Source organism: Colias eurytheme, chromosome 28 (assembly GCF_061535395.1).
Source record: "Colias eurytheme isolate Ceu_HAF_F1 chromosome 28, ilColEury1 Martin Lab GWU primary, whole genome shotgun sequence".
NCBI lineage: Eukaryota > Metazoa > Arthropoda > Insecta > Lepidoptera > Pieridae > Colias > Colias eurytheme.
In genome coordinates, this window is record NC_143007.1 from 5,517,179 (window position 1) to 5,748,180 (window position 231,002).

At 32.7% G+C, this 231,002-nt stretch overlaps 11 protein-coding genes across 19 annotated transcripts; 5 read left to right on the forward strand and 6 right to left on the reverse strand.

The window, feature by feature from the left end:
- Positions 1–1,883: 1,883 nt before the first annotated feature.
- Positions 1,884–20,774, reverse strand: Hmgcr (HMG coenzyme A reductase). Its single transcript, XM_090117509.1, has 2 exons — positions 20,548–20,774; positions 1,884–4,814 (listed from the first exon to the last, which is right to left on the reverse strand). The coding sequence occupies exon 2, from the start codon at positions 4,805–4,807 to the stop codon at positions 2,303–2,305; it is 2,505 nt and encodes an 834-aa protein (XP_089973635.1). The 5' UTR covers positions 4,808–4,814; positions 20,548–20,774; the 3' UTR covers positions 1,884–2,302.
- A 1,582-nt stretch (positions 20,775–22,356) lies between these two features.
- On the forward strand, positions 22,357–45,369 carry LOC149896664 (uncharacterized). Its single transcript, XM_090117491.1, has 19 exons — positions 22,357–22,521; positions 24,977–25,241; positions 26,411–26,580; positions 27,147–27,299; positions 28,499–28,602; positions 29,403–29,501; positions 30,034–30,135; positions 30,663–30,807; positions 30,989–31,243; positions 32,045–32,217; positions 32,635–32,838; positions 33,197–33,431; positions 34,716–34,915; positions 35,174–35,258; positions 35,744–35,939; positions 38,342–38,419; positions 39,221–39,418; positions 43,593–43,857; positions 44,184–45,369. Exons 2-19 carry the CDS (start codon positions 24,983–24,985, stop codon positions 44,623–44,625), a joined length of 3,363 nt encoding a protein of 1,120 aa, XP_089973617.1. The 5' UTR covers positions 22,357–22,521; positions 24,977–24,982; the 3' UTR covers positions 44,626–45,369.
- Positions 45,370–47,232: 1,863 nt separating this feature from the next.
- Positions 47,233–51,863, reverse strand: LOC149896665 (uncharacterized). Its single transcript, XM_090117409.1, has 5 exons — positions 51,620–51,863; positions 49,529–49,689; positions 48,617–48,698; positions 47,874–47,900; positions 47,233–47,357 (listed from the first exon to the last, which is right to left on the reverse strand). The coding sequence occupies exons 1-5, from the start codon at positions 51,861–51,863 to the stop codon at positions 47,233–47,235; spliced, it is 639 nt and encodes a 212-aa protein (XP_089973535.1).
- A 3,849-nt stretch (positions 51,864–55,712) lies between these two features.
- Positions 55,713–74,371, reverse strand: LOC149896666 (angiotensin-converting enzyme-like). The gene is made up of 15 exons (XM_090117634.1): positions 74,079–74,371; positions 70,853–70,929; positions 70,027–70,246; positions 69,070–69,427; positions 68,367–68,555; positions 66,987–67,101; positions 66,067–66,216; positions 63,336–63,460; positions 62,661–62,745; positions 61,822–61,915; positions 61,221–61,295; positions 59,844–59,918; positions 59,163–59,296; positions 58,324–58,422; positions 55,713–55,907 (listed from the first exon to the last, which is right to left on the reverse strand). The coding sequence occupies exons 1-15, from the start codon at positions 74,154–74,156 to the stop codon at positions 55,727–55,729; spliced, it is 2,055 nt and encodes a 684-aa protein (XP_089973760.1). The 5' UTR covers positions 74,157–74,371; the 3' UTR covers positions 55,713–55,726.
- A 3,246-nt stretch (positions 74,372–77,617) lies between these two features.
- Positions 77,618–79,381, reverse strand: LOC149896667 (uncharacterized). The gene has a single exon (XM_090117666.1). It carries the CDS (start codon positions 79,293–79,295, stop codon positions 77,700–77,702), a length of 1,596 nt encoding a protein of 531 aa, XP_089973792.1. The 5' UTR covers positions 79,296–79,381; the 3' UTR covers positions 77,618–77,699.
- Positions 79,382–88,136: 8,755 nt separating this feature from the next.
- LOC149896668 (uncharacterized) lies at positions 88,137–92,501 on the forward strand. Its single transcript, XM_090117689.1, has 5 exons — positions 88,137–88,211; positions 89,503–89,617; positions 90,131–90,216; positions 90,706–90,853; positions 91,965–92,501. Exons 2-5 carry the CDS (start codon positions 89,510–89,512, stop codon positions 92,433–92,435), a joined length of 813 nt encoding a protein of 270 aa, XP_089973815.1. The 5' UTR covers positions 88,137–88,211; positions 89,503–89,509; the 3' UTR covers positions 92,436–92,501.
- A 1,732-nt stretch (positions 92,502–94,233) lies between these two features.
- LOC149896669 (uncharacterized) lies at positions 94,234–97,023 on the forward strand. Its single transcript, XM_090117665.1, has 4 exons — positions 94,234–94,378; positions 94,660–95,566; positions 95,863–96,187; positions 96,733–97,023. Exons 1-4 carry the CDS (start codon positions 94,234–94,236, stop codon positions 97,021–97,023), a joined length of 1,668 nt encoding a protein of 555 aa, XP_089973791.1.
- Positions 97,024–97,784: 761 nt separating this feature from the next.
- LOC149896670 (low density lipoprotein receptor adapter protein 1) lies at positions 97,785–119,177 on the reverse strand. Its single transcript, XM_090117676.1, has 6 exons — positions 119,021–119,177; positions 113,596–113,689; positions 104,934–105,036; positions 101,107–101,344; positions 98,938–99,023; positions 97,785–98,041 (listed from the first exon to the last, which is right to left on the reverse strand). The coding sequence occupies exons 2-6, from the start codon at positions 113,647–113,649 to the stop codon at positions 97,947–97,949; spliced, it is 576 nt and encodes a 191-aa protein (XP_089973802.1). The 5' UTR covers positions 113,650–113,689; positions 119,021–119,177; the 3' UTR covers positions 97,785–97,946.
- Positions 119,178–131,147: 11,970 nt separating this feature from the next.
- On the forward strand, positions 131,148–147,624 carry LOC149896671 (U-scoloptoxin(01)-Cw1a-like). 2 transcript variants are annotated; one of them, XM_090117679.1, is made up of 6 exons: positions 131,148–131,223; positions 143,915–144,023; positions 145,491–145,613; positions 146,178–146,288; positions 146,558–146,643; positions 146,897–147,624. In XM_090117679.1, the coding sequence occupies exons 2-6, from the start codon at positions 143,937–143,939 to the stop codon at positions 146,985–146,987; spliced, it is 498 nt and encodes a 165-aa protein (XP_089973805.1). In that variant the 5' UTR covers positions 131,148–131,223; positions 143,915–143,936; the 3' UTR covers positions 146,988–147,624. The 2 variants fall into 2 exon arrangements, with proteins under 2 accessions (XP_089973805.1, XP_089973807.1); XM_090117681.1 differs by having other exon boundaries at positions 146,558–147,624.
- Positions 147,625–150,390: 2,766 nt separating this feature from the next.
- Positions 150,391–203,437, forward strand: LOC149896672 (uncharacterized). Of its 7 annotated transcripts, none has more exons than XM_090117657.1 (9): positions 150,391–150,527; positions 171,982–172,217; positions 193,554–193,607; positions 196,228–196,355; positions 198,080–198,298; positions 199,014–199,147; positions 200,002–200,190; positions 200,628–200,699; positions 200,914–203,437. In XM_090117657.1, the coding sequence occupies exons 3-9, from the start codon at positions 193,565–193,567 to the stop codon at positions 203,231–203,233; spliced, it is 3,105 nt and encodes a 1,034-aa protein (XP_089973783.1). In that variant the 5' UTR covers positions 150,391–150,527; positions 171,982–172,217; positions 193,554–193,564; the 3' UTR covers positions 203,234–203,437. The 7 variants fall into 7 exon arrangements, with proteins under 7 accessions (XP_089973783.1, XP_089973785.1, XP_089973787.1 ...); XM_090117659.1 differs by having other exon boundaries at positions 150,393–150,527; positions 172,133–172,217; XM_090117661.1 differs by having other exon boundaries at positions 150,401–150,527; positions 172,144–172,217.
- A 1,789-nt stretch (positions 203,438–205,226) lies between these two features.
- Positions 205,227–230,381, reverse strand: LOC149896673 (androgen-dependent TFPI-regulating protein-like). 2 transcript variants are annotated; one of them, XM_090117672.1, is made up of 4 exons: positions 229,978–230,381; positions 207,860–208,000; positions 206,979–207,199; positions 205,227–206,218 (listed from the first exon to the last, which is right to left on the reverse strand). In XM_090117672.1, the coding sequence occupies exons 1-4, from the start codon at positions 230,200–230,202 to the stop codon at positions 205,873–205,875; spliced, it is 933 nt and encodes a 310-aa protein (XP_089973798.1). In that variant the 5' UTR covers positions 230,203–230,381; the 3' UTR covers positions 205,227–205,872. The 2 variants fall into 2 exon arrangements, with proteins under 2 accessions (XP_089973798.1, XP_089973797.1); XM_090117671.1 differs by lacking the exon at positions 229,978–230,381 and adding an exon at positions 211,898–212,199.
- Between the last annotated feature and the right edge of the window lie 621 nt (positions 230,382–231,002).

Here is a 231,002-nt window from a genome sequence, read left to right on the forward strand (position 1 = left end):
ATCCATCTTTCAGGGTATCTTTGCCCTTTAGCCTGGCCTGCACGGTCCCCGGACATAAACCCTATTGATTTTTTTCCTTGGGGATACTACAAAGACGAGAGACTGCCACAATTTGGACGAAATAACCCGGAAATTCATAGTAGCAGAAGAAACCATTAAAAATGATAAAAGGGCATTCAGACATTTAAAAGACAACTTTTTACGGTGATGTCGCACTTGCATTGAGCAACAGCGGGGTTATTTTAAAAATTTCTGGTAATTAAACACCTATTTATTGGTTTTAATGATCATCAAGTTAATTCAATTTTTGCACTTACCACATTTAGATTTAAATTTTTCGATTGAAGCTTTCTGAATAATTAAATGAAATTTTCAGGGTAGCTATCTGATAGATAGAGCAAGTTTTTAAAAGTCAAACGGAAAACTTTTTTTATGTGATTTTATTTTTTTACGGGCCCTTGAAGTGGTGAACATACTGGGTAATTTTATATTTCTTGCCATTTAATTCTTTTTTTTATTCCATTCAAAGATCTAACGATAGTAAATGTTACCATACTGAATTGGCCTATCTTTCAGCTTAGCACACAAAAAAAATCAAGCATCTTCCGCAATCATTGACGTCAGCATGAGTGAAAATATCATCGTACTCGGCGATAGGTGAAAAATTGAAAAAAACGTCATAACTCCGAAAATACGAAAAATCGCATAACATACATGGGGGTGATTCGGATAGCCCTTTAGGTCCTCTACCTCTCAGCTTCCGTTCATCACTACTTTTTGGTACACCCTGTATAAACCAACGTGATTTGGATACTAACGAATCGAAGTATATGGCCAGGAATTCGAGATTCTTAATTAATTAGTTTTCGTAGTCGATTAGAATTATAATTCTGAATTATAATCTTATATATAAAATTCTCGTGTCACAATGTTAGTCTGCATACTCCTCCGAAACGGGTGGACCGATTCTCATGAAATTTTCTGTGCATATCGGGTAAGTCTGAGAATCGGCCAACATCTATTTTTCATATGTACCACGGGCGAAGCCGGGGCGGACCGCTAGTAATCTATGTATAATCCATTTATACATAAGAGCTTCCGACAGAGTCTCTTGGTTAATAAACGATACTTTGTAGTTAAAATTGTACACTGATTATTATAACTCTGAACTTTTAGTAACTATAAGATAATAGAAATTTTGATCGATTTATCTACAAAAGCATCCAAATCACACTGAACTTAAAAGACACTCACACAATAATTTCACACAATAATTTTCACTCCATTAGTTTAAAAAAAGGGCGACAGCATGTAATACATATCTGCCAAATTGCGCGTCTCATAGGAGGCCTGTGGTACAGCAGTGGGAACAATCATAGAGTAAATTAAGTCCGAAGCAACAATGTCTGTACTTTGGCTTTTATCAAGCTATGTATATGCGAACTACATCCCTTGATGATTACATAAATTTAGTTCCTTCGTTGTATGCCTTCAGTAGATAATTGGGTTATAAAAACTAAGGTTGATATTTAAGAATACGCTGATGCTGTTAACATGAGGTAAAGCCGGATTTAAAAAAATAATCATATGTATTCATGCATAGATAAAACAAATACCCACTTGTTCGTTCGTTTATCCTGTTAAATATTTAACGATTTGTGCGTATTTGACTGTCAGTCCTTTGTTGGTTCAATAATTATTGAATGAATTACGCAACTCTTCAACTCAACGTTTTTTTGGTACAAATTCTATTTCTAGTATTAATTAACAAGTGCGATGTAAGTGGCAGAACTTAACCTTGTTTTACAAGTTTCGCTTTGAAGCCAAACCATTGCATACTTGTTTCAATGATAGTCATACCTCTATCATCGAAACATACGATAGGAAAGTCATTAAGTTATACTTATTTATAATGTTGTAATAATCCTTAATCCCACTGTCCCTAATATAATTGGTCTGCCTTAAAACAAAGAGAAATGGAAGCACACATTTAAGTCTTATTTTAATAAATTAGAAACACTGGGATCCCACAGGGAGCTATGCTGAGTCTCTAATTATTGTTAAGCTATAACACTGCTCTTTTACAGCGTTGAATGTAAAATTTGCCTATTTTAAATTAAACTGCTAATAAAACTTAAATCGACGTAAAGAAATTCTACCTAATACTATGCCTAATAAATTTCTTCATAGCTAAACGTATTTTGAAACACTTAACAACGTAACATTTATAATTCGCGGACTACATCTAAAATTCGAGCTCCAAGGCATTCTCTACAGCTAATATCTCAAACAAGAGGTTACGTTATAATTTCGGCACTTTTAATGTCATATCGATTGCGGAGCCTGGCACGTTAATTGTGGATCTATTGTGTCGCATGTGTGATTTCACCAAATCGGAATTAACGAGTGCAGCCATGAGACTTAATTCACCCGCTAAAACAGTCGCACAGATCAAGGATGCTAGTCTAGCCGAGTTTTCTGCCGGTCTGGCACCCGCGCCTTTCACTCCGAGAATCTCTAAGCAAGCGCCTTGTCCGGTCAATACTGTTCCACCACCGACCGTACCAACTTCTAGAGAAGGCATGGTACATGTGACGTATAAATCATCTCCTTTCTCTCCGCACACTTCCATGCTTGTCGAACAATTGCTACTCGTGACGTTCTGAGCTGGATCTTGTCCTGTAGCAATGAAAATAGCAGTGACCATGTTAGCTGCATGCGCGTTATTACCACCGATGGAACCTGCCAATGCTGAACCGGAGAGATTTTTGATCTTGTTACAATATGCTAGCGTTTTTGCATCAGATTTTAAAATCGTTCTTAAGCTCTCCGCTGATAAAGTCGTTTCGCAAACAACACGCTTACCGCGACCTTTGACCCAGTTAATAGATGCAGCTTTCTTATCCGAACAGTAATTACCAGAGAGACTGATCACTTCCATATCTGGGAAGTAGTTTTTGAGGATTTTAAGCGCGTTTTCTGCGCCCTTTGATACCATGTTCATTCCCATAGCGTCACCGGTGGTTGCTCTGAATCTTAAATATAAAGTGGCTCCATCAACACCTATATGTACTTCTTGAAGACGAGCGAACCTTGAAGTCGAATCAAACGCTTCTTTGATAAGCGCATAATTATCTTTATTGCCCATCCATTGGCGGCATTCGAGCGCTCGAACGACATTTGGAAGTTTGACAGCCGGTGCTCTTGTCATACCGATATCTTCAACAACACTGGTCACTCCTCTTGTACCGATCGCTTTAGCACCTCTGTTTGTAGAAGCAACAAGCGCGCCTTCAGTCGTGGCCATGGGAATCATATACGCTTTACCATCAACAACTAAGGGACCAGCGTAACCAACTGGAATACCTACAAATCCAATAACATTTTCGCAGCACGCATTCAAAACTCTGCTGTAATCGTAGTTCAAGTATGGCAACGATTTGATTGCGGATTCAGTTTGGAATCTGGAAGAAATAATTTTTCTGCGCAGTCTCACACCGCGTATTGGATCGCATAATACAGTTTCCAGTCTATGCATCGGTATATGAGATTGTTCTACAAGCATTACGACTTCTTCGTCACTTAACGACGTACAGTGGCCTTCCGAACGGTATATTTCCAAACATTCAGCCATCGGTCGTTTCTTAGCATTCATTCTAGCAACAGATGAACTGGGCGATAGTGTGGGCCACTCGGCTTCATCATACCCAACTGTATCATCTGTCTGAATTATAGCATCAGTTTTAGTGTCTTCTCCGAGTGTAAACATGGGTTTCTCGTTATGCACTACTTCTTTTACAGTTAAATCGTTCATATCGATAACCCAATTCCTTGTTTCTTCAAAGAAAACGAACTTGATTATCAGAGCGCATAATAGCGTTGCTATCACGATATAATCGGCAGATACCGAAAACCATTTTACGTAAGAGTGTAACAGAACGTTATCTTGCGATGACGGTTTGAAATTGTGACTCAAAGATCCATCTATCATGCCACTATCTCTCGCCCAAGGCCACCGGCTCGTGAGATGAACGCACAACAGTCCAGCCGCCATAATCATCTTAACTCTTTGCACCACTGGGTTAGGTTTCAAATCAGCTTCCATAAACGGGTTGTCAGTCGAAATCTCCTTCTTGCCAGATGCAAAATCTGCCACTAGAGACAGGCAAGCAGGGTAGAACGTGACGAATACTAGATAGTCGACCATCAGGGCCAAACAGGCGAAAGTGCACATGTGTTCCAGTCTAGGCACACCAGATAAGCCACCAACACCGACCAGGAGAACCGCTAGAAGTGTATCTAACGTTGCTGTCGGTCCGAGTAGGGACAGCGCCCTGCCTACTCTCTTCCCTTGATCTTCACCCGCACTCCAACCGGCTTTAGCCATACGCGCGCCTCTAGCGACATCCGCGACCAACAAAAACAGGAACGGCGCGTCTTTGATACTTGCCAATTCCGTCCAGAACAAACTAGCCAACGCTGACGTGAAAATAAAGCTAGCGAACGTCGAAAACACGCCGGCTATTATCAACAAATACTTCGACGCGATCTTCTGCAGGTTGGAGACTTGGTAATACGCGTAGAGTAGAGCTGAACAGCGAACTATGGTCATGATGACGGCATCTGCTGCTTGGTATTCCGCTTCTAGACCGGGGCATGCTCTAGCCCAGCCGGCGCAGCGTTCAGAGCGCTGGCCGGTAGCGTGGCGCTCCACGCTCGCGGCGCACGCTAGGAGAGCTAGCGTGGCCACTATCACCTCCCATTGGTGCCTCGCGCAGAACTCCCCGTGTGCTCCCCAAACCTTCATGGTGTACCTGCAAAGATAGAAATTAAAATTAGCTTGATTATATTTCAAACGATAGATAAATAACTTATGTTTTCTTAGTATTTAACATTTTAAGAAAATAGTAACTGAAACATTTAATGGTAGGATGACTTTCCTGTTGGTTAATTTTTAAATTAAATGCAAGGAGTAATCATAATTCTTATAAAATTATAAAAACATTCATTCATTGACGCGTGAGAAATATACATCACAGATAATGAAAGAAATAAACAAGGTACTTCCGATTCCTGAAGCTGTAAACACAATAAATATCTAAAAAATAAGTACGTAATAAGTATAAAACAATTGATAGGTAATGTTTTTTTTGTAATTGTTTGCTATGCAACGTTATAATATCCACGTGTATTTCATATTTACACAATAAAAGGACATTGCATAACACAATTTTTTTTGTACAAATTAAAACCATTCTCTTTAAACGATAAACAATAATACTTACGTAAGAAAATTACACGAGTAAAAATCAATTATTATTATTAATAAAATAATAACGATAGCTCCACTTTGCAACTTTTAAAGCCAGAATTTGGATAAAGAAATAAAGAAAATTAACAGTTGTCAATTGTCATATATGTCAGATTTTAAAGTTTAAATTTATTAGGTTTTAGACAAAGCGGGCGAAGCCGCGGGTAGTAAGCTAGTAATATATAAAACAGCTACTTTGTTTTATACTATGTAGTGAAATAATAAATTGCATAAATCGCGAACTTGAAGCAAAATAAATGTAAAATTAAATTAAGGAAAATTCATCAGGAAATAGACGTTTATCAAATGCAAGGATTGAAAATTCATTGTTTCTGTTACTGTTAATTTTGATTGTTATCATTTACTAGATTTCCGCCCGCGGCTTCGCCCGCGTTTTCAAAGGAAAACCCGCATAGTGCCTGTTCCCGTGGGATTTCCGGGATAAAACCTATCCTATGTGTTAATCCAAGTAAGTATGTGTGCTAAATTTCATTGTAATCGGTTCAGTAGTTTTTACGTGAAAGAGTAACAAACATCCATACATCCATACATCCATACTTACAAACTTTCGCCTTTATAATAGTATCAAGATAACGTTTAGTAATAAAAATGTAATTTATATGCTAGATAATAATATTTCTAGAAAATAAATGTAATATGTTTGCTAATAAAGTGAAACTTCTTTATCGGGGTTGGAAAAAAATTAAATGTAACATTTTTTCGTTACGCGTGACATTTTTCCATTACGCGCCATCTTTTTCTTAACCCTATCACGCATGATTCGACGTATTTCTGTAAAGTTGAATATAGTAAATTATTTTTTGAAAAATAAGGTCTTAAAGAAGTTTCACTTCTTACGTGTGTACACTAGTACACGCACACATTTTTTTATTAATGGTGAAGCAACATTGGTAATATGTAGGTATAATATTTTATCTAGAGTATTCTTATCTTTATCTTCTTCTTCTTCTTCTTATATATAAAAATGAATCGCAAAATGTGTTGGTAAGCGCATAACTCGAGAACGGCTGAACCGATTTCGATAATTCTTTTTTTTATTATATTCCTTGAAGTACGATGGTTTTTATGTAGAGAAAACGTAAATATGTACCACGGGCGAAGCCGGGGCGGACCGCTAGTTAATAATAAGTTTATCCTGTAAATGTATTTGATGTGTGTGTAAATAAAATATAAATATTTCAGGACAATTTTCACACACGGCACGATTTGATCCTATAGGTACTATTTACTAAGCTTTCGCTTGTGTTATGGAAACCAGATGGCTGATAAACATACATATTTTATAATTTAAAAAAAAAATACTTTTATAGACAACTAGCGGTCCGCCCCGGCTTCGCCCGTGGTACATAATATTTACGTTTTCTCTACATAAGAACCATCCTCGTACTTCAAGGAATATAATAAAAAAAGAATTATCGAAATCGGTTAAGCCGTTCTCGAGTTATGCGCTTACCAACACATTTTGCGATTCATTTTTATATATAAGATTAACACCTAGACAAAACATCTATGTTCATCACACAAATATTTGCCCCGGTTGGGAATCGAACCCACGATCAGTGGCTTGAAAGGCAGGGTCACTACCAACCAAGCCAACCGTATTTGTTTGTTTTGCAATGACTCAAAAATTACAAAAATTATACTTAAAAAAATCCTTATAAAAATAGCTCAAGCTTAACAAATATACCTACACTAGAATAAATGAAAGAAAAACAAATAATATAATAATTACCTTTATCAAGTAAAAAAATAAAAAGTATGACTTTTTTGCTATAATAAATCAGACTAGAGAATATTGTAACTCGAATTACTAGAAATATGAATCCATACTAATATCACAGTATTACCATTATTTCCTACAGTAGTGCGACGAATGTACTTGTGCAGAGAAACGGAGGGGAACTGGCGGGGGTCGGGCGACGCGGGCCGCGTAAAGCAAACACGCTTAGTTTGCTTTACCTAGCGCGAAAGGATGACGCAGTCGTATTTTTTGTGTAATAATTTTATTATACATAGGTACTTACATATTCTATTATGGCGCGCACAAACTGTTCGGTTTACGGATGTAAATCTACATTGAAATCCCAGAAGGAAACAATATTTCAGTAAGATTGTATTAATTGTATCTGTTGAATTAAAATCAAAGCTATGTATATATGTTGTCCTCATTATTTTCTAATCAGATTGTACATCCCAATGCGAATGCATTACTTAGTTAAATGTTATAATATACAATTAAGAACATCCAAAAATAAAGTGTCCACGTAAATAATATTTAGCAGTGCAATATCTGTAATTATATATTTATGAACAAATAATTACATCAGATTTAATAATCGCAATTATTTTGAAATGTACATATGAATAAAGATTTCATCATAATATTAATAATCACAATTGTTTTATTTCCCATTTGTTGCAACCCTAGCGTATTTTCGTGTGGCAGCGTCATTACCTACGCTGGCGGCGGCATCGCGCGACATCAAAGGCGATTCCTTACTGTAGGAAATAATGGTAATACTGTGCTAATATTATAAATGCGAAAGTAACTCTGTCTGTCTGTCTGTTACTCAATCACGCCTTAACTACTGAACCAATTTACATGAAATTTGGTATAGAGATATTTTGATACCCGAGAAAGGACATAGGATAGGTTTTATCCCGGAAATCCTACGGGAACGGGCTTTTCTTTGAAAACGCGGGCGAAGCCGAGGGCGGAAAGCTAGTAAGTAATAAATTATATATCTAAACTAGCTTTCCGCCCGCGGCTTCGCCCGCTTTGTCTAAAACATAATAAATTATATACTAAAACCTTCCTCTTGAATCACTCTATCTATTAAAAAAACCGCATCAAAATCCGGGACATAAGGAGAGAGAAAGCGACTTTGTTTTATACTATATAGTGATATTTCTTCTTGAAATTATTTTAGAAAGAAAGAAAGAAAGAAAGAAAGTTTCTTTCTTTTCTTTCTTTCTTTCAAATTATTTTATTAAGAGCAATCTTGTATCACACCAGAATTTTCTCGTAATCTGAGATAAATTCCAATTTTGTAACAATAGATTTGTGATAAATTCCGATTATTGAGCATGACTTGCTGAATCCGAACCACTTCATCCTTTAGCCTAATCTATACTGTTTGTTACTCTTTCACGTAAAAACTACTGAACCGATTACAATGAAATTTAGCACACATATAGATTGGATTAACACATAGGATAGGTTTTATCCCGGAAATCCCACGGGAACGGGAACTATGCGGGTTTTCCTTTGAAAACGCGGGCGAAGCCGCGGGCGGAAATCTAGTACTTAATATAATAATAGTATAGACTATGTCACGGCGCATTTACATCAAACGAACATAGAGCTAGAGCTCTTGCTCTCAGCTCTATATAATGCTCTTGCATTCTTTCGTGATCTTTTAGTGTAAACGAAAGCTCGTATTCAGTGTTGTCCCGGTTGTTCACATGACAAGTCAAGCCGGGTTCGCCAACATTCGGCCGGCCATTTTAAAAAGATTTATTCTGTTTTACAAATTTATTATAAGTGTTACAGACTCTGATTCTGACACTACAGACTTAGAAGAATCGGCGTCTGACTAAATAATTAATAATTTCTTTAAAAAAAATTGTTTTCTTATTTCCATAAACAACATAATATCATCACGCTTGTATTCCATAAGGGGCAGGCAGAGGTATTATTATTACATATTATATATATTATATGGTATATTATTACACACTCACATTTCGACTATTTGTTTAAAATCCCTATGTAACAGGGGGCAACTGTGTTGCCATACACAGATTCAGAAAATTATTATTATTCGCGTTATTTAATTTACATCTACATTATACAATAATTCAAATTATGATAAAATTTATAAAAAAGACTATCCTTTTTTGTATTATTACAATTTGCCGGATATTTAATAAAAATATATTTAAATCCAACTTTAAAAAGGTTACGCACCCCTGCTATTCCGAATGACCTTGACTGTGGTTTGTTTACATTTGGTATCGCTTCTCCTTGGACGTGCTTTAGTAAGATCTATATAATAAAAAATGAATCGCCAAATGTGTCGCTACTCGAGAACGGCTTGACCAATTCGGTTCAGTATCTATATTCTATACTAATATTATAAAGCTGAAGAGTTTGTTTGTTTGAACGCGCTTATCTCAGGAACTGCTGGTCCGATTTGAAAAATTCTTTCGGTGTTAGATAGCTCATTTATCGAGGAAGGCTATAGGCTATATATCATCACGCTACGACCAACGGGAGAGGAGTCACGGGGGTGAAACCGCGCGGAGCAGCTAGTATAGTTATAAAGTACGTAATAATAAAGTTTTGATATTATTGAGGGTAGTTGCAAACAAACGAATCAATAATAAAATTAAAGTACCCTATATAAAATTAAGTTGAAATGTTTCATTCTAAGGCGTATACCGTTGTAGAACAATGTAGAATCATATAATAATCGCAGTTTATTAAAAATGCCCTAATTTTTTTCTTTTGGAACAATAAAGAACAACCAGTAAAATTAGGAAAATGACCTGAAAAGTACACATAAAGAGTTATTCTTCGACATAAAGTAACAAAAAGAGATATTTTTTAATATTTTCTGTGTGTAATTCCTAATTTTTAGCCATAAATAAAATAACAAATTTCAATAAAGTAGGTTAATGACCTCAATAGTACACATAGTACCGTTTCGTCTATGTAAATGAACAAAAAATCATAATTTCTATATTATGCTATAAAAATTAAAAACCCACATCCAAAAACAGGTTACGAACGGGCCAGGCCGTTAATTGAAAACGAAATTTATTGAGAAAAACCTATACATATATGTGTATTACATAACAAAACCTTGAAATAAGTTTCACAAAAATTTACACATACCATAGCGATGTTAACTCGACCATTTTTTATTGACATATTCATGGGATATTTGCCAATAATTGTCATCTATAATAATATATATATATGTATATAAATCTCGTGTCACAATGTTTGTCCTCAATGGACTCCTAAACCACTTAACCGATTATAATAAAATTCGCACACCATGTGCAGTTCGATCCAACTTGAGAGTTGAGAGATAGGATAGTTTAAACATGTTATACCACGGGCGAAGCCGGGGCGGACCACTAGTGATATTATAAAGCTGAAGAGTTTGTTTGTTTGAACGCGCTAATCTCGGGAACTATACTGGTTCGATTTGAAAAATTCTTTCAGATTTATATAGCCCATTAATCGAGGAAGGCTATCATCTAAGGCTATCATCACGCTAAGACCAACAGAAGCGGAGCCACGTGGGTGAAACCGCGGAGCGGAGCTAGTTACGAGTAGTTAATGCATGAAAATGAAGGTCGATTTATCCTACTAATATTATATGTAAATGCTAAAGTTTTTGAGTGTGTTTGTTACCCTTTCAAAAACTACTGCACTGTTTTCGTAAAAACTACTGCACCGAATACAATCAAATTTGGTATGTAGGTGGCTGAAGACCCAGAATAAGACGTAGACTACTTTTTATCCCTAATATCAACAGGGACGGGAATTATGCCGGATTTACTTTGAAAACGGGTGGAAATCTATTAAAGAAATGGATAAACGCCCGCGGTTTCGTCCAAAGAAATTACCATGGAAATGTTTTATCAGGGTAAATATTTTATACTAAATTTCCGCCCACGGCTTCGCCCGCGTTTGCAAAGGAAAACCCGCATAGTTCCCGTTCCCGTGGGATTTCCGGGATAAAAACTATCCTATAATATGTTAATCCAAGTTACCCTCTATATGTGTGCTAAATTTCACTGTAATCGGTTCAGTAGTTTTTACGTGAAAGAGTAACAAACATCCATACATGCATACATCCTTACAAACTTTCGCCTTTATAATATATATTAGATAGATTGAAAAAAAGAGCGTGTGTGCCAAGTACACGTGTCTGAAGTGAAACTTCTTTGACAAGATTCCAGATACCAAAATCGTTGCGTTACTCCATGAAGATTAACGCAACGATTTTGGTACCATTGGAAAGCTTTTCCTAGTAATCTAGGCTATATTTTTTTCTTTTCTAGGTCTTTCCGGGCGGAGCCGAGGCAAGCGTCTAGATGCATAATGACACTGTACATACAATCTACATGTACTTTAATTGCAATTTCTTATAGATAACTTTTTGAAGTGAAACATCTTTAGGCGCGTTGAGAGTAAAAAAAATTCAATCATGGCAATACCGTCACGTCATGGAGTAAGGCGACGATTTCAGTATCTTTGAATCTTGCCAAAGAAGTTTCACTTCTGACACGTGTAAAGTCATTCTTACGTGAAGAATTTTCACTTCTGTTTTTTTTTATATTAATAAAGTTTAATTTTGACATTTCCTGTGTGTTTTATTTTTAATCAACACTGTTTATTTCGAGCTATGAACGGTACATTGTTTTTTATTCTAACTGTATCACCTACAAAACAATAGCTGACCTACTGAACTACAAATTAAAAAAAAAAAATATATTTTTGCGAAGGTTTTTTTTCATTCATTCCTTGAATACCTTCTTAATATTATTTTAATGCATGACGTATCGTATACATGTAAATAATAAAAAAAAAATATTTAAGAAAATAATCCAGTTTCGAAACCTATCTAACATTCTGACGCTATAATCCATACTAATATTATAAATGCGAAAGTAACTCTGTCTGTCTGTCTGTTACTCAATCACGCCTAAACTACTGAACCAATTTGCATGTAATTTGGTATGGAGATATTTTGATACCCGAGATAGGACATAGGCTATCTTTTATTGCGAAATATGTACCGCGGGTGAAGCCGGGGCGGATCTCTAGTTTTATATATTATATAGGTATAATGTACGAATATAAATTAAGTAGACCAATTGTTTTGTTTATCCTTATTTAAAATTATATTTAAACCACGTCGCGCATTGTGCTCTACCAAGAATCTGTCACAATGAGGAAAATCGCTCCAAAAATATACAGCAATTTGTGCGGTACATTCACCTTTATTTGTTTTATATTTGGATCAAACAAATATAGTGATTAATACATGCAAAAGTTAATATGTATTATGTATTCAGTATGTTTATTGCTCTTGAACTACTGAAGCGATTTCGCACGCATTTTTAACAATATATGACATTGGATAACAATAATAAAAATTATTTATTTAATAAGCTACGTACCTATGCACAAAATATTCATCGTAAGTAATAATTAAAATAAGGTACTTGTCCACTATTTAAAATTTGACCTATTTGTATAACAAAAATGAATCGCCAAATGAGTTGCTAAGCGTAAAACTCGAGAACGGCCTGACCAATTCGGCTACGGATAAAACACGAAAAGTAGAAATAGTACTTTATATTTTCAATAGATTCTTTGTCACTCTCACTCATATACCTAACAGTACAGACATACACAAGTACACAAAAAAACATCACCCTCATTACCACAGTCGGATACAAGTGATAACTGCGTTAAAAACAACCGACTTCAAACTTGCACTTGCAACATTTACAAATACAGACAAAAATGCTCATAAAATAAAAACTACTGGGCCTATCCGAATAAAATTTTTATGGGACCAATTTGACACCATCCCGCATCGAACAAAAAAAGAATCACGTAAATCGGTTCAGAAACCTCGGAGTAATCGGTGTACATACATAAAAAACAAAAAAAACATACCGGCCGAATTGATAACCTCCTCCTTTTTTTGAAGTCGGTTAAAAACACAACCAAACTTCCCATTATTCATCCTTACAGGAATCATATCATGATTCAGTTGATCTTTAAGATTCCTCTCGGTTTTTCCCAGACTAGTGCGTGTTGGTATTCTGAATACATGAATATCAACTATCAAGCTTTAGATTCATAAAAGTTTTATCTATTCCTTTTTATATTTTGACTGTAAGATAAATTAAATGTAAAGTTATATCAAAATACTAGCTTACCGCCCGCGGCTTCGCCCGCTTTGTCTAAAACCTAATAAATTATATACCTACTAAAACCTTCCACTTGAATCACTCTATCTATTAAAAAAAACCGCATCAAAATCTGTTGCGTAGTTTTAAAGATAAAGGGACATAGGGACAGAGAAAGCGACTTTGTTTTATACTATGTAGTGATTTTAATCAAAATTTTAATAATTAAAATTGAAATTAAATAAAAAGAACTAAAATATCAAGTGTAAGTAACTAAGAAAATTCCTTCCTTTTTGAAATCGGTTCGGAATAATTGTTTTAATTACAATAAAATATATATAAATACTACACCACAATTCGTAATGTTTTCGTTTATTTTAAACCTTGATTCACGACAGATTTATTTACGAAGTCAATTACTCAATTACAATGCAGCCGCAAATCAATTTATGTTTGTGTAACGGTGCATTCACATCAAACGAACATAGAGCTCTCTAGCTAGAGCAAGAGCATTATTTCGTGATCTTTTAGTGCAATAGAAAACTCGTACTCAGTGTTGTTCAGTATTAGAACATTGCATAGAATTTTTTCGAACGCACTAATAACAACGAAAAAATGTTCTACGCCTGTTTACACTATTATTTTGACTTATTGGGGTTAGAATAAGCATTCGCTCGTTTGATGTAAGACAGTGCGCGCACGAGCAACTTTGTCTCCGCAACTATTTTGTCTCCGCAACTATTTTGTCTCTCCCACCTATGGGCTAGTATGAAAGTGCGCGCACGTAGCGACGCAACTCCCCATACAAATTGATGGGAGAGACAAAATAGTTGCGGAGACAAAGTTGCTCGTGCGCGCTCGCTCTAAATGCACCGTAACATATTTTTGAGTATATACTCTTCTATGCAAAAACACATATCTGTTTTTGCATGAATGAATACAGCTTATCGAATCCGTATTAAATTTGGTACGATAGATATCTATATTTAATATTATAAAGCTGAAGAGTTTGTTTGTTTGAACGATCTAATCTCAGGAACTACTGGTCCGATTTGAAAATTGTTCCGGTGTTAGATTGCCCATTTATCGAGGAAGTCTATAAGGAGCAATGCGGGTAAAACCGCAGGGCACAACTAGTAAGTAATAATACTATTATGTAGGTATGCTACTCTACCAAATCAAAATGGCTGAATAGATCTAGATGTGTTGATAATTATCTGTCTATAACCGGTATAAAGAAGAAGTAAGAAAATCGCACAATCACTGGGCAGAACGCCAGTATGTTCCTATAACAACAGTCTAAATTAGCACATAACGATTGTATCGATATTGGTAAGAATTATGCAATAACTGAAATGTATTTTCGGTAAGGTGCTAAACATTCTAACTTTAAATAATTTAAACGTTTAAGAAAAATAAATAACTAGTTCAAACCATCCTATATAAAAGGCGTTATCAAAATAGGTATCGTATAAATTCAAGAGCGAAATCTAAGAGCGAAATGATTAAAATCGGATCAATTCTTTCTATGATTAGCGCGTTCAAATATAAAGATCTTCACTTTTATATTATTAGTAGAGACTAGCTGTGCCCCGCGGTTTTACCTGAATTGCTCCTCTCCTATTGGTCTTAGCGTGATGATAAATAGCCCGTAGCCTTCCTCGATGAACGGGCTATCCAACACTGCAAGAATTTTTCAAATCGGCCCATTCCTTCCTGAGATAAGCGCGTACAAACAAACATCTCTTCAGTTGCCTATAGGATACATGGGCTATCCAACACGGAAATAATTTTTCAAATCGGACCAGTAAGTAGTTCTTGAGATACGCGCGTTCGAACAAACAAACAAACTCTTCAGCTTTATAATATTAGTATAGATACTGAACCGAATTGGTCAAGCCGTTCTCGAGTAGCGACCCATTTGGCGATTCATTTTTTATTATATAGATCTTACTAGATTTCCGCCCGCGGCTTCGCCCGCGTTTTCAAAGGAAAACCCGCATAGTTCCCGTTCCCGTGGGATTTCCGGGATAAAACCTATCCTATGTGTTAATCCAATCTATATGTTTGTTAAATTTCATTGTAATCGGTTCAGTAGTTTTTACGTGAAAGAGTAACAAACATCCATACAAACTTTCGCCTTTATAATAGTATTAAGATAGGCAGTATACTCCCGTGGAACCCCAAAAACCGACACCACAACCCATTGTCACCGGAGTTATTTATAACCAGCTAAGCGTAGATGACGCAAAACATTATTATTCGAAGCATTGACGGCGTATCAAACGATCTATATGCAACAGGAAACTGTTTTTAAAACGATTTTATATTATGGGAGGCGAAACGAAAATATTTGAGGTACTACATAACAAGATCGGTAGAAAAGAAAGATCAGTCAGGTGTAAGAAAGAAAGTCGGGTTTGTAAAACAACTTATAATTATTCAAACTTCGGTTTTGTCTCCAATCCTACTACTATTATAAAGGCGAAAGTTTGTAAGTATGGATGTATGGATGTTTGTTACTCTGTCACGTAAAAACTACTGAATGGATTTGAATGAAACTTTACCACAATATAACTTATACATCAGAATAACACAGGAAAGGTTTTATCCCGGAAATCCCACGGGAACGGGAACTATGCTGGTTTTTCTTTGAAAACGCGGGCGAAGCCGCGGGTGGAAAGCTAGTTAGTTAGTAATTTAGTCAAAAATGTAAAACTACAAAGGTACTAACCGCTACACTAGTATTTATTAAATTGGGCAATGAAATTGCGTACAATAACATCCTTCTACGAAAATATACCAGATTGATTATTTCTAAAAAAAAGTCGGTAATTGTTCTGTCTATATTATGTAAATCCGTACTAATACATATTATAAATGCGAAAGTAACTCTGTCTGTCTGTCTGTTACACAATCACGCCTAAACTACTGAAACAATTTGCATGAAATTTGGTATGGAGATATTTTGATACCCGAGAAAGGACATAGGCTACCTTTTATTGCGAAATATGTAAGTAGTTACCACGGGCGAAACCGGGGCGGACCTCTAGTATATAATAATAATCTACCCATCCTTGAAAATATTCAATGCCACCCTATCCTCCTACCTAACAATTTGAAAATGAATTTTGATTGTTCTTGTATAAGATTTAAGCCGAAAGTTCCCGAGTTAACAAACCCCAAAAAGAGTCGAATTGAATAGTTAGTGGTTACCTCTTCCTTTTTGGTAATATGAAAATGTATGAAAATGCATGAAAACTTAAAACCATATTTCTAGACTTCGTTTTGTAACCTACCAACACATTCAAAATCGATTTGAATTAATATCACATAAAATGCAGGAAGAAAATATTTACGTATTATTTTATGCGTCGTCTTCCATAATGCCAACTTGCAACGACTGAATTCTTCTGCAAACAACATTGCTAAATAATAACAATATGGATACATTCCTAAATTTGATATTCAAAAACAAATAGGAACAAAAAACGAGAACTACATTTCAATTATTTTGTGGATAATACACACACAAACACACATACACAAACACAAACGCACGTAGACAGTAGACACACACACGCGTACGCACACACACACTATCTCTCTCTCTCTCTCTCACACTCGCATGTGTATTAGTTAGTTCTTTAAAGAAACGAATCTTCAATGGCGGCACTTATCATTCCCTCTCGCTCACACACGGCCGTACAGTATGCAAAAAAAAATTGGAAAAATAAAATCACTAAAATGTATTTGATTTTCCCTATAATAGTTTTTATCATAAATTTACAATGACAATTATGCATTTGCGAAAGTAAATAATGTTATATTGGAATTTGACAAAATATGTACTTTGGGAAAAGTTGTTCAGTTTTATGGGCTTATTACAAGTATTATGGGGATTTTATTACATTCTGTATACGTAAATATGATAATTCATATAAATACACAAATACAATAACAAAAAAGTTTGTCAACAAACAATTTGAAATAATTAATAAAATAATTATCAATTTACGTTATTTTTATTTTCTTTTTTGATGATCCTACCATCTGTCAAAGTCAGCTTTGGCCGCCATTGAAGATTCGTTTCTTTATTGAACTGACTAATACATGTATTTAAATTTCCAATTTGTTTTCTTATTATAAAAAGAAAAACCTACACAATAACTATCTTTAACTATAACAGAAGTTATTGTTTAAATCTATTTAGTTATTGTTGAATTTAAAATAATTTCAATAAATAAAACATCATGCTGCCTATTGTGAAACATCGCAATAATAATAATTATAAGAATTCTATCCATAATAAACGGGTACCACCAGAAGGAAGATACCCGGTCCTTTGGAAGGCTTACGTGGGGACACAGGTCCAACACGCAGAGGCCAACAGTTCTAGAATATTCTAATAAATAACTACTACGAAATAAATCTACTGTTAAATTCTACCTACTAGTTGCCTGATCCAGATACCTAGATTCAAATTTCTTCCTTTTCCTGTCCTATATATTATAATAATCCTATATCCCAGTTTAAACATCCCCATCCAATATTTTAAACAACAATTGACCTGCTCCAAATAATTCAAGAACCAAATCCATACTAATATTATAAATGCGAAAGTAACTCTGTCTGTCTGTCTGTTACTCAATCACACCTTAACTACTGAACCAATTTGCATGAAATTTGGTATAGAGATATTTTGATACCCGAGAAAGGACATAGGATAGGTTTTATCCCGGAAATCCTACGGGAACGGGTTTTTCTTTGAAAACGCGGGCGAAGCCGCGGGCGGAAAGCTAGTTGTTTATATTATCAATCATCCAAACAAAAAGATTACCGTACTATAACAGGTCAATTGTCAGTTTGAAATGGGGTTCAGGAAGTTATTATGGAACAAGCTATAGGTATAAAGAAAGCACACACGGACGAGCACATGTGTCACAAGTGAAACTTCTTTGGCAAGATTCAGAGATCCCAAAATCGTTGCCTTACTCCATGATGTGACGGTATTGCCATGACGCGACCTTGAAATATAACTCAAAAATATTATTACCTACATAACTATAATCTATAAGGCTTAGTTTGAGTGTGCTAATCTCAGGAACGACTAGTTCAAACTGATGAATCATTTGTGTTAAATAATCCATTGCTGTCACAAATATTGGACCAAATCTTGTAAAAAACCGCAATGGCAATCTTTGGACTAGGTGTGGATCAAAATTAAATTATCCCTAACCTGTATCTGTACCCTGGCAAGGCTATTGTAAAAGCCAAAAAAAAAGTCTTTTTTATTTTATTTATTTAACTAAACCCAAATATTATTTATTCAGAAACACTTTTTAACTGTCATAATATATTATCACCGGTTTTGAAAGCAGTTTCTACAATAAGCTGGCAAGAAACGCTATAGTTCATTGTTCAAATAATGTCAATTTAAATATCCACAGACAAAACACGTTCAAACATTAATTTTTTTTTTCTACAAAAAATTTTTTATCTCTTTCATCTACATGATAATTCTCAATTCATTTTTTAAACACATAAAAGGTAAAGGTCATACGAATATTACAGTTACATTTTCCAATTATTTTCATAATTTGAATTTAATTGCATTTAACATTTACAAAGATAATTTTAATTTTCATTTATCATGCAATTGAAGGTGTAAAAAACGAATGTATTGAATTAGACTTATTAACACAAACTCAAACATTTATTTATTCAATAAGACTTCTTCTAGAAGCTCTATTGATATGACATAACATATTTTTAACATTTACCAAGCAGTATGTTTGGAGAAGAACTGGCAAGAAACTCCATGGTTGCTCAACTATAAATAATTGATTATACTAAAATTATAAAGCTGAAGTTTGTTTGTTTGGTTGTTTGAACGCGCTAATCTCAGGAACTACTGGTCCTATTTGAAAAATTATTTTGGTGTTAGATAGCCCATTCATCGAGGAGGCTATAGGCTATATATCACCACGCTAAGACTAACAGGAGCGGAGCAAAGCGGGTGAAGCCGCGGAGCGAAACTAGTCATAATTATAAGGTGGAAAGTTTTAAGAAAGCTACACCTTTACCTAGTATAAATTGTAATCACAACATAGTATAAAACAAAGTAGCTTTCTCTGTCCCTATGTCCCTATGTATGCTTAAATCTTTAAAACTACACAACGGATTTTGATGTGGTTTTTAATAGAACGAGTGATTCAAGAGGTAGGTTTTAGTATATAATTTATTTGGTTTTAGACAAAGCGGGCGAAGCCGCGGGCGGTAAGCTAGTAAATATATATTTATTGTCTAGCTTACTTTCATGGAAATAATGCTGCAATTGACACGCACAAGCTGTTGAAATTTGAAAATAATCATCATATTTAAACCAATTCTTTCTTTCTATAAATAGAATAAATATTAATAATGTATACAATCAACAACAAAAATTTGTTTTCTTAACAGCATAGTTACCATAAAAGAGTGACATTTTTTTTGTTATTACTATAAAAAATATCATACACTTAATTACTATTGAATATTGAATATATCTAAAATTAATAATGATGAAATGATAAACTATGCGATGAAACCAAAACTGTCATCTAACACCTAACAAATTTAATATTGCCTGCTGTTTTAAAACCATACATAAGCAATGAATAAAATTTTGTATGAATTTTATACTTTCTTTAACATTTTATTTTGTTTTAAACTACTTTTAAAGCATACAATTATGTCTTTGGAGTTTGGAATTATTTTCAGTTAGGAGATACAAAAACGATGCAGATTGTTTAATTTCCAATTGGAATTTGTATACATATATTTATTTTTCGCACTTTCTATAAGTAAATAGTATATTTATTTGTATATCCTACAAAAAAGTTATGAGTAAAGATATTATATCATTACGCCACGCATCTTTCGTTCAAAAATCGGTGCCAAAAAATCAAGGTCACTAAGAGAGAGTGGAATGACATAGAAAGTTTACATACGTTTGAAGGAATTTCACTTTTATAAACGGAAGAATTAAAACAATACAATTGCCATTAATCATGAAAATATAACTGATTAACACGCAACTTTATTAGATATATTGAAATTTATAATATTTTATTGGAATTGAACAAATTTATCAACGTATACATGCACTAGGTTAGATTTAGTTTATTTTCCAAATATTTCACTTTGTATTCGTGTTAGTATTGTAATTTAATTCTTATTTGAAATTTCTCCTGCGTTACGTGAAATTCTCACATAAATAGTTTACTTACCAATTGACTTTCCTGAATTATTATGTCGTAGCGAACTATATTATCAACTTGTCACAACTGTTTTAAACACCAGATTTAAATTGCGCGATTAAATCTGTTATTAAATCGTTGAATTCGTAAATTGTGAAATAAAAATTACTTTGACACACTTTCCGACATTTTTCTGACGTCCGTCGTACACAGATTATTAATATAATCTGTTTTATGAGCGACGTCTCGCTATCACGTCTAAATTCCGACTGACGCAGAATTGAAAAACGGAAAACCGTGAACCCAATGTTATACCAAGAGCTATCATCAAAATCACGTATGCGAATAAAATAGCTATAAATTAAATCATTAAAATTTTAATTTTACTATATGTAATACCAACACATTGCAATAATCACAAAGTTAAGTTTTGTAATAAACTTTTAATACTTTGTTGATAAACATTTTTACAGTAAAGTAGAAGCAAATTATTAAATATTGATATTGTTCATAAATAATTGGAATACAAAGGTAACCATCGATGTATGATGATTGAAATTCAAATTAGCTGAACTATCCATAGAGCTGTCAAATATTTCACTTTTCCTGAAGCAATATCTTCTAAATGATAACCTTGAAGTGTTTCCCACAGATGCGTCTTCATCTTCAGTGATAGCAACATAAAAAGCATGAAAATAAGGTATAATAATGCTTTTCCCGAACCAAATCCAAAGCATAATAAAAAATAGAGTGAGTAGTATAACCTGGCAGAACATGTAAAAATAATAAGGGAACATTATGGGATCTGGGGTCGTGATTCTCGTTATTTTACAAACAACCCATTGTATCATCATCCAGTATACTAGACATTGGTTGGTTCCTGAACAGAGGGCTACAAAGCAGTCCCAAAGTCTTCCACAGAGTATATATGGGAAACAGAAGACTTCCCACCAGTTATGCTGGAAAACCTCCTCAGTTGGCGCGTGGAATCTCTCCCCTTGGACCTCATCGCAACGAAATTTTGGCGGCGGTTTTCGTATTTTCTTTTTCGGCGACATTTCGATTTCTCAAGCGATTGTAATTATTTATATTAAGTACAACTTTATCATTAAAATTTACATAATTTCCTTTCTAGTGTATATTATATAAATTAAATATATGTTTGATTATTGTATAGAAAATGTTATCAAATATTATTTAGAGTGTCACTTCTGAAAAAGTCATAGCAAAGTTTATGATAACGTAGATAATAAAGTAACAATGCCAAAACAAAATAAAGAGATAAAATCTAAAAAAACTCACTCTGTTGAATAGTCAAAATCACAGTCAAAATAATAAATCAAATGCCCCTTTCTTTTTTTCTCAGAGATATTCACGGAATACTGGTATAAAAGATCAGGCGCACAAAATCGTTCTATAGTCGAAATCATATTTACACGTATATTATGTACTAAGATTTTATTACAAGACAAATTATAAGTTGATTGATATTCATTAAATATAATAATGTTTAAAGTACATATTTATAAACTGTGCGTTTATTAATTAAACGTCTCAATTCAAATAAAATATAAGTGAATTATTAATTTTAGAACGTCTGTTATTCTTTATCTTTAGTGAAATAAACTAGACTATAATTCTCAATATATTCTGATAAGTTTTGGATTTAAATTGAATGAAATACGTTTTGTTTTTAGGGGGAGGGTTTTCACGACTAAAATGACTTGTATTTGTTCGATACTTTTTTAAATAGACATGTGTCACTGTCAAATTTGACAATCATCGAATTCGTGATTGACGGTGTGCGTCAAAAAAGTTTTCTTGCAAAGTTTTAAAATTTGTCATTTGTCAGTGATCTGATAGAAGCTATGGAGAGGGGTATTTAGTTTTGTGATCTGATTATTATTAATAAAATACGAATTAATATTATGTCTGGTGATTAAGAAATAATAAAATTAGTTCAAAGATTTATAAAACCACCGAAACGTCAAAGGATTTCCACTGGTAAGTTTATTTTTACGTAAAAACCAGAAGTGAAAGTTTTTTCAAGTACATGCGAAGTTAGAAACTTGCATTATGACTTAATATTATTTATTCCTTTGTGATAGAATCTAGGAATTAACAAGCAATGCCATTAGTAAATTGCATGGATAGCGACAAATGGTATTTCAAATAATACTAGTATATAAACAGGTTTTTTAGCCTTGTAATAATAATATTTTCGATTTATACTTCCTATTCTGTGGTATAGCCTTCAACTTGTTATTTACCTGCGAGCTTTATTTATGTTACATACATAAAATATTTTTAATTTTTTAATATTATTCGTTAAAGCCCAAGGTCACTTGCACGATCTTGATAGTGGGAGAAATAGGGGTTTTCCCTATACGCAAATAATTATTTTGTAACTGCATCGTAAGGAAAGTGATATACTTAATATGTATTGGATTTTCCATTGTCAAAATAATGTGAAAGGTCATTTATCCGACTTTTGGAGATTCCTACTAGATAATGTTATTGTTTGAAATCAATTTATGAAACATAAAACCTTTTTCTTTAACTTTTACAAATATTTACGTATACAGTAAGTTTAAAAAAAAAAGCATCTTTTTAAAGAAAAAAGAAACATGATTGGTTTGTACACATCATCTGTGACATCATCATCTATAGGTGATCATGGAAGCTATTAAAATGGTGAAAGTAAATTTGAGAATGATGTAACTTAAATTAATGACTTGTTGTGTTTTGATTGCCATTTTTTTAATGGGTTTATGATTTATATTAATTAGGAAATATATTTTACTAGCTTACCGCCCGCGGCTTCGCCCGCTTTGTCCATAACTTAATAAATTATATACTAAAACCTTCCTCTTGAATGACTTGTTCTATTACAAAAAACCGCATCAAAATCCGTTGCGTAGTTTTAAAGGTTTAAGCATACATAGGGACAGAGAAAGCGACTTTGGTTTATACTTTGTAGTGATAAATAAAAGGCATAAGGCCATAGACATGGCCATAGGCATGTGGCCATATATATTTATAAATAACGTTACAAATATTATATTATGGTATGTAGTACTAGCTGTACCACGCGGTTTCGTCTGTTGGTCTTACCGTGGTGATATAATTATAGCCTATAGCTTTCCTCGATGAATCTATAGATGGGCTATCTAACACCAAAATAATTTTCAAATCGGACCAGTAGTTCCTGAGATTAGCGTGTTCAAACAAACAAACTCTTCAGCTTTATAATATTAGTATTGATACTGATTTGTTAAGGAAAAATGAATAAATACATACTCTGATCTTATGCAACTCTTTTTCTGTCACAGTTGAGTAATGCTTAAACAAATCCTTTGTTATTAATAACTTAAGCTTCACTTAACTTAAGTTACATAATGTAGTTAGTTAACAATGACACTATAATTATACTGTTTATCTCATTAAATAATAATCCTACTAATATTATAAATGCGAAAGTTTGTGAGGATGTGTTTGTTACTCTTTCACGCAAATATGTAGTGATTATTTAAACAATAAAAAGGGAACTTTTAAGTGGGTACTCTCAAAATTTAAGTACCGTAATAGTTACTGTATACAATTTATATAAAAATATTTTACTTTTGTCAAACTAAGTTAAACTAAGTAACTTTAGATTGTGACAAATCATAACATGAATCATTTATTTACAAAGTATACCTTGACCAATTTATTGCTAAAACCTGTCTCAGATGATTTTTCTTTATCTATAGTAAAACTTCATACCTTCGTCATTATCAAGGATTTATAATTATTCTAAGCATTATTCTAAGCATTATTCTAAGCATTATTAAAATCAAATTTCTTTAATTTTTATTACTTCAAAACTATAGAGGTATGTACCCTTTTACAAGTGAAATGTTATTTTTATTAGTGCTTATAAATATACAGGCATTTATGTTAAATAATCACTGGAAAAAATATTTAAATTAGTTAAAAAATGGGATGGTTACTATTTTTTTTTAATTTATCGAGTACGTAGGTAGGTGCATAATAGGATAATAACGAATTACGGGGTATATGCAATAATGTTAAATTAGTGACTGAATAAACAAATATGAATGCTTTTATTATCAAACCTGTTTATTTTCATACAATACCTTCATTATCACAATAAAACAATGCTCTGAAGTGGTATTCACAATTTTCCGAATCTTAGATACTAATATTATAAAGCTGAAAGGTATGTTTGTTTGAACGCTCAAATCTCAGGAACTACTGGTCCTATTTGAAAAATATTTCGGTGTTAGATAGCCCATTTATCGAGGAAGGGTATATATATATCATTAAGCTAAGACCAACAGGAGCGGAGCCAAGGGGGTGAAACCGCGAAGCGCAGTTACCTACATAATTAATATTATATTCCTACAGTTGCGTATTTTTCTTCGAGATTTTTTATCTTTAATTTTTTTTCTTCCAGGTCACAATGATAGTCACACTACTATTCCTGTCTTGTTTAGTTCCGATCCTAAATTCAGAATATATTCCCCCGGGACCAGCGTACACATGCCCGAAAGAGACAGAAAGTCATTTGCTGTATCCCTGCGTGTGCGAGAAAGGGACAGATGATGGATTGTTTATCAAATGTTCGAACACAGGGCTGTCAGTGATGAGCGTTGGTTTGGGGAATCTAGCTGGATTAGGGTTGCCGATCGAACGATTGTTGCTTCAGGAATGTAAAATATGTGAGTAACTATAAATATTTTATTATATGGAAAAATCATAACGTATTTTATGACATAGTTTTCTATAGAGTCAAATTTTGCTGAAGTATAGGGTAGATGGTGGAACCATTTTTATAGAATATATTGTATAAATTATAGAATATATTGTAAAAATACATAAATACATATTTAATAGAAATTACTTTATCGAATAGCACAAATATATTACTAACTAGCTTCCGCCCGCGACTCCGTCCGCGCGGAAAAATTAAGAAAAATTAAGATTTATTTTTTTCTACGTATTTTTCCGGGATAAAAAGTATCCTATTTTATGCCCAGGATAATCTTATATATAAAAATGAATCGCAAAATGTGTTGGTAAGCGCATAACTCGAGAACGGCTGAACCGATTTCGATAATTCTTTTTTTATTATATTCCTTGAAGTACGAGGATGGTTCTTATGTAGAGAAAATGTAAACATGTACCACGGGCGAAGCCGGGGCGCACCGCTAGTAAGGTATAATTATACCAAGTTTCATCGAAATCGAACCGTTAGTTTTCACGTGATGCCTTCACATACAGACAGACAGACAGACAAAAATTTTTTTAATCACATATTTGGGTTTGGTATCGATCCAGTAACACCCCCTGCTAATTATTTTTTCAATATTTTCAATGTACAGAATTGACCCTTCTACAGATTTATTATATGTATAGATTTTTGAGGAATATCAAAATTGTTTATTTTGAACAATCCCTACCTTTAGTTTTTAGATAAGTCCAAGTTCTATGTAGCAAAGAATGTGGAACATTTAAAAACATTGCTACATATAATTCGTAAACAATTGTGTAAGTAGTTTAAATACAACGATTTCACCTCTTGCTGATAATCCCTTTTACGTAAATTTTCATACATTTTCAATGCTTGGATAAAACTTATCCGTCCAATAAAGTATTACACGATTATATTAAAATGTCACGTAAACTGTCAAATACAGGCAAATAGAATACGTTTTTAAGGTAGTTTTATACATTATTCGACGAATAAGTTTTCAACAAGGATTGAAAAATTTGCCCTTATAATTGCCATTTTAACTCGCAGATAAACTTACAGAACAAATCAGGAGCCTAACCCCCTTAATATATTGATAAATCCTTAATAACTAAATAAAAAAATATAAAATTTCAGCCCATCTCTTCGGACCCCTGCTCCATAGGTCTTCTGTTAGAGTACTGCAAATAGTCGACACGCCCATAAAGTCAATAGACGAATATGCGTTCGCCGGAGTTAACAGGACGCTACAAGAATTGTATATGGTCAATACTAGGATTGACGAGTTTCCTAAAGAGGCTTTTAGGGTAAGTTTCAATGAATATTTGATTAATAAAACAAATTATATCTCTATATATAAACACTAACTGATCCGTGCAGTTTCACCCCCGTGGCTCAGCTCCTGTTGGTCGTAGTGTGATGATATATAGCCTATAGCCTTCCTCGATAAATGGGCTATTTAACACTGAAAGAATTTTTCAAATTGGACCAGTAGTTCCCGAGATTATCGCGTTCAAACAAACAAACAAACTCTTCAGATTTATAATATTAGTATAGGTAGAAAAAAAATTCGATCACGAGGCGGATTGGCGTGAAAGGATGCGGGTTCGAGTCCCACCTAGTGATCGAATTTTTTCTATCTTTATAAATTTAACTATAGGAGCAATGCGGGTGAAACCGCGCGGAACAGCTACTTCTTTGTAAATTTATGAAGCATTTCAATGCCATAAAAACCAAAAATATTAAATTCATCAGAATATCTTATTCCCTTCTCCTTTTACTTATTTTATTAAATTAATTTATTATCATCAGAATTAATCTGATTCTTCTCTTTTTACTTATTTTATTAAATTGATTTTTTTTACTGTTCCAGATTCTAGGCAACCTATCAATTCTGTCGATAGACGGACACAAAATGAAGTCTTTGAATAAAGATATATTTGCGGGTAGTTTGGCGGTTGGTAAATTGGAAAGGGTGCATTTGATAAATGGCCTCATTTCCGATATATCCCCTGATGCTTTTATGGTAAGTTAATCTATAGCAAAAATAAAATTGGGGTGTTTGTTTTTAATATTGAAATAACTGATTTTATACTTAATACACATGGATGTATAATGTATATATACTGTACCTATACCATAATTGTAATTTTTGTCTGCCTGTTTGTTCCGGATAATCTCAAGAACGGCTGGATCGATTTTGACAGGAATTTCACTGACAGGTAGCTGTTGTTATAAGGAGTAAGTAAAGGAGATATTCCCGCAGTAATATAGTATTTAAAAGCTCGTTTACGCGCGCGGGTAAAACCGCGGGGCGCAGATAGTATAATAATAAATTTTTATGAAATTATTAAATTAATAAAAAAGTATTTAAAGTTGCCATTTTCCAAGCGATTTTTTTAGGATGATGAATCACTAATAATTATTTATGTTTTATTAATTTCACGTTTTACAATTTGCACAATATAACAACAGTAATTTAAGATACTAACTTGTCATACAAAATAAGTTTCAATACTTGCTTAGCCTTGTGCTGCTTACAACCACACAATAATGTATTTAGTTACATAATAGTAAAACAATCCTACGAATATAATAAATGCTAAAGTTTGTATGTTTATTTGTTACTCATTCACGCAAATACTACTGAACCGATTACAATGAAATTAACACATAGGATAGTTTTTATCCCGAAAATCCCACGGAAACGGGAAATATGCGGGATAAAAGCTAGTAGTAAAATTTATACTTCAAATTATAAAGCTGAACAGTTTGTTTGTTTGAACGCGCTAATCTCAGGAATTACTGGTCCGATTTGAAACATTCTATCGGTGTTAGATAGTCCATTTATCAAGGAAGGCTTTAGGCTATATATCATTACGCTAAGACCAACAGCAGCAGAGCCACGCGGGTGAAACCGCGGGGAGCAGCTAGTAATATATGTCGGAGAATTTAAATAACTCTCCGTAATTAATTATAATTAGGTAGATTAAATAATATTAAATAATGACTCAGTGCGCACACCTTGCGCGGTCGATGGTAGTACCGAGACTATATCACTCAAGGAATATAAACCATAGCATGGCCCGTAACCCCATGCATTTCATATCAATTCAATATCGACATTATGTTGTACACCATAGAGTACATAACTACTCTGTTATAATTCTCTCACATAATATATATTATGCTCCGTGTATTGTATATTTTTTCTTTTTTTTGCAGAATTTGAAAAAACTACGCACATTAGATTTACATGGTAACAGACTGGTCACATTGAAAAGGAGTCAATTCAAAGGACTCAGAGAAACAGAGGTTTTAGATCTTAGGTATGTATACTTTTAGTTTTTTTGACGTGACAACGTCTTATAATTCGATAGAGCCGGCTGCACGCACGAAAAAACATGACTCATGCGGCGTTACCTCGCTCTGAGGCGTTCCATGTAAGGCTTGGAGTGCGAGCGAGAGCGCGGAACGAGCGATAAAGAAGCACAATCGGACGTTGTCACGTTCAACTATCGTCAGTAAACCGACTTTACAGACAACCAATTTTTTTTTCAATATAAAGCTAAAGAGTTTGTTTGTTTGTCTCTCTCGTATCACGTTACTAGTGTATTTGAATAATAATTTTAAATTATTAATAATTAACGTTATTAGATATATTATGTATGTACGTAATATTATGTCTAATGGTAAAATTGTATTTATTTTTTGGTGAACCCTGTGTTTGTAGTATTTGTTTCCTTTTATGTCATACTAGCTTCCGCCTACGACTTTGTACGTGCATCCCCGTTTTTCCCCGTTCCCGCAAGAATTTAGGGAAATCCTTTCTTAGCAGATGCCTACGTCCTAACATCTACCTGCATGCCAAATTTCAGCCCGATACGTCCAGTGGTTTGGGCTGTGCGTTGATAGATCACTATATCAGTCACCTTTGAGTTTTATACATATAGATTTAAAATTTAAGTAATTATGTAGTTGAATTTAATGAAAATGGCGACAATTTGAAGTAGGTAGTCTGTTGTTCCCCACTTGGACATATTTTATGAAAATAACTGCTTTTTTTTTCATTTTAAAAGATAATTTTTTTTATCAATATGTATTTTTAAGTATTTTTTATTTATTTCAGTTACAATAACCTAACAAAACTAGACGGCAGTCATATAGGAGATCTGACTAAATTAGGTTGGTGCAACGCGAGCCATAATCAATTGCCTGATATTCCTAGGTAAGTTTTTATTTAACCAACTTTGAAAAGGGTTATATTTTGAAGTGAAAACTTCTTTAGCAGCGTTGAGCACTTTTTCTGTAATGGGTATAAAATCTTAAACTCGCGTCAGGACACGTGACCTGATCGAAAAAGCGTAAGACGGATACCATTCCAAAATATCAAACATGCTCAACGTTAATAATCAAGTTTTCACTTCTGCCGGCACTCCCCCAGTGCAACCCGGCTTTTTTTTGTAATTTATGTGTGTTTACGTGAATTTTTACATATCTATACTAATATTATAAAGCTGAAGAGTTTGTTTGTTTGAACGCGCTAATCTCAGGAACTACTGGTCCGATTTGAAAAATTCTTTCGGTGTTAGATAGCCCATATATCGAGGAAGGCTATAGGCTATATATCATCACGCTAAGACCAACACGAGCGGAGCAATGCGGGTGAAACCGCGCGGAGCAGCTACTGATGAATAAATCGCGTTTAAAATCCGTTAAAAATGTGCAAGTTATTAATGCTGTAATATTTATTATTTCAGAGGTATGTTCGCAAGAAATACAGTTATTAAAGTGGTGCATTTGGACAATAATAAAATTAAGAAATTGGACACGAACAGTTTTAGAGGGATGCGGTTTTTGAGGTAAGATTTTTTTATATTTTAATAATTTAATTATGTGATATTTATATTTGAAAATATGTGTTTATTGGCAAGTTAATTTGTTGCAATAAAATAATGTATAAAATAAACTATCCTTACTTATAAAGCAAAACTGTATTTGTGTAAATTTAAAAAAAGAGTGCGTGTGTGCCGAGCACACGTGTCAGAAGTGAAACTTCTTTGGCAAGATTCAAGGATAACAAAATCGTCGCCTTACTCCATGACGTGACGGTATTACCATGATGCAACCTTGAAATTTTACTCTCAATGCGCCTAAAGAAGTTTCACTTCTTTGTGCTTTAACAAAAACATTAAAAAAATTGTCGAATTGGTCGAGCCGTTCTTGAGTCTTACGTTTAGCCTTGAAGTACGAGGATGGTTCTTATGGAGAGAAAACGTAAACATGAAGGGCGAAACCGGGGCCGACAGCTAGTTTAAAATATAAATAAATAGTGAAATATTCAACCAATTCGGGCAATTAAAAAACCTATAATAATATCAATTTTCAGGCGTCTCTACCTCCAAGATAATCAAATATCCGATATTGGCCGTGGAACATTTTCAGCGGTGACCAGAATTGGTACAGTCGATTTGGCCCGGAATAGAATTACTAAAGTCGACTTTCAAATGTTCCAAGCTGTCAAATATGCTGAGGTGAGTTTAAGATAAAGAAAGAAAGATAAAAAGATAGACTTTTCGTTTATTAAGGGTGCTTTTGTTTCGTTTATTGCCAAATTTAATTGTAATCGGTTCAGTAGTATTGGCGTGAAAGAGTAACAAACATCCATCCGGGTCCATCAAATAATTTTCTAAAATATATTTTTTTTAATTACAGATAATAAATCTAGCAGAAAACAACATAACATTAATAGAAAAACAAGCGTTTACAGATCTCTATCTAGCCACAGTGAATATATCACACAACCAACTTGCTAAAATAGAATCTGGAGCGTTCCAAAATTGTAATAACATGACGTTATTGGATCTGAGTTATAATAACTTAACCGACATTGATAAAAGTGCGTTCGATGAAAACACTTACGCGTCAGAGTTTCAAGTTTCGTACAATGCGTTCACGGATTTTGGTCAGGTGAGTTTTTTTTTTATTGAAGTGAAACTTCTTTGTCGGGATTGAAAAAAAATTTAGTGTAACATTTTTTCGTTACGCGTGACATTTTTCCGTTACGCGCCATCTTTTTCTTAACCCTACCACGCGTGATTCGACGTATTTCTGTAAAGTTGCATATAGTAAATATTTTTTTAACAATAAGGTCATAAAGAAGTTTCACTTCTTACGTGTGTACACTAGTACACGCACACATTTTTTATTTGTTATTTTAGATTTTATAGCGTTAAATGCTTTTCTTCAAAAATTTATATTATGTAAGTACAAAGTTTATGTAAAACTTCTTTGAGAGTAAAATTTCAAGGTACCGTCACGTCATGGAGTAAGGCGACATGGTATCACATCTTGCCAAAGAAGTTTCACTTCTGACACGTGTGCTCGGCACATACGCCCTTTTTTATTTACCATATTAATTAATCTTTTGAACTACTTAAAATATGATTGAAACAAAATTTTCATGAGTTTATCTTATTAAAGCGTGTTTTATTACATACAGAGGTCGTGGGTTCGACTCCCACCCGGGGCAAATATTTGTGTGACGAACATAGATGTTTGCTCTGTGTCTGGGTGTTAATTATCTATATTAGTATTTATTTAAAAATTATGTATGTATGTTTATCAGCCATCTGGTTTCCATAACACAAGCGAAAGCTTAATATGGGATCAGATCGTGCCGTGTGTGAAAATTGTCCATTTGAAAATTGAAATATTTGAAAATTGTAAAGGGGAAAATTGAAATATTTGTTTATTTATTTATTATTCCAGATACCAATCCAAAACATGACAGGTATACGTGTATTAAACGCGTCGCACAATCAAATAACTATTATACCAAAGAATGCGTTCCCGAAGTTATACGAATTGCATACAGTCGATGTTTCTTATAATAAGTTGGTGGAGATATCTAACGCTGTGTTCCAGAATCTGTTTTCTTTGAGGTGAGTGGGTTAGTGAGTGAGTGGGTTAGTGAGTGAGTGGGTGAGTGAGTGAGTTGGTTAGTGAGTGTATTAGTTAGTTGGTAAAATAAGTTAATTTGTGTCAAACTCGACTTGTCGCACAACAAGTTGGCCGATTAGTTGCAGTTAATTATTTGTTTATGAGTTTTAGATCATTGATTGTTACTTTATAAATAATACAGCATTTTCAAATAAATATTACTAAATAATTTATACTAATATATTACTACTAGTCGAGTGAATAAAACATTAAATAATAATAAGTTATATTATTGAAGATGCGCTTGTTTTGTAAAATACATTGTCAGTCATTCCACCACGCTTTCACGACTTGATTCTTCATAAATTTTCAAAAAACTTACTAATGAAAAGTACATTATTTTAATTATTATCTTACAGATACCTAAACCTAAGCCACAATTCGCTAGAACAAATAAAAACATCAACTTTCGGCACGATACCAACAGTGCTGGAACTCGACTTGTCGCACAACAAGTTGGCCGATGTGTCGCGCGGCAGTTTGGCGAAGTTGGCCAGTTGTCGATTATTGGATATAAGCTTTAATAGCTTGGAGAAGATCTTTCAAATACCTATTAGTTTGGGGTGAGTTTTAAAATGTTTATCGAAATATCTGAATTGTATGTTGGTATGTCTATAATGTTTTTACCCAAAAATTACTGGATTTAAAAAAGAGCGTGTGAGCCGAACACACGTGTCAGAAGTGAAACTTCTTTCGCAAGATTCAAATATAGCAAAATCGTCGCCTTACTCCATGACGTGACGGTATTGCCATGACGACCTTGAAGTTTTACTCTCAACGCGCCTAAGAAGTTTCACTTCAAAAATCATTCCTCTACACCCATCGTTATACTTCACGTGATAATATAATATTATCTCTATATTTAAAAGTCTTTATTAATATTTATCTAATCTAAAAAATATTTTTTTTATTCATTTTCAGCGAACTAAACATAGCATACAACAATCTGACCGAATTACGCGCGAACACGTGGCCATCCATGAACGCGCTACTCCGTCTCAACTTGTCGCACAACATGTTGGCCGATCAGTTGACCGATTCGTCCTTTAGTGGGTTATTAACGCTACAAGTGTTGGATTTATCGGCCAACATGTTAACGAGATCACCCTGGGAGGCGTTGAATACGTTGACTAGCTTGCAGTATCTGTATTTACAGGTAAGATTTGATGGGTTTTGCGAAATATGTGCAAATAAAACTATTAAAACGAAAAAGACGTGTGGCACTCGGGGACTGCCGCGGTAAAGCTATTGCATGCTATGCCTTCAAGCCACACCTCCGTGCCCGTCGGAGTGGGGAGCGTGAGGTTTTTTCGTTACGGAATTTCTGGATTCGGTCCCCGCGCTCAAGGCCTGCGATAGAAGCTATGCAATAGCTTAAAAATAATTATGGTGATTTCTTATTTATAAGGATAATAATTGACATTTGACAGGTTTAAACAATTTAATGTTTTACGAATTAATTGACGAATTTGGAAAATTATTTTCTATTGAAGATGAGTGACAAGCTAAAACAGAAGCAAAAAAGATCCTAAATCTATCATGAGCCTTTTAAATACGTACTATAAAAATTATAAAAAAATTGGTTGTTTGTAAAGTAGGTTTACGATCGAGATGTTTACGTGATAACGTCTTATTGGTGGCAGCGCTCGAGATGAGACGGGAGATCGGTCCGTCTCTCTCTCGTTATACCTGCGATCGCGCTCGTGAGGTTTTGGTGTGACACAAGTTCCTGAACACGTCACCCGACTAAAACGATTTTAAAAACGTTATCACGTTAAAAAACATTTTCCCTTTAATTTGATCCGATCAATGGCCTAAGTATTTAAACCATTCTTTATTGCTACTGTAATTAATTTTGTTCCCCCTACCATACAATCAAATAATATTTTCGAGTATGAACAATGATCTAATATTGACGACGCGGTTGGCGCAGTGGTATAGTAACTGCCTACTGAGCCGACGGTCCCGGGTTCGATCCCCGGTCAGGGCAAATATTTGTGTGATGAACTCAATTATATGTTCTTGGGTCTGGGTGTTATCTATATATGTATTTATAAAATACTAGCTTTCCGCCCGCGGCTTCGCCCGCGTTCTCAAAGAAAAACCCGCCTAGTTCCCGTTCCCGTGGGATTTCCGGGATAAAACCTATCCTATGTGTTTATCCAAGTTACCCTCTATATGTGTGCTAAATTTCATGCAAATACATTCAAGGAATAAAAAGTTTCATACAAACTTCCATCCCCTATTTTACCCCTTTAGGGAATGAATTTTCTAAAATCCTTTCTTAGGGGACGCCTACGTTATGACATCTACCTGCATGCCAAATTTCAGCCTGATACGTCGAGTGGTTTGGGCTGTGCGTTGATAGATCACTATATCAGTCACCTTTGAGTTTTATAATGTCCTTTAATATTTATTTATTTATACTTATTTTTTACAGAACAACGAACTAACATCCCTCACTAAATCCGCGTTCGGAAACTTACCAACAACATTCACGCTCGATCTATCGCACAACAAGTTGGCCAACATCGAGCGACGCTCGTTCGAGGGCATGCAACAGTTGCTCGACTTGTCGCTAAGTGGTAATGAGTTAAAGAGGATACCGAATGAAGCGTTTAAAGGATTGGTCGCTTTGAGGTGAGTTCAATAAAAAAATAAAAAAGGGGAAAAATACGATAAAAAATACAAATTTGAAAAATTGAGTTTGAGTTGAGCACGAGTTGAGCACGAGTTGAGTACGAGTTGAGTACGAGTTGAGTACGAATTGAGTACGAGTTGAGTACGAGTTGAGTACGAGTTGAGTACGAGTTGAGCACGAGTTGAGTACGAGTTGAGTATGAGTTAAGTTTGATTATTGATTTAGATTATATGTAATGTATTATTATTTTGTTACAGACGTCTGGATCTTTCTCATAACTATTTGGAAAAGATCGACAATAAAACTAATGGGCTGTTGGATGATTGTCTTTCACTTGAAATGGTAAGTTTATATTATTACTAGCTGTGCCCCGCGGTTTCACCCGTATTGCTCAGCTCTTGTTGGTCTTAGCATGATGATATATAGCCTATAGCCTTCCTCGATAAATGGACTATCTAACACCGAAATATTTTTTCAAATCGGACAAGTAGTTCCTGAGATTAGCGCGTTCAAACAAACAAACTCTTCAGCTTTATAATATTAGTATAGATAATAAATGTAGGTACAGTTTTGACTTACCTATTAATAAATTGAAATGCTAAGTGTTCTAATACGTGTGTACTATAAGTTCAATATTTTCTAAAATGTGTTTGTTATTTCATATTTCTATTTTTTCTATGGAAATATATTTGAATTATGTACGCCTTATCGTATTTTCTGCTATTGAATGTTAAAATAGAATTTAATTCATGATAAAAAATTCAAAATAATCACAATAAAATTAATATTTGTGTCTCAATGCTAAATAATATTAATTCTATTTACAGGTGAACCTAAGTCACAACCGCATAGGATTCCTAACGAAAAAAATGTTCCCCGCCAGTCCGTGGATACCGTACAGACTGATGGAGATCGACCTGAGTCACAACGAGATACCCGTTGTGACGTTCGATTTGACGTTTGGCGCGAAAAAAGTTAAAAAGTTAAATTTGGCGGCAAATTACATAAATGACATTAGGAGCAGTGAGTGATGGTTTTTATTTTGTGTTAGATTTTTGGTTTTGGAGTAAAAATGTTATTGTGAATTAAGAAAATTAAGGATATTTTAATTTATTTATTTATTTATTAGAAATACCAACGTTTGTTTACATTGTTTCATTAATTATTAATTACAGACTTATTGTATTCTTCTGAATGTAACAAACAATTATAGGTATTCACAACATGCAAATATAAATTACACAAACTGACAATTTTTAATTGTAAACTCAACAGCGAGAAGAGAAAAAACAACATTACATTCATGGACGTATAAAAAAAGACGGACGGTATATCGCCTAAACATTGAGCTCCGCTCACAACTCAGATGGCTTCCTATCCGCCTTCGCCGGAATACGCATCTCCTGTCCCTCCTGTACTCAATCCTTTTCGATCCCAGAACTCCTTCCTACTTAAAAAAGAGATTTATATTTATGGGCTCGTCTCATGAATGTAATTTGCGCTCCTCTAACAATCTTACGCTTTGTATGCCTGCTCACATCTCCAAATTTTATGATTCATCTTTTACCGTGCAAGCCGTAAGATTGTGGAACTCCCTACCAACCGCAATAAAGCAAGCGCAAACTTTGAATAGTTTTAAAGCTGCAATTAAAAAATATTATCTGTCCTCATAATCATTCTGCATCTGTTCTGTTTTACCTATTTCTCTACCTGAAATTTTTATATAATATCCTCTTCTGCACGTTTTTCTTTCTTTCGTTATATGTAATTTTATAACTTACTCATATCTATTATATTTATTTGTATTCACTCCTTGTATATGCACTATCTACCTTTTTCAATCTTTTCATTTTCCTATATCCCAAGGTTGCCTGGAAGAAATCGCTTCAAAGCGATAAGGCCGCCAATTTGTACGGTGAAGATTCTTTTTGTATATTATTGTATTGTTTATCTGTGCATTGTACAATAAAGTGTTTTTTTTATTTTTTTTTTTTTTTTATTGAGTGAAGCCTAGTAATGGCGGCGAAACATCCTTGTGTGTGTGCCATGTTGCCATGGCAACAGCTGTGTTGATGTCAATGGCGGCTGTATTTTTTTCTATAAATTTTGCCGTAATAATTTTGTCATTAAAACATAAAAGAAATAACTTGCTTCCCTGTGGAATGTAATCCCTTGTGTTTTGTTATTTAAAATTGTACTGTTGCGACACCATTTAACCACGCAAGACGGCATTTTAAATATTTTTTTTGAAACAGTGACGCAGTTAATCAGTCGGTAGTTCACGACGTAATGGCGGCCGACTAGCTTACTATGGTGAGAGTGTGTGCGTGTTTATTGTCTTTACACGATCGCTAGCTTACTATGGTGGCTTCACGTTGTTTGTTCGTAATACGGCGTCCGTCTTTTTTTATACGTCTATGATTACATTATAAAGGGAACAAAGGAAAATGTATATAATAAAAACAATAAATAGTTGCGTCTCAATACTAACACATAACTATAATAAATTGCTATTTTGGTGTTAGAACATAAGGCTAAGAACATTATATAATTTTTAATAACTATGACTACATGCTATCCATTAAGCTTACATACAAACAATTTACGAACAGTTCGGAGAGAGGTATTATTAATATCAATGATATCACCATATTTATTTACCATCTTGCACAGTCTTGGAATAGGAGAGTTGGCTCCGAACTTACACCTACGGACTGGTGGAACAAGTGGATCAATTTGCTTTCGGGGATACCTACTAGGGACACGAAAATTTACTTTATTAAATTTAGTTGATTTCACATTTTCAGATATACATATTTGATTCGATTTTTGCATTATTCAGACACTCGGTTCGAAGATTTAAAAAATAATATGTTCAATCACTTTTTATTAAAGTTAAATTGATATTTCTATATAAATAATAAATGATGTGAATATTTGTTTGAAAATTGATGTTTTCTTATACATGCTTTGTTTCGAAAATTTACAGTTTATACTTTAAATATAATTTTAAAATTGACATGTGTTTGAAGTTCGATTGACAAATGTTTCAAGTCTGTATCGATTAATTCACTTTAATCGATGTTTCTAAGCAGGTTACCTCTCTTCGAAGATAAAATTGATAGTCAAATGTTGCCTATTAAATTGGCTCGACTAAGAGCGAGCGCGCACGAGCAACTTTGTCTCCGCAACTTTTTTGTCTCCGCAACTATTTTGTCTCTCCCATCAATTGTATGGGGAGTTGCGTCGCTACGTGCGCGCACTTTCATACTAGCCCATGGGTGGAGAGACAAAATAGTTGCGGAGACAAAAAAGTTGCGGAGACAAAGTTGCTCGTGCGCGCACTGTCTAAAAGTACAAGTATAGATGTAATGTCTGTTGTTCTTTTTCATTAAAATTTAATATTATGTGTTATTTTATTCCAGATGTTCTAGGTAACCTGACATCGTTAGAAGTATTGGATCTATCGAACAATCAAATAAAAGACTTGGTGTCTAGAAATGGTAAGTGTAATAATTATACTTTACTTAAATAGTTAAAAGACTAGCTGTGCCCCGCGGTTTTACCCGCATTGCTCCGCTCCTGTTGGTCTTAGCGCGATGATATATAGCCTATAGCCTTCCTCGATAAATGGGCTATTATATTTAACACCGAAAGAATTTTTCAAATCGGACCTGTTTCCTGAGATTGGCGCGTTCAAACAAACAAACTCTTCATCTTTACAATATCAGTATAGGTTTTTTCTGAATTAATCGATTCCAAGAAATTGACTACATTTAAATATTTTTTATGTATGTTTAGTAACTATTTTAATTGAAATTTACACTTTTTTGATCATCCATCCTATCCTACTAATATTATAAATGCGAAAGTTTGTGAGGATGTGTGTATGTTTGTTACTCTTTCCCACAAATACTACTGAACCGAATGAAATTTAGCACACATATAGAGAGTAACTTGGATTAACACATAGGATAGGTTTCATCCCGGAAATCCCACGGGAACGGGAACTATGCGGGTTTTCCTTTGAAAACGCAGCCGAAGCGGCGAGCGGAAATCTAGTTATTAATTTAAATGAATCCATCTTCTCATTATCAAAATAAGCAACGAAATCAAAAATCTCGTGTCACAATGTTTGTCCTCAATGGACTCCTAAACCACTTAACCGATTATAATAACGCACACCATGTGCAGTTCGATCCAACTTGAGAGATAGGATAGTTTAAACATGTAGGTACCTCGGGCGAAGCCGGGGCGGACCACTAGTACCATATAATTTTAATTTTATACTATTATTTTTCTAGCGGACACAAAATTCAACTTACCAGAGAACATAACACATTTATACCTGAAAAATAACTCTTTGGAAGTGTTGCCAATTGAGAATATAGAGAAATCGAAATATTTAAAAGTATTAGACGTAAGGCATAATGTGTTGAATAGTTTCTACCCGCAATTGGTGAAGAAAATCATGGATCAAGGATTGGAAGTTTATTTTGAAGGTATTTATTTATTTATTAAGGGCCGATTTTTCAATGCTTGGATAAAACTTATCCGTCCAATAAAGTATTACACGATAATATTAAAATGTCACGTAAACTGTCAAATAAGTGCAATTAGAATACGTTTTTAAAATAGTAGTTTTATACATTATTCGACGAATAAGTTTTAACCAAGGATTGAAAAATCAGCCCTTAATGTAGTTAAATGTAGTATGATAAATTGTTATTTTTCTATATTTTGACGGTTCAAAAGCGCTTCTAAACGAAGTGTATTGGAATAAATAAATGCTTGGTTTAGTAAGTTAAGTATCTGTGTGCAAAATCGCATCGAAAAGTGTTTAGCTGTTTTTGTTAGAATGAAAATCGATATGGCCTCTTAATTATATATTTTTATATTGCGGCCAGTATATTGGTCGACTTCAACGAATCCTTCGTTAACTTCCATTCGAGTAGACCGAATGACTCATTTTTATTAATCGGAGATTTTAATTTACCTTTTCTCGCGTGGACGCCTGACGGACATTTGAATAAAAATAGTTCTAATACACTCTTAATGCGAACCGCCGACGATTTTATGAATTCTATGTATTTATCCGGACTCTCACAGTATAACTTCACTAATAATTCACGACTCGACAAAAAAATTTTCGTTCTTTGTCCTAAAGTTTATACTATTATTTTCCAGTTAGTTATGCACAAAAACGAAAAGAAAATACCTTTTTTCGGTATAAAGTTTGCTTTTGTGATAGTTATAATAATAATACTAATTTTTCAATTTTTTCATAAATTTTAATTTTTTAAAAAGACCGCGCGGTGAGAGTGGGATATTAACGTTTACACTGTGCCGCTAGATGGCACCCGAGTGATAAACAACCATCAGGTATTATTTACAAGCCCAGAATAACTTAAAATGTCGTCACGAAAGTGCAAATACGATGCTGATGCATTTTGTTTTATATGTGGTCAATTTATTAAAGTTCGAGACGTGAAATATGAACTAAAGACATCTCACGTTCTCTGTGAAGCCTATGAAGCATATTTTGACTGTCCTGCACGGAATCAAGATAAACCATGGGCTCCACATGTTGCTTGTAGATATTGTAAAAGGTGTTTGGAAGGAAAGGCAAATTCCAATTACAAATTTTAAGGCCATGGGCTGCAGGATGTCATTAAAAGTACATATGCTGCATGCTCATTTGGATAAATTTAAAAACAATATGGGAGCCTATTCCGAAGAGCAAAGAGAACGTTTCCATCAGGACATCATGAATTTTGTACAACGCTATCAAGGCCAATACAATGAAAACATGATGGGCGACTATATTTGGGGTTTATAGAGAGAAAGTAGCTATGAACATAAAAGAAAAAGAAAAAGTGTGCACTTTTAAGTTATTTTCCACTTCTCTGTAAGCTAATTTGATAGTAAAACTTAATAAAAATAATAAACATTTTTATTTCAATAGTTTTATTTTCAATAAAAAATTAAAATCCGAGATTTTTAAAAATTTCCTTCAATCAGTCTTCTAAGCACAAAAGCAAAGTTTTTCATGCCATATATTTTTTTTCCGTCTAATTACGACCTAAACTACGAAATTTAATGCTTTGCAATCAAAGTCAAATTTCATGGTGACCCGTTGTAATTGTTGCGGGAATATTCTTGACCTTGTTTTTTCAAATCTTTCATTAATTTGCGAACAATGCGACCCAGCTTTAGTGAATATCGATAAATTTCATCCCCCATTACTTATAATCATCAAAAACTATAAAATAAAACCCCTGCGTAATAATCCACGGATCATAAAAAAATTTTTTAAAGCTGATTATATGTCAATTAACTCGGCACTCGGGAAGATTGAATGGCACCGAATTCTTACTAACGGGACCGTTGATGATGCAGTTAATGGTTTTTACAAAGAGCTTAATTCAATCATAGAAAAATACGTACCCTCTGCGCGGGTTTCAGGACGTTTTAAGTACCCTCAATGGCACACCCCATCATTAATTAATATCATTAAAGAAAAGTCTAAACTTCATAAAAATTGGAAAAAATTTAAAAACCCGAATGATTACGCAGCATTTGCTTTACTAAGAAATAGGATTAAAGTTTTACAAGAAGAATGTTTTAAAAATTATATTAATAGGTGCGAAAAAGAAATAATTCATAATCCTAAAGAGTTTTGGAGTTTTGTAAATAACAAACGCAAAAACAACAGCTTGCCATGTCGTATGGTATATAATGGAGTGACTTATTCTTGTGGTGCAGATATATGTAACGCTTTTAATAGCTTTTTCCAAAGCGTATTCATACAATCTTCTTCCTACGATCCCAAACCATACGCAGAGGAGCCCCATTCTAACGTAATTAATTCAATTAAAATTTCAGATAAACTGATAACAAATGCGGTTAAAAAACTAGATAGTAAAAAGGGCGCAGGCTTAGACGGGATTCCTGCTATATTTGTTAAAAAATGCGTAAACGGGCTTGCTGTTCCCTTAAAATTGATTTTTCAACGATCTTTGGATGAAGGTATCTACCCCAAACAATGGAAAGATGCACGTGTAATCCCCATTTTTAAAAAAGGTTCAAAAAATGAAATTACTATAACTACAGGGGTATATCAATTTTAAATATTTTCGGTAAAGTTATGGACAGTATAGTTAATGATTTTATGTATAGCTATTGTAAGCAATGTCTTCCTTCATCTCAGCATGGATTTTTTAAGTCTCGGAGTGTTAACACAAACCTTTCAGAATTGACTAACTATTTACTAACTAACATAAGTGACGGCGCTCAGATTGACGTTATTTATACCGATCTCGAAAAGGCTTTCGATAGAGTAGACCATAATGTTCTCGCCGGGAAACTAAATGCTGTAGGTATTAAGGGTAATCTTCATAGATGGGTAATATCTTATATTAGAAACCGTCGTCAGGCAGTAGTCATAGGAAGACATAAATCTAACTTCATAAACGTCACCTCCGGAGTTCCACAAGGATCCCATATATCACCTTTACTGTTTAACATTTTCCTTTTCGATATAACACATTGTATTAAGAACTCAAATTGCTTACTGTATGCCGATGATAACAAAATTTTCCGTAAAGTAACTTGTACCGCCGATTGTAATCTACTCCAATCTGATCTAGATAATCTCGGAGAATATTTTAAAATTAATAACATCGGTGTAAACATTCAAAAATGCCAAACCATAAGCTTTTCTCGTAAACGTAACATTATTTTATTCGAATATAGTATCAATAATCAGTTAATTAATAGAACAACTTCAGTAAAGGATCTCGGCATCCTTCTGGACGATAAATGTTTCTTCGACGCCCATATTGAGTACATGTCCAGTAAAGCATACAAATCCCTTGGTTTCATCCTAAGAACAAGTCAACCTTTTAAAAACCCTCAGTGTTTAAAAATGCTTTATCATAGTTACGTCAGAAGCATATTAGAATATGGAAGTATAATATGGCGACCATTTTTAAAAAAATATATAGACAAAATTGAAAAAATACAAAAGATATTTATGAAGCATCTTAGTTTTAAAGCAAAACATAACTTTAAGGACTACAAAGAATCCTGCATTTTCTTTAAAATGAATACTCTCGAAGACAGACGTACTCTTTCAGATATTATGTTTCTTTATGATCTCCTAAACAACAAACTAGACTGCCCCCAATTAACAGAAAATATATATTTTAACACCCCTCTAACTCGAACACGTAATACTCCTTTATTCTTTATACCACGTACAAAAAATCAATATATGAAGAACTCACTCTTTAATCGCCTACCTTCGATATACAATCAAGAATTTTCTACTCTTGACATATTTAACAGCCCTCGCAATCGTTTTAAAACCAATGTAATTAAAATATTATCTAACGTACCTAACACATTTTAATCATGCACACACACACACACATATATACACAAACATACCCAAACGCACGCACTCACCCACACACACAACTCACCACTCTTTAATAAGTTACTGTTTTAAATATACATATAATTGATGATAATTGTAAAACTCGTAATTGGCGTATTGTATCATAGATATAAGTAGAGTAAGTCAAACTGTAAGCTGTGTAGTTTTCAAAATAAATAAATAAATAAATAAATATTACTTGTACTTCTTTCATATTTTTTATCATTTTTTTTCAGACAACAAACTAACATGCGATTGTTTCACACGCCCTTTAAAACACTACATCAACAAATTGGCCAAAAAACAGCAAATGGATATAAAATATAATAAATTGATTTGTTCCGAACCTCCCACTTTGTTCAATACGTCGTTTATTAATATTGATGAAGAAAGATTATTGTGTGCTAGCAACATTGGGTTGGAGGATAAAATAAAGGAATATGGCAATACTGAGTACATGTTCACAGCGGAACCGGATTTGGCGTTTAGGGATATACAGTTGTGAGTTTTTTTTGTATTTTAATACTAAACTAGACTTAAATAGATTTAGAATGTTATTTTTTTTAACTTCAAACAGCTGAAAAATGTATTAGCGTAAGATAGACTTAATAATATTAGAATATTTTTTCAAAAGTAACGAAAATTCTTTTTTTCTCTATTAGATATGAATAATTTTCTACTGGTTAAACACTTTCAAAATTGGTTCGGTAACTTGAGTTTATTTATTACAAATTATATTCCCTCAGTTTACACTTATATATCGGAAAAGAAGCCTATTCATACAAACAGGCAACTCCATTCTAACTTAATTTTAATTTTCTTTTCAGCTCCCAGCCAGCAATCTACGTTCACTGGTACATACTTACCATCGAAGATCTAGCCGATTTCTACATATACATACGCGACAAAAATAACACACTTTATTATAGCAAAGACGTTTCATACAATTTACGATCACTAACAATACAAGTCGATGCGAGTATCCGAACGGCATTGCAAAATGGCGTCCAACTTGACATTTGTGTTCAAGCGAAAACGTCAAACGGGTTCGCGCGGAAATATTTTGACAGTCAGTGTAAAAACGTAATTTCTAATTACGAGTCGTGGCCGAAAAAATTAAATGTCGATAAACGGAGATTGTCGAAGAAAAAAGTTAAATATGGATGGTTTTCAAATAGTGTGTTAGGTTTAGTCAGTGATTCGATATTGATTACGTTGTGTATATTCCTCGGTGTATGTTTTAGGAGATTCGCGGATTTAGATATATGAAGTGTTTTCTTTTGGTTAGTGGTTCTTGTTTGCCAAAGGCGAGACGAGTTGAGATGAAAATACAATGGTGAAAAAGATAATTGATGATAGAAGTGATTTATTTGAAGTGAAACGTCTTTATCGGGGTTGGAAAAAAATTTAGTACAACATTTTTTCGTTACGCGTGACATTTTTCCGTTACGCGCCATCTTTTTCTCATCCCTACCACGCGTGATTCGACGTATTTCTGTAAAGTTGCATATAGTAAATTATTTTTTGAAAAATAAGGTCATAAAGAAGTTTCACTTCTTACGTGTGTACACTAGTACACGCACACATTTTTTATATAGAGATTAGTCTCTATAACACGCTTATATTAGCTTCACCTGTATGTTTGTAACCGACTCCTTTAGATTTGATTTTGACTTTAAACGGACAGATTTAATTCAAACTTTGTACACTTATCAAGGATCGGTGACAATACAATAATTATTGTAATGTATAACTTATTTTCTTATTTTTATACTCAGTTTTTGTATTTTTATTGATAAACCAATCCGCCTAAACAACTTTTTCCTATATAAAACAAAGAATATTGAAAAAAGGAATAAATAATATGTGATGTTAAATTTGTTCCTTTTACTATTAACTTGTCCTTTACAAGCTTAGACAGCAACACACAAAAAAGCTGTGTCATTTTTGAGTAATTGATAGTGTTGACGAAAATATAATAAAATTGAGGGTAGGTACGTTTTTTTAATATTGACGGAACTATGTGGACATACCATTTTTTATATTTTTAAATACATTACGTCCTATATGTGATACTCATATTTTTATAATAAATATTTTTAAACCACTTTTTGTAAATATTATTATCAATTTTATACAATATAGTGATGAAAAGTAATATGTTACCATTTTTTTATTTGTACGAAAAACTACAAAAAATGCGGGTAGTTGGACATTCTAGAAATTTTGAAATAACCATATCTTTGTAATTATTATAATGTTCTATGTGATAAAATTAATAAATATACAGAACCTCATGCACAATGTAAAAAAGAAAAATAGAATTACCTGAGTGAGATACATATTATTGTGATAAAGTAAGATTGTTAATTTTGGCTTTAATTGTATGTTCTGATTATTATTATGAATATTTGTACTACTACGAATTGTATATATTATTGTCGAAATGATATTTTTTTGTATAACAAAGTGCCAATTTTTAAAATGCTTTAAAATAATTGATCTGATTTTATATTATTGCATAGCTTATATCTCGGACTGAGCGCGGCGACCGAATGTAAAAATTCCGTAACGAAAAAATCCTAACACCCACTCCAACCGGCACAGCAATGCGATGCTATGCAATAGCTTTACCGCGGCAGTCCTCGAGTGCCACACGTATTTTTTAAGCTATTGCATAGCTTCTATCGCGGACCTTGAACGCGGGGACCGAATCCAGAAATTCCGTAACGAAAAACCTCACGCTCCCCACTCCGACAGACACGGAGGTGTGGCTTGAAGGCATCGCATGTAAAAGCTTTTGCGGCAGTCCCCGAGTTCCACACGTCTTTTTTTATTTATGTATGTATCTATAAAACACATGTATTATAGTTTAAGAATTTATAATTTAAAATTGTATTCATTATTTTATTTATTTGTCATGTTTTTTATGTTCTGAATATTAAATCAAACAAAATACTCTGTTATTAATTATTATGTATCCATTAATTTAAGAAAATGTTTTTTGTAGTGAACCTGCTTTGAGAGTTAAATTTCAAGGTCGCGTCATGGCAATACCGTCGCGTCATGGAGTTAGCGACAATTTTGGTATCTTTGAAACTTGCCAAAGAAGTTTCACTTCTGACACGTGTGTGACACACGCTGCTTAATGTTTATTTTATTTAAAAACAAATGACTATAAGGCTAAATGAAATCCGTCCATATTATGTAAAAATATTTATTAATAAAATTATACAAAATTTATTAATGCATTTTTATTTACCTTTTATTATTAAAAATAAGACTATTGACTCGTAATATTATAAAGTTATACAAAACATAAACAAGAAAAGATAACATTTTCTATAAAATAAATCATTCTTTTACAATTATCAAAAGAAAGATAATAAGGTAGGCTTATTATCTTTCTTTTGATAATTGTAAAAGAAAGGTATAGGTAAGGTACTTGAACCTGAGTTCTTATTAAAATAACTGGCCATATATATTTAAAATATTGTTATTATGATAAAATAAATAAAGAAACAATATGCTGAGTATATATTTTGAGGGCCTATTAAAGTAATTGTTAATTCTTATACTCAAATAAATTCCTAACTTAAAATTAATTGTTACATTATCTATACTAATATTATAAAGCTGAAGAATTTGTTTGTTTGAACGCGCTAATCTCACGAACTACTGGTCCGATTTGAAAAATTCTTTCGGTGTTAGATAGCCCATTTATCGAGGAAGGCTATTTATTATAACCACGCTAAGACCAACAGGAGCGGAGCAATGCGGGTAAAACCGCAGGGCACAGCTAGTATTATATAAATGTAGTTGTAAGTCTTATAATAAAAATAAACAGCTTAAAACTAAAATAATTTAACGTATAAATCATCGCGTTTTGAAAGATTTTTCAATATTGGCATCACTGTGCTCGTGTTCTATATTATATTCCAAGGTTTTGTAAGAACTCTCTGGACTCCAGGAGTAGGAAAGTTCGTAAGAAGGTGCTGGGCCTGAAACAAAATAATAATTATAGTCTATACCTACATATAAAAATGACGTTTTCCTTGGTCACGGCATCACGCGTGAACGGGTGGACCGATTTCGATAATTCTTTACTAATTATATTCCTTGAAATACGAGGATGGTTCTTAATTCTTATATGTATAGAGAAAACGTAAATATGTACCACGGGCGAATCCGGGGCGGAAGTCGGAACGCTAGTTTTTAATAAAGCAAAAAGTTCATTTTATATCTAAAAATACGATTCATTAATACTTACAATTAAATTATGTGAAATATATTTTTTTCGATTTTTTTAAAGTACTTAGTGAATAGTGACCTACCAACAAAGGTAACTTAAAAATAAACTGATCGTGTTTTAAATCCATTAAAATGTTCTTTGAATACTCTTACTATACTAAAACGAAACGTTTTATCAAGATTTTTCAATATGTCACTGCTTTTTACTTACTAGTAAACTTTGTGTCGATCGATAAAAATATTAAAGTAACGAGATTTATTCTTACCCTTATTCGAGAGACTTCTTCGGTAACCTGTAACAATTCAGATTACTGAATATTAATATTTATTTAATTTAAAAATTTGAAATAAATGCAGTCGTAGTTTTTAAAGAATATTTGTATGTACTGAATATGGTTATTGAAGAGACAGTTAATATGTGTTAAGTACTTCAAAATTTGTTTTATATAGTACTTATAGTATTATATTACCCGTGATATAGTTATACATAATAACACAATATTTCAAATTGAATAATTTAACTTTTAACGGATTTAAAACACAATCAATTGTAGCTATTTTTCAAGCTAAAATTTCATTCCTAATTTTAATTGACAAAATGAATATAAAATAATATATTTGTAGGGCCTAACTACTAGCTAGAATAATCTTAATACTATCTTAATACTATTATAAAGGCGAAAGTTTGTATGGATGTATGGATGTTTGTTACTCTTTCACGTAAAAACTACTGAATCGATTACAATGAAATTTAGCACACATATAGAGGGTAACTTGGATTAACACATAGGATAGGTTTTATCCCGGAAATCCCACGGGAACGGGAACTATGCGGGTTTTCCTTTGAAAATGCGGGCGAAGCCGCGGGCGGAAATCTAGTTATAAATAATTAAATAGGTAGGTACTTCAGGACAATTTTCACACACAAATCTTTTCGCTTGTGTTATGGAAACCAGATGGATGATGATAATATTATATATTTTTCTATGAAAATAGAAAAACAACTTACCATGATGCTCAGCATGCGGAGACCACGACCAATCGTGATGATGTTTTGATTGACCTTTCAGTGCTGTGAAGAAAGACGCTACCTAAGTAGGAGAAAACATACAAGAATATATATTAATTTTAACGTTATATTATACAATTACTTAGTTTGTACGAACAAATAGACAAGAAATAGATTAACTGCCTTGATTTATTATGCTGGTAAGCGTTTTAACAAACGAACGGTTGCGTTCTAACATCGCCACGCCACATGTGGCGACGGCTGAAGTAGCCTCTGCCATTCGCAACTTGCCGTTCGTCTGTAAGACGAATATAACTTTAGAGTGCTTGGAATATTTAATCTATACTAATATTATAAAGAGGAAAGGTTTGTATGTATGTATGTATGGTTTTCACGCATAAACTACTGGACCGATTTTGATGAAATTTGGCACAGACAATCTTTAGACCCTGAGAAAGAATATAGGCTACCTTTTATTGCGAAATATGTACCACGGGCGAAGCCGGGGCGGACCGCTAGTATTATATAATATGCATAATTTTCATAATTTAGCATTCCGTAAGAACGAATAATAAACTGAGATAACTAGTTACAATTCATTTGCAACATGCAAAACTTAGAACATTTGAAGCATACAAATTTACACATCTATTAGATATAGATGATCTATAGTCCTATCCTATCCTATCCTACTAATATTATAAATGAGAAAGTTTGTGAGGATGGATGTATGTGTATGTGAAGGTATTTATGTTTGTTACTCTTTCTGCTTTCGCGCAAATACTACTAAACCGATTACAATGAAATTTAGCACACATGTAGAGGGTAACCTGGATTAGCACATAGATCGGTAACTATGCGGGTTTTTTTGAAAACGCGGGCGGAAAGCTAGTTTATAATAATTTTACTAACCTTAGCCGAACTGACAGCAATCTTAAACACCAATAGAATGATACCAATGAACACAGCCTTCGCAGCCAGTATGGTGGTCAGAGCCATCCAGGTTGAAGTAGCTCCCACGTGGAAGACCAGCGGCATTAACCCCATCGCCATTTTCTTCATGCCACGAGATTCTGTTGAAAAAATATGTTTAAATTAAGAAAAATATCAGGAAAATATGGTATGGATCTAGAAAAATATGGTATTACCACAAAACAATAAACACAGTCTAACTTTAAACCAGGGATCTGTCACTTTAATAGTTGTCTATGTGAAATACGACAAAACCAGATTAAAGAGAACCCGCGCTTAAGTTAAACCCTGTCTAAAGGTTTTTGTGGTAAGACATATGTTTAACACAATGTTAAAATTCAATTTACAGTAATGTAGGGACGCTATCATATATTTTTTTTTGTCTTGTATAATTTTCATTCACAACGGAGAGATTTATAGTATGTTATTTTGTGTTGGAGATAGTTATGAGGCTAGTCATAAGCAATTTTTACTGCAGTGCAATCTAACAGAGGAATTTCCTTCGATCACACAAGCGAAGACGCGGTAGAAAGCTAGTTTATATACCTTCCGATATATTTATCAATAAGAAGCATTAGCCAAGGCCAGACTATACTTAATTATTTTTTCTTTTTAAAATCATAATGGAAAGGCGCGTAGCGATCGCTACAAAAAACTATGATATTTTTTCACATCTTCACGGTTGAATTACGTACAGAAATACAATATGTCTCTTTTGGATGTTACAATTGATTTTTTATATCAATTCGTTACTTTCTATTTAGATAAACAAGGTTCTTTGTAGTCTTATTAACCGCACGCGAAGCTGCGTGCTTTAATATGTTTTATAATATGCGTACTTAAGTATTATATTTTAATTTTGCATACATTAATATTAATAAATTCTTTAATCTGTTCACAACGACGTAATTTTGTTGTTTAAGTATTATTTACGTGATCAGTGCATGCAAAAGTCCCTTCGCGCTTATTATACTAATAGTGGGGACACCCTGTATATTATATCGAACACTGATCGCAAATAACTACGCGTCAAAATCCTAGTCATATTATAATTTATATTTTATATCATCAGAATAACACATGAGCTATAGAAATACATAATGATTTGGTAAGGTTCGGTAAATCCTACAAATATTATTATTATTAATGCTAAAGTTTGTGAGGATGGATGGATGGATAGCTGATGTTTGTTACTATTTTACGTAAAAAATACTGAACCGATTACAATGAAATTTGATACGTAGGTAGCTGAAGACCCAGAATAAGACAAAGACTACTTTTTATCCCGGAAATCCCAAAGGAACGGGATATATGCGTCTTTTTCTTTGCAAAGCGCGCGAAGTCGCGGGCGGAAATCTACTTAAATACTATACTAATATTATAAAGCTGAAGAATATGTTTGTTTGAACGCGCTAATCTCAGGAACTACTGGTCCGATTTGAAAAATTCTTTCGGTGTTAGATAGCCCATTTATCGAGGAAGGCTATAGGCTATATACGCTACGACTAACAGGAGAGGAGCCACGGGGGTGAAACCGCGCGGAGCGGCTAGTCATAGATAAGGTTCAAATATACCTCATAAATTTTCGCGTTTATTATAGTAGGATACAATGGTTATTGAAGCGTAATTCCTTCAAGTATTTTTACGTTAATATTTTTTGAACTTTGTCAAAAACTATGGTGGTTATAATGATGGTAAATTAGGCGCTATATAACCGCAATTCGGCACTCGTTTGCACCTAAAATGGTGAATTTATTCATCATGTTGACCACAACAATGGTTAAAACTTTTTGGAGCAGTTTTGCTTCGATTACCATACAAATTGACGAAATAAAAACAACTGTAAAAATAATGTTCTTTAATATTAAGTTTTTTATAATAAATTTGAATGTTTAACGATTTTTTTTAAACTATTTGCTTTTGTCAACTCTTAGAGTATGTATTAGCATTGCTTTGTATTTTTTTCAGGCGTGTTCGTATTTTTTTATATTTAATTTTATTTCATCATAATAAATTTATTTTATTACTCACCCTCTAACTCAGCGATGTCCAATTTAGGTTTAATTTTCTCATAATTAATATATTTCCCAAAATCACTCTTCCCAAACCGTTCATCATTAAAACCCTCCAAGTATTTAGTAACATATACAACCAAGTCGCCAACACGATTTTCAATATTATTTGGCAATATAAAACCTCCTTGTACTTCACTTCCTGCGCGCGCCAACGCGAGCCGAATTAAAAAAAAGAACGTCAATGTCAAATTTCGCGCCATCGTGCTGTCACTTTGAAAATGGTTCAAAGACTGAATATTAGAATGACCGGTGGCCGAAAGTTGATGCTCATTATCGACTTTGAAAGTATTCAGTAAAGGTTTTACGAACTTTTTCTATAGAGCTTGATGAGATTCAAAATTGAGGTGACGGAAATCTAAAATCGCTTTTTGACGAGTTTTGAATTTCCACCATCGATTGTGGTTAAGTTTTAGGGTCCCGTAGAGCATGTGTGAATTTAGAAATATATTTTTTTCGCTGTTTCTTTGAAGAACATTCGTACGTATAAAACTACTGAAAATGTTTGATTGAAATTAGAAAGGAGGAAAAATGGCCTTGAATAAAATAGCTTTAACATAAGAGGATATCTTATTCTGTCAGATTGACATTGTTATTAGGTTCTATTAACATAGATATTGTTATTATGTAATTACTAATTATAAAAAAAAGCCGGATTTAAAGCTAGCTTCTTTCATTGATTAATTCTGAAAACTAACTGAACTCAAAACCTGCAAAAGCCTGTGAGAATTAAATATTATTTTAAAATAAAAACAAAAAAAAATTGTTTTCATTGCCACTGTACCTATTCTTTAAGGGCTGATTCTTCAATCCCTGGTTAAAGCTTATTCGTCGAATAATTTATAAAACTACCATTTTAAAAACGTAAACTAATTGCCCGTATTTGACAGTTTACGTAACATTTTAATATTATCGTGTAATACTTTATTGGACGGATAAGACGTTTTATCCAAGCATTGAAAAATTGGCCCTGAACGTAAAATAGGTATGTCTAGCGACTAGCGAGTAGGCTCTACGCGCCCTGCCTCCGGATATACTATACCTACCTAAAAACCTTTTTTTTATATAAAACCCGTATAGTTCCCGTTCCTGTGGGATTTCCGGGATAAAAATTAGCCTATGTCTTATTGTGGGTAGATATAGGTCGTAGCCCGTAGGCGTGCTACATATCAAATTTCATTGTAATCAGTTCAGTAGTATTTACGTGAAAGAGTATCAAACATCCACCCATCCATACTCACAAACTTTCGCATATTGCTATGATATTAGAAGGATAGAAGGAAAATTCTTTAGTTACTTCAAAATTATGAAATAAGAGCAGAGCAATAAACAATTAATAAGAGCAGTAAAAATGCCTATTTTTATTTTTTGCACATTTTTTTACAATTTCGTATTTTTGTTCAAACTCAAACTCAAACATTTATTTATTCAATTAGACTTCTTCTAGAAGCACTTTTGAAACGTCATTAAGTACATATTTTTAACATTTACTTACCACCGATTCGGAATTTCACAGGACTACATGTTCTATATTTTGGTTTCCTATTTATTAAAATTAAGATAAAGTTAGGTAAAAACGCATAGAATTATATTATTTCAGTAGTTACCTACTTTAAAAAATACTCTATTTTCAACCATAAGTAACTGTTTTTTTTTCAAACAAATCAATCACCAAATGAAATACAATGTTCACACCTGCATAAAATTTGATATCTCACGAAAAAAGCGGCAAAAAACATCTAATGTTTCAGAGAAAGTAAGTACGTCGAAAAATAAAAAATAAAAGTAATGTAGTCTAGAAATGATCTTATAACTTAACTAGTGCTGTTTCGCTTCATTGCAAGTTACAATTTACTTATACTAGCTTTCCGGCTTCGCCCGCTTCGTCTAAAACCTAATAAATTATATATTAAAACCACTTTATAATCACTTTATTTATTAAAAAAAAACCGCATCAAAATCCGTTGCGTAGTTTTAAAGATTTAAGCATACATAGGGATGGAAAAAGCTACTTTGTTTTATACTATTATGTGATTTGCTTGTAAATATAGTAGAAATTTTTGTTCAACAAGCATTTATTTCTTGTTTTATCTATGTTCTCTACTTGTAACATAATCAGGCGATAAAAACTATGAATTTTCCTTCATTTGAAGCGAAAGTTAATCTCAAATCCACCAAAAACATCTACCGTTAACGCCGTTATTTCAAATGAATGAGCTTACAGAACAATATGCCTACGTGACGCTTTATCTGTAGACACTTTGGGCGCATAGTTAGTTCTACCGACTACCATAGTTAATAGGTATTATAATACTAGGGTCTACACAAGATTAAATAATAGAATATCATAAAATATAGGTTAGTTTAGGTTAGGTTTCTAAAAAATTAAAAGTTTCTGTAAATGTTAGGTTAGTGAAAATAAATTTTTCTGTCAAAGTTGTATACCTGTATAGGTAAGGGAGTGTTTAATGTAACTTTTTTGGATATTTCCCGTTTTATTTTTTAAAAGTTATTATTGTCATTTTACTCATTAGATCAAGGGCTTTCGATATCAGTATAAAGTTTTTTGATATCTGCAATAGTTACGGAATAATCGCCTGAGCACACTTAACGATTACACCCTGCATAGCATATATAGCTTTTCTCGATAAATTGGATAGGTATCTAATAATGAAATAATTTTTCAAATCGGCCCCTAGTTTAAATAAATAAACAAAAAAATTGGTTGTCTGTAAAGTCGGTTTACTGACGATAGTTGAACGTGACAACGTCCGATTGTGCTTCTTTGTCGCTCGTTCCGCGCTCTCGCTTGCACTTCAAGCCTTAACATGGAACGCCTCAGAGCGAGGTAACGCCGCATGAGTCGTGCAGCCGGCTCTATCGAATTATAAGACGTTGTCACGTCAAGAACAGCTTTATATTTTCCTGTAGGTAGGTACAGATAGATTGAAATCTAAACATCTCAAATCTAGCTTACTAAAGTTAGTTTCTATAATTAGCATAGCGTAATGACTACCTATGCATTCGATTCTAAGTAAGTAGGTACCTATCTTGAGCATCTCTTTTTACTGTTTTCTTATACAGACGGCATAATTTTCAAAGCTAAATAAAAAGTTTTGAATACAGAGATGAAAAAAAACTCTTCAGACCAATTTGCGCGGCCTGCATTTAGTTTTTTAGAAAAATTAAAAATGAAAGTGCTGTAGTAGTACGGCCTATCGTTAATTTTTTATATTGAAAAGTAAAAGTGCTTAGTAATTTTATTACTGTGTCATTATTGATAAGAGTTTTGTGCTCTACATTTTAAACGAGTAGGTACTTAATCTATGCAGACTAGCATAATCTATGCAGACTATTGTAATGGTATTCAAATAAAAGATTAGTTTTTTTATGATTGTAATGAAAACTTAGAATCTATTTAAGTTTTAATGAAAGTTGAAAATAATTATTGAAAACAATATGAAATCAACAAAAAGATTGAATATTATTATACAGGGATTTGGTTTTTGTATGAAATGTTTTTTCGATGAAAATTCTTTTGAGATTAGAAACTAGAACGTGAGCTCAGAAATTATAATTAAAGAAGTTTTAATCGATTTATAAATCACTAGCTGCGCTCCGCGGTTTCACCCACGTGGCTCCGCTCCTGTTGGTCTTAGCGTGATGTATATATAGCCTATTTGATAAATGGGCTATCTAACACCGAAATAATTTTTCAAATAGGACCAGTAGTTCCTGTGATAATCGTGTTCAAACAAACAAACTCATCAGTTTTATAATACATATTCTATTACGAATAAAATATCATTTACGATTTTTTTTATCGATTCGATTGAGAATTTTCAATTATCTAGTTTCTTTGTGCTAAATTAATAGGAAAGGGAAAGTTAATAGTTTTAGTTATTTAGTTTTATATGTTCCCTTGGCCCCTTGGGGGGTAATACAGTATGTAAATTTAAATTTAATTATAAATTAAATACTGATCGATTCTCTTTATAAATAAGTTGGTTGTTATGTGCCAAATCTCATTTAGCAATAAATAAAACACAACCAACAATAAACCTCTTTATTTAACAAGCCACAAACAAATTAAAAAAACTAAAACGAAAACATTTGACATTCCATTTGAAATTCCCGCGCTTTTCTGCGGCGCGAACAGAGCTACATCTAGATGATTCGAATTCCAACCGATGAGTCTTTCGTCGCGGTTCTGTACTCGGAGCCACAGTTCTAAAGGTCGGAAGTACCTGGAAAGTGTATGAGAATGTCGACTTTATTTAGTATGTTGTAAGGTCGATTTTTAAACGATGTGAGGTGTGTCTTATGTAAGGAAATATCGACTTTATTGGTATGGAGTAAGGTCGAATGTTGAAAGATTTGAGGTTATTGTCTTATGTAAGGAAATATCGACTTTATTTAATATGGGGATAAGGTCGATATTTGAACGATTGGAGGTTATTGTTGTAGGTAAGGAAATATCGACTTTATTTAGTATATGGTAAGATCGATTTTTGAACGATTTGAGTGAATATCTAATGTAAATTATGTTGGAGAAATGTGAATGATATTGTGTAAGAAATATTCGACTTTATTACTATGATGTCTAAGATTGATATTCAATAATGATAGATTCGAATATATTTAGACAGTAGTATAATATATTATATATGTGAAACATTCTGCTTTATTGGTTATAACTTTGTTAAGGAATATCGACTTTATTTAGTATGGACTATGGTCGAATTTTGAACGATTTGTTGTTTGTCTTGTGTTAGAAATGTTCGAGAAATTTGAATGATTAGAAGAAACTAAATGTAAAGGAATAGCGACTTTATTTTGTATGGGATAAGGTCTATTTTTGAACGATTTGAGGTAATTGTCTTATGTAAGGAAATATCGACTTTATTTAGTATGGGGTAAAGTCGATTTTTGCACAATGTCTTATGTAAGGAAATAGCGACTTTATTTTGTATGGGATAAGGTTGATTTTTGAACGATTGGAGGTTATTGTTGTATGTAAGGAAATATCGACTTTATTTAGTATTGGATAAGGTCTATTTTTGAACGATTTGAGGTAATTGTCTTATGTAAGGAAATATCGACTTTATTTAGTATGGGGTAAAGTCGATTTTTGCACAATGTGAGGAGTGTCTTATGTAAGGAAATAGCGACTTTATTTTGTATGGGATAAGGTTGATTTTTGAACGATTGGAGGATTTATTGTTGTATTTAAGGAAAAATCGACTTTATTTAGTATGGTGTAAGGTCGATTTTTAAGCGATTTGATGTATTTGTCTTATCCTCCTAAGGACCAATGGCCTCATATAAGTACATAAACACCATCACCATTACAACCCAAAGCACCAAAAAGTTTTAACTAAATTACCAACCACCGTCCTCATCCGATGACAAAATCGAAAATTCGAAATATCTTAAAAAATACCGCGCTTTTCTGCCTATGATCACTGTGTAACGCGACTGGCTGAATTGAACTATTAGGTTTGGTAGGTAAATGGGTTATCCAATCACAGAATTTTAAAATACTTTAGTTCAAGTTTTTAAAATGGCTGGTCAACGTAACAGAGGTAAGTTAAATCGTTAATTATCATATTAATCTCTCACTTGATTTTCATTTGGTATTGAAAAATAAATAGTAAAAACAGTACAGGAACGTATTTTAATTAAATTTAACGAAACAATTCATATTGTATTTTTTAAATTCACGGATAATTTTTATGTGATCATGTGAAAACATTGGTCGTTACTTACAACATTATTTTCATTTTTTTTGTACTCAGTTGAAGACATTGGTAGTCAATGACTATAAAACTTTTAATTAGTTAATAATTTATTTTGTTGTTTTACAGTAATTTTGAGTATAATTGTCCTGTTTTATGATTATAATTTTTTTAAACTGTCAACAGGAATTACTATTGCAATCAAAATAAACAGTTATCTTCCTTATTTTTTCAGTTATTCGTGACGATAATATTTCCTAGCCGACTGACGGAGATTTTATTCCTAGTGATGAAGACTTAGGAGACCCACCATTTGTTTCCAAATCGATTTTTAGTTAGCTCATTGATATTTCAAGTTCCTAATATTGTACTTCCAATGTTTTTATTTCTTTTTTTAACATATGTTCAGATAGTTTACATATTTTATTACCTAATATGTAGTAAACTTAGACATTTAGAATTTAAGAAAAACTGTTTTTAATTCTTTTGTATACTTTTTAGAGGTTATTGTATGATCTCATATGTTATAACATAAGTAAATAAAAAAATCTACAAGTAAAACCTAATTTTAATAAAAAAATTTTTGGATTCACTTAGGTCTGATGTGATCACATGGGAACAAAATAAATCGAGTTTTTTTTTTCAGAAATGTATTCTATAAGCTATATTTTACACAGATAAAAAATCCCACAAGTAAATTTTAACTCTAACAATAAAAAAAACAAAAAAATACCATTGGGTGGCAGGTCTGTTGTATTTTTATGTACTCAGGTGAGAACAATGGGTGGTAATGCAGAATAGGATTTTTTTAGCTTGGTCCTTATGAGGTTAAGTTAAAAATATTCGTCAAAGTAATTTAAATTTTAAACGATGCGAGGAGGAATATTTTTTGTATATTTTTCTAAAAAAATAAATAAATACATACTTAACAAGTGCTTCAGGTGATATTCTGTTAGTCCGTCCGCGCGTCATACTTCTTATTATTTCAGATGCTGGTTTCGAAGATCCCGGCTGCATTATTTCACTAAAAGTTAGATAAGTTTTTATTAAGTATTATAATTATTAAATATTTTTTAAGTGAAACTTCTTTAGGCGCGTTGAGAGTAAAATTTCAAGGTCGCGTCATGGCAATGCCGTCACGTCATATAAGGCGACGATTTTGTTATCTTTGAATCTTGTAAGTTTCACTTCTGACACGTGTGCTCGGCACGCACGCTCTTATTTTAATTATTATTTTATAAAATTATAACTATTTATTAAATACTAGCTTTCCGCCCGCGGCTTCGCCCGCGTTTTCAAAGAAAAACCCGTTCCCGTAGGATTTCCGGGATAAAACCTATCCTATGTCCTTTCTCGGGTATCAAAATATCTCTATACCAAATTTCATGCAAATTGGTTCAGTAGTTAAGGCGTGATTGAGTAACAGACAGACAGACAGAGTTACTTTCGCATTTATAATACATATTAGTATGGATTAATGTCTTCTTTAGTATAAGTGACAGCTCACCGCAATCTGTTTAGATTTAAGTAAGTCTGTTTTTTCAATATACAACCAAAAAATGAGCGTGTGTGCCGAGCACACGACGTGTCAGAAGCGAAACTTCCAAGATTCATACCAAAATCTTCACCTTACTTCATGACGTGACGGTATTGCCATGACGGTACCTTGAAATTTTACTTTCAACGCGCCTAAAGAAGCACTTCAAATTTGTAAAAATATACGTTTTTTTTATATTTTTTCCCATTTTCCCCAGTTTTCCTCACCTCAAAAGCCTCCCAGCATCTCTACTCCTATAAACATCACACTCATGCAAATGGCCGATATGTCCCGAAGCGATACACAGCTGTTCGAATATTTGGAACTCCAGTATTGTTGCTAGAAAATATTTTATGTATTCCTGTAAAGAAAAATATTTGTAACTAGCGGTCCGCCCCGGCTTCGCCCGTGGTACATATTTCGCAATAAAAGGTAGCCTATGTTCTTTCTCAGGGTCTAAAGATTATCTGTGTCAATTTTCATCAAAATCGGTTGAGACTTGAGAGGTTTAAGCGGGAAAGCGTAACAGACAGACAGAGTTACTGTCGCATTTATAACATTATATATAGTAGGGATTAAAAAATTATTTAATCGTAAAAAAATATTTATAATAAAAAAAATTTACAATAGGTAATAGGTAAGTATACCTACATTTGTTACTAGCTGTGCCGCGCGGTTTCACCCGCATTGCTCCGCTACTGTTGGTCTTAGCGTGATGATATATAGCCTATTATAGCCTTCCTCGATAGGGATTGGATGGGAAAGAATTTTTCAAATCGGACCAGTTGTTCCTGAGATTAGCGCGTTCAAACAAACAAACTCTTCAACTTTATAATATTATTAAATATTAAGTAAACATAGATTAAAACTGTCAAAAATGTTAAACATTATAAAATAAAAAATCTTACCTGGTCAGAAATAATATGATATTTGGATCCGGGATCAAAGTCAGCTTCTGTTCTTGGTATTGGTGGAGTCACACCCTGGAATAAAAATATATTTGTTTTTATTTAACAACTTATTAACAAATAAAATTTTAAAAATAAAAAATAGAGCGTATTGCCGCTGTATGATCTTTGTGTGATTTTAATTGACTGACCGGTTGGCTTGGTTGGTAGTGGCCCTGCCTTCCAAGCCAGAGGTCGTGAGTTCGATTCCCACCTGGGGCAAATATTTGTGTGATGAACATAGATGTTTGCTCTGTGTCTGGGTGTTAATTATCTATATAAGTATTTATTTAAAATTATATATGTATGTTTATCAGCCAACTGGTTTCCATAACACAAGCGAAAGCTTAGTATGGGATCAGATCGTGCCGTGTGTGAATATTGTCCTGTAATATTTATTTATTTATTTGTAATGTCTTAGAATAAATGAAAATAGATAACAATAGCTTAATTCGTTGTAAAAAATAACTTACAAAGGAGCTATGATAATATTATAACTTACTAGCTTTCCGCCCGCGGCTTCGCCCGCATTTTCAAAGAAAAACCCGCATAGTTCCCGTTCCCGTGGGACGGGAACCCGTTTCCGGGATAAAACCTATCCTATTTGTTAATCCAAGTTACCCTCTATATGTGTGCTAAATTTCATTGTAATCGGTTCAGTAGTATTTGCCTGAAAGAGTAACAAACACACACACATATCCTCACAAACTTTCGCATTTATAATATTAGTAGGATGTAATTTTATATAACTAAGTACATATCTAAAATTAAATTGTATTGACATGATTAAGGGCCGATTTTTCAATGCTTGGCTAAAACTTATCCGTCCAATAAAGTATTACACAATAATATTAAAATGTCAAAATACGGGCAATTAGAATACGTTTTTAAAATGGTAGTTTTATACATTATTCGACGAATAAGTTTTAACCAAGGATTGAAAAATCAGCCCTTAAAAGAGCAACTATGGAGTTTCTTGCCGGTTCCTCTCCATAGATACTGCTTTCCGAATCGGTGGTAAATGTTAAAAATATGTAATGGCGATTCAAAAGTGCTTCTAGAAGAAGTCTAATTAAATAAATAAATGTTTGAGTTTAATTTATTTTCCTCCTCCCTCAATTAATTTACCCTTTTATTTTACTACTAGCTTTCCACCCGCGGCTTCGCCCGCTTTGTCTAAAACATATTAAATTATTATACTAAAACCTTCCTCTTGAATCACTCTATCTATTAAAAAAACCGCATCAAAATCCGTTGCGTAGTTTTAAAGATTTAAGCATACATAGGGACAAGGGACAGAGAAAGCGACTTTGTTTTATACTATGTAGTGATATTTACCTGATATCTTAATTTCATTTGCCACCATCTTGCATTCATATTTTCGACGCCATCTTCAAATACTGACCAACGCCACTTGAAAAAGTAAATTTAATTTTATAGTTTGAATTTTTGATATATCTCAATGTGAAATCAATTCTACCTTTTTCTAATATTTAAAACTAGCTTTCGCCCACGGCTTCGCCCGCGTGGTAAGGTAGCCTATGTTCTTTCTCAGGGTCTAAAGATTGTCTGTGCCAAATTTCATCAAAAATCGGTTGAGATAACAGACAGACAGAGTTACTTTTGCATTTATGATATTTGTAGGGATTAGTAATTGAATATTTAATATTTTTGCACAAGGATTTAATTTTACGAAGTAAGTTGTTTTAGCTGACAAAGGTCTTTACATACTGGAAAATTTTAAAATTTCTCTAAGTAATTAATTTTATACAATCAAAATAAAATGTAGGTAGTTAAGTATTTGTCATTTGAAATATTTTTTTGGCATTTTCTCTGTCCAGGTTGGCTTTGAAACTGCTCTACCGATTTTCATGAAATTTTCGTTAGATGATAGATGAGAACGTAAATATGGTGCAAGAAAAATATAAATAAATATTACCTGATCAACCAAAAAAGCGAATGGTAAATAAGCAACTTTCTCAAGAGCCATCGCCATCAGAAAATTCATTGTCACTTCATAAGGGTCGTGGGTTCTGAAAAATATATGAAAATATTTATTTTAGATCACAGTTTATATGAAAAAAGTATAAGTAAACTAAGAAAGAGTTTATAAATTAAAGATTTTAACAGATTTTAAACGCGATTTATTCATTATTTTACTATCCCGACGTTTTGTATACTTACTTGGCCTCGATGACTGTGGTCACCTGGCCACGGTGAATAAATCACGTTTAAAATTCGTTAATATCTTTAATTTCTAAGCAGTATCAAATAAATTCCTATTTTAATTTTATAAGTCACTAGCGGTCCGCCCCGGCTTCGCCCGTGGTACATGTTTACGTTTTCTCTACATAAGAACCATCCTCGTACTACAAGGAATATAATAAAAAAAGAATTATCGAAATCGGTTCAGCCGTTCTCGAATTATGCGCTTACCAACACATTTTGCGATTCATTTTTATATATAAGACTAGCAAACCGGGCGAATTCCGTTTCGCCACCAGAGACACCTTTTCTTTGCTATAAACCTCACGGAGCCCGAGACCTTTCCAACGAATGCAAACCCGTGGAAATCGGTTCATGCGTTCTGGAGTTATAGCGTCAGGAAGGAAAACCCGACTTATTTTTATATAGTAAAATAATTTATTGTTTAGTTAATCATAGACATTTTTTTAAAGAATAGAAAAAAATCTATCACTATGCGGGAATCGAACCGGCATCTTTTAAATAATAAAAAAACCCACTAAACCAACTAAATTAATAAGTTGAAATACTAACTTATTCTGGTATAAACCCACTCGTTGCAAATGTGGTAAGTTGTAAACTGACAATGTTGCCGCATTAGCTACAGCTTCGTGGAATGCTGAAAAATAAAAAATAAATATAAATATTAAATATAATAAAGTATTTAATTTTAAAAAATAAAAATTATAAAAAAGAGCGTGTGTGCTGAGCACACGTGTAAGAAGTGCAACTTCTTTGGCAAAATTCAAAGAAGTATTTAAAAATTAAATAAAAATACCAAAATAATAAAAGAGCATGTGAGCACACGTGTCAGAACTCAGAAGTGAAACATTGCAAGATTCGAAGATACAAAAATCGTCGCCTTTGCCATGACGTGACGGTATTGCCATGACGCGACCTTGAAATTTTACTCTCAACGTATGATATTATATTTAAACTATATTCTAGGTTTAAAAAATATGATTTTAAAATACTTTTTAAACCCATAACTTTTACGAATCAGATTTTTTGATAAAAAAAAATTATTATTAACTAGCTGCACCCCGCGGTTTTACCCGCATAGTCTATAGCCTATATCTTGTATATACGTACATGGCCTATATACACATCACACATGTATAAATTGGACCAGTAGTTCTCGAGATAAGCGCGTTCAAACAAACAAACTCTTCAGTTTTATAATATTAGTATTATTACATAAGAACTCACCCGGATTCGCTCCATCTCTAAACAACTGCGGTTGGTCGGAATATTGTAAATAATATTGTATGTGCGCCATTTCGTGATGGGTTGAGATTAGATCTTGCATCGTCACTTCTGTGCATTGTTTTATTCTGTAAAGTAATTAAACAAATACATATACAATTTGTCTGGAAGAAATCGCTCTAAAGCGATAAGACCGCCATTTGTACTTAGTTTAAGCTATCTTTAAGTGTTTGTGTTAATTTTTTACTCTCTTTAAGTGCAATAAAGGATTCATATTAAAAAAAATTATGTTACCGAAAGATAAGGCTTTTTTTATAAGATAATATCCGTAAGTTTATAAATTTCCTTGGAAATTTATAATCGTACGAAGTTTTATAAATTTCCTAGGAAATTATAAAACTTCGTAGGATTGTAAACGAGAGATAAATTGTATTACATATTTTACGCCCACATTTTCGCAAATACATGATCGAATCGCGGCTCGTGAATTCCTTATATCCATAAAGACCAATTATTGTGAAAAATTAAAAAGGTTTTTTTTCTTGTCAATGGAAAGGTTTCTGTCAAATAAATAATATGTATCTATATGTGTGTGTGTGTTTAGGCGTGGAAGCTTTTCTTAGTATGTGTATGTGTTTTTAAATATATATATTACATACACATATGCGTATTTGTTTCTGTATATCTATATGTAAATATGTTTATATATTTATATGAGCGCTAATGTATGTCTTGCTGTAAGTATGCATGAACGTGTGTGTGTTTATAAATGGCGAAATAATACAATTTGCCTGTGACATATAATATGCAGTGTGTGTGTGTGTGTGTGTGTGTGTGTTTGTATACAGGGTGTAATCGTTAAGTGTGCACAGGCGATTGAATCGTAACTATTACAGATAACAAAAAACTTTAAACTGATACGAATGAATCGAATGTACTTTACCTAATGAGTAAAATGACACTATTAACTTTTTAAAAATACAACGGGAAATATCCTAAAATTTTACATTAAACACTCCCTACACATTTAGTAGGTATGAGATTTGACTATCTTATAAAATTGAAATGTTAGGTTTTGGTTCTTTTTTGGTTTTGTGATGTAATTAGTTCGCAAATTTTAATGAAAGTTCATTTAAAAACTGTAAATAGAGCTCATTGATGAATATAATAATTAATAATATTCCACAACGAGGACTTTACTTCAGACATTTGCTTTGAATACAAAATGTATCGGAAATAAAATGTATGGGAGTATAAAATAAACAATATAAAAAATTCGATCACTCAGCGGGACCCGAACCCTTTCACGCCAATCCGGGGCGGATACTTTACCAATTCAGTCACTCGTGACCCGGGTAGCTGGTATTCTCTCTATTCTTTATACATTTATATTTATAAAGCATTCGAATGCCATAAAACCAAAAATATCAAATTCATGTAAAATTTTAGGATACCTATATCCCGTTTTATTTTTAAAAAGTTATTAAAGTCATTTTACTCATTAGGTTATCAGTTTAAAGTTTTTTGATATCTATACAAATATTATAAAGAGGAAAGGTTTGATTTTTTGTTTGTTTGTTTGTTTGTATGAATTGAATAGGCTCCGAAACTACTTGGCAGATTTGAAAAATTCTTTCACTGTTGGAAAGCTACATCATTTCTGAGTGACATAGGCTATATTTCATTTTCAAAAAAAATAGGCATCCTTACTAAAATTACGATAACGTAATCCAAGGTGTGAAAAAAATATCAAAAAACTACCTTACATCGCGTGCGCTGCGAAAACTATTGATGATAGAACAAAATGATATACTACATTTTTTTAGAACACACCATTATCTACAAAAAATCAGCGGCAGCATATCTCTAACTATTACAGTCATGTCACAATAAGCGTTTTTTTATTGAAAAAAAGAAATTAAAATACCACCGCTACAAAAAGCTCTTTATTTGTACCTTGGTATTAACCCTTATCAAAATAAACGATGTATTATTTAAGACTGCTTCAATATCTTTATATTACTTTTTGAATTATTCGATTCTGACAATCCATTCAAAAGATATCACGAGTTAAAAAAAAATTAAAAAATAAACTGTATTCGGCTAGCTATGCGTTGTAGGCGTCACTCGGGCAGGGGTACGGGAGGGGGGTTAAGATCACGAAATAAACTTGCCGCGCGGCTTACTCGCGCGGTCGGCTCCCTTACGGAACGTGTGTTCGCGGTTCTATCATTTGTTCTATCATCAATAGTTTTCGCAGCGCACGCGATGTAAGGTAGTTTTTTGATATTTTTTTCACACCTTGGATTACGTTATCGTAATTTTAGTAAGGATGCCTATTTTTTTTGAAAATGAAATATAGCCTATGTCACTCAGAAATGATGTAGCTTTCCAACAGTGAAAGAATTTTTCAAATCTGCCAAGTAGTTTCGGAGCCTATTCAATTCATACAAACAAACAAACAAACAAAAAATCAAACCTTTCCTCTTTATAATATTTGTATAGATGTATAGATGTATAGATGTATAGATTATGAATGTGTTAAAATTAACAAATCTAAATGTAATGTTTAATGCCCGTGCGAAGCCGGGACGGGCCGCTAGTCTGTAATAATTATGAAATAATCGCCTGTGCACACTTAACGATTACACCCTGTATATTATTTGCAGTGTATGTGTGTGTGTATATGCAGTGTGTGTGTATCTACACGTGTGTGTATATGCAGTGTGTATACCTATAATCAATCCGGTTACAAAAGTCCCAAGCGCTAGCAGTACACTGAGCGGCTCTTGTAGGACGAGCTAATAAAGATCCGCGCCAGAACTCAGGTGGGACTGGCTTTAGACCCATAGAGGTGTAGAATTCTTCCGCCATTTGGAACATTCTGGAAATTGAAACATCTATTTTCAACATTTTGGAAAATATAACGCGAAATAATCATCCTTATATTGACTGAACGGTTGGCTTGATTGGTAGTGAACCTGCCTTCCAAGCCAGAGGTCGTGGGTTCGATTTTCACCCAGGACAAATCATTGTATGATGAACATAGAAGTTAGCTCTGTGTCTGTGTGTTAATTATCTATATAAGTATTTATTTAAATTATATATGTCGGCGCAACGACGATAAACGACTACCCTCAAACTACTAAATAATTATAACTAGCTAAAGTTTACTTTGATCTTTTTAAATAAGTGGTTGATTCATTAATCAACCACTAATGAAATAATTAAATTAACGAAATAATTAATGTTTGTTAAAACTGATGAAAATTCATTGTTAAAATTCGAGTGGCAACACTCAAACTAATTCTTGATAGTCATGGTTCGCTTTAAATACGAGCGCTCGACGGCACAGAGCACATTCACTCGCCGGCCGTCGGAGCGTTCGGAGCTCTCTCTATAATTTCCACGTAGATTAAAAAGGCAGTAAAATACCAACGGGCGTTCTACTTCGAGTATGAGCGCCTGCCCTGATGATGGTGACGTCAGAATTGCTGACGTCACTCTTTTTAAAAATAGCCTTTGGCCCCTTCTTCCGTCATATATGTATGTTTATCAGCCAACTGGTTTCCATAACACAAGCGAAAGCTTAGAATGGGATCCGTGTGTGAAATCTGTCCTGAAATATTTATTTATTTAAATAATAAACCTCACCTCAATGGAGTGAAGCCTTGTCTTAGCATTTCAGCAGTAACATCCACATTGGGAGATTGTGGGAACGGCATTACTAAATCCATGATAGATTTCCAATTTTGTGCCCACATGTTACCTGGAAAATTTTATTTTTATTTTTCACTAGCGGTCCGCCCCGGCTTCGCCCGTGGTACATATTTATGTTTTCTCTGCATAAGAACCATCCTGGTACTTCAAGGAATATAATAAAAAAAGAATTATCGAAATCGGTCCACCCGTTCTCGAGTTATGCGCTTACCAACACATTTTGCGATTCATTTTTATATATAAGAAGATAAGAAGATTTAGCAAATATAGCATTAGAGATTTTATATTCCACAAAGACAGACATCATTTTATAATAATATTAAAAGTTTATATACGATTTAAAAATAGTTCATGCAATCGATGTCACATTTCGTTGCTTTATATCCGTATTTACGTTCCTTGCGAACATACCATCGTAGGACGATATTTTACTACCCGCGAATTTTTTACTTTTTTTGTCAAGGTGTACAAGTTTATAAAAAATATTATTATAAAACGTTAGAATAAGTGAATTGTAAAATTCTTTGAAACAAATGTCTCTGAACCTAAAGTGATATCTTGTTCTTTACATTGATGTAAAATAAACTATTAGAATCACAATTATGCTAAAAATTGTCCGAAGTAAAACTGCTCATTTATAAGGCAGATCTTTTATAATGAGCGATACATATCTTCGAATATTATTGACAAGAGTCAATTTCAATATTTTTTTTTATACTTTTTTTTGACTACCTTTTAAAAAACAACTATGGCACCTTATCAGTTGCCCAACGAATGAGCACATATACTCTCCTAACTGCAGTAGGGGCAGTTGTTCTCTAAATTGCCCCTGCTTGCCTATACAGTTATACACACCACAATTAAGGAGCCAATTAAGGGTGCAATTCCAATATTGCCCCTACTGCAGGTACGTGAGTAGCCAGTTTTACAATTTATCCAATCAATATATTGTAAGAAATATCACGAGAGGTCGGGTTAAATATTAGTTTGAAATGTAATAAGAATGTACTGCGATTCTACACAGCTACCTAATTGATGTAGGTAGTTGATAACAAATCGCAGCAAGTCAACGACTATTAGCAAAGAGAAGGTAGTTGGGTCGAACGTCGTATAAACAGCGACCGAGTCCCTAGGCACGATTCGTACGAATGCGCCACGAGTCAAAAGAAGGCGGCAATTTATAGTATTCGACAGCTAAGCATGTTCGGACAGGAAACTGTGACAATTATATTGACAACTATTTATCCACAAAAATATTAAATCAAAAGTTACGTCTAACAATACATTTATTTTTACCCAATTCTAACTACTTACCCAACAAATGTGCAGGTATAGGCCCATCACTTCTGACACTACCTCCATATCGTTGAACTAAACGTTTCCTCACATAAGTGAATAATTGCTTGTAAAGTGGTGCCACTTGGTTGTATATCTCTTCAACGCTAGTGCGGAAGGAGGGATCGTCGTATGGGGCACGCATTTGGTCACCTGCGTCTTTGTATCCTGGTAAATATATGAATATTTAGCATATTATGTGGTGATTATGTCAATTTTAATACATGTATATAGAAAGTCGTATTTATTACACTATTAATTAAAACTCAAGAATGGCTGATGAAAATTGGTGTTTTAGAACCAGGAGAACGGATGCAGGATACTTTTAAGCATGAAAAAATACAACCTGTGCAGAGCCGGGGCGAACAGCTTGTTATAAAAAAAGAAAGACTGAATCTAAAACCGCACAGGATAATGTCTTGTAAAGATTTTAATGAAATTTTATTTGTCTTAATTATTAATAATATAAGTGCAGTGTGTAAAACTATTCGACTTTATCACATTATAATATATATAATTAACGATACTGCTAGAATTTATTGAACTGATAAAAAATTCAGTACAAAATGCTCTAAAGTCTAAACCAATAATTAAACTGCAACAATCAATCATATAATGCCTATATACCATTTTACATTAATTTATTTTTTCGATTTTAAAAATACCCAAAAAATAAACTCACCAGTACTAACAGCCGCTTGGTTCGCCAACATCACATATCTCATAAATCGATTCCTCACTTTCGGCCCGGTTTTTTCCCTAAAACTTTTCCACACATACAGCAGTTCACTCTCAATCCGGGAATGCGCTAAAATCCTGGATATCTCCGGGTCTAATTGCATGTCACAGTAGTTAGGGAAGTCCTGGGTCTCCTGGACTTCGTAATGTTGGTAAGGTCCACTTGCTAAGTGGAATTGTTGGTGCTTTTCCTGGTATGTTTCGGAAGGTTTTGGTATATGTGGGTCGTAGGGCTTCTGGCCAAAGGGACATATTTTGGCTGAATTGTATATTTCCTTCATTTCTGTTATTAGGGATTGTAGCTGGAATGTTATTTTAGTTAATTGAAATAATGTGTATGATAGTGATATTTTTATGCCGTAAGTAGGCAGTAGTAGGCAATTAAAATAAAACTGAACTTCTGACGTTTGTTTTCATTAATATGTAAATGTTCATAAATTTCCTTTAGAGCTAGCGCGCAAGAGAAACTTTTGTCTCCGCAACTATTTTGTCTCTCCCATCAACTCTATATGGGCTAGTAAGAAAGTGCCCGTAGCGATGCAACTCCCCATAGAGTTGATGGGACAGACAAAATAGTTGCGGATACAAAAGTTGCTCGTGCGCGCTAGCTCTTAATTAAAATTATGAAATTGCTGTTCTATGGACACAAAAAGAAATACAAAAAGAACATAAGAGTAACTCTTTCTGTCTGGCTGTCTTCTTCAACCAATTTGGATGAAATTTGATACCTTAAGAGCTGAGAAAGAACATCGAATATGTCGTGTAAACCTCGAGAACGGCTAGACCAACTCAAATATTTTTTTACGTTTTTCTTAAAGCGCAAGTAATGTTCTAATATGGAGACAACACGAAAAAGGGGCAATAGGGCAGAACAACGTCAGGGCAGCTGGTCAATACATACCTCAATAAACTTATCATCTGGCAGCGCAGCCCTACTACTTTGTATGATTTTCATCAGCTGTCTCCTCCCCAGGGGGTCAGAGACCCTGGTCGCATCATACGCGGCTGCTTTCCTCCAGGAGAGCCTTTCGAACTTGGAGCTGATGCCGAGCTCTTCCAGCATCTTGTGCCGGTTGTATTCTGTTATGTTTGTGACGAATTTCCATTGGGACATCGTCACTCTATAAGTATATTTAGAACTTTACTTCAGAAGAAGTAAATAGGTAGTATTAAGGCAATAAGATGGCTGTTTGTAAGTGTATCAAAGGGAAATATAAAACTAATTAATCATTAAAATAAATAAACATTTTTTTTAAATTCACAGTCCAACATTTTTTTTAATTATATACCTAGGTAAAAAAATAGGTAATAACGTACGAAATAGATCAGAAAGATAGGATATCTCGAGCACGAAAATTACCATCAGAGTATTCGTATATTCATCGAGAGCATTTATACGGGTATTTGAATAGCGCCCCTGTCGTGCGTAAAAAGAAATAAATTTTTATCGTATTAATAATATTATGTGTTTTAAATGCGAAACTTTGTGATGATAATATTAATTGTTACTGTTTCACGGGTAAACCACTGAACGGATTTTCATAAAATTTAGCAGTTATGTAGCTTACGATAATACATTAGCTATATTTTATAGAAATACTTGATTTTTGCCGCGATTTTTGAAAACGCGCGGCACATATTAGTTACGTATGTTATGCTTACAAAATATATCTACTTTAACGATAGTTGTGCTCGCCTCTTATAGAATAAAAATATGCTTAGATTACCTGTAGCACATTCCAGAAGCTTCCCTGTCATATTCTCGAAGGAATTGCATCGCTTCGGCGGCGTTTGTGTTGGTGCCCTATAAAATTATAATAATTTTATGTATTATAAGACGATAGTCACCAAATCAAAGTAGCCTATGAAAGCCCTATAAAATTATAGTTTTCATAATATATAACGTTTTTTAAGGTATTGATTTCCTTAGCTGGAATTTTAGTGTACGAAGAAGCTTTTGTATAAGAAGAAAATTCAATCAAAAGCCGCTTTGAACTTTCGAAGACAGGTATTTTTTCCTAAAGACTAGGTACACTACCTACTTTCTACTAAGGAAACTAAGATAAATAATCTATACTAATATTATAAAGCTGAAGACTTTGTTTGTTTGTTTGAACGCGCTTATCTCAGGAACTACTGGTCCGATTTGAAAAATTCTTTCGGTGTTGGATAGCCCATTTATCGAGGAAGGCTATATAATATCATCTCGCTAAGACCAACAGGAGCTGAGCACTGCGGGTAAAACTGCGGAGCACAGGTAGTAAACTATAACGGCAGGGACGGATTCGCATCGCTGCCGAAAGGGCGTGTCATATTGTCTTTACAGAAAGTGAGATCACTATTATAAAGCTTTATTTGAATTTCACTTAAAATGAACCAATAATATTATCTATTGTATGTATACGAAATGAATAGGATAATTTACAAGAGTTTGAATTCGAGATTCTGTGCTTATTGACAAAAATAGAGTTAATGGTACCTACTCGAATATTTTGGCATGTGGCGAAATTCGGAACTAACCTCGTCATCTTGTAAGACATTATTTCATCCAAATTATAACCAAGGTGTTTTATCGTATTTTCATGCTATTAAGTATTAAACATTTATACATAAATCCATTTGTACCGATTTATTTTATAAATGCGTCATATTCTCGAAGAAAAATTAGTCCTTCGAACCGCCATTTTGGATTACCCGACTGTGACAGATTAAATTCGGTCACAGTGAATTAAATAAATATAATACCCTTGTTGTGATCTGTTGAAACATAATTATTCGCTTGTGTTTGTCGCCCGTATCTCCTTCAAGGACATGATTAAGTTTGAAGCTTCCTTTGAAGGTCTAATTAGTATAGTTTAAAAAACTTAAAATACGCTTAAACAAACTTATGAAATTATTATATTGTCATCGTTCCTTGATAAATGTAAATTTTGAATTGAATCTGTCCGTTTAGGTAGATCAAAATGGAATCTACGGGACTTGGTTACATACAAACATACAACTGATTAAGCTAATAAAAGCGTGTTGAAAATATTTATTTTGCCACTTAAACTGGTGTAGTTTTCTATTGCGAATTATTTTTAGAATCTAGTGATTTTAGAGCTTTTAAGTACAAACAAATAAACTTAATCAAATGAAAGCTTCAAACTGTGCGATTTGGGAATATTATACTTTCTATTGATCAAAGAGCATTGAGCAATAATCCAAATTTTGTACAGGACAAAGACCCATAATTTTTCTAGTGAAAAGGGTATTCGATTAATGTGCAGTTTATGAAACATTTTTACTGTCAACTTAAACGTGAGTCGTGTATAACTAGGGGATGGAAATTTGTATGGAAAATAACTGTTAATGCATAATCCTATCCTACTTCCTACTAATATCATTCCTGTTAATTACTATAATCTATACTAATATTATAAAGCTGAAGAGTTTGTTTGTTTGAACGCGCTAATCTCGAGAATTACTGGTCCGATTTGAAAAATTCTTTCGGTGTTAGATAGCTCATTTATCGAGGAAGGCTATAGGCTATATATCATCACGCTACGACCAACAGGAGTGGAGCCACGGGGGTGAAACCGCGCGGAGCGGCTAGTATGTTATAAATGCGAAAGATTGTAAGGATGGATGTTGGATGTGGGTGTATGTGAATGTATGTTTATTACACTTTCACGTAAATAAAATAAAATTTAGTACACATATAGAGGGTAACTTGGATTAACACATAGGTTTTATCCTGGAAATCCCACGGGAACATGAACTATGCATTTTTTTTTGAAAACGCGGCAAAAATATTTGACAATTAAATAGTTTTTCTTTTACGAAATTTTAAATTAGCCTCAATTTCAGTATTATTACTCAAATGAAAGTTTAACTAATTGAAGCTATTGTTTTTAAAGAGACAATACTTTACCGGTTTTTATTTATTAGGTAATAATATTAGTTACTATAGAATCGATGTTGTAAAATCAACAAAAACTATATTTTTTATATTTCATATTATCGAGATAAGTACATAAAATATTATATTATTTTTACTTGATTCTGAAAATGTTATCGAAACATGAAATACATAGGTACTTAGCCGTAGCCTATTTACCTATGTATTTCATTATACACATGATGTTAACATACATAATAAGCATATTTTAAAGAAGAATTTGTTTGTTTGTTTGCCTGAACGCAATAAATCATCATAAATATCTAAATAATCTAATCTCAAGAACCCCGAGGCCGATTTGAAAAATTAAATTCACTGTTAGATACCTAGTCCATTTACCGAGGAAGTCTTTAGGCTATATTATATCATCACGCTAAGACTAATAGGAGCAATGCGGGTAAAACCGCAGGGCACAGCTAGTAATAAATAAACGAACTAACACCTTCATGGTAAAATTTATTATATTATAATCAGTTGGTCATTAAGCATGAAAAGTATTTGATCTCTGTTTAAAATGACGACTTATTTAAAACAAAAACATATGACAAAACTTTCGTTTAGTATTTATTGTTTTGTTTCAAAGTACACATGCGTGACCATATTATGTTGAAAGGGTTCCGTTGAAATATATTTCTAACTTGTCATTTTTATAGTTAGTATATAAGAGAGATAATATATGTATATGTATTTATAAGCTTTTCGAACCATGTTTTGAAAAGAAAATTAGTGAAATAAACTAATTATGTGAAACATACTACTACTATTTGCTTTTACTTTTGCTACGCATTGTTTACTTTGTGTGTAATAGGTATGCAATCTTTTTCTTTATTTACATAATAATTTTAATGTGTAATTTAAAATCAGTTTCATTAAAAATTGGAAAATCCATGAACCAGATTATTGCGTATAGTATTTTTTCTAGTATTTTTTACGGAACCCTAAAATAAAACCAAGACATAACATTGTTAAACACCTAATAAGATTTCTCTATGATTTATATAAATTGCACTTACCATTCGATAATAATCTTGCGAACACGCGAACCGTGTGTAGAAAGCAAATAGAATAAGCGCGCCTTTTTGAACGTCCATTTTGATTTTTTTTTATAACAGCAACACACTCATAATCCAAAATTTTAATTATCTGTATCCACGCTTCAAATGTCAGACGCGTTCCATTTTTGAATATATATTTTGTTTTTTTTTTTCGAGTTTCTGTCAAAGATAAATATGATAGATGCAGAAGACGACTTGGTAGTGTACGTTGTCGTCGGCTAATGTTTCCGTTGCTTTGTTTTCGGCACGGTCGGTGCACATGGCACAGATTGGGGACGGTACGGTAGGTACTGAGATATGTGTGGAGATTTTAACCGCTTTGGGAAAGAGGAGTGCTGTGTAAGGTTCTATTAGATGCTTTATATGCATAAGTTACTCATAAGTGATAGGGCCGCCTTCTGTGCTGTTTTTCTTTTTTTTTTGTATTTTTGGCAGCACAATAAAGAGTTTAAATAAATAAATAAAATAAGTTATAAATAGTTAAGTTTACAGGAAGTAAAATTCCAAAAAAATCCGGATTTTCATTTCTAAATAGGTAATTGATGAGGAAAATATGGAAAATTAAGTTATCAAATAACATCCAAAAGTAAACCTTTGAAGGTTAATTTAATTGCATATCTATCATAATAAGTTGTGTGTTTAAAAGATAAAAAACAAAACTAAAAATTTTAGTGACATTTTTTAAGTCTTAGTATCTCAATAACATACTCCTATGTGTAGCAGACCTTATTTTAAGACGGACGATCGCGTGCCACTCTTTGTCATAGATTATTTAGATAGAAAGTACAGAGATTTATGTTGAGTCTATCTATTAAAACATTTTTTAATGAACATTAAACTATTTAAGTTATAATATGTAAGTATATGTTAAAGAATATTTCTTTAAGTAGAGTAAAAATGTGTTTTCGGAGATTTTTCATCCATTATAGTGGCGCAGATGTATTAAGCAAATATGTTTCATTGATCGATTTTCTTTACGGACAATTAGGTGATCAGCCTTCTGTGTCCTGACTCCTGCCAGACCGAGATTTTGGTTTTTTAGTTGGTACCAATCGAGAAGCGGGAATCGAACCCAGAATTAATGTGAAAATTACTTTTTTGGATGCCTCTGAATTGGATTAATTTCAATAATTAAATCATTGTTATCGTCTGGTTTCCATAAAACAAGTGAAAAGTTTAGTATGGGATGAGATCGTGCCGTGTGTGAAAAATGTCCTGAAATATTTATTTATTGTTATTTATTTACTGAAGAAACTTGGCAGTATAAAATTAAACATCTGTTTTTTATTCTATGATGAGTTATATGAATTTGCTCATACATCTCAAAGTCAACAGTGTAGTCTATGATACGTAAAGTAAATTGTATGCAAATACGTTTAGCTTTCCGCCCGCGGCTTCGCCCGCGTTTTCAAAGAAAAACCCGTTCCCGTAGGATTTCCGGGATAAAACCTATCCTATGTCCTTTCTCGAGTATCAAAATATCTCTATACCAAATTTCATACAAATTGGTTCAGTAGTTAAGGCGTGATTGAGTAACAGACATACAGACAGAGTTACTTTCGCATTTATAATATTAGGATAGACACGCTTTTATGTACTTTTTAACAATGAAAAATGCGTTATAGACAAAATAATATGTTAGTAATTCGATTGAAGATATATTTCAAAATTATTGGTCCATGGTTATGCTTAGGTACATACTTACTAGCTGTGCCACGCGGTTTCACCCGCGGATTAAAAGTTAAAACGTATTATTTGTATGTAGTTACGTAGTATTATAGTACCTATATTATTATTAGTCTGTGGTATTATTATAAATTAAAAAAAATAAAAATTAGTAGGATTATCACAATGTCTCATAAGTATATAAACCTGTGATATAAACCTATTTACTTTATCGAACATCCCTACTTTTTGCATTTATAAAAACATATCAATAAACACATTTATGAAAACATCCATGCAAGCTTAGCATGCAAGCATGTCAAACTTGCAGTTTTGAATGTAATGTGTACCCATTATAATACAGTACTGTAACAAAGGGTCACTTGAGATGATACGCTCCGAATACGTCTTATTGTGACGAAATAAAAGAAAATTATATTTGCATTTTATTATGAAATTGTGTATTTACAATAATTATTTCACTGACAGTGTCGTTGGAGACCTGTGTCCTTATGAATATAGATTTAAAAAAAAAAACGCATAAATAAGATGAAAAATTAATGTGTCATCACCGATCCTGATGATAAGTAAGTACAATAGGTAGGTATACTTAAAATTATTGAATTACATAATAATATTATGTTGATTTAACTATAGTGGGTATAAATCAAATTTAAGGAAGTCCGTATTATATTAAAAAAATATAATTTTAACGGCTGAATTGATTACGGAGGACCTACTCCTTTTTTAAAGTCGGTTAACATATTACAGGATGTAGGCGATGTAGCTAAAAAGCGTTTTAATTTGGGACCTAAACAGGCTTCATTTCATCATATTAATGAAGAAAATATACGTTTTTTATGCGAACTCGTATTTTAAATGCATAATATTTAATTGAAGTCTCCTTATTTATCAAAACAAAACCAAACTTTGTTATTCTGGCAATATAAGTTTTTAAATGCGCGAATGGAATATAAAACTGTCAAAAGTTTTTCAGGAAGTTGCAGTAGTTCGAATACTGTCTCATAGATATGTCACTATAACAAAATGTAGTAAACTTAACCGGGATTAGAAATAATAAAATAAAAAAGGATATTCTGGCACTCAAAAATAATATTATAGATGAAATAATATTCAAAATCGATAAGGTACAATTATTATGGATAGGTAGGTTTACTAAAAAACATAGATCTACTTACCTACTTACCTATGTAATTTTAGTACACTGAGTAAGGAACTAACAATTTCATCTATAATTATTCACTATTCATGTTATTGTTTTTATGTTATACTAGCTTCCGCCCACGACTTTGTACGTGCATCCCCGTTTTTCCCCGTTCCCGCAAGAATTTCGGGAAATCCTTTCTTAGTGGATGCCTACGTCCTAACATCTACCAGCATGCCAAATTTCAGCCCGATACGTCCAGTGGTTTGGGCTGTGCGTTGATAGATCACTATATCAGTCACCTTTGAGTTTTATATATATATAGATAGTGGATAGAAAACTATTCCACATACCTACATTTTATGAAAAATCAATTAGTCTATTTTTTTGATTGATTATATAATTCTAGTAAATACTTTATTTTAATTGAATAAATAATAATTTGTAAATTATGGTTTCTAGAGTGCAATTAATAAATTTATTAAACTCAAATTAAACTACCTTGGAACCACATTTCATCCAATTTGGTTAAGTAGTTTAGACAAGACAGATAGACCGACAGACAAACAAAGAGTTACTTTCGAATTAATAATATTTTAGGGATTATACAATACATTAATATAAAAAATAAACAAAATTGATTTATATACATTTACATGATATATGTACATTTAATTCAATACTTGCCTATGCAATAGATATTAGAAATAATTATTTAAAAATCCAGTACATTATTCAATTAAAATTCATTATAACATTTTCTCTGGTTCGCTAGTCACTATAACGTCTTTTAACTCTACTCGCTGTTCAAATTTCTTCGATGTATCAATCCCATGTCGTCGTTTCATGTGTTTCTTAAAGTTAGACCCATTTGTGAAGTCTCGCTGGCAGAATAAACACTTATAGGGCTTAGCGCCTGTGTGCTGCCGTAGATGTAGGTTTAAACGAGTCTTGAACCTGAAGCTTTTGTTACAGTACTCACATACAAACGGCATTAAGTCTGTATGTACGATAGAATGCGATTTCAAGTGTCGCTTCACTCTAAAACTCTTTCCACACTGCTCACAGACAAAAGGCTTTACTCCAGAGTGCAAACTTATGTGTGACGTTAAATTACCTCTTGCTCGGAACGCTAGCGGACAGTACGGGCATTTAAACGGCTTACTATCCTCGTGGGTAAGCATGTGCGTCCCCAATGTACCTTTTGTAAAGAACATTTTACCGCACACATGACATGAAAAGTCTCTTGTTCGTTCTTTATGCACTTGCCTATGCTGCTGTAGGTTGCTTCGCGATTTGAATTCCTTATTACAGTCTTTACATTTCAGATCGAATTCTATTTCACGCTGACTTGATAATCGTTTATGCCGTTTATTGTATAGAAGTGTGTGTTCTTGTAACTGTTCTGGTGTGTCGAACTCCGCGCCGCAGTTACGACATTTTGTTAAAAACACTCCGTTGTGAACTCTTGCTTTATGTATTTGAACGTTGGACGTTAACGTGAAGAGATCGTTGCAGAACTCGCAGCAGTATCGCAGGTACTCCTTATGAGTGCGGACATGTTTGACGAATGCTTTAAATCGATGTACAACTTTATCACAGTCGAGGCATTTGTAGGCACAACATCGGTTGTGAATTTGTAACGAATGTACTTGTAGAGAGGCTATGTTTTCGCACTGAGCGTCGCATTTCGCACACCTGCACATCTGATTGTCCCATGTTATGCTGTCTGGTAGAGGATCTATTGGTTTTTCATCAGCCAAACTCAATGAGTCCTCGTACTTTTTGTTCTTTCGTTTCAATCTCTTTCGTTTCGCTGTTACGTCGAGTGGCACGTCACTATCGGTGGAATTTGCACTGTCTATGTTATCACAGTCTACTCTTACCACTAATAGATCCTGATCACTGTCATGTTCGATTTTAACGTCCTCTTTACTTTGAACGTCATTACCATCAACAACTTCGATCTTAATCTCTTGTTTTAGCTGCTGGAACGCTTCCCAGTTCTCGTCTACTGGTCTTCCAATCAGGGACGGGGGGATACCTTCATTTTTTAATACAGAATCAGCGGAATTTAACGTTTGCTTTGAGGCAAATATAGCTGATAGTTTCAGCTGTGCGGTTCGCGCGTTGTGAAGGAAAAACCAAGTTCTTTCTAGTAGATCGAAGCAAGAGAAACATATCGTTTTAGGTAGTGTATTTGAAGATGAAACATCGATGTTTATCCATTGTAATTTAGTGGCCACTTTGGAACTAATTGCTACATCTTCGTCCGGTGATATCAATTGAGTTTTCGGCGTCGGTTCAGCACATAATCGACAATACGTGTCTTCCTCTTCACTCATTTTTATATCAAATCAAATGTAACAAATTATACATTTAATACTTATTGTTTATCTTTTTTCCGAAAAAACACAGAAAAATATTTCTAGGACTGTCATACTTTGACATTTAGACGCTATGGTGTTGTCAACTGTAAAAAATTGTAATCGAATAGTCGTACCAAAAAATGTTTAAAAATTAATTAGAAAAACCGAGACGTAAAAGTTATTTTTTTTTGGGATTTTAATAATAAATATTGTATAATTCGTTATAAAAATTATTTTGTCATGATATCTTGTATGTGTGATTTTTATATACAAGTTAATAGCCCGATAATATAATGCCGGTCATTCATATTCGCATAATTAATAAGACACAAACGCATGGAAATATATAATGTATGTCTATATTTCCGTGCACAAATGTGACACAAAGCAACAAATTATTAGTGTAGGATAGTACCTGTTTGTATTTATGCTTTTCTCAATGCTTTTTTTCATAGATGAGCTCAAACATTTGTATAATCAATGTACATATACGTATCTTGCACACACACGTCATACTTTGCAAATGAGTGACCCGGGAAGGCAAAGCAAATTTTTGAAGTGAAACTTCTTCGGGGTTGGAAAAAAATTTAGTGTAACATTTTTTCGTTACGCGTGACATTTTTCCGTTACGCGCCATCTTTGATTCGACGTATTTCTGTAAAGTTGCATAAAGTAAATTATTTTTTGAAAAATAAGGTCATAAAGAGGTTTCACTTCTTACGTGTGTACACTAGTTAGTACACGCACACATTTTTTTTATGACCAATTGGTGTAGTTGTAGAAATGTATTCTTTTGTTCTTTAAATTTTTAGAGGAGACACAGCATTGATATAATATGTATTATCATGACATATTATAAGTTTGTTTGTTTGTGTGTTTGGACGCGGTAATCTCAGGAACTACACGTCCGATATGAAAAATTCTTTCACTAGTATACTAGGACTAGATAATCCATTTATCGAGAAAGGCTATATAGGTATCATCACGCTTAGGCCAATAGGAGCGGAGTATTGGGAATAAAACCACGGGGCACAGATAGTGGAAAAAAATACGTATTACTTACACAGTTTTTATTTTAATATCTTCACGTTCACACATAACTTTGTTTTGATGCGAATAAACTTGTCACCTCCATGGTATCGGCCAGGTGGTTCAGATTTTGTTTCGTGACTTGATTTTTAAGGAGCTAAATCTGAATCCTTTGATTTTTAAACGATGTTTTTTTTTTTAATAAAACCTAAAATCCGAAAATACCGTTAGTGTTATATATAATCCGAAAATACATTAAGTATGTAATGTCTTATTAGAAATTGGGCCAATTTATTAATTTTCTAATATACTAGGTGTGCCCCGCGGTTTTACCCGCAGTTGGTCTTAGCGTATTGATATAATATTATAGCCTATAGCCTTCCTCGAAAAATGGGCTATCTAACACCGAAAGAATTTTACAAATTGGACCAGTAGTTAATGATCATTTTATATAACTACAGAATTTCTAGCTTGCTTCGAAAGAAACTGCATTCAAAACTGGTGGCAAATTTATTATGAATTTCTATGTACCTAATAAGTTTACAGGCATCAAGAAGAAGCATAAATATATTATTTTCTTGTATTTGTTTTTGGAATAATGGAATATTATTAAGAAATGAAAGACTTCTTAACGGATTCTAGACGCGAATTATTCATTTATTATTAACCCGAATCTTCGAACAGTTAACAGCGAGCGTGGTCACGGGGTGACTGAGTATAATTATAATGAATAAATCGCGCTAAAAATCCGTTAAAGTCTTTAATTTCCATATTATATGAATACTATATGAATAAATATTTGAGATTCATTTTCAAATTTTCTTCTGATGTTTTGTGACAAAAATGTTAAAATGAAAATTATTATTCAGTCTTAGAACCTAAAACACGGAACTGGACAAGTACATAATACCTATATTAGGTATTGTAAAGTTCATTGCACTAAATACTTTAAATTCTAAATGCGTAGAGATAGGTATTCCGCGGGAATCTCTGCGATTATCATAGAACGATTCTTAGATGTTTGGAGTTCTTACTGAGACGCTGCCAAGATTCGATGATAAAATATAAAAATATAGGATCTGTTTTATAGATCGATTATATAATCGATTTTGTTCTGTTTACTGAAACAATTTTAAAAGGCAAAACATATTTTTATTACTATAGTATCATCAACTGATTTTTTACTGGCAACACTGGTGTCAAATGTCAAAGATTTATAGTTTTTCGCGCCAATTTAAAATTCATATTTTTCATAGGTACTTTTGGAAAAACTTCCGTCTTCCAACTTTTTTGTCTTGTACTACTAGTCGTTGTCAAGTGATATTTTTTTTTAATTATTAACCTACCTACATTTTTTTCAGGCGGTAAGTACGGCAGAAGACGCGAGTTCCAGTTTGTCTATTCTTTATAGTTTTCAAGAATAAGACAACATTTTATAAGCCTTGCTCTGTATTAGTTCACTAATTTTATGAATAATTTTGAACAAAGTACATACTTAAATATTTAAGTTTTCAGTGGGAATAAATAAAATTGATCTATTATATTTACATTATTTATTATTTAAATTACTAGAGGTCCGCCCGTGGTAGGTACATATTTCGCAATAAAAGGTAACCTATAATTGTATACGTAGTATATTATTATTAGTCTGTGCCTATAGGTATCCTTTCTCGGGTATCAAAATATCTCTATACCAAATTTCATGCAAATTGGTTCAGTAGTTAAGGCGTGATTGAGTAACAGACAGACAGACAGAGTTACTTTCGCATTTATAATATTAGTATGGATTGAAGTGATTACCAATAAGAATATTATTTATTTATTAAAATATATTTTTAAACTTCACACGAGGTCAAGTACCTCTAAGTAAAAAAAACTATGGAGTCGCCCTTTGTTTGTAGCATATTATCTAAGTTTCCAAAAACGATGGAGTGGGTATTTATAAGTATCAATTAAAATCGCCCTTTGTCAATTTAATTACATTAAAATATAGTTAGACTAGCTTTCCGCCCGCGGCTTCGCCCGCTTTGTCTACAACATAATAAATTATATATACTAAAACCTTCCTCTTGAATCACTCTATCTATTACAAAAAACCGCATCAAAATCCGTTGCGTAGTTTTAAAGATTTAAGCATACAAAGGGACATAGGGACAGATAAAGCGACTTTGTTTAAACTTTAATTATACTATGTAGTGAGTAGTGATAATACTGAATAATTAATATCTTAAAAAAACGATTAAATTTTCTAACAAATGTGTCGTATTCATTTTATTATTTAAGTTAAGATTGACTAAATTAGTCTTAGAAATAAGACCTAATGTGGTACCTACATATAAGTACAAAATATATAATATATTAGTGGGTTATATACTTATATCCCCGTACCGCTCAGCTAAGACCAATATGTGCATAGCAATGCGGGTAAAACCGCGGGGCACAGCTAGTAGGTTATAAAATTGAACATGCTTTTCTTTCTTTATCCTTTTTTTTGATTAACCATGTCACTGACCGATAGCATTTTTCTGGTTTTCGCATAAAATAAAAAGATAAACGCCAGACGCTATTCCAAGTATTTCCCTGTCTTATCATGGATGTCATCATAGTTGCACCGTGATGTGATTGTATCAATATGTTACAGCATTTTTTGGGGTTCGTGCGGACGGATTAACAGTTTTGTGATGGGAGAAATGGCTTTGATGTTTATTTATGTGATTGTATTTAGGTACATATTTACAATACCTACTTTTGTAAAAACATAAAATGTCGATTTAATAAGTACATAGGTATGAATAAATATTTAAATTGAAAAATATAACCGTTTTATCGTTATTGTATTTTTAAAGTTATGTTTTATCACAGACTAATAATAATATACTACGTATGTTTTATTTTCACAGTAACACTGATGAATACGATTTTCACACCGAAACTATTAATTACATTATAAATAGATGAATAATACATATTATACAATTTAAAAAATATATACCGACCGAGCCGGCCGAGTTGAGAACCTTCTTCTTTTTTTAAAGTCGGCTAAAAAGGCAAATAAAATAACTTACACCATAATATTAATATTATAATATACATACAGAACCACGTAAAAAACATTGTATTATGAATCCAAGATCACGTACTAACGTCGCGAATTTTTGTGTCGAGTTGAACAGTTAGCTTTTGTCCCGTTAATGTCATTCGCTTTTTGGGATTAACGTTATAGGGGATTATCTTAAATGTATTATTATTAAATAAATTATTATTTAAAAATATAGATTACTAGCGTTCCGCCCCGGCTTCGCCCGTGGTACATGTTTACGTTTTCTCTCCTAAGAACCGTGACCAAGGGAAATATAGGTATTCACCTTAATCTTAATATAAGTATATAAATCTCGTGTCACAATGTTTGTCCTCAATGGACTCCTAAACCACTTAACCGATTAAAATAAAATTCGCACACCATGTGCAGTTCGATCCAACTTGAGAGATAGGATAGTTTAAACATGTAGGTACCACGGGCGAAGCCGGGGCGGACCGCTAGTTTTTATATATAAAGATTGCACATGCTGCATTGACATGCTGAAAATTCAGAAGCAATTGGGGTAACAAATATACCTAGTTAATATTTTAGTCACGTTGTAAATATAAAATTTAACTTGGAAGGTGTCTCGAATATATTGAGGTAGAAAACAATAAGTTTATGGAGGATTCAAATATATGCTGAAAATATAGAAGGAATTGGGGTATAGATATTGAGTAATATTGAAATGGAGCCGTTGTAATGGAATAGGTATCACGAATTTATTGGAGGCATTTGATAGTAAATATTTATATTTTGTTTTATCCACAAACTCAAAATAATGAAGACGGATAATGAGGTTAAGACGTAGTATCGTAAAAATGTAAGAAAAATCTATCCTCTCGTGTTATTATTCATTACATCACTCATTTAACTCAACAACAGGAAGGCTTTTACTAATTTTTGGGTTGTTTCTATCTCTTTACTTACTTAATTTACTAGAAATTTTAGAAAAACTTACAAAACTAAACTTACCGGCAGAGCCGGGAAAGCGGGAAGCATAGCAGGTGCAAAGGGCAGCAGCATCAAATAAAAAAATATGGAAGTTATAATAAATTCAGTAAAACACAACAATCACAATGTATATTGGATATTAAAATTAAAACATACAATACGTTATTACCGGAACAACACATAAAAATACTGTTTAATATATTTTATATAAGCCTGTTGAGAATATTAATTTATGTCTCCATAGAAATCATTCATTCAATCATTTTTAATTTAAAATTTACGAATAAAACGAAAAAGTGCGCCAAAGCTCTTATTTCTTTCAAGATGCACAGATAAAAAAAGAACATCGTCACGTTTAGGAATGTGAAATATTTTAACCGACCTAAATTGTAAATATTGTGTTTTCGTTTGCAAATCACGTAACAAATTCGTAATACAGTTCAATACTCCGTCGATGATATTTTTTTAGAGGCAATGACTGAATAAACGGGATTTTTTTTAGATTATCATATTCAACATTAAAAATCGTATCATACACATAGTGAAAGGAATTTTTTACCAATTAAAAAAAATATATTTAGGTAGCTAAATTAATGTGATCAAAAATCGATTTATATGATTTTAAGATATAGGTGTTCAAATATAATTTATTTATTTATTTCCTTTATTTCAGATAAGTTTAATATCCATATAGTTGTTAGTAAAATGTTATTTAATATTTATCCAATAGGTATTTCAACATAAATAATTTAGAAAAAATATTTTTCCATGTTTTAAACAACAAAATGCAAAGTAATTTCTATTATTAATTTACAAGGTAATTCCTATAACATTATATTATACTGTAGCACGTAGCAGGCGCCATTAAACGCGCGTAGCGCGTAGATATTACATAATTAGTCATATTCAATGTCTTATTTAAATTTTGATAATCTAAATGGACAGATGATGTTATATTATTTTGATAACTAAATTATACTTAATTGTCTTCTTGATATAGTATTTCTTTACTGTATGGAGTACAAAATTATAGAGATATATTGATTACATTTTGCTTGTAACGCGAGTTTTTAAAACTATGCTTAAGATTTTAGTTTTAAATAGTTTGGGACATCACTGGTATTAATTGTGTTAAATACATTAATGTTTGAAATCTAAATTAATATAACCATACTTTAAAACTCGACCAAAGCACGCGCAATAAATATTATTGCGCCTACAAAATATATAAAACTAGTGGTCCGCCCCGGCTTCGCCCGTGGTACATATTTCGCAATAAAAGATAGCCTATGTCCTTTCTCGGGTATCAAAATATCTCCATACCAAATTTCATGCAAATTGGTTCAGTAGTTTAGGCGTGATTGAGTAACAGACAGACAGACAGAGTTACTTTCGCATTTATAATATTAGTATGGATTAGCAATATACATTACTATTTTTACACTACAATATAAAAACTATGTTCTTTATTAGTCAAAAAAAATACTTTTTAACAGTTACATAAAACAAGGATGTAGGTGTTGAAACGTAACCCATGAAATTATAATATCGTGAGTGAATTAAATGACATAGGTGATGAAGTCACGAATTATTTGTAACTAGCTTAATTTTTACTGCTATTATGTAAAAGTAACAAAAACGAAAAAAATTGTATACTGGCAACATTTTACGTAATTAAAAAAAGTAATCGAATCGTAAACGTACGGAATTCGAATTTAATCTGTGCTAGTTAGACTATGCGCGGGAAAATAGGAAAATATTAAAAAATAATGCAGCTAGATAAAAAAAATATTGATGTCAATTCCGAATTTAAATACAATAGTTAAAGCATGTATATTGTATAATTAATGTTTATTACTATTGTGTTACTATTCTATTTCGTTCGATTTTGTTTTTTTGTCCAAATGAAAAGGAGTTATTACTTTTTGTTGGGACTAGAGAAAATTGGATGCGAAAAGATTAATATAAAGGTAAGGTAAATAATAAGGTAAGAGCTTTTATTTTACTGTGAATGTTTATGGTTATATTGTTTTGTTTTTGAGTGGTTTATTTCGTTCTTGCAATCATCACACTATAAAAGACAATACTAATATAGATAAACGTAAAAAAACTAGTCTCATCGAAGTTGAAAATATATTAAACGATTTAACCAATTAACTACTTATATCTTAAAAATAAACCATTCTGATATTGATAACATTTTTCGATATTAGTATTGTTATTTACTCACATAATAATTTTAATATCCCAGGAAATATATTATTTCTTGAAATGAAAAGAATAAAATACAAAGGTCGTAATTAATACCTGTGTTAATACTGCGGGGTCATGTCATAGATATTACTAATGAACTTGTAATAATATGTTGTAAGTAAAACAAAGAATCGGACATTTAAAAAATTTCTAGTTTTAGTGATTATTTGTCCTAAGATAGGTTTTACGGTAGTATCAGACACTCTGAATTCTGAATAGGTATCCTTATTAGAATATACATCAGATTATCATGTAAATTTAATGTATATAATATTTGTACCTACATTATAAGCTGCACACACAGTAAATGAAAAGTATATCCATACATAATATTATAATATGTATAAAAAGGAAGGATTTGAACCCACCTGATCAATTTTAAAATCTTTTTCTGAAAGCTTATGTAATATGTAGGCTTTACCTACCGATTAATTATACAATAGGCTATAATATTATTATTTTTTTATCTTGGGACAAGCTAGTATCAATAAATTCACAAAAATACAGTATTCTCAATTTAACTGCAACATGAAATCCATATCAATATTCTTACGAAGGTGAAGCAACGTTTGCCGTGGTCAGTGACTGGATGGGTTCCCTTTTCCGGTGATTTTTTTGAATCATTTTAAAAAGATGGCTTCGATTGATAGATATGCAAAGTCAAGGTTGTTTTGTATTTCGATCTTATTAAATTTCGCATCACATCTGTCGCGGTGAGATTGTAGCGTCAGCAAGAAACATAAAAAATAATTTAATTTTATATAATCTTACAATATGACATGTTTAATTGCTTTTTACAATTGAATTATTAAACCAATAAGGGATGAACATTTATATTGTAAAGATAATATTATGTATTATTTTAAATAGTACCCCACTTTATTTCTAAATTTTATATCACCCAAGCTGATTACAGCCAATTCGAAATATTTTTTAGCTGAAATCAAGCACATTAAACTATTAATATCTACTTTAATGTTATGAGAGGAAATCTTTTGTTTGCCTGTAATAGAAAATCTCAAAAACTGCTAATTATATCTATGATAAATATCATTCACCAGCAACATTATTATTGTGTACATCAGTAATATTTTGAATGAATGATATTGAAAAAATATTTAAAGAAGAGCACGATCTACACTAATATTATAAACATGAAATTTTTTGATTGTTTGTTTGAATTGAATAGGCTCAGAAACTACTGGACCGGTTTAAAAAAATATTTTACTAAGAATCCTAAATTATCCTTGATAATCGTAGGCTATAATATATGATGATTTTAACGATTAACTATATATATATACTTTTATACTTAAGTATATAGAGCAATTTTATTCCTATTAGCAATTTTAATCCCGCCATCTTTTTTTTGTTAAAACATGAATAATAAAAAATGGCATTTTACTTTATTTGCTGTCGCTACCTAATCCTTATTGCGGATTCCGCGAATCTCCCCTGTGCTTTATAAAAGACCGTATATGGATAAAATATTTCGCATTCTAGTGCTGTACTGTGTTCCGTGTGTGTCTGTCTATCTGTCTGTATACATAAAAAAGATTAACTGTATTTATTAAAACGTGAGTAAATTGTAGAATTTTTTTAATCTTAGGTTGTGTGAGAATTTGTTTTATTTTTTTTTGGTAATATTTTCTGCCTTTTTATAAATAAATGGAATAGTTTTGTATATTTTAGTGTACTGTTAAGTTTCGACAGTTAAAATAATTTTATTTATTTTATATATTTATTTATATTTTTTAATTCAGAAAATCCCCGAGAGGAAAAAATGTAGGTTCTAGATTAGAGTAAAATTTATAAATTAAGTATATTTAATTATGTATTGTCAGTTTCGATACATATAATTTCTTATTGCAAATGTTTTTTCTTTAATATAAGGGCAGATTTTTCAATGCTTGGATAAAACTTATTCGTCGAATAATGTATAAAACTAAGGGCCGATTTTTTCAATGCTTGATTGAAAAATCGGCCCTTAAATTTAAAAACGTATTCTAATTGCCCGTATTTGACAGTTTACGTGACATTTTAATATTATCGTGTAATACTTTATTGGACGGATAAGTTTTATCCAAGCATTGAAAAATCGGCCCTTAGTTATGTAGTTAAATTTCAATGATGCAGTAAATTTTAAAATATTTATATTTTATTATCATTCTTAGCTTTTTATATTAAACTCTCGTGTCACAATGTTTGTTAGTTGTTACCATAGTCCTCCGAAACGGCTGGACCGATTTTAATGAAATTTTGTATGTCTTTTGTACATCAGAGAATCGGTCAACATCTATGTTTACCCTTATGTGATAAGAGTAAGGTAGAACAACGTTTGCCGGGATAGCTAGTAATTCTGACTTTTAAGATTTTATTTATCAAAAGTAGTTTATTCTTGGTTGGTACTGACCCTGCCTTCCAAGCCAGAGGTCGTGGTTTCGATTCCCACCCGGGACAAATAATTGTATGATGAACATAGAAGTTAGCTCTGTGTCTGGGTGTTAATTATTATCTATATAAGTATTTATTTAAAATTATATATGTATGTTTATCAGCCATCTGGTTTCCATAACACAAGCGAAAGCTTAGTATGGGATCAGATCGTACCGTGTGTGGAAATTGTCCTGAAATGTTTATTTATTTAGCAGTATCTTCAATTCGAAATTTTCTTTAAGGGCTGATTTTTCAATCCTTGGTTAAAACTTATTCTACTATTAATCTACCCTTTCAAAAATATATTATATTTTTCTGTATTTGACAGTATACAGGTGACATTTTAAAATGTTCGTGTAATACTTTATTGGACGGATAAATTTTAACCAACGATTGAAAAATCGGCCCTAATTTGAATTTATTTATTTTCAGTTAAAAAATGGCCGCTCTGTTAAGGTGTATATATATATGTTTGTGTGTTTTATACGTGACAGCTGATGAGATTGAATTGGAAGCAAATAGTGGGGTAGTTTTGAAAATGCTTCGAGTGAGTATTATGTTTTTTTATAAAAGTACCTAGTGAAAAATAATTGAATTAATTTTCTAAATAAAGTAATTTTTAACAAATTATAAGTGATTTTTAGTGTAGGGTTGCATTTATATAATATTAAATTATATAACTTGAAATTTATCATCTTGATGTTTCTCTGTACAGCTACATGTACAACAGAGCAGCTTCATGTCTTAGCAATAACTTTGAGATCTTATGATGATGAGTTTGAATTATCTGTTTATAAACTACTAGCTTCCGCACACGGCTTCGTCCGCGTGGTGTTTTGATAAAAGGTAGCCTATGTTCTTTCTCAGGGTCTTGTCTGTGCCAAATTTCAACAAAATCGGTTGAGAGGTTTAAGCAGGAAAGCGTAATAGACAGACAGAGATACTTTCGCATTTATAATATTACAAGTAGGGATTACCGATTCGGAATATCTTTTCTACCGAGAAAAATCGGTAAGAAACTCGACAAAATAACTTTTACTTAAAATTTCTGAATTTTCAGGAAATGGTAAACGTAACAAAAGCGGACTCGTTAAATCTACCAGCTAACGCTACATCTATTCGAGAAAATATTACAGATACGTTCAGGTAAGAACAATAATTTTAACAAACATTTGCGAATATTATCAAGATCTCAATTAGACTGTTTCTTTTGGATTTATTTCTTGAGAACTTTCGATTGGATGAACGGATTTTAATAAATACTAGCGGTCCGCCCCGGCTTCGCCCGTGGTACATATTTCGCAATAAAAGGTAGCCTATGTTCTTTCTCAGGGTCTAAAGATTATCTGTGCCAAATTTCATCAAAATCGGTCCAGTAGTTTATGCGTGAAAACCATACACACATACAAACCTTTCCTCTTTATAATATTAGTATAGGTTAAGGCTAGTGCAAACATGGATACTTTGTGCACGTATCAATAATTGGCGACAATATAATAATTTCAAGAGATTAAGCGTGTTTCTCATTTTTTGCGTCGATTTCGGTATCCTTGAATCTTGCCAAAGAAGTTTCACTTCTGACACGTGTGCTCGGCACACACCTTTGTTATAATTTATTTATATAATTTATTACAGTTGCGAAAACCGCGTATACGGTTATTATGCTGACGTTGACAACGACTGTCAGATATTCCACGTCTGTTTGCCGTCACAGACACAAACTGGCAGAAACGTTACGTATAGATGGAGCTTTATTTGTCCCAGTGAAACTGTGTTTAATCAGGTTTGTGCCTTTTTTCTATGAGATAGAGTTTTTTTTATGTGTATAGAGCCTATTATTTAAGGGACACTTATAGACAGCGACTCGCAGAAACGTTACGTACAGATGGAGCTTTATTTGTCCCAGTGAAACGGTTTTCAATCAGGTTTGTGCCTTATTTCTATGAGATAGAGTATTTTTATGTGTATAGAGCCTATATTTAAGAGACACTTATAGACACAAACTGGCAGAAACGTTACGTATAGATGGAGCTTTATTTGTCCCAGTGAAACGGTTTTCAATCAGGTTTGTGCCTTATTTCTATGAGATGTGTATTTTTATGTGTATATAGCCTATTATTTAAGGGACACTTATAGACACCGACTGGCAGAAACGTTACATATAGATGGAGCTTTATTTGTCCCAGTGAAACGGTTTTCAATCAGGTTAGTGCCTTATTTCTATGAGAATAGAGTATTTTTACGTGTATAGAGCCTATTATTTAAGAGACACTTATAGACACCTACTGGCAGAAACGTTACGTGTAGATGGAGCTTTATTTGTCCCAGTAAACCGGTTTTTAATCAGGTTTGTGCCTTATTTTTATGAGAATAGAGTATTTTATGTGTATAGAGCCTATTATTTAAGAGACACTTATAGACACCGACTGGCAGAAACGTTACGTGTAGATGGAGCTTTATTTGTCCCAGTGAAACGGTTTTTAATAATGTTTGTGCCTTATTTCTATGAGAATAGAATATTTTTATGTGTATAGACTTATAGAGCCTATTATCTAAGAGACACTTATAGAAGCGACTGGCAGAAACGTTACGTATAGATGGAGCTTTATTTCTCCCAGTGAAACTGTGTTTAATCAGGTTTAATCTTAATAAGGTTTGTGCCTTATTTCGTTATGTGATAGAGTATAATATTTAATAGAATGTAAAGGCTCCGATAGTTTCACAAGTATCAATTTTTTTCCAACATTACGAGCAATACCGAAAACATTATAATTATATTGAAATTAATAAACACTCAACATTGTTATTTGTATACTTAACAACCTTATTTCTTATGTAGTCATTATAAAAAATCATAACGAATAATAATTAAAACACTATGTTTCAATTTCCAGGAAGTACTTGTCTGCACAAGATCCCGCGACTCCATACCGTGCGAAGACTCACCATCCTACTACGACCTGAACATGGAAATCGGCAAAGTACCCGAAGACAAAAAGGAACAACCAGATAATAAAATAGAAAACGAACAGACAGACAAACCAAAACAACCAGAAGCACAGAAAGAAACAGAAACTGTGACTGTTAAAAATCAAAAACGTTTTCCCAGTCGTAAGCAAAACATGGTGGAAAAGCTAGTGCAAGCAGCGGTGGAAGAAATGAATTTAATGGAAGAAGGTGTAGAAGTTATTGAACCAGAAGAGAAGACAGAAGAGAAGACAGAACAGAAGGCAGAAGAGAAAGAAGAACTTCAAAAAGCAGAAACAGAAGTCGATGATAAGTTCGAAGATTCTAGATTAGGTGCTGAAAGAAGTATTAGAACTGGTAGGAACTGGAGAGGGTCTTATAGATATAACAGGCAATAGATAGTAGTTTAGTAGATTTGTAAATAGTTTATAATTATCAAGTGATAATAAAGTTAATTAAATATATCTAATCTTTTATTTTACTACCCTTTTTAATAAAGATTATATTTTCGTTTCATATCATTTTTGACAAATTTTAAGGCTATATTAGATTTTATTTGCAATTTAAAATATTAGTGCGTTCATTTATACTTAGTCTTATGATAAAAAAAGTAATCGAAAATAACTTAAAACCAACTCAGAATTTTATGTTTCGTAAATGTTAACAATACATGTTACTCGCATAAATGCATATTGACCTTAAAACGTCTTACATCAATAAAATACTAGGTTTCTTATCAGCAAATCATTTTCTTGTAGATGCAATTAATTTTTCATACGCTTGATTTAATTAGAGAACAAGATTTGCAATCAAAAGGTTCGTGTAACTAATCCGTTCTTTCTATCTAACGATGAAACAAAAATGACTTGATGTTTTGTTAAAATGCGTGTAACACTAGTAATATTAGTTCTATTAAAAAGTGTAATCTCCAATGAAGAAAGTGACGAAAAATATATAGATCTATTACCTGAAGAGGAAAAGAGACAATTCTTAGAAAAGATCGCCAGACGAATATTTGAAGATTATCAAAATAATAATGAACCGAATGCATCTCATGTAGATATATCAGACGATGAGCTAGACACACATTCTGCGTATGTGCAGGGCTTACTTCAAGAGGAAACACAAAATTTACGAAAGAATAATGAACCGCAAAGACGTGATGATAAACAAGACACTGTAAACGTCGAAGATAATAGAAAAATTAGTGCAGAAACTGACAAAAATTTTGTAGATTTAACATTACGAGCTGGCAAAAGAGATAAACGTGGAAACACAAGTAAGGAACATAGCACGCAAGAGCAAGTGATTCCAGTTATACCTGTTTATGATGAACTACATGTTAAAAATAAACCAACTATTACTACATCACGATATAATCATGAGCAAAATACGACAGCAAATATTCTAAGAAGTGAAGATCCACCCACACTTAATAAAAATTCAAATGTATTAAGAAATTCTTATACTTACGACGATGAAGATAGTAAAAACGAAAATGACCATGAAAGTAATGAACGTTTAAGATCAACCGTTATTGATAATTTTGAACCTAATACTAAAGAAAGCGATGATGAATCTAAACAAAAAACAATTGAAGAAACCACAACGGATTTAATTTTGAACGATACAGTTAGGTCAGCTGAATCTCCGCGGTACGGCGTTCGAGAAAGAGACTTAACGCGTAAAGAAAACGTTCAAATACAAGAATATAATGATAATATAGAAACAACTAGTGATAAAGAACTAATTTCAAAGGACATGACATCAACAAATCCAGTCATAAGTACTTCAAGTACTACAGAACAGAGCACGACAGATAAACAAGAAATACTTACTAAAAGTGATAATACTTCTAGCACTATAAAAAATAATACAACATTTGGTGGTTTGAAACTCATTGATCTAGATATTAATGATTTTAATATTACCAAAGTATCTATTAATACAGATTCTCCAAAAAGCAACGTAACAGAAACAACTACAAGTGTAGAAATATCTACTACAACTGAAATATATACGCAATCAACAGGTAACGAATCGAATTTATCTACAACAGCAAATTTAAATAACATTAGTACTACTTCAGCTCAAGAAATAAATAAACAAAATGTTACAATTAATTGTAATGAACCAAACAAATTTAAAACTGAAGATCGTTTAAACAAAGAATCTAAACGTACGATTTTTGACGATATGGATTTATTTGAAGCCAGACAAGAAAGTAACATAGAAAATTTTGTGAAATCGGAAGGAACAATTATAAAAGGTATTGAAAGAATAGAGTCTGTTGCTGATGGTGTGAAAGAGAATAGTAATGAATATTACGTGTATGAAATATGTAAGTATGCATTAACATTTTTATGGCTTTGATTTAACGTCAGAGGCTCAGCCAACAAACAATAACTAATTTAGTAAGAATCTTGATTTTATTTTTTATTTATATCAATCGAAGTCAAAAATAGCTTTTAGAAATTTTGAATGAACATTTTTAACAGTAGGTTTAACATATAGGCTATAATCATCATGCTAAGACCGCTAGGAACGGAGCAATGCGGGTAAACGCGAGGGTCACAGCTAGTTAATAATATAATTATATGAACTATGTATTCTCTTTAACAGCCGCAGAAAAACCTCCATTTAAATCTCGAACCGACGATGAAGAACAAGTATATTACGCACCTGTGTATAATTACGCACCAGAATTCGCTTACTACGACCCTCACAACCGTTTCGGACCTAATACCGATGACCTATCTAAAGATTCATACGAAAAACAACTTAACAAAAACAAAAGAAGAAATAAATTAAAGAATCAAGGAAACAATTATGACAATAGAGATAAATTTAACAATATATTCAATATTTTGAAGCAACATAACTATAATAATGTTGTAGATCCTCAGACTATTGTACAAAACAGTGTGATTTTCAACCCTAATGATTATATAGATATGGACTACTTTTTTGGAAGAAATGATGACGCAAATCTAAGAAGTAAACATAAAAATGGAAAATCAAAACATTATTTCCCTGACACAGATGAAGACGACCATCCTTATCAAAGTATGAAAAAGAGTCTACAAGACCATATAAGAACTATTAGAAAACTTTTATATGCTCATAAGCAATTTGGGTATATACCTGAACGTCCTAAATTATCTAATACAGACGAAACAAGACTTCGCAGTAGACTAAAACTTTCTGATGCTAATAACATTGGACAAAATAGAGATGACATAACAATAGATTATTATTTTGGTAGAAAAAGTTCACATGAAGTTGATTCTGAACACAATAAGTTATTCAAATTACATTTGGCACATTTGAAAGAAGGTTCTGTTACTCCAAAACCTGTTAAAGAAAAGAGATTAAATCTTAAAAAAATAAATGAAAAAGACGATTTTGATGTTTATGTTAATGTATTAAGAGATATGATTGAAATGGACAATGAAGCGTTAGTCAAATATGATTGGTTGAGATCGGCTGTTGATATAAGAACAGCGTTAAGCAAATTAAAAGATTTAACGTAAGTTATACATGTTTAAATTAATACTATACGAAATTCGAACATTTATATAATATTCCACTCTAATATATTGAAGAGAACGATTTGATATTTTGTTTGCTTGTGTCTTATGATAATTCAAAAACTGCAAGACCGATTTTAATAATTCTTTTACCATTAGGAAGCTACTTTTTCACTACATGTTTTTATTTCTGGTTAACCGCTGAAGTCCTAGAGGCTAGATAAAAATAATTGTTCTTCACTTTTGCATAAATCAATTCATGAAAACAATCTTAAAAGTATTTATTTATTTTCAGGAAGAAATTGAAATCCAACGATCACATACACCCAAACGATTTAGAGCTATTAAAATACGTGATATACCTATACAAGTCAGCGAACGAGTCACACCAATTGACGCTCAGTGTAGAACTATTGAAGACTATCACAAAATTGAGAAAGAATAAAAAGAAGAGTGTGATGCCGCAAATAAAGAAGAAACAGAAGTTTCGTTCGGCAATCAAGCTGTGGAGGGATTTTAGAACGTTTTTGAGGAGCTTGATCTATGGGGAGAGAGATAAAATGGACACGGTGGGACAATTTGAGAGGTTTTTGACTGATTTGGAGGATCATTTGAATGGGGTGAGTTAAATATTGCGATTAATTTTATCAATGACTAGCTTTCCACCCGCAGCTTCGCCCGTTTAGTCAAAGAAAACCCGCATAGTTTCCGTTCCCTTGGGATTTCCGGGATAAAACCTATCCTATTTCCCGGGGTAAAAAGTAGCCTATGTCCTTTCTCGGGTATCAAAATATCTCTATAAGTACCAAATTAATTCATGCAAATTGGTTCATTAGTTAAGGCGTGATTGAGTAACAGGCAGACAGACAGAGTTACTTTCGCATTTATAATATTAATAATAAAATATGGATTTTTCAAGGTGTGTGTGTGTTTGGATACATGTGTTGTCTTATGACTTATTGAGTTGACTTTTGAGTGTGTTAAAATGTTACTAAAATTATTTCTTAGTGCTAATCTAAACTATAAAACAGGAAACAGTACATAATTACATGTTTATGATTCTTGGTGTGGTAATATTATATCCGATCTTCAGTCAGGTTATATTATGTATTATGTTATGTAAATTATCTGGTTATAAGTATATTTTCATTTTATTTTTTTTCAGTTACACAACGCCATAAAAAGCATAGCTTCCATAACAAAATTCAAGAAACAGAACTGGTATGCGGATCTCAAAGAGATTTACTTGAAGAACGCTACCAAAAGGGAACTTTTAGAAGTAATTTTACACCTGGGTTTGTCTCGACTCCTGGCTTTGATAGAAGATAGTTCAGAAAGTGGATTGGAAGAAAATTTCTCTAATTTTGTTTACAATAATGGATATGAAGTTAATGTAACAAGGCAAGATTTTATATTTGTGTTGAGATTGTTACATGCTATGAAGGAAATAAATTAATATTTATTTGTGTTTTTCTTATTCCTAGTTGTTATATCCTACTATAGCTGCTATTATAACGAGCTAGCTTTCTGCCCGCGGCTTCGCCCGCTTTTAAAACCTAATAAATTATATACTAAAACCTTCCTCTTGAATCACTCTATCTATTTAAAACGCATCAAAATCCAATGCGTAGTTTGAAAGATTTAAGCATACAAAGGGACATAGGGACAGAGAAAGCGACTTTGTTTTATACTATGTAGTGAAGTAGCCAATGTCTTTTAAAATTATGTAACAAAATCGAATCGGCAGCTTTTAAAAATCATAAAAAATTCAGCCTACAAATCTTTTCTAGTTTAAGAAGCACGTGTGTTTTCAAACAATACAAAATAAAATTGTACCTATGCTAAATTTTATCGTACTACTCTGTTTTTTTGGCACTAAAGTGAAGCATTCTCATAAGTGAAGTCCCATGTCCCCTAGTGGGGTAAGGGGCAGATGCATTATACATCTGTTTCAGTGATCGATTTTCTTTAGGGACAAGTAGGTGATCAGTCTTCTGTGTCCTGCTAGACCGAGACATTTTTTTTTCTTCGTCTCCACCGGGAATCGAACCCAGGACCCCTCGGTGCTATGCTTACGCATCAACCACTGTACCAAGGAGGCGGTCGAAGCATACTCATAGATAGACATAATTTGAATAGTAATCTTAACCTAGCTTATTATCAAAGTAATAAATTTATTCTCCAATAGAGATAGAGGTTACAATAAAACAAATAACATAAAACACAAATATTTATTACTACAGCTTTGGAATGCGTTATTTACACTAACTTAACAATAAATAGAATAACAATTATAAATATTATGCGTTAATTCTGGGCCAAATGTGGCCAAATGTGGCCAAGTGTGGCCAAGTTTGGCCAAGTTGGCCAAGCATTGGTTTATGCCTCTGTCTCTAAATCAGCTTCGATTTCTTCAGGTGTTCTTAGATCGATTGCAAATCGTTTCTTGAAGCTAGGCGGTCTTTCGTCTAGTTCTGAAAAAATACAATAGGAAATTTATTTTTTATTGTCACAGGCTTAATCATTAGTTGTGGTCGAGTAGACTTCAAAATATGTCACGAGTGCATAGTTTTTAAATTTGAAATGTGTATAGAATATTCAGTAGGTATACTATTTTAATATTTTCCACCATTTCATATATTTAAGGGGATGATACAGAATAAAATGGAAAATTTATGTCCATGTCCATCTTATATTCAAAATGGATTCATATTTGTTTACAAAAAAGACTCATTCTTGTGTAATTAGCGTGAATTTCGTTAATTATATGGGATTCCATTACATTTATGTAATGTATTAATTTCAATTCGTCTATCTACACACATTTATATCCAAAAAAATCTGTGCGTGTACTAGTGTACACACGTAAGAAGTGAAACTTCTTTATGACCTTATTTTTCAAAAAATAATTTACTATATGCAACTGTACAGAAATACGTCAAATCACGCGTGGTAGGGATAAGAAAAAGATGGCGCGTAACGGAAAAATGTCACGCGTAAGGGAAAAAATGTTACACTAAATTTTTTTCCAACCCCGATAAAGAAGTTTCACTTCAAAAGCCATCGAATTGATTTTAATACCGTTTCTTTTTGAAAGAAAGAAAGAAAAAAAGCTTTATTGCCAACAAAAAACTTAGACTATCTTAACTTAAAAGTAAACACAATATATTAGGCAATCGGAACAGACTCAGCCATGCTGTGGGCTAACACCCGAACAGCGCTGATTTTCAGTCTGCCCGCGTATTTTTATTTAGTCTTTCTCCTTAAAATGGTATTAATTATAATAAATGATTTTCCATCATGCCATAACCAATACATATAGAGACAGATAAAGCTAGCATTCGATTATTAAAAAATAGTTCTGTCTCACCTGGCGTTGCTTGCATCTCTTTCACTCGTCTCGAATAATCTTGGAAAGCAGCCGCCAAGGAATATGTCAATCTTCTAGCAGAATTCCTGAAATAATACAAGCTTTTTAATTATTAAAGTACAGAAAGATATTATTTACTACCGGTTTAGAAAGCAGTTTATATAGAGTAGAGTCGAGAATTATTAAAACTATCACTAAATCTAAGAGTTTTAAGTGATATTCTACTGAGAATAACTAGCTTTCCGCCTGCGGCTTCGCCCGCGTTTTCAAAGAAAAACTCGCATAGTTCCCGTTTCCGTGGGATTCCGGGATAAAACCTATCCTATGTGTTAATCCAAGTTACCCTCCATATGTGTGCTAAATTTTATTGTAATCTGTTCAGTAGTATTTCCGTGAAAGAGTAACAAACACACACACACCCTCACACACTTTCGCATTTATAATATTAGTAGTAGTAGGATAGGATACAACACAAATTATATATTTTTGTTTCAACTAAATATAATTTAAAGTCAGTTTAAAAAGTTTATTTCTGACACGCCTCGTACAAGCAAGCACAGCTGCAGGTGAAGCTAGTATGTTTGTAAGTTTGTATGCGCAATACATTGTAGCTATTGACATGATTCTCATAACTTGACCAAATCTTATCTAAGCATAATCAGATAAATTCGTGAGAACTTGGTTATTGGAACATGGATTTCGAAATCTCAACTCATATTATTGTAAATAATAAATATTTTGTTCGTTTTTATTTCAATCAAAAACTATTAGACGGATTGTAAAAATTATTTTACCATTAAAAATAAAACAGAGCCTGTTTGCCGAGCTCACTTGTCAGAAGTGAAACTTGTTTGGCTCTTGCCAAAAGATAAAAAAAGCTCTTGCTTAAACATACCAAAATCGTCGCCTTACTCCATGACGTGACGATATTGCCATGACGCGACCTTAAAATTTTATTTCTAACGCGCCTAAAGAAGTTTCACTTCCAAAAATTTTTTTTATCAGGAGTTTTTATCCCGGTTATAACGAGACAAAGCCAGGACAAGCAGCTAGTAATATTATAATTACTAGTAAATCGTCAAGATTCGCTCGTATTTTTACTTATCATTATAAAATAAATAAAATATAAATTAGCATGTTTGAAAATTTAAAATGGTCGATTAAGGGCTGATTTTTCAATCCTTGGTTAAAACTTATTCGTCGAATAATGTAGGTATACAATAAATATAATAGTAGGTATATAATTAATATTATCGTGTAATACTTTATTGGACGGATAAGTTTTATCCAAGCATTGAAAAATCGGCCCTAAAGTTATCTGTCTCTACATAACAAAAACAATATTTAAAAATATACAACGCATTACAATTTTTTGCATGTAAATGCATCCACCATGACGTCACAGGTGTGAATTACTGGCTTGGAACTAAGGGTTGAGGGTGCATGGGAACTTGACATTTATTATTGTGTCTCTACATATTCCTACTAATATTAGAAATGCGAAAGTTTGTGAGGATGGATGTTTGTTATTCTTTCACGTAAAAACAACTGAACCGATTACGATGAAATTTAGTATGTATGTTTATCCCGAAAGTCCCACAGGAACGGGAACTATGCGGTGTTTTCTTTGAAAATGCGGGCAAAGCCGCGGGCGGACATCGGGCGGTAATCGATAAAGTAATGTTGACTACTGAAATTACTAATTAATTATTGCACAAGTAGGTACATTATTTCCAAGTCTAGTGACATGATTGTTTTGTTTAGAATTAATCCAGAGCCACGCACTATATGTAAATTAGAATATTACTTTCCTATTATATAATATATATTTAATTTTTTTTTTATAGATAAGTGGCTGATCAGTCCTCTTTGCCTTGCCGGGCTAAGCTTTTTTTATCACATACAGCGAAACTTATTTTCATACTTCCATTGTAATAGACAAACAATTCATTGGCCGCCTCCTTGGTACAGTGGTTGACGCGTGCGCGTAGAACCGAGGGGTCCTGGGTTCGATTCCCGGTGGAGACGAAGAAAAAAATGTCTCGGTCTGGCAGGACTCAGAAGGCTGATCACCTACTTGTCCCTAAAGAAAATCGATCAGTGAAACAGATGTATGAATAATAATGCATCTGCCCTTTACCCCACTAGGGGGCACGGGACTTCACGTACCTGCTTTCACAAACGAACGCGTGACATTCAAACGGGTTCAAGCCTTTAACATCAGCGTTGTCCTTAACAATTATCATCGAGAACACCCTTGTATACACCAAATCCTGTACACCATAAGATATTGACTCTATGTTGAAGAACACAGACATGTGTTCAAATTCCTTGTTGCCATGGTGAACCGTTTCAACATGGACGCCTTCTACGGTTATTGTTAGCTTCACGATGGGCAGGATTTGTCCTGAAATGGTTTAATAATAATATTAAGGGCTTGGTCTAGTAGTGCAAACAAATGCATCCTGTCATCCTATATGTAAATAATACAAATGTACTAAGGGAAAGTTGCTCCACTTAATTTTTAAAAATTAAATCATTCGTATAATTTAATATTCGTAATAAGTACCAAAAATGACAATTTGAAACAATTTTCGTGAAAATTACACCGGGTGATTTTTTTTATCAGTACACAAAATTTGCGAATACTTTCTATTGATATCTTCAACTTCATGTTTATATAACTGATCAACTTTTACAAAGAAATTTGGACGAAATATAAAAAAAATAAGCTTTCCATACAAAATGCATAACTCTATACATTTTTTTCGACCTAAGTTTCTTAGTGAAAGTTGTTCAGTTTAACTAATAAAACGGATAAACAAATTTTGTATTTAATAAAAAAAATGTAATGTTTGTGTTAAAAAATTATAAAATAGAAAAATACGCAAATGAAAACAAAAGATATTTATTTCTGACTAGCTTCCGCCCGCGACTCCGTCCGCGCGGATGTCAGTCTTCGCGTCTTCTACAGATTTATTATATTATGTATAATATATAGATTTATATTGATAAACCTAATAAATCTTTTGCTAGCATTCTGATGCTTTATCGGTTGCACTGGATTTATCTCTTTTTTTTCAATCGCTTGAATGATATAGGATGGGTCCTTGATGGGCATCGAATGCTGAAGTCTCGAATCAATCAATTCTGACAGTAGGCAATTTATGTAAAATCCAATAATGGTTCATCATTTTATTTTGCCTAAACGTTACATACTTTTTTATATATTCTATTTTATATATTCTATTTTTAACGAATGATTCACTCCAGTCCAAACAGCAAATAAGCAGACTTCTGCTTCTGCAACGTTTAGTTGTCCCTGAATTTGGAAAAAATAGTCATGATTCTTATCTATGACAAAAGTGTTATTTTTTGCATTGTATTTCAAATATTAATTTTTTTTTAACCGCATCTTCCGCATTCATGTCTTTTGCCGGAATTAGACATTTAACTTCTACTAGTCCCATTTTCCCTTTTTGATATGGGAGTGTATAAAGTAAATTTTTTAGATATTTCTCGTTATACTTTTAAAAAGTTATTATTGTCATTTTGCTCATTAGGTAAAGTAATTTCGATATCAGTTTTAAGTTTTTTGATACCTGCAATAATAACGTCATAATCGCCTGCACATACTTATCGATTACACCCTGTATACAATCCACCATCCACATTCATAATGTTTTCCTGTCCTCCTCTCCTTTACGCTGTTCACCGATACATTTTAAATGAGTAAATCTGCTACCACTGAAGGATGTTTCATTGTGATCAGCAAATTTTCACCACTGTTGTCGATTATTTGTTTTTCATTTTTAATCAGCAATTGGGAATCATCAGTTTTGTTTTTTGCAGATTGGTGATGTACCCTAACAATACGTCAAAAAGGGAAAGCATCAACGAATTATCGTTTTCGTCCTCTTTTTTTATTCTTCGCGTCTCTGTTACTTCTGTTTGTTTAGTTCTCAACCCCACTGAATTTTGATGATGTGATGATAATCCATTCGTTTTAATATTGGTACTTAGAGTTTTTTGGTAGTTTTGTAGTTAGACTAAACTAGAAATGGTGGACTAAATTTGTCAGCGCGTCTGTAAGATCAGAATATAAAACCAACATCCTGTATTTAAGTTACAAAATTAATAATCAAACAACATGCCGCTACGTTGAAAATGACTAGAAGAAAAAATTAAAACACCTCGGATCAATTTTGGAGTAAACAAATCATTTTCCCCGTATGGGGATTTCCCCGGATGAACTTGGGAAGTTCAAGTTCTCAATACAAGTTTATATTATATTTCGTATTTCTCAAACGAAAAATAAACATTTTTGGAACTTCAAAAAAATTATATTATAAGAAAATTTATGAGCTTACTTTAGTTTTAAAGAAATATACATCCCTTTACTGACACCCCGTAAAATAAAGAAATTGTTGCCAATCACCTTTGCAATCTATTTGGTTTCATTAACTTTATGTTCGAAGATAATTTTTTTTCTAGTAGTTACACGCGTATTTTTTTCGTTTATTTTCCATATCGAAATCAAATGTTTAAAAATACGAATATTTGCACAAAACTAAGATAAAAATAATCAATTAACAAAAATATTAAATTTAATGAAGTAGAGCAACTTTCACTTCGGTATGAAGGAAAATCGAGCGTAGAGCACACGTCAGAACGCTCCGGCCCAAGGAGCGCGACTAAAGAAATTCGCTAGGATTTTTCCTTATTATTTTAAATATTTTTTTAATATTTAAAGAATTATCAAAATTCAAAAAAAATTTTTTTTAAAGGATTAATACTCATTGGTCTTCAACCAACTCGAATAAATTAATGGAAAAAATAACTTTTAGCAGTATTTATCAATCGATTTTGTAAGGCAAAAAATGGGAAATTTAATGAATTTATAACGCTCTAATTAAGAAAATCATAAGTTTTTCGGCAATTGTATTCAGCAGTTTTTAATAACGACTATATAAGGATAATAATGCGCTGATCAGATTATGTAAATTGTAATCGGTTGCAACGTAGTGAGTGCACAAACTTAGCTCGAAATGATTTTGGGGGAAAGAGACTTATCTTGAAGGCCTGATTAAGGTAACATAAAGTAACTTTATAAATGTGAAAAAATTCACGCGCATTGCGTATATAACACTAATTGATAAACAAGAAAAAAAAATTCAGTTTATCATTTCATTAGCCGGGAAAAAATTGTCAAATAACTTGTTGAAAACGCAATTTCGCTAGACTGCAGCCTTAAGTATTTTGAAAGTAAATAGGTAGTATTATAGAGATTGTGTGTTAATTTTTGTTGCGATTACACTCATAAACTAATCTATACTAATATTATAAAGCTGAAGAGTTTGTTTGTTTGAACGCGCTAATCTCAGAAACTACTGGTCCGATTTGAAAAATTCTTTCGGTGTTAGATAGCCCATTTATCGAGGAAGGTTATAGGCTATGTATCATCACGCTAGGACCAACAAGAGCGGAGCAATGCGGGTGAAACCGCGGGGAACAGCTAGTTACCTTATAAAGAAAGATTGTTTTTGTAAGTAGAATTCAATTGAACAAAACATTATAACTTATCGATCGATTTGATAAATTAAATCGTTGCCAAGTAATAACTTAATATGTTACTAGGAGTTGTGTTTTTATTCCTTGCAAAAACGTATAAGCTATTTTTTCGGAAATTTTATAATACGCTAGCTGCGCTTCGCGGTTTCACCCGCGTGGCTCCGCTCCTGTTGGTCTTAGAGTAATGATATATAGCCTATAGCCTTCCTCGATAAATGGGCTATCTAAAACCGAAAGAATTTTTCAAATCGGACCTGTAGTTCCTGAGATTAGCGCGTTCAAACAAACTCTTCAGCTTTAAAATATTAGTATAGATTGTGTGTTGCTACATGCATTCAATATTTGTTAGAATTCTTAACTAAAAAGCTAAAAATTCCAAATAGTTTTTACCAACTCACTAGTTCCTAATTATTATGAATACTAACCTGGTGGCAATGCTTTGGCAGCAGCTACCATCAAATCGACAGGTTTCCTCGTATGTTTGATACCCCATAGTCCTCTCGCGTCGCTCTGACCAAGATATTTTACCTGAAATTAATAAATAGATTCCATTGTTAACTGCAAATAAACAAAAATGTCAGATTATGTATTTATAGCACGATAATTATCACTAATATTAAGTAATATTATGTTTGCGGTATGTTTCTTTAACAGCATATAAAATATAACAATATTATATTTAAAATGTAATAAAGAACTTCCTCCTTCCATGAAGTCGTTTATAATAATTTATGTACATATTATTTGAAACTAAACCTTTCTATAAATATTTCTTCATAATCTTTATGATATTGTATTCATTGTTTAGATTCTAATGTATAGCTTTATCATTTATGTATGGTGTATTTTATGTAAAATGTTTATATTTAGAGAAAATACTTTGCTTCCATAAACTTGCATTCAAAATATAATTCCTAAAAATGTTCATAAAATAATTATAATTAAACATCACAAATAATAATGTACATAAATAATAAAACAATTTAAATTCCATTTCATAAAAAAAAAACTATTTCATGTGTTTTAATTTAGTTTTCCAACATGGCGACGTGACGTCACATCCGTCATGGCTGCCATGCTCCAATTATTCAGGATATCTAGATCGTTCTGCATTAATTATATATTTAATCGTTTAACCTTACATGTTAAGTGGGTCTGTATTTGTATGCGGCTGGTATCATTGCATTTACATCAAACGAGCGAATGCTCATTCTAACCCCACTAAGTCAAATAATGTAAACAGGCGTAGAACATTATTTCGTTGTTCTGCGTTCGAAAAGACTCTACGCAATGTTCTAAAGCGCGTCACACACGGTGAAGATACTAACTATAATATTTTATCTTAAGATATGGTTATATTTTATATTATAGTATCTTAAGGTATCCGGTATCAGCGTTCTGACCATCATTTTTCTTATTGGCATTGCGTACTAAGACCCCTGTAGAACCGCCATCCTGTTACAACTGACCCGAAATTTTGTGGGTCATACTATAATATAAAATATAACCGTATCTTAAGATATAATATTATAGTATCTTCACCGTGTGTGACGCGCTTAAGGGCTTGGTCTAGTAGTGCAAACAAATGCATCCTGTCATCCTATATGTAAATAATACAAATGTACTAAGGGAAAGTTGCTCCACTTAATTTTTAAAAATTAAATCATTCGTATGTATAATTTAATATTCGTAATAAGTACCAAAAATGACAATTTGAAACAATTTTCGTGAAAATTACACCGGGTGATTTTTTTTTATCAGTACACAAAATTTGCGAATACTTTCTATTGATATCTTCAACTTCATGTTTATATAACTGATCAACTTTTACAAAGAAATTTGGACGAAATATAAAAAAAATAAGCTTTCCATACACAATGCATAACTCTATACATTTTTTTTGACCTTAGTTTCTTAGTGAAAGTTGTTCAGTTTAACTAATAAAACGGATAAACAAATTTTGTATATAATAAAAAAAATGTAATGTTTGTGTTAAAAAATTATAAAATGGAAAAATACGCAAATGAAAACAAAAGATATTTATTTCTGACTAGCTTCCGCCCGCGACTCCGTCCGCGCGGATGTCAGTCTTCGCGTCTTCTACAGATTTATTATATTATGTGTAATATATAGATTACATATACATAGCATTCTGATGCTTTATCGGTTGCACTGGATTTATCTCTTTTTTTTCAATCGCTTGAATGATATAGGATGGGTCCTTGATGGGCATCGAATGCTGAAGTCTCGAATCAATCAATTCTGACAGTAGGCAATTTATGTAAAATCTTGTCCATCATTTTATTATGCCTAAACGTTACATACTTTTTTATATATTCTATTTTTAACGAATTATTCACTCCAGTCCAAAACAGCAAATAAGCAGACTTCTGCTTCTGCAACGTTTAGTTGTCCCTGAATTTAGAAAAAATAGTCATGATTCTTATCTATGACAAAAGTGTTATTTTTTGCATTGTATTTAAAATATTAATTTTAAATACAATGCTTATTACTAACTTTACTACTATACTTTACTATACTTTTGCCGGAATTAGACATTTAACTTCTACTAGTCCCATTTTCCCTTTTTGATATGGGAGTGTATAAAGTAAATTTTTTAGATATTTCTCGTTATACTTTTAAAAAGTTATTATTGTCATTTTGCTCATTAGGTAAAGTAATTTCGATATCAGTTTTAAGTTTTTTGATACCTGCAATAATAACGTCCTAATCGCCTGCACATACTTATCGATTACACCCTGTATACAATCCACCATCCACATTCATAATGTTTTCCTGTCCTCCTCTCCTTTACGCTATTCACCGATACATTTGAAATGAGTAAATCTACTACCACTGAAGGATGTTTCATTGTGATCAGCAAATTTTCACCACTGTTGTCGATTATTTGTTTTTCATTTTTAATCAGCAATTGGGAATCATCAGTTTTGTTTTTTGCAGATTGGTGATGTACCCTAACAATACGTCGAAAAGGGAAAGCATCAACGAATTATCGTTTTCGTCCTCTTTTTTTATTCTTCGCGTCTCTGTTACTTCTGTTTGTTTAGTTCTCAACACCCACTGAATTTTCTATGTTATTGTGATCTTCCATTACATCTGAGTTTTGATGATGTGATGATAATCCATTCGTTTTAATATTGGTACTTAGAGTTGGTAGACTAAACTAGAAACGGCGGACTAAATTTGTCAGCACGTCTGTAAGATCAGAATATAAAACTAACATCCTGTATTTAAGTTACAAAATTAATAATCAAACAACATGCCGCTACGTTGAAAATGACTAGAAGAAAAAAATTAAAACACCTCGGATCAATTTTGGAGTAAACAAATCATTTTCCCCGTATGGGGATTTCCCCGGATGAACTTGGGAAGTTCAAGTTCTCAATACAAGTTTATATTACATTTCGTATTTCTCAAACGAAAAATAAACATTTTTGGAACTTCAAAAAAATTATATTATAAGAAAATTTATGAGCTTACTTTAGTTTTAAAGAAATAAACATCCCTTTACTGACACCCCGTAAAATAAAGAAATTGTTGCCAATCACCTTTGCAATCTATTTGGTTTCATTAACTTTATGTTCGAAGATAATTTTTTTTTCTAGTAGTTACGCGCGTATTTTTTTCGTTTATTTTCCATATTATCGAAATCAAATGTTTAAAAATACGAATATTTGCACAAAACTAAGATAAAAATAATCAATTAACAAAAATATTAAATTTAATGAAGTAGAGCAACTTTCACTTCGGTATGAAGGAAAATCGAGCGTAGAGCACACGTCAGAACGCTCCGGCCCAAGGAGCGCGACTAAAGAAATTCGCTAGGATTTTTCCTAATTATTTTAAATATTTTTTTAATATTTAAAGAATTATCAAAATCCAAAAAAAATAATTTTTTAAGGATTAATACTCATTGGTCTTCAACCAACTCGAATAAATTAATGGAAAAAATAACTTTTAGCAGTATTTATCAATAGATTTTGTAAGGCAAAAAATGGGAAATTTAATGAATTTATAACGTTCTAATTAAGAAAATCATAAGTTTTTCGGCAATTGTATTCAGCAGTTTTTAATAACGACTATATAAGGATAATAATGCGCTGATCAGATTGTGTAAATTGTAATCGGTTGCAACGTAGTGAGTGCACAAACTTAGCTCGAAATTATTTTGGGGGAAAGAGACTTATCTTGAAGGCCTGATTAAGGTAACATAAAGTAACTTTATAAATGTGAAAAAATTCACGCGCATTGCGTATATAACACTAATTGATAAACAAGAAAAAAAAATTCAGTTTATCATTTCATTAGCCGGGAAAAAATTGTCAAATAACTTGTTGAAAACGCAATTTTGCTAGACTGCAGCCTTAATACTGAACAACACTGAATACGAGCTTTTGTTTACACTAAAAGATCACGAAAGAATGCAAGAGCATTATATAGAGCAAGAGCTTCTAGGCTCTAGCTCTATGTTCGTTTGATGTGAATGCATCGTGACATAGTCTATACTATTATTATATTATGTATAAATCTGAAGAGTTTGTTTGTTTGAATGCTCTAATCTCAGGAACTACTGGTCCGATTTGAAAAAATATTTCAGTGCTAGATAACTCATTTATGGAGGAAGGCTATAGGCTATATTTCATTACGCTAAGATCAACAGGAGCGGAGCCGCACGCGGGTGAAACCGAGAAGCGCAGCTAGTCCATACTAATATTATAAATGCGAAAGTAACTCTGTCTGTCTGTCTGTTACTCAATTACGCCTAAACTACTGAACCAATTTGCATGAAATTTGGTATGGAGATATTTTGATACCCGAGAAAGGACATAGGCTACCTTTTATTGCGAAATATGTACCACGGGCGAAGCCGGGGCGGACCACTAGTATAAAATAAAGTTGCTATCTGTCAGTTATATGGGACATACATATTTGTAGTGTATTCATAGCGATGGGTAATTAATAATTATAAACACTTTTACTAAATTTAAATTACAATGAGCGATGAAAGTGAACATAATTTAATATTTTAAAGACACATATCATTACAATATTTATTTTAATTGCCAATTTGTAAGCTTTCACTTGATTTGAATAAAATTCGTAATGAGACTGCACTTTTTGTTATTTTAGCAAAATTAGGTAACTTTTGGATATGTTTTATTTATCGAATCTGTCAGTTAAAATTAATGTGTGAAAATATATGTCAAAAAGTGTAAAAAATATTAGGACTATAAACATATGCAAGGTGGTATTTATTTCTCTGATACAACCACAGATACTATACTGTACTATTATTTTAATAGTACTATTTTAATAGTACTATTTTATAGTACTATTAAAATAATAGAACAGTATAGTATTTACTGTTTTGACAATTTATTAACTATATTGACAATATATAAAATATGTTCTAGATAGACTTTCGGTAGACTTATCAGTAACTATATCAAAAAGTCGTAAAATTAGCTTTTGTTCTTCAATGTTAAAATAATTACAATTTGGAGAATAATCGGCAAGAAACTTCATGGTAAAATAATAAAATGTATGCGTGTACTAGAGTACACACGTAAAAAGTGAAACTTCTTTATGACCTTAAAAATGTCACGCCTACGGCGTAACGCAAAAAAATGTCACGCGTACGGCGTAACGCAAAAATGTCACGCGTACGGCGTAACGCAAAAATGTTACACAAAATTTTTGTCCAACCCCGATAAAGTAGTTTCACTTCAATACAATACAGTGACTAAAACTCAGTCAAAAGTAATCCAATTAAACGGTGACGTCATAAAGTGACACATTTGCTTAATTGCTTGATTAAAGTAAGGTCAAAAGGGCTTAAGTGATCGTTAGTATCAAGAATGTAAGTTGATGACCATTTATTAATACTTTGTAGGGTTTTCTGTGATGCATACTTTTGCACGCCTCATAAGCGAAGCGTTGAGGTGGGTACTACTGTCACTTCGCGCAAAACATCTGATTTTTCAAACTTAAAATGTCTTTATGTATTATACATTGCACTTGTAAGATAATACATACACACACATATTAATAAAAAACACTATTTTTAACGTTCATGATATTTTTGATGTCATTTTTGTTATTTAAACTAGTTAAAAAACAGTTTAAAAAAGTTCTGTCTTGGACGTCCGTGTGTCTGTATGTGCGGATCCTTTTTCTTGTTAACACGATAGCGACCGAAATACTTTACTAATCGAGTCTTTTTTTTTTTCTTACGCTTGAGTATGCTCAGGAATAGAACCCTTTCATTTTTCAGGGTCTGATTCGATGTGGTTTAATTGTTATTAAATAAACAAAAATAATAATTAATAAATATTTATTAAAAAAAAATTATGAGGCGTGCACTTTTGGATTTTCCAAATTATTTAATATTTTGTGTCATAGACATAGGTTAGGTAACCAAAATGTAGGTTATAGATAGGAAATCTATCCTATTTGTATTACACGATAAATCAATAACTACTTGACCAATTTCAATTTAAATTTTACTTCTTTGTTACAGTTATTTTATGCATCGGGGACTAATTTGGCAATAATTGAAGTGAAACTTCTTTATCGGGGTTGGAAAAAAATTTTGTGTAACATTTTTTCGTTACGCGTGACATTTTTCCGTTACGCGCCATCTTTTTCTTATCCATACCACGCGTGATTCGACGTATTTCTGTAAAGTAGCATATAGTAAATTATTATTGTAAAAATAAGGTCATAAAGAAGTTTCACTTCTTACGTGTGTACACTAGTACACGCACACATTTTTTTAAAGACTTATAAACTGTAAATACACAAAAATACCGGTTAGTTCATAATACGCTAACCATTGTATTAATAACAAAAGGAAATAAGAAAATATCTCACAAAATTCGTATAACATGATTATTTTACACCATTATCAATGGTTGAAAGAATTAATCAATACATTCTGGAAAATTTATCAGTTCAGTAGTTATCCAAAATGTTTATCAAAACGTAAAGATTAAATGTTATTCATAATACATGTGGTTTATCCCCAAAATAATATTGGCGTTTATCTATGTTAGTTTATTCCGAAAATGATATAATTATTCTTTTATTATGTACTAGCGGTCCGCCCCGGCTTCGCCCGTGGTACATATTTACGTTTTCTCTACATAAGAAGCATCCTCGTACTTCAAGGAATATAATAAAAAAAGAATTATCGAAATCGGTTCAGCCGTACAAGTGATGCCGTGACAACGCGAAACGGGTTTCATTTTTATATATATAGAATATGTAGGTATATGAAAGGAATAGGTATAGGAAGCTTCTGCCTTCTAATGAAAGTATTATAAAAATATATATTTACATGAAATATGTGAAAACGTGGGATAGGTGAGCCTAATTTATTTACCATTATTTGCACCTTTTATTGTGAACTAGCTGTGCTCCGCGGTTTTACCCGCAGTGCTCCGCTCCTGCTCGTCTTAGCGAGATGATATATAGCCTATAGCCTTCCTCGATAAATGGGCTATCTAACACAGAAAGAATTTTTCAAATCGGACCAGTAGTTCCTGAGTTTAGCGCGTTCAAACAAACAAACTTTTCACCTTTATAATATTATAGTATAGATATCAAATGGTGTTTTTCCGCCTCATAAAGTGGTAAATAAGGGAGAATACCGGTGAGAGTTTTTATGTAGAGCTTATCAAACTCTACATAACTTTTGAAGTTAAACGCGAAATAAGTCGTAAAGTAAAATAAAAAGCTTTGCCCTGCAGAAAGCTACTGGCAAATAAAAGGTGTACAGATTGGTTAACGATAAGGTTAAAAGTCCCATATTTAAGTCCCAATTTATATCACGTGTTGGTTTTTTTTTCAGAAAAACGATGAAAGAAGAAAGGCGCTAAAAATATGAAAACTTAACGGCCATGTGAACCTCACGGTATAGACTATTGATAATTTTCGTGAAGGCAGGGCAACGTCTGTCGGGTCAGCTTGTATTTTTCTCGTTTATGTTAGTTTGGTACATAAGTTAGAAAACTATCGAATTTCATCAAAATACGTTTGCGTAGTTATCTATACTAATATTATAGAGCTGAAGAGTTTGTTTGTTAGTTTGTTTGAACGCGCTAATCTCGGGAACTACTGGTCTGATTTGAAAAATTCTTTCGGTGTTAGATAACCCATTCATCGAGGGAGTATAGGCTATATATCATCACGCTAAGACCAACAGGAGCGGAGTCACGCGGGTGAAACCGCGGAGCGCAGCTAGTTATAGATAATTACAGATATTTGCGTAGTTATCACTACATAGTATAAAACAAAGTCGCTTTCTCTGTCCATATGTCCCTTTGTATGCTTAAATCTTTAAAACTACGCAACGGATATTGATGGGGATTTTTTTAATAGATAGAGTGATTCAAGAGGATGGTTTTAGTATATAATTTATTAGGTTTTAGACAAAGCGGGCGAAGCCGCGGGCGGTAAGCTAGTTTCTAAATATAGGTTCTAACATCTTGTCCTGTATAAAATTAGATTTGTTATCGGCCTTTTGATGTTTTAACACGCATTGTTTTCAATTTAGCAACGATTTTACAGAGCGGAACGGATTACCAATAGCTTAAGCGAAGTATATACATATACGTTACACAGCTTATATTTAGCCAACTGTGTAGGAAGGAGTTGTTTTTTAATTCAATAAAAAAACAACTCTCAAAATAAAATTATTTATGTTTTTGGGGACTGCGTTTAGGAATTGAAACGAGTGTCACTAAAAACGTAAAAAGCCATATAATAGGTATTCTTAAGTTCACATTTTTCAATTTAGCGCAGCATACTTCTTTTTTTATTATTAAAAATTCCTTGTAGGTAATAAATATTGACAATAAGATGAGTATCTAGTTAACATGATCATTTTCACACGTGTAACACATTATCTAAATTACGTACCTAATTACAAAAATCAAAAACATAATATAAACAGAAAAAAATAACAATAATAAGAGTTGATTTAAGATTGAGTTTTAAAAATAAGTACCCATAATTAAACATGATTTAAGTTTGAGTTTGAGTTTGAATTTTAGTTGAACTCACTTGAAACGTAATCGGTAAGTCACTAACTGTGACCGGTCCTTCTTGATCCGCCATCTTTTTTCATACTCTTTTGACTCACGACATATCTATGAACCTGTAATAAAAAAACTCATTTAAATACATACTTAGTACAATTTATGTCCGTTTTTACAGCATCTAGATACGTTATTCTTAACTTATTTGTTAGTTAAAATGATGGATAATTATTAATGAGTAAATGCATCCAAACGTGTTGAATAGGTCAAATCGGTAATGTATGTTTGTCACATTAATCGGAAAATATTGATCGGATTTTGTTAATTTTACATTAATTGACAACAGACAAATTAACAAATTTGCTCTACCTACAATTATTATTTATTATTAAAAAAAACTACGTTAAAAACAACTGACTTCAAAAACGGAAAAGTAAAAAATAACAAGCACTAAGCACTTAGTATTAAACCCGTGCAAGCACTGAGCACTTAGTATTAAGCCCGTGCACCGACATCAAACCTATTTAGTCAATAGCACATCTAAATAATATTATGTAGTAATTAATAATACCTATCAAATCTTTTTTATTTTTTACTTTTCCATTTTTGAAGTCGGTTGTTTTTAACGTAGTTTTTATTTAATACTTTTTAGTGTATTTTTCAACACGAAACAAATGAGCCCAAATTCGATAAAGTTGAGTCAATATTTTACTGAGTTCCTATTGTCCTACCTTCCGATTCCATCATCAAATCAGCTCTATGTCATGATAATGTTTCATCGCTATCCAATTTACATACGTATACAAAATTTCAGCTCAATCGGTTACCAGGAAGTGAATCAAAGTTACTTGCTACATTTCAATTAAATCATCGAGATCAGACAAAAATGCTCATAAAATAAAAACTACTGTGCCTATCCGAATAAAATTTTTATGGGACCAATTCGACACCATTTCGCATCAAACAAAAAAAGAATCACGTAAATCGGTTCAGAAACCTCGGAGTAATCGGTGTACATACATAAAAAAACATACCGGCCGAATTGATAACCTCCTCCTTTTTTTTGAAGTCGGTTAAAAAATATGTGAAACAGATGAAAATCCATCTGTCTCGTACATGTTTATTGAATACCTATAAGATATATGTATAAGATGAGAATTTTTTAACGACTAGAAAAAATTCGATCACCCCGTTAAAATCCCGCCTGGTGATCGAATATTAGTTTAGATTTTCATTCTATAAAACTAGTTTTTAAATATGTATAAGTTGTTATTAAACAAACAAAGTTGTATTAACTTAGTAAATGTAATAAAGTAAAAACCCTACATTTAAAGATACATTTTCCATTATGTGTTACCATCATTAACTGATAAGGCAACCTTGGCGATGCTATTTACGAATATTATCACTTATAGAGAAAATGCATTGTAATAAAAAAAACATCGATTGCTTAAATTTTAAAATAATATAGATATTTCAAATAAAACTAGAGCGTGTGTGCCGAGCACACGTGTCAGAAGTGAAACTTCTTTGACAAGATTCAATGATACCAAAATCGTCGTCTTACTCCATGACGTGACGGTATTGCCATGACGCGACCTTGAAATTTTACTCTCAACGCGCCTAAAGAAATTTCACTTCAAAAGTTATCTTATAAGTTGTTTAATTTGATATTTTTAGTTTTATGGCATTCAAAATATATTACAAATTTATCCCCCCATTCACTCCCTATTCCGAATTTTATAAATGTTACCTAACTAACCTTTTAAAGTGTTATTCTCTTGAGATTAATAAATATTATTACGTATTTAAAATGTCAAGTTCCCATGCACCCTCTACCCTTAGTTCCGAGCCAGTAATTCACACCTGTGACGTCACGGTGGATGCATTTACATGCAAAAATGCATTAAAACGACGTAATTAATACATTTTCTAAATATTTACTAATAAGAAAGTATATCTTAAAGAAATAATCCATACTTTAATATTATAAATGCGAAAGTAACTCTGTCTGTCTGTCTGTTACTCACTGAACCAATTTGCATGAAATTTGGTATAGAGATATTTTGATACCCGAGAAAGGACATAGGATAGGTTTTATCCCGGAAATCCTACGGGAACGGGTTTTTCTTTGAAAACGCGGGCGAAGCCAGGGCGGACCGCTAGTGAATAAGATAAACTCGTGAAATAGTATTGTCACCGATCCTTGATAAGTGTACAAAGTTTGAATTGAATCGACTGATTTTGACTTCTTTTAAAGTCAAAAGGAGTCGGTTTACAAACATACAGGTGAAGCTTAAAGCGTGTTAATGAAGAAATTTGTGCAAAAACTGCACAATTATAAAAATGTTTGTTTCAAGATAATATTGTGTCCTTTCTGTTCAGGTTTGCGTTATCAGCAGATAATATACCACATGACTGATAATATTATGTGCCTGGGTAAATGTTTAATTTATAAATATTTATATTTTTGAATCACGGGATTCCATCCTGATCTTTCTATTATATACTAGCGGACGGCCCCGGCTTCGCCCATGGTACATGTTTACGTTTTCTCTTCATAAGAACCGTCCTCTTGCTGCATCAAGAAATCTATACTATTATTATAAGGCTGAAGAGTTTGTTTGTTTGTTTGTTTGAACGCGTTAATCTCAGGAACTATTGGTCCGATTTGAAAAATTAATTTGGTGTTAGATATCTTATTGAGGAAAGCTATTTATCATCACGCTAAGAACAACAGGAGCGGAGCAATGCGGGTAAAACCACGGGACACAGCTAGTAAATAATAATTATAATTTTTATAGTATTGTACTTTTAACTGACTTCCAAAAAAGGTAGAGATACAATTCTAGTAAGATTTCAATTTACGAGAAACAAACCCCTCTTTTTATAGGTTGGTTAAAACCACCTGCCAAATATAATTCGGGGGACAGATGTAGAGATCGTTATAACAGGTGACTGACGGCAGACGATTTTATCTGCCTTCAAATAGGAAGGGGACTGAGTTTGAGCTTTTTTTCGCAAATTTAGTAATACTATAAATAATATATAATAATAAAAAACCCGCATAGTTCCCGTTCCCGTGGGATTTCCGGGATTGCGTCATTTTCTCGGGATAAAAAGTAGCCTATGTCCTTCCTCGGGTATAAAAATATCTCCATACCAAATTTCATGAAAATTGGTTCAGTAGTTTAGGCGTGATTGAGTAACAGACAAACAGACAGAGTTACTATTTATCGTGATTAAATAATACTATAGCTTTTGGTAGATGTTTATTGTGTATAATATAATTAATTGGTTTATGTATTTAAACTAATTTTAAAATTAATTAAATTAATTGAGTAATGAATCTATTTCGTTTGCTACTCGTTCAATACAAAACAAAAAAAATATTTAATTAATATGAAGCTATAAGAATTTTTCTCGAAATTTTTTGGTTTGTTATTAAAGAGTGTATTTCAAGTTTATTATATAGATAGATATTATATAGCTCAAGAACGGCTGAACAGATTTTGAAACCTCTATCACCAAGCATAACGCTACATTTGCTCTCCGTTTACTTGTACGACGAAAAATCCTACTAATATTATAAATGCGAAAGTTTGTATGGATGTATGGATATTTGTTACTCTTTCACGTAAAAACTACTGAACCGATTACAATGAAATTTAGCACACATATAGAGGACGTAACTTGGAATAACACATAGGATAGGTTTTATCCCGGAAATCCCACGGGAACGGGAACTATGCGAGTTTTTCTTTGAAAACGCGGGCGAAGCCGCGGGCGGAAATCTAGTAAATAAATATAGCGTACCTAATATTAAGCTTTTAATACAGACAAAAAGACTTTGATTACCTTCCGTCTGTCCGTCACGGTACGCTCACTATAAATTGTAGAGTAACATAATTATGTACAATGCTCTCAAAATTCATTGTTTCCCGTCATTCAAATATACATACATACATACATGTGTATGTGTGACTAATATTATAAAAGAAAAGTTTTTTGTTTGTTTGTTACGTTTGAACGAAAAACATCGATTGCTTGATTAGCTAGTGTATACGAATATAATATACGAAAGTTTGTATGTTTGTTACTCTATCACGCAAAAACAGCTGATTGTAGTATATTTATGGAATTTAATATTTATGTTATAGATTTAATTGTCAGCTATGGGGTTTTTATAAAAACCCCATAATACTACTAATCCATACTTAATATTATAAATGCGAAAGTAACTCTGTCTGTCTGTCTGTTACTCAATCACGCCTAAACTACTGAACCAATTTGCATGAAATTTGGTATGGAGATATTTTGTTACCCGAGAAAGGAGACAGGCTACCTTTTATTGCGAAATATGTACCACGGGCGAAGCCGGGGCGGACCTCTAGTATTAAAATAAACGCGAAAGTTTGTGAGGATCGATGTATGTGTAATGTGTATGTTTGTTACTCTTTCACGCAAATACTACTAACGATTTCAATGAAGTTTAACACACATATAGAAGGTAACTTGAATTAACACATAGGATAGGTTTTATCCCGGAAATCCAACAGGAACGAGAACTATGCGGGTTTTTCTTTAAAAACCGCGGAAAGCTATAATGCGAGTGAAACCGTGTGCTTATATTAGCATAGTAACATATTATTATAATCTTTAGGTAGAGTTCGACTGACTCATACTATAGGCTGGCTATTAACTAATCGAAATCATTAGTTTTGACCACCTTCTAAAACTGTAATATTTTTAAAGGTTGTAATTTTACACATAATGACTGATTCACAATAATGAAACAATAAAATTACATAAACAAAAATTGTATTTTATTTTTGTCTCTACATTTCAAACTACTAAATCAATTTTGATTTTATTGTTATAGCATGAGGTACCAAAATAATAAAAACAAGAATGGTCACAATTCGATTCAAATGTTCCGGAGAAATGCGTGGACAAACATACATATTTATGATAACACATATACCTATAAACTTTATATGAAGGAACTGAACAACCGTTAAATATATTTAAAACTGTAACCGTCTAATATTTCGTCATTGCTATTCATTTAGAAAAACTAAGCCGTTTTTGATTGAGTGAACATGAAGGTACTATCTAGTAAGGCTTCATATCAAAGGATTACATGCTGATAACTGATAAGTAAACTATACATATAAAATCTATATCTACCTTTTTATGACAAATACATAAATAACGTTATCTACCTGTTACTACAATGAAGCCTCTAATCTTATATATAAAAATGAATCGCAAAATGTGTTGGTAAGCGCATAACTCGAGAACGGCTGAACCGATTTCGATAATTCTTTTCTTATTATATTCCTTGAAGTACGAGGATGGTTCTTATGTAGAGAAAACGTAAACATGTACCACGGGCGAAGCCGGGGCGGACCGCTAGTAGTTAATATGATTATTACATAAGTACTTACAAGCACAACACAAAATCACAACACATATAAAACCTTTTTTGTAAAAACGAAAACTGGCTGAATAGAAACGTCAAAACACAATTGAAAAAAAAATAAAAACAAAATCAAAATGGCCGCGTCCGTCACGCGCCGCGTCGAAGCAGTATTGTGAATACGAATTCTATATTCAAAATCGGAGTATATGACCACCGGTATGTGTTGACCTATATGGTAGAATGCGTTTTCCCTTTCTACATACAATTATCACGTACAACGGGGAGCGGGGGAGGTCTTTATAAATTGGTCATCGCATACACACATGCACGTATACTAATACATTAGATTGCTGAATTTTCAACCTTATTTCTTTATATATAGGGTTGTATTTAACTGTGTAGATAAGTTTGTAGATTACATATAGGCTGAGGTAACCAAGTGATAAGAGATACAGGCTGTTCATACGTTTTATCAAGATTTCATTATTTATTATCTATAATTGAATAGATTTTGTGTAATTTTATTTTTAATCACGTTATTTTGTGATAAACACGTGCCTTTATGCATTTCTATGATATAAATATTGAGAAAATAAGCATTGTAGGCTTATTTTCTGAAATATGTTTCATAATTAATATCATTAATTAATAATCTGAATAGATTCAAATGTGTAATATGGTATCGTTATTACAGTCGTAGAAATGCCGTTTGGTTTTATTTACCTGTTTTAGTGTAAGTGTAACAGTTTATTAATAAACATTTTAGGGACAATAATTTGTATTTAATGTTAAAAATACGAAATCCAAAACATACATTTTAAAACTACGAATTTATTTCTATGTAGAGCTTTACGAGACGAACGTTTTAAAAATTATGGTTTGAATTTACTTAATATGTAATATAATATTTTACAAAGTAATATTAAAACCAATTATAATTCCGTACATTTATACATTTATTGAAAACTTCTTAAACTTAATATTATAATATCATATACTACATTGACTATTAACTAACGATTTACTTTAACTATGTATTTTGTCCGTCTCTACCACAAAAATAATATACCAAAATTAGGGTATTATTTACAACAGCCTGTATATTTAGATTTACATGTGTGCGTGTGTGTGCCCACCTGTTGTAATTGGGTTAGTGTGCGTTTATTTGATATTGTGTTTAATTTGCAAGTTGAAAACGGGAATGATGCTCTACTTTTGTTTATATTTTTAATGTAGAGTTTTAGTTAAGCCTTAGATTAAGTTTACTTTTATCCCAATGCCTTGGTGACTAGATAATTTTTTGCCAGATCTTATATGTAGAAGCTCTTAAGATTATTTACGGATAATAAGGACAAGTAAACATAAAATAAACTGGCCTCATACAGATTAAATCAGCTGCTTATGTTTGGAAGAGTAACACACAATATTCATCCACACAAAACTTCACAATTAAAAGATTAGAGGCATTTAATACTATCTTTCATAGGACAGGGTTACATGTAATAAAAATACAAAACACATTATTACCTATACTACTTTATATTTTACTTTGAAGGTACTAACTACAACCCAAACAGACAGATAAAAAATTTAATTACAGAATGAATAAAAATTTACTTTCACAAACAACAATTTGACACCTACACAGCTAAAATATAAATCACCTTAAAAATAATTTATAGTACAAGTAGAGTATTCTCCACCCCACTGCACTAGACCGGTAGCGTCTCTCGCTGTACACGGTTCACGGGACAGCGGGTGCCGGTTCGATGCCCGTCGTAGGGATTCGTTGTACTATTTGATAGTTTTATTTCATGTGTTTGATAGTTTTATTTAGGCTGTTTAGTTTAAATTTAGTGCCAAGAGTAACTGATAAGTTGCTGATAGACTATCTGATATTTTTTGACACGATTTTTTTCCGTTAGTTTTAGCTTGAGGAGACAGTTTCGGCGACGTGTTGTTTAGTGGCTGATAGGCTATCTGACACTTTTTGACATTCGTTTTTCCTGTGGTTCGTTTTAGCTAATGAAAAAAATGAAGATTTTATCACCTGGTTTCCACTGCAAGAAATCACCACTTTGTTACTATACAGTAGTTATGAAAATATATTTAAATCTAATCTTAAATGTGTAACGCCAGCGGGATACAGTAGCAAAATTGAATCCATGCATAATAGGCACTTCTTTATAGAAGGCGCAATAAATTATAAACAACTAGAATTACTCACGACTTCGCTCGCGTGGTTAAATGAAAATAATATTTATAAACTTGAAAGTGACCCATATACAAATCATAATAGTTCTTATGATTCGAATTGAGCTATTTTATTGAGAGAGTGATTTAAGAGGAAGGTCTTAGTACCTATATAATTTATTAAGTTTTAGACGGAGGAGCGGGCGGAAATTATTTATTATAGATTTACTTAGCTATATGAATTAAATGTATGAAAAATTATCGCGATGAAGTTTATCACAAACATACGGACAAACTTACACCATTACACCAATAATATGAATTACAAGCCCAATTGAAGGATTACAAGTTTTGTATTAAAATTAAATAATAATGAGATAAAAGGTAAATGAGAACAGAAATAAATGAACATACTTTTTTAGTTTTTTTATTAAAAAACACTAAACTATTCCTTGTGTTTGTTTATTTATTCACAAAAATTCCATACACGCAACACAATTTCTATAAGAATCGATACATCAGTTTCACACTAATTTCCGATCCACATGTCAATCCATGATCACGTTCATAAAATTATTGCGTGAAAAAATAGTAAATAGAGATTTTTAACAGTAATTATGCCATCATAGATACATAGTCTTTGCGTGAGGTTTTCCCTCTCTATAGAGACTTTTCCTTTCAAATTGTTTTAAAAATAGACGTTAAAATTAACTTAATACTATTACTAGTATACCTAACTAGTAGTATATTATTTGTAGTGCTATTACCTATAATATACTAGCGGTCCGCCCCGGCTTCGCCCGTGGTACATACTTACGTTTTCTCTACATAAGAACCATCCTCGTACTTCAAGGAATATGTTAAAAAAAGAATTATCGAAATCGGTTCAACCGTTCACACGTGATGCCGTGACAACGCGAAACCTATCCTATGTGTTAATCCAAGTTACCCTCTATATGTGTGCTAAATTTCATTGTAATAGGTTCAGCAGTATTTTCGTGAAAGAGTAACAAACACACACATCCTCACAAACTTTAACATTTATAATATTAGTAGGATTGTCTATGTTAGATTACTTTTGGGATTTTACCAAGAAATGGAGGATTGTATTTTGTAACCGGTGAAGGAATAATAAACTAAATTGAGCTAATTTGGCGGTTTTATTTACACCATCCCCACATATATGTATTTGAAAACCATTACCCTTCTTAACGCAGTCGGTTAAAAAGCGTGCACACGACCGCTTCCACATATTTATAATTTCATTGTTTCTCCGATAGCTAAATGAATGAAATGACAAGTATTCCATTTATTTACTGAGAATCTCACAATTATTAAATAATTATTCCATAATTTGATGTAATGATTGCTAATAATAAATATTATTTAATAGTTCCCTGTTACGTGTGTATCCGACTACCGTGAAAAAAGAGAGTATTGTTTTCAGCTAAATGTAATATCGTTAAAATTTCAGTTTAACCGCTTATTACAAAACACGGACTAAAAAACGAATTGAAACCATGGTCCAAGTAAAAGTCTTACTAATTGGACCAAGGTTTACAAAACATGTTTTAACTTTAAACCATAGACCATAGAGAATAGATGAGATTAAGTTTAAACCTCTGTTATCTGTACTAAAGTTAAACCATGACTATGTATGTAATCTAGGAGTATTTTATCACGAGTATTTTATATACTTACTAGCGGCCCGCCCCGGCTTCGCCCGTGGTACATATGAAAAATAGATGTTGGCCGATTCTCAGACTTACCCGATATGCACAGACATGAGAATCGTTCCACCCGTTTCGGAGGAGTATGCAGACTAACATTGTGACACGAGAATTTTATATATAAGATCTATCTATACTAGTGTTGCTAAACGTAAAACTCGAAAACGGCTGAACCGATTTCGTTGATTATTATTGAAGTGAAAACTTCTTTAGCGGCGTTGGGTATAAAATCTTAAACTCGCGTCAGGACACGTGGCCTGATCGAAAAAGCGTAAGACGGATTTTTTTTTTAGCCCTTATATTCCATGCGTAAGACGGATACCATTCCAAAATATCAAACATGCTGAACGTTAATAATCAAGTTTTCACTTCTGCCGGCACTCCCGGAGTGCAACGCGTCTTTTTTCTATAATATCCCTTGAAGTTGATAGGATGTTTCTTATGGAGAAAAAACATGTACCACGGGCGAAGTCGAGGCGGACCGCTAGTTATAATTAGATATTGTGAAATAACGACTGTGGGGAAATGGAGAATCTTAATAATTATCGTAAAATTGATGGAATTATTTCTTTATTACAAACTAGATTTCCGCCCGCGGCTTCGCCCGCGTTTTCAAAGGAAAACCCGCATAGTTCCCGTTCCCGTGGGATTTCCGGGATAAAACCTATCATATGTGTTAATCCAAGTTACCCTCTATATGTGTGCTAAATTTCATTGTAATCGGTTCAGTAGTTTTTACGTGAAAGAGTAACAAACATCCATACATCCATACATCCATACATCCAAACAAACTTTCGCCTTTATAATAGTATAAAGATTAAGATAGAGTATCTTTATGCCTGCAACTTCCTTTTCAAAGTCACAAACCATGCTTAATTTATAACGAAATAGTAAAATGTCAATTTTAATAGTTGCACTTGAAAACTGACCCTATAGAGGGCGGGCTAATAATATGTTATTTTGGTCATCTACGAGCTACAGGATGTTGTGTAAATTAAAAAATAAAAAACAAATAATATTCAACTCTATAAGCTATAAACAACTGAAGTAAACGTATAATATCTACTCCGCCCTCTATATTTGGTCACTTGCATCATTACAAAGTGTATTTAATTATACATAGTTATGCTATACATTATTTAAAAATATATAATTCACTAGCTTTCCGCCCGCGGCTTCGCCGCTAAAAATAATATACCTACTAAAACCTAGCACTCAATTTATTAAAACCGCATCAAAATCCGTTGCGTAGTTCTAAAGATTTAAGCATACAAAGGGACATAGCGACAGAGAAATTGACTTTGTTTTATACTATGTAGTGATTACAATTTCAAACAAAATGTAATGAAAAAACAAAACATTACAACGTTCTCCATATTTCGTCACTTATACAGGGTGTTATAAAAATCTGAACAATTCATTAAATAAACACAGTACTTAGTCAATATTCAGCATATAAACTAAACTAGCTGTGCTTTGCGGTTTCACCCGCATTGCTCCGCTCCTGTTGGTCTTAGCGTGATGATATATAGCTTATAGCCTTCCTCGATAAATGGGCTATCTGAAACCGAAAGAACTTTTCAAATCGGACCATTAGTTCCTGAGATTAGCTCGTTCAAACAAACAAACTCTTCAGCTTTATAATATTAGTATAGATATAGGATGTTATACAAATACAGTTTATTTTACAAATGCAGTTTATTCTCAGTAATTCGGTAATACAGGGTGTACAATATATACAGGGTGATATATAAACACCGTGAAAGACAATGTAGCAAGGTGGCACAATATTCAATACTAGGTTTCCGACCGCGGCTTCACCCGCTTTGTCTTATTTACAAGAACCTTCCCCGAGACTTCCCCGAGAACCACACTATCTTTAAAAAAAACCGCATCAAAATCGGTTGCGTAGTTTTAAAGATTTAAGCATACATAGAGACAGAGAAAGAGACTGTTTTATTTTATACGATGTAGTAATAGTGATTCAGTATACAGGGGGTACAAACGAAACATCACACCGCCCCCTATTTAGTGTATACCAATATACAGGGTGTTATATAAACATTTGAAGACAATGTGCCAAGGTCGCACAATCACCAGCTCAGTTCCCACAGCGATTTGTCCAGCGCGTCTGCAACTGCGAGCGATGGACGCGTCTTGATACTTTACTTTTTATAGTGTGATTATTGGTGATGAAATATGTGGAATTTTGGAATTTTTTATTTGCTCTAAATTCTGTGTTTTTAATAAAAAATATGTGATCGTGCATAAAATATTAGTGTCATATTATAAACATTTCTTAGTTATGTAATTATTGCCAGTGCACTTAGATTATAACCTCCTCCTTTTTTTGAAGTCGGTTAATAATTATATACAAACTGTAAAAAATCTAAAGGTATTCTACTTTATATATTTTTTTCTCATTAAAATATGATTTATAATTTTTTACTAGTTATGTCCCACGACTTCGCTCAAATTAAGAATATGTTAGTAGATGTTACTTGTTATTATGTAGCATATATGTACTTATAGATTACTTCAATTCGTTCCTGAGATAAGCGCATTCTACCAAATAATAGCTTTATAAAATTTGTAAGTTCGATATAATATGAGAATTTATGCGTAAGTTTTTCAAGTATCAAAACCGTTCACACACACACAATATTGCTACGATTAAGTTACGTCAATGTGGCCGCAACAAGATTCTCAGATATACTTCATAATATTTATTAACCTTTCCCATCGCAGTACTTTGTGCGAAATTAGGCCATTTTTATGTTTAACCGACTGCGAAGAGGGTATTGATTGTCGAGTATCATTGTAAATGTCCTATCCTATCCTATCATATCCTACTAATCCTACTAATATTATAAATGCGAAAGTTTGTGAGGATGAATGTATGTGTATTTGTATGTATGTTTGTTACGTTTGTTACTCTTTCACGAAAATAATACTGAACCGATTATAATGAAATTTAGCACACATATAGAGGGTAACATGGATTAACATATACGATAGGTTTTATCCCGTAAATCCAACGGGAACGGGAAGTATGCGGGCTTTTCTTTGAAAACGCGGGCGAAGCTGCAGGCGGAAATCTATACTAATATTATAAAGAGGAAAAGTTTGTTATTATGTATGTAGGTATGTATGGTTTTCACCATAGAGACCTGTGATCTGTGGTTTTCACGCACAAACCTCTCAACCGATTTTGATGAAATTTGGCACTGACAATCTTTAACACGTTCACTGCGGCACCTAAAATGCCAAACTTACCATTGTTGCGGCATGTCTTCAATACTTCACATCGGCAAGTTCACCACTGTGCGTCATGAGCCATTTTTATCACATCGCACCTACTGACTTTGAAGGTTAATAATTTCATGAAATATCAAGATATTTCAAAAAATTTTTTTTCGGATAATAGTATATATAGTCTTGTATATACCGCATACATAGCTTTTAGTTTGACCCAATAGTTTAAAAGATATGAGGGAAAATGTAAACCCCTGATTTTGTGAAAAATTATTTGCCATCCCGCACTGCGTTGATACGGCATGTTTACAGTAATAGCGATGGGAAACACTGTAAAATAAAACATCGATATCGATATAAATCAATTTTGTATATTTCAGTCTGTTTGTTAACAGATAACGAGATCGTCGATACAAAAAAAAAACACATATAAAACAAGGTACTTGATAGAGTACTATCAGGAAATTGTTCAGTAACTTTTGTTTTAATGTTTTATATTATTTTCACAACTGTCATCACATTTTTGCATTGATGCTACGAAATAAAAGAAAGTAAAAAAACTAAAGCCTCTAAGGTATCATTGTCATTTAAAAATTTGATAACGACGCGTGCGGTCCTGGTACATCACTATGCGAGATTGACACGCGGCGCGCTCGCAGTACAGTGCGGCATGAGGTGCTTGTCCATGGCAAAATATTTGACATGCCGCACACAAAAGAAACGGTTTCTTTTCTATGCGTGTGTCCAATATTTTGCCATACGATTTTTAAACGAAATTGAGTCCTACTTCAAACTGTGATCACAAAAACATATTTGTCTCTTTTCTAGTCATTGATTAACATATAAAAAACCTCGCCGCACCACGGTGAAAACCGCGATTTTGGTCGCCGCACTGTGTAGTCGCTGATGGCCCGATACTGGACATGCCGCAGTGAACGTGTTAAACCCTGAGAAAGAACATAGGCTACCTTTTATTGCGAAATATGTACCACGGGCGAAGCCGGGGCGGTCCGCTAGTCTAGTATAAAGTAATAATAATAGTATTGAAACTGTATTTTATGTATGTTATGGTATTTTGTAGAAATTATTGTAAAAGTCCTTTTAACATACGTATTTTTTTACATACGTATGTAATATGAATGTTGTAAAGGCTCTGAAATCTTAATCTATTTATTCTAATACGATATTTTTTAAAGATTTTCAATAAAATTTGTAATATACATAATCATAATTAAACTGCAAAAATAATTAATATTATATTGAATCTCGAAAAAAAACAACACTTATTTTTGGAACATTTTTAATAATAGCATTACAACAGATTACTAAATAGTAAATAAGTAGTTAGAGATTGTCTAATCTAAAAATGAAGGCCCCTCCACTAAACTTAATTGTTTCAATGTGTGAGGACAAATAATTATTGAACCACTTTATATATGTGCGCGCGTCGATTCTACTGCAAACTTTGACACTCGCGCACTGATTTGTCATTGTATGGCGGGGAGAGCGCGCTATGTACGGAATGACACGTCCGTTCTGTCGTGCATCGCGTCATTTATGCACTAGTTGGCCAACTGGTCCTGTCGTTCGGGCATGGACGGGACTGGAGGACTGAACGACCAATGAGGCAGACCAATTTGTGTGTATTGCGTCTATACACGTACTTTGAATGTGAGCGTAAACACAGTGGAGGGGCGTTCATTTTTAGATTAGACAATCTCTACATCTGCTATTAGATAGAAATTATATCTTATGCCATAATCCACCACGCTGGCCAAGTGCGTGTTGGCAGATGTCACATGTCGTTGAACTTTTGATTCTTTGACACGCCGCCGGTTTCGTCATAATAATTTGAAATGTGAATCTTCTAAAAGTAAAAATGTGAATAATTTACTGATTTTTTTAGTATTTTCGATCTTAAAACTTACCTATTACTTAATAATAAAAAAAAAATATCTTCTTTTAATTTGAACACTAGCAGTCCGAACAATAATACTAAAAAAAACTACTGCGCAATTTTCATGAAAATGCATAGCGATCGAAATTAAAATATAGGCTTATTTGTACATGAAATATTAAAAATATTGATAACTAGCGGTCCGCCCCGGCTTCGCCCGTGGTACATATTTACGTTTTCTCTACATAAAAACCATCCTCGTACTTCAAGGAATATAATAAAAAAAGAATTATCGAAATCGGTTCAGCCGTTCTCGAGTTATGCGCTTACCAACACATTTTGCGATTCATTTTTATATATAAGATAAAAGACAAAATTGTAACAGTTAAAATGAAAATATTATGCAAACTCTTTCATTTAAATTTTAGCATAAAACCTATAGGTACTCTTTAATTTTGACGGTCATTTTTATTACGAAAGGAAAGTTAAGACTACAATCTCCTTTTATAATAACCATTTTATATTATAGTAGTTGACCTTTTAGAATCATCGAAAAAATGTATCGTCTGGGTCCATATTGGACGATATATATTTTTTCGATGATTTAAGTAGGTACGCAAAGGCTCTACCCGTGAATATGCTCGCTGTTATAAAATTTTCAAACTACAAAGGTAAAAATTATTAATAAATTGTGTTTATAATTAATTAAAATGTATTTTATTTGATACTAGCGGTCCGCCCCGGCTTCGCCCGTGGTACATATTTACGTTTTCTCTACGTAAAAACCATCCTCGTACTTCAAGGAATATAATAAAAAAAGAATTATCGAAATCGGTTCAGCCGTTCTCGAGTTATGCGCTTACCAACACATTTTGCGATTCATTTTTATATATATAAGAAGATAATAAAGATCACTGACGAAATTATAAACAGCAAAAAATCTTATATCTGTTTCTTTTCGACGCTAGAGAAAAAAAAAAATAAAGAAACACATAAGTATGTACAGTTTATATTTTTCTTTATTTACAATAGATTCATTGAAATAAAAAAAATGCATAAAATAGTCACAAGGACCACTCTCTATGTTTATAGTACTTGCTTATAGGTAAGTCTATTTCAAAACATGATAACTACATGTATGAAACTTGCAAAATGCGCCATATTGTTTTTTTATTACTTCACTTTCCCGCCAAAATGGATCATTGTCTGTTTTTAATTGTTTTCAATCTAGTGTAAGCTTAAGTGTAAGCTATCAACGCACAGCCTAAACTACTAAACCGAGAGAGCTGTTTAACATGCAGACACTAATTCATAAATTCTTTCTCCAAGGGGATAAAATAGGGGATGAAAGTTTGTCTTGAACATTTTGATCACGCAGATGAAGCTGCGGTCAACAACTAGTTTTTCCACATAGTTCCAATGCAATTGAAAAAAAAAGTAATTACTAAACTGATTATAGCCAAATGATGTCTTTACTTTCTTATCAAATCTATACTAATATTATAAAGCTGAAGAGTTTGTTTGTTTGAACGCACTAATCCCAGGAACTACTGGTTCGATTTGAAAAATTCTTTCGGTGTTAGATAGCCCGTTTATCGAGGAAGGCTATATAATATCATCACGCTAAGACCAACAGGAGCGGAGCAATGCGGGTGAAACCGCGGGGAACAGCTAGTATCTAATGAAATAATCGAAGCATCAAACTCGACTACAAAATAATAGTTTAAATTTCATATAAATGTTATAAAAACAATATAATTAAGAACAATGCGAATTGACTCACCCGAATTGCTAAAGGTCGTACAGTTACGAATTTTTGTAATAATTATTATGTTTATTTACAAATCGTCCAGATTCACAACGCGTTTGTCGTGAGAGAATTGATAGCGTCGTGTGGATACGACTAATATTATAAATGCGAAAGTTTGTGAGGATGGATGTTTGTTACTCATTCATGCAAATACTACTGAACCGATTACAATGAAATTTGGTATGTAAACTAACTCAAATTCAAACATTTGTTTATTCAATTAGACTTCTTGTAAAAGCACTTTTAAATCGTCATAACATATTTTTAACATTTATTTGTAGGTAGCTGAAGATTCAGAATAAGACATAAGCTACTTTTCATCCCGGAAATCCCACAGGAATTATACGGGTTTTTCTTTGAAAACGCGCGCGAAGCCGCGGCCGCGGGCGGAAATCTAGTAGATAATAAAATTATTTCAATTCAAAATCATAAATAAGTTAATCATGATGTAGATATTTATTATTTCGATTGTTTTGCGTTTATGTACTAACTTATAATTAAAAAAAATACCTTTACTTATTTTTACAACAATGTCTACTTTTTTTTTCACAATTTAGTTTTTGAAGTATTTTGTCCCAAATGTATGCAACATTACACAAAACTTATCTTCAAAAACTGGGATAATCCTAACTCTACATAGAGATCAAATTCCGTTCAGATGTTTAGAAGTAACAGTGGAATAAAGAAACACACATACATGCAAACTGCTGATATCAGTTATGTTATAATGTAAAAGAGAGTATTTTTAAAAGATTAACATGTTTATCACGTGTCACAAGTATCAAGTATAATATGAATTGTTTTATTTTAGGGCCGATTTTTCAATGCTTGGATAAAACTTATCCGTCCACTAAAGTATTACACGATAATATTAAAATATCACGTAAACTGTCAAATACGGGCAATTAGAATACGTTTTTAAAATGGTTTTTATACATTATTCGACGAATAAGTTTTATCCAAGCATTGAAAAATCGGCTCTTATTGTAATATTTTTATTCATTGTATTAATACTATTTTCAACTATCTGGCTTCTGCTGATAAAAATGACTCGAAACTGGAACTGTTTGAAGTCTTTCTGAAGAATTTCCAATACATTAAAATTTTTTCAAAATGTAACAGAATATTAAACAAAAAATATGCTTTTAGTACTGCCAACTTGAAATTACTATACCTAAATCCACTTTTTGTTGAATATTAAACCAAGATATTATATTTTAATAAAAAATAAATAAAGCCATGTCCACATGAATCGAGCAATGATTATAAAACATGTAAGTGTAGTACACAATAGTTCAGTTGTATTCTAGTTGTACGGGAGTGTGGTGTGTACTGTGCATAACGTATGTATATCTCTTTATTGATTATAGATTAAAAAATAAAAAATATTTATTGTTATCGAAAAAATAAGGAGTCCAATTTGAAAAGCTTGTAAAAAATTTAATCGACTCATAGACTATTATAGATTAAAAATAAAAAAAAAATTATAGTCTGGTATCGAAAAATTTGAAGTTATCATTCTAAGAACGTAATCATTTATTTTAAAAACGTTATACATACGCACTATGTATATTACTTATAGATAAAAAATAAATAAAAACATATATGTATAATTTGGTTTTGAAAATTTGGGATTATAATTTAAGAATCGTACTTTATTTTTCGTGTTTGTAACATTTTTTGGTGATTTAATATTAAAATAATTGACATAATATAATAAAAATATACTTGCATGGGGTAAAAAGAAGCCTTAAAAATGATATCAATTACGAAGCTGATTTGCGTGAAGCTTAAGGTACTTAATTACTTATCCTTTAATCTGATTAATTAAATACTTAAACTTTTAACTTAACTAAATCGGTGGTAAATGTTAAAAATATGTAATGACGATTCAAAAGAGCTTCTAGAAGAAGTCTAATTGAATAAATAAATGTTTGAATATTATCGCCGGACTGTGAATATTGAATATTTTTTTTTGCTCTTTTTTATTTTTTATCACACTTTTATAAGGTTCACCTGTATTTTTGTATGTAATCGACTCCTGTAGAGTCAGATTTAATTTATACATTGCACATCTACGAAGTGACGGTCACAATACAATAATTTCATGCGTTTATCTTAATCGTTTTTTAGTTATTTTAACGATATTTAATAAGAACTTAAATGTATTCATCCCATGCTTCAAGTTAGATCGAATTTAATAGGTACCTTGTATTTTTTATTTATATGATTCTTTACTGTAAACTTTTAAATATTCAACTACTAGCTGTCCCAGCATACGTTGTACTGCTTTACTGCCCTTTTTTCATGCTTTCTTTCCATTCGTATCTTCTTTATGCCTTATCAAAACGTTCAAAAATAGCCGTATTGGTAGAGCCGTTCTCGAGATTTACGCTAAGTAGGTAACACATTCAGCGATTCATTATTCAAACAAACAACAAAAATACTTTATTGTGCACCACAGAGAGAAGTACAAGTAAGGACACAATACATTAATTTATAAAAGAGCACAACAGGCGGTCTTATCGCTCAGACAGCGATCTCTTCCAGACAACCTGGTGGACAAGGAGACGCAGTGCAAAACTAATAAAAAAAAAACAGGGCAAAGTGCACTAAAAATTATTATTATAAAGACGCTGGAAGAACAATCAAGTTTCTTCTTTTGACCTATTTTTTACTGAAAAGCTGTATCATCTACATATATAATTAAGACATTGTTTATATGCCAAGATTATAAAAATAACAATTCTGACTGAAGTGCACAAAAAGTACTGTATATAAGAACGTATGTAAATCATGTTAATTATTTGATTAATTCGCTTAAATTTTATTCTTTAATTACTCTGTTTTAGCTGTTATGATTTTTTTTCAGCGTGAGATGTGAGATTGTTTATACCATAATAACATCGAAAAAAGGCTATTTTTCTTCGTTTTTCTAATTATGGACTTTTAATAATAATATTTGAATAATTCAACTGACCGGTTGGCTTGGTTGGTAGAGACTCTGCCTTCCAAGCCAGAGTATGATTCGATTCCAACCCTGGGCAAATATTTGTGTGATGAACGTCGATATTTGCTCTGTCTGGGTGTTAATTATCTACGTATGTATTTATAATCATATTATATGTATGATTATCAGCCATATTAAAAAAAATATATCCTCTGGTCCCAAGACAAGAAAATTTCATATTCTTTGCTACGTATAGACTAACATAGACTTACCTAACCTATTGCACGCCTCATAAGCGAAGCGTTGAGGTGGGTACTACTGTCACTTCGCGCAAAACATCTGATTTTTCAAACTTAAAATGTCTTTATGTATCATACATTGCACTTGTAAGATAATACATACACACACATATTAAGAAAAAACACTATTTTTAACGTTCATGATATTTTTGATGTCATTTTTGTTATTTAAACTAGTTAAAAAACAGTTTAAAAAAGTTCTGTCTTGGACGTCCGTGTGTCTGTATGTGCGGATCCTTTTTCTTGTTAACACGATAGCGACCGAAATACTATACTAATCGAGTCTTTTTTTTCTCTTACGCTTGAGTATGCTCAGGAATAGAACCCTTTCATTTTTCAGGGTCTGATTCGATGTGGTTTAATTGTTATTAAATAAACAAAAATAATAATTAATAAATATTTATTAAAAAAAATTATGAGGCGTGCACTTTTGGATTTTCCAAATTATTTTTAAATTATTCCTAATTAAATGCAACACAAAAAGAAAGCCTAAATATATTTGACACAAAGTTACATAAAGATATTTGAATATACGTAACTAGGAAACATTGCTAGGAAGTGAAAATCACGCGAACACGAGAGAACCCGAGTGCAAAATGTAGTTATTAATTTAAATTATACGTAATTATTTTGTGATATGTGTGTAATGTCGGAAATAAATATGTCAAATACATTTTTATAATAGTTCTGAATTGTTATAGTCTGTGAAAGTTTCGGTTCTAAACCCCGTAGAGAGGATTTTTAGGGCTGTCAATAATCTATACTAATATGATAATATCATAAAGCTGAAGAGTTTGTTTGTTTGAACGCGCTAATCTCAGGAACTACTGAACCGATTTGAAAAATTCTTTCGGTGTTGGATAGCCCATTTATCGAGGAAGACTATATATCATCACGCTAAGACAAGCGGAGCACTGCGGGAGAAACCGCGGGGGACGGCTAGTAAACAAATATAAAGATTGAATAATTATACTATTCAATATACATAGTACCTATTATAACCTTTAACCTCATTTTTGGAGTCAGTCAAAAATACAGGTATTGCGGTCTGTGGTCTAGACAATTGTTAAACCCTACACTTGATCTGTGATTACTAGATTATGTTACATTTGACAATAATATTTAATTTAGGTCTGATAATTTCGTAAGATATTCTATTACTGCAATCCAAATTGATAAATATGTACAATTTATTTACAAAAGTTATCTAAAGATTTACAGGACTGGAATAATCTATTGCCGTAATTCAAATTCATTTTATTTATTTATTGTAGGTATTTGGAAGATTTACAGGTGTTATTACATTTTTATTTTGAAGTGAAACTTCTTTAGGCGCGTTGTTATTGCGTGAAAGGGCAACAAACATACAAAATAACGACCTCAATGTAAATAAAATATCATAGAATGCACGCGATGAAAATAGCAATTACTTTATTAATAGAAGCATAGTTATATTTTTAACTAGCTGCTCCGCGCGGTTTCACCCCCGTGGCTCCACCCCTGTTGGTCGTAGCGTGATGATATATAGCCTATAACCTTCCTCGATAAATGGGTTATCTAACACCGAAAGAATATTTCAAATCGGACCAGTAGTTCCCGAGATTAGCGCGTTCAAACAAACAACAAACAAACAAACAAACAAACTGTTCAGCTTTATAATATTAGTATAGATAATATGACGATGCCATTTAAGTCGTCTATCTTCTTTATTATAAACTAGCTGTGCCACGCGGTTTCACCCGCATTGCTCCACTCTTGTTGGTCTTCCTGTACCTGACCAGTACTTCCTGAGATTAGCATATGTACAAACAAACAAACAAACTCTTCAGCTTTATTATATTAGTATAGATAGGAAAGGTATGTTTGTCAATTACTCCAAAACTTCTCGACCTATTTTTATTAGCTTCACCTGTATGTTTGCATGTAATCGTCTCAATCTTAACCCACTTTAAACGGACAGATTTAATTCGAACTTTGTACTCTTATCAAATAGTCTATTTTATTAAGGGCTGATTTTTCAATCCTTGGTTAAAACTTATTCGTCGAATAATGTATAAAACTACCATTTTAAAAACGTGTTCTAATTGCTCGTATTTGACAGTTTGTGACATTTTATTATTATCGTGTAATACTTTATTGGACCGATGGGACCGATAAGTTTTATCCAAGCATTGAAAAATCGGCCCTATAGCTAGTTTTTTTTTTAATTATTATACATACTTATATCTACCATTCACTTTGCTTAAGCGTGTTTTAAAGTTAATTTTCTATGTATATTAATACTTATAATATATTAATATAGGTATACTGCATATAGACTCGATTTTCTTTATATTTTAACGTTTTAAACAGGCGGGAAACGAAATGTCATTTACAGCCACAGATTATGTAAAGAAATCCCAAGCATTATTGATTGCCACAAACAAAAAAACATTAACGTGGAAATAATAGAAACTGCGTTTGCTAATAATTTCCTATTCGTGTGAAGTTAAGATACGTTTGACAATATGGTAGATTTTTTAGTTTAGAAATTTGACAGTGAATTTTATCAGTTCTACTATAAAATCTATATATCTACTAGCGGTCCGCCCCGGCTTCGCCCGTGGTATTTACGTTTTCTCAACATAAAAACCATCCTCGTACTTCAAGGAATATAATAAAAAAAGAATTATCGAAATCGGTTCAGCCGTTCTCGAGTTATGCGCTTACCAACACATTTTGCGATTCATTTTTATATATAAGACTAGCGGTCCGCCCCGGCTTCGCCCGTGGTACATATTTACGTTTTCTCTACATAAAAACCATCCTCGTACTTCAAGGAATATAATAAAAAAAGAATTATCGAAATCGGTTCAGCCGTTCTCGAGTTATGCGCTTACCAACACATTTTGCGATTCATTTTTATATATAAGAAGAAGAAGAAGAAATTATACAGGGTGGCCCAAAAAGTAGTGATGAACGGAAGCTGGGAGGTAGAGGACCTAGAGGGCTATCCGAATCACCCCCATGTATGTTATGCGATTTTTCGTATTTTCGGAGTTTTTTTTCAATTTTTCATCTATCGCCGAGTACGATGAGATTTTTATTCATGGTGACGTGAATTATTGCGCTAGATGCTTGATTTTTTTTGTGTGCTAAGCTGAAAGATAGGCCAATTCAGTATGGTAACATTTACTATCACATTGTTGTGTTTGAATCGATCAATCACGATTCGAACACACACAATTCGAAAAACATCTTAAAAACAATCAAATTCAATTCTTAGGTAATACCGCCGCATATAATAATAGGTAATACAGACGGGAAAAATCTCTTGAGGAAAAATTATTATTTTAACAATGGAAATAGGTCTATTGTAAAAGCGATTTTCTTATTACGAGAAATTAAAATCTAGAAGGTAATTATAATTATTATTAGATAACAGTAATTTCAATATAATTGCATTTAATTAAAAATATGTCATGAGAATCAAATAATTAATCGCCTTGACTTGTAGAATAATTTCTGCGGTTATAAATTAATGGTTTTAGTATTTTCTTGTGTTTGATTTAATGCGAGTATTATGCACTAGCTGTGCCTCGCGGTTTTACCCGCGTTGCTTTTCTCCTATTTGTCTTCGTGTGATGATATATAGCCTATACCTTCCTCGATAAATGGGCTATCTAACACCGAAAGAATTTTTCAAATTGGAGAAGTAGTTCCCGAGATTAGCGCTTTCAAACAAATAAACTCTTCAGCTTCAGCAATTTATAATATTAGTATAGAGTGATATATATTGGTCCATGGTATAGACTTAGAAATTTCTGCGCCGCGGCCGGCTAAATTATATAATTTACTAGCTTTCCGCCCGCGGCTTCACCCGCTTTGTCTCAAACCTTCCAATTAAAGCACTCTATTTATTAAAAAAAACCGCATCAAAGTTCGTTGCGAAGTTTTAAAGATTTAAGCGCGTCACACACGGTGAAGATACTATAATATTTTATGTTAAGATTCTCTACTATAAAATATTACAGTATCTTAAGGTATCCGGTATCAGCGTTCTGACCATCATTTTTCTTTTTGTCATTGCGTACTAAGACCCCTGTAGAACGTCCATCCTGTTACAAGTAATATTTTATATTAGAGAATCTTAACATAAAATATTATAGTATCTTCACCGTGTGTGACGCGCTTTAAGCATACAAAGGGACATAGGGACAGAGAAAGCGACTTTGTTTTATACTATGTAGTTCTAAACCTTTTTAAATATAATATAATTATATTTTTTAAATAAAAATAAAATCCTTGACACCCATGCCTTGCTACAGTTTGCAATATTAACAACCGGGTCATAGATATTATCTTAATTCACACGGACACGGCTATCACTGCGGAAAGATCTGATCTGGTCAAGCGTGTGCCTGCTAGTGGGTTCCGTAGCTTTAGTGTGTGAAGTCCCATGTCCCCGTAGTGGGGTAAGGGGCAGATGCATTATTCATACATCTGTTTCACTGATCGATTTTCTTTAGGGACAAGTAGGTGATCAGCCTTCTGTGTCCTGCCAGACCGACACATTTTTTTTTCTTCGTCTCCACCGGGAATCGAACCCAGGACCCCTCGGTTCTACGCTCACGCGTCAACCACTGTACCAAGGAGGCGGTCTTCAGTGGTAGAATGCTCCGTAGCTTTAAGTACCTATTAAATGAAATTTTTGCGAAAAAAATGGATTGTTTTTGTTTTAAATCATTTTGTATTGGGAAAAGTAAATGAAGAAGTATGTGTTCTAAATATACTTCAGTATCTACGGTTTTATTGTTTGTTGTTATTAAATATTCGCTAGAGCTGAAGAGATTGTTTGTTTGAACGCGCTCATCTCAGGAACTACTGGTCCGATATGAAAAATTATTTCGGTGTTAGATAGCCCATTTTATCGTAGAAGACTATATTATATCATCACGGTAAGACTAACAGGAGCGGAGCAATGCGGGTAAAACCAGCACACAGCTAATTTATATTAGTCAGAAAAACTCAACATAGAGACGGTACGTTACGTTATTAGAAACTAGCGGTCCGCCCCGGCTTTGCCCGTGGGCCCGTATTTACGTTTTCTCTACATAAAAACCATCTTCGTACTTCAAGGAATATAATAAAAAAAGAATTATCGAAATCGGTTCAGCCGTTCTCGAGTTATGCGCTTACCAACACATTTTGCGATTCATTTTTATATATAAGAAAGGAATATAATAAAAAAAGAATTATCGAAATCGGTTCAGCCGTTCTCGAGTTATGCGCTTACCAACACATTTTGCGATTCATTTTTATATATAAGACTAGCGACCCGCCCCGGCTTCGCACGGGTGCAATGCTGATACTAAATACACTACAGAAAAACTGTGAACGTCGCGTTGTAAGTACTTAACCCATTGACCACCGAGCGGCCCGATCGGGCCGAGACACAATAGATTTTCTATTGTGTCTGTGATCCGAGGACTGACGGATATATAAAAACATAGCGGTCCGCTCCGACTTCGTGGGTATAAAATAGATAGCCGGGCGGCCGGCCGGTACTGCCGCAAACGCTACGTCCCGCAATTTTTAAATCTGTAATATCTTCGAAAATATTATACGGTGTAAAGGGCCATATAGATCTATATTAAATGAACAATGTATTCAAGGTATTTAATTGGTTAAGGATTAATGCTGTATTGGTTAAAATCGCATCGAAAATTAGCCATTATTTGTCGTAAAAAGTAAATGACAAAAAAAAGTTACTGTGGGTTATCCATAAGAGATAGACATATACCATCGCGGACTTTTCTGTAGACCTTTTCAATGTGTATAATACTTAGTACATTATTTTGATAAAACTCGTAGGGTTCAGCCTGCGTTTGCAATGTAAGCGGAAAAAATGTAATTTTTTACGACATCACATTAGAAACCTCAAAAATAACAGTACTCTCCACTATTTAATGGATGTTATTATACATATAAACCTTCCTCTTGAATCACTCTATCTATTAAAAAAAACCGCATCAAAATCCGTTGCGTAGTTTCAAAGATTTAAGCGTACAAAGGGACATAGGGACATAGGGACAGGGAAAGCGACTTTGTTTTATACTATGTAGTGATAACATAAAAACAACTTTTAGTCGCTTGAGAAGTTTTAGTAAAAATGTTACTAAATCAGGCAACAACTACAAAACAATTAGGATGAAATTAAGACGAATAATTAGCCTAGATTTAAAACTATTGTTTTAGAACGTAGAGCAACAAATTGGCTCTTTATTTGACTAATTTTTTATTTTTTTTTTATAAAGTATTTTGAACCTAGTTATAAATAGGAGTCTTTTTCATGACCTGTAATCCACGGGTTATTTTTCTATAAGCTAATTTTATCCAACGAATAATAATTTATTTCGTTTTCAGTAACATATCATTATTTATTTATAACTAGCTGTGCCCCGTGATTTTACCCACATTGCTCCACTCCTGTTGGTCTTAGCGTGATGATATAATATAGCCTATAGCCTTCTTTGATAAGTGGACTATCTAACACCGAACGAACTTTTCAATTCGGACCAGTAGTTCCTGAGATTAACGCGTTCAAACAAAAAAAAATCTTCAGCTTTATAATATTAGTATAGATTAGTATAGACTAGCAGCTCGGTTCCACCTGGAGTTGCATTTTAATTTATGAGAATAATTCAAGAAAATAAAAAACCATTGAAATCTGTTCAGTTGTTTTATAGTTTACTAGGTTTCCGCCCGCGGCTTCGCCCGCGTTTGCAAAGGAAAACCCGCATAGTTCCCGCTCCCGTGGGATTTCCGGGATAAAAACTATCCTATGTGTTAATCCAAGTTACACTCTATATGTGTGCTTAATTTCATTGTAATCGGTTCAGTAGTTTTTACGTGAAAGAGTAACAAACATCCATACATCCATACATCCTTACAAACTTTCGCCTTTATAATATACTAGATTTCCGCCCGCGGCTTCGCCCGCGTTTGCAAAGGAAAACCCGCATAGTTCCCGTTCCCGTGGGATAAAAACTATCCTATGTGTTAATCCAAGTTACCCTCTATATGTGTGCTAAATTTCATTGTAATCGGTTCAGTAGTTTTTACGTGAAAGAGTAACAAACATCCATACATCCATACATCCTTACAAACTTTCACCTTTATAATATATATTAGACTAGATTTCCGCCCGCGGCTTCGCCCGCGTTTGCAAAGGAAAACCCGCATAGTTCCCGTTCCCGTGGGATTTCCGGGATAAATAAAAAAGTGTGTGCGTGTAACCTTTACGCGCGATTGAAGTAAAACTTCTTTGGCGTTGACGACATATATCACTGAAATGATTAAATATTAACTTAAATAAATAAATATTATATTATAATTTAATTATATTTATTATTCATGTGCTTTACAAAGATTATTTAAATGTTATATTAATATTATTCATTCGAAACAGGTAATTGAATGTCATCATAATTTCTTACGTACGAAATTATAGGTTTGTGGTAACTATAATGTGAAACATAAATTTTACTCTCTAAATTTGCTACTTTTCTTGAAAATACAGCATCTATCGTTGTACCGAAACGCGTTGTTGAATGAAGTCGAGAAGTATTCATAGATAAATCAAATTTTTCTTCTAAAAAATCAATTAACGGCTGAGATTCCTGAGAGCGAAAATTAACATTAAAATCTCCAGTTAGAATCATCGGTAATTCATGATAATTACTATTTAAAAGTCGAGAACCTTCAATTGTGAAGTGAAGTAATTGCTGATGAATAAATTTTATGATATTTGTCAGGCTAGTATTTGTAGAAATATAAATAACAACGATAATCACAGGTTGGTCATTCGTATTAACACATCGAACCAAGGCAATGTCACCAATTTGTGAAACCTCATCGGAAATTTGTGATAATATAGTTGGTGAAATATTTTGAATTGGTGTTACATTGTTCAGTGTATCTGTAGATGAATGATATACAGCTACTCCACCAGCAGTTGAGTTGGGTCGTTTGTATTGGGTAACGCAATAAAAATTTTCAATAAGAATTTGTTCGTCATTTTTCATCCAAGTTTCGGAAAATAACAGCAATGTGGACCTTTTTAGTACTTTATCATTCAGATCAGAAACATGAGCACGTAAACTTTGGCAGTTGAAGGAAAATAGTGTAATGTTACTCTCATTTACAAGGTTATATAATTCTTCCTGTTGTGTTATTAGGCGAGAATTTGAAAGTCTTTCAAATTCACACTGTAAATCAACTATTCCCCCTGGAAGCTTTCTTCCATGATAAAATTTGTTGTCATCGGTGTTTGAGACAATGAACAATCCATTTATATCATATATCAGTTACTCGTGATAATGCTACATATAACAGCTGCTGACTGTGACTTTTATTGTATTCATAAACGATTTGATCAAAAGTACCACCTTGAGACTTATGTATTGTAAGCGCACAAGCAGATACTAATGGAAAGTGATTTCTCTTTGCAAATATTGTCTTATTTCTATTCATTGGTACAGATGACGATCTTCGTAAAATTGGGACTGCTGTTCTACTAATGTTTAGAGTTTGAATATGATGGGCAGCTTTTTTCCTAATTTTCTCTCCTATCTTACCAGGAAACTCAAGCCATAAGCGTATGATGTTATCACTGTCATCACGTTCAATATACACTAACTTTCCAACACAACCGTTGGCTAAGCCATCAGATACATCAATATTGGTTGTAATAATGTAAAATTTGTTAAGAACTTATATGATTTCATAAGGCGATCCTCCTGTATCAATAACTGACATTTTATGAAATTGTTGGCGTACATATGCTTCTTGTTCAACTGAATGACAACCTATATACATATCTGTTGCTATGGATACTACTTTGTCTTCAGCAATATTTAAAATAGATTGATTATAATCCGCAACATGTTTATTTTTATTTTTAATTTACTTATTTTAAAAGTAATAAATAAACAAGTATATTTAGAGATTTTCAAAAAATTTTGCAATTTAAAATAATGTTTTTAAAACTGTTGAATTTTTCATTCACTTTGCTATTCACAATTGATCCGTTTGAAAATTTGAAAATAAATAATCCTAATTGATTATGATATTTGCCACTAGCTGGCGTATAAGTCAAGAAGCGTGTAGTATATGACATATACTTACAACCAATCAGAATTATTATTTTTAAATGGCGGAAACTACGCAGACTATAGTAAGCGTTACTTCCGTCAGAAAATAAATCTGAGTTACTCCCTAGTCGCGCCTAAAGAAGTTTTACTTCAAAACTATCCTATGTGTTAATCCAAGTTACCCTCTATATGTGTGCTAAATTTCATTGTAATCGGTTCAGTAGTTTTTACGTGAAAGAGTAACAAACATCCATACATCCATACATCCATACATCCATACATCCATACATCCATACATCCTTACAAACTTTCGCCTTTATAATATTTATTAGATATTATTTATAATATATATTAGACTAGGTTTCCGCCCGCGGCTTCGCCCGCGCAGTCAAAGAAAAACCCGCATAGTTCCCGTTCCCTGGGATTTCCGGGATTGCGTAATTTTCCCGGGATAAAAAGTAGCCTATGTCCTTTCTCGGGTATCAAAATATCTCCATACAAAATTTCATGCAAATTGGTTCAGTAGTTTAGGCGTGATTGAGTAACAGACAGACAGACAGAGTTACTTTCGCATTTATAATATTAGTATGGCTTATTCTAAGGTTAATTATGTAGTAGATAAATACAAACAACACTTTCACTATATATACAGGTCAATACAGGATATAAAAATAAAAACACTTTATAATTAATACTGGTTTATTGTGCATAGATTACACATTACATTATGTAAAAAACGGCCTTATAACAAAACAGCAAAATCTTCCAGACAAGCGTTTCTTCACATTCTTTATAAACATGATTTCATGTTCTCAATTTACCTACCATGTCATTTCGCGGTCATGACCAAAAAATGTCCCAAATTTTGACCCTGACACATATCCATTTCCGCTAGGCTAGCCAAACAATTCAGCCATGTTTTTAAATAAAACATATAAAACCTATATGGTCCCACAACTTTGCATAACGACACAAAACCATTGCCCATTGCGTTACAATTGTTTTAAACAATACACTGTCACATAATTAAAAATTGACTTTTAATTAGCCTTTTTATTATATTCTCATGGGCAATAATTCGTGTAATGGGCAAAGACATGGGATATGTATTGTGTATGTTTTAATATAGATTAACCTTCGTTATGCTATCTTAATATATATAAATCTCGTGTCACAATGGACTCCTAAACCACTTAACCGATTATAATAAAATTCGCACACCATGTGCAGTTCGATCCAACTTAAGAGATAGGATAGGTTTTATCCCGGAAATCCCACGGGAAAGGGATTAAGGATAAAGGGATTAAAGGTACCACGGGCGAAGCCGGGGCGGACCGCTAGTTTTTTATAGACATTCCGTTTTGAGAGAAGTTTGAATATTATTATCATATTTAATTCAATTGAACTAATTATTCATTTATATACGGGTATACAATTTATTATAAATATTATCTATATATTTATTTATACATATTCAATGGTAAAACAATAAATTGAAATAAAAATAAGGCTGCTTCTAGTATGTATATGCTCGCTAAGACGATAAAAAAATATCGTAAACTTAATTTGGATACTTACTAAATTAAAATAAAATACATTAAACGATTATATATTTTATTGGACATTAAAAAATAATTTTTGTTTGTTTCAGATTCATAAAAAAAACGAAAAAAATGAAGCCATCACGATTTTGCAGTTTACAAGTGGGATCTTTAGGTGTCCTAGCGCTATTTCTATACCTGATTGATTATTCTATAGCTGTAAGTATTATTTTCTTACTAAATTTGAGTGTTTAAATAGTAGAAATAATAAAAACAATTGATTAAAATCAACCTACTTTAAATTTCTTTACAGAACGATTTACGATTCACTTAACTAAATTTCAGTATTATATAATTGTGTTTACTTAGAAGTGAAAAGTTAATATTAAATTTAAATTAGACAAATCAATTATGTAAGAAAAACTATTATTATCCTTCCTTATATTACAAATGCGAAAGTACAGACAGACCGATTAAAAAAAAATGTGTGCGTGTACACACGTAAGAAGTGAAGCTTATTTATGACCTTATTTTTCAAAAAATAATTTACTATATGCAACTATACAGAAATACGTCGCATCACGCGTGGTAGGGATAAGAAAAAGATGGCGCGTAACTGAAAAATACACGTGCCTAGATTAATAGCTTTCGTCAGGGAATAATCGTAAATCTTCATTAAGAATTAATAAGGGTTATTATTCTATTAAGTAATTAAATTAATTGGATCCTATGTAAACATAATTACGATTTTAATTTAATCTTCTGCTGGTAGAGAACAATAAAATTGTTCATACCTATACATTGTAATTATAATATAGATTATTAATCTACATACTTACATTCATAATTTCTAACTAACATATCAATGAAAATTACTTTGATAACATACTTAACTAAGTTTTCAATCTAGAATAGTGTAACCTTAATCCATACTAATATTATAAATTCGAAAGTAACTCTGTCTGTCTGTCTGTTACTCAATCACGCCTTAACTACTGAACCAATTTGCATAAAATTTGGTATAGAGATATTTTGATACCCGAGAAAGGACATAGGCTACTTTTTACCCCGGGAAATAGGATAGGTTTTATCCCGGAAATCCCACGGGAACGGGAACTATGCGGGTTTTTCTTTGACTGCGCGGGCGAAGCTGCGGGTGGAAAGCTAGTTATTTATATGGCAATTTAATAAACACTTTATAAATTTTTCAAGCAGCAACCTCAAACTAGAAAGCATTTTTGCATGAAAACATTTACAAGCATTTATTAAGAGGTAGTCATTAAAGTAATAAAAAATTCGAATTCTCACATAGAATTCCATACTTTTTTATTATCTACACACAAAAATAATCTATTACAGTATCACTACATAGTATAAAACAAAGTGGCTTGCGTTTTTTTAATAGATTAGATATATATTTATTATATATAGATAGTAATTCTCGAGGAAATTGAAAGCTAATAAAAAAAAGACGTGTAGCACTCGGGGACTGCCGTGGTAAAGCTATTGCATAGCATGCCTTCAAGCCACACTTCCGAGCTTGTCGGAGTGGGGAGCGTGAGGTTTTTTCGTTACGGAATTTCTCAATTCGGTCCCCGCGCTCAAGGCCTACGATAGAAGCTATGCAATAGCTTAAAAACTTTACATGTTTATCTACTAATCTACTTAAAATATTCCCTTTTCCAGTCTTTAGACGGTTACATACCAGGCGAAGACTATCCAGCATTCGAAGAGGTGCCTAACGGCTTGTCGTTCACCTGCGATGACAAGATACCTGGATATTATGCTGACCCGGAAACACAGTGCCAAGTAAAACATAAAATATACTATCTTATAAAAATACTTTAATAAACAAAGTTTCATTTCTGTAAAGTAAAGTATTTTGTAGTGAAACTTCTTTAGGCGTTGAGAGTAAAATTTCATGGTCGCCTCATGGCAATACTGTCACATCATGGAGTAAAGCGACGATTTTGGTACCTATCTTTGAATGTACAGTTTAACTAAATATCTACTCCATCGATTTTATAGGTTCATAATCATTAGAAAACATATCCAACGTATCCAACATATCAACGTACATGAACCAAATTTTTGTTGCTTTCAATTTAACTCACAAACTACTCAATCGACTTTAAAAATTATTTCACTATTAGAGTGCTTTTCCACCAATAACGAGCGAGGATGTGTAGCGAGAAATGTGTTTGTAAATAACCAATAGCATCGCTTCAAACTTAGATTAAATGCAGCGATATGATTGGTTATTTAAACACACATTCCATTATTGATGAAAAAGCACCCTTAGAAAGCTACATCCTTATCACGTATCATAGGCTATATTTATTTATATTTATAATATATCTAATATATTTACAGGTATGGCATTGGTGCGTACCAACGATCGGTGGTAACATACAATACTCGTTCCTGTGTAACGCCGGTACTGTGTTCAACCAGAGGACGAGGGTCTGTGATTGGTTCTTTAATGTAAGTTTTTTATAAATTACTAGTACAATAGAAGTCTATTTCTGTCGATAATTAAGGCTGTTACATGGTAGCCAAAATTTCTACGGGTTTTCTACGGATCTTAAATTAACTTATTACGTATTCTAAAACTACATACCTATTATTGTACTTAGTAGTACTTAGTAGAAAGAGAAACAAAAATTGTAAATATTATAATCCGAAAAAGTTAGAAAAATTCTACAAAATTATCACTTGTTTTAAAATCAATTAAATTACATATTATTTTCCAGGTGGATTGTCCCAGCGCACCCGCTTTCTATGGAATTAACGAGGACCTGTACAAAGACGAGGCTGGAAACTTGATCGCTGGCAAAAAGTAGTATTAGCTTATAATGTTTAGTATTATGATAAGTTTCATAGTTACCACAATTTGCTCATCAAAGTTTAAAAATAACACGCCTGACACAAATTATTAGCAATCACGCCGATCGTAATGATTGAGTTTATTTTCTGTCAGGCGCTGATAATTCCACATATTAACCCAACCACACTATTATTCATACAATTATTTATATATCACCCATATATTTATATAAGTATATTATTTACTAACAATTTATATATTTCAGGACATATAAAACTGACAATACATTCGACAAAAGACGACTATTAGCACGGCTTAGGCATAACGTTCAACAGAATAACACATTGACAACGTGAAAAACAAGTGACGACTAATTTACTAACCTGAATTTATTGGTACAATGATAATCACATTCTGGCAAAGTTATTATGACGAGGGACTATATCAAAAATCCTTTTCGACAAATTGAAATAATTTGACAAAATTATTAATGACATAATTTTTGGGTTATATAGTTGGCTCGCTAAAATAGCTTTGTCGAATTATTATTGAACTCATTTCTCAATTGTCAAAGAAAGTAACGATAGTTAATCTTTCTTTCGTTTTAAATAACAAGAGAAAGCATTTTATTTTGAGTAGATTTGAATGTAAATTATAGAAATAGTTCGATAATTGTATATTCTGTAAATAACGATTTGAATGAATGTCTGTTTGTTTGTGTCAAAAACTACTGAACTGATTGTTGTGATGTTTTAATATTACCATGAAAATTGCTTATTTATATCAATCTCAAAACGTCTATGTAACTCTTTTTAATAAAACCATAACACGCAAGCTCTAGGCACAGATATTGGTATTCAATAGGTTTACTAATATGACTAACACACTAAACTGTAAACTCTTATCACATACTATATCAGAAATTCATTAATAACACAAAATATTGTTAAATGAATACAAATATAAATATATAAAGAATAACTGTCGACGGAAAATGAAGCACCTTGCTTCATTTTAGTCTCGATGAGTAAAAAGGGGAAGGTTAATTTGTAACTAAAAACGAATGAAGCCGCAGGCAAAAAGCTAATTGTATTATAAATCACGTCAATACAAATATTATATCTCTTTGTGTGTATGTTCTGTGTGTGTTTTAATTGAGAAATATAAGATAATGTGAAATGATATTTTGGTGTATCAGTAACTTTATATTGTTATTTTTTTCATAAAATATTGTATAGAAGTATGTCTTGAAATATTTTTAAGTACATAATATTTTTGAATGCATATTGTATTTTTTTTTATTTTAGATATTCATGAAATTATGATAATATTGTACAGTTTTTTTACCCAGTTATTATATTTATATACTCTTATCTGTATAGTATATTTTCCTTAATTTAAATTTGTATATTTTATCTGTACTGTTAAAGAAATTGTGTTATAGATTGAAGCCAAAAGTTACCGGTTACCAAAATGAATTACTTTTTACTTTTATAAAATAAACATTGAATGAATATTATATTGTTTTATTTTTAATGAATAAATTATTTTCCCTACCTTCCTTACAAATCCATTCCTTATACTTTATATCGAAGATGAAATTAAATATCATGCATAATCATAGAACGAAAGCATAAAAGAAAATTTATTGGAATTTAACACTACTGACAATTGTTATTATAACATAAATATTATCTATTCTACCTCTAATATTATAAAGCTGAAGAGTTCGTTTGTTTGTTTAAACGCGTTAATCTCAGAAAATACTATTCCGATTTGAAAAATTATTTCGGTGTTAGATAGCCCATTTATCGAGGAAGGTTATAGGCTATGTATCATCACCCTAAGACCATCAGAAGCGGAGCAGTGCGGGCGAAACTGCGAGGCACAGCTAGTCATTATATATGCAGGGTGGTATTTTGTAATTTTACCTAAACAGAAAGTATTCTTAATACTGATATCTGATAGCAATTTTTTTCAAAAATGTTTCAATATTTGAAATAATTATAAATTTCAATTTAATTTAATTGATAAATTTCAAATATTTGAAAACTGCATTCAAGGTTTTACGAAAAGTTACTTTCCTCATCCGAGAATCAAAGTGATTCATTTTTTTTTTATTTCACCCTTTACTCTTATTGTATCGAAAGTTAGGTGCAATAATTAGAATGACGATATATTTTTACTAATAAACCATTGACTTGATAAATCAAATGAATTTCCCTTCAGGCAGCATTGCCAAAATTCCATTCTGTATATATTATAGATAACTAGCTAAGTCCCGCGGTTTTACCCGCAGTGCATATAGCCTATAAGCCTTCCTCGATAAATGGGCTATCTAACACCGTAAGAATTTTTGAAATCGGAACAGTTGTTCCTGAGATTAGCGCGTTCAAACAAACTCTTCAGCTTTATAATATTAGTTGTATATTTTAAAACACCCACACCCCCTGACAGTATCATCTGTACTGAAATATCGTCATATTACAGAGGGTAGAGGTAAGAAAAAGGCAAAAGCATCTGTGAACATGAAAATGTATCTGTCAAAATGATTTAAATAGGGTGGCGTATTAGCATCAGGGTGAATTTATAAGAAAGTAATTTAACTTAATTATTTTGTACTAAGCAAGTACATAGTTAAATGTTTCAATAAGTTACAACTTCAGTGGACATAACAATTATTTTTTTAGCTCGATAAACTTCAATTCTCTACATTCCTACCATACCGTTTGTCTGCACCAGCGCTTTTCTGGAAGTTTTTGAAATGTTATTCCCAACTTAAATTACTGAGCACTTTTAAGCTATTGCATCGCTTCTATCGCGGGCCTTGAGCGTGGGGACCGAATCCAGAAATTTAGTTACGAAAAACCTCACGCTCTCCACTCCGACGGGCGCGGAGGTGTGGCTTGAAGGCATAGCATGCAATAGCTTTACCGCAGCATTCCCCGAGTGCCCCACGTCTTTTTTTATTTTAAACCTTATGAGATGACTCTCCTTCCCTCTATCCTCTATGTCCTGTATCAAAATTTATAATTATATTACATAGAAAACCTAAATTAATGCAATAGGTGTTATATATTTCATTTATTTTATTTATTTCAATGCTGTTGTTAATAAAATAAATGATTACTGCATATGAATGAAATTTATTATTATTAAAGGAAATGTTGCTCCTAGCAGTTTCAGATAAGCAATTCATTCTATCGTAAAATGCAATATTTTGCTAGGAGTTAACTTTTTGATGATTGGTAGATATTATTATAGTGTACTAGCGGTCCGCCCCGGCTTCGCCCGTGGTACATGTTTACGTTTTCTCTACATAAGAACCATCCTCGTACTTCAAGGAATATAATAAAAAAAGAATTATCGAAATCGGTTCAGCCGTTCTCGAGTTATGCGCTTACCAACACATTTTGCGATTCATTTTTATATATAAGAGATGTTATAGGGCAGATATGCACTTCCTTAACAAACAAGATTGGAAGTCACTTTTGTATTGTTTATGTGGTTTATATTGTGATCCACGGTCAAACTCTTCAAATTATGCTCGACTTTTCAAACATATGCTCTACTTTTTTCAGTTTTCATCGTTTATCACAGTTCGTGTTACACACAAAACTGACAAACTACATGAAATATCTATTTTCAATCCCTTACTTTTATTATTCTCTATACAGACAGACAAAATAAAAACTAGTACACTATTTAACATTCATAGCAATATTTCAAGCCCCGCTTTGGTAGCCCGACTGGGCACTGACTGCAAACCACAGTCAGTAATAAAATACAACCGCGAAGCAAGCACGTCCACTCGTGCATTGAACCAAATTTAAAAACTAAAAAAAAACAAATTCCCGCTAAGACTGTGAAATAGTACAGATAACAAATCGCGTGTGGTACGTTCAGTGTTCTGTCAATTTGACAGCTGTTTTTTTTTTGGTATTTTTTTTTAATTCGTAACGAGGAGGCAATGGTCACAATTTTTGGTTGCGTAACGGTGTTGTAACTTTTTTTCGGCGATGCAAGCGTGGAACCTGTTTTTTTATTCGGGTCGTTTTGTCATTGGGACCTCAGCTGCATTATAATTGAAAATTAAGGTTTCTTTATTTGTTAATTATTGGAGGATGTTGTAAGTATTTGGTGAATAGAAAGTTATGCGGAAATGAACTGATGAAAATATATACTTTAGGTAACGGCTGATAATAATCAAGTTTTTAATTTGTAGCTGTTATTTATTTTGCTTTTTTTATTACATAATATAGGTATTCAACATTTAAAAGTTAAAATTGGACTAATAAAATGAAAGTTTTATAAAATCTATTTATAACTCTAATCTTTTAAAATATAACATAAGGCTACTAATAATATAAATGTGAAAGTTTCAGTTTACTTGCTTATTACAATCATGCAAAAAAGGTGAACCGTTTTTGATGAAATTTTTGGGGAAATTTGTAACTTGGATTTACATAAGCCAAGGCGAGCTACTAGTACTAGCATTTAAATATAACTTTGACAATTAATTGATATCATATGATTTGTATTATCACAGATAATCTAATACTATAACTAGTTGAATTATAGACTAGCTCTACCCCGCAGTTTTACCTGCATTTCTCCCCTTCTATTGGTCTTAGCGTGATGATATACCTATATAGCCAGCCTTCCTCGATGAATAGACTATCTAACAGTGAAATATTGTTTTAAATCAGGCCCACGGTACTCGATATTAGCTCGTTTAAACAAACAAACAAACTCTACATCTTTATAATATTAGTATAAATTACCTAGACGATGAAAAATGTGTACGTGACATTACCAAAGTTGCATAAATTTCAAAGGTCATTGAAAATTATATAATATTAAGAAGAATATCGATTTGACCTTTTGACAAGTAGGTCAAGAGTACAATTAAAAAGGAAACTTATTTCTAAATAAATTAGCTGTCAAATTTTAGTTCTTTTTCGACGAAGCAATTGCCTTCGCGTAGAGCTTCGAGAAGTGAATTAAAATTTCAAATCCCGTGAAATACTTTGAATATTAATAATTCATAACATATATGCAAATATAGGGAATAATTTGAGATGTTTTCCATACTGTTAAAACTTTCCTATTTAAAACATACAAAAATATAATTTTCCGCGCGACCTCTCACTATAATGATGATAAAATTATAATTAACTAGCGGTCCGCCCCGGCTTCGCCCGTGGTACATGTTTACGTTGTCTCTACATAAGAACCATCCTCGTACTTCAAGGAATATAATAAAAAAAGAATTGTCGAAATCGGTTCAGCCGTTCTCGAGTTATGCCGTATGCGCTTACCAACACATTTTGCGATTCATTTTTATATATAAGATTTGCTATTCACCATACAAAGAAAAAAAATAAGAATTTACTGATTCTGGCCAGGCCGGAAAATAACTGAAAATAACACAAGGAAACAGTACAAATACAATATTTTAGTTTGAGAAAATAATTGTACCTTATTAATTGTATAATATATTCCGGCGTATTCATCATATTAAGTAAACTCCTAAAAAAATGGTAAAATGGTTCATAAACGACGAAGTTATGCACGAACACATACATATTATAAAAACTATGTACCTACATTCGAATAGTCGAATTGCAAAATCTGCTCCATTTTAAATTCCGTTAGAAATGTACAAAATTGCATATAACAGACACATAATATTTTTACCACAGCTCTCTAGTCTCTTTCTATCATATAAAACTAAACACTTTAAAACTAAAGAATAGAACAGGAAAGGAAAAAGCATTTGAATGCAGTTTACCATTAAACCAAAAATATCAAATTCATCAAAATCTCTTTACAATTTTTACTTAAAAAACTTACTTACAATAAATTTTCTTCTTTCCTTACAAACTGACAACAATTGTTAGGAACGAAGATAGTAGATAAACAGCTGTACCCTACTCTGTACCCTATAAATCTATGTACCCTGTACCCTATAACTAAATACCCAATAGACATTTAATGCAATACACAGTCACTTTCTCAGGGTACATTACATAAAGTGTTGTGTAAGCATGTCGAAATTATGAGCCAAGGTTAACGCCTTGTTGGTTATGTTGTCCTGGTACTTTTGGTCCATACCTTAAACATTATCTGTAGTAATATTTCAAACTAGCGGTCCGCCCCGGCTTCGCCCGTGGTACATGTTTACGTTTTCTCTACATAAGAACCGTCCTCGTACTTCAAGGAATATAATAAAAAAAGAATTATCGAAATCGGTTCAGCCGTTCTCGAGTTATGCGCTTACCAACACATTTTGCGATTCATTTTTATATATAAGAAGAAGATATAAAGAGTAGAATTATTATTTATATTTAGATTAATAATAAATACTTAAATAAAAATAATATTGCCCATAATTTAATAATAAACAAATTTTTGAATGTTTTACATTCAAAATTTACTCACAAATATTTTATCTACGCAAACTTCTGTAAGACTAGCTTTTGCATCGTGATAGTACATAGTCATATATATTAATACTAGCGGTCCGCCCCGGCTTCGCCCGTGGTACATATGAAAAATAGATGTTGGCCGATTCTAAGACTTACCCGATATGCACAGAAAATTTCATGAGAATCGGTCCACCCGTTTCGGAGGAGTATGCAGACTAACATTGTGACACGAGAATTTTATATATAAGACTAGCGGTCCGCCCCGGCTTCGCCCGTGGTACATATGAAAAATAGATGTTGGCCGATTCTCAGACTTACCCGATATGCACAGAAAATTTCATGAGAATCGGTCCACCCGTTTCGGAGGAGTATGCAGACTAACATTGTGACACGAGAATTTTATATATAAGAAGATGATATTCGATATAAGATAGAACATTATTACGCTCGCTATCTTCAAAATTTCATACTAAACTTTAGCCCTTTTTACATAACACAGTATTAAATTTACATTGGTCAAACTTCCTTGAAAAATGCAATATGACTTCACAAATATACCGTTATTGACCCGTTGCTTCGTGCAACGGTTTTTTAGAACAATAACGTTACTGTCAAATTCTTTTTATAAATAAGTTACGTAAAGGTTCTTAAAATTATTACTTTGTGCTTCGATAAAGCTGTTTTAATTCTTTGAATTTCATGACGTTACTCTGACCTGTATGTTTGTATGTAACCAACTCCGTGACTCGAGAACGGTCGGATTTAATTCATACTTTGTACACTTACTTTGTACACTGATCAGTGATATGACAATAATTTTGAAATACGTAGTTACGATTTTTTTAAAGACAGTTTAACATTTATTTTTAAATTTTATAGACTTGTAGGTGATAGTCATACTTTTATTATTGAAAACAACTTTTTTATGTTAAGCTAGTCATATTTTTAAACTATCTGTGCTCCACGGTTTCACCCGCAGTGCTCCGCTCCTGTTGGTCTTAACGAGATAATATATAGCCTACAGCCTTCCTCGATGTATGGGAATCTATCTAGTATCTCTAACATAGAAAGAAACAAAGAACGAATTATCTAACACAGAAATAATTAAAAAAATCGGACTAGTAGTTCCTAAGATTAGCGCGTTCAAACAAACAAACTCGCTACGCTTTATAATACATATTTAATAACAAAAAAATATTAATTTGATATTATAAACAGACACTCAAAATTAATTAGATTTTTCTATATTTCCTAAATAAATAAACACATTATATAACAAAGTAGGTACCAGGATATCATAACAGCTTAGAAGTTTCCGTAGAGAACGTAACAACCTTCATTGCATACTTTGAATATTAACAAAGACTAAGAATACTAATAAATATGTAGGAAATTCTTATACTTGTAGAAGATAATGTATGGAAATACTGGTCCAATTTTGAAAGTATTTTGGCTTTATGATAAGCTTCTTCAACGGAATATCTTACGTCGATTGTTTTAAAACGCGTGAATTTACAAGCTTTTCCTAATAGTCATCTATTTTATTAAATTTAAGTCATTGTCTATTTATATATAAAAACTAGCAGTCCGCCCCGGCTTCGCCCGTGGTACATATTTACGTTTTCTCTACGTAAGAACCATCCTCGTACTCCAAGGAATATAATAAAAAAAGAATTAACGAAATCGGTTCATCCGTTCTCAAGTTATGCGCTTACCAACACATTTTGGGATTCATTTTTATATTATAGATGAAACCCGAACGGGTGGACCGATTTCGAAAATTTTTTTTATTATATTCCTTGAAGTACGAGGATGGTTCTTATGTAGAGAAAACGTAATTATGTAACACGGGCGAAGCCAGGGCGGACCGCTAGTATAAAATAAATAACAGGAAAAAATCAAACAAAACAAACTATTTTTACTTCCAAATAAGTTTATTTATACTAATACTTTAAAGTTAAAAATGTTTGTTACACTTTCGTACAAAAGGGCTGATCAATTCTGAATGAAACTTATTACAGAGATAGATTACAGTCTGGATAAGCATATACTCAAACTCAAACATTTATTTATTCAATTAGACTTCTTCGAGAAGCACCTTTGAATCGTCATTACATATTTTTAACATTTACCACCGATTCGGAAAGCAGTATGTATGGAGAAGAACCGGCAAGGAACTCTATAGTTGCTCTTTTAAAATCATGTCAATACAATTTAATTTTACATAATATGTATGTAACTACGCAATATATCATAACTAGATTTCCGCCTGCGGCTCCGCCCGCGTTTTCAAAGGAAAACCCGCATAGTTCCCGTTCCCGTGGGATTTTCGGGATAAAACCTATTCTATGTGTTAATCCATGTTACCCTCTATAATATGTGTGCTAAATTTCATCGTAATCGGTTCAGTAATATTTTCGTGAAAGAGTACCAAACACACACATCCTCACAAACTTTCGCATTTATAATATTAGTAGGCTATGTCAAAGAACTGTATATATTTTTTGAACTAGATACCACGCAAGTGAAGCCTCATCCTAAAGCTAGTATTAAAAAATTAAATGAACAAATATTTTTTTACAATTTCATCATATAAAATATCAATCATCCGTAATGATTTACAAAATATATTGCAAAAACACTGCAATGATATTTGTTCATCTCAAGTACAAAAAACTGCGGTTTTGACATTCTGCTATGATCCAATGATGATGGTTTCAACAAAGATTCGAATCAACGGTGAATTTTCATCAAACGAACATAGAGCTAGAGCATTCTTCCGTGATCTTTTAGTGTAAACGAAAACTCGTATTCAGTGTTGTTCAGTATTAGAACATTGCAAAAAATCTTTTCGAACGCACTAAGAACAACGAAAGAATGCTCTACGCCTGTTTACATTATTTGACTTGGGGGTTAGAATGAGCATTCGCTCGTTTGATGTTGACCGTCAGACAAAGCATGTTGTTGTATATCTATACTAATATTAGAAAGCTGTAGAATTTGTTTGTTTGAACGCGCTAATCTCAGGAACCACGGGTCCGATTTGAAAAATTATTTCACTGCAGTTAGTTCCTTTTATCGATGAAGGCTATTATAGGCTGCTAAGACTAATAGGAGCGAAACAAAGCGGGACACTAGAATGTTTATATTTTATACGAAATTTAAAAATAATAAGAAAATCTAAACATTTCAGAATGAGTATGTATGTTTTAATTAATATTTAAGTATAATTTTACAGTATAAAAACAAATAAGTAGTGTAGAAAACACAGAAGCCAAACATTATTTGTAACCGAAAATTAGAATTCTCCACTTCAATACTGAGTGACGTGTTGATGCTAGTTCCTATGAATGAATATCTTCGAATCGATAGCTTTTATTTCTATCAAAAATAATTCACTATTTACCTTGTCTTACAAACACAAAAAATACATCAACATCGGCTCGTTCGTTTAGGATTAACGATATTTAACCAGATACCTATGCAAATTTTTAGTAAAATATTTTTTTGCGAATGTTTCGTTATTTAGAAATATGGATGTTTATTTTTTAATTATGCAAAAACGGTAGATTCTGTTTAGATTACATTTGATAGGGATAAATGATTAAGGAAAATAAGGATTATTATCTAGAATGGATAAGTGCATAGTCTTTTTACTCAACGCGAGTTATGCCGCGGGGCCAACTAGTTAATAAATAAAATGAATTTGCTTATGCGACCTTCAAAAATATTACAAAGATGTTTTCTTAGTATAAACGGATAAACCCACACACTTTTTCTTATTTATCCTCAAAAACATATCAAACACTTGAAGACATAAGTCATCATAATAAAAAAATCGCTAACAACCCGATCCACAATACTTACTCGAAAATTCAACGATGCTTACTCAATATTTTAGTTTATTATAAATAAATAAATATTTCAGGACAATTTTCACACACGGCACGATCTGATCCCATACTAAGCTTTCGCTTGTGTTATGGAAACCAGATGGCTGATAAACATACATATGTAATTTTAAATACATACTTATATAGATAATTAACATCCAGACACAGGGCAAACATCTATGTTCATCACACACATATTTGCCCCGGGTGGGAATCAAACCCACGACCTCTGGCTTGGAAGGCAGGGCCACTACCAACCAAGCCAACCGGTCAGTCGACTACTAAAATATATAAAACCAAATACAAATTTCGCATAAATACTTATTAATAACAAATCTATAACTGACCCATCCCAATCTATCCGCTCGCACCGACGCTTAACCTCAGCAAATAACTTAATGAAACAGACATTTACGAAAACACTACTTTCACTATATTACGCAAAAGTAAAGCGGCGCGTGCGCAAACCGAATGCTAAGTTACAGATATATTTCTATTACTAACTTATTATTCGAAGCTAGTTAGTGACCGCGACGTTGCCTGCATTTGACACTAGGCTTTTATAAAACTGAAGAGTTTGTTTGAACACGCTAATCTCAGGAATTACTGGTCCGATTTGAAAAATTCTTTCGGTGTTAGATAGCCCATTTATCGAGGAAGGCTATAGGCTATATATCATCATGCTAATAATACTACAATAGTTAAGTAAAGTGGTTTTTAATATAGTTTATTTTGAACTATATTATAAGCTAGCTTTCCGCCTGCGGCTTCGCCCGCGTTTTCAAAAAAAAACCCGCATACTTCCCGTTCCCGTGGGATTTCCGGGATAAAACCTAGCCTATGTCACTCAGAAATGATGTAGCTTTCCAACAGTGAAAGAATTTTTCAAATCTGCCAAGTAGTTTCGGAGCCTATTCAATTCATACAAACAAACAAACAAAAAATCAAACCTTTCCTCTTTATAATATTTGTATAGACAGAGGGCTAAATAGATATTTTTTCTACGCTATTGAGAAGAAAAGAAGGCTTTCATTAAAGGCTCTATTTTACCTAATATATTGTAATATTATTACGTCTGTTTTCCAGTGAAAGTTCATTAAAATTGGTTTAACTGTTCCAAAGATGTAACTGCTAAAACAAGAAGACAAGTATGATAAAAGAATTAACTTGCTTATGTTTTTCAGTACCAACTACCAATCCTGTAAAAAACTAAATATTTATGAAAATACAGTTATTTTTAAATCCCAGACAGACATTCAATTATATTACTATGTACATATTGTGTGTACGTTTCTAAGATGTAATAATCCTAAAAAAAATACTAGTCACTAATTATATTTTCCATAAAATAGTGAGTGAGTGAGTGCCGAGCACGCGTGTCAGAAGTGAAACTGTCAAGATTCAAAGATACTAATATCGTCGCTTTACTCCATGACGTGACTGTATTGCCATAACGCGACATTGACATTTTACTCTCAACGCGCCTAAAGAAGCTTCAATTCAAAAAAAGTAAAAAAAATCGTCCTTCCATCAAAGAATAGCATTGAAATTCGATTAAGTGAAAATCTCTAAAATTGCTTACTTAACAATTCCTCAAGGTGCTTAAGTAATACTTAGCTATATATCCGTCCATTGTCTTAATACTTAGATATTATCACACTGAATGATAGTTTTTAGGGTTCCGCAAAGGAAAAACGGGACTCTATTATCTATACTAATATTATAAAGCTGAAGAGTGTTTGTTTGTTTGAACGCGCTAATCTCGGGAACTATTGGTCCTATTTGAAAAAATATTTCGGTGTTAGATAGCCCATTTATCGAGGAAGGCTATAGGCTATATAATTATAATCTCGTTGAGACCAACAGGAGCAGAGCACTGCGGCTAATACCGCAGATAATAATAAAATAATATTTATAATATTATCTCTATATACTGCTCTCTGTTCTATATACTAATGCTGTCCGTCTGTCTGTCTCTATCACCAAGCTGTATCTCATGAACCGTCATAGCAGACATTTAAATTTTTCAAATATGTATTTCTGTTGCCGCTATAAGAACAAAATATAACAAAGAATCGAGATTAAACAACGGTTGAAGCAGTCATTAATTGGATAGACCAAATTTATTTGTATTTGTTCTGTAGCATATTTGTATGGAACACTTTCTCGCGAGCCCGACTCGCACTTGACCGATTTTTTAGTCTATTATTATGAACAATACTGTATAAGAAACGTTATTGTAGTGTAGTTCGATTATTCTAATAAATGGCAATCAATTTCTATAGTATTTTCGTTTGAATCGATATAATAAAAGAGAATATTATACTCTATAATAATGTAGCTTTCTACGAATAAATAAATATTTCAGGACAATTTTCACACACGGCACAATCTGATCCCATACTTAGCTTTTGCTTGTGTTATGAAAACCAGATGGCTGATAAACATACATATTACATATATAATTTTTAAATAAATACTTATATAGATAATTAACACCCAGACACAGAGCAAACATCTATGTTCATCACACAAATATTTGCCCCGGGTGGGAATCGAACCCACGGCCTATTGAAGAAGTGAATCTGTATACAGCTTATTTGATACAAACTGACAAATCTTTTACTCTTTATTAAAATATGTATAAAATAACTAATTATATGTTTCAGTAAAGATATTTCCATATGTTTGAAAAAAGTGGATTTTTTATTTAAGGGCCGATTTTTCAATCGTTGGTTAAAATTTATCCGTCCAATAAAGTATTACACGAACATTTTAAAATGTCACTTATATAAACTGTCAAATACGGACAACTAGAATACATTTTTGAAATGGTATTTAATACGTTATTCGATGACTAAGTTTTAACCAAGGATTGAAAAATTAGCCCTAAAATAAATAAAATAACTGTTTATGAAATTTATTAAAAAATACAAGTCTTATGAAACAATTCCTTCAATATCAAATTAAATGTACGTTTCTAACTACGCCAATTACAGACATAAATAGCATTTAGTAGGTTATTAATAGATATTGCTCGATAACTATTACGAAGAATTTGTGAAATTAATTGAATTCTACAATAATAAGAAATGCATTATACTGACACAATTAAACTTTACACAGATATTTATTCAACTAAACTTATTTTACGAGCGTGTTTAAATTTTGAAGTTCACAAATAACTACGGAGAAGTAGGAGGAGATAGTTCACAAAATATAGCAATATTTGAATGACCGTCATGACGTATATCTTTGTCTCCCCGTGACCATGCTCTGAAAATAATATAATGAATAAATCGCGTTTAAAATCCGTTAAAATCATTAATTTCTAAAAATACATACAATCCATACTAATATTATAAATGCGAAAGTAACTCTGTCTGTCTGTCTGTTACTCAATCACGCCTGAACTACTGAACCAATTTTCATGAAATTTAGTATGGAGATATTTTGATACCCGAGAACGGACATAGGCTACTTTTTATCGCGGGAAAATGAAGCAATCCTGGAAATCCCACGGGAACGGGAACTATGCGGGTTTTTCTTTTACTGCGCGGGTGAAGCCGCGGGTGGAAAGCTAGTTATAATATACTAAGTATATTGTATTTAAAAATTCTATATATGTATGTTAATCTTCTATTATATATACATTATGTAAAAGTACTAGCTGTGCCCCGCGGTTTTAATCGCATTGCTCCGCTCCTATTGGTCTTAGCGTGATGATAATATATAGCCTTCCTCGATAAATGGACTATCTAACAGTTAAATCATTTTTCAAATCGGACTTATGGTTCCTGAGATTAAAGCTTTCAAGCAAGCAAATAAACAAACTCTATAGCTTTATAATACCTATTGGTATAAATAGATATTATGTAGAGATAAAAATTGAGAAATTATATGATAAATTGAAACACTGAGTTAGTTGTAAGTTGGTTGTAAGTGGCCTAGTTACCTAACTAATAAATTTGATCAATAAGTTAGATTACTGAGTGGCCTAAAGCAACTCAAGAAAATAATATGAAAGTTAGGTATACGCCTCAATTTATTAGTAACTATGTAGGTTTCCACCCGCGGCTTCACCCGCGTTATAGTCAAAGAAAAACCCGCATAGTTCCCGTTCCCGTGGGATTTTCGGGATTGCGTCATTTTCCCGGGATAAAAAGTAGCCTATGTCCTTTCTCGGGTATCAAAATATCTCCATACCAAATTTCATGAAAATTGGTTCAGTAGTTTAGGCGTGATTGAGTAACAGACAGACAGACAGAGTTACTTTCGCATTTATAATATTAGTATGGATTAGCGGTCCGCCCCGGCTTCGCCCGGGGTACATATTTTGCAATAAAGGTAAATAAAAGGTAAAATAAAAGGCCTATGTTCTTTCTCAGGGTCTAAAGATTATCTGTGCCAAATTTCATCAAAATCGGTCCAGTAGTTTATGCGTGAAAACCATACATACATACAAACCTTTCCTCTTTATAATATTGGTATAGACATTAAAATGTGAATGTTTGCTAGGATGAAAGAGCAACTATGGAGTTTCTTGCCGGTTCTTCTCCATAGATACTGCTTTACGAATCGGTGGTAAATGTTAGAAATATGTAATGACGATTCAAAAGTGCTTCTAGAAGAAAATGTAACCTATGTTTGACCCATAGCAATCCAATAGAAGACAAATAGACAGTCTTTCGCATTTAATATAAGTATACAGGGTGTCCCACTATCGGTATACTAAGCGCGAAGAGACTTGTAGTCTTGCATACACTGATCACGTAAAAAATACTTAAACAACAAAATTACGCCATAATTTTTTTGCTAAATTTTTTCCTTAATATTCATGTTTTCTTCTCTAGCTTCGAGCAGCTGGCATATACCGCTTCGCTAATGTGAGCATTTTGTCTATGAAAACATAATCTTAAACGATATAGATCACGTGCGGGTGGCAAAGTTGTTAGAGGTGTACACAAAGAGTTTTAAGAATTCATCTTTTTGAAAAAAAAATGCATCTGGAATTTTATAATCATTTTTTACGTACTCAGCGTATGCTAAACTATAACCTCCATTAAGCTTAGAATACCGACGGTGGGTCACCCTGTTGATTGTATTATAAAATAACCTACTTTTGAAGCACTGATTTCCTTCCGCGATACCAAAACAATTCCTCTTATTTCGTAACTCAAACTCAAACTCAATTATACGTGTTTTTCTAACGACCTTGAAAAAGTATGTTTTACGTAATATAGTAGTAATTAAATTAGTGAAAGCGGTTATACACCGCTGCCCGTGTTAGTGACAATACTGTTTTAATATGATTTGTAGTTTTAACCGACTTTAAAAAACGAGGTTCCTAATTTTATTACTTACTGCGCCCCGCGGTTTTACCCGCGCTCGTGAATGATAACGTTCAGGTGTAGGAATATCGGTATAAAATAGCCTCAGGGCTCAGTTACTCCTTATAATGACAGCTATCTGTCAGTAAAAGTCCCGTCAAAATCTAACACCGGAATAATTTCTCAAATCGGAGAAGTACTTCCTGAGATTAGCGCGTTCAAACAAACAAACAAACTCTTCAGCTTTATAATATTAGTATAGATTAAACCCATATTGATAAGCAAAAAAGGTTGCCAAGTGTCTCGTATTTTTGAAATTATATTTGACACAAAGGTCATTAACGTTCCTATTCTTATTTAGATCTCGTAGTATTTATTTTTCAAACATTTTACTACTTTTTATAAATAACTAGGTTGCCGCCCGCGGCTTCGCCCGCGCAGTCAAAGAAAAACCTGAATAGTTCCCGTTCCTATAGGATTTCCGGGATTGCGTCATTTTCCCGGGATAAAAAGTAGCCTATGTCCTTTCTCGGGTATCAAAATATCTCCATACCAAATTTCATGAAAATTGGTTCAGTAGTTTAGGCGTGATTGAGTAACAGACAGACAGACAGAGTTACTTTCGCATTTATAATAATATTAAGTATGGATAGTATGGATTGTTACATTGTAGAGTTTCATGCTACAGACCATATAAATTTCTTTACCTAATTAAAATGATACCAATAATCGGATCTATATCACACTTTTTGTGTGTTTGTCTGTATGTTCGTCCAAGCTTGAACCATGCGTTATATGTTTCCTGCTTCCTTCCTTGATCATATTTCCTTAATTAATTCAAAGTATATTGTCTAATTAGTGTCACGCAATGTTTAGTGAAAACATGTGTTTCCGATTTTGTTTTAGTTGAAAACGGCTGTATTAGATTTGATAAACTGATAGTTTAACAATGAGTTTCTTCAAAATAATTCTTCATTGACAATCAGAAATAGACAGACTCAATTACATTTTTATTCAATTAGGTATACTTGCATTTCAAAATTATATGAGATACTAGCGGTCCGCCCCGGCTTCGCCCGTGGTACATATTTACGTTTTCTCTACATAAGAACCATCCTCGTACTTCAAGGAATACAACAAAAAAAGATATCGAAATCGGTTCAGCCGTTCACACGTGATGCCGTGACAACGCGAAACGGGTTTCATTTATATATATATATATATATTAAATATTAAATTAAATAAGAACATTATATATGCATATATAATGTTCTTATTTAATTTAGGTGGCAATGACTACCTAATGATGAAAAGAAAAACAATAGAAGCGTGTTGCTCTGAAAGAGATAATTTTTTATTACATCAATAACAGTTACATATTAAAGTTTATTAATTACACTTCCAAGACTTTAATCTTAAAAATAAACTCACCTGAAAGAGAGAAACAACATTTAAAGCTATTGTTTTACAATTTTAATTCAATTGGTATAACCTCCTTATTTCTTAGTCGCACGTGACGCAGCAAGTAATCTTTTTAATTATTATAGACTATAGAGTAACGTCAAACCATAGTGTACAAACACCCACAGAGTAAGTGATGACAATTGACAGCCAATTTTAAAGGAAGTCTCACAAGAGAACTTCGTTTACATATATACTAGCTTACCGCCCGCGGCTTCGCCCGCTTTGACTTAAACATAATAAATTATATACTAAAACCTTCGTCTTGAATCACTCTATCTATTAAAAAAACCGCATCAAAATCCGTTGCGTAGTTTGATAGATTTAAGCATACAAAGGAACATAGAGACAGAGAAAGTGACTTTGTTTTATACTATGTTGTGATATAGATTATATTATATTCTTAAGACTGTTTTTGAAACCAAATCACCTAACTTTTCATGTCTAATATTTGCGTCCACATACAAATGCTTCGATAAAATTGATAGAATTGATCAAATAAAAAACTTGTCTGCCAAATCATGTATTACATAAAGAGTATTGTTAAAGGTCATTTACACGCTGACTAAGCAGAATGTCGGAAAAAACCTGTCATGGATGTATTTATACATATTATAGTATTAAACTTCAATAATGTAAGAAATCCAGTTTTAATCTTTAATTAAAAATGATCATCCGTATTTAAGTCATCCATTGCATTGGACATTTTATTAGGATATAGTTTAACATTATTTAGCCCAGTGCTATTAATAAGACATACATATCTTATATATAAAATTCTCGTGTCACAATGTTAGTCTGCATACTCCTCCGAAACGGGTGGACCGATTCTCATGAAATTTTCTGTGCATATCGGGTAAGTCTGAGAATCGGCCAACATCTATTTTTCATATGTACGTACCACGGGCGAAGCCGGGGCGGGCCGCTAGTATGTATATAATAATTAGCTGCGCTCCGCGGTTTCACCCGCGTGGCTCCGCTCGTATTAGCCTTAGCGTGATGAGGCCTATTAATAGCCTTCCTCGATGAATGGGCTATCTGACACCGAAAGAATTTTTCAAATCGGACAATCGGTTCCTGAGATTAGCGCGTTCAAACAAACACACAAACTCTTCAGCTTTATAATATAGATATGATATATAGATATGATAATGTATAGATATGATATTATAATGTTCTTGCAATATGAATATAATATAATAATTATTGATAAAAATTACGACGTAAAAGTTCGTAAGAATGTTTGTTACTCTTTCATTAGGAACCCACTAAATAGATTTTGAGGATACTTGGCTTTCAAATAAAAACCCGCATAGTTCCCGTTCCCGTGGGATTTCCGCGATAAAACCTATCCTATGTGTTAATCCAAGTTACCCTCTATTATGTGTGCTTAATTTTTTTTGTAATCCGTTCAGTAGTATTTGCGTGAAAGAGTAACAAACACACACATACACATCCTCAAAAACTTTCGCATTTATAATATTAGTAGGATGTGTAGGATAACCACAAGTTTTTATTACTTTCTTTCATCCCTATTGCGTGGTTTGTCAATAAAGATTTTGATCAAGCATTCAATAATATTATAGCCAGCGTCTCGTTTATGTAAATTCGAATGGTTTCTCAACTGCGCTATGTATTGTGAGGCACGCAACCGCTAGTGTGGTCGCGGGTTCGAATCTTGTGGGACTGTACCGAACTTTCGTGAAATATATGTAAATATAAATAAATTTCTCATGTGAAACATTTTTAGACCGTTGAAAGTAAAACTTCAAGGTCGAGTCATGTCAATACCGTCACGTCATGGAGCAAAGACGAATTTGGTAACTTTGAAGAACTATTGCTAAAGAAGTTTTACTTCTGACACGTGTGATCGACACACGAGGCCTTTTTATTTGTATAGATGGTGTAAATAACAATTTAATTAATATTTCGTTGCTACATTTGTATGGATTTTCGGCTTCTTTATTCTTTTGTGTATTTATGAGGTTGTGATTTTTAGGAATAAGTTTAAACGTCTTTATTTGTATAAGAAACTAGCGGTCCGCCCCGGCTTCGCCCGTGGTACATATTTACGTTTTCTTTACATAAAAACCATCCTCGTACTTCAAGGAATATAATAAGAATTATCGAAATCGGTTCAGCCGTTCTCGAGTTATGCGCTTACCAACACATTTTGCGATTCATTTTTATATATAAGAAGATGTTAATATCTTTGCAACGTGCGATATCACAAATTAATTGTAGTATTATAATAGTTGTATGATTTGTTTTGTTATGTTTATCTAAATAATCCATTAGTTAATTCAAATCTTCTTATATATAAAAATGAATCGCAAAATGTGCTGGTAAGCGCATAACTCGAGAACGGCTGAACCGATTTCGATAATTCTTTTTTTATTATATTCCTTGAAGTACGAGGATGGTTCTTATGTAGAGAAAACGTAAACATACCACGGGCGAAGCCGGGGCGGACCGCTAGTATTTAAAAAAATTATTTGCATAGAAGATGGTGCAATAATATTTTACTGATGTATCAATTTGATATTTTTCCTTTCCCAAATTAATTACATAAATGACATTCACAGTTCATTAAAAATCTAGTTTTAATTTAAACCAATATTTAAAATACTGTAAAATTAAACTAAACATTTTTCGGTTGCAAAATACTCATTACCTGTGTACATTATTACGATATCTCATTAAATAAATTTATTTCACTCATAATAAATAATTAAAAACTACATTCTTAGCATATCTTGCAACTGTGCTTTTTATTACACATAATAATTAAATTTAAAATTATTGTTTTTAATTGTTTAAGTATTGTCTCATGATACATCTTTGAATCTTTCCAAAGAAGTTTCACTTCTGACACGTGTGCTCGGCACATACTCTCTTTTTATACATATACTAAACTAGATTTCCGCCCGCGGCTTCGCCCGCGTTTTCAAAGGAAAACCCGCATAGTTCCCGATCCCGTGGGATTTCCGGGATAAAACCTATCCTATGTGTTAATCCAAGTTACCCTCTATATGTGTGCTAAATTTCATTGTAATCGGTTCAGTAGTTTTTACGTGAAAGAGTAACAAACATCCATACATCCATACAAACTTTCGCCTTTATAATAGTATTAAGATTTAACATTTAGTTTGGGAGCAAGTTCTCTTGGTTTGTGATAACTAATCTACTTTTTTTCATTATAAAAATTCCATTACAAATAATTCGTCAATTACAGTCCTCCAAATTACCAAAAACTACCTTTTAAAATATCATTAAATGATTACGCAAGACATTTGGTAAGAAAAATTAATACTTCCGGTGTAATAAAAAATGTATGTTTGCCAATTTCATTAATAAATTATATACCTTGGGCGAAACATTTTGAAGCAAATTGTGACTTTTAAATTAAAATTTGTAATAGTGAAGCCAATCTCATCTCAATACTATTATAAAGGCGAAAGTTTGTAAGGATGTATGGATGTATGGATGTATGGATGTTTGTTACTCTTTCACGTAAAAACTACTGAACCGATTACAATGAAATTTAGCACACATATAGAGGGTAACTTGGATTAACACATAGGATAGGTTTTATCCCGGAAATCCCACGGGAACGGGAACTATGCGGGTTTTCCTTTGAAAACGCGGGCGAAGCCGCGGGCGGAAATCTAGTACCATCATATTAAAGCAAATTAATGTTCAAAAGTATTTAACTTATGCACACATACTGCACTGCACATTAGAATAACATGGTAACAGTTATATCACTACATAGTATAAAACAAAGTCGCTTTCTCTGTCCCTATGTCCCTATGTATGCTTAAATCTTTAAAACTACACAACGGATTTTGATGCGGTTTTTTGACGTGACAACGTCTTATAATTCGATAAAGCCGGCTGCACGCACGAAAAAACATGACTCATGCGGCGTTACCTCGCTCTGACTCATCTGAGGCGTTCCATGTAAGGCTTGAAGTGCGAGCGAGAGCGCGGAACGAGCGACAAAGAAGCACAATCGGACGTTGTCACGTTCAACTATCGTCAGTAAACCGACTTTACAGACAACTAATTTTTAATAGATAGAGTGATTACAGAGGAAGGTTTTAGTATATAATTTATTATGTTTTAGACAAAGCGGGCAAAGCCGCGGGCGGAATGCTAGTTACAGATATTCAAAAGTAATATACAAACTTTAAAATGACGATATTATTCAGTCGAGTTTTAAAATTATGCAACAATTAAAACACCTCTAATTTTTAAAGTCAATCCCCAATACAACAACATTTTATCAACCTCTCTTCACTTTTGTAAGCCACTTTGGTAAGCCAAACACACATATTTTCAACAAACCAAACGACCTTCAAGAAAAACAATATCCCATATTATCACGATTGATTGTCACCCTACACCCCCTCTCCAGTCCGCCACTCTACAGCAAGTTTGTTCACCAGTTCACTATTTGAAAGTGCTTTAGTGCGGTAGTGTGTGGATTTTAATCGCTTCAGGTATATATATGTGCAAAACATTATTATATTATATACGCAATAGTAAGGAGTTTATCAAATATAGAGCTAAATTATACTAAAAAACATATTATTTATCGAATGAAAACATCATTTTCAAGCTGTATTACATGGCTTTTTTTGTTATTTCACATAAATAAATCAATTTTCAATACTTAAAAAGCTTAAAGCATATTTTTTCCTTAAAACTGTGTTTTAAATTGACATTGACGATCTTCAAAGTGGCTTTTATATATTTTGTTTTAAAGTTATTTTTGTTATTATTTATATGCTATTTGTAATACGATTTCACTTAAACACGAACACGTATTAGTAGGTATAATTAGAGAAATAATCACTTATAATACCACAAGAGCTTCAAAATTATCGGGTATTTTCCGATAGGTTCGTTGCAAACAAATGAAGGAGTCAAGTTTTTAGTCAAGGTTAAAAAATCACGAGCGCGAAGCGCGAGTGATTTTTCCTGAAAAACTTGACGACTTTATTTGTTTGCAGGGAACCTTGAGGGAAATGCCAGATAATTTTGAAGCTCGTGTGGTATTCGGGAGATTATTTTTCCGTCCCAAATGTCGGCCAATAATTTCACAATTGAATTGACCCTGTCAGTTTGACGTCAACGACCAGAGAAAATTTTCAAAAAATTATCAGTATAATACCATGTAGGTTGTACCACGTGACGTCGAATGGTGCAATTCTATTGGTCGATATTTGGGTCGGAAAAATAATCATCTTTAAATATAGTTCAAAGGAATTAAATGAAAAATTCTTATATAAATAAAATGAGGAAATACTTAATACAATAAAAAGTCGATACATTTAATGTTTTATGTATAGTAACCAGTGTAACAAGAAAGACAGACTTACATATATTTATATAATAATAATATGTTTAATGTATATGTTACATAATAATATTTGTAACCTACATATCTTATTTTTTAATAAAATCGAGTTTAAAGATGCTTTAAAACATAACAATATATCGCGTGAAATCTCTCTCAATTTATAGTTGACTAGCGGTCCGCCCCAACTTCGCCTGTGGTACCTACATGTTTAAACTATCCTGCTATTTGTGTTATATCATAACTACGACATATTATATTTATTATATATATTAAATCAGTCAACTGGTCTCTGGGAATATATTAAACGTTTGTAAATATATAGATTTGATAAGTTTTATTGCTATTTGATAGCACGTGACTTTGTCTGCATTAAACAATATTTTGTATTGAGTAAAGATTTTTCTAGAAGGAATTATAAAAATAACAATTTTTCTGAAACTATAACTTTAATCTATACTTATAATATTATAAAGCTGAAGCTGTTTGTTTGTTTGAACGCGCTAATCTCAGGAACTACTGGTCCGATTTGAAAAATTCTTTCGGTGTTAGATAGCCCATTTATCGAGGAAAATATACATGCAGGAGCGGAGCAATACGGGTGAAACCGCGGGGCACAGCTAGTTAAAAATATAATGCTAAATTGTCATCTCCAGTATTGAAGAAATCTTTTTCTACTTTTATTATAATTAAAAGGTCACATTTCAAGGTCACAATTATTTAGCTACCAAAACATTCACTTTCAGTCAAATTAATTTTGTTCACCACAAATGACAATATTATGGTAGAAATGAAAATAGTACCCAAATTGATATTGAAGTGAAACTTTTTTAAGCGCGTTGAGAGTAAATTTCAAGGTTGCGTCATGGCAATATCGTCACGTCATGGAGTAAAACGACGATTTTGATATCTTTGAATCTTGCCAAAGAAGTTTCATTTCTGACATGTGTGCTCTGCACACACACTTTTTTATGTTTTATTTTGTGGTGTTCGAATAAGCTTTTTTTTTATAAATCAGCTGCTCCGCGCGGTTTCACCCCCGTGGCGCCACTCTTGTTGATCGTAGCGTGATGATATATAGCCTATAACCTTCCTCGATAAATGAGCTATCTAACACCGAAAGAATTTTTTAAATAGGACTAGTAGTTCCCGAGATTAACGCGTTCAAACAAACAAACTCTTCAGCTTTATAATATTAGTATAGATTAAAATTTGTGTGGGACATAAAAATCTTATACATATATAAAATTCTCGTGTCACAATGTTAGTCTGCATACTCCTCCGAAACGGGTGGACCGATTCTCATGAAATTTTCTGTGCATATCGGGTAAGTCTGAGAATCGGCCAACATCTATTTTTCATATGTACCACGGGCGAAGCCGGGGCGGACCGCTAGTAATTTATATAAAAAACTTTCCATATAATAGTTGAAGAGGTCAAATGCACATGTTTTGGCTTTTTATATATATACATAATGACAATCTAAATTTTAATATATTACATAAGAAATCCATATAAATGTAATAATATTATAATTCTTTATATTTATACTCATATTATACAAAAGAATACCTAATTTTGTTTTTTCGTTCGTTTATCATAGAATTATGTAAAACTAGATTTCCGCCCGCGGCTTCGCCCGCGTTTGCAAAGGAAAACCCGCATAGTTCCCGTTCCCGTGGGATTTCCGGGATAAAAACTATCCTATGTGTTAATCCAAGTTACCCTCTATATGTGTGCTAAATTTCATTGTAATCGGTTCAGTAGTTTTTACGTGAAAGAGTAACAAACATCCATACATCCATACATCCATACATCCTTACAAACTTTCGCCTTTATAATATATATTAGAATATTAGACTACTCATCCTATTTTGGTAATTATTTTCCCAGAAGATAGTTATATTCCGTTGCATTAGCTCTACATTTTTTTCAATTTTTATTTTGGCTCTATAAGCATATTATTCTAAGTTTCAAAATATAAAAAGGAATAATTTCTACAACCTAGACAATTTCGTCATCTATATATTTTGAAATAGTAACATTTATGTAAAAAAAGAGCGTATGTACCGAGCACACGTGTCAGAAGTGAAACATCTTTGGCAAGATTCAAACATACCAAAATCGCGTTACTCCATGACGTGACGATATTGCCTCCGACCTTGAAATTTTACTCTCAACGCGCCTTACTTCAAAAATTTATCAAGAAAACATTTTAAATGCATTTGCCCCATAGGGGAACCTAATTAAAAGGCAAATCGGAAAAACCGGTTTTTTGACTTATTGCTTATTATGTAACCGGTTATTACATCAAGATGTCTTGATTGCAAATCATATTTTGAAATATTAGTAGTCAGCTGATGGTGTAGTTTGAACGTCTTTAAATTATTACTTTTAAAAGTGTAATTTTAAGGTGGTTATTTATTTAAATAATATGTATTGCAAGTATATTTTTTATGAATTGTGGTCAAGTTAAATCAGTTGTTAATCACATTATATCTTAAATTGTTTACGTGTGGATAAATTTTTGTATACAGATGGATCTTTAAAAATATATTCTGAATTACTTTTCATAATATCCTATTTTTAACCGACTTCAAAAAAAGGAGGAGGTTCTCAATTCGGCCTGTATTTTTTTTAAATACATTATACAACTTAAACAATGATTTTTTTGTTCCAAAATTATTCTGATTAAAAGCCGGAATTTCAACGTATTATATAATCTAAAATAATAACGATAAAAAACAGGACATGCTTTTTAACACGGGAAGTACCAATTGCCACAGATTATCGCAAACAAAAATTAGCATTAAAAAAGTTACATCCGTTACGTAGTTAAAAACTTATGAGAAAAAAAATATTTTTTACAGTTTTTAAATGCAAGTTGAGAAACGTAACGACAGTGTTTCTCAAACTATAATAGAATTCCTCAAGGACTTTATTTATTTGTATTTAAAATTCGCGTTTTACGCAATAATAATTTATTTTATTTTCTATTATTTTGATTATTATTTGTCTTAGTGTGTTTATAGATATGTGAAGTGACGTGAAAGTGGTAAATTGAACAATAAGTGTTATTTTGTGTTAAACGAGCGGACAATTATTGGTAAGTTTTTATTTTTTATTTTTTATGGTACTTTAAAATTATAATTGAAAGAAAATAAAAATAAGCGATTCCTTTCTGATAATCTTTGGTTGGAAGATTTTTCATGAATGTTCTATAAAAAAGCGAGTGTGGCAAGGACACATGTCAGAAGTGAAACATCTTTGGCAACATTCAAAGAATCATACCAAAATCGTCGCCTTACTCCATGACGGTATTGCCATAACCCGGCCATAATTGAATTGCCATAATTGAAATTTTACTCTCAACGCGCCTAAAGAAGTTTCACTTCACATGGCTAAAAAGTCTCGATTACGAATCTACTGAGAATTTAATACGCTACGTAAAACTATAGTAAATTTTATTATATACATAAAACACACACACACACACACACACACACACACATACATACACATACACATATACTCGCACACACTTTCACACACACTCACTCATATACTCTACAATATAGGTACCAATTAATCTATTCTTGTATAAATTGTTCACTTTTTCTTTTTTATCTTTTGTAAAATGTTAAGTTTTTATCTAACATTTAAGATATTTTATTTCCCTTTTTGTTTCTCTTTTGTACTATATTTTGTACCTCTAAACGGTTTATTTCATGTTTTTAATATTATGTTACTAAGCAAATATTAAGCGGTTCGTCTGGGTGAGTTGCCTGGCGATCTGCATTACAGGCTTTTGCCTATCGCAGACACCAGTCCTCTCCAATTTATACTATGTAATACTATGTAACTGTAATTGTAAGTTTTGAGGAAATAAATAAATATTATTATTATTATTATTACTTCAATAAATTTATGGACAACGAACATACATCCTCACTAGCTTTGAAGTTATATTAGTAGGTAGGATGGGTTATGGGATAGTGGGATAGATAGTATGGGATTCGAATCCCATCAATCCAATCTCAAACGGATCTAGAAGCGACTCTCTATTTAAATGATAATTTAAATGTAAAAGTTTAGTGATGTAACCGAAACGTTGAAATCGATTCGACGTAGTTGCATCGATTATTCGGAAGCCGTCACTATAGTTAATTTTTAATCAAGATATTTTTGAACTTTACTTTTCCTTTTTTAATGAGATTTTTGTTAATTAACAATACTTTACTTTTTAAAGATATTTGTGTTGGTAACATTCACGCAAATTTGCTAAACCAATTTTGATGAATTTTGCCAGTCAGACTTTAATGTAAATATAGGTTAATTTTAAGTACATATATATTATTATATTTCATAGAATTTAATTTAAGTAAACAAGTGTTATAATATTGTTTATTGTAATTTATAATATTATATTTGCACGCTCAATTACGAGCCAGAATGTTTCAGACTCTGTGTAATCTGTACCTACTACCATTTTTGTAATTCTACATTCTGCAAATAAAAAAAAATTAATTTGAAGTTATTACTACAGCAGCTGTTAGTATCGAATCACAAAAACAGTCACGCGCGTTGAATTCTATTGTATGGAAACATTTTCTCAAGTATTTTACAAGTCTTTCCTTTGTTTGTACCAAGTTTGTTTATAACATGAAAACATTAGACGAATATTCAATAATACAAAAAATTGTTAAAAATTTGTTTTACTGATTTTCAACAACATCAAAGACGGACACATTAAATTAATTTAGTTATAATAGTAAATAAATCATAAAGAAAAACAGTTATGTAACATTGTATTTTTAGATATTTATATAAAAAACTTATAATTAGGTTTTATAATAATAGAAATAACATATGACTCACAAATTAAACACCTATGCATTAAATTATGCAAATTAAAAAGACATTTCCACATTGAGAACCATCAAATTACTATTAAAAGAAATAAATCTTGCTCATTTCGATATAAATGTCAACATTTAAAGCTTGTGTAGTGGAAAAGTTTGTTTATTTGTCAAGGCTAAGGTATGGAATCGCTTGATCGATATAGGAGAGTTATAAAAAATATTAACTTTTTTGACATTTTTTAGCAATTGTTTTACAGCATGCATATTATATTATTTATATATGTATTATGTTAAAATACATAATATATAAGTCCAGACATTAGACAGACAGACTTGCCTACTTATGACTACTTTTAATGTTAAGATTAAACTAGCTTTCCGCCCGCGGCTTCTCCCGCTTTGTCTCAAACATAATAAATTATATACTAAAACCTTTGACAGAGAAAACGACTTTGTTTTATACTATGTAGTGATATCTTTTAGCCAAACTGCATTTTAAATTAAATTACGTCTGCTTTGGGTTACAGATAAAGTAATAAAAATAAAAATCCAAATAAAAATGGCATATTATTTATTCATATAAATAATTTTCAAGTGATCTTTATTCCATATAAGCAAGCAAGTATACCCAAATTCATATCTCTTTCAGTTTTATACAGGGTGTCCCACTGTTAGTATACTAAGCTATAGGTAGGTAGGAGGTTATAGTTTTGCATACGCTGAGTACGTTAAAAATACTTATAAAATTCCAGACGCAGTTTTTTTTTCAAAAAGACGAATTCATAAAACTCTATGTATACACCCATAACAAGCAACCCGCCCAGCTTTGCCACCAGCACGTGACCTATCATTTAAGATTATGTTTTGCAACACAAAATGCTCACATTAGCGAAGCGGTATATGCCGGCTGCGCGAAGCTGGGACATCCTGTATATTTTTTGACATTTTCCAAATTTTAAATTATACGATTAACCTTGGCCCACAAAAGGCTATAAAATATATGTCAACTTAACTTCCTACGCTAACTTAGGAACACTTAACATTGCATTATGTCATTTCTAATTATATATTTCAACTTATTATGTAACATAACTTTAACGTTGGAAGAGTCAAGACCTTTTAAAAGTTTTGATAAAAATAATGGCATTTTGTAACACTTATGTAAACGATTTTTATCAATACATATAAAATTTTAACGTCTGTTTGTAATTACATAATTATAAAATTTTATTATACGCTTATGATATACTAACTGCGCTTCGAGGTTTCACCCGCATGGCTCCGCTCCTGTTAGTCTTAGCGTAATGATATATAACCTATAGCCTTCATCGATAAATGGGCTATCTAACACCGCAAAAATATTGCAAATCCGATCAGAAGTTCCTGAGAATAGCGCGTTAAAACAAACAAACAAATACGCATAGCTTGTTGTGTGTAGAGTGTAAATACAGCGTTGTTTCTTCCTGTTCAACTAAAACATGTAAAAATAGGCTGCACGAAAACAAAATGAAAAACATCTGCGCTGTACATATATATTAGATATTAGTAAATATATACATTCATCCTGTAATGATAATGATGCTTGAAATAAATAATAAAATTCTCGTGTCATAGTCTTTGTAACTTCTGTGTGATTTTAAAATTTTGTTTATATAGGTAGGTCTGAGAAATCGCGGATTATTTTAATATGCCTAAAGTGAAAAAGGAAGTCCTGTAAAAACAATTTATGCTATCTAATTTGTCTCACGGTAATATCACAGACTGAAAACATTAAACCAGTAAATGCCAATTACATAATAAATATAACATTAAACTAATATTATATTACTTACGGAAACTATAATCACAAAAATATGTTGATATTTAATCAAAAAGTCACGCATATGTTACCTACTTTTGTGGTTGGCCTTCACTTTACGAGGTTATATAGGACATACAGACAAACCCGGATATAGTCTGTGTAGAATTTCAAGTTTAAAGCATTAAGATGCATATTATAGCTTTAACTCAATGATTTTTAAAGTAAAAAGGTGTAGATAGGTCAACAACACAACATTCGATCAAACACGGCACACATACAAATTGTGGCTAATTAGCCACATAATCTGCCACTCCGGGAGCGCTAATCTATACCCAATTACCTACTTATAATATCATAACTTAAACTTATCGACGACGTCAAGCTATTATTTCCCACTACAGGGACCAAGGCCTCCTATGAGGGTATGCCTTAGAGTATTACCTTATATACTCTAAGGATTATGGAATCCACCACGCTGGCCGAGTGCAGGTAGATGTCATGTTGTCGAACTTTTTGGTTTTTGCACATGTCGGTTTCCTCATGATGTTTTCCTTCACAGATTGGACCGGTGGTTATGTAGATAGTATATGCAGATTAATCGAAAATTTTACTTGTTTTTACAACTCTATACAAAAATACATTTATCTTTTATCTAAAGATAAAAGAGGAAATAAATTGTTACATAATATGAAATAGTCTAGACGAATTACAAATATTTTATCAAACAACATTTAAAACTTAACAGCACTTCTATTTTTATTATACACATTGAATTTATTTCCGCCCTGATTAACAGAACCACTAAAAAATACGTCAATTGTATGCTATTGAATTAAAGTAATTTTTGACCTCTTCTCTATAATTATAAGGGTGCTTTTTGCGAGGATGTAAAGCGAGGAATGTCTGTAAATAACCAATCATACCGCTTCATTTAGTTTGAACTTTGAAGTGTTTAGCGTTTACGATACTATTGGTTATTTACAATCATTCCTCGCTTCACATCCTCGCACATTATTGGTCGAAAAGCACCCTAACTAGCCTTCCGCCCGCGGTTTCACCCCCATGGTCAAAATAAATTCACATTGGAATGAGATGATTAACATTGGTGAAAAGTAGCCTATACTCTGTCTCGGATTCGTCCGCACGGTCAAAGAAAATTCCTATCAAAATAAGATGCTACACCGCGGAAAAAGCATGTATATATTACTCTGTAACTATGTCCAGCCACAAATGACACAATATTGTCGTTAATGGAATATAATTTAATACAAAAATGTTTGAGTTTGAAAAACTTTACCTTAATCAAGTTCTACCGACTTATATCGACTTATTATCAAGTTAGTCAGTCAGTCAGTAAGTTAAACGAATGAAATACATATAATTCAATACACAAATGTTTCAGTTTGTAGTTTGAAATACTTCTACTGCACCTACTTATTGTCGAATCAGTCAGTCAGTAAGTTGAAATGAAACGTAATGAATTCAATAAGTATTATTCGAGTGACCCACGATTTCTAGTCAGAGCTTTGTTGGCCAATACAATAGTGTTATGTAACATTGAGTAAGACATTGTATAATAACTGTATAAACTTAGTTATGACTGCGAATGGAATGAAATAAACCTTGGGTTACAATTCAATTCCTGACAAATCTCTATCTCGGTTGAATAAGTCTTTACTTAGAAGTATAGTATGGTTAAAAATAGAAATAGCAAAAATATAAAAAGGTAAATATATATTTATCTACTAGCATTGCTCCGCTCCTGTTAGTCTTAGCGTGATGATATATAGCCTACAGCCTTCCTCAATAAATGGACTATCTAACACTGAAAGAATTTTTCAAATCGGACCAGTAGTTCCTGAGATTAGCGCGTTCAAACAAACAAACTCTTCAGCTTGATAATATTAGTATAGATTAAAAAACAAAAAGGTAAAAAAGATATATATTTATTTATTTATTTTATTATGAGCCATAGCTGTCCCTCTACTGAGGAAAGGCCTCTCTTCCCTCAATCCATTTCTCCCTATTTTGAGCAATTTTGCTCCAATCTGCTGAATAGGAATCAAGCTCGTCCCGCCATCTTGTTCTGGGCCTGCCACGCAGCCTTTTGTCCTTGTTGGGGATCCACAAAGTGGTAATTTTCGCCCACAACTCCTCCGACATTCGGCAAACATGGCCAGCCCAGTTCCATTTCAGCTCAGCAGCTTTATGAGCTAAAGATAAATAAATATATAAATTAAATAAATGTGATAAACATATTATGTACCATGAATACGAGGATCTTTTTATTACTTTTTATTATAGATTGATGAACTTAAATACAATTATAAACATAAAGAAAAAGAAAAACAAAGATATTAAAATTTTAATTAATGCAATAGAATTAAATTACCGTCTACTTCATATCTAGGAGACTTGTGTTGTAGACTTTTACCACAGTATTACAATATTTCCAATATTGTAATACTGTGCTTTTACTGATTGAGTTACTATAATTATCGATAACCAGTCTAACAAGACTCTCGATTGTATGTAACCACATGTAACCTTGAGTTTAATCATGGACTAATAAATATATTATTAGTCTATGGTTTAATATAGGTATGAGCCTTTGGATGTCAAGATAATTTAAGATATATTCTGCTGTAGTTTATTGGTGAACACACACAATCGTCTTTATATCAGACTAGCGGTCCGCCCCGGCTTCACCCGTGGTACATATTTCGTAATAAAAGGTAGCCTATGTTCTTTCTCAGGGTCTAAAGATTGTCTGTGCCAAATTTCATCAAAATCGGTTAAGAGGTTTATGCGTGAAAACAATACATACATACATAATTACAAACTTTTCCTCTTTATAATATTAGTATAGACTAGCTTTCCACCCGCGGCTTCGCCCGCGTTTTCAAAGAAAACCCGCATAGTTCCCGTTCCCGTGGGATAAAACTTATCCGATATGTTAATCTAAGTTACCCTCTATATGTGTGCTTAATTTCATTGTAATCGGTTCAGTAGCATTTGCATGAAAAAGTAACAAACACACACACATCCTCACAAACTTTCGCATTTATAATATTAGTAGGACAATATTGTAGGTAAAAAAATACACACTTTGTTGTGTTTATTTTATAGATATTGCATGTGTTCACTGTTCACTAACCACAGATAATGCTAAAATTATAGAAATAGAAATAGAAAACATTTTATTGTACAATGCACACAATAACAAAATTTACAGAAACGATATGTAACTTAAAATAAATGTACAATTTGGCGGCCTTATCGCTTAAAAGCGATTTATTCCAGGCAACCAAATTATAAGGTACTATAAGAAATAACACGCGAGGCCGGGTTAAATATTAGTTTGAATGTAATAAGAATGTACTGCGATTTTACACAGCTACCTAATTGATGTAGGTAGTTGATAACAAAGCGCAGCAAGTCAACGACTATTAAAGTGCAAAGTGAGGGTAGTTGGGTCAAACGTCGTATAAACAACGTCCGAACCCCTAGGCACGATTCGTACGAATACGCCACGAGTCAAAAGAAAGTGGCAATTTTTTTGACAGCTAAACATGTTTTGGCAGGAAATAGTGACAAGTATTCATCCACAAAAATATTCAATCAAAAGTTACGTCTAAGTTCTAACAGTACCTATTTCATTCAGAAATAAAGAAAAGCATGTTTTGAGATTATTTCCTACAAACATACATACAAACTTATATAAATTGGTATATAAATATAAAACAGCTAAACAATAGCTAATAAAACTTACATAATCATTATCATATTCGCTAACAAAATAGACAAACTTAACAATACGAGAAGTAGGAATTGAGGTCAAATAACCACTTATATATTACGTGAATTTATGTTTGTTTGTGTTATTTTGCTAACTTATTATTAGCTTAAATTGACTTAAGCTGCTGGAAATGTAAAAGTAATATGGAACAAAAAGTAGAGGCTTGTTTAGAATTGGAAACCATTACAATAATCATCATCACTACATAGAATAAAACAAAGTCGCTTTCTCTGTCCCTATGTCCCTTTGTATGCTTAAATCTTTAAAACTACGCAACGGATTTGGATGCAGTTTTTTTTAATAGATAGAGTGATTCAAGAGGAAGGTTTTAGTATATAATTTATTATGTTTTAGACAAAGCGGGCGAAGCCGCGGGCGGAAAGCTAGTTTAATATATTATACTGATTTTATAATGATTGGTTTGAACCCAAATCTGCCATTTATAAGTTTTAGGGCGGATTTTTCAATGCTTGGATAAAACTTATTCGACGAATAATGTATAAAACTACCATTTTAAAAACGTATTCTAATTGCTCGTATTTGACAGCTTACGTGACATTTTAATATTATCGTGTAATACTATATTGGACGGATAAGTTTTATCCAATCATTGAAAAATCGGCCCTTATTGGAATACATAAACCTGCATACCTTTACGTTCTTTTTTGGTAGGTACGTCGAATAAAAACTTGAAGCAATTATTTCTAAATCAACAAAGTTATTTACAATTACTATAATAAGTATTATAACAACCTTTAATATTTAATAATAGACTAAATGATATCATCACTACATAGTATAAAACAAAGTCGCTTTCCCTGTCCCTATGTCCCTATGTCCCTATGTCCCTTTGTACGCTTAAATCTTTGAAACTACGCAACGGATTTTGATGCGGTTTTTTTTAATAGATAGAGTGATTCAAGAGGAAGGTTTATATGTATAATAAGATCCATTAAGTAGTGGAGAAGTACTATTATTTTTGAGGTTTCTAATGTGATGTCGTAAAAAATTACATTTATTCCGCTTACATTGCAAACGCAGGCTGAACCCTACGAGTTTTATCAAAATAATGTACTAAGTATTATACACATTGAAAAGGTCTACAGAAAAGTCCGCGATGGTATATGTCTATCTCTTATGGATAACCCACAATAACTTTTTTTTGTCATTTACTTTTTACGACAAATAATGGCTAATTTTCGAAGCGATTTTAACCAATACAGCATTAATCCTTAACCAATTAAATACCATGGATACATTGTTCATTTAATATAGATCTATATGGCCCTTTACACCGTATGATTTAAGTGAATATTTTCGAAGATATTACAGATTTAAAAATTGCAGGACGTAGCGTTTGCGGCCGCCCGGCTATGTATTTTATACCCGTGCGATGCCGGAGGCCGGAGCGGGCCGCTATATTTTTATACCTAACTATACAACGTTCACAATTTATTTAGTATCAGCATTGCACCCGTGCGAAGCCGGGGCGGGTCGCTAGTATTATATAAAATAACTTCATTACCTTTTAGCCCGCGATTTTACTTAATCGATGACCTACTTAAAAGGTCTCATAATCAGCTGTTGGCTATAAGAAAAATATACATAAACTAGCTTTCCGCCCGCGGCTTCGACCGCTTTGTGCTTTAAACTATCCTATCTCTCAAGTTGAATCGAACTGCACATGGTGTGCGAATTTTATTATAATCGGTTAAGTGGTTTAGGAGTCCATTGAGGACAAACATTGTGACACGAGATTTATATATATTAAGATATAGAAATAGAAATACTTTTTATTAAAAATAACTTATCTTATACATCTAAAAACTATAACAACACAGTAGGTACTTTCTTCATCTATAATATAATTTTATTATTAGAACTATAAAGTTAATGAGTTTGTTTGTTTGAACGCGCTAATCTCTGGAATTCGCTATCTGAAAAATTCTTACACCCTTAGATATGTGCTATAATACACCCTTAGATATGTACTATAATATATAAAAATAATATGTACTACGGAAAAACCTAACCCGAACAGCAGGCTAGTTGCATGCATTTCGTTCTGTTGTCATACATACAATACATATATAAATATAGTACTATATATTTATAAAGTTACCAACTAGCCCAGTACGATTACCAGTTAGAAACAAGTTTCCAATTCAATTAGGAAGCCAGTCGTGAGTCCACCTTCACTTATATTAAACTCAAACTCAAACTCAAACATTTATTTATTCAATTAGACTTCTTGGAGAAGCACTTTTGAAAAGTCAATACATATTTTTAACATTTACCACCGATTCGGAAAGCAGTATCTATGGAGAAGAACCGGCAAGAAACTCCATAGTTGCTCTTTTAAATCATATCAGTATTACAATTTAATTTTACAAAATATGTAACTGTATATTATCATAATATGCCAGAGAACTGTCCTGTGGTTTTTACGCGATAACCCTCCATGGGTTTTTATCTTCCATATATTCCTTAATGCTGTAATAGGCTCACTTATATTAAACTCAAACTCAAACATTTAAGAAGACATATATTACAATCGTTTTTGTTAATCATAGCAATTAGGTACAACTGTTTTGTGTATCAAACTCCATTTATTTATTTAATTAGACTTCTAGAAGCACTTTAGAATCGTCATAACATAGTTTTACCTATAACAAATAACTATGCCTTCATTTTCTTTAAACAAGACTAGCGTAAGCCTATTAACACTTTATTTATTTATTTATTTATTTATTACTTTATTGCTCTTAAAAATTACAAATTGAGACTTAATCTAGGATACATTGTAACAAACGGCGGCCTTATCGCTAAATAGCGATTTCTTCCAGACAACCGGTTGTACAGAGAGAAATTAAGTAAAGGATAGGAGTAGGGCAGAGCATAAATAAATATATGAACAAAAATAAAAAGAAGAAGAGTTATAAAAAAATGAAATAAAATAAAAACAGCATAATATACAAGCCACAAAATTAAGAGATTAAATAAAATACATACACACAAATAGATTACATGCATATGAGAAGAGATAAAAATAATATAATATACTTATATACTAATAAAATATATAAGTACATAATATATTACACATAATATATACATATATACTAGGGTAACTGAGAAAAATAATGATCACGAACCATATTTTTAAAAATATTCAAAGATTGCGCCTTCTTGATTGGTTCCGGCAATGCGTTCCATAATTTAATCGCACGAACAGTGAAGGAGTTACCCAGAAAGCCTGTATGATGAGCTGGCATTCTTAACCGGAGCATTTCCGATGAGCGGACAGAGTCTCCGTTTTCTCCTCTGAACACAAAATTTTCCTTGAGATATTTTGGTGTTTTGGGGTTAAACAAAACTTGATATAGAAGTTGCAGCACATGAGCATCCCGGCGTAAACGAATGGGTAGCCACTTGAGCTGAGAACGAAACTCAGAGACGTGGTCATATTTCCGCAGACCAAATATGAAGCGGATACAAAGATTTTGGAGACGTTCGAGCTTGTTTAATTGGTCTACGGAAATATCAACATAACTTACATCGGCGTAGTCAAGTATGGGTAAAAGGAGGGATTGTGCTAGCAGAATTTTGGTTGGGATAGGAAGAAAATTTTGAAGACGACGGAGTGAACCAGCAGTTGCGTAGACTTTCTTACATACCTCCTTAATATGACAGCCCCACGAGAGAGTGTTGTCTAAGTAGACTCCAAGGTTCCTTACAGCTTCACTATAAGGAATAGGTGTGCCGTCGACTAAAATAGGAGGGAGATTCACCCAGTTAACCCTTTACTATTTAAAACTAGCGGTCCGCCCCGGCTTCGCCCGTGGTACATATTTCGCAATAAAATCGTCCTTTCTCAGGGTCTAAAGATTGTCTGTGCCAAATTTCATCAAAATCGGTTGAGAGGTTTAAGCGGGAAAGCGTAACAGACAGACATACAGACAGACAGAGTTACTTTCGCATTTATAATATTAGTAGGGATTTCGAATTGATTTCTAAAAATTATTTATTATTCCTAAAGTAACACTCACTATTTTTTTTAAATATATATTATCCATTCACCCACACTTATTTTATAATTAAAAAAAAATACTGCTAAAGTCAAATAGTTTTATATTCTTATCAAATAGTGTTCAAACGTCTGATATTATCTAACCGACTATCCGGTTTTCCCAGACCCGTTTGTTATATGGGTGAAGAGACAAATCATTTATTTATATGTAATTTAATCTATATCTATACTAATATTATAAAGAGGAAAGGTTTGTATGTATGTATGGTTTTCACGCATAAACTACTGGACCGATTTTGATGAACTTTGGCACAGATAATCTTTAGACCTTGAGAAAGGACATAGGCTACCTTTTATTGCGAAATATGTACCACGGGCGAAGCCGGGGCGGACCGCTAGTAATATTATAAAGCTGAAGAGTTTGTTTGTTTGAACGCGCTAAAATCAGGAACTACTGTGCTGATTTGAAAAATTTTTTCGGTATTATATAGCCCATTTATCGAGGATGATTATAGGCTATATATCATCACGCTAAGACCAACAGGAGTGGAGCAATGCGGGTAAAACCACTGGGCACAGCTAGTAATTTATAAATAAGTAAATAAATCACACTATGGATGAACTCGGATATTTTAAGTTTAAATATAGGTTATAATTATAGATTTCATTCTATTTAATACGACTTACCAGCACATACGTTCGTATTTCTATTTATCAAGTGTTATTCTGGTACACAATCAAACAAGTATCATCAAAATCCGTTCAGTAGTTTTGTCGTGACTAAAAATCAGGCACACTAAATTGCGAAAATTGAAGTAACAGTATACTTAGAATATTCGTATCAAATATTTTGTATGTTTATCTAGCAACAGTATCGGAATAAACAATTTAAACGTTATTAAATTTCTAACCAACTTCCTAAACCTTACTTACTTACCTTAGTTACAACTTAACTACATTTCATTATAAGAGTCAATACAACGCTTGCAAAACGCAACCTTCAGTTTTATTTATTCATCTATTGAGGTCAGTGTATTTCATAATTTGTCACTATAACTTAATAGAACCATTCACTTGTGTTTAAGCACTAACTTTCACTTAGGTGTTGTCTAGGTAACTTAGTACAATGTCGCTTCCCCCTGTCCGTATATAACTCAAACTCAAACATATATTTACTCACATGTTTAAACTATCCTATCTCTCAAGTTGGATCGAACTGCACATGGTGTGCGAATTTTATTATAATCGGTTAAGTGGTTTAGGAGTCCATTGAGGACAAACATTGTGACACGAGATTTATATATATTAAGATTACGCCTTTTTTAGATATAATTCACTAGAAGTATAAAATAGGAAGTGAATTTCTAATTTCTAGCTCAATTAATGTCGAGAAAAAGTACATTATGACAAATTATCGGAAAAACAATGCTTGTGTCACGCAGTAAATTGCACTTTCTCTGTTATTTTATACATTATTATTTATTTTTATACGTTACAGGTATGTATAGATTGACACTTGACGCATACGACGGATGTCTTTTAACCGACTTGAAAAATGAGGTAGTACGTTTAAATTTAATTGAGAACTGACGATATTTTTTGAGAATTATTTTTCATTTATCCAGTGAATATGTGAAATAATGTGTGTAATAATCCATTTTTAAACATTTTTCAATAATATTTGCAATAATAATAAAATATTATGTTAAACTTTTGCCACAGTTTTACTTAGATTAAATATAAATAAATAGTAAAAGTTGTGCGAAGTCCCATGTCCCCAAGTGGGGTAAGGGGCAGATGCATTATCCATACATCTGTTTAACTGATCGATTTTCTTTAGGGACAAGTAGGTGATCAGCCTTCTGTGTCCTGCCAGACCGAGACATTTTTTTTTCTTCGTCTCCACCGGGAATTGAACCCAGGACCCCTCGGTTCTACGCGACCAACCAACCACTGTACCAAGGACGCGGTCAAAACAGTAAAAATAAACTCGTGAAATGAATATGACCATTATGTCCGGTTTAAAGTATAAAATAATAAAAATATGTATATAACCTGAATGCATACATTACCTTCCTTTACACAGTCGAGTAAATTTAATGTCATTTTGAGTACATTTGACGACGCGGTTGGCGCAGTGGTAAAGTAACTGCCTACTGAGCCGACGGTCCCGGGTTCGATCCCCGGTCAGGGCAAATATTTGTGTGATGAACTCAATTATTTGTTCTTGGGTCTGGGTGTTATTATCTATATATGTATTTATTAAATATTATATTTATCGTCGCCTAGTACCCACAACACAGGCCTTAATTGAGCTTACTGTGGGACTAGGTCGATTTGTGTAATAATGTCCTATAATATTTATTTATTTATTTAAGTAACTAGTTTAAAAATTGAGGTCCAAACTATTTAACCTAGGGATATTAACCTACATGACCATACAGTTTAAAGGCCAGTAGGTAACCAACTTTGCCCTAAAAGGAGTACTGCGTCTTCCTTTTGTATGCAATGCATTCGCTTATAAATATTGCTACTATCTTGTACTCAAATTTTATTAAATACTATTATAATAAAAAAAATGTGTGCGTGTACTAGTGTACTCACGTAAGAAGTGAAACTTCTTCATGACCTTATTAAAAAAAAATTATTATATGCAACTTTACAGAAATAAGTCGAATCACGCGTGGTAGGGATAAGAAAAAGATGGCGCGTAACGGAAAAATGTCACGCGTGACGAAAAAATGTCACAAAAAATTTTTTACAACCCCGATAAAGAAGTTTCACTTCAAAAATGTTTATTTTACGTCTTAAACAGAATTCATAATAAAATATCTAAAAAATGTGTGCTACGATTCTTAAAATAACATTTAATCTATAAAGAAACAGTAAATAAACTATTTTTAACATGCTTGTATGCACCTATGTCATAGTCTTTAGATTCGATTTTGACCCACTTTAAACGGACAGATTTAATTATTCAAACTTTGTACACTTATGATCGGTTACAATACAATAATTTCATGAGTTTATCTTAAAATGTGTTTTGTTATTAATTGTTAGGTTCCGCCCGCGGCTTCGCCCCCGTGGTGTTTTGATAAAAGGTAGCCCATGTTCTTTCTCAGGGTCTAAAGATTGTCTGTGCCAAATTTCATCAAAATCGGTTGAGAGATTTAAGCGGGAAAGCGTAATAGACAGACAGACAGACAGAGTTACTTTCGCATTTATAATATTAGTAGGGATTATAAATTTATTCGTGATCATACCGGTACATAAATAAATTATTTTTACATATATATTTCTGAAAAAAAAGTACCTAGTCAATTTGTTTTAGTGGCGATGAGTTTTTTCTTTAATTATATTTCTAACCACATGTTTAACAATATATACAATTATTTACAACATAATTATTGCGGATTTATTTACAAATCCATACTAATATTATAAATGCGAAAGTAACTCTGTCTGTCTGTCGGTTACTCAATCACGCCTTAACTACTGAACCAATTTGCATGAAATTTGGTATAGAGATATTTTGATACCCGAGAAAGGACATAGGATAGGTTTTATCCCGGAAATCCTACGGGAACGGGTTTTTCTTTGAAAACGCGGGCGAAGCCGCGGGCGGAAAGCTAGTGATAAATAAATGGCGGATATTACGCATTATCATTAAAATGTCATTAAATCTAATAGATGTTTTTTATATATTTATTTGCTAAGACTGTATGGGTAATGGGTATTGTGTAGTAAGAATACTACCTATTAAGTAATAGTATAAATTTCATATGTGATCATTAATATGTATAACTAGCTTTCCGCCCGCGGCTTCGCCCGCATTTTCAAAAAAAACCTGCATATTTCCCGTTCCCGTAGGATTTCCGGGATAAAACCTATCCTATGTGTTAATCCAAGTTACCCTTTATATGTGTGCTAAATTTCATTGTAATTGGTTCAGTAATATTTGCGTGAAAGAGTAACAAACGTACCTACACATACATCCATCCTCACAACCTTTCGCATTTATAATATTAAGTAGGATAGGACTTAAAATTATTATTAAATAAAAGCCCAAACTCACATTTTCTCGGTCGGTTAAAATTTGCCAACAGTTACAGTTATGCAACGGACAGACAGACAGTATGACGTGATACACATACAGAATACAACCTACATGCATATATATGTAAATTTGTTACGTTGGTGAAAATATAGGACCGTTTTTAATATACATAGAATGAAAAATTAGTCGGTTATAGACCAGTGTGTTTTTAACTGTAGTAAGTATGTATGACGTTATAATAGTATGCTCAAATAACACCGGTAATATATTTATTTTATTATTTTATAAGATACTAGCCGCGCCCCGCGGTTTCACCCGCGTGGCAACGCTCCTGTTGGTCTTGGTTTTATTATATACAGGGTGTCCCACTGTTGGTATACTAAGCTCAAAGGAGGTTATAGTTTTGCATACGCTGAGTACGTAAAAAATACTTATAAATTTCTAGATGCACTTTTTTTTTTTAAATAGATGAATTCTTAAAACTCTTTGTGTGCACCCATAACAAGAAACCCGCCCAACTTTGCCACCCGCACGTGAGCTATTTTTTAAGATTATATTTTCATAGACAAAATGCTCATATTAGAGAAGCGGTATATGCCGGCTGCGCGAAACTAGAGAAGAAAACATGGATTTACAGGAAAAATTGAGCAAAAAATTTTTGGCGTAATTTTGTTGTTGAAATTTTTTTTAAGTATTTCTTACGTGATTAGTGTATGCAAAACTACAAGTCGCCTCGCGCTTAGTATACCAATAGTGGGACACCCTGTATAGCCTATAGTCTTCCTCGCCCCTCGGTAAATTTGCTATCTAACACCGAAGAGTTTGTTTGTTTGTCTGTTTGAACGCGCTAATCTCAAAACCTACTGGTCCGATTTGAAAAAATTCTTTCGGTGTTGGATAGCCCATTTATTATCTATATTTAACGAGGAAGGCTGTATATATAATCACATTCAGACACTTAATTTTAAATCTCTTATCTTCATAACGAACAGATAAACAAAAAGTATAGATATTATATTATATGTACTATTATATTTAAAGTTACAAGCAATTTCTTTTTTATGTTTAACCATATAAAATAAATAAGTATGTTAATAAATTAAGTTAATCGCCTGTTACTTTAAAATTACGAGCTATTACTTAAACATCATCTTAACTTATCCCCACAAACTTGTAATAAAAAAGGTCGAAATTATCATATGAATTTAACCGATTGTAAAAAACAAGAGTATTGTCTCTATCACGCATTCGTTCTACCTCGCAGAGCACTTTCACTACACATAAATCTTATATAAGAGGCCTGCGGTTCGAATCCCGGCGGTAACAAAAAGATATATAGTCTAACTAGCTGTGCCCAGCGGTTTTACCCGCATTGCTCCGCTCTTGGTCTTAGCGCAGCGTGATGATAATATATAACCTAAAGCCTTCCTCGATAGCTATCTAACATTGAAAAACTTTTTCAAACTTTTTCAAATCGGATCGGTAGTTCCTGAGATACTCGCATTCAAACAAGCACACAAACACTTTATATATGTATATTGTATATGTTAAAACTATGTATTAATGGTATCGAAACCGAAACATTTACTTTAATTTAGGTACTCTGTCGCTCATTCTGTTACTGGTCGAATCTCTGGAATGGCTAAACCGATTTTAATGCAACTTTCACTAGTAGATAGATCAGGATATAAAATGACTTATATGTTACTCTCTCTCACGGAATTCCCACGAGGTTAGGATTTTCGCGAATGAAACTGCGTTATCTAAAAAAGATCTCAAACGAATTTTATGAGATAAGAGACTATTTTTGGCTAGTCCATTCTAAAGTGTAAGTTCTCGAAGCTGTTTTTCTTCACGAATGTACCATCTTTATTAAAATACATCCAAATCCATTCAGCGGTTTAGTCCGCCTGAAATATCCTGAAATACATATAAAAAATAAAAATACATATAAATATAAAACTATAATTTCATGTCTTTGAAATTATAACTTATATAATACACTTGGTTTATCTATATTTTGACTGTCTGTCGTGGAATTTTCATTTTTCATTGATAAAATTTAAAAAATTTTTATAGCTATGATAATTATATCTCCACACAAAAAAAAAGACGTGTGGCACTCGGGGACTGCCGCGGTAAAGCTATTGCATGCTATGCCTTCAAGCCACACCTCCGTGCCCGTCGGAGTGGAGAGCGTGAGGTTTTTTCGTTACGGAATTTCTGGAATCGGTCCTCGCGCTCAAGTCCCGCGATAGAAGCTATGCAATAGCTTAAAAAATCATAAAATTCCGTCAAGCCGTTTCGAAGAAGTTTGGTCATAAACACTGTGACACAAGAATATTTTAAAATAATAGATTTAAGTTGAAACTTATATTTTGAACTAAAACTCAAATATTTATTTAACCTACACTTCTTTTAGCCCTTTTAAATCATCATAAATAGATTGATATTTACCATTTATCTTTAGACCTATAAACACACAAACAACATGCTTAAGGTCTCGTATTTATACGCTATATAAGTCTGGGAATTCAAAATGGCGGCCTAGCTTAACAACAATATAAGTAAAAGTTAAGCAAGGACGGAACAACTTAACAAGGTGAACGACCCACGAGTTATAAATACGAGCGAATACGGAGCGTTGTATATGTTTTATTTTTAATGCAACCTTTGGATGCAAGTATTATTTAAGATTTTTTAGTTATGGTTGTTTATTTGCGTTGAAATATACAATTGTTACTAGGTTTTTTAGCATTTATGTAAATTGACTGACCGGTTGGCTTGGTTGGTAGTGGCCCTGCCTTCCAAGCCAGAGGTCGTAACTTCGATTCCCACCCGGGGCAAATATGTATTTGCGTGATGAACATAGATGTTTGCTCTGTGTCTGGGTGTTAATAATTATCTATGTAAGTATTTATTTAAAAATTATATATGTATGTTTATCAGCCATCTGGTCTCCATAACACAAGCGAAAGCTATGTATGGGATCAGATCGTGCCGTGTGTGAAAATTGTCCTGAAATATTTTATTTTATTTTAAATATACATTTTTAAATGCAGCTTCCAACTCAAAGCCAAGATTCTAGACCTATAAATTAGTGTCAAAATGTGGAAACAATATAAACTAAATCGTGATAGGTTTGTGCTCAGCCTTGAGACGAAGGATTCACTTTAAATATCAACTTTTGAAAGGCAGATGCATCTATAATAATGTAATCTTCTTAATATATATAAATCTCGTGTCACAATGTTTGTCCTCAATGGACTCCTAAACCACTTAACCGATTATAATAAAATTCGCACACCATGTGCAGTTCGATCCAACTTGAGAGATAGGATAGTTTAAACATGTAGGTACCACGGGCGAAGCCGGGGCGGACCACTAGTCTATATATATAAAACTCAAAGGTGACTGATATAGTGATCTATCAACGCACAGCCCAAACCACTGGACGTATCGGGCTGAAATTTGGCATGCAGGTAGATGTTAGGACGTAGGCATCCGCTAAGAAAGTATTTCCCTAAATTCTTGCGGGAACGGGGAAAAACGGAGATGCACGTACAAAGTCGTGGGCGGAAGCTAGTAAAATATACATCTGATGTTCTACACTTTTAATGTATTCAATCTTAACATTAATTTTGAAATATTTTTTTAACAAAAACCGAATCTTTAATTTGTCAGTACTAAACCATTTAAATAGGACTATAGGCACCAGCTTTCAAATGAATAAACAATTATCAAAATCGGTTCACTCAGTCGAAAGTTCTGAGGTAACAAATAAAAAAAGTGTGTGCCGAGCGCACGCGTCAGAAGTGAAACTTCTTTGGAAAGATTCAAAGATACCAAAATTGTCGCCTTACTCCATGACGTGACGGTATTGCCATGACGCGACCTTAATATTTTACTCTCAACGCGCCTAAAGAAGTTTCACTTCAAAATAGTTTAGTATGTTTTGTGGCTTGCAGATTTAATTGGTGGCTTTTACAATTATTATGTACATTTATCATAAAAATTTTATGATATTTTAATTTCAAAAGCTTAATGATATTCTAATACAAATAAGAATATTCATAAACCAGATATTAATATTAATAAATATTAATATTCTTTTAATTTATGCTAGTAAATTTTATTTTTATTCTTATGATACTGTGACATTTTTGAAGATTTAAATATAAATTTTAGTGGATTATACGTACACCTGTATCTGTATGCAAGAATTTTTAATAATAATCTACTTGCTTCTTAATATTTATTACTAGCCTGTGATCCGCGGTTTTACCCGCAGTGCTTCGCTCCTGTTAGTCTTAGCGCGATGATATCGACAAATGGGCTATCTAACACCAAAAGAATTTTTCAAATCGGAACAGTAGTTCCTGAGATTAGCGCGTTCAAACAAACAAACTCTTCAGCTTTATAAAATTAGTAAGTATAGATATCTTGAGAAATGTCCTATGTGTAATAACAATCATCGAATCATATTAAATGAAATAAAATCAATTATTATCAAGTCAAGTAACAATTTACTGACTATTATTATACCTTTTATTTTACATAATAAGAGTGTTTCTAACAGATAAATTATAGTTTCTCTTTTGTAATAGACTTAAATATATATCTAGACTAGATTTCCGCCCGCGGCATTGCCCGCGTTTTCAATAGAAAACCCGCATAGTTCCCGTTCCCGTGGGATTTCCGGGATAAAACCTATCCTATGTGTTAATCCATGTCACCCTCTATATGTGTGCTAAATTTCATTGTAATCGGTTCAATAGTATTTGCGTTAAAGAGAAACAAACATACATACAATACACAAACATCCATTCTCACAAACTTTCGCATTTATAATATTAGAAGGATAGGATTGAGAAAAATAGGAAAACAACATAGATTAATTATTTAAACATTAAACTAGGTGAGATATCTTAATATATGTATATAAAACTCGTGTCACAATGTTTGTCCTCAATGGACTCCTTAACCACTTAACCGATTATAATAAAATTCGCACACCATGTGCAGTTCGATCCAACTTGAGAGATAGGATAGTTTAAACATGTAGGTACCACGGGCGAAGCCGGGGCGGACCGCTAGTAGCTATATATAGAGAAAAGCTGCTTCAGGATAATGCATATATACATTAAGATAAAAGCAAGGTCAACGTCCTTCGTCCTTTGTCCGCAAAACCGCGGTATGCGAATATATTTAAATACAAAAACATCCACTTGACTATTACATCGTATTTAACCTTCTGCCAACAATGCAACTTGCATGCAATTGATTGTGATTCGGGCTTTTGCACCTGACTTCACAAATAAATTTTTATATTATACTAGCGGCTTCGCCCGTGGTACGTGTTTACGATTTCTATCCATAAAAAGTATTATAAAAAAATTATTTTTGAACTTCAAGGAATAAACAAATAATTAACGAAATTGGTTCAGCCGTTCTCGAGTTTTGCGCCTAGCAACACATTTGGCGATTTCTTGTTCTGCCTTACTCCTATCACTTAGGGGAATGAAAAATAGATGTTGTCCGATTCTCAGACCTACCTGTTATGCACACAAAATTTCATGAGAATTTGTCAAGCCGTTTCGGAGGGGTTGAACTTCAAACACCGAGATATATAAATTTATTTTCTATCAAAAATGTACACAATAAATAAACAGTCAAACATAACTTATCTATTTTACCTATCTCAAATTATTTTATACAGCTACCATAATAATATCACAGTATAATATTGTTTTTAAAATGCTATTTTTCATACATGGGTGCAGTAATTAGAATATGTAACGAATTTTAACATAAAATTAATTATGAATAGAACGTGATGAATAAAACAAATAAATTATAATAAATAAATAAATTTGTTTTTCTTTGTTCTCAGGTGAACACAACATGAAGCGATCACGGCACAGATGGCTGGGGTTAAGTTTATTTTGTAAGTATAAATAATAATAATATGTAGTTAAAAAAAACTAAAAAACACGCTTTTTATAGAAAACCGAACTAAAAAATAGAAAATTTTATCAAATTAGTGTATTGTCATCGGTCCTCAATAAATCTACAAAGTTTGAACGAAATCTGGCCGTTTAAAGTGGGTCAAAATCGCCCCCAAAGAAGTCGGTTACAAACATACAAACATACAGGTGAAGCTAATATAAAGCGTGTAAAAAACATATTTCAAACAAATAGAAAATATTTTTTTTCACCTGCAATGCAATGTAAGGGTGGATTTACATCAAACGAACACAGAGCTAGAGCTAGAAAAAGAGCATCATTTGTTGCTGGGTTGTCTGCCGTCTGGCAGAAATCGCTTACAGCGATAAGACCGCCATCTGTACATACTACATGTTATTACTTGTATAGTTGTAAAGTTGTATAGTTAGTTTCTAATCCTGTATTTAGTGTGCAATAAAGAATTTTTCATTCATTCATCATTTCGTGATATTATAGTGTAAACGGAAACTCGTATTCAGTGTTGTTCAGTATTAGAACATTGCATAGAATCTTTACGAGCGCACTAAGAACAACGAAACGCTCTACAACTGTTTTAAAATAATTTGACATAGTAGGGTTAGAATTAGCATTCGCTCGTCTGGTGTAAATCGACTTTTACATGTCGCCAAACTTTATAGTTCTACAACATGTCATTTTCCTTAAGATGTTTACCTTTACCGATTTAAACAGTTGTGATGTGGATAATATACAATTAAATTGATAAATCAGTTAAATTTATTACGTGACCAAGCCAACTAGACCCTTTTCAACTGTGACGTCACCCGCCCATGTCTCGGGTACAGATAGCAAAAAAAAAATACTAATAATATCACTGTTCGCTCTCCGCTATGAATAGTCTTATTTTTCCCCATTTCGAGGGCTGTCTATGAATAACAACACGGTAAAAACTTAAACAAATAACAACAAAAAACTTAACAGTCAACAACAAGCTTTAACGATTAATAATAAAAAGTACAGAAATAACTAGCGATGCGAAACGTACGAATGCGTCGATGCTGCGAACCGTACTAAGGCGAACGCGGTACCTGAGGCGGTAAGCGGGCGGGGAGGCCGCATTCCACCCGAGCGTCTAGTTGGCTTGGTCGAATAATATGAGCAAATATTATATAAGGTAATACTTAAAAATTTTGTTAAAATTCATCTTGAATCCCCTTGCTTACTTTGAATCTATACTAATATTATAAAGCTGAAGAGTTTGTTTGTTTGAACGCGCTAATCTCAGGAACTACTACTGATTTGAAAAATTATGTCGGTGTTAGATAGCCAATTCATCGAGGAAAGCTATAAGCTATCATCACGCTGCGCTAAGACCAACAGGAGCGGAGCACTGCGGGTGAAACCGCGAGGCGCAGCTAGTTATCTATAAGCTTATTATGCCACTTCTCTTAGCTTAAAACGTAATATTTTTTAAATGCAATTAAATCTCCAATCGCCTAATTCAGTGAACCTCAATACTTAAATCTTTAATTATTTCTATGAATCGGTTGTTTTTAAAACGTCTAACCTTGGCCAATGCTAATGTTGGTTCTTTGACATTTTAAGTAAACCAACGAATAAGTAATCAACTTGAGTAGCTTATGTATAAAGTAACTTAATCGTGACAAATGATTATTAGTTTTTCACAAAATGTATTAAAATCTGTTTAGCGGTTTGGACACAATTTTGTATTAGATTGATAGGATTGAACATCTATAATATTTTTAATTCAACATTAAAACAGCAATTGGCTCTACTTTTTTATAAGTTTATGTAATAAAAATAAATACATATATATTATATTTTTTAAACAATTTAAATGACCCGGAAAGAATACTTACATTATATCCCACGTTATAAGACAATGAATAATAAGATAGTCGTAAGTTATTTAGTATAAAATAATATACCGAAACGCAATATAATTTTAAGATGTCTGTGTTGTTGTAGCTACGAAATGAATGAATCGTTTTTTGTGTAGTTTTCTCCAAAATGATAAGTCGCAATTATCTATATCTGTCGGTCTGTTATCACGCATCAACCACTGAACCGATTTAGATGAAATTTGGTACAGAGATAACTTGAGACCTGAGAAAAAACATAGGATAACTTTTAATTCGGAGATCCCACGGGAGCGGGAACTAATTTTTGGGTTTTTCTTTGAAAACGCGGGGGGAAGCCACGGCTGGAAAGCAAGTTTAATATATGAGTTTAGTACATGGTTTGTGTATTTTTATATAATGAATGTATTCGCAATAATTAATATACTTATTATAAAGCTGAAGAGTTTGTTTGTTTGAACGCGCTAATCTCAGGAACTACTGGTCTGATCTGAAAAATTCTTTCGATGTTAGATAACCCATTCATCGAGGAATGCTATAGGCTATATATCATCTCACTGAGACCAAAAGGAGCGGAGCCACGCGGGTGAAACCGCGGAGCACAGCTAGTATATAATAGTTTGTGTATTTTTATTGAGTAAATGAATGTTTTGCAAATGCATTTTATACATATTTACCTAATTTTATTTTAATTCGTTACTAAAGTTAAAATATATATTACAGGTATAGCAATAATAGCCTTGTCCAGTGTCCCCATCACATCAGCTGCCAGGGCCACCTCCCTCTTCAAGACCACATCCACAACTGCAGCCCCTGAGGAGGAATCTCCAGCCCCTGATGATGAAGCACAAGTAAGGAATAATAATGTGTCGTGTAGACGTGTTCCATCATTACAATATTGTATTTACTGAAAAGTGTTTCGTATTGGTTGAGATGGTTGTTAATCATCTCAATAGATAGCGCGCGGTGTGTCCCTAAAACTGAAGGAATAGAATAAATTCGATCGCTCATGGCGGGTCACGGGTGGCTGAATTGGTCAAGCAACCGCCCCGGATTGGCGTGAAAGGATGCGGTGATTTTACTGTTCTGTGTGATTAATAATAACAATAGAAAAAGATGTATAATAATAAATATGGTAACAAATACTTATAAAGTAACATAAGTCAAAAGCAAACCAATAAATTGAAATAACAGTTATTTCGGAACGACATACAGTTAGTCAGTATATTTGCTGCGACTTAGACAGCACTGTTTTTCAGTAGTCCTCAATTTTGTTACAATCGCAAATGTTGATATAAAAAGAGACTGAAAAGTCACTAAAATCCACACATTAAACACAATAAAACTAACAAGCATCCATAAATCCTAAAAAAACGAATGTATAACAAACGTTAATGAATTCCGTGTAATTCCACAATTATTTAACATCCTCTAGTATAATTTCCTATCGGAAATGCTCAGCAATACGGGAAATCATTCGATGTATGCGAAAGGTGATCTACTTTTTCATTTCCTATAATACATCAACCTTGACCAGTTTGTAAGGAATTTGATTTATATGGATTTTTGTATATTTTATACGTATTTATGCCCTCTTGTACATAAAAATATGTTTATTCATTAAGAACCTTTTTGTAAATTGTGTTTTATAATAACATACAATACATCTTGAATACAATTTCTTAAATTACAATACAATACATTATAATACAATTAAATACAATACACTTTATCCACCAAAATCGTCGCCTTACTCCATGACGTGACGGCATTGACATGACGCGACCATGAAATTTAACTCTCAACGCGCCTAAAGAAGTTTCACTTCAATATAGAAAACATATAATAACTACACACATTTTCCGTGTTCAACAGGCCCTATCCCTATAATATTTACCAGGCATATTTTTTTCTTCAAACCTCAATAATCTTCTTATATATAAAAATGAATCGCAAAATGTGTTGGTAAGCGCATAACTCGAGAACGGCTGAACCGATTTCGATAATTCTTTTTTTATTATATTCCTTGAAGTACGAGGATGGTTCTTATGTAGAGAAAACGTAAATATGTACCACGGGCGAAGCCGGGGCGGACCGCTAGTTTTTAATACATTTGACTTTAATAAATGATTGAATAATGTGTACGGTATTTACTTTTTATTTTATTGTATTAATTTAAATGTTGTGTGCAGTTGTAACTGTATAATTTTAATGTTAATTAATTTAGTAAGTTGATGTAAATCGGCTAAAATTGACTGACCGGTTGGCTTGGTTGGTAGTGGCCCTGCCTTCCAAGCCTCGTGGGTTCGATTCCCACCCGGGGCAAATATTTGTGTGATAAACATAGATGTTTGATCTGTTTCTGGATGTTAATTATCTATGTATTTATTTAAAATTATATATGTATGTTTATCAGCCATCTGATTTCCATAACACAAGCGAAAGCTTATTATGGGATCAGATCGTGCCGTGTATGAAAATTGACCTGAAATATTTATTATTTATTTATTAAAATTTTTAAGATTATATTCTGTAACTGGGCCTTCTATAAATAAATACCATTTCATCCCACCAGGTGGAAACCACAGCAGAACCAGAGACCAACACCACAAGCAAGCTATCTGGTAAACCCCAGATTGACTATATCTATGACCCTAACTTGCCTCGAGAACTGAATGGGTACAATCTGTCAGAATACCCGTTCTATGAAGCTGTTCCACCACCGGAGACTATGGACTTCAAGTGTGATGGTCTACATGATGGGTTTTATGCGTCCATTCCTCATAAGTGTCAGGTAAATATTATTTAAGTAAATTAGTGTTCAGAAAAAAAATGAAAAATGTTAGAAGAAGGTAAAAACCTTGTAAAACTAGTAATAGAAAGAAATAAAGATAATAGGGATAGTAAAAATATTATGGCTTTTATTCTCTGTGAAAAAGGTCTTTAAAATGGGTAGGAAGCATGATTAAAATGTAGTTTTGAACAATTTTGACGAATTTTTGCTATAACCTTACCCATAGTTCGCTTTTCTTTTTATCAAAGAGATTATGTCAGTCTGATCTCGACTACCAAGTTATTCTTTAAACATAATATAACTTGAAATATAAAAGGGTAAATACAATATATATAAATAGGAGAAGCCAAGTAGCTCCACGATAAGTAAATTAATTTGAACTTATTTATGGAAAGCTAAAACTTATTAATTAAGCACATTATATCACACTAGCTGTGCTCTGCGGTTTTACCCGCATTTCTCCGCTCCTATTGGCCTTAGCGTGATAATATATATTCTATAGCCTTCCTCGATAAATTGGCTATCTAACACTGAAATAATTTTTCAAATCGGACCAGTAGTACCTGAGATCAGCGCGTTCAAACAAACAAACTCTTCAGCTTTATAATATTAGTATAGATTGTATGTATATTAAAAAAACAATAAAATATTTATGCTTTGTTACTATAATAAATCTCAACAAACATATATTTATTTCCTATTTTGTCCCTTCCAGGTCTACCATCACTGTTTATTCGGTACTAGATACGACTTCCTCTGCGCGAACTACACAGCATTCGACCAGAAAACATTCATTTGTCAATTCGTGTCTGAAGTTGACTGCAAGAACTCAGCGAATTATTTTAGCAGGTACCTATTTCTTAATTATTTAATAGATTTTTATTGATATGATTGAAATAATATAATAATAATTCATTCATTTATTCAAGGAACCAGGAATCATTTTGTTAGTAACAATTAATAACTTAAAAAATATGTTAGTAAAAATAATACAATTTATTATGACTGCTAGAAATGCACACAACCGCTACAACGCTATCAAAGAAGCAGACAATTTGCAGCAGTGGTTTACATACCAGCAGTCGAGCCGACTCGCTATACAGCACATGAATCATGATTACATTGGGGCTGTCCCACACACGGCGCACCAGGGATGTGCATCTCTTTCGCATTGCAGCGTAAAAACAGTATATACGAGCTTCTGCAAACATCCCTGATGCGATGCAATAATGAGCTTCGAAAATTTCCACCCTGTATACGAAATTTTCGATGGAAATGTGTGGGTGGAAATTTTCGATGAGAGGGAAAGTACTTGAAATACTTGAGACAGCAAATTTTGCTTAAAGGAAACATCCCTTTATTTTTAAAGAGAAATAGAACTGCATTCAAAGATTTTCGAAGTTTTATTTTCTTCAACCGGGAATCGAACTAGCTAAAAAATGATAAATTTATATGTTTTTTTTTTATTTCATTCTTGAAATCGACACTAATAATGTTAAAGATGATTTATTGTTAATTTTTCGTCAAAATATTTGGTCTCAGAAATATAAATAGCCTAGGGAATCGAAAATCTTTATTGTATTATCAACCCCATGTAAACATAAAGTTACTAAAACTATTTAATACTTTACACTAACTAACACTATTTAATAGTTTACACTATTTAATAACTCATAAAATGTAATAACTTATGTCTATTCCAGAAACGAAGCGCTCTACAAACAAGACAGTACCACTACCCCCGCGCCCCCCTCCACCACGACTACCACTACCACGACCACCCCTCGCCCCCCACGACCGGGTCGCAGGCGCCCCTACCATAGATATGAATACTACGACGATGATGAATATTATTATCCACGGGATCGAGATGAATATGATTATGAAGAAAGGTGATTATGAGAAAATATTTATTTATTATGTTTGTCATAACTTACTTGTTGTGTGTGTGTGTAAATGATTTCTTTCTTTCTTTAAATTGTGGTTTTAGTTTATTAGGATTCTGTTGACGAGAGTCCTATTTTTGTCATTTATAAGTAATGATTTGTTTTTCGTATTAATTGGTTGATTTTAAATATGTATATAATATCTATTGCTCTTAAATATTTTTTGTTTCTCTTATTGATTGATAGATTTGTAAGACATTATTTTTTCATAAAGTGAAGTGTTTCTATTAAAATATCTATAACACATGTTTATAAAATTAAATTATTGATGATGACATTTTGCAGTAAACAATATATTATTTAGTGCCACCTGCACTATATCTATCTTGTACTTACTATTGTGATTGCAATACATTTTAACCTGTTTAATTATGGTTTTTCAGAGGAGGTAGACGACAAAGACCCAGACCTGCCAGACCTGGTAAAAGAAGACCACAGGATGATTATGATGACAGGTGGAGAAACATTAAATTATAGTTAGTAGTAGAGTACGATGTGAAATTGAATTGAAACTTTTAAAATAGTTGACAATTTATCATATCAAAGAGACATAAATCAACCAAAAATTTGAATACACGACTATTCGACTGACTTTTCTTGTGTGATATGAATATGTGTGTGAAATTTATTATTATAAAATTAAATTTAGTATTTGTCAATACATTACAGATATGAAACCCGAACAAGACCACGGGACGAAGTGGACGAAGAATACGAAGATAGAAGACCGTATGACAGACCGAGAACAAAAAGACCGTACACAGACAACAGAAGACCGTACGACGATGAGGAAAGACGACCCTACAAAGGCGGTAGACGGCAAAGACCACGGGCTGAAGAGGATGAAATATATAGAGCTGAAGATGAAGATAGGCCAAGACCAAGTGCACGACCAAAACAAAGACCGAGAGACGAATTTAGATCCAGGGATGAAGTTGAAAATGATAAACTAGATAGACCGAGAGATGATGAACGATTAAGAGATGAACGTCCTAGAGATGAAATGAGGCCGCGCGATGAAGTCAGGCCAAGGGATGAAGTCAGACCAAGGGATGAAGTCAGACCTAGGGATGAAATGAGGCCTCGTGATGAAGTAAGGCCAAGGGATGAAATCAGACCAAGGGATGAAATTAGACCAAGGGATGAAATCAGACCTAGAGATGAAGTAAGATCTAGGGATGAAGTAAGACCTAGAGACGAAATAAGACCTAGGGATGAAATAAGGCCACGGGATGAACCGGAAATAATTGATGATATTAAGCCGCGAGATGAAGTCAGACCTCGCGACGAAATTCGTCCACGTTATGAATTTCGTTCGAGAGACGACAAGAGACCCGATAGGAGACCGTTAAGAGATGAAATCGCTGACATTAAGCCAATAGAAAGACCTTCAAGCGAAGGACGTGGACAGTATCGGCCATTCAAGGGTAGAGATAGAGAAGAAAGACCGTATGTAAAACCGGAGAGAAACTACGATGATGAAGATAAAATACAAGAAGAAAAGCGCCCTGTATCCACACAGGCTCCAGATCCATCACAGCCTTTAGTTAAGCCAAATGGTCACGGTATTTTCAGCAAACCGAGAATGCCGCCAAAAATAAAACGTCCAGTCCCTTTAAGTGAAAAGGACAAGTATGATTACGTTCCTGTGTCTACAACTAAATTACCAGCGAAAGCGGCTGACGATGACTATTATGATGATTACGAAGAAGACGATATAAGTAGACCGATGCCGTCAGCTAAAACTAGCACATTTCAGCAGAGACCTAAACCAGAACCTGTCGAAAGAGAAAAATTTAAACCGTCCAGACCAACAGGCCCCGCTAATTTAAAAGCGAAAAAGCCTAAAAGACCGATAGATTACGATGACGACGAATACTATTACGAGCCTACTCCTAAAACTGCGAAATACACATACGCGCAAAGAGGCAAGGAAGATAGACCTGTAAAAGTAAAAGATGATGACTATTACGATGAGGAAAAAGAAAAAGAAGCGCCGCCTAGAAAAAGGTTAGACGACGACATAGTCGACAAGGTAAAGGACGTCAGGACAAACGTCAAAGTTGTAAAGCGTCCTTTTTTACCGTCTAGGGGTGGGAGTCCCTACCTACCAAGAGGATTACAACCGGTAGGTGGGAAAAACATGAACTCAGCACCAAATACCACCCCTAAACCGACTACCACTTCCTCTACCACTACCACTAGCACTACTACCACTACTACCACCACTACCACTACTACCCCCAAACCGACCACCACTAGACAAACAACAACCACACGCACAACAACAACCGTTCCTACCGCGGCAACAACACCAAAACTTGAAGAAGAATATGAATACTACGATGAAGATGAAGAAGATTATGAGAGCAAAAAAGAACCAGAAACAACAACAAAACCCGCAGAAGTCAAAACCAATCCACCTACAACAACACAAGCGAACAGAGCGAAAGATCTAGCTTCAAAAGTCCTACGAACATTTAACGATAATTACGAAGCAATAAAAGAACAACTAGAATCAACACTCAAACCAGGCGCATATTTAAAACCTTACATCTCCCAGATCAACAAAGAAGACAAGAAAATAGAACCAAAACCAGAAATATCCAAACCCTACACAGCAACAGGCAAACCGTTAAAACTAGACGTATCTATCAAGCAAAATTTTGCTGATTCAATTGAAAATGAGTACGACGAGCGATTTAATGATGCTCTAGCTCCATCATTGCCTAATATACGTGCTCCTAGCGGTTTCATCGTTCCTACAAATCGAGATTATACCTTCAGTAGATTTAGGAATAGCCTCCAACCAGATCCGCAGTATGCAGCTTCAGAATTATCCCAGTACCAAGTTAGAAAATTGCCCCAAATTTCCGGAGTGAGTATCCGAACTCCTACGTCATATTACTTGAAACCACAGGGCTATAAGGATGGCCTCACACGGCCGGTTAGACAACTCGTGTATAGACCATATGGGGATTTCTTTTAAATAGCTAAGGGTAACCTTTGAAAGATGGAAGTGTTGTGATTTAGATTGTAAGAATCCGATGCTTCGAGACTCGATATATTAAACAGTTGAACAAAAACTGATAGGATTGCTGTAAAAAACCAAGTTCAGTTTTAACTGTTTTAAAAACGAATCTATATCTCTGGAATAATATGATTTATAGATATATTTTCTTCAATATAATAATATTTTATTAACTTTTATTCAAACAATTTTCATATTATACATAGTTGGAAAATTTGACCAGAAGTTACCCAAGAAAGATATTTTAGCAAATTTAAAATACTATAATTTCTTATATTATGTAGTTAATTTTAGATTAATACTGTGTACATACAACACACTGTATAAAATATATTGGCACAGATAATAAAATAATTTTGATGTAGGGATAAGACAATAATAATTATTATTTATATGTATAATACAATATCAATAGGTAATAAAAAATATAAGGGACAAAAATACACAAATTTATTTATTAGCAAGCCATTTATTTTCATCATTTATGTCATATTATACATATGTATAGTCTGTGTATATTTATCTTTTTTTAATACTATATTCTTACGCGTAAATTAACCTCACAATATCCAATTTTAACATAAATATAACGGATTTAAAACGCGATTTATTCAAAATTTAAGTCTAAAAATTACTTGATTTAATATTATATGCAAGTAGATAGTAAAAATCATCATTCTTTAAATCGAATCCTTGTAAATAACGCGGTTCAAATCCGTTAAAAACATACTAATATTTTAAGAAAATCTATCACTGCCAATAGTCATCGAATTTAATATACTCTTAGTTACCTATTTTTTTTAGTAAATCGCTATTTTTCAAAGGTTACCTAGTTATAATGAAATCGTTACGTCTTAGTTCTGTATAATATTTGTCTAAAATCAATGATATTTTAAGTAAAAAATGGTTGTCTGTAAAGTCGGTTTACTGACGATAGTTGAACGTGACAACGTCCGATTGTGCTTCTTTGTCGCTCGTTCTGCGCTCTCGCTTGCACTTCAAGCCTTACATGGAACGCCTCAGAGAGCGAGGTAACGCCGCATGAGTTTTTCGTGCGTGCAGCCGGCGCTATCGAATTATAAGACGTTGTCACGTCAAAAGGCTAATTAGCCACATTTAACTTCAGTTGTCTCTTTCGCACACGATTGAATCATGCCATATCACTGTGACGTCTAATCGTGTGTGCGTTAGTGTGCCGTTAATCGAATATGTGTTGGTGATATATCTAACTTTTTACTTATATAATATTATTGACTGAAATCTTTAAAATTAGGACATGTACGATTTCGTCTAAGCACTGATGTATTGGTAATAAAACAAGTTTGTAATTATTTGTAAACATTATTTTTAAGTTTGTAAAAACAATAAAATTTTTAAAAATATTTTTTTCTTTTATTTTTATATACCTTTTCTACTAACCTATTAATTACTTACCTAGAAACTTTTCTTATTCCAATTTTCAACCAAATGGCTGCGTATAGCCTTTAAAGAAGAAATATATTAATAGTTATCAGGATACTTAAATGAATTAATTTCGTAGACGTCATATTATTCTCTAACCTACTACTTAAATCCAAATTTCATAAAAATCGGTCAAGCAGTTCCAGAGGTCTGGTTAGGTTACAAATACTGACACAGAGTAGTACAAGTAGCGTACTCTCATTGAAAATACTACGTGGTGACCCATCCAAATACCCGCGCATATACCGCGCACAATGTTGCTTAACCAAAAGAATACTTATTTATTTATGTATTTATACTCTTTATTGTGCTGCCAAAATACATAAAATACAAACAAAACTTATTCTAAAAGAAAAACAGCACAGAAGGCGGCCTTATCACTTAAGAGTGATACTACTATTATATTGAACTATACTTACCTATTATATTGAAAAAAAAAGGTTGAAGGTAGATATTAAATAAAAAAAGCATTATAATTGTAAATATTTATTATCTATCACCAATTAATTACAAAAAGCCCATACATATAATGTGAAACTATTCCTTTTACTTACAAATACTTAGTTTTTTGACATTCTTATGTAAATTTCGCAAAATTTGTAAGAAAAACAGGAATTATTTAACATTATTTGCAAGGACATAAATAAAAACTTACTATTTATACATTCCAATACTATGATTATTCATTGATACAACAAATATATTTTCTATTACCGTTAGCCTTAATATAACACAGCGTTTAAATGCGGCGTTTTTTTATTATTTTACATACTTAATAATATTTATTTTCATAATCTGTTATATAATTATATAATTTTCAATTCAATTCATGATTTATTCATTTATTACATGTAAAAAATGTCTCAAAATTTAAAAAAATACGATCGTTAGATACATTTAATAAAACATTATTATTATTTACTTTATGTCAAAATATAAAGACTCTGTAATCACATTAAAGCTTCAACATTTCATTAAAATTGTTAAAAAGCTAATATTATCAACCTTCATCAGTAAGCTCTATTTCTATTAAAAAATGTATGTAAACTTCATTTATGTATGCTTCCAAAATAAAAAATAAAAACTAGTAAATTCTAAAATACACTAAAACTGAAAAAAACGCCGCGTTTCTTAACCTACAGTCGCGACGTTTCAAACTGATTTCGCAAACTGCGAAACTTCAAACTCCAAGACCTTGTCGAAAACGGGGGCGTCTTCAAATCCGTAATTACCTTACCTGTATTACTACTATCTTTTATCTTTTCTTCCACGTTCGTTTCTTTTTGCTCTACATTATCTTCTTGTTCTACATTTTCCTCAGTTTCCTGGCCATGGACCAATCTATTTATCGGAAATTGTACTTTGTAGAACACGTAAGAAATGCCCCAAATGAATATTTGGTAGATGCACACTTGCCACCAAGTCATTACGCCGAAAACTTGGTATAACCATCTGTGTGTCGCGAAGTATATTGTGTAGTACCTGTTGAAATAAATAATTAAATTAAATATTAAATATTTCAGGACAATTTTCACACACGGCACGATCTGAACCCATACTAAGCTTTCGCTTGTGTTATGGAAACCAGATGGCTGATAAACATATGATTTTAAATAAATACCTACTACTACCTTTATTTATAAATTTATCTTTTACAAAGAAATAGCTTTTCGCCCGAAGCTTCGCTCACGTAGTCAAAGGAAAACACGTATAGTTACCGTTCCCGTGGGATTGTCGGGGTAGTAAGTTCTATGTGTTATCCTTATTCAAACTCAAACTCAAACTCAAACATTTATTTATTCAATTAGACTTCTTCTAGAAGCACTTTTGAATCGTCATTAGGTACATATTTTTAACATTTACCACCGATTCGGAAAGCAGTATCTACGGAGAAGAATATTGTTATTCTAATTAGTTATCCTCTATAATGTGTGTGCCAAATTTTATGAAAATCGGTTGAGCAGTCTTTGCGTGAAAGAGTACCAAACGTTTAAATATTAGTAGGTGTAGTAGTAGTTATTAAACTAAAAAATTGGTTGTTTGTAAAGTCGGTTTACTGACGATAGTTGAACGTGACAACGTCCGATTGTGCTTCTTTGTCGCTCGTTCCGCGCTCTCGCTCGCACTTCAAGCCTTACATGGAACGCCTCAGAGCGAGGTAACGCCGCATGTTTTTTCGTGCGTGCAGCCGGCTCTATCGAATTATAAGACGTTGTCACGTCAAAATCAAATGAATACTCACACAACAGCATACGCAAACGCGACCCCCCAATAAATAGTCTGTTCCACCTTCTCATCCGTGGGTTTCCTCCTTGCCTGGAGCAGTGTCTCCAATACTAACACCACCACGATGTTCGTGTGGACGCAGTGGTTGAACCACCAGGGTACCACTTCGTCGTATATCGTGGGGAATACCAGTTCTCGGTCTATCGCATATACTGACCAGAACATTGAGGTGACGAACTGAAAGATTTAAGTTGAAAAAATAAATGAAGAAGTAAGAAGTAGTTGTTGTAATGATAGGATTTGGTTGGAAATTCTTAAAACATGTATTTTTTTATACTACTGATTCAGAATGTAACCATCAGGTTGCTTGGTAGAGATAGCTGTTTAGCAATAAGGCCGCCTCTTGTACAAACTATGCCTTTCTTTTGCATTAATGTTCTTTTTGTCATAATTTAGTTTGTGCAATGAAGTGTTATAAAATAAAAAGACGTGTGGCACTCGGGGACTGCCACGGTAAAGCTATTGCATGCTATGCCTTCAAGCCACACCTCCGTGCCCGTCGGAGTGGGGAGCGTGAGGTTTTTTCGTTACGGAATTTCTGGATTCGGTCCCCGCGCTCAAGGCCCGCGATAGAAGCTATGCAATAGCTTAAAAAATAAAATAAATGTCCTTTCTAACTAGAAGAATCGGCAGGAAACGACTGTTACTCCTTTTAATGTAATTTACAATACAAATGCTTACAATAAAACAATCTGAATTTTGTTGGCTGCTTAACAACTGTGTGTAGATTTGGAAATCATATTTTACCCATTATTACATTTATGCAGTGTGATACAGCCACAGAAAGGTCTTTTGAGTGCGAAGGTAAAGGTGAACAACGACTTAAATCATACTCACCAGAGTAAAAGGCACCACTGCACTACAGAACAGCACATCTCTCCAATACTTGATTTTGACAGCCACATTGCTGTTTTGTTTATCAAACCATTCTAGTAGATCGTACAGTAGGGACAGGCCGAGGAAGAATGTCTGGAAGGACTGGAAACGAATAAAAATTCGTATTAGTTATTTACACATCAACAAAATTAGATTTCTGAAAAAAGAAATGCCAACAATAGTCAAAATTTCTACTTTTGCAAAACGAAATGAAGATCCTTATCATATCTAACCGTCCAAATAAACAAAAAAATCTAGAAATATGTTTATTTTTCATTAGAGATGTAAAAATGAGCTATTAGGTATTCTTCCATTTACAATATCACAAAAATTTCATAATTTTTTTAGATATTTGATGCAAAACAAAATATCCCTGGATTTTGTTCATGTGTGTAATTACATACAATAATTCATACAACACACGCAAGTCATTTACAGACACCCAAAGCATGACAAGGCAATTCAAAATTTATGAATTGATTTATTAATTTCTCTTTGGTAAAGCAGTATTTGGTAAACTTTGGTAAAGTATCTATTAACAATTACTTTTTAAATGACTTGTTAACCGACTTCAAAAAAAAGGAGGAGGTTATCAATTCGGCCAGTATGTTTTTTTTTATGTATGTACACCGATTACTCCGAGGTTTCTGAACCCATTTACGTGATTCTTTTTTTGTTCGATGCGGGATGGTGTCGAATTGGTCCCATAAATTATTCGGATAGGCCCAGTAGTTTTTATTTTATGAGCATTTTTGTCTATATTTGTAAATGTTGCAAGTGCAAGTTTGAAGTCGGTTGTTTTTAACGCAGTTATCACTTGTCTTTTTATACAATTACATACACATATATCTTTTTATACTTATATACAAGCCAAAGACAATAATTCAAAGTAAATCAACTGTAAAAATGTGACGCACAGTAGGACAGTGTTTATAAAATTATCAGTAAGGGCAAATGTTATCTCATAGACTTTGAACATCTGTCTGCCGCATGTCTCTTTACGGATTTAAAACCGGATTTACTCTCTGTTATATCTATATGTAGGTATACGGTGATAAAATTACAATTTCCTATATAAACACAAGTAAAAAATTACTATTAATTCGACTGACCGGTTGGCTTGGTAGGTAGTGGCCCTGCCTTCCAAGCCAGAGGTCGTGGGTTCGATTCCCACCTGGGGCAACTATTTGTGTGATGAACATAGATGTTTGCTCTGTGTCTGAGTGTTAATTATCTATATAAGTATTTATTTAAAATTATATATGTATGTTTATCAGCCATCTGGTTTCCATAACACAAGCGAAAGCGTAGTATGGAATCAGATCGTGCCGTGTGTGAAAATTGTCCTGAAATATTTATTTATATTTATATTTACTGTATTATTATAGTTTCTAGCAACTAAATACGTTATCTAGAAGGTCATTGACTCGGTCAAAGGGCTGATCACGTGTCCCTATCACATATTTCGACACGTCTCGTGATATTAATATGAGGTTTTTGTGTCACCAAATCCTATTTTATTAGTTTGTATGTATGTATTTGTTACTTGAAAAATGTATGAAATTTACATAGATTATAGTATGGATTAGCACATAATTATGCAACTGATTGAGCAGGTGCCACGCGAGTGAAGCCGGGTTGACAACATTTATTTTAACAAAGAATGAAAAGTTTACACTTTAAAAACAAAACATAACAGTAAACAACTTGAAATTATTAAATGCGGAAGCCTTTGGCAAAAATAAACATTCATATCGCAGTCAACTAGTTTAATCAGCCGTTCAATTAATAGCCTAGCCGTTTAATTAAATTGTACTGTTCAAATGCCTATCGGTGTGTTTGTTCCGTTCAAAACATCAGTACCGATTTTAAAGGTATTTTCACAGATATATTATTGTTTTATAACAAATAGGTGTATCCCATAAAAAATCACATTAAAAGCGAACAAAGTCACGAGTCCAGACTTGTATGCGAAAAAATATCTATAATTAGAAAATTGTTTGAATATTTCAAGCAATTCCTGATATATCTATCAATAAACAAACAAACAACGACTTAGCTTTATCAATGATTTTATGAGAGAGGTCAAGTTTGATGTTGCAGGAAATTATTTAAAATGTCCAATTAAATAATGTCTGGAGAATAAGTAGTTAATGATTACAGTAGCACTATTAGTTAGAATTCATCTATACTTATCTCTGGTCCGACTAGTGACTACGAATACGAACCACTGGTCCGATTAGAAAAATTCCTTCAGTGTTAGATAGGCCATTTATCGAGGAAGGGTATGGGGTATATATCATCACGCTAAGATCAACAGGCACGGAGCAATGCGGGTAAAAACGCGGGACACAGCTTATCACTACATAGTATAAAACAAAGTCGCCTTCTCTGTCCCTATGTCCCTATGTATGCTTTAATCTTTAAACCTACGCAACGGATTTTGATGCGGTTTTTTTTTAATTGATAGAGTGATTCAAGAGGAAGGTATATAATTTATTATATTTTAGACAAAGCGGGCGAAGCCGCGGGCGGAAAGCTAGTTACATATAAACATTCCTAATAGGTACAAACTATGCTGATTGTATAAATCATTGCAAAGAATCAGAAGTTTAGTATATATTACACATTTTTTTTGTTATTATAATTGTAATTACTAATCATTTTAAAATAATGTATACAGAGTTTTAAAATGCAAATACTTTTTAATATTGACAAATATGTTAATTTAGCTGCAACACACGTATTGAAATCATGATCGATATAATATTTATTAATTATACGTAATGAATGAACGTAAGTTCATTAGATATGTATAAAAAATATTAAGTTCTAAATAGATTGATTTTATTTTTTCTTATTCGTGTATTTATGAAATTGAGGAATCAAAAATCATGATTTCATGATTTTGAAAGGACATTATTTAAAGATTAACGTTAAATGCAATTCAAGGAAAGAAAATAAACTTAACTCGATCAAAGTAACAGTTTATTACACACTAGCTGTGCTCCGCGGTTTCGCCCGCATTGCTCCGCTCCTGTTGGTCTTAGCGTGATGATAAGCCTATTGCCTATTTATTGCCTTCTTCGATAATGGGCTAAATCTAAAGGCGAAAGAATTTTTCAAACCGGACCAGTAGTTCCCGAGATTAGCGCGTTCAAACAAACAAACTCTTCAGCTTTATAATATTAGTATAGATAGTAAAATTGGATTCTGTTTGTAATAATATGAAAATACCGCTTTTTACTAAACGTACCTGTGCGATTTTTAACCGACTTCAAAAAAAAGGAGGAGGTTATCAATTCGGCCGGTATGTTTTTTTTTTTTTTTTATGTATGTACACCGATTACTCCGAGGTTTCTGAACCGATTTACGTGATTCTTTTTTTGTTCGATGCGGGATGGTGTCGAATTGGTCCCATAAAAATTTTATTCGTATAGGCCCAGTAGTTTTTATTTTATGAGCATTTTTGTCTGTATATTTGTAAATGTTGCAAGTGCAAGTTTGAAGTCGGTTGTTTTTAACGCAGTTATCACTTGTCTTAGTTAAATAGTTCCACAACTTTTAAATTTCTTAACAGATTTTAATGTATGAAGTACCTATCCCTACATAATTATCACAGATTTTTTATTGCTTTTTTATTACGAAAAATGTAATTGGTCTTTGTCATAACAGTTGTATTTTAAAGTAAAATAGTTTTTTGTTTACACTGTGTGAGATATCGTAACTTAGTTCAATCTACCCTCTTTCTGAATAATAATTTTGAAAATAACTCAGTTTATGTAGGTATTATATTTTTATTGTAAACGTTAAAAATTATAGAATTCACTACGGATTCAAAAACACGAGACATGCACTATATGTATAACTTACTTTAGTCGTAAATTTAATGAATTTTCTCGCATAATTAACAAAAACATATTAACATGAATACACAGACGAAAACAGAACCCTTTTCTTTAAAAACTTGGTTAAAATATAAGTGTATAAATTACTTACAAAGTTCCATCCAGTGAGATAAGCAAGTCGGTAAGTATACAGGCACTGAATATCTGGATTAGGATTTAACTCTAAGCCTAGGCCATTCGCAAATAATGCTATATAGGCATGGTGTAGAATCCCCATAATATGAAAAACTGTTCTCCAATACAAAACTGCATCGTTTCTATTGAATAATTTCTCGTTTTCAGTAATCAAGAAACACAGTACATTGTAAAATATATTATTTTCTTTGAATAGTATAAAATCTTCCATTATAACTAAAAACTTAACTATTAGAAGCCCGGTTTACGGGCGACTAATTGAGGAAGAGGGTATGGGTATACATTTTAAAATGTTGCCATGTGTAAGTTCGATTTTCCCAGATTTTTTTAATAAATGTATTTTTTTTAAACCTTGTTTTTAAGTTTTTATCTATTAATTATTAACACATTTTAACGATTATTCTAATATGTATTTATTGTATTTTCACTGTCAGAATTACTCCACAGATTATGCATCAATAACATTATATTTTATCGTACAGAGTTAATTAGATAATTGCATCCTAAATTAACAAACAATTTTACTAATTACGATATATTAACTAATCCCTTCGTCATTATAATCAATACAGATATTTAGTTTTAATTTTTTAATAACACTGTTGCCATCTTTTATAAAATAAATATTTCGGGAAAATTTTCAAACACGGCACGATCTGATCCCATAGCTTTGGCTTCTGTTATGCAAACCAGATGATATTAGTTTAAACTTAGTATAAATTATACAAATAACTTATGAAGGGACAGTCCTTGTAAAGAGAATGGAAAAAATAGTAAAGTAAGTAAAAATAGTAAACAGTAGATATTGATAAAATAAAAGAGTGTAATCTTACCTTAAAATATACTTGTTTTAAGTATGCATTATTTAAAAGGTGGTAATCATTAATAATACGTATTATGATGTAATAATTTTTCGTTTGAGTAAAATCTAAAATAAAGCTATACGAAAGTGTTATTTAAACATCTGAATATTTTTGGTTGGAATTTGACAAATATTTGCTACTTTTCTTCGTATACATTACTAGCCGCGCCCCGGGGTTTCACACGCGTGGCTCCGCTCTTGTTGGTCTTAGCGTGATTATATATAGCCTTCCTCGATAAATGGGCTATCTAACACCGAAATAATTTTTCAAATCGGACCAGTAGTTCCTGAGATTAGCGCGTTCAAAGTCAAACAAACAAACAAACTCTTCAGCTTTATAATATTAGTATAGATGTACTTTGTTTTCAAGCCCGGGGACTTTTTTATTTTACTCCAATTTAGGGAGATTTCTCTAAACTGGCAATCCTACAATCAATTCTAGTCAAACCGTTCAATCATATCATACTACTTATTGTTTAGCCGTTATCATGGTGTTTAACTATTTGTTAATATTTTTGTGATAACATTTTTTTTAGTTTTATCTTTGTCATTGATTGTATGGAACAATATTTCATAGATCCTTTATTGATTTAAAAATAGTGTCTTAATTTTAATAGTTTCTTAGTTAATCAATTATTTTTAAGATAATGCGAAATGGAAATCGTAAACTACCTTCACACAGAAAGAATGTACTTCAATCAATAAAAACTATTTTTATAGGGTAGATTATATCTATATTACCCGGCCATGCCTTAATTTTTCGAAAGTATGTATGTATAAATCTTAATATATATAAATCTCGTGTCACAATGTTTGTCCTCAATGGGCTCCTAAAACACTTAACCGATTATAATAAAAATCGCACACCATGTGCAGTTCGATCCAACTTGAGAGATAGGCTAGTTTAAACATGTAGGTACCACGGGCGAAGCCGGGGCGGACCGCTAGTAACAATATAATGATTTTATACACTCTTTTGTAAGTAAATGCGTCTTGATTTTCAACATGTCGTTGGTTCAGTTTATTTGTAACTAGCTGCGTCCCGTGATTTCAACCGCGTAAATGAGTTTTTCCTTTTAATCCCAATGTTCCTGTGGGAATAGCAGTAAGTATAAAAAGCAGCCCTAGTTACTTCGTATTACATCAGCTGTTTGTTAGTGAAAGTATCATCAAAATCGGTCCAGCCGTTCCAGAGATTATCCGACAGACAGACAGACAAGAATTTTAATTATTACTATTTTGATGTATCTACCATCCATACGCATTTTGTAAAATGCCTTTATTTTAATATTACAAACAGACACTCAAATTTTATTTTTGCTTTAAGAGGGCGTATAAAGCCAGATAATTCTACGATTAAGCCTCGCCCATTACGCGCCATGCCGCGCGCCCTCACAATACCCTCATACACCCGGCTCATCCAACGTACGTAAAGTTCATCGCACGCTAAATTATACACAATATTCTTCGCTCGTTCAACGCGTATTTTCGGTAGTTAGTAGGTATGTTGTCTAAAATAATTGTATAAAACAGTGAAGTTGAAATCATCACAAATTATGTAATATGTCTTTTTATTATTATTTGTTTATAATTATTAATGATAATCTATACATATTATAAAACAATAAAAAAATTGTCTGTATGTAATATATAAAAAAAAAACAATATTAGGGAAACAGTATAGAGCACGAATCCGTAAAAAAAGTCTGTCGAAATAGCGAGTATAGATACTATTTTTAAATAAACATACGCAGTCGACGACACACATTCCTCCAGAACTTTATTTTGATTAATTTGGTTATAGTCCATTGAATGAGTCCCTCCAAGGGGGGTCTAGATTGCGTGAGTTAGTAACGTAAGATGTTTCTTCGGAAACATGTCAAGAGTCCCTAGGTAATAAACATACTAAAACCCCGGGCCACTGGGAGGAGCCCCGGAGTGGGGGGAGGGCGGAAATGGGTCCATTTTTTCATTTTTCGCTTAAATCTCAAAAACGGTACATGTTAGAGAAAAACTTTCAAGGAAAAATTGAAAGGCCATAAAATTATCTACAAGTTGTACCTGAATCATTTTTTCCTATATCCTACCGTTTCTGAGTTATACGCAGTAAAACATGATTTTGGCTCAAACAATTTCAACATCCATCGATCAAAAAATATTTCTTTCTTCCAAAAAACTCAAATGTGCAACTTGTGACCAGTACTGATAGATTGCTCTTAATTAGGTCTATAATTGGTAAAATAAACACATTCCTCCATGGAAGCCTTTAGGAGGAATCGATTGTCAAAATATTATATTAGGGCAGTTTGAGTTACTGAACTTGATCTTTTTATTTTTTTCTTCCAAAAAACTCAAAAGTGCAACTTGTGACCGGTACAGATAGATTGCTCATAATTAGGTCTATCATTGATAAAAATACCAGATTCCACCATGGAGGCGTTTACGGGAATTGAATTTTATTAGGGTAGTTAGTTAAAAAGTTCATGTATCGTAACTACCCTAATAAAATTCAATACCTCCTAAAGGCCTCCATGGTGGAATCTGGTATTTTTATCAATGATAGACCCAATTATGAGCAATCTATCTATAAATATCGTCGCATGAATACTCAACTCGCGGAAACGAATTTACAGAATTTACACAAATAATAATATCCAAACTCGCCTGGATAAACTTTCTCAAATGAATCTATAGTTTAGGTGGTCTGTTGCGGTTCTGCATCAGGTGTTTCAGTTTTCAAAATAAATTATTATTTTATATTTCCCGGATAATATAATAGTACCTACACAACAAAATAACTTTCATTCAAATCCGTCCAGTAGTTCCGGAGATTAGCGTGTACAAACAAACAGACAAACACAGACAGTTTTTTTTATTTACGGGATAAAACTCATCCTTTCTCAGGTCTCAAGCTATATCTGCACCAAAATTAGAGCCCAGACATACATACAGACAGACATACAAAAATTCTAAAAACTATATTTATGTATAGATATGTACTACATATTACTATGTAATACAGATTATGAATATATTATATATATACATATACATATGTATATTATAAAAAAATACCTATTCAATGTAAGTACAGTTTTGACTTTCGTACGAATTTGTTATACCTATGTATAGATGTTATGTATGATTATCTAATACAGATTGTAAATATAATATATATGTACTATTCACAACCGGTTTACATATTATTTATATTATTATTTACTGGAGCGAACATAGGATCTGCCTATAGTAATAATAATAATATAAATCTTTCTTGACTTGATTGATTGCACCGCGGCTGTAAGAATTAGGTACCTACCACTATGAATTTTATTTACCTATCTATAGTTGCTGCTGCTATCGCGTCAATACTCAGCCCGCGGAAATTATTTTACAGAAACTAAACTTTCTCAAATAGGTAAATCAAGACTTATCTTTTTATATTATAATTATTATTTATTAATATTATAACAATACTGTTATATTATACATTATATACATTATTACCTTCGACATTTAGTTATCTTTTCAATTTGAATCTTCTTTAGTTCTCGTTTCTTTGTTGTTTACCATTTTCAACAAATCAATATTCGGCGTAATTATAAAACACGGCGCAGCAATTTTAGCGTGGTCTACTCGTCTCAACGGAGCGATAGCGTCTGATGTATGAAATAGAATTATGTTTTTAGCTCCCGGAACGTGCGATGGAAGATGATTTCTTGCGTAATTAAAAATATAGTAAGCGCCAAAAGTGTTTTATCGTGATTAAACCAAAACTAAAAGTAATTACACAAAATGCTCTGACAAATATCTTGCAAATGTTTTAATATAATTGTTTATGAAAAAAAAATCATAATAAGTATTATCATGTCCAGTAAAAAACGTAAAAGTGTGAAATTTAGAGGTAACTTCGTGAATTTTTTCTATCGAGTCAATTTCAATATTTTATGTTTTTGATCTGACAATATAATCGAAAATATCATCAAGTTTTACATATATTTTATTTTTTATATTTGGTCTTGAATACTACACGTATCAACTAAAAGTTGATTGGTGATTTGACGTTATACGCGCCCTTAATATAATACTTCGCTTCGTAATTGCTTATTAAGTAACGTAGGCGTAGGAAAGTTTTAAATTAATACAAAACTGCTATGTGCCGCTACTGTTCTTTTTTACTGTTTTTTTAGGGTGCAAATCATTTTGGACGTGTGGTCACCTCAGTCACAGCCATAATACTTACCTAAAATAATATAGCCTCATGTAAACAGAACTAGCATATCCCAAGCCAGGTCATCTAGCTAAGAATAAATAATAAATATTCAGGAAATTTTCACACACGGCACGATCTGATCCCATACTAAGCTTTCGCTTGTGCTATGGAAACCAGAAGGCTGATAAACATACATATATAATTTTAAATACTTATAGTATAGAAAATTAACACCCAGACACAGAGCAAACATCTATGTTCATCACACAAATATTTGCCCCGGGTGGGAATCGAACCCACAAACTCTGGTTTGGAAGGCAGGGCCACTACCAACCTAGCCGGTCAGCCAAATAAGAAAGTTTCAAAGAGAACTAACTTGCTTGGAATATCTAGCCAAGTGTATCCCGGGCATAAACCTATGACACTATTCCTACTAATATTATAAATGCGAAATTTTGTGAGGATGAATGATTATGTGTATGTGTGTATGTTTGTTAATCTTTCACGCAAATACTACTGAACCGATTACACTGAAATCAAGCACACATGTAGAGGGTAACTTGGATTAACACATAGGATAGGTTATATCCCGGAAATCCCACGGGAACGGGAACTATGCGGGTTTTTCTTTGAAAACGCGGGCGAAGCCGCGGGCGGAAAGCTAGTATCTTATATGTATAGAAAATGGAGCTAAATAAACGTATAATTTTAAGTTATTTGCATAAAATGCTACAAAATTATAGTTTCAAATAAATATTGTACGCGGTTATGCCTTTTTTATCATAAATTTTTAGATTCCCGTCATAATTCAAGGCCATTTTTTGCTTATTATGCGATTTGTTCATTTAAATATGTTTATTGTTTAACTATATGAAATACTTTACCGGTCAAAACCACTATTATCTGCAAAATCTATCAAAATATATCAAATTCGTTTGACTGCAAAAACCGAGAAAGAACAAGTAAAACACATTGTATATTTTTAACCGACTTCAAAAAAAAGGAGGAGGTTATCAATTCGGCCGGTATTTTTAAATAGATAACCCGCTATAATAAATTGAAATTATTGTATTGTCACCGATCGCTTAACAAGATAAATGTGCAAAATTTGAATTAAAAGTTTATAGTATGGTCTAATCGAGTCTATAGAAGTCGGTTACATACAAACATACAGGTGAAGCTAATGTGTGTTGCAAACTTTGGACCTCGGACTTTTGTAGCAAGTTTAGGGCGTTTCCTTCTCAAAGTTCAAACAGAATTAATGTTTGTTTAATTAATATTCGTTTGTAGTATGAAGATAATTATAATTATATTTTGAGTGTTCATAAGAGCAGTGGTCAATACAATACTCGACTAAACTTTTTGAAAAAATAATTTTTAAAATAATATTATTTAATAATTTAAAAGTACATATTACATAATATGAGTTTAACTGGGTGAACCCATTTTAATGATTTTTTCTTTGTTTGAAAGCTGCTGCCTTGCGGTTGGTAAATTTTGACCATTCCATGGTCATTTCCAGTTTTGACCCTTAAATGGCGGTTTAGTTTTTTGTTAAAACATAATTATAACTTAACAAAAGGCCGTTTAAACTCAAAACTACATTCAACTCACCACACCGCCAACCGTCGAAAATACTATCCTCAAATCCACACGATTTTCATTAATCAAACCAAAATATAACAACATCACAAACAAACTAACACCTAGATTAAACAATATGGCAACACTATGAAATAATATTTTCAAATATAATACAATTTTTTGATACATTATAATACGTATATACTGAACAAGGTGTCTTCTTACAATAAAATTCATGTAAATTATTCTGTAATAACTGTTCAAAGATCAAGGTAATAGTTTTGAGATCTGTAGTAGATATTGAAAAGCTCTTTAAATAATATTTATTTGAAACTATCTTTCCTCCCGCGGCTTCACCCGTGCAGGCAAAGAAGAACCCGCATAGTTCAAGTTCCCATCGGAATTTCGGGATAAAATCTATCCTATGTCCTTCTTCAGGTCTCAAGCTATCTCTGTACCAAATTTTAAGTAAATTGATGCAGTACTCTTGGAGTTAATACCGGACATACGTACAGACAAACAGGCAAAAATTCTAATAACTATATTTTTGGCTTCGATTTCGAATCGAGCCGCTTTCTCTATAACCCAATGATTTTTATTTTCTCTATTAAAAAAAATCCATCGAAATAAAGTAGAGACATACAAACATTCATTTTTATATACATATTTAGCATAGCACCGCGGCATCGATATCCCTTTACTTTTGCAAACATTATTGTATATATATGTACATAATACATATTTAGACTACTTAGCTACCGACCGCGGCATCTATAGCCCTTTGCTTTTCCAATAATGTATGAATAATTCAACAGCATTCGCCATAGTTTAAATTAATCCAACGTAAAAAAAAGTATTTTTAATACTAGAGTATTTTTCCTTCCTAGTCCGATTAACATAAACAATTCAATTGTTGTTTCTATAAACAAAAGAATAACTATAATTAAGTTATAAACAATATAAGGTTGTGAGTTTAACCTAGGTTAGATCAAATATGGTAACTACTACCACACCCCGGACACTCCATACAAAATGATCGTTTTGACAGTCACACTGTAGAGACTGCAAATGTGTGTGTTAACGCTTTATGGTTGGCACATTTGTGACTAGCGTAAAAAAAAAAATCGCGTTTTTCTGATAAAATACATCCGTAAACAGCACAATATCTAACCATTTTCTACGAAAAACGATAATCCCAAATCCAAAATAATAAAATTACTTTAAGTCAATTTGATTAATGTTGTCAATCTTCGTTGCGTATCGTCCTTGGAGAAAAATATGGCCCATTTTATGTCTGATCGCGCGGGGGTGAGGTAAGTTTAATTTTGGCGGGAGGCGGAGAGTGTCCGTTCTGTAGCGTTTAGCTACTATTATGTATTCTGTGCTACTACTAAATAAATTAATAACACAATATCATAAAACATAATTGCACGCCTCATAAGCGAAGCGTTGAGGTGGGTACTACTGTCACTTCGCGCAAAACATCTGATTTTTCAAACTTAAAATGTCTTTATGTATCATACATTGCACTTGTAAGATAATACATACACACACATATTAAGAAAAAACACTATTTTTAACGTTCATGATATTTTTGATGTCATTTTTGTTATTTAAACTAGTTAAAAAACAGTTTAAAAAAGTTCTGCCTTGGACGTCCGTGTGTCTGTATGTGCGGATCCTTTTTCTTGTTAACACGATAGCGACCGAAATACTTTACTAATCGAGTCTTTTTTTTTCTCTTACGCTTGAGTATGCTCAGGAATAGAACCCTTTCATTTTTCAGGGTCTGATTCGATGTGGTTTAATTGTTATTAAATAAACAAAAATAATAATTAACAAATATTTATTAAAAAAAAATTATGAGGCGTGCACTTTTGGATTTTCCAATTTTTTTAAATATATTGACAGTCATGAAACCAAAATATTAAAGTTTTGAAGTGAAATTTCTTTAGGCGCGTTGAGAGTAAATTTCAAGGTCGCGTCATGGCAATACCGTGACGTCATGGAGTAAGGCGACGATTTTGTGTGAGTTTGATTGAACGCACTTATATCAGGAAATACTTGTCTTTCTCTGTTAGATAGCCCATTTATCGAGGAAGGCTATAGGCTATCATCACGCTAAAGACCAACAGGAGCGGAGCACTGCGGGTAAAACCGCGGGATACGAGTACAGCTAGTAATATTATAAAACTACGGATTTTAGATAAAATCATATTTTAGATATATATAATTAATTTATTGCGTATAAAGCCATGACCGTGGATAATAATCTACTTCCGTATTATCAAATTGTTGTTTTATGAATACTTTGTTGCCAGAAATATCCAAAAAACCTAGTTTTTTAAAACAAGCAACTTTATTAATTTGGTAACGACTGTAGGTAAAACGTAAAAATGTCGCTATTCTTTTAAATTACGTAATTATGAACATGATACCTAGTAATTAAAATATTTTATAGCATTTTGCTATAAACCCCTTTTTACACCTACTAGTAAAATAAATATATTTTCTTCTGTCAATGGTAAATACGCATTCAGAATATAAAACAAGTACCTATGTTGTTTTTGTGTTTACAATGACGTGATAAAGTTGTTACAAACTAATAAAATTTAAAACAAAGATTGAAAAAACCTGTTTTTAGAGTTCCGTGTTCCATTAATAGGTAAATTATAATAAAAATGTTAATACTTTCAACTGACCTTTAAAATAGGCTTTTATTTTATTTTTCGTTAATTTGTAACGATAAGACTGAATAAATAATGTAAAAAATGTTATTTTATTTAAATATTTTTTTTTGAAGTGAAATCGGGGTTGGAAAAAAATTTAGTGTAACATTTTTTCGTTACGCGTGACATTTTTCCGTTACGCGCCATCTTTTTCTTATCCCTACCACGCGTGATTCGATGTACTTCTGTAAAGTTGCATATACTTAGTAAATTATTTTTTTGAAAAATAAGGTCATAAAGCAGTTTCACTTCTTACGTGTGTACGTCACGAGTATGGCGTAACGCAAAAATGTCACGCGTACAGCGTAACGCAAAAATGTCACGCGTACGGCGTAACGCAAAAATGTTACACTAAATGTTTGTCCAACCCCGATAAAGAAGTTTCACTTCAAAAGCATAACATAATTTAGTTACGTTACGACGTGTTAAACGGACAAAAAACCTTCGCATTTATAATATTAATAAGGATTACATAGATTAAGAAGTATACAGAATAAGCAAACAAAATTAAACACACGCTTGCCAATTTTGTCGAATGAAAAAGTCACATACAAAAACACAGTTTTTGGACAAAAACCCAAGATTTAATTCAACCTTCTTATTTACCTTGAGTTCGTCTTAAACACATTATAATTTATTTTGGTAAGCTGTTATTTTTATGTATCTGAAGCTGTATATCACAGGTTTGTGATAAGATTTCATGTCTATTTATGTGAACTAGACTAGATGACCGCCTCCTTGGTACAGTGGTTGACGCGTGAGCGTAGAACCTGGGTTCGATTCCCGGTGGAGACGAAGAAAAAAAATGTCTCGGTCTGGCAGGACATAAAAGGCTGATCACCTACTTGTCCCTAAAGAAAATCGATCAGTGAAACAGATGTATAGTGCATCTGCCCCTTACCCCAATTGGGGACATGAGACTTCACTTTAACTTTTATGTGAACTAGAGCTATCAAGGAGTCGACATAATATTAGCTTCACCTGTATCACCTGTTTGTATGTAACCGACTCGACCATTTAGAATCGATTTTGACCCACTTTAAACGGACAGGTTTAATTCGAACTTTGTAATCAAGGAGCGGTGACAATACAATAATTTGATGGGCGTGATTTGTAGTTTTTTAAGTGAAACTTCTTTATCGGGGTTGGAAAAAAATTTAGTGCAAAATTTTTTCGTTACGCGTGACATTTTTCCGTTACGTGCCTACGCTTTCTTATCCCTACCACGCGTGTTTCGACGTATTTCTGTCAAGTTACATAATATAGTAAATTATTTTTTTGAAAAATAGGGTCATAAAGAACACTCTCACTTCTTCACGTGTGTACACTAGAGTCTAGAACACGCACACATTTTTTTATTATTTATACGAAGCGAATAAGCAAAAAATGTTGTGAAAAACGGGAAAAATATTCCTTGGACAGTAGATACAGTTGCGTGGGTCAGCTAGTACCTAATAATTGTTTGTATTTCTGCAAGCATTTTTCCTTATACTGATTCAAACTTATAATATCTACTTTATCCGATGATAAAGGTAAGTTTTATTTATAATACTAGTATATTTGCAACTAGCTTTCCACCCGCGGCTTCTCCCGCTTTGTCTAATACCTAATAAATTATATACTAAAACCTTTCTCTTGAATCACTCTATCTATTAAAAAAACCGCATCAAAATCGGCTGCGTAGTACAAAGTGATATAGGGACAGAGTAAGCGACTTCACTATCACTATCACTACATAGTATAAAACAAAGTCGCTTTCCCTGTCCCTATGTCCCTATGTCCCTTTGTACGCTTAAATCTTTGAAACTACGCAACGGATTTTGATGCGGTTTTTTTTAATAGATAGAGTGATTCAAGAGGAAGGTTTATATGTATAATAACATCCATTAAATAGTGGAGAAGTACTGTTATTTTTGAGGTTTCTAATGTGATGTCGTAAAAAATTACATTTTTTCCACTTACATTGCAAACGCAGGCTGAACCCTACGAGTTTTATCAAAATAATGTACTAAGTATTATACATATTGAAAAGGTCTATAGAAAAGTCCGCGATGGTATATGTCTATCTCTTATGGATAACCCACAATAACTTTTTTTTGTCATTTACTTTTTACGACAAATAATGGCTAATTTTCGATGCGATTTTAACCAATACAGCATTAATCCTTAACCAATTAAATACCTTGAATACATTGTTCATTTCATATAGATCTATATGGCCCTTTACACCGTATGATTTAAGTGAATATTTTCGAAGATATTACAGATTTAAAAATTGCGGGACGTAGCGTTTGCGGCGGTACCGGCCGGCCGCCCGGCTATCTATTTTATACCCGTGCGAAGCCGGAGCGGGCCGCTATGTTTTTATATACAACGTTCACAGTTTTTCTGTAGTGTATTTAGTATCAGCAATGCACCCGTGCGAAGCCGGGGCGGGTCGCTAGTTGTTTTATACGATGTAGTGATGATAGCGCACGTGTTTTAAAATTAATATAAATCACGTTTGAAATGTTATCATTTACATATTATTATAAAATATTATCACGCTCTTATTGATGAAAATAAGATAAAATAATCAACCGTCTGAATAGACGTTCTTATAGTTCTCAGAATATGGAAGGTAATCCATAAAACAACAGGTTTTTGTCATCATTATTATTTTATTTGGAAAATGTTGTACAATTCATATGATTCTAAAAGAGAATAATGGCCGTTCCCAATATTCAAACTACGGTTATAGATAGACAGCTATCCGATAGCTAGTAAGGTTCTATCTATCGTAAGAAAGATACGATATTGGGAACGGCCATTACTGGCTGACAGCTGTCAAAACGTTATTGGGACGCTCAAATAGACAAATTCAAAGAGAAAAATATACCTCTAGTAAGCAGAGTCCTCCAGACGATAGATAGCGATCAGAGATAGGTTAGCTTATCGCTAGTCAGCTTATTGGGACGCCAAAACAAAAGATACATAGCATTTTCTATCTTTAGTATGGTCAAACCGAAGATAGATACGATATTGGGACCGGCCTTCTGAGTTTTTACTCTTCAGTAGATACAATTTTACGAACCTGTAGTAAATAATTTTAATCTGTAGTAAATAAACGTCAACATACCTAATCCTACAGGGAGTATAGAGGTTCCAGAATTCATCGTGAGTGCAGACGCGGGATATAGTACTTAGTTCTTTTTAAAAATACAGATACAACAGACACAACAAAACGCACAATCGCCTATTAAAAGATCGTCAAAAATGTCCAAGTGGCGTTGTATAAAACATACATTGAAATGAACACCTTATTTCGTAGCAGTAATGTTCAAAGTCTATTGTATCGCTCATTAGATAACTCTGCCTTTTTCGCGAGTAGGCAGTTGTTTTGCTTCGGACACTTTTGAGCGTTGTTAAGTAACTACTTAGTTGTTTATTGTATTAGTGGAGCGCCGTAAGGTTTATACCTCGGAATCCAGGGCCAGTCAATGAATCTTAATATAAACCTTGAAAATATGTTTTTAATAGTATATAGAAAAATGTTAAAAAAAATTTTTTTCGCACTCTCAATTTTTTAAAAATTATTATTAACAATTATTAATTTTTTGGAGTTTTCATTGATTTATATTAGTCAAAAGTCATAAAAATGTAAGGCATAAAAATGGTCAAACCTCGGAACCCAGGGCCAGTCAATGAATCTGTATATCAAGTATGAGACTGCATTATTAAAACCTCAAATAAAAAAGTTAAAAAAAAAATTGACCGATCTCGATTTACAACAATTTTTAACAACAATTTACTGAAAAATGAGAGGCGGAATGGGGAAAAAGTGTTTATAGTGAAAAATTTTATTTTATTTGTAATAAATTATATGTGCAGAGTAACTTCAATGTTAATTTATTAGATTATCGTAAAAAATAAGGTACAAAAAAAATTATCATTAACTATACACATTGTTACATCATTGTACATTATTGTCGTCGTCGTCGATCTCGTTGATATAGATTGTAGGTGAAGGATTAATGCAGCTGTCGCCATTGCATTCTAAGCAAGCTGCAGTGCAGTTTAATCCACCTTTCCTGCACCCACAAGATGCTCCACATCCTGTTTTGCATGAGCAAAAAATAATTTTTAATAAAGATTCTGGAGTTGGTCGTTGCGTCATTGTTTGCGGTGTCAATATTCGGCATTCATATTTCCACCCCATTCTTCTGGTAATATTTCTCTTCCAAGCCATGTTTGAACTTGCAAAAATACTCTTTTAAAGTGTTCAAATGCGCTATCTGCAGTGAGTGGTAATGACGGCAGTTTAACGCAGGTATTTTTAGCAGTTGCTTTCAAAAAAGAGTTATATCTTAATGCATTAAGATCTTTTATTTTCTGGGGGTCACCGTATAGCGCATTTGAACACTTTAAAAGAGTATTTTTTGCAAGTTCAAACATGGCTTGGAAGATAAATATTACCAGAAGAATGGGGCTGGAAATATGAATGCGGAATATTGACACCGCAAACAATGACGCAACGACCAGCTCCAGAATCTTTATTAAAAATTATTTTTTGCTCATGCAAAACAGGATGTGGAGCATCTTGTGGGTGCAGGAAAGTGGATTAAACTGCACTGCAGCTTGCTTAGAATGCAATGGTGACAGCTGCACTAATCCTTCACCTACAATCTATATCAACGAGATCGACGACGACGACAATAATGTACAATGATGTAACAATGTGTATCTATATAGATAAATTTTTTTTTGTAACTTATTTTTTACGATAATCTAATAAATTAACATTGAAGTTACTCTGCACATATAATTTATTACAAATAAAATAAAATTTTTCACTATAAACACTTTTTCCCCATTCCGCCTCTCATTTTTCAGTAAATTGTTGTTAAAAATTGTTGTAAATCGAGATCGGTCAATTTTTCTTTTTTAACTTTTTTATTTGAGGTTTTAATAATGCAGTCTCATACTTGATATACAGATTCATTGACTGGCCCTGGGTTCCGAGGTTTGACCATTTTTATGCCTTACGGCACTCTACTATATGTCAATGTGGTACAACCTAGTAAGTCGTAAAGCATTATATTATCTGTGATCCAACCATATAATTACATACATGGTAATTCGTATAAAATTCCAAGTAATGCTAGAATGGCTATATAGCGGTAAATTCCACATGACCTTGTGTATAAGGACATTTATGTGAAATTATACCTATATTAATCTTACTCGTTTACAAACTAACACCTTATAAGCTCCTATCTTTCCACCCGCGGCTTCGCACGCTTTGTCTTAAACCCAATTAATTATATACTAAAACCTTCCTAGAGAACCATCTTTAAAAAAAAACCGCAACATAATCTGCTGCGCAGTTTTAAAGATACAAGCATGGTCATAAGGAGAGAGAAAGCTACTTCGTTTTATACTATGTAGTGATATCATCACGCTTCCAATAAGAGCGGAGTAATGCGGGTAAAACCGCAGGGCACAGCTAGTAGAACTAACTGTGGTAATTAATGTCCGAGTATATGTATAGGTATATATATATGGTTGTATATTTGTGTGGACGTTAGCCTTGCATATGAAACTAGTTAATTCATCGCTCATTTTGTTTATAAACAAGTTTTCGTAAAATAATTTATTATGCAAGATAATTATATAATATATAATATTTTTGGTGAAATAATATCATCAATGTTAACTAGTTGTTCCCCGCTGTTTCACACGTAGACAAAACTATGGCAAGAATCATCCAGTATTAACCGACTTCAATAAAAGGAGGTGGTTCTCAATTCGACCCTATATTTTTTTTAATAAGTACTTTACATGTAATCGTTTTATTTATTCCCACTTTTGCAATATTTATCATGACTGCTCTGATCCTGTTAGATTAATAGGTTTAGAGACATTTATTTTCAAAGAATTTTACAATTTACTTATTCTTCAAAAATTAATACAAAGCCCGCCAGCTTTCCGCCTTCGTCTTCGCCTGCGTTTTTAAAAAAACCTGCGTATCTCCCGTTCCCGTGGGATTTCCGGGATAAAACCTATCCTATGTGTAAATCCAAGTTACCCTCTATATGTGTGCTAAATTTCATTGTAATCGGTTCATATTTGCGTGAAAGAGTAACAAACATACATACACATATTATAATATCCATCCTCACAAACTTTCGCATTTATAATATTAGTAGGACGAAAAATGGACTATCCAAAACAATTGTAATTTTATAATTCGAATGAGTAAGTGCCAAAGTTACTAGTTCCCAAGAAATGCGCGTTCAAACAGACAAACTATATAATACTAGCGGTCCGCCCCGGCTTCGCCCGTGGTACATGTTTACGTTTTCTCTACATAAGAACCATCCTCGTACTTCAAGGAATATAATAAAAAAAGAATTATCGAAATCGGTTCAGCCGTTCTCGAGTTATGCGCTTACCAACACATTTTGCGATTCATTTTTATATATAAGACTAGCGGTCCGCCCCGGCTTCGCCCGTGGTACATATTTACGTTTTCTCTACATAAAAACCATCCTCGTACTTCAAGGAATATAATAAAAAAAGAATTATCGAAATCGGTTCAGCCGTTCTCGAGTTATGCGCTTACCAACACATTTTGCGATTCATTTTTATATATAAGATTAGTCTTCATTTTAATTGGAATTATTTGACCTTAGCTCAATAGTATAGTTTGATAATTGTGACAGAAACGGTAATTAAAATTAATATTCCTTAACCTCATTCAAGGTTTAAAATTAGCATAAATAAGACAAAATAATTATTGATTAATAACGTGATTTGTTCGTATCTATATACTAATATTATAAAGAGGAAAGGTTTGTATGTATGTATGTATGGTTTTCACGCATAAACTACTGGACCGATTTTGATGAAATTTGGCACAGACAATCTTTAGACCCTGAGAAAGAACATAGGCTACCTTTTATTGCGAAATATGTACCGCGGGCGAAGCCGGGGCGGACCGCTAGATTCTTATAAAAGGAACTGAGGATTTGTAATGATTCAAAACAAAAAAAAACAATTTCACTCGAAAATCATAAAAAAGTCTCAATAAAATTTTAAATAAAAAAAAATTGAATTAGATATTACCATTAATTATAATTTAATCTGATTAAAAAACGAGGAACTTCTTTCAATTACGCTCGCCTTTATTTCAAAACTAGCTGCTCCGCGCGGCTTCACCCCCGTGGCTCGTCGTGGTCGTAGCGTGATGATATACAGATAGCCTATTTATTACCTTCCTCTATAAATGGGCTATCTAACAGCGAAATAATTTTTCAAATTGGACCAATAGTTCCCGAGATTAGCGCGTTCAAACAAACAAACTCTTCAGCTTTATAATATTAAGTAGTATAGATTAATTAAAAATCACACTCCATAAAGAAAAAATTAATGTATGACGTCATGAAACTGGTTGTAGGTCTTACAACTAAATATTGAATAAAGTTTGTGAGAATGTATGTATGTTTGTCACTCATTCACACGAAAATGGCTTATCGAATCTGGATGAAATTTGATTCAGACATAGACTAAACTGTTTCATTAATTATTAATTCTTAATTACCGTAATATTTCTTATGAATATATTTCGCAATGTATGTATGTTTGTTACCCTTTCATGCATTACAATACTACTGAACCGATTACAATGAAATTAAGCACACATATAGAGGGTAACTTGGATGAACACATAGAATAGGTTTTATCCCGGAAATCCCACGAGGACGGGAACTAAGAGGGTTTTTCTTTGAAAACGCGGGCGAAGCCGCGGGCGGAAAGCTAGTTGCTTATAATATGGTTTTTACCAGTTTTTTAATCCCCATCGCATTTAATAAAGTGAAGGACCTTAAAAGGTGACTACAATGTCGTTTTTAAATCATGAATTATTCACATAGTAATTTTTTTCCGTACTTATTAAAGTGAAACTTTTATTACATCGTCTCAAACTTTTTGGTCTGTGTAGCGCATGTCGCGTGTATCGCGGCTGCCGAGTAGGTATACCTACTCGGCAGCCGACCGTCACGCGACATGCGCTACACAAAGCAGTGTTCGGAACCGTTCGAACAGTTTCACTTTTACCGTGGTTTCATAAAACCACACAACATTTTATTATTTTTAAAACGATGATATTCATTTAAAAAAATACGTTATTATTGTCTTTATTAGCTATCTTTAAACTACAAGTTAATTGATTAATTTATTGTACATAATCAAGAGTTGAATCAATTAATTACTACCTAGTACCTACTATTAAGTAACTACTACAGGAAAATATGTATTTTCCCATGATTTTCCCTACCTTACCTTTATTTAAACAAAACTTCTAGAACCTTTTAAAGATTTATACATAACTAGCGGTCCGCCCCGGCTTCGTCCGTGGTACATATTTCGCAATAAAAGCTAGCATATGTTCTTTTCCAGGGTCTAAAGATTGTCTATGCCAAATTTCATCAAAATCGGTTGAGAGGTTTAAGCGGGAAAGCGTAACAGACAGACTTTCGCATTTCTAATATACTTAAATATTATATATTATATAATATATTATAAGTAGGGATTAATGCAGTAATATCGCATTTAATGTCTTTAATTCCAAAATAAATTGCGATAAATCAATACAAAAAATAACTTACAAAATTCCAATTAGTGAAAAAGGCAGGCGCCAAATATTTAAGATTCTGTATCACGGGATGCTTTGTTGATGCGTCACCAATCTTATACCAAATATACATGGCCCAGCACAATACGGCATTATGTCCCAAAAAGTATAACAAATGATACACTGTCCTAACAAATAAATAAATACTACACTTCTTTCCACTCGATACACTAGGCAATCCAGTTTCTACATCGGCCATTATTAAAACACAAATTATTATATTTTATCTACATAACACACTTAATTGTAATAATAATCTATAAAATGAATTCACAATTCGATTTGACATTTCACGAAAAAAAAAGTTAAAGAATTTCGCGCCACATTTTGAAATTTAACTTTTTTTTAATGTTGCCATGTAACGTGTATCTGTCTAGAGGTAAACCTCTTTAATGAATTCTGCGCGTGTTTCATTCAATTATAAAAAATAAAACAAGAATATTATTGTATACTGTATAGATATCCGTAGTTTGGTGTTTATAATTAATATCGTATGGATATAAATAAATTAAAACAATTGTTTTATTTTTGAATAAAGCGGCGTATACACTGCAGGTATGTATATTTTATTTTTCTAATATTTGTGTACAGCTTTTTATGCAATTTACCACTTCTCATTATAATTTTTTTTATGTTTAAGTATTGTTAAGGGAAAAATAAAAATCATGGTTTTTTTTCAACTTTAGTAGCTGTTTGTAATGAGCGAAGGTTTCGTATGCCGATGATCGAATTTTCGCTTACGTTTCTCAAAAATTTCTTTCTTTCAAATAAAATATATCCTCTTTGTTATACCAAAAATTCATCTATCACCAAGTAAAATATTACCAAAATCTGCTATGTGGTTTTTTACGTGATTGACGCACATACAAATTAACAAAGAAATAAAAAAACTAGCCATTATTTTGGGGACTACACAACATCCATATTGGATTGCAAATAATTAAATTAAATCTATATATATATATATATATATATATATATACTAATGTTATTTAAAAG

Coding starts and splice junctions, on each gene's coding strand:
- Hmgcr (XM_090117509.1), bottom strand. CDS start 4,807: ATGAAGGTTTGGGGAGCACACGGGGAGTTCTGCGCGAGGCACCAATGG.
- LOC149896664 (XM_090117491.1), top strand. CDS start 24,983: ATGATAGTCACACTACTATTCCTGTCTTGTTTAGTTCCGATCCTAAAT. Junction 30,136..30,662: donor AGAGGGATGCGGTTTTTGAG/GTAAGATTTTTT, acceptor ATCAATTTTCAG/GCGTCTCTACCTCCAAGATA. Junction 31,244..32,044: donor CGTTCACGGATTTTGGTCAG/GTGAGTTTTTTT, acceptor TTATTATTCCAG/ATACCAATCCAAAACATGAC.
- LOC149896665 (XM_090117409.1), bottom strand. CDS start 51,863: ATGGCGCGAAATTTGACATTGACGTTCTTTTTTTTAATTCGGCTCGCG. Junction 49,690..51,619: donor GGACATCGCTGAGTTAGAGG/GTGAGTAATAAA, acceptor TTTTTTCAACAG/AATCTCGTGGCATGAAGAAA. Junction 47,901..48,616: donor TCCGCATGCTGAGCATCATG/GTAAGTTGTTTT, acceptor GAATTGTTACAG/GTTACCGAAGAAGTCTCTCG.
- LOC149896666 (XM_090117634.1), bottom strand. CDS start 74,156: ATGGACGTTCAAAAAGGCGCGCTTATTCTATTTGCTTTCTACACACGG. Junction 69,428..70,026: donor CAGATGATAAGTTTATTGAG/GTATGTATTGAC, acceptor ATAACATTCCAG/CTACAATCCCTAATAACAGA. Junction 68,556..69,069: donor CCAAGCGGCTGTTAGTACTG/GTGAGTTTATTT, acceptor TATATTTACCAG/GATACAAAGACGCAGGTGAC.
- LOC149896667 (XM_090117666.1), bottom strand. CDS start 79,295: ATGAGTGAAGAGGAAGACACGTATTGTCGATTATGTGCTGAACCGACG.
- LOC149896668 (XM_090117689.1), top strand. CDS start 89,510: ATGGCCGCTCTGTTAAGGTGTATATATATATGTTTGTGTGTTTTATAC. Junction 90,217..90,705: donor AATATTACAGATACGTTCAG/GTAAGAACAATA, acceptor AATTTATTACAG/TTGCGAAAACCGCGTATACG. Junction 90,854..91,964: donor GTGAAACTGTGTTTAATCAG/GTTTGTGCCTTT, acceptor TTCAATTTCCAG/GAAGTACTTGTCTGCACAAG.
- LOC149896669 (XM_090117665.1), top strand. CDS start 94,234: ATGGATTTATTTGAAGCCAGACAAGAAAGTAACATAGAAAATTTTGTG. Junction 95,567..95,862: donor AGCAAATTAAAAGATTTAAC/GTAAGTTATACA, acceptor ATTTATTTTCAG/GAAGAAATTGAAATCCAACG. Junction 96,188..96,732: donor TGGAGGATCATTTGAATGGG/GTGAGTTAAATA, acceptor ATTTTTTTTCAG/TTACACAACGCCATAAAAAG.
- LOC149896670 (XM_090117676.1), bottom strand. CDS start 113,649: ATGGCGGATCAAGAAGGACCGGTCACAGTTAGTGACTTACCGATTACG. Junction 105,037..113,595: donor ACTTACCGATTACGTTTCAA/GTGAGTTCAACT, acceptor TATTAATTTCAG/GTAAAATATCTTGGTCAGAG. Junction 98,042..98,937: donor AGAGATGCAAGCAACGCCAG/GTGAGACAGAAC, acceptor GTATTTTTTCAG/AACTAGACGAAAGACCGCCT.
- LOC149896671 (XM_090117679.1), top strand. CDS start 143,937: ATGAAGCCATCACGATTTTGCAGTTTACAAGTGGGATCTTTAGGTGTC. Junction 144,024..145,490: donor TGATTGATTATTCTATAGCT/GTAAGTATTATT, acceptor TCCCTTTTCCAG/TCTTTAGACGGTTACATACC. Junction 146,289..146,557: donor TCTGTGATTGGTTCTTTAAT/GTAAGTTTTTTA, acceptor ATTATTTTCCAG/GTGGATTGTCCCAGCGCACC.
- LOC149896672 (XM_090117657.1), top strand. CDS start 193,565: ATGAAGCGATCACGGCACAGATGGCTGGGGTTAAGTTTATTTT. Junction 193,608..196,227: donor GCTGGGGTTAAGTTTATTTT/GTAAGTATAAAT, acceptor TATATATTACAG/GTATAGCAATAATAGCCTTG. Junction 200,700..200,913: donor CAGGATGATTATGATGACAG/GTGGAGAAACAT, acceptor AATACATTACAG/ATATGAAACCCGAACAAGAC.
- LOC149896673 (XM_090117671.1), bottom strand. CDS start 212,152: ATGGAAGATTTTATACTATTCAAAGAAAATAATATATTTTACAATGTA. Junction 208,001..211,897: donor ATCTCACTGGATGGAACTTT/GTAAGTAATTTA, acceptor ATTCGTTTCCAG/TCCTTCCAGACATTCTTCCT. Junction 206,219..206,978: donor GCGTTTGCGTATGCTGTTGT/GTGAGTATTCAT, acceptor TTATTTCAACAG/GTACTACACAATATACTTCG.